Below are 267159 nucleotides of genomic sequence, written 5' to 3' on the forward strand. Positions count from 1 at the left end.
CTAACGCAACGGGCTTCCCCTCCCTGAGAGTGACGTAGAAGGAAGCGCTCTCCAAGTGGGCGTGGACAGACGGAGCTCATTAGCATTTAAAGGTGCAGGCACAGAAACAGACGGCTGTGAATAGAGCTCTGTAGAGCGACTTTTACACTGCTGAAACTCAGGACCATGGATGGGTTTGGTGCAATGCATATCGAATACAGAGCTGTTGGGCCTCTGATAGCTGTGTGAAATTGATGAAAAACAGTAAAATATGGGACCATTAAAAAGCAGCACAACAGAAAGCGGCATCATCTCACAATATATCTGTTTGCTTCTCCTTTTGTATTTTGGCTCATCTGTGACGTGGAGCAGCAGTGGGTGTAAAGGATGACGTCACAGCTGTCGTCCAAGTTATTGCAATTTTGCAAAAGTGTTGTGAAATTTAGGATTATGGATTATAGATTCCATGATAGTGGAATCAGACCCAAAGTACCGCATGCAAGAAGAACAACCACAGCAGCCTACAAGAGCAAAGAGCATGTAGGTATTTAGCATCCTGTTCTATGGATTATGACCCTCAGGCAGAAATGTTGATTTATGGATTGGGTGTGAAAGCCAGCACTTCATATTTTTTCTCTTTTTTGTAAAATTGGACATCATCAACATCTTCATGTTTCACTCTGCAGGCATCTTGTGATGTGGCTCCAATCCAGGTGGAAGCATTTCCTCTGCCGTGATTGATGGAGCAGGAAATGTCACCAACACTTGACACTCCTGTGGTTTGTTCCTGAGATCATTCACTCTGAAATTCACAGGTGAGGAAACGGAATTATTCCACTTTCTGGACACATCAGAACACAATCAGCAGCTTTGGAAGTGAGCAAGAAAAAACTAAATTACTTCATTTCAAAGGATGTATTCACTTTACTGCTACAGCACAGTGACAGGGTGGGGTTAGTGTGCAATAAAGGTTTCATACAGAGGCAAATTCAAAGACACTATGATGCTAAATTTCATAATAAGTAGCAGTCATGAGGACAGTAACTACACCTTAACCTAACATCCTGATATCTTATCACCTGATGCCTTTCTTTAGCCTCCATTTTGAGTAATAGTCCTCTGAAGAAGCTTATCCCCTGCTGCAAACTATGAAGCATTATTTGACTTGTTGCAGCAAAATTCTGTTTATTTTGCAGACATGTTCACTTTAAAGCAGTTCTGCCCAAAGAGCAGTACTTCTGACCCTCTGATACAGTGTGGCATTCAGAGACATTGCATGTAATATTACACATGGATGATCTCTGGAACGGCTTTGTTATTGGAGTGATTTGATAGATGTGCAAGAATTGAAGTGGTGCACGATCAAAGTAAGACGGCAGGCAAAGCAGGACAATGTAAAAAAACACTGCAGCTGCATTTCATTACATTCATTTAGCAAATGCTTTTGTACAAACTGACTAACCACACTCGAGCTCCACGGGTTGATCCTGGTCATTTACCGGCTCGTGTTTTCTCTTTTCCTGACCTGCATGACTCTACATCCTCATTACTTGTACTGATGCACAAATCCATATGGACTCCATGAAGCTCCCACTCCTTCATCAGCCCTCCATCGCACCAGTAGAGGTAGAAATGTGTTCGCTTCAGGATCAATGCAGCAAGAGTTTTAGTTCAGCAGCCAGTGAGAGTGAAAGACAGTGACGGCACCGACCAGGAGGAAAGTTTCATCACTAATATCAATCTAATATATGACATGCTGCTGTGTCATACAGGGCTACATGTTATGTTGTTCCCACCAGCACACAGAAAGAAATAAGCACAGGCTGCTATCAGGGGAGGCTGCTCTCCTCCGCTCTTCTGATGCACATTGTCACTTAAAGCTCAAGTAATGGCCACATAATGGCCGAGTGTCACTTTATTGATAGTGCTGGGATGAGCTCAGCCACCAAGGTCTCCCAAAAGTCTTACTCAGCATTGTGATGATGATCAACTTATTAAATTTCATTTGGTTGTTCAGCTGCTTTCCCCATGAGAGCTCTTTCTTTTTTTGTTGTGTGCTCACAGAGCGCGCCACATCGTGCGATATTGTTTAAAATGATTTAATAACCACTTTGTTTTATGACGGAGCGTTATTATTTTACGACCCTCTCGGCAGCCAATGGCTTTGCAGATCAGTCCAATTCTCTCCACACCTCATTTTATTTTACTGCACGCTGGCCGCTTTACTGCTCGGCAACGGCGGTGGGTGAACGGCGACAGGAAAAAGTTTTGCCCCTTCTTTCCCAGAGAATCATCAAACAGACCCTGGAGCAAGAAAAAGTCTATTCCCACAGTCACACTGAGCTGACATCAGTCGCAACGCGCCGGCCGTGTTTCACAGTGACGTTGAGGCTTATTTGACGTCCTCTGACATGATCAGCTCAGAGGTTTGATAGTAATTTGATGTGTGTGTGGCCCAGTGGGGATGTGGGTACACAGCCGGAGTGTGTTTACTTGTGTTTGCCTGCCTGTTGGTGTGTGTGTCTGTGATAGAGCACCTCATTGCTGCAGTGATGTATCCTCATTATGCCCCCGTCCCATGACCGTCACACCCAGCCTACTGGTCCTCTCTTGGGGGATCGGGGTGTCTGGGCTTCCCCTTCTCTCCGCTCCTCCATCTTCCAACCCCCTGTCCTTCTTTCTGCAACCCCTCCATCCCCCAACCTGCACCGAGAGTGAATCACTAAGTCGTCCTGCTGACCTCTGACTGCTGCTGACCAATTGCTGCAGTTTGGTGATGCTAACTGGACACGAAAAGCTTATTTCAAAAGTGCCGCAGGTTAAATTGAGGGTCAACAAATGTTTGCTGTAAAGTCAGACTAACAGGACAAAGGCTTGAAGTGGCTAAGCCTCTTATAAAACAAAAAACGAAAAGAATCACGCCTGCCACTGGGCAACTAAAACAGGAAGAGGCACAGTTTTCCCCCGTTGTTATCTGCTGATAGAGGAGCCAAGAAGGTGAAGAGGAAGAGTGATAGAACGGTGAAACAAGAGTGAACGGATGGACACAAGCGCTGGTGTTGTGTCAAAGTCAGGCTGCTAGCTGAAGCCATGCAGCTAACACTGTCTTTGCAACAGAAGTAACACTACAGGGAAACATCAGGAGCTGAAAGATCGTCTCTTTCCTCTTCTATGCTGTAATTGTTAGCATGTCTGGATACCAAGCTCACAAGAGGAACCAGCTTCTTCCAAGAGCAAGGAGCACATGGTTAACTACATATTTCCAGCTAGTCTAGTCTAGCTGCACACTGCAGTACAAGAAAAATGCTGTTTCCTTATTTCCACGTCTTCTGTATGGATCTGCATCTGGTTAGGATGGTACAAGGGGGGCAGCCGAAAACATTTGAAAGTGAGCCATGAAAAGCATTTTGCATTAGCTAGCAATGAGAGATCTATTTTGTTTGCAACTCTGTTTGAAATCTACGAGCCGTTGTTTCATGTGGTAAAAGAAAACTTGACGGTCGTGGCAGCAGCGGCTCGGGAGCTGCGGATTAGCCAAATGGTCAAGTCAGCTCGTACCAAAGACGCGTACCAGGCAGGAACAGCTTGGTGAGCGTGAGCATGAGTGTCCTGAGGCAGAGTGAAAAAAGTTTGGGAGGTAAGGTTACACCATGGGAAAGAGAGCAGCAGAGATAGTGGTGCCAGATAGCGAGGGCATCAGAGGAGAAGCTAAAAGCCTGTGCTTAGCGTTTTAATGGGTGATTTGAAGGAACACTCATACTGTTTGGCCAGAGGCAGACCTCCCCAAAACTATAAAACTGTTGTGATTGACAAGGTGGAGGTGGGGTCAGCACTGTGTGTCTGCATTTAAATCTACACAAATAACCTCACCTGGATTATTTCAGAGAGGATGAGGTAACAAACACAGTTATCTGTGGGATTAAAGGAAGGTTGAAGATACGATCACACGTCTGGCTGCAGGATCCAGATTCTTCCTGAGAAACATGATTATTAATCTTGATGATGAAATGAACCGTATGTTTATATTTTACTGCATTTTGTTCATGTTATAATTGTATATAAATATAATCTTACAGTTTATTTTTAAGAACAGCAGATAGAAACAATTTAGATTCAATGTATTTGACTTTTCTGGATCATTTTCAGGTATCAGTTGCTGAAGATTAAATAGTCGGACACACTTATTTCCTGTCATCAGTAATATTACATTTAATAACAGTGAATTAGTGTGATGATGATTGTTTTGTATAATATCTCTTTTGCTAAAGTAAATGTTGATCTTAATGTGTTTACTTTATGACTGCATTAGAAATGGTAGATTTATAGTTAGATAATGTTAGTTAATAGTCATTTCACTCCTAACAAACCATAAAATGCTTTATAAACCATTATGAAGCCATTGTTAAGGTTTGTAAAAATTACAGTGGCCATAATAATAATGTTTGTAGCTGAACACAGTATTTATTAAACCATTTACAAAGTAGAATAAGCATCAGTTGCAATTTGACAATAAATAATTGCTTAATACATTGTTTATAGCGTTTTTAAGCATTTCATTTTTTGTTAAAAGTGAAATAACTATTAACTAAAGTTAAAATATACTGTTCGTTATATAAAGAGTTCCCTCATGATTTAGCAATAACTGAATTTGTATCAAACAGTTGGTAGTTATTATATTTAACCATGTACTGAGTGATATTCACTTACAGCTTTGACATTTACTTTTATAAAAGGCTGTGTCCCCTTTTGCCAAACAGGAAGTGATGTGTTTTGTTTCTGGCAGGAGCCTCGGGGGTTTGTGGGAAATCAATCAAAGACGAGCTGCTCAGTTAACGCAGGGCAACAATAGAAGAGCCGGACAATAAAAAGAGATTCACAATGAGCGGTCAGACGAACCGACCGAAGATGGCAACAAAATTAAAACAACGCAATCTCAGATTTCCTCTGAAGTCCACCGAATGTCCTCCCCGTCTGCGTGTTGATGCTTAAACTTTATATTATTATTTTTTCCTCAAACAGCACACACAGTTAAATATTATCTGTACTATCTGAGGACATACGTCTGCAGACTACAATCATGTTATTCTGCAAATTTGTCTTTGAAGCAGATCAACATGAAAGCGGCTGGTGAACAGACGCGGATGAATGGCAAGCCCGGTTTAACAAGACAGACAGACTGACGCTGACAGACCTGTGGCGTCTTCAGGTTGTGACTCACAGACCAGGAACCCAGAATAAGGGGGGAGAGGGCGTAAGGAGGGAGTCCTGTTTTGGTCAGCTGAAGGGGGGGGGGGGGAGGAAGACAGAACAGAGGCTGCAGGGAGTCACTTGTTTTATAGATGTTTGTCCATTGTTTTGTGGAAGATAGAATGAGTGGAATATTAGAGAAAGAGAGAAAGAAGATGTTGAAAGAAAGGCCAAAGGAAGAAGAAGACAAAGAGACTGTGAGAGTGAGGGCTGCAGAGATCAAGAGAGAGATGGAGGTTAGGAAGGAGGATCCAGTTTATGGTGATGCTCTGTTTGTGACGGCTGTCTGCTGGATGAAAACAGGGCCTCTTTAACTCCTCGTGGGTTAATGGAACTTTTATGAGTTTGTCCTGCAATCATGTAACCCCTGGTGTCTCCTTTCCTCTGTGCTTCTCTCCGTCCTCTTCCTCTCTCTCTCTCTCGCTCGTCTTCTTCGCAGTATCGCGGGGCAGATCAGAGGTGAGCCGCTCCTGTGTTTCTGTAAACACTGCTCTCTCTCTGCGCTGGGTTTACGAGGACAGGACCAGTTAGGAGGAGGTCTAAAATGGTAGATGACTCACTGGTCGGGCTCAGTTTACATTAGGTAAAGACTTGTTTAGGCAGTGGTTAGTATAGTCAGGTGGAGAGTATAGACAGCAGCAGTATAACGTCTGCACAGATCCAGACTGTGAGAAATAATTGGTCCCAAGATCCAGAGAATGGACGATGGGTGTCTAATTAAAAATAAAAAGAAGTAGCTCGTTTTGGTTTATTACAGCAACCGCATTTGCAACCCCAGACACCAAGACTTCTATGACACCACTCGCCCAAACCCCACAACTGAAAAGTCCACACCACTTGGATGAAAGCGGTTACGTCTGACAACACTAGGTGCATTAAAGTAGAAGAGAGGTCGGGGTGTCTGTAGGTGTGGTGGATTGATGGAGATTGGCGCAGAATGGCGATGGGAACCTGACCAGGCCCCCCATCATAAAGCACGGCTGAAGGATGAGCGGCTGCGGGCCAGACGCAACTTTTAATGTCCTGCCATGACTCACGCTGACTGTCAGTAATGAGTTTTATTCATTTCCATCATTTGAGTGTCGATTGCGATCATGGGGCTATCTGAGAGGCATGATTGACGGAGTGGAGTCGGATTTGTGGGGTGGGAGAGTGAAATAAAGAGAGAGGGAGCTGGACACTGATGCTAATATGAGTACGGAGGCTTTACTGAAATGTTGTTTTTTTTTTTCTCAAAATGTTTTTGTTTTTGGACCCTCAGGGCCACCATAGCTCAGAGCAGCTTGAAAATACACAGACGTGGTGATTTGAGGCTCCTATCCCAAACGATGAAACTCATTTTCCTCTCATATCCATAACTCACATCCTCCCAAAATGGCAAACCAAAACAGAAGCCAGCCATGTGTTTCCTCAAACCTGCACAAAACCTTCAGGGTACAGCAGCTCCTGAAGCACATGGTCAAAGACAGGCAGTTTAGAGATGATAATCAATATTGATCTGTTGTAGAGTGAGTGTGGAGCGATGTAAGGGGGAGAGGGGAGGCCCTCTTACTCCGTCTGGATGTTGATGGGATCAATGAGCTTTAGAGGATCGAGAATGGATGGTTCCTCGCACTGCGGTGACAAGGCCAGAGAGATTACACAACCTGGGCTCCACATCTCTCTCATCATCTCTCTATTTTAACCCTTGTTGCTCCATTTGCCGATAATCTCCTCACATTTCAACGCTATCACGAACATGGAAACGCAGGCATTAACATTGTACATGTGTGAGTGTGTGTGCGGGGCAGATGTTGAGGTGACTTGAGATGAAACCAGCCTTATTTTTCACCCACTCCACGGTATTGATTTGGAGGCAATAAGGCGGTAATCTGCTGGACAGTTACATTAGAAGGACATGACATACACACACCTTCTCCCTTTTTTATAGACTGAGAACATTAGCAGTAAATTGCAGAGGGTGCACACAAAAAAACTGTACAACCAAACTCCAGATTTGTCCTTATTTTAAATGTAAAACAGAAAAACTACACGGCCTTGTGAGACGTTTCCTCTTGGTACAGCAGAGGTTCAACCAGGAGGCTTCTCGGAATAGCTGAGGATGACTGTTGGACTCTGGGTGTGGAGGTGAGGATCTGTCCCAATCGCTCATGCTTACCTGTGACAGTAACAGAGCTTTTTCTATTCTAATAAAGCCTGTCCTCGCTATATTTACCTGCTTAGCACAGTCCAGTGCTCTGGGGCCACTGTGACCTGCCTCCCCCCCGTCCTCCCTATGTGTGTGTTGGAGGGAGACATAATGGTGACTTAGCACCTGGACACGTCAACGATATGTAGATTCAGCGATGTTGATACAGCATCTGAATTGGCAGTGAATGCAAATGTATTTGTGGCCGCGGAGTGTGTGGGGAGGAAGTTGGCCGAGTGTGTGTGGACATGCACGGCGTGAGAGAGAGACAGAGGGAGGAAGATGAAGATTCAGCTGTGTGGCTGAGAGTGTCGGATTAGAGATGACAGCCAAGAGCGAGGAATCCCATCATTCCACGTCCAGGGAGCGCTCCATTCAGCCAGTGACACGGCCCTCTGGGGTGGGGCAGGAGGTGGTGGCGCCGGTTACGCCATGTCAGGGGTTCTTATGACCTGATGGATATGACGCTACGGGATGCAGGGAACACCCTGACTGTTGCCTCTGGCACACCCACAGTGATGGGCTCACTGACATCAGTGCCGCAGCAACAACAACTGTCTAATTTGGTCTTTTTCTTTCCCACACTTGTGTTTTTATGGTGTACGTTCCAGGACGTAGACAGAGCCGTGAACATGCACAGATGAGCACGCTACACACATTTTGCAGGATCCCACATGACCGTGCCGAGCAGCTCGCCATTGAACTGCAAAGCCCCGAAGTTGCAGCTTCTTTTAATAGAATGGCATAATAACTATCCATCAACTCAGCTAGCCAACCGTATCTCTCCCTCCTGACGCCCACAGCCAATCGGCTACCTCGATATTTGAGAGCTAATTTGTCACAGTCAGCAGCATCCCTCCCATTTCTTCCTCTCCCTGAAGTGAGTGTTATTGTCATCCCAAGTCTCTGAGGAAGGTTTTATCATTCCTGCTTAGTACAGCGCTGGGACGTGTAACACACACACACACATCCATGGACATCTTTCCACCCACACCAGCCACTCTGCAGGCTTGTGACGCCTTTTTATGAGCATTTAATTTCACTCCTCTTTTCTCTCTATATATATTTCTTGCACAGATACAGACAATGATTGCTGTTCGTGTGTGCACAAGTGCTGTTTCCCTCCACTCTGCTCTAAATGAACCAATTATGGGTGTTTATGTAGCCTTAATGCGTGTAAGCGTCAGGAGAGAAACATTGCACCGCTCACCACCTAATCAATGAGGCCTCGCATGCTACACCACCCCTCGCTTCTCTGCTCTCACTCGTCCTCCATCACTTCATCCCTTCCTCCTCAGCCCCCATCGTTTTCTCTCTCTCTCTCTCTCTCTTCCTCTTCCTTCTCTGTTCAATTAGCAAGAGACAAGAGTGAGGTATCAGGTCAATTGGCCATGAAGAGAGGTTTAAACAGAACAAGATGAGGCCGTCACAACAACTAGAGGATGAAGTTTGGTGTATCGAGTACTGAAATTTTCTAGTGTCTCAAAAAAACCTCTTGTAAATCTGAAATACGGTGCAAGGAACATGATAGTTCATGTTGGCTCTATTAGATACACAGTTTGTTGATAATCTACATACATTTACTGAGTGAAAACTCTTGCTGTTGACAATAACAGAGAAAAGAATCTTATCCTTGAAAAAATGCATTTAGACGTCAAAAAGAAGGGTCATGAGCAGAGGTATCGGTACTGGATCAGTTCATCTCTATTAGTCGAGTGTCTGTATTTTCTTGGTGTTTCTTGAGTTCACGCTCTGCAGTCTGATGAACCACATCGAGCAGACCCAGTGTGACTTCGTCCCTGTGGTCTCCCTCATGGTTGATTTAGTAAAAGTTCTTGTATTTGTTTGGTCCCCAGATCTCATTTTTCATGTGATGCCATTATTACCCCACACAGATTAATCCACAGAAGCTCACACACCTTTTCAGAGGTAGTTGTGAGACTGAATGCATTATTCCCTCAGACTACCTTAACTATGCTCTCACCCCGCAGCCTCTAGAACTGGCCCTACAACTACCTTCTCCACTGGCAGAGATGAATGTGTCTCAGTGTGAGCTGCACCCCCTGGGTATTTAGGGCCCACCCTGGTGGGTCCGACGGGAACGGCAGGGCCGGAGCCCTGCTACCGACACCGGTGATTATTTACCGGCCCGGGTCTCTGTGGGAACTGGGTGGTGATGGATTCTGACGGGGGCTGATGATCACTCTTCCAATGAGAGTAATTAATATAATGAAGAGCTACTGAGCATGTGCAGTAGCGTGTGATGAATAGAGTGTGCATATTGTCGTTATTCACAGGTGACAGAGGGTGCGTGGGGGGTAATGTGAAGAGGAAAGTGTAAAAAAACAGAAGGAAAGTAAAAAGCCAAAGCAGGAAGGGAAGTATGAATGAATCAATACAATGTTGGAGGATGGCAAAGTCTTGAAGTTCAGGGGATTGAATTGTTTGCAGGTCTTTGAACGCCACACGTCCAGCTCAGAATCACAAAAGCAGAGTGAAAGTACGAAAACTACACCGAGTCCTTTCTCCTCCAGACGTCGACTCATATTGTTGTGATGACACCTTTTAACCAGGAAGTGGCTCCATGTTTCACAACAACTCACTACACCCCCATAGATATTCTAATGAGGACCTCATGGTTATAATAAGCTGCTGTTATGACCCGCTGTCTGCAATAGAATTATCTTCACTAATGAACCTAAGCGGAGTCAATGAGTCAGGATGGGAGAATGTTGTCTACACAAAAGGAAGAAGACTTGTGTGGGTGTTGTGCTGATGTGCAGACACTGTGGGTGTGGATCTGGGCGAGGTAGAGCTGACTATTATTGGTGGGTTCATGTAAAACTTGTCAAGGCCGCATTACTACACAGTGAGACAGTGGCTCGTTACGCACCGCCGGGTTCGCTATTATACCTGCTCGATTCCAGCCGCTAATTTAGCCACATGCCACTTAGCGTGCGCTTGATATGAATCACAGGGTGCTTAGAGGAGCCTCGCCTCCCCTGCGCCACCCGTGACCCCACCGCCTCTTACTTCCTTAAAGAGCGAGTCGTTAAACAGGCTAGAGGATCCACCAGCGGTTATAATGGTGAAATAATGAACGCTGTTGCCTCAGGTATTTATCACAGCAGCAGCTCTCAGAGCCGAGGCTGTTTTATTCTCTAAATGGTGGAGAGGGGGGGTTTACCAAGTGGGCAATTAACTTCAAAGTCTGAGCAGCAGACTCCTATACCAGCAGGAGTAGGAAGGATACAACACTTGATCATCTGTGTAAAATGTACTTAAATTTAATTTCAAGACCAGTTGAGCTCAGTGTCGTGTGTGTGTGTGATACTATGACCAGAAAAAAGGGGTTGTTTAATGCCTGGAGAAGTTGAAAAGGTCATATCTCAGCTCAGACTTGTGAGACTTTTCAAATCCCACAGTACAAACACACATATTGAATCAAACAGTGAACTCCTGCTGACACATCAGACTTGGTGTCCTGGTGTGGACACAATTCAGTGCGGTGTGTCTGGTGTCCCGCCACTGGCTGCCTGGTGGAGAGGGTGAGGCCCTCCGGCTCAGACCGGCTGGCTCGAGACTCGGTCGGTCCTTCGGTCGCTTGCGTCCCCTTCAGACGTCAGCGCAGGCCGGTCTCACCAAGGCTCCTTTACAGCCTGCTTTCATGTGTCCTTTAATGAGGAAACCGCCGGCTCAGCAGCCTGCTATAAAACACAGGCAAATTAAAACACCCAAATATGAATCAGCTACGCTGCCTAATTCGGCGGGCCAGGCCAGAGGCGTAGCTCTTCTTTAGGGAGACCTCAGGAAGATGAGAGTCTATTGTCTGCAAAGGCCAAGATGGTGGTGGAGGCTAGAAAATACCAAATCCTGCCTCACATGGCTTTTCATAGGAATAGATATGTGACATCTGGTGCTACTTCACCTAAACCTAGAGGTACCTCTCTTTTTTAATCAGATGGACATAACCTTTAAAGCACACAGCCGAGGCAAGTGCATACTTCCCAAAGAACAATAACAGAGTGAGTCACAAGCCCACGACAAAACCCCTGCCACCGACGGCTCGCCGCAGTCTGCAACAACTGCGGCTGCCACTTAGACGACAGCAGCTCCATAAAATGTCGCGAAGAAACACCAGCCCTCTGAAAAAAAAGGGGGAGTAAAATAAAAACAAAACCACATTTGTTTTTTTCCTCTCATTTCATTGTAATGATGGAAATAAGGGCATCATTCTGAGATTAGTGCTGCTATTTCTCCCCGACTGACGTTTAATGTTATGTGAGCGCCTGCTGAAGAGCTTAGGAGAAACCGTGGAACAACAGCCCACTGAAGACACGGATGGCTGGATCAAACTCCAGAAGAAGACCTATGAAACATGGAACCAGAGGACTGATGTGCGTACACGTATGATGAGACAGATACAGTTGAATTACCAACAGTTTGGACCGCTAGCTGAACAGCTAACTGAGCTTACTAGCAAACAGCAGCAACAATTAGCAGCAGTTAGCAGTTACTCTGGTGAAAAGTTGCTCCCTATTTACTTGGAGTATGAATTTGACGTATTGCAACTTTAAGTAGATGCGTGAGCAAAATGGAAATAGGCTGATGATTCATGACTGAAAGAAATATCTCAGCAATTACTGTCTCCAAACGCTAGAGAGACATTCAGGGTCTCCAGAGGATGAATCCCTCTGATTTGGCCAACTTTACCTCTGGCACTACACGATACAGTTTCAATCTGGTTAAAAACTCAAGTTTCCCTGCTGCTTTAACAAACTGTGAGTTAACTGAACTTAAGGTGAATAAGTAGTTCAAAGTTTTCTTGTGTGTTGTGAAAATGTTAAACAGACCTAGACGAGTTCATTGAACTTGAAACTAAGTCAAAAAAATTGAATATTAATTTGAGTCAACTGCTCAGTCGTGCTGAGAAATGTGGACATGTTCCCAGTTGAATGATTGAACCGTAAGTGTCTGCTGCACTGGACTCAAATCTTCATTGTGGTTCAGTTTTCATTTATTATATAAACTTGTTTCACAGTTAGTTTATTCCTTGACATTTTATTTAGTGCAAAGATGTGTTTTGTCCAATATCTGAAAAAATGTATGACAGCCCATCGGCCTTAGAGGATGAACATGGTGAAAATTATATCTGCTAAGATCAACATGCTAACAGCAGCTAGCTAGATACATGATGACACTACAGTAGGCAGTGAATAAACTGAAGTAGATGCAAACACCTGTTTCTTCATGTGGCTTTGCACAAGAACACACTATAGGTTTATAGTGTTGTATATAATTTAACTGATATAACAAACCCTCAGCCCCCATGTGGGGTCATTTTTGGTGCTACTGTTTGAAAGATAACCAGATTGCTCTCAGATTTCTTCAGAGTAGTAACTACCAACAACACAGGGCAACAACAACTGAGTTATTTACTCAGTTAGTCTATAATGGAGACGTGACAGCAGATGGAAATGGTGCCAAGCTGCCAGCTTGACTTAATCACCAGTCAGCCATTTTTCCTGGGAGATTTTGCGCCCGCTGGCAGACAACATTGCATCATGAATAACAAGGTTTTAGAGGGAAGCAATCTAAACCCAGATGGTGTAATTATTCTATAGTCAACATTTACTTCATAATGGTACATTAAAGCAAAAACGCATCTATTGCCAGGATTTAAGTAGTTAAACAGACCGCTGCACCACCCTCTCAAAGCTGTGTATTAACTGAACTGATCACCAAGTGTTATTTGTGAGCTCTATTTTCGTTGTGCAGGCATGTCAATACCTTAAGCACAGAGAGATGATAATGTGCCGTAAAGAATTATAGTTTGAACGACAGGTGCTACATCATCAGCGACACACTGTACTCAATCCAACAAAACCAGACAGACGCAAAATACACAGAACATCTTTTATTTTAGGCTACAGCGTGACTGAGGATCTGCTTCACAGAGCAACGACAAACTGTAGACACTATTAATGAATTTTACTAGAAAAAAAAGTGACAGTCCATTTATATTCCTCTTCAATACTACACAACAATATGAAATATACAATATGTACATTTGCTCAGAGCAGGGAGGAACCATTCCTCACGTACACTTTACACAGATGTCTTGCAAGCTGGGAGAGAGAGAAAGAAAGAGAGAGAGAGCGAGAGAGGAGAAATATCTGTGGACATGCTGATAAAGTAAAAACGGCCAAGAGAAAGTGCTTGACAGCGAGAACAACATTCTGTAGTGAACAGTATAAACTTTAAACAGTGTTGGTCACAAAATAATACTCCAGTGGCTCGATAAGCAGATGAGGACTGTAGAGAAGAGAGGTAAGTGTAAAGATATTCTGTAACTGTATCAAAATGGCCCGGCACATCGCTCTGCGATGCACACAGTGCAAAAATAACAGGATATAGTATATCACAGTATTTAAACCGAAGCAGAACTGGTCGATTCAGTGATTCAGTGGCGACTTAAATGTACCAAAAGACTGAAACTATTGTAACTGAGGTGTATTCAAGAGGTAAACAACAAAGTGAATGACTGAAAATCAACAAATAAAAATATGTATGCTGGCAGGATGAACAGCTTCCTGCCAAATACTGACAAATGTAACAAAACAAGCAAACTTTGAGCCGACACCGCGGCCTGTTTTGGTTTCCTTGAGCTGTTTATTCGCTGCAGGCAGCGGCACGACTCGACTCATATCTCATATCTTGTATCGCCTCAGTTGTGGTTTCTAATTAGCTAACCCAATACTAAAAGGTGACATTAAACATTATCAGAGTAATGTAGGTTGTGTGTGTGTGCTGAGTGAGAGAGCGAACGGCAGAGAGTGACGGTCAGTGTCGGCAGATTAGCAGATTAACAGTGAGGTTGTTAGTTCAGCAGTAAATGTACAGTGCAGGTGAATAAAGGCTTCTCAGGACCATAGCAAAGTTCCTGTGAGCTGTTTTCTAAATGTTGGGAAAGTGAAGGGGGTCGCAACTCCGCTGTGACGATCAGGTAGGAAGGTAGTAAAAGAGCAAGACAGAAGTACCTGGTACAGGTGAGTCGGGCCGTAACCTGCAGTGGAAAAGCAGCATTTTGTGTAGTGCTGTGAATATGGGATTTTGTTCTGTTGGAGAAAGGGAAATCTAACTCTGCACTCTCTTGCACTGTCTCTTCAATGACATTTCCATCAATATGTGAGTCCTTACTGTGGCTTGTTTTTCTTTTCTTGTCCTCTTTCATTTGAAAAGGGCAGGTCTGAGCCGTTTGGGTACCAGGCAAAAGCAAAACTCTGAACAATCATGCACTTAATAGTCATCAATCATCCTTGAAAAACACCCATGTTATTTGCATCGTTACATGTGAACCTGCAGTGCCTCATCCTGCTTCTTATTTTACACTCTGGCCTCTCAGACTGCGAAGAGAGTTGCTTTGTCTCTAGATACTGATCTAAGGTCAGTTTTAGCATTTCCCCCACGCAGAGGGAGAGCTGTGAACTGAAAATATGATTCGGCTAATGCAACGAGGGGACATGCGTCGACATACAGTATGTTAATTGGATCACAGATCTGTGCCTGAGGGCAAGGCCTTAGTCTCTCCTGAGCATAGTGGGATAAGGGGCACTGGGGTGTGTGGTGGTGGTGCGTATATGTATGTATGTATGTGTGTGTGTGTGTGTGTGTGTGTGTGTGTGTGTGTGGTAACATCCCCCTCCGTTCACTGGCCTTCCTCCTCACGTAGGAATTGGAAGACAGATGAGAAGTCCTTGTTAGCGTAGCCACGGGAGCACATGACTCGAAAGATCTGGTGGGCGAGGGAGCCCAGAGGGATGGGTGTCTTAGTGTTGGTGGCAGTGTTTTGAGCCAAACCCAGATCCTAGAAACAGAGAGAAACACAGGACGGAGTGTGAGACAGGCCGGCTAACATTGTTATCTCTTTTGTGTGGCTAACAGCGGACAATTCTTTTAGATTTCCTTTGGTTTGGTTGAGTGTGATAGAACTAGCCGGGCTAAATGCAGAGCACACAATGCAGAAGTGAATTAATAGACACCCAGATGCACTAAATAATACACACAGGCGCAGGCTGACCCAGCTAATGCAGTGACAGTAAACTGAGGTGGCACACAATAAGTCACAGATGGGATGGTGAAGAGGAGAGCAGCAGCATTACACAGACAAAAGAACAGTTAAAAGAGAGACAAAGCAAATGACAGGATAAAGAGGACTAAAGGAAAAGAGAATGAGTAGAAGATGAAAAGATGGTTTAACTAGTTGATCTGCAGAAAATACAAGAAGATCTAATGTGAATAATTTAGGTGAATGATTGATGTGAATCAGCTCTCAAATGTGAGGATTTGCTGCTCTTTTTTAAATACAGACAGCTGGTTGTACCTTGGCCATTAGCGTGGTTCCAAATCCGCCCTGGTAGTTGTTGGCTGAGGGGACTCCCTCCATGACACCGGGAACCGGGTTGTACGTGTCGCTGGACCAGCAACGACCTGAGGACATGTTGAGGATCTTTGCCAATAGCTTGGGGTCTAAACCCAGTCTGGGGAGAGAAGGAGAGGATGGAGATCAGTGTTCTCCTTCAGACAAACAACAGTCAGACTGGGGACATGACTCCTGTAACAGTCTCTTGTCGAGATCAAAGTTGAGACCCGAGTCTTCGTTTCACACTAAATGTGCTGGTGTAGAGTGTGTGTCCAGTTCTGAATCAGGAGATTTACTGCTACACTTACTGCAGCAGGTAAACTTTGGTCAAAATTAGCCATTGTGTCGAGGATGAAATCATGACAGCATGAGGTGGAAAACTGCTGGTAGTGACAGAAAAAGAAAGAAGATTTCAGCTTGAAGAAGTAGGAAATAGTACAGATGAGATGGGAGGGATATCAGCGCTGATTATGGAATTAATTCTCAAAACGAGAGAGAAGAAGATGGAGAAGATGGGTGTGGGGCGGCTGGTGATTGCAGTGACCCCCATTGAACCTCATGCTGGGCTGCGACCATTCCTCAGTGTTAATGGCTGAAGGCTTTGTAATGCTGGCTAATGCAGTATTGATGTTTACCAGCACACCTATCCTTCATCATCCTTCTTTCATGAAAAACGAAAGTAGTAGAGGAGGAGGAGGAGGAGGAGGAGGAGAAGTGGTTAAGCAGCACAGGGGAGCCATAAACCTGGCTGTCAACGTATAGAAGTACGCTTCCTCCTCGCTGCCCCATTTTGCAGCAGCAACCCACTTTCATATGCAAGAGGACAAATCTCCTGGCTATGATGAGACGAAGCAAATGAGACAAAGAGAGCGCGGGCAGACAGAAGCAGGGAGTGAAACAAGCCATTACAGTAGGCAGGGTGTAACTACAGCGTCTGTGTAGTGCAGCTTTTGTATATTAACGGTTTAAGGCCAGTGTAAAGCTGACCACATCAAGCCCTGGCTGCCTCAGCTCACTGTTACTTACGGGCCTGTAACTCTATTCTGCTCTCAATATGACTATTAAACCATCATAGGTCCTTAAGGCCAGCAGCCTCCCTCCCTTCCCTCCTCTCCCTCCCTCCACCTGGCTCTCATTCTGCCATTACTACCACAGTTTTTATTAGCTGTCTACTAACTAATTAAGAATGGGAATTGCATTTACACTCTCTCCATGTCTCTCCCTCCTCCCGTACCCTTCGTCTCTTTTGTGTTCTCTCAACCCTCCCTCATGTTTTTTTTTTTTGTTTTTTGTTTTTTAAAACCGACTGTTTTGGAAATGTGGCATAAGTGACACTACGTGTGTGTGTGTGCGTGCGTAAACATGTGTTTTAGCTCACAGTCTCTCTGATGATGGCTTTTTTATTCTATGTCTGCAAGCAACCCTTCGCCATCCTGCCTCTCTCCTCCTCTCTTCCACCCCCTCGTCTTCCCCGCTGACACCTCCCTGTCTGAGGACTCTGGGGGACATATGTTTGACATCGTGCACAACCCCCCCATCTCTCTGTGCACATGCACACACACACACACACACAAGCAGGCAGCCCCTCCCTGCGTTCTGGGTCAGCAGCTGAAAAGGTTACTGGCTGAGCTACAATAAAGCGCGTCCGAGCGCGCAGATCGTTTGTTATAGCGACCAGAGACGCTGACGGGGAGCTGTTGTCCTCTGTTAACGATAAATCAATGAAGTTCCCCTCCTGCTCCCATCACGCACACACACACATAACCACTCACGCCCGCATGGTCGTGGTTATTAGCTGACACAGTGGTGTTGTTCCTCGCCTGCGGTAATTTGCGTGGAGAAGAGGACATGTCACGCTTTAACAAGATTGACATGGATAAACACACAAAGACGCGGACGGTGAGACGAACGTGTTGCTGCGCGATGCCGCTGCAGATTAAAGTAATGTGAGAGCGATGGAGATGGAAATAAGGTGGGGAGGGAGTTTATGTGTTTACGTGCAGGGGGAGCTCGAGCAGGTGGAGTTCATTTGCAGCGCTGATATTAACTGTCTGTTTCACTGCGATTAGCTCCTCGTCCTCGTCTGATGCCACAGGAGAGGAAGCCCGGCCCGCTCTCCATTTATTATTACATTAAAGAGCTAACGAGCACATATACACACACAAGCGTTTACTGTCCCATTTATAGAGGCAACAAGCGCGTTTATCACCCAACTTTAATCTTCATCGGAACATATGCTCACAATTCATTTAAGAGGGGGAGAGATGTGTGTCTGTGTTCATGTGTGTGGTTTCTGTCGCTCAGCACAAAGGGTCGTGTCTTGTTATACCCTTTGCTTCGCCCGTCGTTCTCCCAATAAAATGAATAACAGGGCAAATATGTGGCTGTCTGCAGGTGCTTCAATGACAGTGACTTCATGCCTCGTATGCCCGAACGAGTGCAGGTAGACAGGCGTGCAAGGTGAGCTGTAAAAGCCTCATATCCCTTCTTGGGGCAGTCGCCTCTCTCCTCTTCTTCCTCTCCTTTCATCTTCATGTGCATCATTAAAATCAACGCTGCCTCTCTCTCTCTCTCTCTCTCTCTCCACAGCTTCTCATCCCCCTCTTCCACTGACTGGTTGGCTGCGTGCAGAAATTACAGCGAGTGGAAGGGAGGCAGAGAGGAGAGATGAAGGGATTAAAAGAACAGGGATAAAATGAGGAGGTAAAAGCAAATAGGGATGGGAAAGAAAAGCCGAAAGAGAGGGAGCGAACGGATGACAGAGAGGCAGGGTGTGTGTGTGTGTGTGTTCATAATTGTCATGCGTGGCCATTCCTTGCACTAAGAGAACGTCATGCTCTGTTGGAGACGGCCCGAGCCTCCATCTGAGATCAACAAATTAGCTCCACGAACAGAGCCGTGTGTGTGTGTGTGTGTTCGCCTCAATATACAGGTAAGGAGAAACACTAGCACACACACATATTTGAAGAAAGGGCAGCTCTATCAGACCCAAGTCCAGCATGATAAAATGTTATTGCCGTTTTCCTGTAAATTGGCTGTGAGTGCTCAGTCTCCTTTGTGTCGGATGTGTGTGTCGCGCGCGTGTGTGCGTCCGTACACATACGCCTAAGAGAGCGTCCTCTCTGCATAAGAGACTGGGCCGCAATGCAGCATGGGAGATTTACGGGTGTGGGCTCTCTCTAAACGATGACAGTCTTTGTCAAACCCGATAATAAAGCCCCAGAGATTGGCTAGTAACATGGGGGGGGGGGGCATGGAAACACACACATTACACACACTTGCATGTACGCACACACAATCAAGACTGAATATGGGTCAGTTTTGCAAAGATATAAAAAATAATTCACATTCAAAGTGAAGGGATGCTGCAGTTTCATAGGCATACATTATAATGATGTGCACGGTGAGTAGAAGTTGTTGTAGTTTGGTAGGAAACTGCTGTCTTCAGTGACTGTGGATGTAAATCTGTGTGTCCAAGTGTGTGTGTGTGTGCACCAGAGACAGTGTGGCAATGTGTAAATCTGTGTTGCTCCCTTAATGCCTCCATATTTCAGAGGCCTAGTGGGGGGATTTATGTGCGACTGCTCATGCCAATTTTCCTCCTCTGTCTCAGTGCAGATAAATCAGCGGCACTAACACAGCTGCACTGAGAGAAGAGCAATTCGCGCACATGCTCGCACACACACATCTGGGCGCACACACCTTTTAGGCTGCAAAACCCATAAAAATACATAATAATAACAGGGAGCGCAGAGGAAACAGCATATTATTGGCAGGGGATATGTATAATTTGATTGGATAATAAGGTGAAAAACTAATTTAATGGCTCAGGTAAGGTCATTTATGTGATGGAAATCTAATTTAAGTTCCAAAAAAGGGAGAAGCTGAAGGGAAATTTGTACTATGATGAGATTCGGATGCTAAGACACTTGTTTCACAGTCTGTCGTACATCTTTGGTTGAGCCGAATATTTCAGATCATATAAAAATGCTTCAGTTTAAGTCAAAAAGACTTCACATCCCATCCGCGTCCTGGCTAAAGAGGCTCTGTGCCAGGCCGAGGCATGATGAATGATGGGACTTCTAGGCGGTGCTCAGAGACAGGGGTTGTGGCAGGATGCTGGTGAGAGCTCAATCAGCAGATGTAAATCAGAGTCTGTGGCTCCGCCCCCTCATCCATCTCTCTGACTCGGGGCTGGGCTGACCCCTTCACACTTCCATAAACTACACAACCACACACACAAACACACACACGATACACACAATGCATTTCCAAACCAGTATTGAAGCAGTAAATTATTGCCACAGTTACAGCCATATCACTGGTATAGTAATTGCTTTTATAGTGACGGCTATATCAGAGGGCGAGGTTGAAGCCAAATTCATGCGTGGCTGAAACACGGACACCTCAAGTGTGCCGCACTAAGTTCTTGTGCTTCTTATAATCAAACATCTGGAATCTTCAACATTTTCACATTCACACGTGGCTTCACCGAACAAACCTGTACATTTTGACCTTCAGTTTCTGTTTTATTTACTACTACCAGAGTAGCAGGTAAGACATAGGAATCTGTTTTGTGGCTCTGCTCTTTGTGGAATTTAATACTGCAGTGCGAGCTCAGCTGTCTCTGCTGCTAACGTAACATTAAAGCTCTGTGCTGTGTGTAAATGTATTGATAGACAAGCCCCGAGGTAGACTGTGCATATTTACATAAATATACTTTGGGTTTGTGCCCAAAAAATGTCGAGATGCAAAATCCTGCCCCTTGTCCAACTCTGTGAATTAACCTACTTTATCAGGAGGGATACCGGTCTTATATCTCAGTTTTATTCTTATTTGAAGCCAATAAACGAACAAATCTTCAATCTTTTTTAAGATACAGTGGTGGAATCATGTAACAGCGTTACATGATACTGTCATACTGAAACAAAGTTTAGGTCACATCGCCCACTCTTTGTCTTCACACTTTTAATATCCCACTCACAATGTTCCCCATGTCAGTGCTCTGCCATTAACTGTTACAACTACCTCGGCCTCGCTCATGTTAATCAGGTTTTCATCCTTGCATTTCCCCTTTAGGATAACAGGTAGGAAGCAGCTTAGCAAAGCGTTGGCTGACGGTACCTGATGCCGAGGTTCATGGTCTCTGCAGTCCCAATCATCCCAATGGCCAGGAGCATGTTGTTGCAGATCTTAGCTGCCTACAGAGGGTTTACCAGAAAGAGGAAAAGGCACTTTTACTGTGTGAGTGTGTGTGTGTGTGTGTGTGTGTACATTATGAGGAGGTTTGAAAGACAACATGAAATCCAGAATGTAAGAACATTTAAATCAGACATCAAGCTTTGGAACAGACATCTTAGAAAGATCTGGCATGATCATTCCTGGATTAGTAAAGTAAAATCTTTATTTTTCTATGATTTATTCAGTTTTTAAAACAAGTTTAACATTCAGCATTAGAAGATAACTATATTTGTGTGTGTGTGTGTGTGTGTGTGTGTGTGTGTGTGTGTGTGTGTCTTTACCTGTCCAGTGCCGACCTGTCCACAGTACACGACATTGGCTCCCATGCAGGTGAGCAGCTCCTGTGCAGCGTTGTATTCCTCCTCCACTCCACCTACCATGAACGTCAGTTTGGCCATGCTGGCAGCTCCGACACCTGAACACACACATGTTCAAACACAGTGCAGACGTTAACTGAGGAGAACACTTAACGTACCTGCTAGTACAAACATTCAATCGATAGAGCTGGTCTGTCCCAACTACACCTGTGGACAAACTGCAAACTCATTGTTGATTAGTTGTATTTTTACCAAACTCTAAATAAGCGCAAATAAGTCATTACTGAGCACAACCCCACTAAAATATATGGATTTGCCACACAAAAGATCATAATATATCAACTACTTGACTGTTTCCACACCTCCAACTGTGTCTAAAAGGTCAGCTGTGTACTTTTCTGTGTGTGTCTGTGTGTGTGTTACACTCATAGTGGGACAGGCGTGTTAAGTAGTGGTGCACCAGAGGGACAGAGGTATCTTTAAAAGCCGATTGTTGCCATCATCCACTGCACAACCCTCGTGGGAGCCCTTGCCTTTTGTCCTGTCACCCTTACTCTCTCTCTCTCACTCATTCTCTCTCTCTCTCTCTCTCTCTCTCTCTATCACAAACACACACACACACACACACACACACACACACACACACACACACACACACACACACAGACACACACACACACACACCAACAGCTGTGCCTGAGGCCAGCCCCCCTCTTGGGGGTATCAGTGACAGGCGTGAGGGGTAATTAACTTTACACTTTATCATGTTCAATTAGGCGTCCCTCCCCATGCCTGATGGCTTAAGGAGCGTGCCATGTTGTAGGAGGCAACCTCACCCCCCCTCAGCCACTCCACAGGGTCCTTAATGCAGAAATAACCCCTTTTCAGAGAGGGCTGGACCCAGCCGGCCCGAGTCTCCCCTGAAATGTCCCTGAAATGCTTCACTGAATAGCCCCAAACATTGATCTCTGGTAGACGCATACTGTATACAAAGGTTGCCAAAAGTATCAGTACATCAATACATCTTTAAATGATACTTAACCTACAATACATTGTATCAAAGTTACTAAAAGCTATATATTTAAAATTAAAAAAAAAAACAAAACAGATCTACAACCAGATTTACAAATCAACGCTGCACAGATATTAACATAATTACAAATTGAATGAACATCTTACACATATACAGTATTTAGAAAAGTACTCTATAAGTCAAAAGGCTGCATTCATGCATGCACAGGGAGAGACTTTTCCATTCTCCCTAAAGAGCAAAGAAAGACAGAGAAGGAGAGAGAGACAGAATATGTGTCTTCAGGGTGTCGTCTGGCTCTAATGAAAGGCCTCTTAATAGTGAAAGCCTAATAATGTCAGTGTTAATAATTAAAAGGGAATTGCTGGGGACAAAACAGCTGAAATCACATTATCAGGCTTTACTGCAGAGGAGAGGAGAGGAGAGGAGAGGGGAGAGGAGAGGAGAGGAGAGGAGAGGAGAGGAGAGGAGAGGAGAGGAGAGGAGAGGAGAGGAGAGGAGAGGAGAGGAGAGGAGAGGAGAGGGGAGAGGAGAGGAGAGGAGAGGAGAGGAGAGGGGAGAGGAGAGGGGAGAGGAGAGGAGGAGAGGAGAGGAGAGGAGAGGAGAGAGGAGACTTACTGTATATTTATCCCCTATAAACATAAATATACATCTCATTCCCCCTCCCCCTTCTTTAATTGGCTGTCGGTTGTCAAGTGTATGATGATACCACAACACTGTATATGTGTGTGTGTGTGTGTGTGTGTGTGTGTGTGTGTGTGTGTGTGTGTCGGCGTCGAGCTGTCAGCAGGTCATTAGGGCCACATAATGAAGCCCACGCTGCGGCAGCTGCCTATGGACACACGCTCAACATACGACCACCACACACACCCATCACACACACATATGGTCCACAGACCGCGGACATGATAGATTTACTTCCCTTCTTGTTACTTAACGTTGTCCTTTCTATCCCACTTACACGTCTGAAGTCATTTGTTGGAGTCTAATTTAGTTTGATATAATGAAGATGTTATTAAATGTCAGACCAGTTAGAAGATCGATGACACTGTATACGTCTGAAGTAGCCATCTAACTTTTCCCGACAATGCTACTATTGCAACGTTGTAGATAAAATAAATAAATACATACCTCAAAAGGGGTTTGCTTTAATTACAAAGTTGTAGAAGTTCAACTCATTGGGAGAATTTTTTTCAAAAAATGTAATACAGTAGTTTAGTTTAGTAGCAAACACACACACACAATAAAGAGCAGTGTGACAACTGCGCTGGTTCATTAGTAGAGATCACTGTTTGCGGGCGACTAAAGAGGAGATTATTGATAACACAGTCAACGTGCTGATCAATATCTCTCACTAAGAAGAGCAAGGAAAGTGAGACACAGAGAGAGACAGAGAGAGAGAGAGAGAGAGAGGGGGAGACAGAGAGAGAGAGAGAGAGGGGGAGACAGAGAGAGAGAGAGAGAGGGGGAGACAGAGAGAGAGAGAGAGGGGGAGACAGAGAGAGAGAGTGGGAGACAGAGAGAGAGAGAGAGGGGGAGACAGAGAGAGAGAGAGAGAGAGGGGGAGACAGAGAGAGAGAGAGAGAGGGGGAGACAGAGAGAGAGAGAGGGGGAGACAGAGAGAGAGAGAGGGGGAGACAGAGAGAGAGAGAGAGGGGGGGGAGACAGAGAGAGAGAGGGAGAGAGAGAGAGAGAGGGAGGGAGAGAGAGAGAGGGGGAGAGTAGACGACAGCAGAGAACGATCCTTCTCTTCCTACCTCCCAGCATCCCTCCCAACTCTCCCTCCCTCAAATTAACTAATCACCCATAATAAGCTCTTATGATCTGTAGTGGATTTCTATAGGCAGTGACACCAGGATGATGGAAGATCCTTGTTGGTGGAAGAATAACACATCATTAGCATAACAATGTGTGTGTGTGTTGGGAGTATCAGTGAGTCTGTTCATTGAGCGAAAGTACACATGTGTTTGTGCGGCGACGTCATGATTCTATGATAATGTCTATGTAGTGTGTACGCTTCTACCGTGTGTTTTTGTGTGTGTGTGTGCGCGTGCGTGCGTATGTGTGTGTGTGTGTGTGTGTGTGTGTGTGAGGGGGACATCCCATTCTCGGACTGGTCCTGTCAGAGACGGATTAAAGAGGAATCCTAATGAGGCTTCCTGAGCGCCGGGTCCGCCCGGCTCATCCATCCCAGTGGGAGTGACAGTCCTGGATCGTTAGCACTGCACAACTACACACCGCCCCCTAGGGGGGGAGACAAGGTGTGTGTGTGTGTGTGTGTGTGTGTGTGTGTGTGTGTGTGTGTGTGTGTGTGAGAGAAAGCGAGGGGTGGCGGGCACCTATGATAGAGGATACAGGGCTGAGAGATGGAGAGGAGCGAGTAAAGGAGGAATGAAAATGCTAAACCACAAGAGGAAAAGTTATGTATATAATGCCACACAAGATACTATTAATAAAATGAGCCAAATATAATTATTCCAAAGGGCCAAAACACTTCATACTGCCGCCTCTTTCAGTGACGGAGTAGATTCAGATTAAAGACAAAAGTAAAGACAGAAGACTCTAATGTCGAGCAGGCAAAGCCGGCACAGGAAATAATTCCCTTGGGAACTCTCTTCTGTCACTTTCTCTCTTCCAGCTCCAGGGTTTAGGGCCGGTTCTGATTGGCTGAGAGGTGGGTGACCACCTCCTCAACGCAAATATTCTCAGAGCATAATGAAGCTGGATGAACCATTAATGAGCTTCTCTGTGGCTTTTTGGATGTTGAATGCAAGGATTAGGGGGAGAATCAAAGTGACTCCTGCAGTAAGTTGTATGACGTAGGAGGAGGTGCCGCACAGTGTGTATATCTGTGAGTGCGAGTAGTTGTGTGTGGTCCATGTCCACATTAGCTTCCATCATATTACACACACACACACACACACACACACACACACACACACACACACACACACACACACACACACACACACACACACACACCGCCTTCATCTGATCTCCTCTATTGACAAGTTTCGAGTTAATAAGCAGGCAATCAAGCACCATTAGGACAGATGCTTAGCAGCAGGCTTCAGCAACAGGCATTAACCATGAACATGAGGGTGAAGCTGGTGGTGTGAAGGCAAAGGAAGATCAGAGAAACAACTCTGGTTTGGCCTGTTTGTAGTGAACACTAAATTCATTAGCACTTCTTTCATTACACACAAAAAGACTCAACCAAAGCAATTCATGACAGCCTTATAACCTTTTAAACTAGGGGATCTGTTTGAAGTGGTGTGTGTACGTACAGAGTGAGTGAGAATGCAGTATCTGTGTGTGTATGTGTGTGTGTGTGTGTGTGTGTGTGTGTGTGTGTGTGTGTGTGTGTGTGTGTGTGTGTGTGCCAGGGACAGGTGCAGATCCCAGAGGCGGCCGCCAATAAGACGTCAGTTAGAGCTTCTGAGGCCGTGTCTCGGAGTTACGAGCCGCATGTAAACCAGTAGGCACTTTTTATTGGCGGTGGGTTTAAATTAAACTACATTTGTGAATATGAGGCTACACAAACAACACACACACACACACACACACACACACAGTTGCAGACACACACACACAAAAAAGGGGATGTTCCCAGAGTTTGGTAATGAATGACGCATTTGACAACATGCCACCACCCTGCTTTTTTCCCCCCAGAGAGCGTTCGGAAAAACACTTGGAGCTAAAACAACACCTTCAACAACATTAGGGCTCCTCCAAACACCTAATTTCCTAAAATGATAATGTAACTACTCAGAGATTCAGGGATACGCCAGATTTCACGTCATACCTTCCACATCCAAATGCAGTTGGTGTAAACAAACTCTGGCAGTATCGCACACTGTTTGCAACTAGATTTTTAACTACATGCACATGTAAGGTTAAAGTTTTGGCTGGACTGCACTCATCTATTATTCAGGCTGAAAAGAGCCCTCACACTTCATAGTGCAACACCCTTTGAGTCAATGGGAGATGACTGCCTGCAGTGTGAGCCAGTGGGGGTAGGATGTTAACAGGCCAACAACGCAGCCTCATGTGGTCCACCATTATAATTACACCCAAGGGCAGATCTTTTTCTAAAACAAATTAAAAACCCAAACAGGCCCCGTAAAAAGCGTAACGGATACACAGTGAGAAACGGTACGAGAGCGCGCGTTAACCAAAATCGCTCACACACACATTTTTTTTTTTTCTAAAAAGCGCACTTTCAACAGTTTATCTGCCAACTTTGCTAATGCTCCGCTGTTATGTTAAAAACAGACTCTTTATCGGCTCCAGTTAACGAGCGCAGAGTCATGAGAACTGAACTCCCGCACACAAATACTCCATGAGAACCTCCAGTGAGAAGGCGACGGGAGAAAGTTTAGGTTTGGTGAAAGGCCAGTTGACGAGTAAGTTCAGTTTACAGACGGCGACACAGTTTCTTGTATATAAATGTTAAAACTGCTTTAAAAGGGACATTTCACTCCAAAAATCAGAAATACATACTATTCTTCTCTCTCAAATATAATGGAACTAAATAAATGTGGTGTTCAAAGTGCCCAAAAAAACTACAATTAGAAACTCATCTACGCTGTACAGCAGCAACAGAGACGCAGCACAGAGTTGCCAGAGTCACATTTCATTTTCTACTCTCTAGGCTGCCATTGTAAATAAGAATGTGTTCTTAATGACTTGTCTGGTTAAATAAAGGTTGGTAGGGTTCACATGCTTTCATGTAAGAACTATCTTCTCTCTACCAAATTATACCCAACACTGCATCATGTTTACATCCTGCACTGTCACAAGCATGAAGCTCTCCTCCGTCTCAACCCAAAACAGTCTAGGAGGGTAAATATCACAGCAGGTAAGATTTTATATTTTTGATTTTTGGGTGAACTGTTCCTTTAGGGGTTCAGTTTGCTATGTCTGTCCATTGACCACCAGGCCAGGACTCATCATCATCATCATCATCATCATCATCATCATCATCAGTAACTGCTCTATTCTGTAGGGGAGAGGCTGGTCAATGGTAGGTGACAGAAGCTGGAGGGCGCAGAAGAGATCCACAATCAATCCTTTCCCTGGTCCAATGAGACTCATCGAGGGTAGAGCAAGTTAATAATGATCCCCAATTAGGCTGTTAGCAGGAAGGGACACACACACACACACAGGGTTGCAGAAACTGTCCTTCATACAGACAGAGCGCTTATTCGCTTTACGTTTGAGTGACATGCAGTGTGACATTTGGTCTCTGTTTGACGGACAGAGACTTTTACATGACTCATACACCAGCTGACTATTTGTCTGCACACACACTCATACACAGCAGATGACACAGGGGCAGGCATGTGAGAGCCAGTCCCCAGCTGCTGTGGGTCTAACTCCATCTGGAGCATGAGCTAGAGCCCCCCGTCACCAGCCCTCCATCACCACCATCCCTGGTCACTTTACCGCCCTGCTCCCTCCCACTCGTTCCCCCCTCCCCCCTCTATGTCACCAGGACCCGTCAGTGAGAGGCTTGTTATGCTAATCTAGTCTTTGGACCGCTGACGCTCTGTAGTAGTGGTAAGCCATCAACATGACAGACTGCGACAGCACCATCCTCGGCCCATCCAATCTGATTCCTTAACTCAGTGTCAGAGAATCATCACCAGCCTTCACTAAACGACCTCCAGACTGTAAAGACTCATCTTCTCAATTAATCCCATTCTCAGACTGGATTAGGTTGGCCTGAGTGCTCTCCTGCTCCTTCCTACGTACCATGGCAGGGATTTTTAAAGACACTTCAGACTGGTTTTGGGGCTATTTGCGAGGGCCCACAACGAAAGTCCCAAAATCTCTGGTCACTGGTCACTATAGAGTGAAAAAATGGAATAAAGGGGCAAAGAGAGAACATTGTTCGCACTAGAGCTGCAACAACAAGTCAATTCATTGATTAGTGAACTGACAGAAAGTTAATTGGCAACTATCTGAATTATCCATTAACTGCTTTTGGTCATGTTCTGCGATATCTGTCTGAATATTTTCGATTTCTGGATATTTGGTTTGACAAAATAAAAAAATTAATGCATCACCTTGGAGTTAAGGAAATTATTATTTCACTATTTTCAGGCATTTTTAGACCAAACAAATATATAGATTGAGAAAACTAGAACTGAACCCAACAGTAAAACGTGGCATAACTAACCTTGTGAGCTGTCCTGTCAAAAGTTTTGCAGTTCTCTCTTTTATAATAGTGGTTTATTGGGACAATCCTTTTTGGGCCACAGGGGAATATTTTGCTGACGTATCAGTGGCAAAATTATAAGCAAGGCTGGGTGGTGCAGGTGTATCCAGTTCTAAATATAATATGCATTCATGATGTGCACTGGAAGCTTCAAAATGATGCTTGTGTTTGGTGGAATACTGGACATCCATTGGCTTCCAAACTATTTGTGATATCACAGAAATCTGAATAAACGTCCACACAATACATATTTGGAATGCAGCGGGGACTTTAAGCATCAGAGTTCATGATTAATCTAAGAAACAATAGTGTGAAGACTGTGTGAGATAGTTGAACTCTCCAGAAAAAGGATTGTTTTGTCAGACAATCAGTTCTAATCCAACAATTAACGTAAAGCTTCAAAGATAACGAAACAGCTTGGGGCAACAAGTGAACTAAAAACAAATAATGACTTTGTAATGTTAAGTGTAAGCTGGAATCAAAGTTGATCTTTGTCAAAGAAAGCCCCAGGTCCTGTGGGTTTGGAGGGAGATATAGAGCGCCTGCCAGTCGGCAGAGGAGTGGATTGGCAGTGTTGTCTGATAAACAAACTGGTGCCAGCCTTGGCTTGAACAAGATCCTACAGGCTGGAGGATGACGTTCAAACTGTCAGCAAATGACACACTGCAACACTCAGGCTTCACTTCATGTGGTATGGATATGATTAGAGTGGTGTTGAGACTCAGCCTAAGTAGGTAGTTAGCTGAGGATTATAAGACCTCACAAACAAGCAACATTAGCCTGAGTACCCATGGTCCCACAACAGCTAGGCTCCTTCTTGCTTTTATTTGCAGCGATAGCTGACTTTCCCAGCGCTGGGAAAAACACAATGAAAGGTTTTTTAGGGCTTTTTTAAAGCCATCGTCCGTTAGCAATGTGGCAGCCCACCATGGGCACACAGACACAAACACATGCATTCTGGGTAATTACTGCTAACGACCCCGCCGCTTGCTAGCCAGACCTCCTATTTTTGCCATCGCTGTGCCAACACCCTGGGCCCGTGACATCAGAGCTTGTTTTGTTGTGGGTCAACTTTGCATGCGGACGCTTTTAATGACACCAGACAGTGGTGGAAATGTGTGTGTGTGTGCAGGCAAATGTTAGCATGCCTGAAGAACCAATGTGCATAAAGATTACAACTCTGTGTGGATGTGTGTGAGTGTGAGTTTTATACCAGGACGCAGCTGGGTCATGCAGGGATAAAGCCAAGACACTGGTCAATGTGCAAGAACGAAAGGCAGCAGGATGCCCATGAGAAGAAAGTGAAAGTTTTTTTTGATTGCTCTTTTTAAAAAGGGTTATGACTCCGCTGTACAGATCCCAAGGTTGGCTGCCAAACCTCTGGTGACGCACACAACATACACACACACAAACACACATACAAACACACACACACCCCCTCACACACATTTCTGAGTGTAAAAACGCCACCTCACACACCACACACACACACAAAATGATTCAGTTTATATCAAAAGAAAAATCTGAATTAAAATAAGAACAAATACAGAAACCACAAAAAAAGCAGGCTGTGTCTGCAAATGTTTAAGGCAGAGCACAACAAGTCTGTGCTGAGTGTGTATTGTTATCCTCAGTGAAGAAAAAAATATTTAAATTGGATGATGCCCTTCTTAAGTCAGTTCATTAAAGATGGAACAAATAATCTCAAAAAAATTGAACAGAATTAAGATGTTAATTTTAGGGACTGGAATGAAGAGCCATAACCATTAAGAATCATCAGCTCCTTTTATCAATGCTGGCGTGTTTTACTGACACATGCACATCGCAAAACAATGACTTCAAACTTGTGTGTCGACCCTGCTGCACACTTGCAACAGTAAGAAGTCATGGCAGACACAAAAAAACGGTACAAATCGTGGATTAATTTCACAAAAATAGATGACGACAGTGACGGCTTTAATGTTTGTATAATATCATTTCACATCAGCGGCAACAAATTGAGACATCTCTCTTTTAAACTTGGGCTTAATCCCAGAAATGTTTTTTTTCAGATAAAGAAAAGGACTGATAAGCACAATTGATAAAGCCACTGGTTTCAATAAAGTCGTATCAATTCCCTGCAGCATGTTACAGCACTGTTGAGGGTAAACATCCTACATTATAATAACGTTAGTGACACACAGGCAGGCTCAGCAGATTTCTTTTTCATCCATTTCAGATAATAACAGACAGATGTTGCAGCACATAGTCCTCAGGCTACAGCCATCTGTACAAAAATTGATCAGGATTCAATCAGATTACCGATAAAGAATTGGACTGATATGCAGAACTGCATCAATAAAATCTTATCAAATGCCTTCCTTAGTTATATTACTGTGTGTCTCTGGAGTCTATCTGGGACAACGGCTACTGTTTTGAACTATTTTACTTTTATGTTATATTGTATTTCATTTGGTTAAATGAAGTATTATTATGAAAACTATTAGGTGCTGATGTGACTCATACACACACACACACACACACACACACACACACACACACACCTCATGAGTGTGTCAATGCCCTATTTGGGGAGGGTGCCATCTCCTGGTTGGAAGGGAGCATGTAACTTCATATCCCACCCAGACATGTGGAAAGAGGGGTGAGGGGGTGGAGGATCAGGTCTCTGCTATTTCCCATGAGCCTGCTGTCCTCTGTCCTGACCCGTATACTTCCACAGGTTTAGTCCAGCTTATCAAGGTCACACCATCACCACCAACTTCCACTCCTTATCTCAGAGTGGAGCTGTTATCTCGCTGTGTGCAATTTGGAGCTGCGACTAACTACTTCTTCATCTATTTATCAATCAGTTGATTCTTTATTTTTAGATTAATGGCTCCACTGTTTTGTCGATAAAATGTCAGGAAATACTGAGAAATATCTGTCTCAAGCTCCCAGAGAAATATGGTACATCTTTAAAATTCTTATTCTGTCTGTCCAAACCCATTTCTCCAGTTAAATTAACATAAACATAGAAGGGGATGTAGCAAGTCAGGGTTTGAGATTTCTGCTCCATGAATAACATACATTGATTATAACTGGTTGTTGCTTTTGAATAAGTGTTTGCAATTTTCTGCATGAAACTAGTGCACTTATGGACATGACTTATAGCTGTCTGGAGGTGACGCTGGGTGGGAGGGCACTTGCACATGAGTGTCTGCCAGAGGTAGCAGGTAAATCATTGGTCATCTCAGGCTAGTAAAAGAGGCTTAGTTAAGAGACGGGAGAGGAAGAACCTTCACAGAGGACTGCACACACTAACTGTGCACTGTCTATAGTATGTAAACAGTGTGTGTGTTAAGAGAGAGTAACAGGCTTAAGGCTCTGATCTCGCTGACTGCACTCGGCCTGTTCTCCAGACGCCAGCTGGTAAACATGCCAGTGTGGGCCAAGTCTGTGTTTGTATGGGAGTGTGCGGGAACTACAGTGTGCAATGTGCATGAATTGGGTAATAAAAAGCAAGTAAGAGTATGATCGCAGGTACTAGTCTGATGTGGAGGAGTGTCAGGATGTAGCATACCTCACCTGCATACCTGAATGAAAGGAACTGTGTGTATGAGAGAGTTAAAAAGGCAGAAAGAGAAAGACGGGGAGATGGACAGTTTTACTGCGATGTGTCTCCTTCATGTCTTATCTTCCTCCTCTCCTCTCCTGCACTCCATGTGAGGGCAGTTTCTCTCCTCTTTATGACTCTTTATCTGACATGAAAGGCACTAACATGGGATACCCGCCATTACGGCTCCATCAACATGAAAAGCTCTGACACGGGATTCTCCGCCGCGGCTCAGCCCATTAAGGACGACTGGCGATCCTGTGCTCTGTCAAGAAGCCGTCACAAGCAGACAGCGCAGACATAATGAGGACTTCAAACCTTAACCTTGCCTTTAAGACCCCTGGTCAAAAGCAGCAATAAAACCTCAAGAGGGCACCTACTGGCTGGCCCGCTCAATAATTACAACTCATGTCCTAGCACTGACCCAGAAGGTCCCATAGTTTAGATATACAAAAGAGTGTTAGTTCAAAAGTAAGGCTGAGGGGTCACAGGCCGAACACTATGATTGGTATTCTCAAATAGATAAACTACCCAGTATGATCCTGCTTCTGATACTGCCACATCACCCTTCATATAATCCTTGACCAGTGGCCGTGGTCCTCAGCAGAGAAATAAAGCCTGTTATGGAACTTGCATGCAAATTTCAAATAGTCGAGCTATAAAATCACATGCAGGCTTTCTTTCTTTAGGCGACAGGTTACCTCCTGACACTGGAGCATCCATGAACACGGCCCCCATCTTCTCCGCCGCGAGGGCCATCTCTTTTGAGACCGAAGGGTCGATGGTAGAGGAGTCAATCAACAGCGTTCCCTTCTTCACCTTCCTAAAGCAAGCAAAGTGAAAAGCATTAAAGCATTTTGTCCCGTAAGACACTTTGCTTCTTTTTAAAAAGGTATCACAGGGAGGTTTTAAATCTGCTCACTTGAGGATGCCATTAGGGCCTGTGTAGACTTCTATGACGTTGGGACTGGAGGGAAGCATTGTGATGATGCGGTCTGCCTTCTCTGCCACCTCTGCTGGAGAGTCTACTACCTGAGTGTTAAAGAAGTCACAAAATAAACACATTAATAGACAGCTGTACACACATGTTCACTTACTAACTGCTCTGAAGAAACTGCAGTGAGTTTCAATGAAATGGTCACTAAACCCTGCTAAGACTCATCAATATTTAGTGCATTTTTAGTCAACTTAGCCTGTTAAATGTACATGTGTACATGTTATATAGTGTATTCTATTAAAAGTTCATATGTCCATAGGTGTTATCTTACTGACGGAGTGTTACCTGGGCACCAACGTCCTGCAGCTCCTTGCAAGATCCAGGAAAGACGTCAGTGGCGATAACAGGATATCCGTTCTTTAACAGGTTTTTGGCCATGGGAGTGCCCATATTTCCCAGACCAACAAACCCCACAGGGGTTTTTGAAGCCATTGATCGTGACGACACTGAGGGGGGGATAGAAAGACAGCATTACAGGTGTGATGGAAAAAAAAAAAAACATGAGGCATTTTCTTCAGGTGTTCACAGTTCAGGCAAAATTTGTACAATCAATAATGTAATTTTACTCTTGACAGTGCAGCTGATTAGTTTGACTCTGGTTGCTCGATAAAGGTAAGGTAAGACTGTTTGTACAGCAGATGAAATTAACAGTAAAACCACTTTCCACCATCAGTTGTGCAGTGGAAGTCTAAACAGATGCTATCCTAATATTCTGAAGAAGGAAATGCTTTACTTAATCGATAACAACAGAGCAAATCTCACTGCTTTAACCTGCAGCCAGCTTTTGGGGAAGTCTGGCCAAGCTATTAAACACTGCTGGCTCAGCCAAGGGCCATCCAGGTGAACAGAGACTAAACAGAGCTAGAAGCTACCAGACTGAAACAACAGGATTAAGCCTGGATTGTGAAGCTTAAACACTCCGTCTTATCTTAAATTCAACCCTTCAACTTAGACGGTAGATACCGCACTGCCACTACTTATGTTTTGGAGATGATAAATTCCATTAGGAAGATACTGTAAGATTTCGTTCAGGTGTTGCTCCTTTTGGAATAAGTTATCTAGTAAGATGGCTACCTTCTATAATGCAAAGATCAATGACATTAAAATAATAATTGTCTCCTCCAGACAGACATATTATGGCCAAAGTTTGTCATCACACCTATTTTTCCCTGAACTGAGTTTATGAGTTTCACTTATCATCTTTACAAAATACACATGCTTTCCAAGAACTGCAGCATGTCTGGATCAAATGCTTCCTGTTCCCAGAGGAAAAAGGAGCTTAAACAATAACACCACTGCTAACAACATGTTTCAGAAACGCAGGAGAGAAAATAAAGCAGATCGTGTGGATAGCCTGGGGATAATGTTTACGTACCTACAACTAATCATACACTTCCATTTTCTAAAATATACTTTCCTCACCTTGTTGTCATGCCTCTTCTCTGTATCTAGTAATTATATATATATATATACACATTTATTTCAGTAACTTGCAGTCCTCTGTCACAAAATGGTGTAAAAATATGGTGCACTGTGCCAAACCGCACATGGTGGATTAAACTAGCAAACTAACTGTCTCAAATATTATGAATGTAACTGTGAGTGAAGTGTAAAACAGTATCACACATCACACTGTCACTTTAACTTGGACTGTAACTTAAGTTTATTTGCATTGCCAATTAGTTTACTGGCTTTCTCTATATTTTCTACAATGTGTCCAGGTCTGAAGTGACATCTTCAATATTTGTATTTTGTTAGAGAATGTCTTAAACTTGAAATTGAATTATTTTACATTTAGAGAAAATCCTCACTTTCAAAAACACTAAACCAGGAAGTATTTGTAGCTTTGAATTGTAAGCCAATTGGAGCAACAAGCAATCAATAACTTGATCAATTTCTGCCCTTTATTCAGTTCATTACAAAATACTTGGCTATTGGAGGTGTCTATCCACAAAATATCTATTTATTTTTCACATTACAATCACCATGTTCATTACATTTACACAAGTATGCCGACCTGTTCGAATCCGTGTTTGGCATTACCTCACAGTGGACTTTGAAACTGTCTGGATATCTGCTTTGTTAAGGTTTTACAGGGAAAAGGTGAAGCACTCAGACGGGGCCTTTAGAGAAAGGGCCCTAAAAAAATGATTTCCTCTCGCTAATCTACACAATGTAATGTTGGGCTAGGATACATTAAAGACTATAGTAACAGCTCACAGTACCACTGACTATATCAGCACCAGGGTAACATGCAGCGCATCCTGTTTATTTATCCTGATTATTCAAATCAACACCACTGCTGCTGATTCAGAGGGCACTGTTGTGTCTGGTTCTGTTCTGGGTGGGCAGGGAGGAGTGGGTTGTGTGGGTTGATGTGGTTCTGATGCAATGTGAGGCTGCCATGTGAACATGTTGTACTGAGAGTGGCACCACCTAAAGCAGACGAACCCAATCAGAACCAAACACAGATGTTACACAGTCAGACAGAGGTCTGTAAAGATGTCACTGTCGGGGTACAATTAGCTGCCACCGGCTACTGCTCCACATTTCACAATCCTCACGTCCAGTGTGTCCTAATGTGCTGCATGACTGAACCGCACACAGCAGGTGACCACCTCCGGGACATTGTGTCCGGGCTGTACCGCTTAACAAGCACGGACAGAAAGTATTCACACTTTCTTCAGAGGGCTAACAAGCTAGCTAGCAGGCTGCAAGCAGAGGCTGTCCCGCTTTTGCTTTCCCCTCCAAACACGCATTCACTGACGGACAGTCACGACACAAGGAGGCCGACAACATGAGCGAATACGTTACCGAAGGCGAGGTCGACATGCTTGTTCCACCTTAGCAAAACATTTCTCGACCCTCTAAACAACGCAGCCATGCTTCTTTCCCCTTGACCTCGGCGTACAGTGACAGCTGTCAAGTCCAGGAAAGCCAAACGGGAACTGTTATGATTGCCTGTGATTTCCAGCCAATCGCAGCGCGCCCTGAGTTCTCCCAGCCTATGGGAACGAGGCAGAGGCGGGATATCCGGTGCTTTTACTTAATGCCCTTTAGCCGCTTCTGTGAGTACCGTAGTCACTCCAAATGAACAAAACCGGGATATTTATTTGTTTGAGAAGAGTAAAAGTAGCTGCACGGCATGCATTTTGTTTAGAAGTTAATTATATGCAATGACAGCAAAAAGATCTTAACAGCAACCGTTGTTTTAAATCACCAGGGATACACATCAAGAAAGCAAAGGAAGTTATTTAATAAACTGGTTTAAGTAGCTCAAGTATTTAATAGAGTTTCCTCCTGTAATATGAAAACACCCCCTCAGCATCCTCCTCAGCATCACTGGTGCCGCTCAGCATCCCGGAAGTTCAGCATCATCTGCTCCTTCAGGAAGACGCATCATCGTCAGAGCTTTGACAACAACGGGGACAAGTGGCGAAAACATCGACCTGTCCAACAGAAACTCCCTCTTTATCGCAGGTGGAATTCACGTGAGAAGGGTACTCTTTCTGATTTCAAGCTAAACGAACACCTGTGATGTCCGCGTCTTGTCTCAGCTAGCTGACCGACTGGGATAGTGTTTAGCTAGCCAGTGACTTGACACGACATGGCCTGCTCACGAGCTAATGTTAGCTGCTAGCTAACCGTAAATAAGATTATCCCCTAGCTAACTGAGGTAGTGTTATACGGCGCGGCGGTGTGTTAGCTGCCTGGTGAGCAGCATGCTAAGTGTTGGTCGCTGTGTGTACAGACGGTGTTGTGTTAGCTGGTTAGCTGAATCGAGCATCAGCTGTGACTTGGTCAGTTTTACTTTCACTTCCCTCACTGAGGAGTCCAGTGTTGGTCTACATGGAGATGTGGGGCAGGAGGGTGTGTTGTGTTAGCTTTACCCTCAGCTAGGGTTATATGAGTACATGACAGTGATGCAGGGAGATTGAATCAGTAGCAAGAAGCTGCACACACTCACAAATGCTCTGTCTATACTCCTGTCTGTATTAAAGACTCAGTTTGTGGTGTGTAAATTCAGATGCCTTGCTCTAAGGTGTCAAGTCACAGAGGTGTGGTGGTGTCATGGTGGACTGGTTCACTGTGTCTCAGATAAATACACTGTAAAGCTTTGAGGTATAAAACCACAGCAGGCATTTAGTAGTCTGGTGATTTTAGTGGTTTATCTATTTATCATCTGTCTATAGAATATATATATTTATTATGAGTATTACAACCTGCTTATTTCTTCCATCTAAGTATGTCAACTGTGGCAGGTAATAAACATGTGAATGATAATTTTTTCATCACAGCTTTCATTTTCAGCGACGATGTGACGTTTGTTGGGGTCTGTGCCAGACATAGTCATGATGATGTGGCCAATCTCTATTGGGTGAAGAGGATCCTTTACTTAAAGGGGTACTTCAGATATTCAGTCCTGCATTTTCAAAACACTGGACGACTTGCAAGCGACAGATTCAAAGAATGGTAGTCAATGATGCTGCAGAACTGTCCAGCCTGTCACTCTCGAATGTGTCCCAGGCTCCAAACACACTGGATATTTTATGTCCTGTAAAGCAGCTCAGTGTTTTCCTTAGGTTAGTGGAAGAAACCAAGAAAATGTTACCGTGCTAAAGAAGTCTCTCTGGGACTAACTACATGCATTAGATCTGGGAGAAGAAAACATAATAATGTACGTTTGTGGTTTTGTACAGTGGAGTTGTGGTGGCTGCTGCCTGTTGTTGAATGTGACTTCTCTGCTGATTATTTGAATAAATATTTCACTCCTTGTTTTTTTAATGTAACTGTTAATAAAATAGTGTCAGTTGTGTCCTGGTGCGCACCGAAATAATGACTTAAATCTTCCACTATGATTTGCCCTGTGCTGGTCGCACCCAGAAGGAAAGCAGTGCTGTTTATGGGGTAACTTAAATTTTTAGTTTTAATGCTCCACATTGATTTTACATTAATTTTGCTTTGGTGCTGTTGCCATAAAAAGCTTAGTTGGCAGGGAAAACACTGGAATTATTCTTTGTGATCATAACTAGACTTCCACAAGTAATCGTCCCCTTTTTTGATAAAAGAACAAAACTAAAAAGGACTCATCTCTGTTGCAAAACTTCATTGAGCTCATCAATCATCTGTAACATAGTGCTTCTCCCGAGGCCTGGTGGCATATAAGGACAGTGCACCACTACCTTGGGTGAGAGCACGATATTAAGAGGTGTAGCTGTGAAACAACAGTTTTCTTTGTACGGTAACAACACAGATTACAAGATATACTGTAATACGATCGGCTTCTGGTGGATGGATACATTTTCGGTCATTTGCCTCGGAGGGTTTTACAGCACAGAGAGCTTATAAAATAAGTGTCTTTAAAATAAGAGTGACGCTGCCCAGAGGTTGAAATATGTGACATGTTTACCTGTTCCCCTTCTCTACATGGTCTTAACTTAATCCATATACATTTTCAGAGAACATGTAGAAACTGAATCTGCAGACTGCTAATTCATTTCATATGCATCTCTTTTGTCTTACAGACAAATGAAGTGACCAACAGGAAACAATGTCGTCGTTCCAGGTGGTGGACTCGTCACCGGGCAGCAGTGTCAGCATCATGGAAACGTCCAACTTTGCCCACGTCATCTTCCAGAATGTGGGGAAGAGTTTCCTGCCCCAGGCACCCCTGGAGTGTCGCTACACCCTGACCCCTTACATCTCTCCCCACCCGAAAGACTGGGTGGGCATCTTCAAGGTAGGTCAGGCACAGCACAGCGGCTTCAAAGACATCGTCCAGCACGATGAATGAAGAACCAGACTTTTATAAATCTGAATCATTTTTGTTACTAAGGGATAATTATAGATTACGTACGTGTTTGTGAGATGGATTATGTGTTAGGGTTTTATTCATTGGCCATAGGTTTGCAGTTGGCACATTAACACATACTTCCGCTTTGACACTAATGGTTCAACTCTTCCCTACATGCCTAATGCCTCACCACAAGCTTTGGTGTGGTTGCTCTGCATGCAGAAAGAGGAAGAGTGTACATGGTGGGCTGGTTGCAGTAGGTCTCGCTGGGGGGCAAACATTTGGTGCTCTTTACGAACCACTCTGATTCTTATTAGGACCTCTTTCCCCCCCACTTCACTTGTTCGTTTCTCTCTGTCTTTCCGTCAGTCTTCTCTCTGCTTCCTGCTAACCAACCTCCGCTCCACTCTTTTATCAAGGCCATCAAATCTCACACGTAATTAACAGGAAATGTGAACGAGGAAACTTAATGTCTCGTAAAGTCAAAAGACAAACATTTTATTGTTGTTTAAGGACTGACTTCAAATCCACCATCTCAATTAAAAAGGAATAAAGACGCTGGGTTTATGTGGAAAAAAGTCAATTGGAAAATTTAATTGTTGTAATCCGCGCTAATGAAACCTGTTTGATGGTTGGTGCTTAATGTCAGGGAACAAACAGACTGTGCTTCTTTTGACGTACATGTCTGTCTTTTTGGTTGTCATAGAGATCTTTATCTCTCGCAAAATCATGATAGTATGTGTATACAGGGCTGCAAATAACAATTAGTTTAACTATCTGTTAATCTGCTGATTATTTTCATGATTGATTGTCTATAAAATGGCAAAACAATGCAAAAAAAAGGGGCTTATCAGAATTTCCTAGAGCTAAAGTGAATTCGTCAAATTGTTTCTTTTTTCCAATAAACCATCCAAAACCCAAAGGCCCTTTATTTGGCAGCAAATCTTTACATTTAACAAACTCTAATGAGTGAATGTTCGACAACCCATTAATGGCGAATCCATTAATCAACTAATCTATGCAGCCTTGTATGTATATATATTATCAGAATACATCATTTAGTTGATGATGATTTCGTTCTTTTTGTCCAATGGGTGTGCATCAGGAGCTCAGTGTTCATGTTTGCTTTACAAATAATAATCATGTAATCAATCTTATGTTTTGGCTGGAAGTTTGTCAGGCTGCCTGGTGTTGCTAATGTCTAAGTCAACAGGTTGGTGTGTTATTAAAGATGATTTATTAGATTTGACTCTCCCACTGAGCAATGATGTTCAACACATTGATGAAAATGTTACTCTTCAGTCATGCAAGTCTTTTTGCCTCCCAGAGGCAAAACCTTTGTGCAGAGATGACTCAGGGACAGAGCATTTTCCCCCTCTTACCTTACCGTACATCTACAGGCGTTACCTGTCTCAGAGAAACTGAGCAACAGAGCTGACTGGCTGTGAGGATGACTCAGACTGCACAGACAGGAACTGCTCATTTGAGTTGTGCACAGACACCCCCTAGTGGCTGAAAATGTTCATAGTACATCATCAAGAATACTGATAGAACAAACGTATAGCTTGTACTATGCTTGCGTGCAGTGTATACACAGTAAACATCACACAGTATACACTAATCAAGCTAAACAGGTTTCCTTTGTTCTCCACATGTCACCAGTCAGCTGCTCTGTTGATATCCTTTGTTTGTCCACTGAAAGCTTGTTTAGATTGAGTTTGATGGTGGACGCATGCACACACGCACGCAGCTCCCGAAGAAAAGCCCTGTGGAGGTTTTTGGTTGTGGCATGTTTGTTGAGGCAGCAGGGAGAAACCCGTTGTGTGAGTGTATAATTAACGTGTCATCATGCTGTTCCCTCACACCTTGGCTGAATGATTGATAGCTGCCTTGCCTGTGATTATTTTATAACATCACTACCGTGCTGGAATGCCACACCATACCTAACCAAATGTCAGTCAACTTCACTCTGCAATTAGCAAAATAATTTATGTCTGTTCTGTCTTAAGCAAACACACGTGAGCACAAGCACGACTTGGCAGGAGGCCATCGCAGCCTTCCCTCTCACACTGAGATGCTGCTGGATGTGGAAAGAATGTTCTTGGCCTGGGTTTTCGTGCTACCATTCGTTTGGAATAGCATTATATTCAGCGTAATGGGTTGATAAGGCAAACACTACAATTATGTATCATGCAACAGCAATATCAAAACAGACACCTTGACAAATGTTTTGAGGAGCTGGTTTGATTTACTGTTGCTTCCAAATGTTTTATCAACCCATTTTTGTTCTTTCCTTCCTCAAATTCAACTACCTTTTAATTTCATCATTGTTTATTTAAATATTTAACCGCAGAAACAGTTTTATGTGAACATGGTAAAAATTTACAGGCATGTTATCATTTAATATTTGAAAGTTATGGCTCATTTAAAATTCAGCAGACGAAAGTAGCCCCTCCCAGTGTCTGGTGCATCCTATAATTTTCCGTATAGCTCAGTCAACCAACTGTCTAAACATACAATATAATATGATTACGATGTGGCGGCTGTCCAAGCGAGACACTTTCTCTTGCGCCACTTTTTCTCTATTTTTAAAAAATGTTTTAAAAAAAAAATTCCCACAGGTGTTTGAGTTCCCTGCAGCTGAAGTGCAGTTATGCAACGTCACAAACATGTATGGCACATGTGAGTTAAAATGAGGTGTGTGTGTGTGTGTGTGTGTGTGTGTGTGTGTGTGTGTGTGTGTGTGTGTGTGTGTGTGAGCGTGAATGTGCGGTTGTGTGTGACAGATTTACGACGCTGGACCTGAGTTATGATGTTCACAACACCCTTTCATCATCTGTCACCTAACAACACATGAAATCCATGGAATTACATCTCCCTTGCCATTTCGTGTAAAATTTTCACCTTTTCTTCCCTCATTTTTTCCCCCCCGTCTTCTTGTTTCCTTGCGGGTCGTTCTCGGCCGCCTCACGAGTCTGCGCATGTGCACACACACACACACACGCGTGCACAAAGACCCATACACCCATGCCCTCCCCACCCCATTCTCACACCTTCGCTGCCCCTCTTTTGTGTGAGCCTGAAAGGGGCAGGAACTGAGGGGAAGCAGAGAGGAGGAAGAGGAGGTGTGTGGAGGAATGAGGGGGCATGGTTTAAATGTTTCCATTCTTGCCTTGAACATGTATGTAATCCTCCAGCTTTTCTTCATTAAGTGTGTTTCTAAAACTCCGGGATTAAGAAAAACGATGAAATGTCATCTGGTTATAAACACGCAAAGGTATACGTGAAATTGATGATGTTTTCTTACTTTACACTGTCCGGTCGGGCACTATTTCTTGTGGTGGATCAACATTTCATTGTGGGTTATGTCTTCAGGTGGGCTGGAGCACAGCCAGAGATTACTACACCTTCCTCTGGTCTCCTATGCCGGAAAACTATGAACCAGGAAGTACTGTGCACAGGACTGTGGTGTTTCAAGGTACACACACTCACACACAACCTCACATACACTCACACATGCACACACAGGCTACGTAAACCTCTACAGGCCCAGGGTATTCCAAAGTAACTCCTCCATTTTACGGCGCGTATAAAAACCAGCACTTTTATTTAATAAGGGAACACAACCGCAAACGGCGGCCTGGGACCTGAGCACCTCTCAAACCACACACACATACACACACACACTTACAGGTTGAGGGCCTGCAAACTGGTTTTACTGGGACTGGAACGGTCAGATATTACACAGTGGAAATATGAGAGTGTGCTGTGGTGTGTCAGTAGTCAGTAAAACCGGTTGGCTGCCGGATGCTCTGCACTTACTCCTCGGCCGTCCCAGAGACCCAGGCCTAACATGTGAATGATGTGAGGTCTCACAGTTCGGCTGTGGGCTGATTGAAATATTACCACATGACAAATGATGTGACGTCTATGCAAATTTTTGAATGGTTTTTGAAAAAATGAAGCTGAGAAACTTCTTAACTCATCCTCGCTCCGCACTCAACCATCACAAGTAGTTTTTCTTGTGTAGCATTAATGGACCACCACCTACATTTCCATGTACAACACTGTGTTGTAGAATGACATATTAATACATCTTGACTCGTGCAATGGTAATTGAATAATTACACTACCTGCATTTAGATTGGTTCCTCATAAACATTGTTTTCACTATACAATTTTGTCTGCAACCAGGCACAACATTTCCTGGGAAAAGGCTGACTGTTGAACCAGTCAGGCTGGCAGCCTGGCACCATTTCTGTTGGCTTTCACATCCCTATTAACACCTAAATGAATGGATAAATCCACGTCTTGTTCTGTGTTGTTGTTATTTACAACACTGAAGAAAAATACAACTATACCGGTGTCTTTATGTTACCAGCAGCAGCAAAAATGCCCCCTTGGAAACACTAGTTTCCACTTTAAGATTGCTGCCATTTTTCTATTTTGAAGCAGAAAAACTGTCGATATATTGTAGGAATCTAGACCAGACCTACTTCAAATACTACCTGATGGTGCCTCTTGATAAAATAACACACACTCTTATCTCTTTGCAGGTTATTATGTTCCAAAATCTGATGGAGAGTTCTACCAGTTTTGTTATGTCACGCATGCTGGTGACATTCGAGGTGCCAGCACGCCGTTCCAGTTCAGGTCAGCCACGCCCACCGAAGAGCTGCTGACTGTCACCGAGGACGACAGCAACTCTGACATTCTGGTCGTCACCACCAAAACTGGCCTGCTAGAGGTACGCCAAGACAGATCAAGATATTTCTTGTTTAGCTTTCCATCTTTGTGGTTCTTGGGCCCCTGTGAAAGGTTCCTATAGCAAACCAGATCCAGAGGCTCTGTTCTGTACCCAGCTGTGACCAACACACATCATACAACTCAACATGAATTTTATCTGAGACTGGATGACTTTTAAATTGACACTTCATGGAGAGATATGAACAAAAACACGTCTACCTTTCTGTGTTTCTAACCATAACTTACCTCCGTCAGCATGTGGAGGAGGCGCATCAGGAGCGCAGGGAGCTGATGAAGGCCATGCGTCTCCTCCAGGAGGAGAAGCAGCAGCTGCAGGAGGAGCAGAAACGACTGGCGAGAGAGAGGGAGCAGGAGAGGGAGACGTGCTGCCTGCTGCGGACACACAACCAGGTCAGAGAGAGTGACAGCAGGAAGGAGAGGAAGTTCGTGAATGCGTTAATATGACTGAATTAAGGTTTAGTATTACTAATTAAAAGCAAGTGCAAAACTGAGATGTACAACTGCTGAAGCTTCGTCCCAGCCCTTTCCAATCCTCATCATCTAGTTAAACATAAAGAAAGTACACAAATAAATAGTTATTAATCCAAAAGATGGAGAAAAAAACACGTATTTATTCTTCAATAATTAGCAAATTAGGAAAAAATGTACTTTGCAGTTAACAGAAAAATAGAGTCAAAGAGTTAAGATGAGTTTATGTGTATTTGTAAGCAAGTGTGTGTGTGTGTGTGTGTGTGTGTGTGTGTGTGTGTGTGCGCGTGCGTGTGTGTGTATGTGTTTGTACATAAACAGACAGTTTCTATTTGCACATGTGTGTGTGGAGCCAGTTCCTCACCATTGATCACAGGTCTGAAAACTTCAAAGGGCCGAATTTATGAATAATCTGGGACTGTGTTTGAGAGACACACAAAGAGTCGCAGCGTGTGCGTGTGTGTGTGTGTGTGTGTGTGTGTCAGCGCATGCCAGTCTTTCTCTCCCTCTTTAACGACCTGGCTCAGTGGGCCAGAACGGAATTGGGACACAGTTTTCTCGGGCATCTGGCGTCAGGGACGATGCCATCGCGACCACAGAGTGAACAAACATGACGTCAAACACACAAACACACAAACACACACACACACACACACACGCTTGTACGCGTACACAAATCCGCCTCCCCCCCTTCGCTCTCACACTCGCATTCAGGTTCCACACCACAGGGCCCCCCTCTAATGTGCATTCACACATGCACAAGCGCGCACACAAACACACTCATTATGCCACCCGCTCGCAAACCCTTTTAGTCTGTGTGTGGAATGAGAGGAGGGTAGTCCGCAAAAACCGCCTGCCTGAAAAGAGAGCCCTGCCCAGCCTCAGGGACAAACACCACTCAGTCACGCGATTCAGTGGCCACTGCTTTCTCACTGTCTATTTTCTCCTCCGTCTGTCTGTTTGTCCCTCTCCTTTCTCTCTCTCACTTTTCAATCAGTTATTCTGCTAAAGCAAGGTAAACAAAATACATTCATTATTATTTACATGATCAGAATTCATTCTTAAGTCTTTTTGGCTCTATTTCCTGCTGATTCACTCGTTCACCAGGATGAGTCACATTTTAGATTTCATTGTTTTATGACTTGCTCATTTGATAAGAAGTAACTTGGCACACACGCCTACAAACAGTCAGCTCAATGAGAAGGAATCTCAGTGAGACCAGAGAGGGGGGAGAGGTGAAAACTTGCCAAGAGGTTGGTGGGTTTGAATCCAGTCTCTTATCGCCCCCTAGTGCAGCGCCGTGGTCTTGGCTCTGAGTAAGAGCAGGCTGCTTTGAGTTAGTCCACTGCTCTGCTTTTTTCTTTTTTTTTTTATGAAGGACAAAATCGCCATAAATTACCTGGTAATACGCACTTACACACTGTTATTACCGTGCTGCTTTTCATTCAGCAGGCATGTCCATCTGCAGATATATGACTTATGTGAGTAGGTGTGTGTCTGTCTTTGCAGAGCAGTTACAAGAGGTGCGTCAGCCCCTGCCCCGCTGATGAAAATATCTCCAGTTTAACATGAAAACATAAGTACATATTTTGTGGCTGCTAATTTTACGACTACGCTTTTTATAAGGTCTTTATGCACTGCTAAAGTGCTTCCCGAACACCAGCCGTAAAAATCATACAGTAATCTGTGCAGAGCCAAGCCCAGAGGGAGACAGGCCGGAGTACGCACTGGTGTGTGCTTGTGCACTGATTCACTCAGTCTGAGTCATTGCTGTACTCTGCTGTCTGTCTGTCTTCATATGTCCTTCAATGTGGACCTGTGGGTCCGTCTCTCTGTAGCTGTCATGTGAGTGAGTGAGTGAGTGAGTGAGTGTGTGTGTGTGTGTGTGTGTGTGTGTGTGTGTGTGTGTGTGTGTGTGTGTGTGTGTGTGTGTGTGTGTGTGTGTGTGTGTGTGTGTGTGTGTGTGTGTGTGTGTGTGTGTGCGTGCGTGCGTGCGTGCGTGCGTGCGTGCGTGCGTGTGTGTGCGTGCTCTACAGATAGAAAGAAGGGGTGTGTGTAAAGTTACGTTGTTCTGTCACAGCCAGTATTATCTATGGATGATTTAATGTCCCTCGCTGCTGATTAGCAGCAAGTTCAAACAAGGCATTTTTCTTTCTCAGGCCGACCACATGGAGAAAACAGACCTCATACGATCTGCAGGAATTTGTTAGCAGGACTTCACGTATACTAGACGGGTTCTTCCTGCATGCATTCACAACATACCGTCACTGTTCGCTCAAATATTCAAACGTTTCAGTAACTTCAGGAGCTGTTTGTGTTTTGCATCCATCCGAAGGCTCACATGTGTCACAATTTGTAACTAGTGATTTGTTGTTGGTGAGATAAGACTTAACTGACTGCCAGAGGGAAAGTTCACACGCTACAGCTGCATCAGAAACTGCAGAGGCAGGACACAGAGGAACGAGCCATTTAAAGGGAAACTAAATGAAAAACCAAGTTAAACAATCTTCAGAAGCTACACACGCGATATGAATTTACACAAATGCATAAGTTTATCTGCCTTGGCGTGCTGTTGCATAACTATAAACAGTACGAGAAAAAGGAATATGAAAAGAGAAAGTGAGATAAAGTAAAAAAAAGATAAAGTAAAAAAGTAAACTTTTAAAATCATAATTGATTTGAATTCATATCTAAAGCTTTCATCTGCATTTTTTGATGCCAATGAAAAGCCTGACATACACACAAGTAAACCCCAAAACTCTGTAGCAGGCCCAGTTTTGTAAAGGTGAGCCAGAGCTGGGAGCAATTTAGACTGAAGAGTTGACTGATAATATATTAAACATCAACAATTTAGAAGAATACAGTAAGTATTATTTCAATACCAGAAGTTTTACTTGTAATTCAGTAATAGCACAGTAATGTGACTATAATACTCGACTTGAGTGCAGATTTTCAGCACAATAAAAAATCGTCAAAACTGGACCTCAAACCTTCATTACATCTGTTGAAGAAGTAATCTGCTTTGGTTTAATAATGGTGGACATACGTGATAAATACAGTGTGGGTAAAACATGAAATACAAATGCATATGTGAACATGACACTTCCCATTAAATCTTCCCATCTGTGAAATCATGAGTATTACATAAGCTCCTGACTCTGTCCAGCACTCGTTCTCTCTTGTTTTCGGAGCTCAGCCCGCTTATTCGGCGGCTGTGATTGGCTGTAGCGCCTGTCACCGCGATCCACAGCTGCTTCTCTGTCCCACAGGAGCTGCTGCGCTCATCACAGGGCCTGTCGGAGGAGAGGGAGGAGGTGAGGAGGAGGCTGACAGAGGCCACGGATCGGGTCCGCCAGCTGGAGGAGGACCTGCTGGGAGTCACCCAGAGAGGCCTGCAGAAGGAGACGGAGCTCGATTGGTGAGTGGAGCATGTGGACACGTTAGCATCAATCATCCACAGTCATGACTGTTCAAATGACTGCTTTTGCGGTGGAGTTGTCTACCTTCTGGTTCCTCGACATCTTCATCATTCCACTCGTCTGCAATGGGTGGACAAAATAACGCAAAGTACGTACCATGGACTCAAAAATACAGAGTGAATTGAGTCTCCCTTCTCCCTGATGCTGTGCAAATTCAATAACCCTAACCCTTAACAAAGGGGATATTTATTTGGCAGATATTATCGTGCATTGCTTTATTGGCTTGTCTCTTCCCCCCCTCTTTTGTATAATTAGTTTAATTATAAAGGTCTTCTGACTTGGTTACTGAACAGAATCAGGGTAATGTGATAATGCTGATAAATATGTTTGAAGAAGGAAGCTGCATTTTCGTCACTTTATGTCACAGTCTGCGTGACCGCCTGAAGAAGCTGACAGTGGAGAGAGACAGCCTGGAGAGCCAGCTGAAGAACGAGAAGGATGAGAGAGACCTCTACAAGGTGGGGAAAAATAAAAAGGTGCATTCAGATCAACAAAGCCTGTGTGTCTTACTTCTTACCTTTGCTTTTTAAAATCTTTTTATTTGCTGTCTCATGGGTGTAGGCCCACCTTCGCAGCACCGAGCTGGAGAACACTAAGCTGAGTGCAGAGCTGCAGATGCTGAAGGCAGTGGAGCTGAACCGGGAGGTGACCATCGCCCAGTTCCAGGAGGAGCTGGACAGGCTCAGGGCCTGTGTTGCCCAGCGGGACAGCCTGGAGAAAGAGCTGCTGACACACAAGGCTGACAAGGTAGTAGTGGTTAATTGAAACAGAAATAAGAATAGGTTCCTCTATCTGTCTGTTTTTGTAATGTTCATATCATTTCCCTCTCTGTGTTCAGGCAGAGCTGGCCCGTGTGCGTGAGCTCCTCCGTCAGGCAGAGGAGCAGCTCCAGGCGTCCCGGCAGCAGGCCTCTCTGCTGGCCTCGGAGCTCCGTGACTCAGCCAGCGCCCGCGACCACACGATGACTGAGCTGTACCGCGCCCGCTTAGAAGCCGACAAGCTCCGTGCCAGTCTGGCCGATGCTCAGGCCGAGTGCCAGCGCATGGAGAGCCAGCTAGACCGGATGAGGAGCGCCGCGCAGAAGGAAGTGGTCAGAGTCTGACCTCCTTATTCTGAATCTGTCTTTAATTTTCTGTGCTGTGGGAATTCTGAAGTAAACCATGGAAATAGGCTTTTGTTGAGGGAATTTTCATATTAGTAATCAGAATTCGCTCTCCTTCTGTCTCAGGGTGTTGGGACCAGTGGGGAGGTGACACCCAGCATTTTGGTGGTGTCAGAGGCTGAGGCCGAGCTGCAGAGAGAGGTGGAGGAGCTGAAGCTGCGTCTTCACATGGCGGCGGAGCACTACAAGGAGAAGTACCGGGAGTGTCAGCGCCTCCGCAGGCAGGTGGCCAAACTAAACACAACTGAGTCACAGGGGGTGAGTACTGCGTAGTAAAACTCATAAAAAGAAATATTACCGACATGCTAATTTAATTTAATCTTTAATAGATATTAACATGCTGTTCATACATCGTTTCTTCCTGCAGGAGCCAAAGAGAAATGCATCCACCGAGACGACACAGGAGCCGCTGACCCCGAGTCCAGAGTCACCAACAGCAGGTACACACACACATGCAAGGGCAGAACGTATACCAACATAGTTAAGCTGTTACACTAGTGAGTTAACTGTCATTATGTATTTTCAAGAACAGTTGAGCTCATTCAAAACAGTTGTGTGATGATAAACATTGCATCATGCAAATGAAAAGGTAGAAATACAAGAAGTTCCACTAACAGTATCTTCAGTTGACAGTGATGCACGGCAGACGCATGACATCATTAACAGTAAACGTTGTGACTCACTTTCACTTGACTCAGAACTCTTTCTCTTTCTTTGCTGTGACTGTTGCTTATCACCCACACATGCCAACATCTTAAAACCACAAGGTGATGAATAAGCAGCGATCTGTCTTTTAAGTGTAGGAAGTAAAGCAGAAGGTGATGAGCCTTGGTGACAGATAGTGATTACGTAAATCACAACCTGTGATCTCAGTGCTGTTATTTTCTTTATTAATCAGAAATGAATTACCGATATTGTATGCTAATCACAAAGGGTGATTGCACTGAAAGATCCTGATTCCTGAATGCTCCTCATCTAATGATGTGAGTTCCAATCTCACTCTCTGTGTTTCTACAGGGAATATAGCTGCTGCAGTCCTACAAGAAGCCGCCGAGATGACAATCACTCCAGAACTTAAGGACAGGGAATCCACACATGCCGATTTATACATCAGCGCAGAGGAGGAAGAGGGGCAGAGAGAGAAGGAGAGGGCCGAGGTGGAAGCAGAGGTAGAAGCAAGCCAAGGAGAGAACGAGCAGAGAGAAGAGAAAGAGACGGAGGAGAAGAAGGACAGCCTGCCGGAGGACAGCCTGAGGATGACGAGCTGGGTCGAGGTGGAGAACGAGAGGCAGAGAGCCCAAGAGAACAGTGAGGAGGAAATGTCAGGGAAGGAGAGAGTCGAGGAGGAGAAGGACACCCTGGAGGGGAGGAGCATGGAGGAGGCCGAGAAGGAACAGACTCGCTCGGTGGAGGAGGAGCTGGCGATGATGGAGGAGAAATGGAGGGAGCAGTGTGCAATCAACGAGACGCTGAAACAGCGGCTGGCCGACGAGGAGGAGCGCTTCAGAGTAAGAGACACACAGAGACACTGCTGTCAGCTGTTGTGTATGAGCCCTAAAGCAAGGCAGTTGTTGTACCCCTAGTGCAGCACCGCATCTTCATAGTGATTACAGGTTAAATCTGCACGTATGCTACAGTGTAGCACAAATGGTTTTTCCTTATTATCTTCATTGCACACAGTAACTCATTTTTTATTGCATCACATTGTTCTGTAATCCCCATTCTTCCATTCCACAAGTCAATTTTCCACTCCATTTAATTTAGATATTTTCCATCACTGAGTTTAATTACACACACACACAAAAAATCCAGTGTTTTGAATTAAGTGGTTAGGCTGTAATCCAACCATAAGGGACTTGTTTTAAAGCTTTTTCTTACCTAACACAGGTTATTTTGTCCCTCTGACTCCATTTATAAATACATTTTGCCATGAAAGGTACACACGTTGACTTCTTATTATTTCCATTATTGATTCACTTCCATTTTTTTTATTTAGATGAAGGCCATTTAGGCCATAATATGTCACAAAACAGAAGCAAGATAATCTAATCTTGAATTCCCAAAACTCAGGGTGCCATCTTCAAAAAGGTTGTTGTGTCCAAACGACTGTGCAAAAACAAAGATATTACAGAACAGAGAAAATGCTGCAAATCCCAGTGGTGGAACATATTCAGAGTTTAGGTAGCCGTAACACTATCATACTCAGAAATATACTTACCATAGTATTACCAGTAGCAGTCCCTCCCTCCCTCTGGTCGTACAGTGGGACTACCAGTGCACCCAGTGTGGGTGTGGAGGGAGGACAGTGGGTCCCAGCGTTGCCCCAGATGAGTAAAGTTACTTGTAACTTGTCAGATAAAAGTAGTGGAGCTCAGTCAATCAGGTAAATATAAAAAAATGAATGTTAAATAAGTGTTACAACACAGTGCAAATAATCATAGTAAAGCAGAAAAACAAGATGAATCTGTTGAAATAGAGTCACTGATGCTGACTGAAGGTAGTGAGTTGATCACAGAGTGGTGAGTGTTTCCTTTAACATGCGTTTCCTGTTCCAGAGTTACCGGGTTACTCGGTGCAAACTCACATAACCAGCATGTCCGTGCCACACATGAGCCAATGTGTGTGGTATGTGTGTGGCTGCGTCTTTCTGGGTCTGTTGCATTTTGCGTGCGAAAGTCCGCCAAAGTTCCTTACCGGCTTTTAATCTCCGTGAGTGAGTGTATGTTTATCGGCGCTGTAAATAAGGCTCTCCCCTGTCTTTGATAGAGTCTCCTGTCTGAGGCGAGTGCCCCGGGCCCCGAGCCGCTCTTAATGGCCCGGGAGACTGACAAGAGAGGCAGCCGCAGAACGCCATGCTTTACGGCTGTTTACATCAGCCACCCAGAGGATGGAGCAGGGAGGGGAACAGACAGGGAGAGGGGAGCGGCGGGCACAGAAATACACTGTTGCAGAATCCTTTCACCTGAACTTAACCCTCTAATGCTGCGCCGTAAATTTATGAAAGAGGGGGGAGAGCAGGAGAGGACAAAAGGAGATGAAAGAGAGTGACGGGAGGAGGATTTATGAGGGAAGAAAGTAGAATAGACAGACAGACATGAAGCAGAAAGAAAAACCGAGAGAGGAGGGGATTTGGATCCTTTGTAATGGGATGAAATGAGAGAAGAGCAGGCAACTCGTCATGTAAACTCTCCCACAGGGTCAGTCCTGTTAGAGAGTCAGAGATTTACTACGATCCCCCGCTCCGCTCCAGACTGCAGCGCTCCTCCAGCCTGCCCCGGTTCTGTGGCTCTCGCTGTGTGTTTTACAGTAAGCGCCGCACATTTGACACGGCTCCAGCTTAAATAAAACTCAACTGACCAAATATTATGTTCACTCGCTTGCCCGTGTGTGTTTGCCGAGTGATATTCGTCTTCGTAAAAATCCAACCCAAGCAGGGAAAACAGGGCAAGAGTGAGACTAGAGTGAGTTATTTTAGTTTGTGTTATATGAGTTTATTAATTGACTAAAAAAAGATATTTGCAACATGAAAGAAAATTACATTTGTTTTTTGTTTTTTTTTATGTCGGCTGGAAAACCAGACAAGACATCAACTATTACATTAATTGCCAGATATTTTGATAAAGGAATAATCTGTCAGACCAACTCCTCTGATGCTGGCTGCTGAAATGTGACTATTAGATACTTCAGATTCACATTATTCAGGTTTTATAAACAATGAATTGTGATGTGTTACCAAGATCTGACACTGATCTGAAAATCAGTTACCGATAATGAGGACTAATGCAGAATATCAGCCCCATTAATCGTCCAGGGCTGATAATCTGTCTACTTCTACCAGAAGGACAAAATAATCTGTGTATCCAGTTTCTTCTCTGTTGTGCATCATGTAAAGTGAATATCTTTGGCTATTTTTCTCTGTTTTTATCGATTTCATAGTTTATAGACTAAACTGTACTGTTACCTTGAATAAAATTAGCAACAGTAGAATTACATAACTCGGCAAAATATTATATGTCAAGTAGCATTCAGCCATCTAAATGTGAAAATGTTACCTATGATATCTTTAATCAATAACTGGCTTGGTTTCATCCCATTACATTCCCAGGAAGGGACGTAGTTAGTGGCATGCCTCCTCTTCAGATTGTGAATTTGATTATTGATATGAATGTCATTGTTATGATTCAGCTCTGATGTCACCGTGTGTTTCTTCTCTTTTCCGTGCTCGTCTGTAGGTGCAGATGGCGGAGCGAGCCAGCGAGGTGACGGAGCTGAAACGTAACCTGGCTCAGGCCCTCAGAGACAAGGAGCAGCTACAGGAGGTAAAGCAGCAGCAGCAGCAGCAGCAGCAGCAGCAGCACCACACAGTGAACACTATTGATTTATCAGCCCGGCACGATTGAAACCGTGCAGGTTTTTACTATAAATGTGAGTTAAGGATCTAGTTTTTATTTAAGAAGAGCCATCTGGTTTTAAAGACAGAAATTTGCATCTCAACTTATAGCTTCTGATGGTAGAGATGGAGATAATGTAGGCTCTCTATTGAAGTCCATGGCAATATCTTCACATTCAATTATGAGTGCCTCAGTGCAGCGTTTGAACTCTTTCTGTAGCCAGTCCTACCCTTCTCCACACTCCCCACCACCCGCTAATTAATACATCTATACTTGCTTCTGTCGCCCATCGGTACAGTGCCATTAGACAGTGCAAATGCCAAGCGACGTGTCTGTTTCACCTTCCCAACCCTGGTTTAAATGTTAAACCTGATAGCATCGCACTAATGAAGTCATCAAAAGAGCAGGTCGGGTGGGTGGGGGTAGGTAGAGGAAGGAGGGAGGTAAAAAGAGGGAGAGGGCGAGTGCCTCCATCAGCGAAGCCAGAGCAGAGGGAGCCAGAGTCTGACACCCATTACAGTAATGAGTAGGTTACTAATGCTCTTGCTTCAGATATAATCACAAAGGGCAGGAACAATGTAGAGGGAAACTTAACTCTGAGCTGAAAATACTGGTTCCAACAGTGGAACTGTGGCATGGAAACACCAGCTGACTTTCTTTCTTTTACACAGCTGTTCTCTTCAGTCCCATTCTCTATGAAAACTTCTGAGGTTATGGAAAGTGTGTGTGCAGTATATGTACAGTATGCTGTAGTTAAAGAGGATGCCGACTCAAAACACTCGTGTCATCAGTTAAAGGCACACCTGCACTCAGGTAGCCCTGCTGTTCTGGATACATGAGGTACCATGACACTCAGGTGTGGGTCCGATCTCCCCCGTCCAGGAGCTGCAGCGCTTCGTGTCCAGGCAGAGGGAGCAGGAAGCCGGGGTTCAGTGTGCTGAGATGAGGCAGCCGATGATGCTGCGCTACCCACTGCCGTACCCCCAGGACCCCTCTCCTCCGCCGCTGGTGCCGCAGAGGCCCGCCGAGCTGCAATATGGGAATCCCTACTCCACCGACACCACGCGAGGTGGGAGGGATTAAAACTGTTGCATCTGTTTGTTCTCCTTGAAGGGGAACGTCAAGATTTTTCAACCTTTGTACTACTCTCCTGTTTTTGTGTCTAAGTGAACATGAAATAAGTTAAACTGGTCCAGTATTGAGCGAAGACGAGACAGGCAGGCAGTTGTGGACTGTCAGAGTTACAGTATGTCCACTTTGGGTTCTTGTTTTTGCCTCAACAGTCTCAGATTCTCCCTCGATATTTTCCAAATACAATGAATTAAGGTTTTATTTTGACCAACCCAGAGTTGGTGATTGTTAGAACACTGGAAAATACTAACCAAGATGGTTTTTGGTGAGTTTTAATTTTGTTTTTCTCTCAACTTTTAACAAAGTGTGTTTTTTACGATGACAGAATTACTGTTTCTGCAAATGGAGTCTGGTGGCTTTGGCGAGAGCAGCGGCAGCAGCTGTGCCTGGTTAAAAGAAAATGGATCTTATTCTTTAAGAAACAGGTCCATCTCTGCAGGAATCCTTTTTGTAATGTTCCCAGACACGCAAACAGTCCGAGACTGTCAGTGGCAGCTCGTTTGTGGTGCTTGCTGCAGAGGTCTTGCTCAGTGTGTGTCCCTATTAGTCACTTCGACACAACAACATGGGAAAAAATGTTCCAGGTTGAAAAATATGGAGGTCTGTATTAGCTGCTGTTCCATCACTTCCATGCCTTACTGTCTTTCTAGACCGGGTGGATGTTGCGCTGTCTCCTGAGCACATGTCCCGTCCTCCACCTGAGGCCCCACCCTGTGCCCCTCCCTGTGCACCCCCAATCACGCCCCCGAGTCCCGGCCCAGGGGCACCAGGCTGGGACCAAGAGGTGGTCTGCATCCAGCCCTCTCGCACCACGACACCCCCCGAGAGCGCTGAGCATCCACCGCAGGAGCCACGAAATGTGAGAGCATACAAAAGTCAAATCAAAAGTCATCACAGCATCAGTTTGATCTCAGTCCAGCAGTATGTTTGGAAACTCTTACAGAAAATCACGAGCTGTGATCCCAGCATTTTCCCCTCCCAGCCTCGCTTTGCATTTTTAGCATCCATAGAATGGCTGTCACTGTAATCCCTCTCCGTCTCTGGAGTGCTCCTCCTCGCTGCATGAAGGGAATTAGTAGCTTGCCCTTAAAAGATGAAGCTTTGAACTAATTTGCATAAAGCTCTAATTAACGTCACTCCCTCAGAGCTCAAGAGAGACGAGGATAACAAGGGCTTGGAGAGTAATTAGGGGAAATTTTGCAAAAGGGACAGACCTAAGATCAGTTTGTGTCTGTCAGATTACATCTTTGGTTGGATGGGAGTAAACTGAAGAGTGACATTGTTCTCTAAATGGAAACATAACACGTTCCCACTCACCCAGATCTTCCCACTTTCAACTGATTTTCTCCCGCTTTAGTAAAATCTTTGAGGCTTTTGTGTGTGTCTGCGTGCAGCTCTGCGAGTGAATAGATCATTTTCCAGCCCTTTATGTGTGTTTGTGGTGTGTTTGCCAGGCTGCTGACACTGCTGCTCAGCCAGCCTGTGACCATCAGTCCAGCAGACGAAGTGAATCCAGGAGCAGCTTCTGCTTCGACTCCAGGTATCTGCTGACCAACGCACAAATGACTTGAAGTATTTCACTTAAAGACGTGAAGAAGAAATAAGATTACCCCACAAGCAGTAACACTGAATATTAATGTCCTTACAAGATTTTTTTCTTTTGTGTCACCTACTTCCATCAAGCTTGTCATCATAGGTTTCTGTTTGTGTATGGAAGTGTTAATATCTTCTTTATTTCAAACACAAAACATCAAAGAAGTCCTGGACTGGCAGTAACAAAACAAGGTGAATATATTTATGTCCACCCTGTTCCACACGTCTTCATCCTCTCCGTTTCTTTCTACAGGACCGACAGCGTTCACAAGCGCTGCCCGTTGTGCGAGGTGATCTTCCCACCTCACTTCGAGCAGCGCAGCTTCGAGCAGCATGTGGAGAGCCACTGGAAGGTGTGTCCCGTCTGCTCCGAGCAGTTCCCCCTGAACTGCCAGCAGCAGCTCTTCGAGAGGCACGTCCTCACGCACTTCGACGGCAACGTGCTCAACTTCGACCAGATCGAGTGAAGCGCACAAGAGGGGCGAGCCGAGATATGCTGTATGGGTAAATGTGTGTCTTCAGCTATTAGTTCATTTTGATCGGGGTTCAGTTAAGTCGTCTTATTAATATACAATCATGAGCACTTTTTTGCAATCTTAACAAAGGTTAGAAAGAATGTAGTCCACTTTTGAAAGGCAATTCATCCTTCGGCGGTGACTCCACCGAGGTGTGTGTGAAGTAGGGTAGCTCTCACCTTAATACAGAATCTGTAGAAGGATTGTTAACACTTGGGAACAGTGCCGCGGTCCTCTACGTTTTGTATCATTTTTAAGCTCATCCTTCTGCTTCAACGGGCAAAAAGCACCATCAGTAGTGCATGCATTTAATCTCTGTTCAAAGTTGCAGGACCCTGGAAAACATTTAATGTCTCTTTTCTTTAACAACCCTGAATATTTCTTTCAAGTAGGATTTATTGTGACAAAACAGCAAACACATGTTCATCTTTCACTCGCCCCCATGATTCAAAGAGCATGGAGAGGCAGAAGAGATAAGAAAAAGATTTTTGTAAGTGTAAATGAAGAGAGTGAAATCTTAATATGCGATGTCTTAAGAAGTGTGTATATATCATCGAAGACAGGCAGCGGCGGAGATTTTTTGACTTGAATGGGAAGTGATTTCTCCCAAACTACAGTCCAACTGTACGTATGATGATGTTTTGCAAAGACGTCAGATGGTTGAAACTAAAAAAACAGCACTACGTTTTCATGTATCTGCACTAAATAAGGCTTTATTCTGAATGTACTGTACATATGAAAAATGAGAATAAGTTGTGGAGAGACCTGTGAGTTACGGTCGTGACCCCGCCTCCCCTCCTAACTGTAACCTCCCTCATGTTTAAGTGATGACAGAATGACGGTAAGACGCTGGGCTGGGCGAATAAGACTGCAGGACACTAGAGTAACACACACTTTTATTGTTATGTACTTCCATGTTTTAAAAACTAGACTTGTGAAGAAAAAAAGTCATCACTTCGTGTGCAGGTCCACATCACGAGTGAGTGTCATTTCTCTGTGTGTCCGCAGGGCTCCACACCTCTGCTTGACTATTTTCCATCATTACAAAGTGACCCCCCCCCCCCCCCCCCCGACAGTGTCGTATTCAGGCTTTAAAAATTGCACATGCCCGGTAATCACAAGGCAAATGTGTGTGTGTGTGTGTGTGTCATGTGTCCACTGTAGCCCTTTCCATGTGAGAATGTCAGGATGGTGTGTATTGCAAAAGATCTTTATGAATAAAGTAAGCTTGTCTAAATGCATTCAGCAGCTGTTCGGTCTGTGTTTGTGGTGGAAGAAAATAACACGAGCGTCAGTCAGAGCTGCAGAGAGTTTTACTTTATTTTTCTTTTTTTTTCAGTCATTTCCTGTTTACATTTAAGCAGCTTCTCTTTTATATAGAAAGACAGTTTGACATCATTTACAAGTTACTCTGCTCAGAATCTGTCGTCCCCCCATACAAAAAGGAAACGTCGGTCTCCACGTTACATACGAAAATATAATTTAAAAGCACTTGACAACAGATGCACGTTACAATACATTCACTGTACACGGTATACTGAAACCCCCGCCCTCACATATCTCCTGCTTGTGCACACAGCCTCCGCTCCTCCTCTCCCATATGTATAATACTGCAATTGGCCCCCCGTGTAAAGAAAAAAAACAAAAAATGCTGAAACTATTGCCATGGCGACGGCGGTGTCTGTGAAGCGGGGATGGTTTTTACGAGTGTTTGACAGAACTCCCCAACGACGGGAGACTCTGAGTCTCCGTCCACATCTCTGCTCTGATCACAGCCACAGAAACTCGCTGCGAGGCAGGAATGAAGCTTTCCTATCACGCACAAAGCATCACCTCTGGGTTACTTTCAGGGGAGTGCGTCCACACTTTGAAACTGATACTGGGATTTTAGAGATCTTGGTTCACTTCAGAACAAGACGTGGATGTGCTTACTTGTTACGTAGCACTGGTGTGGTTAGATAAACTGGGGCTGCAATCATCTTGTGATTAATTTACGTTAATCTGCGTGTTATTTATTTTATTTTTTATCTTTTGGTCCATAAAATGTCAAAGAACTGTGAATTATGCTGTCAACACTAGCAGCATGTCCTCACATTTAAGAAAGTGGAATCAGCAAATGTTTGACATTTTTCAAACTTCCTTTCGATCGACTGGTGGTTAACTGACTCTGGAGGTTTAAAGGTTCTATGTGTAAGAATTGGTGTCATCTCAAATTCATACAAATAGACAGCAGCATGTCACCAGAGTAACCGCTAACTGCTGCTAACTGTAGATGCTGTTAGCTAGTCAGCTCAGTTAGCCATGCAGCTAGCGGTCCAGACTGGGAGCTTGGAGTGGCATTATGAAAAAGTACAGGCCGGGGCTAGCTATTAGCTGGTTGGCATGCTAATGTCAGTAGATATCTCTGCAATGCTACATCAATGTCTTTTTTTAGTGTTATTTCTTTTTTGAATGTTTTAAACAATATTTCTTCATCCTGCACCTTTAAGATGAACAAATGCCAGAAAAGAAAATGGAATCTGTCTCGTAAAGACGTCCTGGCAGCAGCAGCTCGGAGGACAGGAGGGTGTGTGCATGTCAGAGATCACTCTACCCATCAAATGAACAAAAGAGGAAAAGCTCTCGCTTTGAGCCTTCTGCAGAATAAAAAGAAACATTGTGCACGATGATGGAAATCATGTCATGAATCAATGAGTCTTGGCACGCGGCGCTGCACTGCACCGCTTTTGTTTTTCTAGAGGCAATGAATGATGAAACCCCGTCATCGGAGCAACAAGTTGGCCAGCACTACTCTACATGATGCAACCAGCCGGCGGCCGTCCTGCTCCACAGGAGTCGAACCGGTGGCCTGGTGCTGAAAACGTAACAGATCTGAGCACTGAAACACAGAATACAGTAACACTCTATAGGCTGATGAACTGGATACTGCTGAAAACACACACACATACACAGCTCACACACACACTCACACACAATTAACTGGAATGCTCTTGTCTACAACACACACACACACACACACACACACGACAGGTTGTAGATGGTAATCTCTTTCAAATACAAATTCACCCTCTTCTCTCACACACGACACAGAAAGCATGCATGAAAACATTCCGTCGAAGTACATCCGCGCGTTTTGGACGCGCACTGAAGAAGAAAGTCATTGCCACGCGCTGGGCGTCCTCCCTCCCCTCCCCCCATCCTCCCCCCCATCAGGCACATGGTATGGTCAATGTTTGGCAGTGGAGAGCTGTTGGCAACAATCATGGAAAAACACAAACAAAGATCTTGGCAACTGGAATACAGTATGATGCTTAACCTGCTTTCACGGCTAAGTCTCACAGCTCTGGCACTCTGAACGAGGAAACACTGGAGATATGAATACATGGATGGCTTCCCGTGGGGATGAAATGTTGAAGATCTGGATTACTGGCCTGGGCCGGGTTCACATACGTTCAGCGTTGAGCGTCCCTTCCTGATCAACAGCAAAAATATCGATTCAGAGCTGGTCAAAACCAACAAGGCTCCTAATCTGTAGGAAGTGGTGACTCTCTGAACCTGAAGTCAGCCGGCTGTTTGACCTCTGAGGTGACGCCACCGGCCCTCTCAGCAAATAAAGGAAATGAAAGGAACACTTATTGATACATAGAAAAAAAACACTATCTAAAAACACTGACAAAAATATATAAAATAAAGCTTGAAAATAAAGTGTAACTATTTATGTATATGCTCATGAATACTTTTATATATTTTTATGTACACATACATATCTATTGTTTATATATCAATATATCTATTTAAAGTATAACTTAACTCTTGCGCTTCAGCCCCAGAAGTCACAGCGAAGGAACAGATCTGAGATCAGCCAACTCGGCGAGTAGAAAGAGAGCGTAGCGACCGCTGAGCTCAGATCAGCGCTGACTTCGAAAAGGGGCGGGGCTTGTTTTCGTGTCGTTTGTTTTTTTGTCTATTTTCTTTCTGTTGTTTTTTACAGTTAGCACCTTATGTAAGTCAAACAATAGAAAAAAAGGAACGTGATAGCATATACGAATGTGCAAATGTACAACATTAAAAATACTACAAAGATACATTTGTTTTTTTTTTCAAAAATACAAGTGATATAACATGGATAGAAAAAAAAATAATATAAAACAAACAGAAAAGATGAAAAAAAAAAACCTAAATGAGAACTTAAAGCATGCACTTGATCCTTTAGTGTGTGGGGAGGGTATATAAAAGGGTCGGGTAAGGAAAGTCAGGACAGGGCTCTGTTTGGGGTCGTTGACCTGTGTGATCGCGGCTTCTAGCCTTGAATCTTACGCAGGATCTCGGTGGAGACGGGCGGGTGGAAGTTGATGGTGTGGTGTCTCAGGCCCTGCGAGGTCTTGTAGCTCTTTCCGCAGCGACACTTGAAGGGTTTCCTCACACGGATCTGCGTGCGGTGGCCGTTCTTGGCGTGGTACTTGATACCGTTCACATTCTGAAGAGACGGGGATGAGGAGACAGATCATGGAGGGGGGTTGTGAGTACACTTCTTACACACAAGTCTTTGTTGTTTGACTGTTTTATACCAGACTGCAGTCACAAGATGGTCTTTTATTAACCCAGGTCTACACTGCTTAACCAGAGCGCTGAAACTAATCTTGTACATGGAGATGTCCCAATCCTCTCTCAAATAATATGGTTAGCTTAGCACGAAGACTCGAAACAACTTGATTTTCAGAGGTGCTGGTACTTTTGGACTGAACCAGGCTAGCAGTTTTTCTAATCTTCCTGCTAAGCTAAGCTAACATGCAGTAGTTGTAACACCGATCAGGATTCTGAATCTCTACCTGCCACTTAGTTTGAGAAATCTCAAATTAGCTGAATTCATTTAAAGTGCTGACACTAGGAAACATGACAGTGTGACACAGCTGCTGTCCAGAGCTTTTTAGTCAAGTTATGAAAAATAAATCATACAAGTTACATTCAAACAACATGTTTAAGAGGAGCAGAATTTATGACTTGTAAACATCAGAACAGTGTGACTGTAGCGTAACAATCATTAAACTGTTTATTCTGTCATGTTAATTTTATTAAATCTACATTCCGTTTATCTGTGGTAGCTTTTAATCATCCCTGTGTCTGTCTGCTGATCTGACTGGTAACTATCCTTCTGTTATTGAGTAAAAACTCCCACACAGAACATTTTAAAGTCCGGCTGGCTAACACATGTGGACTCAGATGAACAACAAATACGGCTTTATCCTACGTCACTGTTTCGGCCTGAAAAGGGCAGAGGAGAGTAATGTTCCCACAGTGTCCATTTGTCAAAGAGCGGGGACTTCAAGCTGAATGAGGCTTTTGTTACCAGCCGTGATATAATTCAACCAAAGCAAATATACCATGATACATTTATCACTGCTTCTAATCATGACTTTCAGGATTTATATTGCACTTTTCTGAATAACATGTGATAGTCAGACAAAAGCTCCAGTGTGGTTTTGGGCGTGCTGATCTGAAACCTCGTCTCCTGACTCCGGAGCGGCCTTACCTTGTATCTCTTCTTACAGCCGGGGACGGGGCAGGCGAACGGCTTCTCCTCTCCCCCGTTCATGCACATCGAGCTGAGGATGGACTCGGAGCTGATGGCGCTTTCTGTGGTCCACGACTCGTCACTGTCCGACTCCTCGTAGTCTACCTCCTCCTCATCATACTCACTGCCTGGAGGCACGACGGAGACACGCAGAACAAAAAAATCCACTAGTCAGCCCGGATGAAATATGCATGGGGACATACCCAGTAGCACATCATGGCTCGGGAATTTACCAAACAGAAACAATATGGGACTTTTATTAATAGTTTTCTCTATATTCTGCTCTGGCTTTGATTCATTAGCAGCAGCCCACATGTCACTGAACTGCAGTGGTGTGTGTGTGTGTGTGTGTGTGTGTGTGTGTGTGTGTGTGTGTGCGTGCCTGTGAGTCAAAACCCAGGGACTGGCACTCAGAAAGAGATCATTAAGTGGGAGTGATCCCCATTGCTCAGCCTGGAAAAAGTGCTTTGCTAAGTGCAGAACATTTTCCACTCGCATGTACACACACACACACACACACACACACACACAGGCCACACTGACCCCCCACCATCTCACAGGAAATGCTGCACCTCAGCATGAGGAAATGGATGGCACCCTGGCACATGTCAAAAGAGGGCGTGTGCGTGTGAACGTGTGCGTGTGTGTGTATGTATGTGTGTGTGTGTGTGTGTGTGTGTGTGTGTGTGTGCGTGTGTGTACCCAGACCTAACACTACGTTTGGAACCATTTGGGCTGGAATTGGACATCTGCTTCTGGGCTGTGCAACACACGGCCCCAATGAACACACCGTGTGACAGCTGCTATGTAATTAGCAGAGTGTTGACTGGTCTGCTCACTGCAGGGGCCACCAAGCCCAACACACAAACAACACACACACACAAACACACACACACACAGCAGTAGAGAGGGGCTGGGGTTTCAGTTTCTACACTCTCCTCTCCTGACGCCGATTTTCTTCACGATTCAGATATGTGACGAGTAAAGTCAAGTTGATCTGAGTGATTTCCAGCTTGTACTGCTGAATCAAAGGTTCGCTCGCTCCCTCGTGCTCTTTGTTACAGTGTGAATATTTGTGCTCAGTCACCGGCTGTGGAATAATCTGCATTCTATTCACGCAACAAATATCTTCATGTGTTGCTCATCTGCACGCCGTATGAATCTGACAGATGTGCCTCTGATGGGGCAGCCACAACTGGAAGCCCTCTTCTGTTACCGCCAGTAGGCTTAATTTGCATCAGTCAGCTCCACCGCCCCCCATTCACTCGACAGGTACACGCCATCCGTCTGTCTTCGTCTCAAGCACACATTTCAACACACACACACCTGTCGTACCTGTGGGTGTGCTGCTGCGGAAGGAGGAGGAGGGGGTGATAGGGGGCGTGACGGGAGGCGTCAGGTTACCGCTGGTGTGGCGAGGAGGCGTGGCCGTGCTGTTCCTGGACACTCCGCCAGTGATGGACAGGGAGAGCTTGGGCGTGGCCTTCTTCTTCATGGTTTCCTGCTCCCGGCGCGCCGCATCTGTCATGAACCTGATGACACGGAGAGAGCGGTCAGCCATGTTGTTGTCAGCTTGGGCGGCTCATAGTGAACCAACTGCAGCGACAAACTTCAAACTTTGCTTTTTATCATCATGTATAACATAAAGGATAATTATTGTGTCTTATTCTCATTGTCATTGTTTCTGACATGATGTCTGTTTTTACAGCTACAGCAATAAATCAATTAGCCGATCAGCTGTCAGCTATTAAATTCATCACCACATATCCTGATGATTGACTGATTGATGGGTTTGTGTCATTTATGAGGAATAATTGTAAACATTTCCTGATTCCATCTTCGGTTTCTTCGCTGCTCTGTGACAGTAAACTGAAATTCTTTGACGACGTCATCTTAGGCTTTGGTCTGATCGACCGCTTTCTATGTGCTATAGACCAAACTACTAATCGATTATTCAAGAAAATACCCAAGAGATTGGACTGACGCAACCTGGGGCCACTATAATTGTATTTTTTAATATTATAAAGTCCAAATATGCAGTCGTATATATGATGTTACTGATATTTAAACCTTAACTGTAAAGATGTGTTCTGTTTTCTTTACCCCTGAATGCTACAAAGACAGCTGGAGGCTTTTTAGAGAGTATTTTGAATTATTTTTTAATGAATTACTTGTACTTAATGAGCAGCTAAATTGCTCAAGTTTAGATATCGTAGACTCCACAGCCACCTGATAACCTGAGCTGATTTTATTTTGTCCCTGTCACTCACAGACCTGCTCTCTCACTCTCTCTGGTGTTGTCTGTTGCTCTAACGGGAGCATTTAAGGTTTTATGTCATCTGATTATGGCTGTTCTGAACACTACGAGTGGGAAGTCTGAGGTTGGACAAGACATAACTGAGCTGCAGTCATCACAACACTGTGCAGCGAATGCCTCTGACATTTACAAGCTCGCCACTCGAACAATGACCACAGAAAACAAACCTCGTCCTCTCTTGCTCTCTCTGTTTTCACCGTTATTATTCTCGACGCTGGTGTGATTTAGCAGGGGACTGAGTGGCAAGTGACACATCGGTTCACCGCACAAAAAACACACATATGCCGTAATCCTGAAAAGGCGCCTTTGGCAGTGCCATTAGCGTGGAGTCAGGAGTGATTGTCTTGTGCGGTTTGCTGTGCTGGTCTGTGGATGAGTCACAGCTGTGTCTATGGGAAGGCATCAGTCATTTGAGCTGCTCCCCGCAAGCCACATGTGCAAACTCTCTCACAGAAACACGTCTTTCAACGGTGGAGCAATGCTGCCCTCTATGGACGGAAGCCTTTGCTTTTGTGTGTGTGTGTGTGTGTGTGTGTGTGTGTGTGTGTGTGTGTGTGTGTGTGTGTGTGTACCTGTTGATGTAGCTCAGGGCCAGATAGGTGGGCTGCTGTTGCTCCTGCTTCTCCAGGACCCGCGGATCTGTGTCTGAGAGAGAAAGACAGCGAGAGACACACTCAGATTAATCACTGCTTCGTGTGGAGGGGAAATATTGTGTGAATGCTCGCAGTAAGGAGCTGACTCATAGATCTATTCTTCCTGCCAGACTGGCTGATAGATTGCTGCGTTTTTCTCACACTGCCTCCTCTGTGTTACTCCATAGTATGCGTGAGCCTGCAGATACATTTCGGATACTTTCATAAGCAGCGCATTATTACGCCAGCGCCAAGCCTCTCTGTAATTTACTACCAATGCCATTCCCAAGACTACTTAATCATTGCCGGGGTCTGAATGTGGCAAAGGAGAAACTTGTCCGAGAGTGAAAGAGCAACTCGGACGCCCATGATCAATGTGCACAGTGTGCTGCTCGAAACACACACATGCTTTTTTTCCAGTTGACTTGCTAAGTCAGTCACACTACAGTAGGCGACTTCCAGAGCCTGAGGGGAGCAGTGTTAACTTCAAAGCCCCACCTCCCACCCCCTGGAAAACAGGGGCAAGTGTGCATGAAAACACTGCGGGTGGGTGCATCTGTGAAGTACCAGTGCCATCAAGTGTTCAGCGAGGGAACATTCAGGGGGGAGACACACTCAAACACTAGCCGGCCATGGCGTGCATGGATGTGTCTGTATGTGTGTGTGTGTGTGTATAATTGCAGCTTTATATGTAATAGCTGGCAGATGTATCGCAATTCACATCCAAGAACTGGATCATCTCTGTACGATCAACAACACACTCCTGGACGCTCCCTTCCAGCTAATCCCGAGTGTGTGTGTTGGCCTTTTTAGCCCTTTGTTTTTTTTGTTTGTTTTTTTAGGTTTTCACACCTCATAATTAAAAAAGAATGCAGACTTCCCACAGTGCAGGAAAACACCGAGAAGACCAGCAAACAGGAAAACAACCTCCAGGAAAATGTGCACTGCTGCTGCTGCTGCTGCACAGTCCTCCTATACATGTGAAGATATATGAGAAAACATGGAAAAGGCAGGGAGGTGAAAAAAGATGGCAGGGGAATGCATCTATAAACACACACACACACACACACACACACACACACACACACACACACACACACACACACACACACACTGAGGTGGTCCACAGAGGAGGTCTTTGACAGTCTTTTATAGCTGAGGCTTAATAATCCTACCTGCTGCTCTGATGTAGAGACCAGAGCTCTCTGCAGATGCATTAGCTCGCGCGCGCGCACACACACACATACACACACTCGTCGACCTACATCACTGTCAGAACTTGAGACGCGACAATGAAGTCTGACCTCCCCTAAATCATTTTCTAACATGCCCAAGTCTTTATATATTCTTAAAACAAAGACAACCTTTGTTACAACGACCCAAAACCTTCAGACAACATTTTGTCAGACATTAAACTGGCTTTCAAATATCAGAAAATAGTGGAACATGTCCGTTATTATATGAAAGAGCACATGGTCATTTTGTTTCTGTTGAATACAACAAAGAGGAGCAGAACAACCTGAAAGCTGGACGCATGGAGCATGTGGTATTCCTGCTCAGGCAAACGACTGAAACGACGCGTCAGTCATCGAAACAGTTACAGATTTATGTTGTCGATTAACTGACTGACTCGTCGTTTCAGTTCTTATATAAAATTTCAGTGAACAGAGACAGAGGTGCACCAGTTTTAATCCTCTTGGCCATTTCAGATTCAGATCAAAAGAGTATAATCACAAGTGTACAAAAACATTCTGTTAATCTTCTTTAATGGAAAATACAACTGTATGTTTGTAATAAAATACTGACTATGTACTAACTAATAACAAATAACACGATGTAATTTATTTTAATGGCCTGTTACTTAGCATTTACACTTTGTATTCTGGGACTCTTATTTTGAAAGGTAAAAACAGAAGAAGACCTTCAAGCTGAGCTGACAATGAAACAGGAGCACATATTCTGGGTTAATGTAAATGTGACCGGCACAGAATCAGATACGTCTGACAGTGAACGGCAGGTTGTCGGTCATCACGGGTCCAGTTCTGGTTCCTGCTCACCTGATCAGTGCATCTCTAAACGAGCCTAACCGGCATCTTTAACTTGCTTGCTTTGTCCGAGCAGGAGTGTTTATCTCAAACATGTTTGATTCACAATCACAACGCTCAGAGGGAAACAGAACAACAACTGCAACCGGCCTTTATTTTCATTACTGATTAATCTGCTGATCGTGTTCATCGTCGACCATTTGGTCAATGAAACAAAGTTTACAAGAGCCTACAGTGACGTCATCAAATGGCTTCTTCTGTACAACAAAGAGTCCAAAACCCAAAGACTCGGGTCATTTTCTTATAAATCCTCTGACGTCACTGAGGTGAATGTCTGACGGCCAGGTATCAGCAGGAAGAAGAAGAAGAAACGAAACAAAAATGTACATGGAGCTCAGGTTGTTTTGCTTTAAGGTGAGGTAAGTGTGTGTGCGTGTGTGCGTGTGTATTGTGTGTGTGTGTGTGTGTGTGTGTGTGTGTGTGGAGAGGAGGGGAAGCGGGGTGTTGGTGGAAATGGAGTGAGCCAGGTGCAGAGAGAGAGAGAGAGAGAGCTGCAGTAAATGTTCACTGGCTTTACGACTTCCGCTCACCTAGCAGAACAGGAAGCTAACACACTGCTGATCCCTCCTACACACACACACACACACACACACACACACACACACACACACACACACACACACACACACACACACACACACACAGTTTAAGCATACATGAATACCAATTTTAACTGGTCTAATATTGGACGTTTTACATTCCACCTACAGTACACATTCAGCCCTGACAGAAGCCGACTCCGTGTGCGTTTTCCAGACGTTTCAGGGTCTCCGGGGTCTATAAATATCTCTCTAATTAGCATTCCTGTCATTAAAAGCGGGGACCAATCAACAGCCGCTCCACTCCCTTCAACACAGACATCCATCTCTGACCAGCGGTGCGCTGCTGCCCCCTGCTGAACACACGCCGTGTGCATGAGTCCACACATATGTACACATGTGTACAGGTCTGTGCGTATGTGTGGAAACCAGGCCAAGAATGCACGGCTTGTTTTGCAGCCTGCTAATTAAGCCACAGAGAGCGTTTTAACGTGTTTCTAGAGCAGCAGGCAACCGGATGGAGGGAGAGGAGCGGAGAGGAGAGGCGGAGGAGGAGCAGGGGGGGATATGGGTGGAGGAAAAGGCAAACTTCTCTGTAATTACACTTCCCAGGGCCCGGTGGGGCGCTCGGGCCCGGCGACTTCCGAAAGGCAAACTGTGTGACTGTGTGTACGTGTAGCGTGAAAAGAGAGGGTCTGCAGTTTCCAGGTCGGGATGCCAATCCACTAATTGCTCCGCTACACCCTGACAGGTCATTTGGGAAGTATGGTGAACACACTCTCGCACACACGCACGCACACACGCACACACGCACACACACACACACACACACACACACACACACACACACACACACACACACACTCCTTCCTGTGTCACACCTCTCAAAGTGGGATGGGAAACAATCTGGAGTCTTTGGCTGGACTACTTGGTTTTAGTCAGTATTAAGGAGACTTTACAGACTTAAAGAATTAAAATATAGTAGATGTATGAAACAGGAAGTTGTCCACTGACGGATCATATATACACCAGCAAATATTTTGATTATCTAAATGACTGTAAACTGAATAACTGAGATTTTAAACTGCTGGTCAGACAAAAAAGAAAACTAAAGACGTCACCTTCGACCGTCACAATGGTTTTAGTGACTTTTTATAGATTGAACAATCTATATATATATATATATATATATATATATATATATATATACACACATATATGAAGCACTCAATATGAGCCTTATATTAAAAAAAATCAAGCACATGTTCATATGACCTGCTCTTGCTCTTGTGGTATGTATTACATGATGCCAAACTCATTGTAAAAGGCAAAAAGCTTATCATACTAAACTTACATATTTAAAGCTGGTCTTGGGCTCATGAATGTGTTTGAAAACAACAAATTTAATCTGAGCTATAGATCATAAAGTCATCCACCTTTGCTCTCTGCATCTTTGCCTTTCTTACCCTCAGCAGTTCATAAACCACAGGTTAGGAACTTTAATTATCGGTTATCGTGTCGACATCGGCCATGAGAAGCAGGTAATTATCAGTAATTAGCATCGACTGAAAAAAAACCAAAACATAACATGCACCCAGAGTCAAAGGTGACAACCTCGAGCGCCTTGTTTCCTAAAGATATTAATTTTAATTTCATGTGAAACAAAGCAAGGCAACAAATCTTCACATTGGAGCCTGACTGATACTGATCCTGTCATTAAGGAGGGACAGATCTCTTCACATGAGAGGCGCAGGAGCCGGGGAAAAACTTTTTACTTGAAATATTACTTCAATGAACATTTATCAAAGATGTTGACGAGTCACATTTCGTCATCTCCTTGATTTAATGACTGAACATCTGAGCTTTGAACATCCAGTCGCCACAAAATGATTTCACCTGTCAATACAGTCAATAAAGAATAATATTCAGTAATTACTCATTCCTGCTGGCAACAACCAACAAACTGTGCTCAGACAAATTCTGGGAATTCACCCAAACCGCCTTAACTATGCAATTATATTGTGATTGACAAAAAAATCACAACAGCAGGTTCACCAGCAAGAAGCCTGTTAGTGACAGACGGGTCAAAACTGCTCCTCCAGATTGTATTCGCCTTTTTCTTTGATCCCGAGCAGATAGATCGAGGAACGCAGCCAAACGCTGCCTGTGGGCTGAATGATTACATCTCTAAAAGTTACTGTCGGTTAATTATCTGCAGGCTTCAGCGGCGCCTACATTATCACAACCTGATGATGACCTGACTCCTCGTGCCAGGTCACACCTCAGCCTCTGATTATATCTGTAAAACCAAAAACACAGAGGAAAGAAGTAAATTAACCCGTAGAAATTCAGTCCAAACAAAGCCGAGGTGTTTGGGATTTCCCTGTGCTCACACCCTGATTTTTCCTTTTGAACCTCCTCCCCATTTTTGATCTCCATCGACCTCCCCCCTCCCTCTCGGCTCCTGCTTGGTGAGGTAAGAGGCAGGTATGTGCTTGTGCAGCGCTGCCGTGCACCCGGGCAGGCCAGGCTGACATCACTACATTCCTCAGACCTTACCTAAAGCCGCCGCATAAAGCCTCCGTCAACAACCAAACATCACAGTAAACACAGTTCGCCAAACCCACTTCCTTCTGTATTTAACTGTAATCTAAACATTACACATATGTTACTGGAAGGCTGCTATCTTTCCTCGTAGGATGAGGTCATGATGAGGATTTGCATTTTATCAGATTTTCTCATGGAAGAGACAGCGATGGGTTAACTCGTCTGTTTTCTGCTTCAAATGAGATACAAGACACTAAAAGTTGGTTGTTTAGTTGATTAGTAACTTAGAACTTATTATTTGAGTCATTTCTCAAGCAAAAAAGTCAAACATTTGCTGATTCAAACTTTTTAAATGTAATAATTTGCTGCTTTTCTTTGTCATTCATGAGATTTGTGACATTGTCATGTACGTTTTTCATGATTTTTAGACATTTTGTAGACTAAACAATCAATAATCAACCAGTTACTCATCACTTGCAGCCCCACAACAACAATATACAGTCTGCCAAACCAGAGTCAGAACAACAAATCGACATTTTTTGACTGTGCAGTACAGAGCAGGTCCTGCCACAAGAGGGCAGCACAGTCTATGTAAATCTGTTTCTAGCACAGGCCCACACTGATTTCTGCACCCTGACCTGAAATCCACTGACTCACTTTTCACTGCTATTTACGTCCGAGACCAGGAGCCTGTTGTCACCTCTGGACGGGCTGATTCACTGCGAGCTGCTGCTGCTGCTTCATCGTCTGTGTGCACACGGCAGGACCGACCACAATCACGGCAATCTGTAATCTGCAAAGCCTCAAACTGCTTATATCTGACACCTCACGGGGAGCAGCTCAGAAGATCACATTCACTTATCCTTTGATTGATTGTTGATCACACACTGCAGCGCAATTTCAAAAGTAAAAGTGGGAGGGGGGGATCAAAGCTAAATGCCAATACCTCTCCTCCCCCCCGTCCTCCACCTCGATCCCCTCCATCTGTCACATTTATCCCCGTGGTAACTGATCTGTGAGCGGTATTGATTAGACTGATCTTGAAGCGAGCAGAGGGGAAACTCATTAATCCAAGTGATCCGAGCGGGAAACCGCCAGTCTGCTCAGCTGGCGGCTGGGGTCAAAGGTCAAACAGCCAGATGGGTCATATATCAGTGTCCGTAGGACGAAAAAGACTAAATCTATTCATGCCTCTCAGTCAGCGTGCATCCTCTAATCTGTTCACTGGCTGACCTGGGGAAACGTTAAGGGTCTGCACTGAAACAGGTAAGAAATAAAATGTCCATTCACAAAGATGACCTCCCCCTTCTTTTGGCTCATTAGCAAGCTATCCATGGAGCATATGGCAGGACCGCGGCACTGCCACCACCCACACCACTGCACTTTCTCCTCACCCACAGACTCGACCCCACTGTCTTCTTAAAACCTCAGCGGCACATCAGTCCTGCTCCACATGTGATGTGACATCGTCCTCATCACAGCTGCTTTGTTAGTGAGACAGCAGGTGTGCAATAACTCAGCCAAACATAACCCCCCCAAAACCCCTTTAGAGACGGCCTGTTGCCATGGAGACTGGCTCAATGAAGCATCCCATTCTACCCCCCACCTCTCCCCCGTCGCTCCAAACAGCCTCCCGAGGATGGATACACACCACAAATAATGATTAGCCCACATCAACTTTGTGAGCGATTATCGGAGTGTTCTGTTGGTTCACGGCTCCGGAGATTCTCCCGCGGTGTCGTTCACCAACAGCAGATTACAGGTCAATCTATCGGAGTGCGTCGCAGAAGTGAGCGTTTGAACTGCGCCTGACAAAGTGCTAAATATCTAACAAGCATAACAGTGCAGGATGCTAATGAGACGGCATCTGAATGATCCTTTCAGGGGCAATCAGCAGCATCCAAAACCAGGCAATACTAATTAGGCCTGCAGAGTAAAGTACACAGAATAATGACTTCTTTTTTTTTTTTTTTTTTTTTTTTTTTACAGATATTGCAATTGAGATATGATTTGCAATTAGTGGGAATCATCGTTTTGGCATTACACTTTTCATTTACACTGAAAAGTCTACGTTTGTTGGCGTCTCTGTACCAGATAAATATGCTTTCTAACATCTGGGGGATGAGATTTAAAGGCCTTTTGCCTCTGGGCTCTTGCAATTTCTATAATATTGTTGATTAAATGTGCATGCCTTAATGCAACTGGCATAACAAAATAACAATTTATTTACTGCACCTGCATCTAAAAGAGGCATACAGGTGTAAGACAATAGTTAACAGTGAGATTAAAATACATGCTGTTGTTCTTGAGGGGCCACATGTGTCATTCATTGGACAGTAAACTGATAAATATGTTTATTACCATCAATATGTCTCAATACAGCAGCACTAATGTGATTATTCGGCTGCTTTAATGGCTGATTGTGTCCAATTCCATAATAACAATGTGATAATAACAAGCTGTACTGAACCAAGTGGTGCAACAAGTTGAATCTTGTGCATGTTGGGAGGAAAAACAACCATCTGAATGAAAAACTTGAGACTGGTCAGAGATAATTAAGTGACACCTGAACGCGTCACAGGAGGTGACAAACCTGACAGACGTCCTGGCAGCTCAATACACAAACCGTGTGTGTGTGTGTGTGTGTGTGTGTGTGTGTGGTCAGGCCTGGAGACATAAACACACACACACACACACACACACACACACACACACACACACACTGTTAGCCGTGCAGCCGCTGCCTGCTCGGAATGCTAGTTACACCTATGCGACCTACGCGGCCCTCGAGTTACCGCTGCAGAAAGGTTGACTGTCGCGGCTAACGCAGCGTCCAACGAGCCGGTCACTCGTTTCCCAGCTGAAAAGAGTGTTTCTCGGGACATTTAAAGTCGTGCTGCTGGTTATAACTCGCACTCCGACGAGCCTCGACGGAGAGCGAGCGGCAGGAATAGCGGAATGCAAACCCCGAGCCTGTCGGTGCGCTCGGCTAACTAGCCTGGCAGCTAGCTAACAGCAGCTAGCTGCCAGGCTCCGTCTCCCCCCTCCGGCCCGACTCACCGATGTGATTGTCCTCGATGTGGACGATGAGCTCGGCGAGAGTCTCGAACTGGAGACCGCAGCCCCCGAACCTGCAGGAATTGGAGAAGAAAGAAGCGGCGGCGATGCCCGTCATGTTCGCGGCGCTGGTGCATTCACCGGGCGGATAGATGGGGAGGGGGGGACCGGGGCGGTGAACGAGGCGGAGGCAGAGTCTTCGGGTTCGGGGTGGGAGCGCCGCAGAGCGCGGAGCGGCGGAGCAGACACCGGGCGGCCAGACAGGACAGCGGCGGACGCAGCTGGGAGGCAGGCGGGACGGTGGGGGTGGGGATGGGGGGAGGGCTGGCGGGCTGGTGGCAGCCTACGTCACGACCTGCCTACCTGTTGGGATCTGGATCAGTGCCCCTGGAGCTGAGACATCACAGATGACATCAGACGTGCTTCAGTTCAGTCTGAGCACGTTTGCATGAATTATACAGATAAACACCGACACATATGCAAAACAGAGTAAACAAGTGTGTGCATCTGATTTACTGATGTGTTCTATTATTGTGTTCATATTAGTGTTTTGGATGAACTTCACATCTCAGTGAATGGATTTGTACAGATTATTTATTCTTATTTATCTCTATATTTATTTTTTCTTAACTATGTTGACCTACTTTATAATGAAGCATCATTTAACAGCATCAGTCACTTAGGCCATTGATCCAAATCAAATATGAGGAATATGTATCAGAAAGTTCAAAAATGTCTGCAAAATGTTATTTAAATGACTAATTTTTCATGTCACCTTACAATCTGCTCACTTTTGGCCAATTAAAAATGCGATTAATACGTATAAATTGCTGCAAATTATTACATTGGAGCCTGTTTAACTATAGATCAGCAGCAGGAGGTAAAATTCTGTCAATTCGTCTTAAAATCGATGCTTAACTTGTGCCAATTGTTCATATTCGGATGTGAGAGCTTGCTGATAAACACGTGTGAGCAGTCATCCAGATTCTGAGGATAAAGTCTCGAGGAGGCGTCAGGATCAGAGTCACAGAGAGTTCAGGAGTGGCAGCATCACGGGCCCAGAATAATGACTGGTTGTGAGCCGGACATTTGCTGACAATCTGCATTCTTCTCTTTACAGTCATGATGGTAAATAGCTGCTGGATCACAGTTTTTTTCCAAACATTCATTTTGTGCTTGGCAAAAAATACCCGCTGGTGTATTTCTTTTAAAAATATCTTTTACATAATCACTTTGAAATGTGCAATATAAATACATTCCTTGCTTTGCTTATTTATTTATGTATTTATTTTATTTTAATGGAGTAGATTCAGTTATCTGCCATGTTCTGACCCCCCCTTTTTTTTTTTTACATGTTTATAAAACATGTCAGCACTTTAGCCTGCAACGAAACGGAAACTCAATCATTATTTGTGACATTTTTAAAAATTATTGTTGCTTCTTTTCCACACAGATAGCCCTCAATAAAGTGGTGTCATTACAGCACAACTGCTCATGTAGAGCTTTCCCTGTGTGTGTGTGTGTGTGTGTGTGTGTGTGTGTGTGTGTGTGTGTGTGTGTGTGTGTGTGTGTGTGTGTGTGTGTGTGTGTGTGTGTGTGCATGTGTGTGTTTAAGTTATAGTGGTTGCATAACCCATTGACAACAGCATCTATTACATCCATAAAGTTAACAGATTAATGTTACCCTGTAATGGCTCAGTGGTGAGGAGACGACTTTGTGATGTGTGTGTGTGTGTGTGTGTGTGGCTCCCAGAGAGAGAGGAGAATGTCCTTAAATCACTGGGGTTGGCTAACCAGGGCCGGCTGGCCTGTGTTGGACCTGTTAATCGAGCGTTAAAACGGCCTGTCATAAACCACCGGCTGGTGACTTCAGCAAACAGCCTTAAGACCCTGGAACACTCTCGCTGTTTTCCCTGACTGCCCTCTTTCTACCCGACCTTATGAAACACACACGCACACACACTATTAAAAACATTAAATAAAACTCCAATCCACAGATTCAAGTAGATCCAAACACACACACACTCACTCACTCACTCACACAAACAACATGACATCACCGGCGTCTGCACATGTACAGTATAGAAACCCAGTGACTTCATCGGCCCAGACACAGATGTTCTCTCTTACACACAAACATGCAGACACACACACACACACTCAGGCAACATAAACACACTCATTACGCACACATGTTGTATCAGAGCTCTGCGACAGTGACGCAGTTCCTCGCACCGTTACGTAAATGAGAAGTGGTAGCATGTGTTGTGAAATGCAAGAAAGAGAGAGCGAGATACAGCGAGGAGTTCGTGGTGCATGACATCATCTCATCTGAGGTCTGCGGGTGGCGCACAGTGTAACAGTTTGGATTGATTTCAGACCAGCACAGATATTCTGATTATCAGCTGCTCTCAGATTTAAAAAAAAAAAAAAAAAAGATTGCAATGTGCCAGCGAACAATTTCTGTTCATGTTTTTTTTTTTTTTTTTGTCGGCTCCTGCGTGGATCTGCATGTGAGGGCATAGCTGGATGCAAATTTAACACCAGCCATCTCATTATATAATCAGATGAATATAACTCGCACACATGGACGCTGCTTAAAGTATCTGTTCTGTGATAGAAATAGTCGTAAACCGCCGTGCATCAAATGAACAGTTTGGCAGCCGAGCCAGATGTAGGTGCAGAGAGGATCGTGGGGATTCAGGTCAGCAAGTTTGTTTGACCTTTGACCTGAAACGCCATATTTTTTACAGACAAGGTGACATCATCAGGTTCTGGACGGGCGGCTCTAGAGCTCCCAGTCTGGCTGTTAAAAGCCATGCAGAGGCAAAGATGCCAGATGGTAATGGCTGGTATAACCGGTGAGTTATGGAGGCGGCTGTAATCTCAGTGGCATTGTCTGCTCCGGGGTGACGGCCGGAGACTTCCTGGCTGCCGTCATACACTCTTCGGTGCGACTCTGCACACACACGTGCTGTAAAAAACATCCCTTATCTTCACTGAAAACAAATCTCAGTGATTCACATCCACACGGGGGAAGAGCTCAAAACACAGAGTGACATCACCACAACTTCCTGTTTCTTCTGGTTGCCATGGCTGCCGGGATTTGAATACTTTAGGCGATTGGTGGACGATGAGTCAGTGGAGTTGGGTGGGTCCCACTCTGCACTTTCTACCACAACAAAACCAAATCCCTCTGTTCACCGGAAAGCCTGACCAAACATGGCAGAGATATTACTCCACGGATTAGCTCAGCGGAGATGTGAATGACCGAAGTCCCTCCTTTTAGTTTGTCGAGGCTTCATGGCATCATCTCAACAATTTGATCAAATTTCAAAACAATGGGCCATTAGCTGTTTATGTTCTGAATAAGTACGAAGAGTTCATATTTAATAACAAAATACAGCGGAAATCAACTTCTTAACTGTGAAGCTGCGCCTGTAAAACATGACACAAGCTTGTGTCAGGGAGAAGTGCGACTCCTTGCCCTGATCATGACTTATGACATCATATCAAACACACAATAGCAGCCAGTGTGTGATGACTGTGGATGCACTGATGGTAACAATAGACCCAGTCTATCACAACGTGTCACACTCTCTCACCAGCGCTCCACTGCTTTTGTGACTTTTGAAGTCGCTTCTCTCACATAAATCTTGTAACAACAGTAAGTATGATCCAATAATAAGCTGATGTTACTGTCGATACGTCACGTGGCGGCTCTGACATTAGTAAGACTACAGGCAACATCCAGGTAAATGCATCTTATATGTGTTATAATCCATATTTGTATAATAATTGTGTATGTTCATTCAGTTCAGTTGCTCGATTGATGGTTATCTAATCATAAATGTGTGTTTCTTTTGATAAAGAGGTCACAATCAGCTGTATTAGCACGCAGGTTATTTCACTGTGGTTATTAAATTACTCTCAATGTTCCTGAAAGAAAGTTATCAGACGGTCTGTAGGGAAGAAGAATACACACAGGTAACAACAAGATGCCACAAAATACAAAGTAGGCGTATATATAAATAATACAGTGTCTATAATCAGACAAAGTGTTTCTGTAAGTTGTCAATAAACAGAAATAGTACAGCAGAATTAATACTGAATGGATAAATGAGTATATTAATTCATATACATGAAGATTATATGAGTGTATCAGCCAACAGCGTGAAGGACATGTCAGTCACAGTGTTGGATGATCTGTATACGCCAATATGTATACAGGAGTACATACATAGTTATATGTAATAATTATATCATAATATATAAGAACAGTGTACATTTTAAACTGCAATTATATAATTTAGAATTTGTAGGTAACGTTTTAGTGTTACATCTTGTTCACAATGAGATAAATAAAACAATAAAAAATATCATTTATTATTATTATTATTATTGTTGTTGTTGTTGTTGTTGTTGTTGTTGTTGTTGTTCGAGTTTCTTCTGTCAGGATCAGTCTGGGTCGAACCTGCTCTCTTCACATCAGACTGCTGCTTTATGTTTCAAGGTACCACTTTTCCTCCAACAGTAACACGACTCCATCAGAACCCTGCGTAAAGTTTTGCGAAGGAGAGAATCACCTCGGGGGCTGTTGCTCATTTCTGACGCATACAGGCTCGGTTCCGACGCTGGGACGTCCCGCTTCAGTCAGACACTCAGAGGCTGGGTTTCATCCGCCCACCCGGTCTGCCCCGTGTCCCGTCACGTTGCGGTTGGTGTGTCTGACTCCGCTCGTCTGACGGTTCTGGTCCGTCCACCTCCACCATGTTGCTGTCTCGTCCGTCTCGCCCCCCTACCGGCCGGTGTCATAACCCCGCCCCCCCCTCCTCTCCCCCCCTCTCTCCGTACGGGACCGCAATGATTTAGAAGTTCAGGAATCCCACGTGACGTCACCGGGAGGGTGATGTAATGCTTCTGTAAATAGATCGTATTGTAATCCCGCTCCAGTCCAACGTGGTTCCTCTCCGGAGCGCCGCTCGTCCCTCTCGACCTGTAGGTAAGCCTCCGCAGTTTAACTTCCATTCACAAAAAAAACTTCACGCGTCCTGACTACACGCGCGCTGTCGGCTTATTTATTTCGCGCTGCTGGGAAAAAAAAAAAAAAGTTCTGGTGCTGTTGTCTGTGTGTTCTGGTGCGGGTCATCACGGCGGACGGGCTGAGCGAGAGAGAGCGTCTATTTGGGGGGTGTGACAGCACCCTCCGTACAGCTGTGCCGGGCTTGTTTATGAGCTGAACAGGTTGTTCTCCGGAGCGGTACCGGGACAGGATACGCACCGCGACACGCACAAGAGACGCTGACGGAGGAGTTTTCTGGTCGGAACCGCTGCCCCGTTTGAGCGCCCCCCACCCCCTCAACCTCAACCCCCCCGAGCCGGTGCGAGCGGTCCGGCGTTTTTGTTGACATTCATCCATCAAACATGGCAACTTAGAGGAGCAGTGAGTAGCTGGAGCCGGACTTTATGTGTTTAATCCAAACTTCTGCGTGTTTCGTGTCGTTTGGACCTCTGCGGTGATGTGAAGTGTCGAGCAGACGAGCAGACGGGGAGAGGAAGCGGGAAAAAAAAAGAAAGAAAAGAAACTCTTGTAATTCGGTCGCCTCAAAGATATTAATCCGCGTTGAACTGGCAACATGTTGTTGGATTTATGTATTAAGGGTGACGTCACTGCATTGATGTAACCGCTCTGACAGACGGGATTTTTTTTTTTTTTTTTTTTTTTTTGCTGGAAAAGTGCTGAGTCTGCTGATCTCGCGCGAGCACAATTGAGAGGTAAAAACAATCAATAATAATAATTATTATAATCTGTAGAAGATAATTAACTCGTGTATATCTGATTATAGCGCAGCTGTCACTCACACTGCAGCTGCCATTACATTAACTACACTTATATCAAAATAATATCAAACTTTTTTTTTATTCTTTATCTTTGTTCAGCTGATTTCTGTCTTTAAACACACACACACACACACACACACACACACACACACACACACACACACCTATGAAGTCACCTCTACTTGCCAGGGGTTGGAAAATGGGGGCCGAGGCAGGTTCGAACCTGTCAGGAGGAGCAGGCCTCCCTCCCTCCCTCTGCCACCTCCCACCCTCATTCCTCCTCTCTTCCATTGTGTCCTCCTCTCTCTCTCTCTCTCTCTCTCTCTCTCTCTCGCTCTCTCTCTCACTGCCACTTGTCCTTTCCATTCCCCTCTCCATCACCTTGATGTCACTCTCCACCTCCTCCTCCTCCACCCCTGCACACACTTTCCATTTCTTATGGAAGCCTGTACTCTCTCCCCTCTCTCTCCCCCCTCGCTCTCACTCTTTCCCATAACATCAGGACCCACTTTAGCGTCGTCTCAGCGCTTTTCCTCTCACGCAAGTTTTCAAAGTGTGTGTGTGTGTGTGTGTGTGTGTGTGTGTGTGTGTGTACCTGTGAATAAGCTTTCTCAGCCTCCTTTATCAATTCCTCGATCACTTCCTCCTCCGGGCAGCTGTCAGTGGATGAGCAGAGTCGCGGCAGGGTCACACTGCTGACCTCTGCGTCCTCTCTACAAGTGTGTGAGTCTTGTTTTGCTGACGCTCAGCTCGGAGGAATGCTCGAGGTCGACGAGTTGAAGTCTTCTTCCTCTTTGCTCTCACTTCAGATGAGTCTTAATTGCTCCCCATCACTGGCTTGATATCTCCAGCGAGGATCTGAGCGGGTCAAGCCTGGGTGAGAGCGCCGCTTGTGCACTCAGTTGTGTGTTTGTGTTGATATTTTTACCTCATGATGACTTTGTGTCATGCACGGAAAGCATGCATCCTCTCATAGCCCTCGTATTATCAACTGATGCCCAGATGAAAGTCTAATCGTAGCCTGAGACAATCACACCACAGACGAGCGATGATCCTGACTCTGTACGAGCTCCACAACATATGTCTCCACAATACAAACACATTGTATTATAGCACTCGTCCTAATAAAACGACTGCGGTGCTGTCAGACGCCAGGACTGCTGCACTCCTGCCGGCACCAAAGGGATCATTTTCCTGGAGATAATGTTGTGTCTCAGGGTGAAACATCCATCATCTGTGGCATCTACCTCATTACACACCGCTTCCACAATAAAGACATGATAATAGGACGATAACTGAATCTGAGGGCATTCTGTCTGTGAGGATAAAAACACAGAACAGAGAACTGAAATCATCGCACAGTAAAGACAGACTTCCCTACACGCAACGTGACGAGGCTGCAGGTTAACGTGTTGTTCTTGTCTTCTCTGTGTTGCAGGCTTGTGTATGACATGAATGACAAACAGGACAGGCCTTATGTGTGCGGCGCCCCGGGCTGCTCTCAGGTCAGTTGGATGCAATGTGTGTGTTACATCTCAGGGCTGGGTGATGAAACAACACTGCAATATTTTTAGGCTATATTGCAACACATTATATATCTTGATACCCAGAAATCTCATCACAAGCTCCTCATCATCAACAATCAACACTGTGACGATGTTATAGGTGGATTATCAGTAATTACTTCAACGATGAGATTTCTAATAGTAACTCAAGGGAAAATACAGTCCCCAGAACACAGTTTGAATCTAGAACTACATAGTGCACCTTTAAATAAACACCAGCAATGTGGATGTGATGATTAGAAGAATCAGAATAAGTAAAACAGTCTCTTAAGTACAGAAAGAAACGTTACTTTTAATGTTATTGAGCCTTTAAAACCAGGAAAAGACAAAGTTTGCATCATAAAACTGATATTTAAAATCTAAGGTGATTTATTCTCATATCACGGTAACAATATAATTTGCAGGCAGATTATTTAATCCTGACAGAATAAAACAAGTATATGATGAGTGATATAACATAATTTAACATAGCAGAAGAGTCATTATGACATGATTATTAACTGTGGGAAGTATCACTGAACAATATGTAGCCGTGGTGTTTGTATACCAGCAGAAAAGAGACTGGATGCAATATATTTCTAGGCTGATAATTATAGGATTCACACAATTTAACATTTAATTTATTAGATGAAATGCACCGGGTCATACTGTCAACATTCATGTGACAGAAAGAATTATAGTCAGAATAAAAGTAGATGAAAAATGAAAAGAAAAAGAGCTGTGTTAAATGTTAAATTTGTCTTTTCTCCTTCAAAACTTACTCAAACCGATTAATCAAACTATCAGAGCAGTTGCTGATTGAATTAATTACAAACATTCCCTTTCACTCCTTTTTCACCTGGAGCGCTACAGTGTCCAACAGAAAGGTTCTGATCAGGTAACTATTAGAGGTACCAGCTGATTAAACCGAACATCTGTGTCTTTGTGCTGCAGCGCTTCCAGTTAGAGGAGCATCTGATCATCCACAGACACAAACATGAGATGACCCTCAAGTTCTCCTCCATCAAGGTGGACACAGCTTTCACAGGTGAGGCAGCGCAAACGTGAAAAAACACAGAAAAAACAGACAAGTAACGTGATGTTTGTGTACAGTATCTGGTTTTAATGAGCAGAGTTTCCTTCTTAGCTACTTAGACATGCTATATGTTGCTGTGTGTGTGTGTGTGTGTGTGTGTGTGTGTGTGTGTGTGTGGTGACCTCTTTTCAGGATCAGCGCTTGATGAAAAAATGATGACGCTACGTTATACAGTATGAAATCAGATAAGCTCGATACAGGCTTCCTTCCCTCAGATAGTCTGTGCTGTGAAACAGAGCCGCTCATGTTGCACCGCGGACAGCGAGTGTACTCCATCAGATCAGAGCACACACGCTGATACGTGTCATCAGTGGAGGCCCACTTTGATTTAAAAACACACAACTTTAATGTCTTTATTTGGACTTTGCAGGCAGCTGTAGGAGACAATATAGCAGGAGGAGTGACGTAAGGAGGAATTTACTGCAACATTTTGTGCACCAGGATGTGAGTGTAACTATATCAGTTTGCTGGATAGTTGAACAGCATCAGAAGGACAGTCAGCGCAATTCATTACTGACACACTGGCTTATTGTATGTAAATACAGTATGTAATGTGTGTAAATATAGTACAGTAGGGAAGAGTCCCCACTACTTATTCATGTGTCCATTACTTCCTGGAATGGTTGTTTTGTCATAAAACAATAAAATAACAAAGGTTACAATCATAAAATAGAGAGAAAAGCAGCAAATCATCACATTTAACAAGCTGGAACTAGACAATCTTTTGCATTGTTGCTTGAGAAATAACTAAAACAACTGAAATTGAAAAATAATTCCACATTGATTGATCGACTCGACTTGATTCTACATACAAAACTGCACTCGGTTTTGTAAATTCCTCATCTTCTTCCGCTTCTTTCAAGTGGATGGAAAATGGGTCATCCAGCTCAAAGAGCTGCTAACCCAAAGAGAATCAAATTATCACGGGATTTAGAGGGAGACTTTGTGTCCCGTGACGGTATAAATGCTTCTTTGCATCATCTTTGCCATCGCAAAAATAAGAATAAGACAAAAAATGTCTTTAAAAAAACACCAATCTTACCCTGAAGTGCACCGCATGCAACTACAAATTATTAATGCTGTGGTTCTTAACTCCTCTGAGACTTTAAATAAAACAGATTTGCAGCTATTTGAAGGAGAAACAAGCGATCCAGCAGCTCTGAGACATGATTTCGCGTCAGCGTTCTGATCCAGTTGTACGTCACAGTCTTATTGTTAGAAATGTAAAAGCCTCTTTTGTGCCAGTGAAGGATGCTGGATAGGTGCTTGATCGTGGCTGAGGATCCGCCTTGATCCGGACTCGCCATTGGGACGGTGTCACGTGACAGTCTGTAACCATAGCAACAGCTGTGTGTCTGGATGTAAACATCAGCGTGACATCTAACCTCTGCAGACTCTCCCTCTGCGTCTCTGTCTCTGCAGCCTGTCACGCCTCCTGCAGGAAATCTCATGTCAAAACAAAGAGCCCGGCTGACCTCTGACCTCTGCATGTTTAGACGGCTCAGAGAGACGGACTGATGTTATCACAGAGAGAGACAGAGAGCGCGGCTGAGAGGAGACTCAGCATCACAACTCGTAGAGCAAATAAGCCTGTTTGTGTCTGAAACATGTCTTCCTCTTTCTCTGTGTGTGTTTTTGTACGTGATGCGTCCAGACCAGACTCCGACGCCGACACGATTTCTGCAGAACTGTGAAGAGGTCGGTCTGTTCAAAGAGATAGAGGAGGAGTTCCTTCAAGCACAAGAAGAGGAAAAGAGCAAACAGGTGAATTTTACAGACAAACGTAAACCAACAATAAGAAGAATTGCTTGATAGGTGTGTTCCTGTCAGGTGAGCGTTTTGAGTGACACTTGAATGTGATGGAGATTAAAGCAGTCAGACCCAATCAGACGGCTGCAGATATCTGACCTGCTGTGAGGAAAGACACACCGCGCGATCACGTTCTCCCTGAGAATTAAACAGCTAGACATCAAATGCACACACACACACACACACACACACACACACACACACACACACACACACACACACACACTCACTCTCACCTAAACAAATGCATGCATGCATGCACACACACACGATAATCATGAACACCAGTGATGGAGGAAGTATTCAGATCCTTTATGTTCACACTGGTTCTTTATAAACACTGATGTCACTGTACATTCATGAGTAAAAGGAAGGTTAACAGGTGATCCAGTTCTGTTACAGACTCACCTTCTGTCCTGTGTTGTTGTTTACTGTGGCAGTAATAATATCACTTATAAACATGAGGGTGGAAAAGTTGTCTGTTGCCACTTTAAGTAAAAGTTTGTGAATATAATCAGGAAATTATAAAAATAATAAAGCTGCTAATAGCATTATATCTATTTATCAAGTTGATTAATGCCATTAATCAAGTGTTTGGTATATAAAATTATTAATCCTGTCATAACCTCAAAATATGACAAAATACATTAAAATTACTTGAAATGTCTTCACATAATGTGGTTGCTAGTAGGAATGTGAATGATTAATGATTAATTGATAAATATGTGTTAACTGATTAACAACGTGTGAACCGACAGTCAGAGATCACCTGAATGTTTGTTGTTACAAATTACAAATACTTAGTTAATTATTAGTAATATTTAATTTATAAAACACGAACAATACATTTTATACAAACTGATGTTGTCACATTTTAGCCGTTTAGCGTCGTCAGTATGGAGGTTCTGTTTATTTTAACTCTTGATTGTTTCAGCTGTATTTGTATAAATTGTTGAGTAGCTCAGTTTACAACAAAACATCACATTTTTACAAACTCTTTATATGATTTGTGTTTAAAATTTTAATTTCTAATGCAACTAATAACTACAGATAAATGTAGTGGATTTAGAAAGTATAAAGCGGCATGAAAAGAAAGGACTGAAGTTAAGTACAAATATGTCAGATTTGGGATTGAAGTGCAGTACTTGAGTATCGTCTCCCCCACAGACGCTGTCTCATAATGGGCCCTCCTGTACGAACCAGCTCAAACCCCAGCTCCAGCTGCAGCACCCCCAGCCGCCGCTGCACCACCCTCAGACCCACCCGCTGCAGCACCCTCAGTCTCATGGCACCATGATGGCCTCCAGCTGCAGCCTGGCAGCCCAGCAGGTTCTGTCCTCCTCCCAGTCCGGTTCTGTCATCACACAGGCTCCCTCCATGCTCACACACTCAGGGTGAGTACGCTCATATAAACGCAGCAAACGCCATCCGACTGTACACACACTCTTCATCGCACACACACACACACACACGTGCTTTTCCTTTTAACTTTGTCTTGTCTCACTCGTTCTTCCTCTCCTCTCCTCGGTCCTCGCCCATCCGGCTTTTGGACGCAGTATAACTCATTCCGTCTCGCGCAGACTGCCGTTTCCCCCCCCTGCATAATTTATCACTGCACTAATGAACTGAGAGAAAGCAGGAGGAGAAATCTAACTTCAGTTTACTGAGAGAACAAAGTCGTCGCAAAAGAGACGCATAACACCCACTCAGACCCGCCGCCACCCACCCTGCCACCCAAACACGGCCTCTGTTATGTCTGTTCGGACTCAGAACCAGACGGGAGTCTCAGCGGCCCGTGCAGCTTCCACGGCTCCCTGGTTATCAGCCGGTTAGATTAGAGGAGTTCCTGTCTTTCATCTGACCGACGGCTGCTCTTTCTCTTCCTGACGTTTCAGAGCTGGATTTGGGTTTACGTCCTTCTATTCTAGTCATGTTGGAATTAAATATATTCAATTATTGGTATCGTATCAACATCAACAAACAACAACAAACAAAAACAGAATGAGACAGTTTTCGCTGCTTCATCTACTTTCTTCTCTCTTTTCAGCTTCTGTCGCCAACTGTAAAACTTTTTTCAGTATTTCTTTAAACGTTAGCACACTTTATTTTGTCATTAATTCATGTCATTAAAGTGTTTGTGCTATTTTATGCCTTTATTGGAGAGTAGACAGTAGAGACGGACAGGAAATAAGGTGAGGGAGGGATCGACGCCCAGCAAAGGTCTCAAACCAGCGGACAAAGTTCGTTAACACCTCAGGTTCCCGCTCATCGAAATAAAAGCCTTCGCTCCAGCCGTCATCAGACCTATAACTGACTGATGATTGCAACACATGTTGAAGACAAACAAATCTGCGATGTTGTTTAGATGACGCAAGGTACAAATAAGTTCAGTGACATAAGAGGCTCCGAACATCTGTCCAGGACCTGATCGGACATGACGGTCAGCGGAGAGAGAGCTGACAGTCCGTTATGGTACAGTAAAGCAGCGCCAGCTGAATCCAGACAGCATGTTGGTCAGTGAAACCAGCTAAGTGTTGCTACATGAACAACATGGATCGAGTGTCGGAGTGTTTCCCCCCGTGTTTATCACCGATTTCCATAGCGACCTGGTCTCTGAGTGTCTGGCCGTGGGCCCGGCAGAACTTGTTGTGGTTACGTTAGGAAATGCTGTTTTGGTTTGCCTGTACTTTGTTGTCTGTACTTTGTTGGGCCGCATACCCCAGATTCAGTGATGACATCAGTGCCGATGACCTCAGCGTGGTCACAGAGGCCCACGCTGTCCGATTGGATGAGAGCCAGAGCGGTTAGGTCAGCACATGGCACCCCGGGTCTCCACGTCCCCCGCTGTGATCCCCCAGCGTCTCTGCCGCCTCTCAATCTGTCGCTCTCTCCTACAAAATTATCTCTGTTTTTTCTATTGTCACCTCCTCATAGTTTCCACTGTCGGCGCTTCACCTCACACCTCTGTTTATGTCAAACACAGTAACATTTTTATGTATTCAGTTTTAGTTCAGCTGGTTCTTTTGCCCAGATTTGAAGTGTTTGTCGTCCCACATTATAAAACTGCATTTTTTCTCACTTACTTCTTGTGGTTTGTAGCTTTTGGTTTTATGTGCCCACATTTCACACATCCTCCACCCAGTGTTGCCAGATCTGACTGACACCAAACAGCCCAGAAAGAACCTTAAACCTTTTATTCTCCACTGGTGTGTAATGCAGTTTTTTTTTTTTAAATAACAGGCACACACACACATATACACACACGGTTTTGCGAACAAGGTGCAAAATGAACTTTTTCATCCAGTGATCTTTAAATTGTCTTTGCTGTTTGTTCGTGTGAAAATAGAAAAAAATAGGTTAAATAAACGGATCAAATACGAGCTACTTAATGAATTACCATTGTTTTTGTGGCTGGTGAGTCAGGCAGCCAGTATTTAACTGGTAGATGTCGTCATTTTTTGCTCTAGTCGCAAAAATACCTTCATCTAGACAACATTAATCACTTTAAGTCATCTTGACCTTAATTTTTGAAACGCAAATGGTAGGTAATAAGATGAATTAAGCCATTAGGACTAAAACAAGGGCTCTGATTTTTAGTTCTCATAGTTTGAATTCAGAAAAACTAAACCCACCACATGTACAACAGTTAGAGATATTCTGTCACGTTAATCAGATGGAACAGATTTATCTCAGACACATGAACAAAAAACATTTTGAATGAGAAATAAAATAAGCCAGATACAATCACATACTTCTTACTCAGCCAGTCAAGTGAAAACTAGTCTGTTTGGGAGGTAAACCACCAAACCTGGCAACGCTGCCTTCACCTCAGAGCAGCAGAGGTGAAAAGAACGTTTGGATGGAAACGACTCTTTTCCAAAAACAAAGTCCATGTTATTCTGGATTATCCGAAGAACAATAGTTTTCACAGGGAATATTTTTGTTTGCAGAACTGTTCACGTTGAGATTTGTGGATTATCGTAGGACATCGTTTCTGAAAACACACCGAGCTCACGTTGTTTTTACGTCTTAGGGTAACTCAGAAAATGCAGTGACAGATCGAGTCAGTTATCCCTCTTCTTATGTCATCTGTTTATCCTTCCCCGGTTTCCACACTGACCTTTTTTAACCACGTCCGTCTATCTCAGTCTCACCTCTGTCTGCCATGAAGACCCGGCTATAAATGTTGCAACCTGCACCTCTCTCTGAACCCGGATTAGTGAAACTGTAGCTGTGGACGGCTCTCTGGCATGACTCCCCCCCCTCTCTCTCTCTCTGTGTCTCTCTTTGTGGCTGACCACAGGCCAGTTCCCGGGCCGCTGTCCTCCCTCCTCCACATGAGGAACAGACACCGACAACCGCTGCCGGCCTCCTTACCTGGCACCCTGCCGGACCCCGCCATGCAAGGGGCATCTGCTCAGCACATGCCCGTGAGTATGGTCGACCGGCTCAGCTCACGCACATACAAACACACGTGCACTATGATTTATAGATGCAGGTATAGAGGCCGAGAGTGGTCAAGACCTGCGAGCTAGAAATATTCATGGCTGACAGGAGAATTCACTTCACTCTTGTGTGGATGAATTAATGAAAGAGTGTCAAACTCCAAATGGATGTGACCTTGTGTGGAACTCTTTACATCAGGAGGTGAAGCTTTTTCCTTGTCATGGTTGAAAAGGTTATTTTTGTGTCAATCTTCTCCCCTCCTTCAGATAGAGAAGCAGATGTCATGTGTAATGGGTATACCAGGTCCGGTACACAACCCTTCCTGTTCCTCGCCTCAGGTACGGAGCAGTCGGTTCGACCCGCTGATAGTTTCTTCCTCTGCCTTTGGATTATTCCGCTCTGCTCTGGGAATCGCAGTCTGCTTTGCCAAAGACTGTGTACACACACACTGAGTGGACACCAGCAGCTTTGTGAAAACTGATACCAACACTCCTGTTTTTAAACCAGAGCTGAGTGTTAAAGGGAAAGTTTAACAAATACAAAATCCATATTTTTCCTCTTAACCGTACTGCTGTTCACTCATCTAGACTCTACAGAGATATCAGCTGTTGAGACGTCTGTCTTCTCTCAAACGAACTAGACGGCAAAACATTACTTTTACTCAACAGCAACACTCTTTCCAGAAGTCATGACCCAGTTTCTTAATCTACAGACCATGTTGTAGATCAGTTACAGAGATTTATAGCAATATTATATTTGTACGGTAAACTTGAAGCTAGTAATCTTAGTTTAGCATAAAGACTGAAAACATGGGGGAACAGCTCGCTAAAGGTGATGAAACCAGCCTACCAGCACCTTAAACGCTCGCAGATTTACATGTTACACTTCACTTGTTAGAATAGTTTCAAAGCGGAGCGTGAAAAGAGATAATTTGCAGTTTCATTAGGGATTATGTGCCAGATTATTTCCTCCTGGTGGCAGCTGGCAGCCACTCAGATAAGCAGACTTTGTTTAACTTTCGAGCCAGGATAACTGTTTCCCACTGTCTTTAGGCTAAGCTAAGCTAAGCTAACCATCTGTTGGCTGTAGCTTCACATTTTTATACATGTAACATGCAAGCATGAGAGAGACTTCTTATCCAACTCTGCGCCAGAAAGCAGATAAGTGCATTTCCCCAAATAAGTTAACGTTTAATGGTTCCACTGTTGTTTTATCTTCTCTTAAATGAAATCCACAAACCACAAGCTTATTCCCTTCTAATCAGGATGGACAGGAAACAGAGTGTAACTTTACACTTCAGCACACACACACACACACACATGGACAGCCACAGGAAGTCACCACATTCACGCTCTCTCTGGCTTCTTCTTGGTTTGTTTTATTTTCCTCGTGTCGACATGCTCTCAATCTCTGCCCTCGTGAATTTTACATCTCCTCTTTCCAGGGCCGTGTCGTATGAATTGTTAAAGATATGTGTGCTATCAAAAGCAACTTCAGAGTGCAAACTGTGAAATCGCCCTGTGTACACACACACACACACACACACACACACACACACACACACACACACACACACACACACACACACTCGCAGGTTATGACTTCATGCGCAGAGCTTGTATATAGAGTGGCGAATGAAAAGTGGTTTCGGGTTTCAGAGCCGAGCAGGTCGCAGGTTCACATCTGAAACTCTCTCACACACACACACACACACACACACACACACACACACACACTTCTTCTTCCCTAGACCGATTTGATTCAGTTCTATTGTCATTTACTCGCTCCAGCTGTTAGTAGTTTTGCATTTCCGAGGTGTGAAAGACAACCCCGCTGTCGGTGTATTAACACCCCTCCGTCGTTCAGAGTGACTCCACGCTCGGCTCCAGTGGAAAAGTGAGCGTTTGACAGAGGCTCAGTGTTTCATGTACAGTTCCGTGTCTTCATTCACTGATCCCTCCAGACAGAAATATCAACGTGGTGTGTCATCCAGTCCGAGGCGATCCATGATGTAATCACAGGCCCCAGTGTCAGGGTGTTTCTATGTAGTAAACAGAGCTGAAATACTCGTGTCCCGTCCTGTTCAGTGTGTGTGTGTGTGTGTGTGTGTGTGTGTGTTTGACTGGCAGCCTGGCTGGCTGGTAAAGCTGGCGCAGACAGCTCGGTGACCTCATCCTTGGCACCCGCTAAATGTACTCCCTTTTTTTCGGCGCTGAATGGTTGAAGGGAGGAGAGAGAGAGAGAGAGAAAAAAAGTCTGCTTCTTCTCTTAAAGAAATATTGTGTAACAGGGAACAGATAGCAATATTGCCAGGCGGTGGAGGTGGGGGTGATGTCATGCTCTAAACATGACCTCTCCCTCTCCTCTGCTGAGCGTAGGAGAAAGGTGAGAGGAGGTTTAATTTAGCTTGTACAGTCTGTTTAGTCAGATGATACACAGGAATGATAAAGTGTGAAGGTATCAGGCTGCAGACAGCAGCATTTATTGGAACGCGTCTTATCTGCAGTTGTCTTCGCGGTTGTGGACGATTAGGAAAATGGTGATGATGGGCAGAGCGTTGGATTGTGTCTGAGAGCAGCAATCAGTTTAATTTTAACACGTTTGGTTACGTAGATGTATGAGATACTGCAGGAAGCGGCTATTTAAGTTGTCTGACCTGGAGCGGCCTGCAGGGTCCGGAGCTGATTTGCTGTTACTAATTTAGCTGGTAACGAACGCGCTCACGCTCTGTGACAGAGATGGAAGATAGTCATGTTTAATGTAGAGCTCCTTGTATAAACGGTTCAATTTTAATATATCAATATGTATATGTATTTTAAAATCTGTGTTTTAAGTCAGGACATTTCTCTTAGTTTTCTACAGTAACTTAAAATAAGTTTTATATTACGGTCCTGAATTTTACAACTGATACTTAAAACAGTGAGAAGCCATTTGGTGGAATCAGCCACGTGTTGCATTCATACTGAAAACATAAACTGCAGCTGCCGTTAGCCAGTGAACTCAGTTAGCTGTGTAGCTACAGGTCCTGTTAGCAGTGGGAGAGACATCAGCACTGGTGTTTCTTCACTTTCAGGTCATAATCTTACATTTTTAAAATGGTGTTTTCAAGTAGAAAATGTTCACATTGCTCCTCATGTTCAAACTTTAAAAAAACTCGTAAAAGGACGTGAAGTTGCTTTTTTCTCAGATTAGGCAAAAATCTTGTGAATGAAGATATAACAGCAACATTTTAGCATTTAAACATGCAAGACCTCGTTATGTTTCCTTTGTTCAGCACAAATGTTCTGTCATTTTACTCGAGGTATCAGTTTGTTTTGTTTGGTTGTTTCTGGGGAAACTGCAGATGATGCGTCAGAGATAGTGAGACGGGGAGTGAAAGTGACTAAACACAACGTGGATACGACTTTAAAATATTACCTCATCATTTCTACCTGAGTCACGTCAGATGTAGTTTTAATTTTTGTGGTTGTTTGACAATGAAGAAATGACATACTGTGTGTTTTATATGCTGAAGGAGATGTTGAAGAGTAGGTAGCAAATAATCGGAATCTACCAACAAATAACAGCAATAATAATAATATAATAATGAAAAAACATGCTTCATTTTAGTGGAACTGTGGACTTTCTTCCCTGCCTACATATCCCAGCATGCACTCAGCAGCATAACTTACTATGTATCTTTTATCTTTTCATCTCTCAGAGGTCCAAACAGACGCTGAGCCACCATCATTTCCAACAGCACCACCCGGGAATGGTCGCCATCAACAACCCCGTGACGTCGATGGGTCACATGATGGAGATGATGTCGCAGCGTCACCAGGCGCCTCCGCTGCAACACCATCCTCATCCTCCTCACCACCATCATTCGCAGCTCCCAGCTCCACCCCTCACCTACAACCAACAGCGCTGTCATGCTCCACCTGCACCTCCGCAGCATCCGGGTGGCGCCCACAGCCACCAGCTTCACCAGTCAGGGAATGTGAATGTACCGCACGCTCAGGCTCACCAATCACCGCCTCCGCACCTGCACCAGGGCTCTCCACCTGCACCGCCCCTGTCAGTGCCTCCACAGGTGCGACGCTTTATATCGACTGAACAACTCGATAATGTCAAGAGCTACAAGTGGCCTAATTATTCTTATTTTACTTTTTAAATATGTGTTTGTTGTTTGCAGTTATCCCCTGTTGCACAGCAGATGCAGCCCTCCCACTCCCAGCATGCACTTCAGGCAGGTGGTAACTGCAGCGGTCCAGGAGGAGGAGGAGGAGGAGGAGGCAACAGACGCAGGAGGACGACAGAGCACGACCCCGACGAGCGCAGGCAGAAGTTTCTGGAACGTAACCGGGCTGCAGCCACACGCTGCCGACAGAAAAGGAAACTCTGGGTGTCATCGCTGGAGAAGAAAGCCGAAGAGCTGACGCACACGAACCTGCAGCTACAGGTGAGACGCGCTCCGACAAGCACACACTCACAAACACACACTCCACACCTCTCGGGAGGATACTCAGTGTTTGTTTTTTCCAGAACGAGGTGACGTCGTTGAGGTCGGAGGTGGGTCAACTGAAGCAGATTCTGCTCACCCACAAGGACTGTCCTGTCACCGCCCGGCAGAGAGAGGCGCAGGGGTACCCCAGTGAGTAAAACCCCTCTACCCTGCACCCTCTCTCTAGAAAACTCACCAGCTTTTCCAGACGCCTGACACCAATCATCTCCATCCACCACTGAGGGTATATTCAGATACCTTGTATGTGCACATAAGGGAATAAACGCCATGGTTACATTCTGTCTCGTTACGACAAAACCACCTCTGGGCACACACAGGGACCTTAAACTGTTTCATTCTAAAGAGCACTTAAAGAGTACAAACTCCCCACCATCTCCACATGTTGGTACATGCACTTTTATTCCTACGGAGAGCCAATCAGGGGAAAGCACTGCACTCTTAACTCTCCACTTAAGAGGAATCAATTTGTCTTTGTCATCTTTCATACTCATTTAATGAACCGGACCTCGATGGTGTTTGAAATACTCGAGTGCACTTCAAATTTCTGGCACTGGCTGTCTTTTCTGCCTTGCATGAAGCTAGCTCGCAAACGAAATGCAGACCATGCCTATCTTGCACTCCGGCAGGCTAAAAGCTAACCTTCAACAATAACTGAACCTGTATGTGACTTAAAACGATTGAGGAAAAAAAAAACGCACCTTGTGGCTTAAATGGAAGCAGCCATTGTGTTTAAACTAAGTGTTGAGCTTCGGAGATCAAAGATGAATGCAATATTGGCATGTGTGCTATTTTCTATTGTTGTCTTTTTACTTGTATTTGTTAAAATAAAAGAGATATTTTCCTGTAATCAGAACTGTATTGGGCTTTTCATTCATCTGCACGCTCACAAACCGCACGGACGATCCAATCAGGGATCAGGGTCTTTGATTGACAGCTGTCTCTGTGTCCAGCTGCAGGGGTGAGCCCTGGAGGAAGTCCCTCCCCTGTAGGTCCTGGGTCTCATCTGCAGGCCATCCAACACAACAGCATCTCAACCTCCTCGACAGCCGGAGGCGACACAGGGCACGACCCCCAGCCCGGACGCTAGCCGTGTAGAGGAGGGGGAGGAATTATCTTTCTCTGCCGTCACGCCACTAAAGTCTCACTCAGCTGTGGATCTGACGCATTGTAGATGAAACACTGAACTGGATAGGTGACTTTATGAATCCATGTGAGCACTGAGGTATCTTTCAATCTTTTCTTTTTCTGGGTCGAGAGGAGACCAGAACCACATACTGATACATTTCCATAATAGGTGCAGAAAACGAGCTTCGTTAAAAAAAAACAAAAAAAAAAACTGTGATGGTTTCATGGCAACTGGATCCTGTGTTTGTTCACAAAGTGTCTAACCATTGCCTGCCACCCACTGACTATGCACATAAACAGTCATAACACATTGTTTCGGTATTCTTGCTCTTATATCTTGCACTAATTTTGACAAACGCCTATATATATATTATATCAGTTTTATATTTCTAACTGGGCGTCTGTGAGTGCACACCTTATGCCTTCTCTTCGACGCAGAAGCAGCTCGTCAGAAACTGTATTTTTCTATGAATAATTAATACTAAGAAGATAAAAAAAACTGTTGTTCAAATCAAACTCATGTCTCGTCTCTGAAAGCCATTTGAAACGTGATTGTACAGTATTTCCTTCCAGGCACTTTTTTCTAACTTGCCCTCAGACAGTATATATATATATATATATATATATATATATATATATAAAAAACTGCACCTCTTGTCTCAGTGGGTTAATAAAACAAAAGATTATTCTGGTAAGTCCTTGTGTCTCTTAATTGCTGTTTGTAAGCCTCTGGCTGTGACCAGTAAGATGATCAGTGTGTTTCTGTGCTACAGTTTGGTCTAGTCTGCCATCTAGTGACTGGTTTGATGAGTGGATGTTGGTCAGCAGAGCAGATGTTAATATTTGGCTTCTTTGAAATAAAACAGTATTTGCAGAAATCCTTAACATGATACATGAAGAAACATTTATCTGTGTGTTGTTTATTACTACATAATTTAATATAATTAAATATTTAACCATCAGTAAACGCAAGTTACCCAAATTTAAGGACTTTGACAGATTCTTCAGTGCAGAATTATTGCTTTATGTTAAAATCTCGACCGGTGACGTGAAAATAGTTCACGTGCATGAAAGTGTGTGTGTGTCAGTGTGTGTGCGTGTCTATGATTTTGGACTGCGTGTGGGCGGATCTCCACCCTGTCTGCTCAGACAAAGGAACTGCTTAACCATTGCCAGACCTCATCTTGACACGAATGCACACACACTTCTCTAACATACTGTTTTTTTTATTGTCCTCCTCACCCTCACACATTGTTTAGATCTCCCTTTAACACACGTCATACCACGAGTGCAAGAGAAATATCACGTCGACCCCTTTTTAATATGAAGTATCCTGAAACATGATAATGCTGCTGCCCATCCTGACCCGTCTCGTCTGCTCAGCTGAGGCGTGTGGGGAAATATATATATATATAAAAACCATAAAATAGATCATCCAGAAGACGAATCACTCACATTGTTGGGGATTTTACTTCTTCATGTTACACAAAATCATATATAAAAGTATAAAACTTGATAAATGTGATACAAAAACAAGTGTCTTTTTTTTCTCCTCCTGCCAGCCAGCAGCCATCATCACTACACACTGTACAAATATGAGACAATATGATGTCTGTGAACTCAATATTAGCACCATAGTTGAAATCAGTGATCAATCATTCATGCGTACGCACTTGAACAATCGCAAACAAATTGAGAAAACACGAGCGCAGGTGCAAGGAAATGAACTGAGAGAGGAAAAAGGCGCAAAGCAGGAAGAGGAAGTCAGAGGGATTGGACTTCCTCTGGTGTCTGAGAAGGCACTGATGAGCTCAGCTGTTCTTTCGTCGCAGTTAAAGGTTTTTCTTGTGGTCAAACGAAAAGAGGAAACGCAACGTGGTGGTGGGATTGTGTGCTTGGTTTGCTCACAGCCGCACACACACACACACACACGTTTTCAAAGGTAGGGAAGACGGTTCTGGAGGAAGATCGCTGATTGTCAAGTCAAATACCGACCCAAAGAGTCTGAGAATGAGACTCAACGATCAACTATCTCTCTGCACGTCTCCCCTCCTTTAAGAGAAGGGACAGCCTGTTGTACAGTTTCAAGTTTTTAAGGCTCTAGTCCGAGAATCTCTGCATGTCACTGTCTCTGCGAACACTGTTGCTGTCCAGAAAGCGCTCACAAGGGAACTCGATGAGGTCGCCCTCCTCCAGGGGCGAGAGCCGCGCCGGACGGCTGCTTTGGTAGCTGGTGAAGTCAGCAGACACCGAAGCCGTTGTCATGGTTGGACGAAACGGTCGCCTGGTGGAGTACATGTGCCTCACGTGCACCGCCGACTTCCTCCTCTGCAACCTCCTCTTCAGGCTCCGGCCCAGCCAGACGCTGCCGATGACCAGCAGCAGCACGGCGTTCCCAGCCAGCGTCGCCACCGTCACCAGCTGGAGGTTGGAGGTCAGCACACCTCCTCGGTTGAGCCCCTCAGGGAGGGTGACCAGCCCTGCGCAGTGGTCACGCGGTGCGACCTGACACACCGATCCTCCGACTACTCCCTCCACACAAACCATGTAGGTCACGTCTGAGCTGAGCTCTCTGAGGGTGACGGAGCGAGCTGTGCCACGAGTGTACACGTAGCGGGGGAAACGATCCTGGGTGCCAAACCGGTCGAACAGAATCCGGTAGTGGACTTCGTCGAGGCCTGGGCCAGGTCCTGGTGTGTGGCTGTGATGATCCCGGGTGGTCCAGTAGACGGTGACAGTGCTTGATGTCACATGATCCACTGACACATTAGTGATGAAATGGCGGTTGAACACACAAGGATCTGTGATCACAGGTAGAGCCTCCTCCTGATCTGACCTCAGCAGATCAAATCTTGCTCCGGACTGGACCGGAGAGGTGGAGCTGGTGCTGGTGGTGTAGGTGGGCCCGGTGTTTGGATCTGTGGTGTTTTTCTCCAGGATTCCAGCGCGACTTGGTGAGGAAGTGGATGGTGGATCAGCTCTGGAAGTGACATTTGACCTCTGTCTTCCTTTGGCACGTCTCCTGGTTGTGTCTGCAGCGGGTCGCGACCTCGGGCTGACAGACTCTTTCTTCGGTTTCTTTCTTTCCAGTGCTGCCACCTCTACACCTCCTCTGTCTCCCTGGATTCTCACCTCCTCCTGTCCCTCTCTTTTCATTTTCTCTCCCTCTTTCCTCATTATCACCCCATCCCCGTCTCCCTTTAACAGCTCTGTCTCCTCCACCTGGCCCTCTTCACCTCTGTGCTCACCTCCTGTCTCTCCCCCCTTTACCTTTACCAACATCCCCCCTCCGCGGCTCTCCTCAGGCCCGGCTTGGCTCCTACACAAGTGGGTCAAGTTCCCGAGGGGCTGCAGCTGGGAAGCATTCACATAGTCCAGATATTTCCCTCTCAGGGTTGCTGGGTGATGACATTGCACAAAAACAGTCAACAACTTGCCCTGAGAGTGCGCAGCAGTCATCCATCTCTTCAGCTCCTCCAGGCGACAGTCGCACGTCCAGTTGTTGCCATGGAGATCCAGGTCGTAAAGCGCGTTGTTGAGTCCAAAAATGTCTCCTGACAGGCTGGTGAGCATGTTGTTCTTCAGCTTCAGCACCTTGAGATGCTTGAGCTGCGAAAAAGCTGAAGGGTCCACTTGTGAAATCCGGTTGCGACTGAAGTCCAGCTCCTCGACGCGCTCCAGGGAGTCGAGGAGACCGGCGGGGATTTCCTCCAGCTCGTTGCCGTCAATCAGAAGCTCCCTGAGGCTCGACAGCCCCCTCAGAGCCCCGCTGTCCAGGCGAGAGATCCTGTTGTTGCTGAGGGACAGCGTGGAAAGCTTTTTCAGATTTTGGAAGACGTGGTTCCCGACGTGCTGGATCTGGTTCTCGGACAGCAGCAGGGTTGTGAGGGCTCTGAGCTGGGAGAACGTGAGGGCGCTGCGCACGGCCGCCTGCTTGTTGTGCGCCAGGTTCAGAAAGCGCAGGCTGGTGAGTTTGGAGAACGCGTTTCTGTGGATGTGCTGCAGCTGGTTGTACTCCAGGTGGAGATAATGGAGGCTGGTCAGGCTTTTAAAGACGGAGTCCTGCAGAACTTCTAGCGAGTTTCCGTCCAGACGCAGCTTCACCAGATGATCCAGATTGGCGAACAGCTCCGGGGTGATTTTCTTCATCTCATTGTTGTTCCCATAGAGGATCGTTAACTTCTTCAGGGGTTGAAGCGTCCCGGCGGGTATGTGTGATAACAGATTATGCCCCAGGTACAGCTCCTCAAGCTTGGAGAGCTTCTCGAACGCTTTAGGCTGAATGGTTTGGATTTGATTGTATTGTAGATTCAGCCTCACCAGGTTACTGTACCGCGTGAAGTCGAAGGCAGAGATGTTTCCGATGAAGTTCCCCCCGAGGCTGAAGACGAGCGCCTCCTCGGAGACGCGCGCAGCGGGTTTGGGCACAGCGCGCAGCCCGCGGTTGGTGCACAGGAGGTGCTGCGGATGCTGACAGTCACAGCCGTCAGGACAAAAGCTTGTCACTTGTGCAGAGGAAGAGGACGAGGAGGGGGAGGAGGAGGAGGTGAATCCATGGAGCGCCAGGAGGAAAAAGCAGATCCCCGCCGGGAAATTGCCGCTATCCATTCCGGCAGCGCTGGTTGGCACATTCGCTTTGCGTGGCTCAGGCGCAGTCGCCCTTCTCCTCTCTCATGCTGGAGATCGACTCGCCCAAAATCCACTTGTTGCTCTGAAAAGCGCCGCACACATCAGGCACACGCGGCTCCATCACCCCGCAGCATCATCCGCACACACGGCGACCTAATCTGCGCAGCGCGCTCTGGTGCTGTCTGAGGAAACGCTCACCTCCCCAGTAAACCCTCCATCCCCCCGAGTGGTCATCTGCTGCGAATTACAGACTGCTCACACACACACACACACACACATACACACACACACACACACACTGAAATAGTCCCTCCCACGCAACTCTGCGACCCTGCCAAAAACAGATGTGCACAAGCCCTGACGCACGAGTCCCAGAAGTTTGCGCGTGCACGCAGGTAATCAAACACACATACACACACACACACACACACTACAGTGAGAGAGAGGGGAGGGAGGGAGAGAGAGGTTGAGAAACCCTTTGACCGAGTTTTCTGCGCGCCCCCGCAGCCACCGGGGGTCTGAGATCTGGATCGGATCCCTGGTATGGACAAAGCAGACAGGAAGATCTCCTTCCCACGGAAACCCAAGAGAAGCCCGATGGTTTGGATTCCCTCGCAGCGGGGAGCACACAGAGCCGTGCAGAGCCACCCATAACACGAGCTCAGCTAAATGTCTGAATTCACGTCGTCGCTGGTGACATCAGACCTGAGATCTGCAGACACAAAGTCACTCCGACCTGCAATCAGAGCAGTCTGCACCCTCTCTGTCTGACTGTACAGTAGGATCACCATCATCACGCAGCATAAACTGCACTTCACCAGTCTCTCATTAACGCTGCTGCTGCACGGGGCCACGAGCAGCACAGATGGTTCACATTTGCAGATGAGGAATTCGGGTCGTGAAGTGTGCGCAGAGACCGACGAGGAGAGAGAGAGGTGCCAAATCTGAGTTAAAGATCTCCAACATGAAAGCGGGAGAATAAATGCAGGGCTGGATGGAGCATGTTGCACAGAGCTGTGCAGCACAGAGGGATGTTATCTGTAGTCTGGACTGAGAAGAAACACATGCCAAGACATCTGCACATGTATGGCACATGAGGCAGAGTGATTGCTGACATACATACTGTCTGATCTACAGATCAACAGATCTATAGATCTATAGATCTGTAGATCAGTAGATCAGTAGATCAGACGGGGCTGTTAGATGAGCTCCAGCAGTCACAAACTACAAACAATCTGGGCCATAACAGGACAGACATTATTTTTTATTTCTATTTCATCTTTGCCCCTTTTAACATCAGGTGCCAGTTACTCATAAGTATTGATTATTGCTGTTTATTGATGATGTTAATGCTAATTGAGAAGTTACCTGCTCTACTACACTCTGTTTCCCAGAGAACATGCAGTATTTTAGATGTTTGACCTGCACAAGCGGATTATTTTTTGCACAAACTGAGTGTAATTCTCAGCATTGAATGTGGCTTTTTGTATTATATTTTGCTATAATGTGTATCACATGCACACTGTCCACATTAGTTTGTATGAAGTAGTTTGAACTTCTTTTTCTAACCAAACCAGATTTCTCTCACGCGTCTTCCTGCTGAAGCTTCTGTGACAGTATTTTGTTTTGTTTTTTTCAAACAACAGAATTGCTGTTAAACTTTGCCTTCATAGCTACCAGGCTACTTGTAGAGGCTCAGCTAGATGTTGTATTTACATATTAATTCATCAGTCTACTTTTACAAAACTATTTAAACTGTTTATTTATTAAGCCTATGCTATGTTGAGCTAGCCTAACAGGCCATTACTTTCAGCTAGAAAATTATTTAAAATGTTTATCTGTCAGCTACTTTTAACTTAAAACTGTTTTTTTTTAGCTAGCTAGCATTAACTATTTCAGCTAGACTATTTATCCACTACATTTAGCTTTTAGCTGTTTATTTTTATTTTAGATAACTACTTCAACTAGTATATTTATCCATTAGGCCAGGACTAGCCTACTTTAGGTATAGCCCAACTATTCAGTGCTTTAAGCTAACTATTCTAACTGTGTTTGTATTCATTTTAGTGAGCTAACTATGTCAGCAGTTTTTCTGTCACTATAAGCTGACAACAGTCTTGTAACTTCTCTGCAACTTAACTTTTTCACACATGCTTAATTGTAACACATACATGATGTAAATGTCTATGAATAGAGACTCGTCAACCATGGGAAACATAAGCAGTTAACTGACTCATGCACACACACACACACACACACACACACACACACACACACACACACACACACTCATGGAGCCTATACACGACGTGCAACCTCCCCTGAGAAGCCAGTGATGCAATGGTTTCCAGAGCCGAGCTGATGGATGACTCGTACAGCTCCTTGCATTACCAGCACAGACCAAAAGCCTCACACGCGCTCCTCGATCGGCCTCGTTCTCATGCATATCTGTTGCTAGACATCACAGTCAGACATTAGAGCTGTGTGTGAGTGAGTGAGTGTCTGTGTATGAAAGACAGAGAGAAATACAACCCTTGGGGAAGCCCCCTCTCTCTGGGAGGTCATTTCCTGCCGGGCCATTGCTCCGTAGTATTCCTGCATCTCGTTCTCCCCCCTCTGTCTGTCTGTCTCTCGCAGGAACACACACATTGAGAAAACACTCTGAGATCTGGCCTCAGACGCAGAGCGACCAGTCCAGTTGTTTTATGGCAGTCGCCTGGTCTGTGTCAGAGCGGAAAGGAATACTGATTTAACACCAGAAGTAAACTGACTCTAACTTTATCGTAACGTTTGGAGGAAGATGTGGGTGAATGACTCATTTCCAAGAGTGTAAATGAGATGGACGGATGGAATGAGATGTGGAAAGATAAAACGACTGGAGAGCAGAAGGGAAGCGAGCTAGACTAATGCAGACGGAGACTGTTGTGAGGGGAAAAAAGTGTGCTGGAGTTGACCCAGATTCACAGAGAAGTTGGCACAATAGGCGGCATTGAGGACCCCGTACAGAGCTGTCCGCCACTGTGCCTGCACACAATACAGGCAGCAGAATGGTTTCACCGGTCCATCCTTTCATCACCTCTCCCTCCTTCTCAGCGGGCCTCTCGCTTTCCAATCAACCGGCCATGTGACATTTCAGCCTCTCAGCAGAGAGAAAGAGAGTGTGTGTGTGTGTGTGTGTGTGTGTGTGTGTGTGGGACAGAAACCTGATTCCACTGTTGGAGAGAGAGAGAGAGAGAGAGTGGCTTGTATATTAGTCTGCACCTGAGCACGCCTGTTTCATAAGACCGGCAAATGGTGTGTGTGTGTGTGCAGATGCACGTCTGCATGAAACAGAGAGTATCCAGGTCGGTGCAGGTACGTCTGTGTGTGCGTGTGTATGTAAACGAGCCGACGCTGCAGCGTATGTAGGTCGATGAGGAGTGTTACGTTTCTCCTGCACGAGCTCCAGAAGTTGAAGCGGCATTTTTCAGTGAATGAGAGTGAGAGACAGAGAGGGAGGGTTGGACAAGCCACTGTAAGAATCATTAATCACCATGGTTTAGATTCATCAATCATCTGTATCCTCAGCATAGTTGGAAAGCATTTAATACATTTACTCAAGAAACCACTTTATGATGATTAAGTGTCCTTTGCTTGTTTGTTATGGACCCGTAGGTGTTCAAACCTTCCGAGTAAGTGGACCTCGAGCGAAGACTGCAGTTTCCAACGTCAAGAACTGAACTGTTTAAATCAGAGAATAAGAAGTCTTAAAGTGCTCAGCATACAGTTTGTGCACCTACAATCCAATGATGACAAGTGAGAAATGATATCATGATCCAGTCAAACGCTCCAGAACAAGTCATTATATTGTAAGTTCATCCAAAAATGTAAAATTCTCATCTGGTGTGAGTCTCCAGGAGCTCCAAGATCCCATGTTGATATGAAATGATTATGTTTGAAACTTTTTGTAGCCAAAATCTTCACGTTAGTGTCAGGACGCTTTACCTTTCAAAACAAATCCACAGCTGATTAGAATAATGCTGCAACGCTGTTTTACTGTGAAGCTCCTGAAGTGAGACTTCACTCAACTTTGAGTGGAAATGGGAATTTGTATATGAACTAGCTTGTAGCAGTTCAAACACATATGAATGCTGGTTGGATTGGTGCATTAATAATTAAAATCACAGTCTGTAATTTGTGTCACCAGCAGGTCTCTCAATCGCAGCAGTGAAAATAGGGGTAGTCAGACCGAGGGAGCGTTCACTGTTACACAACCAGCTACCCACAGACACACAACAACATTCCTCTGGTGTTCTGAGTTAACAGTCCAGACCTTTAGCTGCACTGCTAACTGAGCTAACAGTTAGCAGCAGTTAGCAGTCACTCTGGTCGACAGGCTGCCTTTTCTTACAAACTGCACTTTGAAATATTCTGGGGTATTCTTCTATGAAATCCAGCTATTCTGTAGTAAGGTACTGCTTCTGAAATATATGGTGAATATAAAGTTACCATCAGCAGCTGTTGCTAGCAGCCTAGCTTAGCACAAAGACTGGGATCAGAGGAAACAGTCGCTGAGGTAATGAAACCTGCCTGCACATCTAAAATGTACAAATTAACACATCACCTCCAGGCTCAGCGCTCAAATGCTGCATCATACCATGCCGTGACAGATAGTGCACACATGTATGGATTCAGTATTAACACATCCACACACTACAACATCAAATTAAACACACCGAGTGGTTCTCTTGAAATGATACTTTATCATGAATTTCTCCCGTACAGATATACAGAAACGCTCCCAAACGCAGCAGGACTGACAGAGTGAGGGACTCACACAACGACACAAACTTACAAGAAGTTGTGCTGGTGGAAACATGTGCATCCTATTGTATGTCAGAATGCAAAAGGCTGCAGCGGCTCTCTCCCCCCGTGGGCCTAGCGTGCATCAGAGGGACAATCTGTACATCCTGGAAATGCAACCCTGCGTGGATCAGGCACATATCTGGATCTGATCATAGTAATCAGTGTGAGGGATGGGCCACAATGAAGATAACAGCAGCTTTGTCTCTCAGATTAGCCCTCCGACAGGACTCTAATCAACAGGAAATGGTTCAAACTAATAACAGATTATCCCTGTGTGTGGCAGAGATGGAAAGCTTGTGTGTGTGTGTGTGTTTGCACACTTTAGCTTGTTTATAGCATGTGAAGTCATCTATTTGAAGTGTTTTGTTGCTTTACAGAATTGAAATGAAAGGACAAAGACGGGAGAGAGCAAAGCAAAAGGGAAGGAAAAATAGGCAATGAGGAGGTGGGCTGTGTGTGTGTGTGTGTGTGTGTGCGTGTGCGTGTGTGTGTGACAGAAGAGAGTTTACATGAGCAACAGCTGCTGGGATCGTTAAGGGCTTTAGCTGGAGCTGGGAATCACAGATCTCGTCCATGCTCACATGCATTAACGGTGAGTGTGTGTGAGTGTGTGTGAGTGTGTGTGAGTGTGTGTGCCTGAATGTTTGTGAGAGGATGACTGGGTGTTTATGCACTTAGAGGGAAACAGTGGAAGAGACCTGATCCCCTTGTGAGACTGCAGCTCAACTGAAATGCTGCTTTGTGTACTGTACGTTACACAGAGGATGTGTAACATACGGCCATATTTCTGGGTGCACGGAAATGAATATAAATGGTAGACAAAGCGTGGAGGGAACACCTGGGCCCCATGCGTGTAAACGTGCACATTCCCACTGCTCGGCTGCAACAGTTGGTTCCCATCACAGGAAGCAGAAAAGGAGGGCAAGATGGAGAGAATGAGTCCGAGACACTTCTCTCTGCTAATCATTCCTCTGTTAGAGAAAACATAAGGATAATCTTGTCAGTATGAGAACATGTTGCAAACAGCCGGCACGCTGATTTTGCAGCAACGCAACAAAAGCACATCATGCAATATGGGAAATGCATTAATTCTGGCATTCCTCTCTGCTGCTGGGAGCGCTCCAACATCTCCTGCTTGACCTCCCGGGGTCATGTTTTGTCGTTGAGACCAGTATGTCGAGCGTGCCTGTGAGAGTTTAAAACAGAGGGAATAGAGCGGGGAAAAAAAAAAAGAGGAAGGGAGGTACTTGACATCTGGAAAAAATTAGAGAGCATGCTATTGCCCTGTTGAAAGGGTGGAGAGAGAGTGGAGGGGGAGATAAGTGGGAGGAATGAGGAGTGTAAAGGATAGAGTGTGTGAGTGTGTATTGGGACGGCCTTTCATCTAGGGAGTTTGATAGAAACTGTCTGCATGCACATAATCAGCCTCAATCACATAATGACACAAAGAGAACGTAATGCCTCCAGATCTTAAGATCAGCGAGCTGCACAGAAGATAACACTCGGGCCTTTCAGGGCTGCACGAGCACACGTGAAAGACATGAAAGCGAGCACAAAGACGCACGTACACGAGTGAACGCAGCGCAAAAAACAAGTCGCAAACAGAACAGAAACTGCTGGGCTCTGTGAGTCATTAAAACAAAGTCGCCACTCAGTAATTTAGAGAGCCGAGACATCTGATCTGCAGCTGTCGACTCCAGTCCCCACACTGCACTGCTTCTGTGCAACGTCGCCCTCTGCAGACACAGAACATCACAGCACGATGAGGAAACGGTAAGAAGTACAGTAACAGGAGAAGAGAGAGCTTCTGATCTCACCTGACAAACTTTTGTTTTTGCACGCCTCCTTCTTCACAGACAGGTCAACATCATCTTAAAACCTTGAAACGGCAGCTACAGGGTGACGGCATCTTGAGGCCTGAAGTTTAAAGAAAGTTTTAAAGGAACAGTTTGACATTTTGGGAAATACGTAGGTTATTTCTGGCTGAATGTCATGTTGCTGCATCTGTCAAGCAATAAAGAAGTATTTGCTGGCATACCAACAGACAAGGCTGATTGTGTTGGGGACAGAGGGGTTCAGACGACAAGACAAACAGTTTAAAACGGTCTGCAGTATATACAATTTAAGGCAATGTAATGAGGGGATTGTTTGAGGTAAGAGTAGATAGTTAAAGTGGGGGAAAAAATGTCATAATGGCCCTTCAAAATGTATTTAATCACATTTGTTGGTTGCTGCTTCTGTCCTCATTTTGTTGTACAGTCATGGTTGTATATATACATATATATATATGTCATTCATTATAAAACTGAATCTTGATTACCACCAGCACTAGGTTGGTTTAGCATATACATGTAGCTGAGATAGCTGTTTTGTTGTCTATTTAACAAGAAGGGGGTGGAAGATGTTTAAAGGAAACATATTCTACCTCCAGCACTTCTTATAGCTCACTAATGGCCACATTATATGTTTGTTTAATCCATACAAAACCTGAAGCCCTGCTAATATAAATATAATGTGCTGATTTCACACTTATTGTAGGGATTAGACAAACCAGTAATAATGTGTTTATTAGAGAGCTTTAGAGCTGCTGGTAGTTTTCATCCTGCATCAGATAATCTGGATTAAACAGCTGTTTCCTGTTTTTGTGCTCAGCTAAAACACCCCACCACTGGTTTTATCTTCATTTTTACCCCACAGAGGTGGAAGAGATATTATTATTTTGTGTTTCCATGATGCATCTCACTTAAAAAACGGTGCTTAATCAACTTAAATGAGTTAATGATCTCTCATTTATATGTAAACAGAGTGTGGGAGACACAGAGGAGCTGCTGTGGACCGACACCAGCGTGTTGCAGCCCAGCACCAGAGGTCTTGTTCAGCAGTAGAACAGGGACCTGGTTCAGTGTCGTCTTGCTTAAGGGCACTTCAGCTTCTAGAGGTTCTCTAGTTGAAGGGTCTCTCTTTAAACCCCCGACACACACGAGGTCAAATTCCACAGAGAAGCGAGAGGCAGACGTTCAGTTAAAACACCAATTCATGTCCTCTGTGCCGTCTTTCAAACAAATGTCCTCATGAGCTCGCTGTCGGTGCAGGAAGCAGCTTTTCAGTTTCAGAGCTGCTCCGTGTGCAGTTACCATATCTGACCTACAGATGACACTGTATACATTATCTGCTGGTGAGGAATGTGAAGCAGAAAGGTGATAGGGGATATTAATAGCTAGACTGGCATACACAGACTTACAAGTGTCACGTATCGTCTTCCGTCCCATTTTCTTATTCATGACTGTATCACTGTCTCCTGCCACATTTCCCCCTTTTCTAAAATAAGATTAATGGTGCTATTAGTAGAAGATGTCTGGAAGTGATCATAAATAACTGGTGTGATTTCAGGTTTGCTACCTCCCTGTATATCTGTGTGTGTGTGTGTGTGTGACGTCAGGTATTCCAGGGAGTGTCTCCTCCGGGCTGCAATTGTTCTCTGCTCAGGTACGCGTACGAGGGGAATCCACGTGAGTTTAACAATGAAACGATCTGTGTTGCAAACCCTGATTAGCAATCTCTTCTTCCTGTGTGAACCACTTCCAACATCACACCACAGCAATGTCAGCAATTAATACCTTCCCTCCCTCCAGTCGGTCCTGACGCAGGAGGCCGACATTCCTTCAAGCTCTGAACGCTGTGATTAGTTTTGCCGGTTCTGTCGCTGGACACACCCAGCTCTAACTCTCCCTTTCACAGACATTTTTTTTCCTCTATTTTATGTTTTCCCTTCTCTCTGTTGCCATAGAAATAAGCCGAGGCAGGAAGTGACAGCCTCATGCCCATGCAAAGGAGGAAATTTGCTTTGTTGGGTAAACAAATCCAAGGCATGAAGGTGGTTCGGAGAGCTACAAGGACAATGGAGGTGAACTGACTTCGCAGGGTTTTCTCCAAAGAAGACATGAGAAGCTAAACTTAATCAGAGAAAGATAGACATTAAGTAAAAAAAACAAACAAAAAAACCAAACACATAAACACATGCTTGTTGCTTCACCCACACGCTCAGTCCGTCTGGGTGCAATCGCACGACTTCTCTCACTTACTCAGCGTTTCAGCAGACAGTCAGCACTTGTGGGTAAAGCCATCTTTTGCAAGCAGAGTGTCTGAGGAAAAACACCAAACAATCTGTCACTGGATCAGACAGATTATTAACACATACTCTATCAGCACACCTACTTTTCTTTGGAACAATGTTTCCTACATTACACAACAGCTTTAAAGGAATTCAGAGGAGAGGTGAAACAAAAAATACCAAACATTCCCCAGTTCCAGCTGAAAACTGGCTGCTTTTCTGTGTTTGGTGATGATAAACTGAATATATCAGGTACAAGAGTGTTTTCTAAACAAAATGAGCAATTTAATGACAATGAACATTTGTTGGGCATCATTCATGTAAGTTTTTGATAGTTAATCTGTAAAATAGATGTTATATTGCTCAAAAAAAAAAAAATATTAAGGTACATTTCTGATCTGTTTGAGGTCTAGGTCTAGGTTGAGACTGACTTCATCTTACCTCCATCTGCTAAATTTGTTCATTCACTGTTTAGCTATGTTAGCTAATAAGCAACTACTGGTGAAGTCAGAAATTTAGCACCAAAAATTAGCCTCACATTGTGTCTGCCCTTTGAAAGTGCCCTTGCTTAAAGTTGTTTAGCCTACAATTCATTTAGAAATCAAGTAGCTTATAGCTATCAAACGATAAATGTAGGCTGATGAGTGTATTTGGTGTAAAAATCATTACTGAATCCAAATAGCTGAATCATACAGTCGTTGGCACCTTACTTGAAAAATAAAAACAATCATCATGTCTTTATGCTACCTCCATTTTGTTTACTTGGTTCTTTGACTGTTAGCTATGTTAGCTAATAAACAACTACCGGTGAAGTCCCCAAAAGTTAGCCTAGCATCGAGGCTGCCATTGTTTAAAGCTGTTCAGCCTAACGTTACATTTAATATAGAGATCAAGTAGCTTATAGCTAGCTAGCGATAAATGTAGGCTCATGAGTGTATTTGGTGTGAAAATCGTTACTGAAACCAAAGAAAGGAATCATACAATAACACATTAACACACAGCAGCACATGACATCATTCATTTACATGACTCCACGTCACGTAAACAGCTGATTCTCACCTGACTCTCCTTTTATCTGCCCTAAACTCTCACCTTGATTGTCTGCCTCTGACCTTTCTGCCTACGTCACTCTCTTAGTCTCTGTGTCCCGCCCAGTGTCGTGTCCCCGCCCCCCTTCTGCCGCTTCCTCCATCGCGATTGGCTGAGCGGCGCGTCACTCACTGCTGCTCACCGAGCGAGCCCCTCCCTCCTCCACGAAGCTCGGGCGGTGAAGCGAGGATTCACTCCAGCCAGGTACCGCGTCTGTCCGCCGGTGTAGGATGCTGTAGCTCTGACCCACGGAACCGTAAGCCTCTCTTCTCATTAATACTCAGAACTCTGGTGACATTGTGTGTGTTTTCTCCGCTGTTGTGTGAGTGTAAACGCCAGAGTTGACAGCGGCTGCTGTCGTGTGTCTGCTGCTGCTCGGCGACTCAGCGCCGAAGTGAAAATATCGCTTTCGATAGAATTATTAATGGACTTCTGTGGTGCCGAGTTTTGTACATGGGAGCCTTCAAACCAGACTGAAGCTGATGTTCGGGGGTTGTGGAGTGTGTGTGTGTGTGTGTGTGTGTGTGTGTGTGTGTGTGTGTGTGTGTGTGTGTGAGAGAGAGAGAGAGAGAGAGAAGGGTCGCGACCACATGGGGATATATGGGACATTTTGTCTGCGCTGACAAGTTTGAATTGCTGTGCTGGCAACAGGAACTGAACTGAGAGCTGTGAGCTGAGGATTCAAACGGGACACCTGTGGTCTCCTCTGATGGCTGTTTTCATTTAACCTGTTGTACTGATAAAACCCCCAACACAAGCAAACTAGTGTCCTCACAGTTAGTGCTTATAATCAGTAGTATTCCAGTGATCAGGGTGCTGCTAGTCTGGTCTGATTTCATGGCCATTCATTCAAAGTTGCTTCATACACACACACCTTTTATTACAGCTGAAATTATAAGTGGACTTAGATAAAAAAGTTATTAGTTTCAGTCATTTCTAAAGCATACATGCCACCAGTTCAGTGGCACCAGCTTCTCTAATGTGAATATAACCTTCCACTGATGGTGAATTATGTCTCTTTTGGAAACGGACTGTGACAAGCATCTCCACATAAGTTAAACTTGATTTATCTAAATGCTTGTGGTGTAAATTCTTCATTTAACTCACGTGCGTCAAGAGATCATTATGAAACAGAAACCAAATCTCAGGCGACCTCGCAGAGCGTAGAGGGATTTTTGGGTGCATGTGTGCCCTAAATACTTTCAACCTGCAGCCCTGCTGGTTGAAAGTGTGCTCACCTAGATTTGTGGAAGGTAGGTATCAAAATTCACTTATCATTTCACATTTAATACATTTATTATCACCACATCTGTTTACAGAAAGCTGGAAAGGCTAGATCAGATAATACAATAAAAGAATGATGATTGAGTGTGTAAGATAAAACCATTAGAGCTTCACTGAGCTCCTTCAGGTGGTGCCCAAACGGCTTGGGTGCGCCACCTAATCCCAATAATGGGCGAGAAAACTCTGATGTTACATCACTAATCACCTTTTAATTTGTGAAATGATCATGAGCCGTTCAGCGCTCTCCCTCCAGGCCTTTGTGGCGCTTGAGTGACTTTGTTTTTATACCTCCGTAAATCAATACTTGGCCTTAGCACCTCTTAGTCCAGACAGGATCGTTTTTCATGAGCAGCGATGGAATCACTATCACTGTGCCATTCACAGATTGCCTCCGGGCGCACGCTGCCAGTCCAGCTGGTGTAAACAACACTGTCAACATGTCTGAACCGAGGCTTTAATGATGTTATAGAAAATGTCTACATTAGAGGGTAAAAGAGGACAAAGACACAAAATGGGGTGAATTAACCAAACGTCCTGTGTACAAACTACAGACAGTTCTGTGTAATTTGACTGGCAGATTAGTTGATTAATACTTGAATCAGAATATTATTATATATTAATCGGCAGCTATAATAATAAGTTATTTGTCTAAAATCATTTGAAGATGTCTTATAGACCAAATGAGATGAACTGGTGATTCAAATAACAATGTGTGTAATTTAAATGTGTATTTTGACAAGAAATAATAAGTTTACAACATGTATTTCTGGTTGCAATGAGGTAGCAGCATTTAATCAACCAGTTGTCTTATTATCTGCCCTGTTGAAGTGCCCTTGAGCACGACTGAGGCGAACTCTCTACGGACTTTAGAGGGCGCTGTTCCAGACCAGTCCCCCTGCGCTCTTGTGATCTCGGGCCTCACACAGGATAGCGCCGCAAGGATCAATTAAGTCTATCAGTCAGCTGAGCCAAACTGTTTATTCCTGCTGCAGCGTCTCCGGGTGTAAACATCCCGGTGGCCGGCGTGACTCACTGAGTTATCTCTGTGTCACTCTCTCCTTTTACACAACACCCACTTTAAAGCTGGTAAACACACAGCGCTTCTGCCTCGACTAATATACCAAGTGGCCACTCTGAGAACAGCCCGCCTGTCATCCCTCGTGGTTTTATAAGGTTATAGGATGTTGTGCCCTACTTCCACCGAGGCTCGCGTGAAATCTTGTTTCCGCTGGTAACGGCACGGGGTCCTAAAAATAGCCCTCCCTGTTTTTTAATGCCCTCAGATTTGCTATAAAGAACAAACTAACTGATCATCTTCTCGTCTTTGCCTTGTTATTTCTGTATCCATGGCAACCCGTGATTGAGCAGCAGCGGCAGCAGCACAAAGTGGCGCTTGTCTTAGCGGGAACGGGACAGAAAGACATCTTTTGTGATGTAGCGTTTTCAAAAAAAAAAAAAAAAAATGCATCGGTCAAGAATCTGTGAGCTTTGCGTGTTTTCAAGCTCGCTCGCTGTCTTTCTGTCTGTCAGGAGAGAGCGCATGAAAACAACTTGACTGCTGAGCGACGTTTCTGGGCTGCTTTTTATCTCTTTGATCGGGAGCCGATGCCTGCTTTTAGTTTTTCCTCTGCCTGTTTACAGGAAACACAGGCACTGTATTACTTCCAGATGAAAAGTGTTGCTAGAAACACATGGTTAGACACGAGGTCAGAGGTCAGGTGAGCTTAGTCCCACTCCTGCCGGCCAGTCTAGAGCATATGCTGCAACACGTCTGATTTTATCTACGTTATTATGAAATTTGGGTGTTGATGTATGAAGCATTCAGATAATCTTGCTGGATGTGATCTCTTTAAAGCATCTTTATGCCGTCTCTCAGTTTGATAATGGGAGGATGATGCACAGATTTAGCTTGAGATAAATCTGCGAAGAAGCTTTACAGGAAGGTTCTGACGGTCGAGTGGAGGTAAAGTCACAGATGGACCATCTGTGAGGACCTCTTTGCAGTCCCAGTCAGGATGTAGCCTACAACTATGTGGACTGCCGGGTTGACGGCAGAACGCTTATAGGCAGAAAGCAGATGGACTGGCTGCTAAGTCAATGTCTGTGAGTTTTGTCATGCCAGGACTGGTAACTCCAGCCTGACAATTCCTCAGGCTTCAGCCTCGCCGTCTTTGAGATCCTGTCATGGCAACTGGTGAACAACAGATGAGGCTTTGCTCGATGAACGCCGCGGGGCTTTCTGCAAACACACAGTATGTGTCGCCTGTAGCCATGCTCAACACAAAAAGGATGTAATGGTGGATGTAACGACTTGTTGATTCATTGTTGTTTGGATTTTAGTTGAATGATGCCTTTTGAAAACAGCATTCCTACAACTGAAAGTGTTTTTCTGCCTGTGTGCAAAGTTTATTCAAAGTTTATCTCAGTTTTATCACGGCTGGGATCCAGTATGTGGAGCCAAACTATTACTCGTGCAGTAAAAATAAAAGTCTTTGTCTAAAAATATAATAATAACCAGTGATGCAATATAACTAAGTACACATTATCATCATCATCAGTGCTGTACTTAAGGGCAATTTTAAGGTACTTCTATTTTCTGCTACTTTGTATTTCCACTACATTTATAGGCAAATGTTGTGCTTGCAAATTCAATGCAAATTCAGATTATTCAATGCTGACAGGCTGTTATTCAGTCACAGTTTATTTATTTTACCTCGAAAAAAATAAACATTTTGGTTGTATCCTCATTTACATTAGTGTCAACATCCAGTACAGAACAGCTGACAACAGAAACAGAAAGGTGTGATGACGCAACAGGACAAATACAACTAAGGGAATAAAAACAATAGCGTGTAAAGTAGAATAGAATCAATAGATAAAAGAGTAATTAACATGTTATGTAACCCATGAGATGGTGTTGTGGGCAGGATATTGAGCGAGAGTGAGATTGGTGGCTGCACGCAAAGAGAGGCATCTGCATCAGAGCCAAAATAATTATTATTTCATTGATGACTGGGAGAAAAAAACAAACAAAAAAAAACAAACTTAGATGCCCATAATCATATCAGATCCTGTAATCAGCCATGAGGGGAGTGTCTGCTGTTATTGGCTGTACCCGTCAGCGACACAGTTAGCAGTTGACTGACATGTTTACAGTAATCCATTAGACCAATAACCAGGAATTGGAACTGATATACGTAACACACATATTTGCATGTTTGCAAATAGCCCACTTAAAACTTTCACCACATTTGTTTGATGGATTTGGCTTCTAGTTACTTTGCAGATTCCGATTATTCAGTGTTAATGGGCTATTACTCTCGACATCAGATAGTGTTGGAGACAGTGAGACCACAGAGTGATTCCCACTAACAGAGACGGGATAGCTGCATCAGAGCCAAAGCACTGCATTTTTAATTGGATCTATTTAATCAGCAATCAGACACAAAAATCACCAATACTATCAACTGATAATTGCCTCTAATCATGAGCTTTTTGTTGTGATCTTCATAATCTACAGCAACTGGAAAATCAGGGCTGGAATCCCCCATCTGAATTAACCAGTGGCTGATGTGGTGATTATTTTAGGAGGCTGAGGCGGATGGAGCTCTTTTTTTGTGTCCTGGCGGAAAGCGAGTCTGTGTTCGTCATAGAAACAGTCCCGTTTAAAGAAGGAAGTTTAGGGGACATACCTGTTCTCACTGTGAGGTAGCTGTAGGTGCTTTTTCCTTCAGTGAAGTGAAAGAGAAAACATGCCAGAGGGGAAAAGAGAAGAGCTAACACTATTTGACTATGCATAGGTTGGTTGTCAGACCACACAGCACTTACGTTATGCAAAGTGTTACCTATTGGTCTCCGATACAGAGCAGAAACGACTGTGTTACATGTGTCATTTGCATCTGCTTTATCTCTTCCTCACTCTCATCAGCTGACCTCCTGCATGCTGACACATGTAAAAGAAAGAAACACACACTTCCTTCACCTTTAAACCTTTAGTTCACTCGTATGGGCCTTGTGACTCTGCGACATTGGCCCTCGCTGCTAGAATGACCCCTTTCCATCTTAACAGATCGTTTACAAGGTGCTGGGCCATTAATGATTGACTCCCATTACGTAAGACTGAAGGCAAAACCCCAGCACTTCTAGTCTTACAGTACAGCGGTGTACAACACTACAGTAATCACTCAGCCGGGGTAAGTAGGGCACTCAGTGGGATGTTCGGGGACTGACATCTACCAGCTTCATTTGCAGATTTTTACAGTTCATCTGTGGCAGGTAGTTCTCTGGACTAATACGCAGCTTTCGATTCAAGCTTTTAAGCTACTAAAGTGAGAATGTGTCGTGAGGTTGGGACGCCAGAAATCGCTGTGCAGATGCGGTGGCAGTTTTTGAGGTTTTGCTCAAAGGAAGTGTTTTTTTTTTGCAAACTTTGCTGCTGAGTTGTGAGAGAGGGAAAAGTCTGAGGGATGGAAGGCAGGGCTCAGCGTGTTTTGTAAACTTGTGCTTGATGCTTGTGCCCTTACTCACCACTTACCTTGTTTGTAATCATGATTGTATTCTTCCAAGAATTCAGACAGAGTTGGAAATTTACCATTGAGGACCTGAGCTCCCACACTACAAGCCAACAATACAGGTCTCATGGTTGGACGCAGATTCTGCGGTTTAAAAGTTTACACTGATGTTCAGACGTTGTGTGAAATGAATTCCTGAACCTGAATCATAAGTAAAGCTTCAGATGCAGCTGAAAAGTGCAAACACAACAGCTTGATAAGCTAATTTCCAGCTCCCGGAGTTTATCATTTGAAGCCCACTCAAATATGTTGTCTGTGCTCCAGAGCCTGTGAAGTAAGTGGGATGGCTGTGTGTTTCAGTCTGCTTTTAGCCCAGTGTTGACTCTGTGTTATGGTGTGTCGGGGGTATCAAAGCGCTGAGCACATTCTTTCCTGCCGATGACTCATGTCCTGGGCATGGTACTGACTGTAAGCGAGGCCTTGGGGAACTACACGAACACAAACTCAAACCACCGGACCGTTTGCACAGGGTAGAGCTGGCAGCGGCGTAGTTAAAATCGGAGAGTTTTTACAAAAATTTGCATCCCCAGCTCGCACAAAGCACACAGGCTTTCCCTCATGCGCTCACATGTACAGTACACAGCGTCCACACAGACACACCTGAGTTCAGTCTGTGACGGGATCAGCGTACAAAGGGAGTGGCATTAAAACCCACAGAGGGAATAATGAAACACGCAGCCAGGTCGGGGCATGTCATTTGTGGCAAGGAGAGGAATGAATGTTCCATCACAGTGAGAATGTGGTGTTCCCTGCTCAGCCTGTACAAATATACACATGTACTGTGCATCTGGGTAATTATTTAACTAAACCATCAAATGAAAAGGCAAAAATCTTCATATGCGTACATTTAAAATGAACTCATTTTGTTTGTTTTTATTGTAGTTTGGTTCAGAAAAGAGCTGCAACTAATGACAATAACAAAGATGTCGTGAAAATACTCTTTACAGTGTCCCAGAGTCCAAAGTGACATCAAACCAACAGTCTAAAACCCAGTGACTCTTCGTTTACTATCATGGATGCCAAAGAAAAGCAGCAAATCTTTACATTCAAGAAGCTGGAACAAAAAAATGTGTTTTGCCATTTAAATTAATTTTCTTTCAATTGACTAATTCAGTCGACCTGCAGCTCCAGTTTGGAATCGCAGAATTTAAAATAATGATGCCACAATCACTGAGGGCACTCAATTAACAATTACTTGCAAAAATAACACATCATTTTAATTTAGTCTTGTATAACTCACCCAACACATACTGTCCCTGACCTCACAAGCACACTGGCTTCAGATACACAACATTTGATCATAAACACGTGAAAGAAAAGATCCAAAATTCATATTCAAATCTGAAAATGATGATAAGGGAGGAGAGGGCCAGAGGAAACAGATGATTATATTTTCTTTAAGTACAACCCAGTGATGAAGCTGCATGGAACCAGCTCTCGGTTTTGCAATATGTAGATGAAGTGAGCGCTAAATGTTTGCTAATAGGAGCTCTGAATGTGTGGGCTGAAACCTGGAATAACCCGCAAGTTGTTCATCCGAGCCTGAAGTTGATACGGGTTGATCAGAGGTTGCTAACTTTAGTATTTGTTAGAAAACTATTTACAGAACAGACTCGGATCAGAAGTTTTTTTTTTTATAATCTTGGATGAATAAACTTCAGTCAGCTGCCCAGTGAGGATCATGGGTACAGATATTTATACATTTAGTAGTAGAGTATCTGTGATGCACATTATCAGTGTTCAGTTTGACTCTGTGGTAGTTTCATGGCACAAGAAGGTAGAAAGACTGATGATTTTACCTGAGACTCAGGTGCTTGTTTACGTGAAGGCCTTTGATCATAAATCTTTTATGGTACAGTTATGATCATAAACACTGATGCTGAGACATTTATTTGAGTTTATGTGAGTGCCTCGCTCAAATTCATCACAGTCCACACAAAGCCAGGCATCAGTCACATGATGGGACTTGAACCCTGAGCCGTGACAGATCACAATAAAAGATTATTCTCCTCTCATGTGTTTATATCCAAGATATTTGTGTCTGGCTTCCTGAAAACAAAACTACTTTGGGGATTTCACATCCTCAATTATCTTGTTCCCAGTTAGTCAGACGCACACAGTGAGTAAGTGATTCCTCTCTGACTGCTCCTACGTGCAGCTACTGTCCTCTTTAAAATCGGCAACCTTTTGTGTTTGTTTCAACCTCTCTCTGCAGTGCGGACTGTTGCGGCGTGGCCTTCAAAGGTCAGAGTGATGCTCCTGGCGGCTCTGCTGTGATCTTTGTTGCTGCGGTTTCCACAGAAACGAGACGACGGTGGGGAGAAGGCAGTCAGGTCGCAGAAAGATGACATCGCCGTCGCCCACTCACAGCGACAGCAGCGGCTCCTCCAAACATGACAGCAACCAGGTGTGTGGTAATTTTAATGTACAGTCTGTGAGTTTTTGTTCGCATTTCAGCATGTTGTATTTCCTCTCAGTTAATATAAGCTGACCTCAGATTAGCTGTACTGAAATGCACCATGCAGCGTGGCAGGCCTGAGGCTATGGGTCATATCATTACTGTGTGTGTGCTTGTTGTCAAGATCAAACAGTTGAAACTGACTTAATTAGTTCAGGTTGTTCTCTGTGACCAAATATTTAAGCTTTCCTGGACCTGCACAGCGCACTCTTTAAACATGCTTTAAGCACAGTCACACTGCTTCTACATAGGTTGTCTTTATCTCCTCAGCTCCATGTCGATGGAAAGTCGGGCTGCATTTTGTAGTCTGCAAAACATTTCTGGAGCTTTAAATCAAAACAGTGTTGCAGCCTTAACACCTGAAGTTGATGGGGACTTGTTTTTAAAATATAAAGAACAACTACACGCAGTAATATAAAATGGCTTCATAGAGCTGCTCTGGCGTAATTCGGGTCCTTGGAAGCCCAGAATTCCAAAATTGATTTAGAAAGACGTTTTTTACACCCTTTTTAAAAAGTAGAAATCGTCTCTGTGGCTGCTAAGATAAAAGTGTTGGTGTGTAACATGTCTGAGGTGGGTGGGACCGCACATTAAGGAAGTAAATGCTGTGTTTTAAAATGACCTGGAATCAACTCGAGGCTTCCAGAGACTTGGGTTATGCCAGATCACTTGTATGGAGATGGAGGTGTTTTTTAAATCCCCCATCTTCACCAGTTGTTTAGGGGAACTTTACGTGTTTACATGTTTAGTTTGGGTCTTCTGTCCTCTGTTATTTTCAGTCCAACTCATACAGTATTGCTCCCTCGTCTCCCTCCAGGACAGCTGGGAGATCGTGGAGGGGCTCAGGGGGGTTCCTGCCAGCATGCAGGAGCCTGACAGACAGGAGGGCATGCTGCTCAAGAGGAGGAAGTGGCCCATGAAGGGGTGGCATAAGGTGAGCACCTCACAGTCCTTTTAAAGCCCCAGACAGAAACACTTCTTATTATAGAACAGTGCTGCTGCCCTTTATTGAACCAAAGACCTGTTTTCTCTCTGAACATGATTGCTTTTGATACAATGGCTGTCAGACGGCGAGTCACAGGGGTTTGCCTTTATTCTGAGTCTTTTGTTTTCATTCATTGTATTTATAATTGTCTATTTTATTAAAACTTATGATTATGAATGTTTTGTTCTCTCCTGATAAGAGCGTTGAACCAGCGATGCTTTAAGTCCTCCCTAAACGTTTCACTTGTGTCCTGACCTGCTGTCTTTAAATACCTCTCAGTCTATTTTCACATTTCCTCCTCTTCACCATTATAGTCCGCTGTATTTCCTTCTTTTCAGTCTTTTCGGTCCCAGCTGATTACACTGTAGCCCTGACTCATCTTCCTCCCCCTCCTGTGTGTGAGTGTGCTTATGCATACCTGGAAAGTTCAGCCTTGCAACAGGATGGGATCGCCACTTTTCATAGTCAACATTTTATGTGAATAGGAGGCCTTTAAAAGTGTTTTATCTGTGTATTCCATGTTTCTGTAAAGATAAAGTGAACAAGGTGTGCTTGAAAGCAGTTTTTATGTCTATACATGGTCATCATGAATGGCAGGGTCAAGGGAAAGTGGTGCAAATGTCTGCATACCTTTCTTTTTACTGATGTGTTTAGCTGTTGTGTAACCAAAGAGTGCAGTAAACCTGTGATTCAGGTGTGTTAAGAGGTGAAAAAAGATTAATTCTCGTGACTGAGTTTGATTTTTCTTCCCATTCAGAGATACTTTGTGCTGGAAAAAGGCATCTTGAAGTATGCAAAGCGTGGACCAGATGTGAGTATTGCATCAACAGCGCCATCTGTCTGTCACAGTCCTGCATTCACACACATGCAGACAAATGCTAAGCAAAGTGTTTCGCTCCACACAGCTGAAGAAGGGGAAGCTTCACGGCTGCATCGATGTCGGTCTCTCTGTCATGTCAATCAAGAAGAAAGCCATGTGCATCGACCTGGATACAGAGGATAACATCTATCACTTAAAGGTAACTCCATTAACAAAGTTTTGTTGAATGCATGAGTCAGCGCCATCTGTTAGAGATAAACAGCACACATAAACGACGCCTACATGGCTTCTGCTTTGTACAAAGATGCTTGCAGCAGCTCTCTTAAAGTCTCGGCTCCTAATTTGACTTTGTGCTCTCCAGGTGAAGTCTCCGGAGCTGTTTGAGGAGTGGGTGTCAAAGCTGCGTCATCACCGTGTGTTTCGGCAGAACGAGATTGCCATGTATCCCCACGAGAGGCACCTGTTCCACCCCCACGCCTCGTCCTCCCCCTCCCTCAACGACTCTCTGAGAAAAGTATGGCATTCCGGTGCTCGCGTGTTGGAAATCACTTTTTAAAAACATGATTTTTACCTTAAATTTGTTGTAGTATATGGATGTTATGTTATGTGACTCATCTTCAGCTGTCTGTCCTTTAACAACAGAGGGCAACTCTTACCAAACAGGCGTCGATCCACCAGGCAAAGGTCAGTTCTTGGCTCCACTCCTCAGAGGACATGGACAAGTGCTGCAAAGGTTGGTCGCAGTTTTGTCGATTTCTATCTGCTGATTTATTGTCTCTTGGCCTTCGTGTCACGCTGCCTTGTCAACAGTGTCTTAAATTGTGTCTCACTGATGTGAATCTTACACTTCTTCGACTAATAATGATCTTTCTTTCACTCAGACTTGGAGGAATGTGAGTCGTACCTGCTGGAGCTCAACCTGCTGCTGAAGAGCATGGAGGTCCTCCACCGCACGTACTCAGCCCCGGCCATCAGTGCACTACAGGTGAGCACAGAGGGCGCGCAGATTAAGTCAGCCATGATGCTGTGGTCAGTAAAATAATCCAAGAGGATTAAAAAGCTGAAGATTTTGATGGCCGAATAGTTTCTCTAGCTGAACATACACTGAAGTAGTAGCAGGATGATGAAATTTTAAAAATTCACCATAAGAATGAATGGGCAAAATTCTGCAGAAAAAGCTGAATTTTTCTAAAAGTTTAATACAGCATTCACACTAATTAGCTTTGATCTGTGTCTCAAACTAGTGTAGCAACACTGTGAAAGTCATTTTGTTCACCACTTCCTTAATATCTCTGTTTTGGTACCACAGGCATCAACTTACGACATCCCCAAAAAAGAGAAGAGACCAAGACGGTGGCGATCCAAAAACAATGGCAAGGAAACCAAAGCCACACTACAGGTACACGTACTGCTTTTCTTTCTACTGCTGATCTATATATATATATATATATATATATATATATATATATATATATATATATATATATATATATACATTTTTAAATGTGTTCTCAGTCAGTCAACAGTGGCAGACAGTATTTTTTTTACCTGTCTTTGTTTTTTGTCCACCAGGTCCCGAGCTGCATCTCGTCCCAGTCCCCTCGTCTCCACGCCTCAAACCCAAACCTCTCCACCACGGAGGCAAACACCCAGGAAGTCTGTCCCGAATCTCCAGACTCGCCTACAGATGTGTCCCGTCTACAGGAAGACTTCTGCAGGCTGGCCAACAACAGTGAGCCCCTCTTTTTTAAAAAAAAAAATGGAAAAAGCTCATTTAAGTGTTTGTTTTTTGTTCAGTGATAACACTGTTGTTCTCCCGTGCTTCTCGCCAGTCCACGCCACGCTGAAATCAGCTTTTAGCTCCCTGGTGGCAGAGAGAGACAGACTGAGGCACACCATCGACCTGCAGGCCCCACAACCAGGGCAGGTCATGGGCTTGAAAACCGCCTACGCCTCAGTGAGTGTCTCCATGACTCAACAATCACTGTTCCGCATGATTACACCACAGATCCCCCCCCATCACCACAGGTCTAATTCTACAAAAACGACCTCTTATGCTCATCAGGAATGTCCGGGTGTCTCTCACTCATTGGTCCACCAGGCGTCCAATGACAGCAAAGCATCTATTCCAGAGTCCATATCAGAGTTTTTCGATGCTCAGGAGTACCTCCTCTCATCGTCCTCCTCTGAGAATGAGGTGAGAGACTATAAACTACCTTCTTAATTTTCCATCACATCACAAGTCACATCTGCAGCAAGGTTTTTATAGCTCATAAAACACAACAGAAGTGTGAAAAAAGTAACTGTGTTAGTGTCTTTGTCCTCTTGATTCTACACTCTGGTCGCTCGCTGATCTTTCTTCATCGATTTTCTGTCGCCAGGTGTCTGACGATGACTCGTACATCAGTGATGTCAGTGATAGCGTCTCCATGGATACCTACAGCAACGAGGGAGGCAGTGAGAGACACAACTCTGGTACATGATACAGTAGCAAGTTGTGCGTCTGTGCATGCGTGTCTTGTCTGTTTTAATGCAGTGCAACTCACAGTTTTTGTGTCAGCACTAAATACCTAAATGTCTGGGTTCGTAGAGATTACTCACTCGCCATTTGAGAATGTGTTGAACATGACCACCGCCAACTTCCAGATGTATTTATAAGCTCAGTGTTTAATTATACAGTGCATGAGAAAGGATCTGTGTCCATGCATCATTAATTCATCGCTGCAGATGGTGTTCATTTTACGTTTTCGCTGCATAAACGTTTGCCTGCAGGTAGCACAAAACAGAAAAGTTGCAATTGAATGACAGAAGTGAGACATCTGGTTAAGATCACACATTCATGCCACCACCTCTCTCCTTTTGCAGCTCTCATTTGTAAATTTATCCCCTTGTCTCACCTCTAGTCAGCAGCGTGGTGACCCTGGCTCGTCGGCGCTCCACGCTGCCTGCCCCGAGCCCCACCAGCAGTGTGAGCCTGTGGAATATCCTGAGGAACAACATCGGCAAGGACCTGTCCAAGGTGGCCATGCCGGTGCAGTTAAATGAGCCTCTCAACACCCTGCAGAGGCTGTGTGAGGAGCTGGAGTACAGTGAGCTGCTGGACACCGCCAACCAGACCAATGACCCTTACCAGCGCATGGTGAGAGGAGCCCACACCTGCACACATGCACAAAATAGTCTCGCTCCAACATTGGTCAAAACGACACCATAAGAAAGAGACATTTGGAAGTTAGCTGGTTATGAATTTTTAATTATTTACTGATGTTTCTGATGAACACAGATAGGAACTGTGCGGCGCGGCGCTCAGGTGGCCTTTTAAATGCTACTCTGATGTTCTTCTGTTGCTCTGTGAGCCCGTCTGTTAGAGGCTTTGATAAATATTTCATATTGGCAAGAAGGAAGATTGTTGTCTATTTGTTTTCTTCCTGGGCTCGTTTGCAAGACTTATTATTCCCCCAAACACACCTATGTACTGCAGAATATACACCGCACAATACTATGTAGAAATGTTGTACACAAACACACGTTACCTGCACACGCTTACACAAAGCCACAGTCATGTTCACATGTTCCTCATGTTTACAAACATAAGCACACACGTAACATGTAACTTCCTCTCTGATTTTCCGTGCAGGTGTACGTTGCTACGTTTGCAATAACAGCGTATGCGTCCTCCTACCATCGAGCTGGGAGTAAACCCTTTAACCCTGTCCTGGGAGAGACGTACGAGTGTGACAGACCTGATAAAGGCTTCAGGTTTATAGCTGAACAGGTGAGACGTCACACGGCTGAAATCAAGAGACAGACACATTTTCATGCAAGTGAAGGGTTTTGCACGCAGCATCTCTGCGTGAGTGACTACATGTAGTATGATATATATGTAATTGTCTGTGTTCCTTCTTTCTAAACTTCAGGGACATTTTTTACTGACATGACTTGAGTTTTGTTTCCAGTGAGATGTTGTGATGTATTCTTTAGGAATGAAAGGAAGGTGTCAAAGGATTTATGAATTACTGGGCCAGTAAGGTGTATGGTTAACAAGGAGATATGATCATAACCATACAATGACTCTCTCTTTCTGATTATGAGTATTTTAGATTAAATTCTCTTTTTATTTAAGAGTACAGGCCTTCATTGCGTGGTTGCGTCTCTGCACCATGGGCTGGTTGTCTCATGTCAGAGGTGTCGGTGAAGGTCTTGTACACTGAAAGAACAGCGCCACAAAATCCATCCTGCAGTATAAAGCAGAAGTTGTGCTCTGACCTGCCGATCGTCTCTGTGCTCGTCTGTTTACAGTAATTATACTGATCCCTCGATATAAATGTAGTGATCGTTTATAGCCAGTCTCAACTTTCCCATGTTTTGTTTTTGACTGATTCGTGATGCGACTTCCTGGGAAACACTGTCAGCTGTGGTAAAGCTTCTGATGAAGTGCCTTTATCTCATCTTTTTTGTCTCTGCTCTTCATTTCCCAGGTGAGTCACCACCCACCTGTGTCGGCATGTCACTCTGATTCAAGGAACTTCAGCTTTTGGCAAGGTGAGCGTGTTTGAAACAAGAGTCTCATTTCCTTCTGCTCGTCTTGTCCTTTTTTTTTTTCTTTTTTTTGAAGATTGCATCAGAGCTGCCACACCTTTTTATTTCGGAGTGTTTGTGACTTGCTGCAGGATATATTCAAGGTGAACATTAATGTAAAGTAACCTCATGTTGCCTTGGTGATCAGTCTGCATGAAAGTTAGGTGCTTGAAATCGACGCACACTGTGACAAACTACTGTGTGGATTATAATAACATGAGCTCATTTGTAAACTCCCACACATGATAACAACTCAACAGCTATCGCTAGTCAGAGGAACCGCCTGGTTTGAGTTAAACTCACCTATTGTTTTGTGTTTCTTTTAGATGTTCGATGGAAAAACAAATTCTGGGGCAAATCCATGGAAATTGTTCCCATGGGAACCACCCATGTCACACTACCTGCGTAAGTCCTCCACTCTTTTATTAATTGTGTGTGGGTGTGTGTTTGCACTCTTTTGTGTTTTAATATGAGTGTCCATGTCATTGGTCGCAGAAAAAGGTTGTAAGTGTAAGCACTAATTATGAAACAACAACGCATCATTGACCTGTTAAAGGAGTATTTCACTTTCTCATAAAGCTGAGTTGTGAATATGCTAGATGAGCAGAGAAAATGGAGGAAGAAAGCTCAGAATGCAGTCAACCTACAGCAACCAGAATGCACTGGGTTGAACTGGACATCGTGAACTCTTGTGCTGGTGTGTGATGTTCTGCCAGCTGAGCAGTGCTTTGTGGTTTGGGCTGCTCCATTTCCAGCAGGAATAAATGGTGGTCTGGTGACAAACTTTGTCGTGTTACAGCTTAACAGTACACAAAAAAATATGTTTCTGAAACTAAAAATAACGGTAAGAGAATCTTGGTTCTTTTTGATCAGCACTGCCTGGCTGGTTTGATCTGTTGAGTTTCCAACCTTCTCTCAGTCCGACTGTCTGTGGAGGCGGGCAGACGGTACAATCTGCAGTCCAAACCACAGCCTCAAGACTAACAGGAGTCTGTATTTCTGAGTGATGGAGGAAAATTTAAACCTTGTTCATTTGCTTTTACTACCCACACTGTAGTGCGACTGAGCTTGATGATAATTGGCAAAATGTCCTTTGTGATTCCTGCAGGTTTGGGGACCACTACGAATGGAACAAAGTGACGTCCTGCATCCACAACATCCTGAGCGGCCAGCGCTGGATCGAACACTATGGAGAGATGTCCATCAAAAATATCAACAGCAATGACTGCCAGTGTAAAATCACATTTGTCAAGGTTAGGAAGAGTAAATATTTAAATCCCTGTGTGGCTTTTAAGTGTCTGCACCAGCTGTGATGACAGAAGCAGAGTTTTGTTCCACAATTTAAAATGTTTTTTCACGGTGTAACAATGCAAATAATGTTTTCCCCTGTGAGCATAAAAGGTCACATGAACTACTGTCCGCTGAAACATATGCTTACTGACAGTATCTTTACCATCAAGGTGAACCACGCCACCTTGTGGACAACGATAGGAACGGAATTTTCAAAACATGAGCATGAAAAAATTACACATCACGATCCGACACTAATCATACAGTATTTATTACACAGCTGTTAAATGTCAAACTTGTATTTTGTGTATAATGTTTCCACCATAACAAGACTTTTTTATTTTCTTCAGGCAAAATCATGGAGCTCTACGGTGAACGAGATAGAGGGTGTGGTTACAGATTCAAAAGGGAAAGTTGTACACTCCATTTTTGGAAAATGGCACGAGTCTGTGTTTCAAGGCGACCCGCCTTCTGCCACATGTATCTGGAGAGCAAGTGAGTGTTTGGGCCCTGGAGATTTCAGTGATTTAAGTTTTCAGTCTGCAGCAGTTAAACCAAACTGAGCTGGACACAACATGACAGCTGTTTCTCCCTCTCTGTCTCTGTGTATAGACCCCATGCCAGGGGACCAGGAACAGTACTATGGCTTCACCCAGTTTGCAGTGGAGTTGAATGAGCTGGACTCCACCCTGAGACCTCTGCTGCCCCCCACAGACACACGCTTCAGGCCGGACCAGAGGTGGGCACTCTATATCTGTCTGCATGGTGTATTAGTTGCTGCCATATCAGACCATTTGGCCCAAATCGTGATTTTTCTCGGCCAAGTCTGGTCGAGCAAATGTGCTGTGAAGTGGCAAATGTCTGAAGTATGAGCATAACCATGGCAACAGACTCAGATCCCAGGGGAACGAGATCACGAGAAGCTTCGTTTTCTCATGTATAGATTTTTATTTGAGCAAGATTGCGGTTTGTTAAAGAGATCATTTTCCTACATGTACTCACTTGGAAGAATAACAGTCACATAAATGCTTATTAAATGGCAACAACCCCAAAATGAGTCTTCAGTAACACTACGACATTATTACACAAGAGCAAACCAGTCTGGAAACTCATCCGTCACTTTTATCTCCACAAAATACTCTGTGAAAGTTCCCCGCCACAGTAGGTGTCACCTGGGAAATTTCCTGTCTGCATCATGCTCGCTGTGACGCTGTCGAGCTGAAAACGAATCCGTTGACAGACTGACACGGTGAAGACAAAACCAGTCGCACTAGAGTAGACAGAAGGGACTGGAACTGGGTTACAGTGTGAAGTGGGGCACCGATGGCCCCTTTTCCTGCTTTCCACCTCCCTTGTTCTGATACTCCTCAAACTTCTTCTCCACAAACGAAAACTGTTCTGTAACTGGATATTGCACAGTTGTGACATCACCATTTGGTTAAAAGAAATGTTTATAATTGTTGTTTCCCACAGAGCGTAGATCTCTTATAGCCTAGATACGTGTTTTTGGTGTTTTTAAAAAAAAAAGTAAATCCTCACCCCTCAGTTTGTCCTTTCTGTCCAGGCTGTTGGAGGAGGGGAACACAGAAGGAGCTGAGGAGCAGAAGCAGAGGATAGAGCAGCTCCAGAGGGAGAGGAGGAAAGTGCTGCAGGACAACAGCATGACACACCAGCCACGCTTCTTCAAGTACGCTGCTGTCTTACTGTCCTTGTGAGCAACCAGCCACGCGGTTTGCATGTGTTTTTTCCACGTAATTGGCCTGTTGCATATGATCCGAGATCACCTTTGCAAACCACTGAGTGTCATGTGGTGTAAATCTCCATGACTTGTCACAGTCTGCAGACTTGGGATGAACAAACTGGTTCCACTCAGTGAAGAAGTCATCTAAGATGCATCAAATTGATTATATTTGTGTTGTGTTGGCAGGAAGTCGAACAACGACACGTGGGTGAGCAACAACTCGTACTGGGAGCAGCGCAGAGACCCTGGCTTCGCTAAAATGGACTTCCCTGTGTTGTGGTGACCTCTGGGTTCAACCAAACCTCTCCACTACAACTTACCATAGAGAGGGAAGTAAAAAAAAAAAAAACTGAACTGAGACCAGCGTCCAAGTGTCTTGACCGGGTTAAACCAAGCTGCTCCATGTCATGGCAACCCAAACCTAAACGGACTTCCTGCTCCCTCTTTCAGGACCAAGCAGAGCCTGTAGAACTTGTGATGGTTTTGTTTTCTCTTGTTAATTATGTTTCTCCTTCAGGTTACATTCCCTCCTCTCGTTATCAAAACTGTCATTTCCACAGATTTGTGGCATCATTATGTCCCGTTTCATCTCAGCATTTACCAAAGTGCCTTTTCATTGCAGTGCCTCACTCAATCAACTGCTGGAGCAGTCATGCAAAAACACTTTTATTCAGAGACTTTAAAAAAAACAACCTTGTGGATGATGTCAGTATGATATGTGGAGAGAAAAAGGATCAGGGTTGGAAATGAACTTGTTCCAAAGGTCAAAAACTGCTCGAGTATTCCTCCATCCAGTCAGCATCACGACGTTTTGAATAACAAAAGAGGGACTTCAGACTTTTTGCTGCCTTGTTAGAGTCACGACTGTCAAAGACTGTGGACAGTATTTATCAGTGAGGGAAACAGCAATAATACTCTGTGTTCAAAGAAGATAATAAACTGTACAATGGATGGACAAGTTCTCATGTGTCACACTTTGGTTTGTCTTTTATTTGCGTGTCTGTTAATTCTATTGAAACCTGCCATTTCAGCACAGTCGCAGATAAAGATAACTACATTAATACAAATATTATTATTACACTTGTAGAATTAGATTCTCAGGGTGGCTGTCAAGGATGTTTTCCGACTCATTAGCGCAAAACATTTCAAAAAAACTTCAGAGCGCTGCAGTCCAAACACCCAAAAGTCAAAACTGAATGATAAAATATAGATTCACAACATGTTTTTATGTTATAAAAGGTTTGATCCATATTTGTTGCTGTTTAGCCGAATCAAAACAACATTTTCACTGCGGTCGGAAACTGTTTGCTGTCCCGCTTGTGGTGCACAAAGCAAGACGCACCTGTTTTCATGAGGCCATCCAGCATTAATTACTCAAATTTGAGAATTTTGAAAGTTGTTTGACAGAAAAAAAGAGCGAAATAACAGCTTGTGATTGCATATTTAAACACCTAAAATAGGGGTGGCTGTGGCTCGGGGTGGAGCCAGCCCCTTGTTATCAGAAGGTCACTGGTTCAGTTCCCCTGCTCTGCATGTCAAAGTGTCCTTGGGCAAGATACTGAACCCCAAACTGCTCCTGATGTGCCGGTCGGCATCTTGCATGGCAGCAACAGCCATCGGTGTATGAATGAATGTATGAATTACTGAAAGTCCCTTTGGACAAAAGAGTCTGATAAATGGCCTAAAATGTAAAATACATGATTTAATACTTATCATTTATAAAAAAGAAACATTTTAGTAGTGGAGCATTTAGCTGATTAGGTCACAAATATTTTCCTCAAGAGTTAACTATTAACAGAGGGTCCTTCAGAGAGACTTCGTCTTAAAGCACCATCATGTGAGTGTGAAACTCCCTGCAAAAAGTTACCACTTATACCCACTGGCAACAGTCACAAACCAAATTGAAATACACCCACCCACGTATTATTTCTGTGCACCAACAACACTGACCCAGAATATGTGGTCCTTTTACATAATTTTGGAAAGTCCTATTTATAATCAGGCATTTTCTGACACTGCAGTGTTAACATCTGGCAACGCTGCACTTGAATAGTGACATTTTGTACAGTCATACTGAACATTATTTCACTTTGGTTTCTGACAAATGGTTACTATAATGCACAGCGTGTCACCAGTCGGACAGATATTCTCATGAAGGGGACACAAAATACAGCAGCCATCTTGTTTCTGTCTGTTCTTCTGGCCTCTACTTAAAGGTTAGAAAAGTGTTAGCAATTCTCGCTGACGTAATAATACAAACTCTTATTAGATATTTATTTGGCAGCTACTCAGATGGGTCCTGCAAATAGAAACAAAGTAAATGAATGAAATTGTTCTTGCTTTGTTTATTCAGTCATTGAGTCGTGATTAAAATCTGATTGAAAATTCTTCCCCCAAAACTACATAGTGCCCCCTCGTGATTATCCAAAGAGATGGTGCTGACACATAATGGTTGCCATAGTAGCAACATCAATCAAAAAATGGCAAACCTGACTGTGTATAATCTGGGCTGTCATAGCAACATGTCAGTTATAATAATTCTAAACATTTGAAAAAAAAAACAAGCAACAGAACAAAGATTTAAAAGGACACATTCTGGGGCTTTGATCTCCAGACATCAAAGCAGTTCCATTCTGTACCTCGGCTGTGTGAAAGAGGGAGGTGGTACAAAGTCACTTCACCTTTCAGTTTCAACAGGTGAGCATTGCTGGTCTTGACATATTTCACGAGTGTTTAGACGGTAATTTAATCTGAGATTTGTTCAACAGGTGAACATTGTGAGACAACTTCAGACAGCTAGACAAGATGACTCTGACACTGATTAACACAGTTCAGTCAACCTACAACTGGACCAGGGATCTGATCTATAGCTTTATTGGCAGGCCAGGGAGTAAGGCTCTTATCAAAGAGGTAGAGGAGCTGAAAACTCAGCTCCAAAGAGCGATGGAGTACGGTGCCCTTCAGGAGCAGAGGATCCTCCAGCTCTCTGAAAACCTGGAATTAGAAACAAATGAAAACTGTACTCTCTGGGACCAGATTGTGGCTTTGAATTCTAACCTACATCAAGTGAAACAGCACAGGGAGATGAACAGAGGCCTTTTACTGAGAGAAGAACACAAATCTCAGGCACTTAGCCAAAAGCTGGAGGTAATGCAAAGTCAGTTGGATGAACAGACGAAGAAGATGGTGGACGCTGAGAGAATGATTAACAATCTCACTGCTTCATACAACAAATCATACAATCAGCTTGACACGGCATACAAAGAGATCTGTGAGTCACACAAGATCCAGGAACAACAGTTGGCTGCACAGAAGAAACTGGATGAGTCGTTGGTACTTAAGCTGAGGGAAACTGAGAGAGAGCTCCAGGAGCTCACTGCTTCACACAGCAATCTCCAGCAAAGGTATGACACCGACATCAAGGCAGAAAAACAGATGAATGCAACCCTTCAGAAGAAGGTCGAGATGCATCTACACTCTCATGCCAGGACGGTGTCAGAGCACAAGAAGCAGGTCAACGATATGATTCTGCAGCAGAATGCTTTCTGTCAGAAACTTGAGGACTACAAACTCATGAAACAGTCTTTTTACCTCAACCTGAGGTCTATTTATGTCGACCTGAAGTCCAGTTATATTGATCTGAAAATCCAATTTCATGATCAAACCTTAAAAAACACTGAGCTTGCTGCGAAGCTCAAGGCTGAGGAGGAGGCCAACCGGGTCCTCAGAACAAAAAATGTCCGACTCTTGCATCAGATGTGCCAGCAGGAGGAGGTGTCCTCTGCTGTTTCACTGGACCCAGAACTTGTGGAGGAGGAGTCCCTCTGTGTCTTACAGGACCAAGAACCTGAGGAACAGGAGTTTGTCAGTGTCGTACAGGACCAAGAACCTGAGGAGTCTGTAAGTGTCTTGCAGGACACAGAACCCGAGGAACAGGAGTTTGTCAGTGTCGTACAGGACCGAGAACCTGAGGAGTCTGTAAGTGTCGTACAGGACCGAGAACCTGAGGAGTCTGTAAGTGTCTTGCAGGACACAGAACCTGAGGAACAGGAGTTTGTCAGTGTCGTACAGGACCGAGAACCTGAGGAGTTTGTAAGTGTCTTACAGGACACAGAACCTGAGGAACAGGAGTCAGTCAGTGTCTTACAGGACCAAGAACCTGAGGAACAGGAGTCCCTCTGTGTCTTACAGGACACAGAACCCGAGGAAGAGGAGTGTGATGGTGTCTTGCTGGACTCAGAACCTGAGGAACAAGAGACAGTCAGTGTCTTACAGGACCAAGAACCTGAGGAAGAGGAGTCTGATGGTGTCTTACAGGACACAGAACCTGAAGAAGAGGAGTCTGATGGTGTCTTGCTGGACTCAGAACCTGAGGAAGAGGAGTCTGATGGTGTCTTACAGGACACAGAACCTGAAGAAGAGGAGTCTGATGGTGTCTTGCTGGACACAGAACCTGAAGAAGAGGAGTCTGATGGTGTCTTACAGGACACAGAACCTGAGGAAGAGGAGTCTGATGGTGTCTTGCAGGACTCAGAACCTGAGGAAGAGGAGTCTGATGGTGTCTTGCAGGACTCAGAACCTGAGGAAGAGGAGTCTGATGGTGTCCTTCAGGACCAGAACCTATGGCAGCTTTCCTCTGCATTGTCCATGATCAAGAACGCTTGGAGAGGACCGTCTGCGCTGCCCATGATCCCGAACATATGGAGGAGATCTTTAATGTTGTATGGGAGCTATAATGTGTGAAAGAGGCTGAATTCTCTGAGGAGAAGGCTGCGGAGAACAGAAAGCAGGAGTCAAAGTCCATCAGTGACACCTGGATAGATTTCATTCCTAGTGACTGTGACCCTTTTTTTCAGCGATACTCTTAGCATCCATCAACCATGACCCTTTTCAAAGATCAGGATTAGCCAGTCACAGGCAGAATAGGACAGGCCGTGACATCAGCATACCTGGGAGGAACAAGACATCTCCCAGAGGACGGCACAGCGGCTCAGTGGTTAGCACTGCAGCCTCACAGAGAGAGCTCGACCACACGGCTGAGTTCTCTCCTCCCTGTGACCGAGTGGGTTTCCCCCGAGTGCTTCGGTTTCTCCCACAATCCACTGGATAAATGAAAAAAAAAAAAAAATAGATAAAATAAAATGAAAAAAAAATATATAAATGAAATAAAAAGTAACATACAAATGTAAAATCTGTCCCTCCGTGTTAGTTTCTCATAGTAGTTAGATTAGTTGTCTATCGGCACCACAACGTGATCACTGGTCGTCATTCGTCCTGGTCACTGGCTGTCAAGACGTCTGAACATGAAAACGTGAACACATGATCACTAGAAAGTTGGCTCGCTCTGTATTACTATTCTGAATATCCACTGACTATAATACATGGTGTTGTTTTAATAATGAATAAATAACAATAATACAACACAAGATGGAACATGTAGAGGTCGATGCTGAAACAGGCAACATGTTCTCTTGGGCATTCATTAGCTTCAACAAACTAAACTGTGGTGCCGTGCCGTAACGTGACTTTTGTGCAATATGTGAGAAATGTACTCCAAACAAATAGGGGCCAGCATATCACCAGGGTAACCGCTAACTGCTGCTAACTGTGGCTGAAAGCTCAGTTAACTGTGCAGCTCGCAGTTGTATTAGCTGTGTCTGTCCACACTGCGAGCTTGGACCATCAGAGTCGTGTTGGTGTTGCTCTCCATTCGTACGACGCGGCGAGTAGCTAGCTGCTTCTTGGACTTCAGTTCGTCCACTACTGCTGCCAGTGGCCACGGGCCCTTGAGCAACCAGCGATGACTACATGTGTGCTCCTTTGTTTATTTATAGCTCAGGGGGACGGAGGAGTGTTATCTCCACATCTGAGGGACAACTCCCCGTCAGCCTCTGCAAGGTTACTACTTATCACCACTTACGAGCATGTCACAAACCATAACACACCCACTCTTTCACATAACCCCGTCCTCTGACAACAGCACTGAGGTTTTCCCCTAATGTAAAGGGGATTTCCACACATTTTAAGAAACTAAGTGAGGTTTTTGACAGAGTGGTTGACACACTTTCACCATCAGGTTCACACCTGGTACTGCTCGGTGTGCAGGCAATGCACGCAGGCTGCTGATTAATCCGCTATTTGTGTGATTTCTTCTCTCTCTATCTCTGTGACACTTACTGCCAACATTCAAGCGGTGCAGAACTGCTTTGTTGTTCTCATGGGAAAAAAAAAAAGTTTGAAATTGTGTTTACACTTCACAGCAGGTGGTCTCAATTAGAAAGGATGTGGTGAATCTGGCAGCAGAGTGTCACAACCCAGGTGAGCTAGTTTGAAAACCACTACTGTCAGGTAGGCACGCAACAGAACTGAATGGATGGACTGATAAGGCACAACTTTCATTTTGAGTTAAATGGAAAAGAAGAAATGGGCAAGTCTGCTCATGTCCTCAAATACACTATACTACACCACACACACACTCACACACACACATTCCTGAGCTCATATGCTAGAATCAACTGTGCAGTGAGGGTGGGAGTAGGCGGTCTCTCTCCTCCTCTGAGAAGAGGACAGCTACAGTCAAACCTCGTCCCACCATTCAGCCTCAGCTCTGACTGAACGCAGCTGTCATTACTTGTGTATAAACACACCGACGTGAAGACACGGGACTGTTTCTGCCCGCGTTTGGACATCTTTGGTCCACTTTTACGCATGACGGACGACGACGCAGACACCCGAACTTGACGAGTTTTTTCTAAAAGCTGTTTTAAGGTAAGTTCGTTTACATGAAGTCAGAGTCGTCTGCGTGAGATACACGTGAGATGAACGCGGTCGGGTTGTTACGATTCTTACAGGCGGGATCAGATTTTTTCCGATTTTCCATGGATAATCCGAGTCATGCGCTCCTTCCAGGCTCACGTTGAGGTCATCGAGCAGACGCACGCGCAGCTCCTGCAGCCTGCTTCTATTAGTGAAGTGGACTGCCGGGAAACACACGCGCGCTGGCACACGTGCGGCTGTGTGTAAACTGTTGACACGGGACAGGAATGTTGTGGGGGCGCAACACCATGCGCACTCATTTATCTCTGGGAAACACAGGTCCGTGATTCTCTCCTTGAAACTTTATTCTGTCATGGGCTTAAGTTCAATTTCACAAACGCGACCTCAGAGTGTTTCCTCGAGCTCACGTTATCCTCAGAGGGGATTAAAGGTGCATCATGTAGTTTTAGAAGAGAAAGAAAGAACCAAACGAAATAAAGAAACAAGACTGAACAAACAATTTCACAGTTTCATACTGTTTCACTTTGTTTACATGTGGCGGACCCTGCCATTCCTAGCTTCACCTTCTTGTCCCCTGAGAACAGCTCGTTTATTCTGTGTCTATGTTTGTCCTGTTACCTCATTAGTGGTTATATTTGTAGGAACATCTGATTTTTAAGTCTCAATCCCAACTTTACGAAAAACTGACTGAGGCTTCAGGTTGGCAGGACGGGGCGGTCCAAAATCAACTTTCCTCACAAATGACAACTTTTAATACTGTAAATAATAAGACCACACGACGCCCCTTTAAACAAGAAGCTATCCTGTCCTCCTTGTTTCCCTGGTCCACCTCACACTAAACAAAAGAAACATTAAATATTTAGAAGCAGCATACTCGAGCTTTTGGAATAGAGTTTAAGGTGAGAGAAAGGTCCCGCTGACGTTACGTCAGCTGTTGAATAATTTAGAAAAAGTGACTCAACACGCTGAGATGTCTTGTTGGTGTTCGGGGGGGAATGATCCAGAGGACGGTGCTCCAGCCAACGACACCTTCTCATGTTTATCTCTTAACATTTCTCAAACTAACAGCCCACAATTTCCTCTGTTCTTCCTCCCCTCTCGTCCCTCGCTGCACAGATCCCCATCACGCCTCATTACTTTAAATATTTAAGGTATGAAAGCCGAGCCAGCAGAATTATCAAGTCAGGGGGTTGTGTATAGGCATCTGAATGCATTACTTTGTGGTCACACTAAAATATTACCACAAGGAGGGGGACTTCCTTCAAGTCCAGTGAGTCACTGACAACTCAAAGTCGTGTGAGGTTACATCATGTCTACATGCACACACTCAAACCGGGGCAAACTTTGTGCAGAGGGGAAAACGGGGGGAGAATACGAACTGGAAATCACCAGCAGTGGTTTCAATAAAAGCATTTCTCCTCTGTGCTCTTCCAAAACGAGGTCAAATTGAGGCCTTAAGCGTCTCTCTCTCTCTGTTCCAGCTGTCTGCAGTCCTCGTCTGCTGAGGCCATGTTTTCCAAAGCCACTGCCAAATTCATCCATGAGATCGACCACGACGGAAGTCTCATCCACGTGTCTCGGATAAATGACTCGCACAAACTGGTTCTCATGGCGCTGGTCGTAAAGCGCAACTGCAACTGGTTCTGGCAGAAGCCCAAGTACCAACCAACAGATTTCACCCTCAGCCACTTGTTGCAGGGCGACGAGGTGCTCGTTCCAGGTGTGTAGGTGTGGACATGCAGACCGTTCAAACCATGCAAGGAGAAAGAATTTGCTCAAATTGTGTGAATGTGATATTTTATTTCCATGCCAGCGAGTGTTTTGTACGACAAACAGATTGCTAAAGTTGCTTGTTGGACATGTGTCTTCAGTATTTATACTGGGTAATGGATTGTCACCAACTGGTTTTGCAAACAATGTCGATCTAGCTCCCATACATATGCTTACAACACGTGTCTTTTCAGGAGTGTCTGAGAAAGATTTTGTGACCTATAAGGGCACGTACGGCGATGCGCTCTCTGGGAAGCTGGACACTGAGGCCGGCGCTGTAAACCTAACGCTGGAGGGGCAGGGCTCCACCAAGCTCCAATCATGTTTTGGCACGCTGAAGAAGGAGGAGCTTGATCTGAATAAGCTGCTGCGTGACTCCAAGGGCAGGTATGAATAGTTATTTTTGTAATATTTTGCACATAGCAGAGGGTGACAGGCTGATGAGTTCAATATTGATGACACGAACGCTATCAGTGTAATCAGACGTCAGACAAGTTGCATTACGATACTTAATCACCTCCATCAATAGTGTCATCTTACTGTGTTTCTCGATGATCTGTTCGTTATCAATCATCACTGTTACTGACTGACACGGCCAGCATCTGTTTGGATCAGGCAGGTGGACATGCAGCACAAGCTGGTGAAGCAGCTGCAGAAGCGAGCTGAGCTGCTGGCGGTGGTGAAGGAGAGGATCTTCACCACCAGCTCGTGCACCATCAGCCTGAGGAAAAAGGAGCAGTGCAGCTTTGGGGGCATGTTAGCGCTAAAGAACTTTCTGGGGAACTCTGTGAGTGTGTGTGTGATCATTTCTGGTAACATCAAAAAATAGTTAACATCATTCAACATTATTCAACAGTTGTTGTAACATCGTGTCTGTACGTGTATTCTCAGGTGTGCGTGAAGGACAGCAACAACATCGAGGTGGACAGCAATGTTTCCTTGGAGATCCCTTCTGGTACGGTCATTGCGTACAGCGTCCGGGAGCTGGAGATTAATAAGGATGGAAGCTTCGGTGAGTGTGTTTGAGGATGGGCTTCTGTCTTTGTGTGTGTCGTTGTGTGTCTCTGCTGGCAAAGAAATGTCCCAGTGTGTGAAACCCAGTGTCGCTTCTCCTTTCCTTGTTTTTCTCACTAACTAGAAACACGATCAAACGTCAGAAAGAAACGTCACGGTTCAGCTTTGAATCTCAAATATTGTGCATGAAAAATGGATGAAATTGCCGATATCTTCAACAGAGAGTAAAATAGAGAAGTAAAACGAGGCGGTTAGGCGAACATCCTCACTGGATAGTAAAAACAGTTCATTAATTTTACAACCTACAGAATGATGTTCGGTATGTTTGGTTTGAGGTTTGATTTTGTATTAACTATGAGCTTGTGCACCTCAGTTGTTTATACTGTCAGTGCCCTTCGTCCTCTGTGTGTTCATCCATGATGTTGTGTGTATTTTCAGATGTCTGCCTACAGCCTGGCACAACAGGAGGCATCGAGTCGGACTCCACTATACTACCCATGCCATCCCACGAGTCCTTGGATGTGATGGACGGCAAGTGCAATGGGAAGAAGAGTCCAGAGACAGTCTCTCACAGCGTGGCGCATAATGGTGCGTGTCCATTCAATTGTACATTTTACCAGTTACTTATTAATAACGTACAACGTATCTGACAGTATTGTCTTTGACAAGGAAGTGAAAGAAAACAGAGAAACATTCGGGCTGACAGCAGTTCCCTTTTCTTTCAGACACAAACAGAATTCATTGATTCGTCGTTTCAACACTTTCACAAGTTGTTTTTTCTGAAGTATTAGCTGACCAGCAGTGGTAGGAAGTGCCACTATTAAGTAAAACTTTTGAGGAACTTTGACCTTACATGAGTTTTCACTGACCTGCTTTATGTCTACCTCCACCAGAGGCAGAATATTGTACATTTTACATGATGATGATGATGATGTACAGTAACATAAAGCTTTATGGATCCTGGGTGGTCAAATGAAATAAAAATCTGCAATAATTCAGGAGTTGCTTCAGTTAAAAGTCTCATTTGCTGTATGTCGGTCTTGTGCAGGATCACAGAAGACAGACCTCTCTCTCCTGGCAGAGCTCTCCCAGCCAACAAGACACGCCTTATTCAAGGAGCTCCAAGAGACCCTGAAGGACAGAACTGCTCTCTCATATCTGCAGTGTGTGGTGAGCGACATGACGCAGACACCAACACACACCGACACAGTCGCCGATAAACACTGTGCATTTCTTTTAAATACTGGGGCAAAAATCTGTTGTTTTGAATGTTTCCTTCCTCCCTGTGATGTCTCTGTTAGCTGGAGGACATGTGTTTTGGTGAAACGCTGGTTTGGCAGGAGGAATTATCAGAGAGTCAGAGAAAACCAGTGTTAGCCACAGTGAACCATCTCTGCAGCGGCGGTCCTGCAGAGGACAACCCGAGTGACACTCCTGCACACATCAGTGCAGCTCACCTGTTGGTCAGTGCCATGGAAGGTGAGGTTGAAGGACAGAAACATCCTCCAGAGCTGAACAAAGAAAACCTTTTCCAAAGTTTACTCATTTTGTGTGTTTTAATGTTTTCTGTAGAGTTGCCTGATGAGACTCTAAACTTGTTGAGCGGAAGCTGTCCTGACTTTCTGGAGACCTTCGACACACTGGTTGGTTTACTCATTTTACTGCACATTCTCACACTGTTGACTGTTGCATTAGTTTAAATTATCATTATTATGACTTATTTATTTGACTCAGTCAGTGAACAAACTGTTAACTTCTAGAAAAAAATATTAATACAGTACTTCACCCAGCAGCTGATTAGCCTAGCTTAGCATAAAGGGGGGAACAGCTAGCTTTGCTTGGTCTGAAGGTAAACAAATCCACCAACCAGCATTTCTAAAGCTCACTCATTGACCAAAATATATCTAGTTTAGTTTAGTTTGTACAAAAACCCACATTTTTGGTAACTTTCTTGAAGCCACAGCGGCAGCTGAGCCAGCTATTTCCACCTGGTTCCAGTCTTTATGCTAAGCTACTGTCAGCTAGCATGCTGATGGCTCCACTGTAGTGTCATCTTCAACGCAAACACAAGCATCTCTCACTCTCTAGGGCAAAGAGAATATGCATGCAGTATTTCCCAAAACGTCAGACAATTTGTTTGAGAGAATTACAACTTAAACCTTTAAACTGAGACTTTGCAATGAGATCCTATTTGTCAATCCATCCGTCTACCTCACCAGGTGTGCAGCCTGACAGACAGCAGCGAGCCGGTCCAGTGTCCTGCGGTCCTGCTGCAGGACAGCCGAGTCCTCCAACAGGCAGAACAGGTGCTCACCTCCATCGATGTGAAGCTGACGAGAGACGGCGACAGACTGTGGATGACGACAGAATGCACCACAGGAGTTCCCTCATTGGTCCTCCGTCTCAGCGTACATGGATTGTCCTTGCTGAGCAAAGGGCTGACGAAGTAATAACGTCTGCATGTGCACTATTTCTTTTTCAGTGGATTATATTCTTTCTGTTTCTTTCTTTATTGTCAAGCTTATTTGAACTAAGCTAAGTGCTATTATCATTTATTTTTTCATATTGTTTGTTACAACATTGGATTTCTCTACATGTGTTTTCCTAAAGATATTTTATTACTTAGCAAGCACTTCATATTTTTGTAAAAAAATGTGTATATATATATATAATTATTATCTTAATATAATACAAATATATATTGTATGTTTTATTTTATATATATATATATATATATATATATATATATATATATATATATATATATATATATATAGATAAAGTTTCATCGTCCCCCAAGGTCATGAAGTTTTTAATTAACAACAAATATCAGATTTGTTTATTTCAAGTGAGCATGCATTTTATTGCTGCTACTGTTCTTAAATCAGAAACATGCTTTATTTATGAAGTAAACTAACACTTGTTATGCTATATCATGTGGAACTACAGTATTGTTGTTGTGCTATTTAGATTGTGTTTTTTTTACATTATCTATGCAGTTTTATGAAGCTGCCTTACAGAAACTTTCCGTTCACTATCTCTTAATGTCCTAATTTATTGTCCATTAGAAATGTTTTGCTTTATTTCATATTATTGCATTTTGATAAAACAATTGCTTTTATGTCTGTTTCATTTCTTCTGTCAAATTGTGTAATTTTGCAATGCAAATTAAGCGTTTTATACTGCATGCGCAAAATAAAAAAATTCCATAATTTCTTGGAGTTCTTGAAGGAAAATGTTTACTTTGTAATGTAAACCATTAAACTTCCAATGAATACCATTTTATTGAAAATCTGTGCCCATTTTTTTTAAAGATTTATATTCCCATGACTGCGATCCAACAGCATTTGTCTGATGTTGTCAAAAGACATACCAGACTCAGGTCTGTACGAAGGTGTGTGTGCGATACGCTCTTGTACAGCCACACAGGTTTGCACATGCCAGTACAGTGTGTGTGTGTGTGTGTGTGTTCAGCTGCCATGAAAGATCCACACCTCTGAAAATGTTTGCTCACTTGTTGAGAGGGTGGGACAACCTAAACCTTTGCCTATTTGCCTATTAGCCTACTGTTATCTCCTGTAGTCACATAGCATTATGTTTGGTGCACTTAGCATACCAACCTAGCAAAGAGGGCAAGTATCCCATGGCTACAAATTGTACTTCTACTTAAATGTATATTTTGTCACATGATTAACAATATGCGATAAAGATGTGTCAAATCAAATCATAACAAAGTAATGAACACAATGGAAACCTGGGGTAGTCATAACAAAGCCGCTGGGGATTATTTGCCCCAGGGTTCCCTAACAGGTTAGTCCGGCCATGCTAACAAGACGTATCTCCACAAATAAGCAGACAGATGTGGGGGAAGAGTCTGGTGAACCTCAGGAAACATCCAGCGTAGTTAAACTCAATTTAAGAAATCTGATCAAGCAGAATAATTACAAACACCAGTGTGTGTGTGTGTGTGTGTGTGTGTGTGTGTGTGTGTGTGTGTGTGTGTGTGTGTGTGTGTGTGTGTCCTTAATCTAGCTCAGAGCTGATGTTAGTAATGTCTGGTAGCTGAGCAATTTCAAAATATTTACGGGATGATCTTTTAAATCAGATTATTCTTCTTCAAGTAGTTTACATTTATCTAACAGTGTAAACATGAACCCCGTTCTGCCAGATGGGACGTTGACATGCTACAAGCTAACTCGGCCGCCACGCGAGGGCGCTGTTGCCCAGTAACTGATGACGTAGATCTCCTGCGACACGAGCTCTTCCTTCTGTTGTCGCATGAAAACACTGCCGAGCGGGAGCCACAGAGGAAGACACTGCGTAGCAACGTGTAGACATGCCGGTGTGTAACTTCTTCCTCCAGGGCCGGTGTCGTTACGGCGAAAAGTGCTGGAACGAGCACCCGAGGGGAGGAAACAGAGGAGGAGGAGGAGGAGGAGGAGGAGGTGGAGGCTACAACAACAGCTACAGCAGCAACTACAACAGCCGCTCCTCTCAGCAGCAGCAGCCCAGAGGAGGAGGAGGAGGAGGTACTGTCAATCTGAAATAAACTTCACATAGCTCCTCCTGAAAGTCCAGTCTGTCTGTAACAACAGGGAGGTCGGTCTCCTGCGCTAACTAGCTAACCTGAGCTAACCCGGGCTAACTAACAGGCAGAACTGTGGCGGTGACGTAAGCTTGTATTCGTTTGAATATAATCTCAACTGACCTGTAACAACAGACAGAACTGTAGAAACTGTGTTTTTGTGTATCTAATACTTTGTCAGGTGAATTTATTATAATCACCATCAGCCAGAAAACATTGTTGGCTGCATTAATAACCTCTAGAAACTTTGTATGAACCTGTATACTCGTTATTTAACCATCTAAGAGCCTCGTTAAGATTAAAATGTCTTTTTTTTTCGAAAGGGAACAATGAGCTCACTACAGACATACAGATGCACACTGGTGATGCATCAACAAGTACATCTCAGGGGAAATCTAAGAGCAGTCACATTGAGCAAGAGTACTTTTCGAAAAATATCTTTATTTTAAGAAGTTTAACATTACCCAAAGGTGAATTATCCCTGCAGATTTAAGAAGTTGAGGGAAGTTTTAAAAGTCCACAACGCATTTCTGGAGCATCACAGCAAAACATCATCATAGCATTCTACTAAGTTAATGGGCTAAAAGCTGTTATAGGTGTAGCAGAATGATGTAATTGTTAAGCACCGACCCTTTTTGTTGACTGATAGTTTGTGCATGTTGGATGTTTCAGGGTTTGGAAACAGAGTTTGGGTGAATCCCTCTCAGCAAAAAGGAGCCTACATCCAGCCGCCATCCTTCTCCTCGCATGGAAGTGATGACTGGGGTCGAGGTGGTGGAGGTGGAGGGAATGACTGGGGCCGAGGAGGAGGTGGAGGTGGAGGGAGAAGAGATAACGTGAAGTCCTCTGAATTCAGCTTCTCCAGTCAAAACAGATTTTCAGCGCTTAATTCTCCGAGCACCTTTGATAGAGGAGGAAGAGGAGGAGGACATCAGGGGCCAGCTGGTGATGAAGATGATGACAAAAAACTGTGAGTCTGCCATTTTTACAAACATTTTTTTATGCAGCATTAAAATGAATGTAGTCATTTGGACTTAATTGATGTGATGTATGTCTCATGGTCACCCAGGGAGATAATTCAGATGGACATGGACATTTGGGAGAGTTCGGGACAGTGGGGCTTCTCCTGTTATTCTAACTCCAAGGCGTCTTTATCTGGTCTGTATCAAATATGCATTTAGTTACATGATTTTTGTGGTTAATTGTCATCACATCCCGAGATGTACATTTTGTGTGTAATATACCAAACACAGCGACACTAGACTTGAGTATGTTTGATATTTCTTGTCTCTAGGTTTCACTGATCTCTCTCCAGAGGAGCTCAGGCTGGAGTATTACAACACTAGAGCTTCAGGAGATGTGCAGGGCTACGTAAGTGCAGTGTTGCTCATGTATGTCGTTTCTAACATTTGTCTTCTGGCCAGTCAGAAAGACTTTCTGGTTAAAGGTAAATATGTGATTATAGGACGATTTCAAGGATTACGTTAATAATAAAACTGTCTGTTTGAACAGGAACCACCAGATGTTGAATAAGTGTGTGTTGTTTGTTAAAATGTTTTAAAATGCTGGATTTTATGAATAGTAAGTAAAAACTTCTGTCTCATGTATTCAGATAAATGGCATCAATCAGTTGCTCAGCCAGTGGAGAAGCAGAATCCAGGAACTGAAAGTCATGAATCCATCCACACGCACAGCTGTGGTAAGACACACACATAACGTATAACTGTCTCCATTTATTTTTATGGAGGACTTTTTGATAAATACAGTGAAAGTGGTATGATGTGTATTTTCCTTGCAGCTTGCAGAGTTGAACAACCCGGCACCTCAGGCACCTTCAAGTGGCTTTGGTTCAACGACAGCGGCTGGATTTGGATCCTCTACATCGAGCTTTGGAAGCAAAGGTGAACATTCAGTATTACTGATTCCTCCTAGTAGTTCAGCACTTTGAGATTAAAATGAATGTACCAATTTGGACAGAGCCCGGCTAGCTGTTTATCCATTTCCAGTCAAATCATTTATCATAGTTTTTCTTTTTTGGACATGCTGATCCATTGAGCCATCTTTTTGCCTTTCATAGGCTTTGGGGCTCCAGCACCAGCCCAAGCCAGCTCTTTCAGCTTTGCTTCTGCAGGTGGTGGATTTGGTTCCTCAGCACCAGCAGCACCATCCTCAACAGGTTTCGGCAGCGCCTCAGCAGCTCCTACACAGCCTCCCTCTGGGTTCGGTTCCTCGACAGCATCTTCTTTCTCCTTCAGTGCTCCGACCTCCAGCACGCCAGCAGCCCCTTCTGGATTTGGCTCCGCCTCAGGGTTCAGTTTCACCTCAACAGCGAGCAGCACAGGAGGAGGATTCGGGAGCGGCTTCGGGTCAACAGCATCTGCTCCGGCAGGAAGCGGCAGTATTTTTGGACAGACGAGTGGTGGATTCGGGACAGCCGCTGCTCCGACTGCAGCAGGAGCCGGGTCAGCCGGCGGAGCATCAGACAGTCTGTTTTCATCTGAGGACAAACTGACTCCAGACGAACTGAATCAGTTCAAGGCTAAGAGGTTCACTCTGGGCCAGATCCCTCTGAAGCCTCCCCCCGCTGACATGCTGGTGGTTTAATGCGGTGGGAGAAGTTGCAAGATTTTTGAAATAGAGACAATTTATACGAAGTAAAGATTTTCTTCTGACTCCTCTGAGTAAACCAGAGTCATTGTACTTGTTTTTAAGGTGTGACGAGAGTTGAGATACTTCAGATTGATTTAGCACAGAGATTAGCTTTGGTTACATCACAGATTTTAGGGTACAGGCAAAGTATGTTTAATGTACAGCTACACAATACACACTACATATTGTAGATTGTGTCTTTCTCATATAAAGTGCAGTTTCTTTTTAAATTATCGAGTGTCTTGCAGGTTGGTCATTTTACCTAAATGTATTTCACTGAATGCTCAGAGGGATGGTAATTAAATTTCCTCAGATCAGCTGAGCTGCATTTGTAAAGGTTGTAATTGCACAACTCGTCCTGGAGAGGGTGTCGGAATACAAGCCAACATTTTACTGAAACATACTCAGCAAGTGTAAATGGGTGTTTATATCTTTAGACTCACTTGGAAATAAGAGGTAGTTTGTAATTCTGCTGCTCTTCTGTTTTCTCAGAATGTAACTTGACGTCATTGAAACAAATAAAGCCAGATATCTAAATCCATCCAGTAAAACCAGCTCGCAGGCACACTAAAGAGAGGAAAGTGTGGTAGTGCACAGATGACAATGAGTGAGTAAGCTATTCAATACGTATTCATTAGATGTTGAGCACCCGGTGGGACCACAAGAAGAGGAATACAGCGACAAAGAGACAGCAATAAGCTATTCTGCTGCTGTAGGGCTCACGGCTCTGCTGACTGGAGCATATTTTCAGCTGACGGGGAGTTTGTGATAAAGGCAAACGGGTGAAGCTGAGCTGGAGCTGCCTCCAGTGTGTGTCTTGGTGTGAGTTTGTGTGTGTGAAATCATCCCAAGTCAATATATCACGGCCTGGTCGAAGGCATTGTGCATATAACTAATACAGTTTAATAAGAACTGTGCCAGCCAATCATAGTCACGCTGCGATGCTGCCTGACACCACAGAGTTACAGAGCCTACTGCATCCACCAGGCCCAGAGATACGACTCCTTCCAGCCTCAACATCCCCATCAGAAGACGGGAAACAGAGGAGACCCAGCTAGAAGTGCGTCTGCAGGTGGAGCCGACACAATCCAAGGAGGAAGACTTACCTGCACAGAACAGAGCCCGAAGAGAAACCAAAGAAGAACAAGACCATCTGTCTGCTAAATCAAATGATGAGAATTACACAGTTCATCAAAATGAAACATTCCATTTCTGCAGAAAGTTTCAGGTTATTAAATTGTGTATTATTGTGAAAGAAGCATTCTACCCTTGTAGCTGATCCGGATGGAGTAAACGACGACATGAAAAGGTGTTAAGCAAAGTAAAATGATTACAAGTACCTCAAATGAGTGAATGTACTTTGTTACTTTGGTTAGGATTAGTCTAATGACTCATGTCTAATGCATTTAGTATTTTGTCTTTAAAGGAGCAGTACTACGCTTTTTTCTTTCCCTTCTCTTCAGTGCTGTTCAGGTTCTCGTGCATGTTGAAAGTTGAAAATGTCAAAGTCTGCACCAGTGGAGGCTCCTGTCTCAGATAACTCCGTGCCTGAAACGCCTCGTGAGTAGCCTCACCTTTGATTCCGTGACATCACTCTGTGTCACCATGTCACACATTTTATGGTTTTGTCGTTATCACTACGTTTACTCCCGTTAAAGCTCTGAATATATAACTGGCTGCCAGCAGCAGGATGCAACAGAGTAATCTTCGCTCTGATTTCTCAGGCTGTCAGCAGTAACCTCCCACCCACCCCCTGCTAGCAGATAATACATAAATAATTCAACAGATTAATGAGCGATTGAAAAAGAGACTCTCTCATGAAAAGGCTCTCACGCGCTCCTTTCACTGAAACTTGTCTAAATTGCCATCCTGTGACTCTTAACTACATCTAACTGAGAAAACATGAGTGTCGGCACGTCCCTGTTTCCCCAAACAGCAAATAAGCAGATTGAATGGCTCACTGCTGCCAGCCTGCCCGTGTTGATGTAATGTATGCATGAGCTGCTCAGAGTGGGATCAAGGCGATATTAAAGATGAGGGATGGGCCTGTACACATACACACACACACACACACTGCCTGATTCAGAATGTTTTTTATTGGTGGCAATTAATCACTCTGGAGTGCATTAAGACCTGTATAAGGTTATAGCACAAGATTATATTATATTATAATAAAGAAATTATTAAATTCTACACATCCGACCTGTTGTGTTCAGCAGAGAGAGATATCAGTTATGAATGCAGTCGTTTCCTCCTCCGTCCCTCGTGGGGATTGCTCAGCATTCCCAAGGGGGAGTGCACACACGCACACACACACACACACCTATCCTGTACTGTACACACACTCCCCCTCCTCCTGCTTTAATACCCAACCTGCCCCGACCTCCAGCGAAATTAAAACAAACCCATGAGCAGGATGTGTGCTGTGATTCCATTGACTGTGCCCTGACCCCAGCAGCATGGAGCAGACATACATTGTGTACAGTGCTCTATTATATCTGACACACTTTTCCATTGGGGCTCTGGAGTTATCTATCTTGCTAATTCCCCGTTAGCTGTCCACTGCAGCCATGTATGTATGTCAGAGCTCTAAACCGATCAATCCTTTGAATTATGACTTTCTAGCCTGCAGCTATTGCAGTCCCTCCTCCCTGGCTGCCTTCTCCAGACTTTAATGACACACGCTACTTAAAATGCACATGGTTTTCATTGCTGTTACACTGTGATTTTGGTCACTACAGCGCCTGATGACAGCAACAGATGCTCTTGAATCCCCTCTCACTACAGAATGCCAATGAGCTGATTCGGATTCAGCGCCGGTATTAATGTTTGATGGGGTCTGATTCCAGTCGGCCCTCCTTACTGTTGCAGCGCAGAACAAGAATTGATTGTGTTGTGCCACAGCGGTTCGCCTATGGGAAGCAGGGCATTGATCCAAGGCCGGTGATTTATGCCTATTTGAGTGGCTTGCTGCATGGCTGACTGAGTGGCACATATTTCACCTGCGAGCTTCTGGACCTGGGTTTACTGTGCTGCAGATGTTTATGGGTTCATATCAGGATACCTTCCGCACACAGACAGTAATAACACACTGTGGTGAGCAAACACTGTCAGTGCAGAGGATATATGGGCTGTGGTGGAGACCGGTGTGGGTGAGGATCATTTGAAGCAGAGTGGCTCGAAGAGGCTGAAAATTATGTTGGATTGGATTCATTAGATTGATTTCATCTGTGTGCAGACGCTGCTCCCTCAGCAGAGAGCACAACATGCACATTTTTGGTGGAAAATATTAAAAAATAACCTAAACTTGTCCTCTGAATGTGAATAAATAGTTTTGACATCATGATGTCTACTGAAGGCAACATGCTAACTAGCTAGCCCTGATCCATCCCGGTCCAAAGCACTAGCTGCTTGGCTAACTGAGCTAACTAGCATCTATCTTGAGTATGAACGTGACAGGTGGCCAGTTCTTACATATTGCACCTTTAATACAAATTATTCATTCCTTTCAGGGAACAGCACGGCTGATTTTATGTCTTGTTACCACAGTGAGGTGATACAGTGCAGATCGAACAACAATGATGTAGCTTTGAATGCAAAAAAATGTGATGAATGACGTGTTTTATAAAATACAAGAAGGAGAAACACTTTAAAACTGGCTTTTCCTGCTGATAACGCTCCTTTGTAAAGTGATCCTTGAATCATTCTTGGTCGCAAAACAAACACAAACACATTAAAGTTACACTTTAATACCTTTCAGGTCCATGGCAGCTTCATAAGATAAAGAAAGTGAACATACATCCCTGAGTGCACGATGAGTCGCCTGCAGATTTAAAGGGCCAGTGTGTCAAATTTACACACTGGAGCATTTTCAGATAAATAGGACTTGGTTTTAGACTTATTACAAGCAAAAAAACACCTTTTTATTAATTTCTTTTTTTACCACACCAACACCCCAACGTTTGTGGGAAAATCTACTCCTGTAAAGTTTCCGCTGACACTGTGACTACTGCAGAAACGTGGCGGACTCCGCCGTGACTCGCTTCGACTGCAGACGGCTCCCTCTGACATTCCGTAAAATCACTCTCAGGCAATTAAACACAAATGGAAACATAATTATGAATCAAATATTTCTGTCAGATGCTCCAAAATCCTGAACACTGGACCTTTAAAGGCAGACAGTGAACCTGATGAGGGCAGGTGCTCAGTGTCTCCTCCACACGACCACACGTGGTCGCTGTTGGCCACGCGGCTGAGAGACCTCCTCCCCTCTCCTCTCCTCTCCTCTCCTCCCTCCTCCCCTCCTCCCCTCCCCTCCTCTCCTCTCCTCCCTCCTCCTCTCCCCTCCTCCCCTCCCCTCCCCTCCCCTCCCCTCCCCTCTCCTCTCCTCCCCTCCACAGCAGCGCGCCTCTCACCGCGCCTTGGATGCCGTGTGATCAGCAGCGCAGAGCGGAGCAGAGAGCGTCCAGCACACCGCCGTCTGCAACCAGCACCGCAACAATAAAACCCAAAACGATGACATTCTTACAGATACGACACAAACAAACCATCATTTGACAACTTCCGAGCCTGCACCTTGCCTTCGCCGCTCCTTGCTGTAAGTGGTGAGTGCCTCTTGATTTTTAAATGCATTTATTTATTATTTATCTTAATTGCGGGGCTCGATTCCCGCACAGGGCAGCAGCAGCTGCGGTGCTGATGGTGATCTGACCGAATAATGCAATTAACGTGAGAGCGGATGATCCAGCCCGCACTGATTGTGATGATGGTGAGGATGATGATGATGATGATGATGATGATGTCAGCTGAGTGTGTCTATATGTGTTAATGTATGGGCCTGATGTAGAGCTGCAGGATGAGCTGAGGAGCATCAGCTGGTGAACACTTGCTTCTCTTCTTCTTCTTCTTCTTCTTCTTCTTCTCTCACCTTCGCAGCAGTAGAAGCCAAGATGTGCTCACAGCTCGCAGCTTCATGCCCTCTCCTACTTCAGCCAATCTCATTAACTGTCTGAAGGGATTAATATAATCATATGAGATGATATAGAGACGATAATGCACACCAGGGCTGCAGGGGAGTGACTGTCAGGTGACCTACATACTCTTCTTTTATTGCACCAGTAGCTCAGATGTTGGAGGTGTTTGTGTGATTGTTGCAGAATAATTGAGAAACTCACTGCGCAGAGGTCAGAGGTCAACTTTGCTTTTTCCCTGATGGGGTCTCTGTGGGGTCAAACGTGCACAGGAGCCTCAGGATAGGTCAGACGTGCACTGCCGATTGTGTGTGTGTGTATGTGTGTGTGTGTGTGTGATTGCATGCAGGTGACACAGGAAGGTGACGGGGAGAGAATAAGCATATTTTCAGATACCCGTCCTCTGCCAGCTCTCAGGTCAGGCCAAGTGCACGCTGAGGTGTGAGATTATATCAGATGGCCCCACAGATCTGAGCTCACACTGTGTTCCCCACCTGTGGATGAGGGCACAGACACGTGACGGGGCCCCAGAGGCTTTTCTTTAAATGTTTCAAAAGCTGTTTGATGGTTCTGACGTGGGTAATTGTTGGATAGATTGTCGGGGTGCGAAGTGAGTACATTAACTGAAGCAGCGGGCCCTCCTTGGCCCGTTTTAAAGGGAAAAGAATAATTATCCACCCGCTTAACTCTTGAAATCCGCGCCTGACTCACACTTGATCCTCTGAGTAATCCATTGAGACAGAATTGAGACAGTAAAAGCTGGAGAGAGATTCAGCTCGCCATGTTTCTATAGCTCCGTTTAACTCTCAACATTTTAATCCAGAAAGATTTTCCCCCACAAAGTCTGCATTCTTTATTAGTCCAAAAAACGAAGAGAAAGAAAGCTTGTTACCCAGTTTTCTGTCCTCCAACAGCTCACGTGACCGTCGGTGAAGTATTCTGTTATGTATCTGTGTCACTTGTGGACGGGTGTGGCTGTCAGGCAGATCTGAGATGTGTGGGAACAAACCCTGTCTTTGTGAAATGTTCATCAGGGTGAAATATATTCAGAGCCTGAGTGATACCTGATTTATGGTGGGAGTAAAAATTCCAATATACATTAAGTACATGTAAATGCATGTGGTGTGTAAATGTGGTTGTCAAACACGTGTGACAGAGATTTGTAAGTTGTGAACGTCACTCTGAATTTGTCATCTCACGCCGGCACACATCGGACAACATGATATACTGTATGTGTGCAGAGCTGCAACAATTAATCAATTACATGTGGACTGTTCAATTAATCACCATCCATTTCAGTAATCAGTTATTGGTTTTTGAGCAGGATCATAATTCTCTGATTACAGCTTCTTAAAGGTGCAATATGTAAAAAAAAAAACTGGCGTCCTCTCTCAAATTCATACAAATGTGGGGCAGTGAACACCAAGCAACCGCTAACTGCTGCTAACTGTAGGTGCTGTTAGCCAGTTAGCTCAGTTAGCCGTGCAGCGAGCAGTCAGGACACAGAGCTTGGAATGTTAGGATAGGCTAGCTGGTTAGCATGCTAACGTCAGTAGGTGTCGCTGTAACACAACATTGACGTCTTAGCTAAAAATAAAGCGACCAGATATTGTCACTGATCGCCATTTTTCACCATTTCTCAACATTTTATAGCCAAAACAACTGATCAATTATTGCAGAAAACAATCGGCAGATTAACTGATGATAAATGTTATCATTAGCCTGACGTGTGTGTGTGTGTGTGTGTGTGTGTGTGTGTGTGTGTGTGTGTGTGTGTGTGTGTGTGAGAGAGAGAGTAGTAAAGTGCATTGCATCAGATAGTGCAGGATAAACTGGCTTTTCTAAAGGCCAGCCTGACGGTTATATCCACTGTATCATCCTCCATCAAAGAGTCTCTGCTCACACACGCACACACGCACACACACACACGCACACACGCACACACACACACACACACACACACACACACACACACACTCCTCAACATTTACAGATAGAAAGGGCAAAGGCAAAGTATAGTGCACAGAGACACACACACACACACGCTGACACATCTGACCACTCTTCAGTTGTGTAGCTGGCAGCTGCTGGTCCTGATGCTCTTCTTTGAAATGAAAATGAAATGAAAACAACCGAGGGGCAGAGCAGACACTTATCATTTTAATGACCGGGCTTCAGCACGAGTGTGTGTGTTGTTGTTGCGTGCATCTTATGTGGCAGTGCACACACTTGTAGACGACCCGCAACAACTGTTATGTGTCATCAAAGAGGGCAGCTGTGATTGGCTGAGCGCCTCACCTCCTGCTAACGAAGCACATATGAGATTATTTTGCATTTTCACACTCGGCAGATATGGACGTGGGTCTTGAACTATATTTGTGAAGTTCATGTGTTTCATTACCAAGTCTCAGCTAATCACGCTGTCGACTATCAATGTAGTTTTTCCAATCTATACTGGGACTCCATGACAGCAGCCCTCAGAAAAAACAATCAATTCCTCTGAACACCTGATACATGTTTGAGGCTGCAGCAGGAACAGAGGTGACCTCTGCCGAGTGCACGTGAGTCACTGGGTTACTAATACAACTCCAGTCTAAGAGATAAAAGTCTTCTGTACGAGCTCCCGTGAAATAAATATACCAATATGAAAAAAGGGGCAGTGTTTTTGACTTTCCTGAAAAGGAATTATCTTGGTTTTATGCCATATTTAGACAAAATGAACAAAGAAAACAACATACCAAGACAATGAGATGGCAAAGTTCATGCACATTACTGCAAAACTAATGTATAAAATTCAACATTTAACTAGAAAGGCACTCCATAGAGCACATATTTCCACCATGGCCCAACAAGTTGGATACCAGCCACCTACATACGCAAGAATCAAGATCCATCCATTATTCAAAATTCCTGACTCCGTCATTCTATCCTGATTGGCACCAAAAGTTCACCGGGTCTGTTCTGGGCTGAGACCCGTCCTCTACCCAAATTGTGTACAAAACAACATGACACAGGCAGAAACATAAGCACCATGGTGTAGGTAATTATGTAGGTCATGATCATTCATAACTAGTGTAATAATTCTGAATTTATACAGATCATAACAATACATAGGAGACCTTTGACAGGGCTCCAGGCTTCATGGTGCACAGTAATACATTTTACTAACTTAAGAACATAATGTAAATTGCAAAAACATGGATAAAGGTGCAGATAACTGTTTGTTCTCCCTCTACATCGCAGCACATACCAGAAGAAACTGTGATGAATCAGATCTTTTCAATTTCAGGCTCGATTGAAAATGTTTAGCTGCATTTAACTGATTTTTTAGGACGTATGTGCAACCAAAACAGTCCCACCCTATGACTAGATGAGGACTCGATAATACCCTCTTGTAGCAAAAGACCACTAACACTCAAACCTGCAAGCAACCCTAAAAAACGAGGTCACATATAAAAGGAAGATGGGAGACAAATGGATTAAAAGCCTGTGATAGAAGTCTTAAAAACATCAGCGGGCAGGGAGATAAATATACAGCTCTTATCTCGTCCTCCCGCAGGATCTGACTACGATCCAGCGCACACGTCCCTTCCAGAGTTTCAGCAGTAAATAAGACAGGGAGGCACGCTTTGGTTGACCCCAAAGGCCTCGGCTCCGCACACCACCCAGGCCGTCTGAGCCGGGACTGTGTGATCCAGACTTGGTAAGTGTGCTGCTCCGCCTCGGGCTGGCTACCAGAATCCCAGGTGGGATGGAGAGATGGGAAGGAGGAGGAGGTGGGGGGAGGCGAGAGAGATGTCACTGACCACATTAGTCACCAGAGAAAGGAGGCCATGAGTCAGGAAAGCTCCGGGTCTCATCCATCACGCCCCTCTTAACCCACTTTCCTTCCAGCCCGGCCACTAAGGCTTTTTATTTTTCTATTTTCTGTTAGCTCTCCGTCCCCCTGCTGCTGACGGAGGAACTTTGCCATCCGTCTTTTGATGGTGCGTCGAGAGATGAGAGTGAGCGGAGGTTTAAGTTCAACAGAAACAGACATTTGCATTTCAAGAAACCAAACTGAACAATTAAAGGCAGTTTGTTCATTTTCACACCAGATTGTCCACAGTGATGTGTAGAGAGGAACCCTGTGAGCTGGTGTCGCTGCTGCGGGGGTTGATAAGTGATGATATGAGAGAGGTCTCACTCCTCCAAAAGGCAGCTGGCAGGAATCCTGGACGAGGTATTTGATTCACCGCTGAGATGAAAACATTGTATTGCTAACTCAGCTGTGGAGGGATTAGCGGGGGAACGTGGGGGGAAGCAGGAGATGAGTGAGTGAGCGAGCGATTGAAATGATACTCCACTGTGATTTGATGATTATCGATGGGGCTCAAAGCCAAAAGTATTTCTTATATAATTGCTATTGTTATGAGCCGGCTGAGATGCAGACTGTGTTTGTGGGTAAAGCTGCAGACGTTCAGCTCACTTGCTGTTGATTATGTGCAGCAATAAAGTAGTTTGGATAATCAGACTAAATTGTTTGCTTGTTTCTTGTCTGACCTCTTGTGTTTTTACACTGTTGGAGAATATAAAGATATGACCCAAGTTGTAAAAAAAACCCCACATTTGTCTTTTAATGTGTTGAAATTGATGTTAGCTGCAGTCAAATGTGTTTATTAGCACAATGTGAACAAATAAGCTGCTAATTTAACTTCTAAGCTACACACCATTTTATAAAAACACCTGCCAGTGATTATGAGCATTGTAAAGTATTCTGATCGAGAAGAAATGCTCTTAAAAGGTTAACAAGCTATAAAACAACAATGTTTACTGGCAAATCACCGTAAGGACATCACCAGATTGGGGTTATAGTGTCATTGTAAGAGGAAAACACTGGGTTGTCATGTGCTGAATGTGTAGAAAACATGATGGCTGATCCACCTGTGAGCGTCCTGTTATCACCCGTCACAGATGTGAGCTGTTTGCTTTGATTTAACGTTCCATATAAAATGTTAGACAGCGTCAGACAGGCTAATTTTACCCCTTAATTGTCGCTCTGATAGACAAAATGTAAACCTTTGCTCTCCTGCCACGGCTGATTCAACACGATTCAGCCAATCTGTGCGAAAACGTGGCGTGGCGGATCGAATTTATGTCCGCTGTCACAAGGTGATGCAGCGAGAGTGACTCGATGACTCACCTCATTAAAGATTTTATTGGATAAAAATTTGATTGGGCCAATGGGAGAGGCGACGCGTGAGCTCTTCATGAGCTTCTTTTTCTGCTCATTTCACGGCTGTTAGAATTCAGTTCAGATGAGTGTGTGTGTGTGTGTGTGTGTGTGTGTGTGTGTGTGTGTGTGTGTGTGTGTGTGTGTGTGTGTGTGTGTGTGTGTGTGTGTGTGTGTGTGTGCCAGGCATATTATTGATTCGCAAAGTGTGAAATGGGAAATTTGTGAATGCTTAATGGTGCTGTGACTGTATCTGGACAGTTTGTTTCTGACACACTGAAGTCTCTCGGTCAATGTGACGCCGAAGAAATCAAATCTGTGTCGGCGCCGAGTGTTTTACACGAGATCTGGATGTTACTTCAAGTCCGTGAGCCAAGAACCCATCAGTGTCAGCGCCGCTCGGCGTTCAGCGTTTGGGCTCGTTCTCCTGCCACGCTCTGGCACGCACAGTCGGTGCAGCATATGTGTGTGTGTGTGTGTGTGTGTGTGCATTACGCTGGGTTTCTCTGTGTGTGATTTTGTGTGTGATCCATTTGGCTCGCAGTCGTCCCACAGCCTGGCACTCTTACTCAGTGTGTGTGTATGTGTGTGTGTGTGTGTGTATGAATGGCTGCAAAACCGACCTCCTGTTTTCACGCCTTAAGAGACCTCCACACACACACACACACACACACACACACACACACACACACACACACACACAAACACGACACCAGGCCAAGCACAGTGGCAGCAGGCGCCGGGCCGACATGCCGCATCATCACCTGGGAAGTGTCCATGGTCGCCTCAACAGGAAGTGCATTACAGCTCCTGCCTGTCCTTCTGCACTGCCGGTGTAGAATCTCATTTTAATTCTTGCTTTGTTTCACTCACATGTACGAACACAACATGTGAAGGATATAATGTTGTAGAACTATGAAACACACATATTCTTGCATCTCTTCTTTCTTTATGAGCGTTTGAGCTTTTACTGATGATTTTGAACTTGATCCGTCTTTATACAGTAAACTGGCGATAGACAATCCTCACGTTCACTTTGCTATTTTGCCACCGGACACCAAATCTCTCAGGGTATTGTCTCTTAGACAGAAATGTCGGTGTTGTTGGTAGTCGCTTGTAGGAAAAACACAATGATCCAGTTGTATTTGCGGCCACACAAGCAACAATCCACTCTAAAGTGATAGTCTGGGGCTGTTGATGTGAGTCAGTGCATGACCTGCTGGATCCACATGTTAGCTACGTCAAATGCACGCCTAAAAATAATATACATATTTGTTTAGGTGTAATGTAAATATTGAAGGCTTTACATCATCGTCAGACAACGGAAATATATTTTTCATGTGGCTAAAACACGTCCTGCTCTCGATGCTCGGTGCTGCTGACAGTCATCTACTGCAGGTAACACACTGACGAGAGATAAGTACCTCATACAAGCTGCCTTCAAAAGAGCCCAACCGTCACTTTAATTAAAAATATTGTATTTTTTTTGTTGTTGACACGTTTTAATTAAAGCGAGGCCGAGGCTCCTTGTGGTAAACACCGGCAGCTGGCAGTCAAATAACCACACATGGCCACTTAAGAGTCAGGATAACTCTCAGTCAACAGCATAAAGATGCTGATTTTTTAAATAACGTCGCTGATATATATGTTTTGTTCCCCTGTTGTGATTCAGCTCAAAAAAACACATGAAAAGAGACTCAAAGTTACACGCAGCAGTTCAAGTAAAGACAAGTTAAAAGCTGTTTTCTAACGAGACACTTTGACCTGAAGTGTTTCTTCACCGTCGACTTTGCAGCTAGATTGTGGGTTAATTAAGTGACCGGCACCGGCAGCGAGTGTGGTCTTCATACCAGACTGTTAATGGATTACTCAGCTGTATCTAATTACAAGGTTGTGGCATTTGTGTTTATGGGAGAAACTGAAAGTGGCGATCATGTGTTAACGCAGCAGACAGTCACGCGTGGCGGCATCACGCTCACGTTCAGGTTTTACATCGTCGCTCGAGCTGTGAAATCTTGATGTCGACGTGAAGTGTTTGAGAAATCGTCTACAAGTTCAGAGCTTCACGCAGTTTTAATGGCTGCTAAACTGAACACCTGAGGCGGGTGGTCTCCGGGTGTGGGGGAGGGGCTTTTAGCCCCTGAGTTGGGTGGAGGGGGTCGGTTTGCTGACGGGAGGAGAAATAAATGAGCTCTGAGATGAGAAGTTAAGAGAGCACAGAGACAGACGGCGGGGGAGCCGTCAGGCCCCAAACATGAAGATGGATGGGCTCCGGTCGTACCTTTAGGTCCAGCAGAACATGTACATGGTGGCATCTTCAGCTGCTGATATTAGAGATTGAAAGACTCCTTTTTCTTTTGTTGAACAACATATAATATTCATGAACTGCATAAACATGACGTGCTGAAAATGTCTTTATTTCTCCTTGATATCACGAGGCCGCCTCTCGTCCCGCTTTTGATGAAATATTAATATTTCCTGTGGTTCACTTATATCCTACGGAGTCGACAAAATCAGAAACTCTGAGAAAGAAAATAAAAAAAACTGAGAAATGTTCTGCTTCGACGACAAGAGGACACAAAGTCACCACAGAACAGCTTCATGACAACGAGGCCGTCGCACCACTCAGTTGCATTTTAGATATTTTTCTCGACTACCTAAAAATAGATACCACAGAAATAAATTCACTGGAAAAGGTAAAAAAGCAGAGCTGCATTCTCATTTTTTTCAGAGCTTTCGACCCAGACTGGTCCATCTCATTGTCAGGTGAGAACCTCCAGAACCTCACCAGACCTCGAGTCATTAACATGTTCTGGAAAAAACACTTTCACACAAAGAGCCTGTCAGAAGGTTTGCCAGCAGCTTTAACGCTCGTGTTTAGAGCCCGGGTTTATTATGGGGGAATAAAAAATCTTCGATCATTTGACACTTCAAATTATAACAGTGAAATGAGTCGGTAGATGGGGAGGTTGGGACATGCAGCCACTTCTTTCACAATGTAAGATTATGGGAACACGTCTTTTGGCGCCGCTGTGCATCACGTGACGTTACGCACATAGAATTAGATCCCAAGCATGGTGCTGTGTCTTCAGGCTCGAGCTGCATCGAGGCAAAGAGAGGCAAAATACTCATGAGGAGAACGAGGAAAATGGGAAAATGGCTTCTGTCCCTGCATCTCATTAGGCTCAAAATCATGATGATAGCCAAACATATAGGAGAGCGAGCAGAGAGCTGGAGAGAACAGCGGGAATAGAAAAGGAGGAGGGGATGGAGGGAGAAAAACATGGGAGGTGGAGGAAATAAGGCTTATAGGCACACCTGCATTTTAGATTTTGAGCCACTAACCCCCCTCACTCCCCCTCTCGTTACCCTTTTCCAGTCCTAAGAAATGTCACTGCAGTAGATCTTTACAAAGCCTGCCGTCTTCCACCTCCTCCTGGTGGGCTATTATTAGGAGTTTCATTACAAAATGCCAAAATGTGCCCTTTGCTACGTCGGTTCATTGTTCCCTAATAGCACCCACTTTGGTTATTGTGGTTATACTAAATACCTAAAAGTGCCTGTCAGCAGCGTTTTTCATGCAGTAAGCATCATGACTGTGGTGGTGCGATGAAGTGGGGCACTGACGGTGATTTACTGAGACGTCTGAAGCCCGGGATGTTTACATCTGAGTCTTCAATTCCAGGACGTAATAAGGGCAAATTCACTGTACTGTGTATGTATTATTTATGATTTCCAGTCACGGGAGAGAGAGTTTAAGTTGCATAAAGCACTTGTGCATCCTTCCCTGCATGCAGCCGCATGCAGGGAAGGATGCACAAGTGCTTTATGCAACTTAAACTCTAATATGCTTTACATTTTAGGGCATTTATCAGACGCTTTTGTCCAAAGCGACTTACAGTAATTCATGCAAACAATCATACGCTGATGCTGCCATGCAAGGTGGCGACCAGCACATCAGGAGCAGTCTGGGGATCAGTATCTGGACAGCTCAACATGCAGAACAGAGGAATCAAACCACCAACTGAAGATGACACGATGCTGAGCCACAGCCGCCCCGAGTTTAATGCTCACTTTGGTAATAAGATCAAATCTCAGACTCCCATCAGCACATTACCTTGCGGGGCTCCAGCGTGTGAACCACCTGAGCTGAACCCCAGCTGAAGTTCACACGGTGAGCACTGAGTGTGTTCTGAGACAGCAGAAAGAACCGCAGTGCTGTGCTTTCTGTGCAACAAAAGCAGTAACAGCAGGGGTTGTGATGATTAAGTGAGAGAGCAGGTGGGAAAAGAGAAGTTTATACAGGAAGAAAGAGAAATATTAATAAAGGAGTGTGAAATCGAGGTGTTGGCCACGATGCATCTACATATTTCATGTGCCCATGGGCTGTCGGTTTAGCCTCGGAGCATCCGCTCTGAAGTTAGGAGGAAGGAAAGGACAGAAGGAAAGGAGAGAGGGAAAGGAGAGAAGGAACGGTGGTGAATGTTAATAGTTGCAGCACATTTCGGGTGAGCACAGGTAGAAATGATTAAACCCACTGAGACGTCACCCATCGGTTTGTGATGATGAGAGTGCACACACACACACACACACACACGCACACACGGCCGTCCTCCCAGGGTTCACCCAACCAGTGATGACTTGAGCTGCAGAGTTCATCATCTGTCACGGTTTAAGGTCAGACACGGAATGAGAATCCAAAAAAACACACGAGACAAATACCAGCTGACAGGGTCACCTCTCAGCAGCAGGCCAGCCTTGACATTTGTGTGTGTTTGTGTGTTTGTGTGTGTGTGTGTTTGTGTGTTCCTGGAGATACTTCTTAACTCACTCGAACAGTCTGCTGCCATCTGCACTGTCCTCGTCTGCTGACCTTTGTGTTATTTTGTTTTCTCGGTTTGCGGATCAGAGAGACTCTTCGGAGCTTTTCACTTTGTATTTTGTCTTCCGCGGGGCAGGAAGTCGTTTCTGCTGCCTCTGCAATAAGTCCGATAATTGAAAACCAAACTGTGGTTGAAATTTCAACTCCGTGTCCTTCAGCCTTCAGGAGCTGCTGCTGCTGTAAGACAAGCTATTACTCTGTATTTCATCGGACGCTGCTTGTTGACACGTCCTTTTACCTGAGCTGTTCCTCCACCTTCACCTCATCGTCTGTTTTTCCTCCCCCTTCTCAGCCCTGCTCCAACTCTCCGGCCCTGCAGTCCAGCGGGACCATGATGCTCAGCAGCTCCGTGGAGGTGCCCAGCCCGGGCGGGATGAGCGGCCTTAGCGGGCTTAGCGCGGCGGCCCGGAACGTGGTGCGCTCCTCCAGCATCTCGGGGGCGATGTACAGCCTGGATAAGAGTCCCGGCAGCGGGGGCCCAGACTCCGCATCACTGGCCGGCAACAAGAAGCGGCGCTCCAGTCTGGGAGCCAAGATGGTGGCCATCGTGGGGTTGTCGCAGTGGAGCAAGAGCACACAGCAGCTCAACCAGCAAGGTCAGTTTCAATTTGAAATGCTTCTGTTGGATGTAAACTTTGTGGAGTAAGCTTCACTGGCAGTGAAATTCAACTTATTCCCTCAATATTCTCCCAATTATCTGATTCACAGTTTTACTTTCACTTCTGTTTTATTTTCTCTCTATTTTGTCTTGTTTCCCTAAGTACAGGGAACTCTTTTATTAAAAAGATTTCCTGCTGTCATGGGTGAAGCAGGCTGTCCTTATCAGACAACACAACCAAACAGGTCGACTAACGTTACAATTCTCGTTGTCATAATTATTATTACGACAGCAAAGGAGGAAGTCAGGCACAGCATTTTAAGCAGAAAGGGTTGAATAGGGGGGGAGGTCGAACAAGCACAGTGAATTTCAATGGTGAGTTATTTTAACGTATAGTAGTTAAGTTATGTGATGTACAGAATGATGCATACGGAACGTTGGTACGTTCAGAACCAAGTAGTCACAACAGCAATGTCATTATTTTAAACCAAACCACGATGTTTCCCTAAAAAACTCTACTGTGCTACTGTGAGAGAAAACTAGAACGTCCACTTTAAAGTTCTTTAAAATGACTCTGGTTGTTTCGCTCTCATTTTAAAATCGTAGAATATATGAATATGCAAACATCTTTCATGTCACAAGTTTAATTGCTGGACACAAGACGTCTCCTTCCTCTCTGATTTCAGGCTGGGTGCACGTCAGGTCTGCACGTTACACAATCCTGCTCGTAGGCCCGCCTCTTAAAATCAGATTTTCAGTGAGCGCAGTGAAAACTTTGAGCAATGAATGTGAAAACCGCCTTCCAGCGTCAAACTCTGTACGTACATCATCCTACACAGTGAAGCCTGTGAATTCAACTAGAGCAAGAAGAAAAAAAAACATTCTGACTGGAGGGGGACTTTACATTTTTGGCTTCGATTTAAGGATCAAAAATTCAATCCTCACCCGGAGAGATTTGTGGTGGCACATTAAATCACCTTTACCCTCCTGGCTCGTCTTTAACATTTCCAAAACATTCCTCGTGCCTTTATAATGATTAAAAGCTTCCCTGATGCAGCTGAACAGTTCAAGGGAAGCGAACGCTGATCTAACCAGAGTGATTGTTGGAGTACGCACAATAACACTAGCATAATCCACTCCAAAGGGTATCTGCTGGTGCGCTGCCTCCGTTCTAATACCTCTAATATCTTTTTCAACAAGCTCTCACTGGCTTTACCTTTGTGTCGTATTATCATTATAATGAGCCCTTTTTAAAAAGCCTTTAATATTATTGTGAGCGTCCTTGTGTTGCTGAACGCCAGAGTGGGTCCTGACAGCTAGTATGCACGGTGGCTGTATGGTAATGAAAGCGACACTGTGTTCTTGTATGTGTCCTGTGGGGTGTAATTACAGATATTGTGAAGCAGCTACAAAAGCACTTCTCATTTTTTGCGCCTCGGCGTCACAGGAACAACATGTCCCACTCCGAGTGCTTTGTGAGGGCTGAGGGCTCGGCCGGGAGGAGCCGGGACGAGACTCCGTCGATGCACTCAAACTCCTTTTTTTTTTCATTCTTCTGTCTGTGGATAACGAATGCACCACTCGTTGTCCTGAAGTCCTCACAGAACGCTCTGTTTCTGCTTCCAGTACACTGAACTGTAACTGTGCGAGAACAGCGTCTGCAGGTTTCCGTTCGCCGGCTCGCGTTGTGGTCGTACAGTGTAATCCTGTGAGAGCGCCGAGTCTTCTTACAAGATCTGAGCGTGGCGGCTTTCTGCTCTGTTTGTCAGAGCAAGTGTCTGTACCACTGTCAAAATCACACTGTGGAGGTCTTTCTGTGGCAAAGTGAATTAAACTCATTAAACATTTTAGCTGTTCGAAGCAATAGTGTAAAAATAAACAATGGCTCCGGCTTTTCAGGTGTAAATATTTGCTGTCTTATTGTCTTCTGAGATATCAAACTGAAGATCTGTGTGTGTTCGGCTCTGAGAACTTGGAGGAGTCCAGATGACAGCATAACTCCAAGCCAAACATCGCAAAAAGAAAAAAACAGTCATACAGATCATAATCAGAAGAGAGCTGCAGTGATTAGTGGACTCAGAGTTTCGCCCATTGACAGAAAGATAATCACCAACTATTTTAGTAATCTAGTAGTTGATGCAGTTTGTAACTTTTTATGCAAAAATGGCAGAAAATTAGGTTTTTAGCATCTCAATATTCAGATTTTTGTAGCAATCCTCTCCTTCCTCTCTACGTCAGCACATGAACATGCAGCGCTACCACCAGGCGTAGCAGCAAGCAGGAGGATCCTGCTCTCTGCAGACAGGACCAGTTCTCGGTCCTGATTGGATAAAGTGAATACCAGGAAATGTATTTGCTGCAATTTGCTGTGTCTCAATTCAGGGTCAGGAGCATTTGAAGGCCAATTACGTCTCAACGCCACATAAAGGCTCCTCCAAATGCAGCCCACTAATGTGGCCTTAAATGTGGCAGAAATCGTGACGTAAGGGTAAAACATTTGGTGACACAACCAGGAAATGCTCCAAAGGCAGGACCGTCCCATTTAACAACGGCTGAGGAGGTTAACAAGGTCTCTGAAGGACTCGCCTTCAAAGACCACAAAGACCGGGTCCTTCAGAGGAGGCAGACCCTGAACTGAGACACAGCAAATAACAGTGATTACTGCTGGAATACACAGATGTTTAACAATTAACAGCTTTAATCTGAATATCTTCAGGTTTCAGACTCACTGGCCCAAATGGAATAGTCCAAAATTAGCAGAGTTATGACTGAGATCAGAAATTAATTAATAGTTAACAAGTCGGAGAATCTGATGAAGAACTCAGCACCAGCTTTGGATGCTTGAACATTTTTTCTACTTCATGGAAAAGACAGAATCGGATCAGAAGTTCAAATATTCTTCACTCTAATGACACATAGTTCCTATGGTTATGGGTAAAATGGTATCCAGCCTTTGATAACATCTCTTAAATACATATTAAAAGACCAGGCAGGTTCACACCTCTCTCTCTCACTCTCTGCTGTGAAGTGATGGGCTGACGCTGAGCGATGAGCGAGAAGACGGACAGGAAGTGCGGCGTAACGGTGGTTTACTTCATACGTGTTCTCACGCCAGCTCTGACATGGTCGCCATATGGCTAATGGGCAGTGCACGCAGGAACACACACCTAAATCCTGCATCATCGTCTTGTATCATTACCTGTTTTTTAGTACCCATCAGGATGGGATGGCGGTTGCTACACACACACACACACACACACACACACACACACACACACACACACACACACACACACAGAGCTTGGTGCACTCATGCACAGCTGACACTTGTCTGAAGCAGACAGAGCTGTCGATATTTTCACCACAGGGGCTTTCATGTCTGTGTGTTCGTGGTGAGGATGAGAGCACAATGGAGGGGAAAGTGTGGATGAGGAGGCGAGGAGGGGCTGAGGATGGAGAGAAGAGGAAGGGGAGACGTGTGTCTAAATTTAGATGTTCTCAGCTGCCAGAAGAACACATCGCGCCTGAAACAAACAAAAAAAAATCCCAGGATCCTGCACCGCTCCTTACTCCTCCATCCACACCGCAGCAGCAGCATCCTCAGCTCCTGCACGGGAGCTTTGTTGCTGTGTCGGCTACAACAGGTTTCGAGATGAATCTCCAAAACAAACCTTCTCCACTGCCTGAGCTTCAGTATGAGTTATTACTAAACAGATGGCCCCTAGTGCGTATTTGGCTGGACTGTGTATGGAGCAAATGTGAACGATACACATTAAAATACTTCAGTTATGATGCAGCACTATAGAAGAGCTTTGTAACGTTAGCTGACGGGACAATAAATACTGTGTGTCAGCAGGATTAAACAAAAACTGACAAACAGATTTCCACAACTTGTGGTACCGTTAAAGGGAGAGATTCAGATATTATATTATCTTATATATAGATACAGGCTGTTTTTGTACATTTTCAGTAATTTCTCAGGGAATGATGAATGGATCCTGATGAAACAAGCGTGGAATTGTTCATTGGCTGTTTAGGAGTCAGTGTGATTTCATGCAGATCCTAAAATAAATGTGGATCTCGCAGATTTAAAGGTGTTATTGATCAAATTCAGCTACTGAATGTGGCTTTCCACCCGCCGGACATCACGTTCATGTTATAATACAGCTGCCGTCTGAACCATCCGCCTATTCACAACTGGTCGCAAGTTCTCATGCACTAGCAAGTTGCTAACACTAGCTGGCAAACTATAGTGTTGCTAATGCTAGCTAGCTAAGGTTGCTTATACTTTCTAATGATTACACGATAGACCTCAGCTGCAACGTGGACTTTATATTTTATATATTGGATATTGAATTAAGAGAGCACTGGTTTCATCTCTACTCACAATGTTTGAAAAGCCTCAAACAGGCCCACGAAACTGATTGAGGGTGTAAACAGAATTAAAATCCAGCTGTGTGACGTAAATTCCTTCACGTAAAATCTATTCAACAAGAAGATTACATCACTCTTCTACGAGGAATCAGCTGTTTCCTCACAACAAACAAGGTTGTTAGCTCAGCGACCTGGTGAGGCTGAAATGACCTCACCCTAATCTGTTTCCCCTGCATTATAACTCATACCAGCTGGAGGCCAAAATATGTGTGCATGTTATGAGATGGGTGACCCACACAGACAGCCACACTGACCGAAGGTCACACAGGCGGATGAACGGGCAAACATCCCCCCTCGCTTGGCCAAGTTCGATTAGGGTCCTCTTTGTGTTCCTTCCTTGCGATCTTTAACGGCCCGGTCCGGTCAGCTGTCACTGCTCTGTGTTCCGAGTGACACATGCATCGACCGGCTGATGGGGCGGGTCGGCCCAGGTGCCCGGCCCCCCACTTCGTTCGGTTGGTCACCTAACAGTCGATAAGGCGCCGGTTCAACCGGTCCCTAGAGAAGAGGGAACGTATGAGGGAAGTAATTTGGACTCAGGATGCAAAATAAGAGACCCAAAGCACTCAACAAAACCCATTAGATGCCTTCATTCTCTACTCCCAGTTATCCTAAATGTATTGCAGATTGGATAATCAGATTGATGGAGGATGCTTAAATAGGAATATACAAAGTGATGAACGCTGAGGAGGCTCATGGAGACAAAAAAAAGACAAAGTGAGCCGAGACAGTGAGCGAACATGTCAGCGGCTCACCATTAAAGCGTTATTAGGTGGTAATTTGGTTATGGTGTTGTTATTGTGTCACAGTTTCTGCAGGGTATGTTCTAGCCGAGCTCCATTTTGTGAATCAGATCCAGTCAATTTACCACTGTGAGCAGAATCTGTTCTGGTAAACTCCTTACGCAAGCGAGGACAGGTGTTAAAGCAGGAATTGCATGTTATTTTCAGAACAACTTCATTTCCAGCACGGTGGAGGAGCGTCCTCCGGACAATGGAGGTGTCAGATCTATCTGAAAAGAAGAATCGCTGCTTTCAAAATGCAGCCGTCATCCTCCCTCAGGTGGTTAAACTTTCATAACTCTGGCTTGTTTACTGTTTAAAGATCAGGACTTTCACACTCGACAACACACGGTGTGACAATACATAATCAATAATTTGTTTTTGCCTCACTGCTGCACGTGTCAGTCGTTTTAACATCTTCACTTGAACTCGTTTCTGATGCCTGAAAGTAGGACAAGGACGTTTCCTTTATTATTTTTTATTTATTTTGGACGACTGCAGCCTGCTGTCATTTGCAGACAGCAGCTGAGACCTCCGACAGTTGTGAGTGTTAATGAATGACATTTAATCGTGTCCTGCGGCATGTGTAACTTTACAGAACCACAGCTTGTCAGATTTATTTAACGTCTCAGAAGTCTTAAGTCCTGATATGACGTCTTTCTGTGAATCCTATCTGTCTGGATGAAGGTGTCAAGGTAAAAGGGATTATTTAGATTATCTTTAGTTAAGTTGGATAAATTCCATCAGTTATCTCTGTATTAATGTCCACAGCGCCGTATGTATCTCAGTTTCCTTCGTGTCGCCGCCCGGCCGAGCGCCGGCTCTCACTGTGCCATTGTCTCATTATTCTGGGTTTTGTAACAGGCGAGTGTTGAGGATGGCATTTAGGTTCTGTCTGTGTTCTATGTATTGCCTGCTATTATTAGTAACAGTGAGCAGAAACACACACACACACACAGACTCACACACGCACACACACGAATGGTTTCCCAGGTTTAATGGGTGAGTCACTCCTCCGCTCAACACGGTCTCATCTCCTGAGCAGGTTTTATCCATGGCTGTGAAAACAGAGCCAGCAGAGCAGCTCCCGGTTCACTGTGAGTCGGCTCGCGGAGAAACACGCGCCTCTGATGAGATGCAGCGCGCCGGGAGAGTTAAATTAAAGGAAACCAGGCGCAGGAGTGTGTGTGTGTGTGTGTGTGTGTGTGTGTGTGTGTGTGAGTGTGTTTTTGGTGAGCGTCCCAGTGAAGGGCTTCAACCCTCACCCTCCCAATTTGTACCGAATGTTTATGTGTGTGTGGATCCAAAGCAGTCGAAGGCTTTATTGCCACATGCAGCAGATATAAACAAGTTATTAATTCTTTACCTGTTGACCTAAAATAGATGGATTAAAAAGGAATGCGCTCTCATATGAGGAGGTGTGTGTGTGTATACAGTTGTGTATCCCTGTACATTTACACTCGCCTCAACCCACTCAACACTTCTCCTCCTTTTTTCTCAACCTCGCATTTCAGATTCCTTCAGATATCCTTTATTTAAATCTCCTGCGTGTTTATTTCCGCGGCGCTGCAGATAGATATGTTGGAAGAACACCAGAGAACCACACGGGAAAAGAAACAGAGACGGAAAAGTGAAATGAAATAATAATCTGACACGGAGGGAGAATATTTGTTTGCTTATTAAATTGATTCCAGCTTTTGTTCTGAGACCAGCAGCAGCCACAGCTCTGAGCGTGCCGCTGTCACACAAATCATTTGGAGCTGACTGTAACAAGGAAGGAGACTTTCACCGTCACAACTTCTGATCAGAATCCCATTTGCCTCGTTTCTGACTCGGTATTATTTTATGTCAATAAAACAACGCTGCTGTTTCTGTTTCATTTCCTCGCCTATACAATCTGCCTGATTAAGTGTCTAATCCACAGTGCTGCTCCAAGCATTTTGTGTTGTTATTGTGTGATGCCAGTGACCCAAAATACTAGATAAAAGCCTTTATAAGCTTTGTTTGCAACTGTAGAGTGAAATTAAAGGTACAAAGCTTTCAAACCAACAGAAATTCTACCTGAAAACCTGAAAATCCCATCGGACTAAAATCCTGTTTGTTTAACGTCCCTCACACTGAAGGCCTGTTGTTCCAAAGACACACACTCTGCTATCACTGGCCTACGATAACCACAACAACCTTAACCAACACTGGCCTTCAGAGCTGTGTGTTATTTTTGTATTTGGGAGAACCGGCTGGCAGACAAATGGACTTCTGGTCTACTGGGACATTCAGGCGTCTGAATAATGGGCCGTCCTCAAAATGATATTCTTTAACGGGGCTCTGGGCAACAGTTTATCTCTGTTCTGGTGGGCTGGATCTGGCTCAGACTTGGGCCAATTCTGGTGTATTTGGTTTGCTCTTGGCTGCCATGCTACGGCCTGCTTGTGGCTCGGATCTGGCAAACAGGACCGGACCACCCGAGTGCCATCTTTCCACACGGCATGTGGGCCGGATGAACGTGTCCGGTGAGGTCCAGATCTTGGCCACAACAATTTAGCAATTTATCAGGGATTGAACCCTTTTGAACACCAATCATGAATGTGACTGGCTTTAGTTTTCAGGTTTGAAAAGACCCAAAGGAAGGACTGAAGCAAGACCAAGACTTCATGTTTACAACCGAATCTCAAAGTAAAAATCTATTTTTGTGGATTCTTTAACACGAGAACAACCAGTGAAGCTTGTGCTCAAGTTCACGGCACAATACTTTAACAACGATCTCGATCACAATGAAGGTTACCGGCATACATGTGGATAAATGTCCATCAAAGACCCGACGAGGTGGTTCTGATAGCCGTACTGTTTGCTAGCCTGCAGGCTTGGACACATGTTAGCTTGTTGGCTGTGTACAGTTCCGGTTATTACTGATAAGCTGTGTGACTCTGTTGCGGGGGAAATGCTCGGCTAAAGTTTTGCTTTAATCAGTTCGTCTGAACTCCAGCGCACATAAAAATCTTTTGATGGCTTCCTGAAGAATGCGGCGCTCCCCCACAGAGACGGCGCGGCAGGACAGGCTGATGTGATGCAGATGGGAGATAGCCGTGGATAGCTATTTTCTAGGAGTCTGTTTCTCATCCGAGCGCTGGTGTATCAGCTCTAGACACAATTCAATACCAATAACTGAAACGCTTTCATCTAAACAGAAGTATGCCCTGTGTGTGTGTGTGTGTATGTGTGTGTGCAGATATTCCCTCATTGTCGCTTATATAACGTTAGACGACAGTAGCGGAAACTCTCCTTCCCCTGATGACAGTCCAGATTCTTCTGTCCCTCTTAATGAAGATGTGTATTGTGTTTAAAATGTTCCTCCGTCTCAACAATCCTGTCGCTGTTTTTTGTGAGTGTTTGAGTGTATGAAAGTGATCGAGGATTGTTAAGGCTAGAGAGAGAAACACACAACAATAACCCACCAAAAGGTCGCAGATGACCGCGTCCACTGGTTGAAAACATTTACCAGAGAGCAGACCAGGCGTTTCTGTACTCAGGGGTGTTTTCAGGGTGACTCACTCGTGCCCTACTTCTAGCTCTGTCTCTGAGTCACAGCTAGGAAACACACTTCAGGAATTTTGGCAGACATTTTGGAAAGGGTACAGTGATCATATCCATCGAGGGAAAATTTCACAACTGCGGAGAAGAATTGTGAGCTCAAATGAGCAACAGTGGATCTGAAGCTATGAAGTGTCAGAATAGTAACACAGGAAGCTGTTGAATCTGCAGCATCTGCGCCGTGGTAACACTTGAACTGCCCTTATATAATAATAGCCTTATTCACAGGATGAATCCACATGATATCTATTCATATTCTGTATGACTAATGGAAAAGAAGTCGTCCTCTTGTGTGCTTCAGGTGCGACTGCCGCTCTGTTGTCTCCCACTCCAGCGCCGGCTCCACCGGCTCATTTCTCTTTTGAAGCGGATTGAGTCACTGGCTCTCCTGACACACACAAACTGAAACCTTACTCGTGTCTCTAAAAGCTTTCTCTTCCCCACCGGTGCTTTTAGAGGCTACAAAACACCAGCTAAGATGACCGGCAGTCACTTTCTCTCCCCTTTCTGTCTCCCGTCTCTCCACTCGCTGTACTCCCTCGTCGCCCTCTTTGTGCTCCTTCCAGCTCGCTGACATCTTAATATTCCCTCTCCTTTATCTCCCCTCCCTTCATCTCCATATTTTTTTTGTCTCTTGCTTTCACTCCGAACGTCTATCATGTTTTCTCAATCTCGCGTGCTCTATTCTTAGCCAGACAGATTGTCCAGCCACTCAGCTGTGAATCTGTCCTTCTTTGTGTCTCCATACCTGCGAATGTGTGTGTGTACAAATGTGTGTTGCCCGTCAGCCAAGTGTGAACTGATCTCAGTTGTGAAGCCTTTCACCTGCAGCTGGATACAAATATGTTTGTTTGCTTTCTTGCTGAGAGTTAAAAGAGGGTTTTAACACCAGTCTGATGTCTGTGTGTCATCCTGGTTCTGTCCAAAGGTAACAAACCGGTGGAGTCAGTGGTGTCATATGAAGATAAGGTAGCTCATCTCTATCAACAGATATCTGTGCATGAATGCAGATTCTGTAGGCAAGGGGCAAGAGTTTGGCATTGGAAGTCAACTGATCACGCTCAAAGCTTCAGTTTTATGCAGGCAAACCGTTGTCAAACATCAAACAATTTAAATGTCGTCAGCTTCTTGCATCTCGATCTACAGCGACACTAGATATTCTAGCTATTTGGGAGCACAGAAAAGTTGTCAGTTGTGCCAAACTTGCGCTGTTAATCAGTAACAAGCTGACTTTTGACGGATTGGAGGACTTCAGAGTCCAAAATGGAAAGTTATTTCAATATATGAGCGACGTGACAGCACCCGGTTCTTCTCTGACAGAGGAGGCAGTTATGAGACACGGACATGATGTGCAGGACTCAAGCTCACAGGAAGAGCGCCGGCTGCTTAACAGTGTAATTAACAATACTGCAATGCACAGTGGTTGAAAAAGAGACACCAGGTGAGGCAGCTGCTGTACAACATCACAACGTAGGGAAAATGAGCATATTGAACTTGTTTAAGCATGAACTTGAGACTGATTTCTCAATTCACAAGGAAGTTTCAGGAGGAAAACGCAATTATTATGTGATACACGTGTTGCACAAGGGTTCAGAGAGGACGGCAGGTCATACACCTCTGCTGAACACGTCGTCGTCCTTCTTGCTTGTTGGTAAACTGCAGGTTAGAAACTTCTTGTTAATGTGCAGCTAATTATTGTTGGCTAAAAACAGTATCGTGCAGGTGTATTTCCCACACGTCAAACTATTTCCTTAACAAAAATGCAGCTCCACTCAGTTCAGTTCGGTGGTTTGTTGATGGAAATCCTGGAATATTTCCTCTTACACACCACGTTGCTCACAGCAGAGGTGTTGTTCATGTATGTCGGGCGCTTTTAGCCACAACAACAGAGTACGAGCTCTCAGATTCAGCAACCGGGATCGAAAAATGAGCAAGAGCACTCAGTGGCATCCAGCAAGCTTTTACCAGGCAGTCAAGTGACACCGAGCTCAAGAGTATGTATGGTGAGTCACCATGTTGTGTGTGTGTGTGTGTGTGAGAGAGAGAGTATTAATATCTGTGTGTAAAATACCTATAATCAGGGTGTCATTACCACTCCTCTCAGCATGGAGAGCTGTAAACAGACAATTACATGGAAAATACAGCAGCCTGCTGCCGGGAAAGAATAAGGTGGACTGGAGAGCAGCTACTGGCGCAGAGGAGCTACACACACACACACACACACACACACACACACACACACACACACACACACACACACACACACACACTTATGTTTGATTTCTAAATCTGTGTCATGGCACAGGGAGGCTGCTGCGGCACTGCAGGAAACATCGACTCAGAGATTTTGTTTGGTTTTGAGACTTAATATGTTTTTTGCTTTTAAGTCAGACAGCACATTTATTCTGGTGAACAGTTTCTCTGCAGCGAACCAGACATGACTGTGTTTTCTCTCCTCGCTGGTGTGTTGTGTTGAGTGTTTAACGTGCTTTACCCGAAGGTTTCATGAAATGTTTAACGTTTCTGCTTCGTCTCATCGTCCTCCCTGTACGTTGTTCTGCATTGTTTGCCCATCAACAGTTGAGTAATCGAGAAGGAAATTACATCTGAATTAGATTACTCCTTTCCTCATAGTAATTAATTGTCATTAGACAGTAGCCCGTGTGGCGTATTAACTCACTGACAGACATCCTGCCATACATGGAGGTTTCACATTTGAGGAAATCATTTCCGATGCAACTCTCTGCTGAGAAAGGCTAATCGCCTCACAATGTCCACTCCCCGCCTGAGCTGTTGATGTGACTCGCACGCAATGACAAAACAGGAGATTAGTTTTGTTGAACGCTCGTGCGTTTTTATTAAACACTAAGTAAGCCACACTTAACTCTTCGGCACATTTATTTGCTTTTACACGCACTGCTAGAGTTAAATGACTGGCTTAGAGAAGTGGACCGGCTGGCGGTGTCTCATAAATGGTTGAATTATAAAGAACAATGTTTTAGGAAGAGCACACACACACGCACACATGCGAACTCAACCAGGGAAAGACAGCACAGACAATAAAACCAAAGAGACACACGTAGAGATACGAGGGAGATGCGTTTAATCACTTTCTTGCGGAGTTGAATGAGGAGATTGTTACCAGTTCTGTACCTGGCTAGATGTTTCCAGTCCTTATGCTAAGCTAAGCTAACCCTCTGCAGTCACCAGCACATAGACATGCAGTTAGATAGATAATTTTGAAGTTGAAATTCATTGAAAGTACAAGTTACATGAAGTTTGTATTACATATAAACTATATATAACCTGTGTCATCTTCTGGCTCACTGGCTGTGATCTTATGTAACTGTATGACACATGAACATGTCTCTGAATCACAGATTGGTAAATACAGCCTCTCTTCTTACTTTAGCTTCTTCCTCAAGTCTTCCTTTCGTCCAAATTTAGAAAGGGTCCGTCGGTATAGACACCAAAACAGATCTTTCATCTCCAGCGCTCATGCCTGGTTACTGTTGCTATGCATGAGCGTTGCCGTCACCGGTGCATCCAATAGGCATGTCGACGCGGCCGGGGAGTCTAAAAACAGCATTCTATATTACAGCATATAATGAGAGAGGCTTCATCAGTGCTCTCTCCAAATGTCAGAGCAGCTTTAATGATCTACTGAGCACACACACACACACACACACAAACACACACACACACAAGCTATATATCGAGTGTGTGTGTGTGTGTGCTCTTTTTTGCCTTGTTGGCGTTTTCAGTAATCCCACCTTTCTTTATTTCCCTCTCTGCTATTAATTCTATCCATCGAAGCTATTAGTTCAGTCCATCCCCGCCACTTCTCCCGTCCTAATCTTCTTCTCCGTGACTCGATCTTGCCTTATCATGACTTGCAAACACCACTTGCGTAAGTAGCTTCGGCCGATGCCTCGGTTCGTACGCACACAAAGAAAGTTTTGAGGGTGACTGCTCCCCCAGGCTGCGTGGTGCCTTCAGGGACGAGGTGTTGCTCATCACAGTGGAGCCAACAGGAGACACTTTTAACAGCACACACAGAACCCTCTCCTGCATGGTAAAGCACAACAGCTTATGTAATGTTGTCATCCTAGCTGCTCAAACAGTGTACATGTGCAACTACCTCTAATTGCTTCCTCCAGGATGTGTGTGCATTTGATGTTAACGCTGTGTAACAAAGTAAGTTCAGCAGAGCTCGAGGAGAAAATGCTCTAAATAATTGAGAGTGGATGGACCAGGAGCAGAGATAAGAGTTGTGTGATAGAGATGGACAGAGGCCAGAAAAAAAAAAAAGGAACTGGGGGAACTACTAGAGAAGGAGCGTGCGAGTGATTTGATGAAGCAGTGTAATGAAGGAATCAGTGCGTACGTGGGAAAAAAAAAGACAGCAGGGAAACAAAGAACTGCGATAAAAAAAAGAGAGGAAAGTGTTGGGAGATACGATTTGAAGACAGAGGAGAGAAGTGGTGGCAGATTAAGGGGTGAGACTCGTGGAGAGGACAATACGAGCGAAGAAGGACATGCAGAGAGAGAAAGAGAGAGAGAGAGAGAGAGAAAGGGGAAAGGCTTATGAGCGAACACGCCGGCCGGGGCTCTTGGTGCAATGCAGACGGCATTGCCATGGAAACGAATGGAGGGAAAGCGCAGACGAGGAGGAGGGGATTAGAAAGGAAGGAAGAGATCACTGCTTCACGCCACGGGGGGGTGGGGGGTGTTTTGATGGGAGGGGAGGGGCCGACTGTCAAATGAGTAACAAGTACACCTGTGAAGTTAAATGGATGGCTACTTGATGGTCCAAAGATGGGCTAGGGGTGGAGATGATGCACTAATGTCTTGTTGTGACAGATTCATCACCGTTACAGACACAATTCACAAACTTTGTCTCTTTAACGACCTTCATTTTTACCTTGTAAGACCATCGAGGAGACATCGTCATTTACAGATAGTCAAGATGATGAACAAGAAACATCTGGAGGACAAGATGTGTAGGACTCTACGTCTCTACAGCGCTACAGTACTTCATTATAATGCTGTTTTTACTTTTTACTTTCACTGAAAAGTTGCAGCTGCTGCAGTTTGGATGTTGCCTTTGGCCAAATTGCCTTTTTCAGTATTGTTCCACTTAGTTGTGCAGCCATGTGTGATAGCCAAAGTTAAAAACAGGATAATGTATGTTCTGTGTAGTAAATGGAAGAAATAAATGCACTGAAGTACAAATAAATAAAATGAAACAGATATTGATAGTATTGTTAAGTTTACATGATTTAATGTTTAAAGAAAAATCTTTCTTATACGGTCCATTTTTGCAGCACCTCAATTCACCCTCTGTCTGACGTGCCTGTCTCTTTAAGACGGCCCTCCTGAAAAGCCCAGTCTGCTCAGATTGGTCAACCCTCACATGCCTGAGTAAGCCCCGCCCACTGTGTTTCTGTGTCAGTAGGCATAGTGTCCACACACAGAGAAACATTTATGTCGCACCTTTTTTATGATCATGAAGACATTAAAAGCTTTCTTTCTGCATTATGGGACCTTTAAAGGTGCAATATTTAAGAATTGTACTTAAAAACATTCAAACATGAACTAAAACTATCAACTAAAATAAGTTAGCATGCTAACCAGCTAGCAACCTGACCGTATCAAACATTACTGTGCTCTTGTTGGAAACGACAATACTCCCAGTCTGGACCACTAGACGCATGGCTAATCACGCTAACGAGCTAACACTAGCCACAGTTAGCTGTCACGTTTTACACATTACACCTACAAGGCATTTTGCAGATGATTCCAAGTATAATGAGCACTGAAAGAACATTACATCTAGTTAAATTCTGATTACTGGAAGATATTCCCTGAGTTAATGCCAAGATTATGTTATGAGTTCCGAGTTAAAGGATGAAATACGGTGGCAGCATCTGTATTAAAGCTGGTTTTGCTTGACTTTTACATGCCTGCACGTATATGCTTCAATTAAGGACGAGGTGGAGTTCGGGTTACTGTTGCAGTGAAGCTGCTGGTCCTTTTGTTTCAGCCCAAAGTGCAGGAGTTTCTGTGAAATGTTACCTCGATGGATTCATTAAAAAAAAAAAAAAAAAAGTGATGGAGGATGAGCCTGTCGCAATGGCGCCAGTTGTCTCAGGTGGCATTGTCTGGGTCCAGATCCGAGGGTGGGGGTTGTCATGGCAGCAGGAGTCCATGGAGTTTGTCTGGGAGTGATGCTGCAAGCACACACACACACACACACACATGCACACACACATGCCACGCACACGCTTCCTCCCTCTGTCTGTTGGAAATATTCTTGACTGCAGGATTATAAATAGAAGGCAGCAGAAGGCAGCACCCCTCTCTTCATCTCTGACACCCGTGGGACCCCATCATTCTCATCTTCCTCCTCACCCGTTTCTCCTCGACACTCTCTCTCAACTCTTGTCCTCTCACTTCTCTCTCAGCTCTCTCTCCCCTTATTAAATCTTGTCTCCTCAGCCCCCCGAAGTCTCATCAAGTGGCTTTGTTTGCTGTCTGTTTATCTCCATAGTGATGGTGATGATGCAGGGTGTCTGCGGTTGTCATGGTGACGAGGATGGGCGCGGCAAGGACGCTTAATGAGCTCGGAGCTGCTCGGGCTAATGAAGTGGGACGGCTGTACCTTCCTGTGTGTGTGTGTGCGCTTAACTGGCAGCCATGAGTGTTAAAAGTCTCCTTTGGTGACTTCACTGCACCATTCCACTACGTATGCTCCTATAGAGCCGAGACGTACGAATTCCTACAGCAACTGCACTCATAATGAGCCACATAGACGCCGTTCTGAAACAGGAAGCTCATCAGTTTGTTTCCTTTGACCTGCTTTACAGTGATTCACCTCCAAATTCACCAGCTGAAGGGGAAAACTTAAGAGATTTCTAAGAATTTAAACCCCTGCAGCAGGATTTTGAAAAGCATATCTGCCAGCCTAGAAAGCCACCGTCTAAGGGAAGTCCTGGAAATGAGACTTTGTCGAGGTCTTTATAAAGCAAGCTTTGCCGACACAACGGCTCACAGCAGCTCTCTCATCCTCCAAACCCGACTAAACTGTCGCCCTCGCCGCTCGCGTGCAGACACAGCGCGTTAGTAAGCGTTGCAGGGAGGTGTGAATGTACAGACGGTAGTGCTGTCGAGTGTCAGCGTGGTGTTTGTCAGTGAATGTGTGCACGTGTCTCCGTGGATCATTCTGCTGAATGGCTTTGGGCTTTTTTTTTTATTGCTTTATTGTTTATAGGTGTGGAGCTCAGGGAGAATGGAGGTGTCTCTTTTTGTCTCTCTCCTTTTTACACCTCCTTCCTCTCGTCTGCCAGCCTCCAACCCTCAGTGTGTAAAGGGCCAGCATGTAGTTGTGGAGAAGTAATTCAAACTCAGACCTTAATGAGGTAATAACACAAACTCAGGAATAAACAAGGATAAACAAGCTGCTGTCAGAGGAAAATAAGGTCAACCAGCAGAAAGGTGGCGGGGTCCGCCAGATATAAACAACGTAAGACAAATATATGTAAACAAAGTGAAACAGGAACACGTCTTGTTGTTCTCTAAGGTCATTTTGTTTATTCACTTGAAATAAAATGAAAATGAAGGAGATAATTTCTTCAGTTTGTCTTCCATGTTGGCACCCTGGATAGCATCGTGGAGAGCCCGACCCCTTGGAACTCTGGGTAATGTTGCGAGAAAGATAGCGAGGACAAAGACAGGAGTGATAGAAAGGCTGAGGGAAGAGTTGTCTGCCTCACATGACTCACTCCGACTGCGCTCTGCGACTTTGAACTCAGCATGTCGAGCCACACAGAGATACAGTGTGTCATTACAGAGGATGATGCCCTGAAAGCTTCTTCTGGGGTTAGCAGCTCTCCGGCTCGCTCCCGTTCTCCCAGCGTCAGCAGAGCTGCAAAGCCTAAATACCTTACCTCCCCCCCCAGCTCAGCCTCCCTGACTTCCTCTCCAACCCGCCGCCACTCGCAACATTCCTCAAGCTGCCAATTTATGTGTGTTTCCACCTTACAAGATTCAGGAGTCGCCCCTTTAAAGCTTATTGCCCCCCTACTCACAGGAGTCATTGTGTTTATAATGGGCCGTAGTAAACTCTGCGAAGTGGAGAGATTTTCCAATAGCGCAGGGACGTCTCAGTGGAAATTAGGTGAGATTGCCTTCTCGCCTGAGTGAACTTGCTTCAAAATAAATAGTGGCGAAATGTGCCCAGCTGAATCTATCCTCATTTCTCGTGAACAGTTTTAAAAAAGCACACATTGTGGATATTTCCTGTACAGAAACATCAAAAAGCTGTAACAAAGAAAGCCTCACCTGAAGGAAAGAAACGATTCCTTTTAATTCAGTGTCTGCAGACTAAGATATGTAGGGCTTCAGATCTTTCCACGACACCGACTGTGTTTCTGCCTGAATCTCAACAAAAGGCTTATCATGCAGGTGCTGCTGCTGTGTAATACCTGACATCCTTATCAGGCAGCTCTACGAGTCCCTCTGATTATCATGCTCAGTGGATTATCCTGCTGAAATAAGGGGTGACCTTTGTGCTTCTCAGACGGCGGGACGAAGAAGCTTCGCAGCACCATCAGACGGAGCACGGAGACCGGCATCGCGGTGGAGATGAGGAACCGGGTGACACGGCAGGGCAGCAAGGACTCCACCGACGGCAGCACCAACTCCAACAGCTCCGACGGAACGTGAGTGTCCAACCCGCAGGTCATCCACCCGACTGTGCATACATGATAACCACGCATCCATCATCATTCTGCTTCCTCTCTCTCAGGTTTGTCTTCCCTACAACACGCCTGGGGCCTGAGAGCCAGTTCAGTGACTTCCTGGACGGACTAGGCCCCGCTCAGATCGTAGGCCGGCAAACACTAGCTACACCCCCCATGGGTAAGCCAAGAATGAAGACCAGCAACACCATTTTCTCCTCTTCAGTGCATCTCATTCCCACCCAGCAGTGTTTGATTCCATGAGATTCACATGAGAGAAGCAGCCAGACAATCAGAGATAATTAAAGCTGTTACACAAAACTGTATGAATTGCTGGCCTGCAGGATGACGATGATGAATCAGAAACATCACCACTGATATTAAAGCAACTTACAAACTGTTTAGTGCACAGCAGCATCTAAAAATACTTCACAATACTCGTGTAGTCACTCAGCACGGAGGAAGTTATTCTTGCATGAGGTATGAATCTTTCATGCAAAGGTCATTGCCTGTGAAAAACAACAGAGCAGAGAGCTGTGGTCCACAGCACTTGGCTGTGAAGAGCAGCAGACTCATGGCTCTGGGTCGCCCTCTGCAGGAGGATATCTGCCACTGCAGCCTCAGTGAGACGAGCTCACAGCAGATTGTTGGACTGTTAGAGACGGTGTTGTCTTTCCCTCTGCAGGGGATGTCCATGTAGGCATGGTGGACAGAGGAGGGCAGCTGGAGGTGGAGGTCAACCAGGCCAGAGGGTTGACCCCCAAACCGGGCTCCAAGAACATACCAGGTACTGTGAACGGACTTCACCTCCTGCAATGAACGCCTCTTCGCTTGTTTCTGTGTCGGAGTTTCACTGTGTTGTGTTTGCCTGCAGCGACCTACGTGAAGGTGTATGTGCTGGAGAATGGCGTGTGCTTGGCCAAGAAGAAAACCAAAGTAGTGAAGAGGAATCTGGACCCCACCTACCAGCAGGCTCTGTTGTTTGATGAGAGTCCTCAGGGCAAAGTCCTACAGGTACGGGATCCGTTTTTATTCCTGCTGACACACAATCTGAACACTGATAAATGTCCACTGTGTTTGCATTTATACCTAAATCTAAATATGCACAATGTGTCCTCCTCTTGTCTGCAGGTAATAGTGTGGGGGGATTACGGGCGTATGGACCACAAGTGCTTCATGGGAATGGCCCAGATCCTCCTGGAGGACTTGGACCTGTCTGCCACAGTCAGCGGCTGGTACAAGCTGTTCCCTACCTCCTCCCTGGCAGATCCCAGCATCGGACCCCTCACCAGACGCCTCTCCCAGTCCTCCCTGGAGAGCGCCACCAGCCCCTCGTGCACCTAGACACCCGAGTAGACACCCACATGCGCAGGCACAGGCAGAGTCATGCAGACATGGACACACGTACTGTATATACACAACGACTGTATTTGAAGTGCAGGACAGGTAGACACACACACACACACACACACACACACACACACACATATATAAACCTACATGTGCATCTGTGCAGGAAGAATCTCATCCACATGACGACACACATCCTTTTACTGGACATTATCTTACACCGTCCATATTCTCACACTCACCTGATCTGTGTTTTTAGTCGAGAGGACGTTTAGCTTGAAGTACAAACGTAATTTTACTGGAGCACGTCACATTTCTCACCCTCCCATTCCGACACGTCCCGCCGCGACACACGCCGACGACCCGCCGGGTGCCATATTCTGCATTCCAAAGTACCAGATCTCCGTGGCACGACTCATCCCAGGGTTCATCCCGATGCCAGTTTCTAAACTCTCTATGCCAAACTAAGAAAAAAAACTTTATTTTTTAAAACCAAAGCAATTGTTATTGTTGTTATTATTACTATAAGTAGTAGGTGAAGTAGTATACAATATAAAGTATGGATATGTAGCAGAGTCAATGACTTAGATGTAATGCAAAAAAAGAAGACACATTCTACACACACGGGCTGAGAACGGTAGGCCAAACACATAGACACACCTGGGCAACAGGCTTGGACATTCACATAATGGCTATTATGTGAGGTAGCAACACTGCTATTCTATAATTTTCACAGGGCAGAATTTATATATAGATATACATATATATATATAAATAGATAGTAAAAGACTTATTTGTGTTTATGTATGTATCGGCTGCATTCTGCATGTTTGCTTGCAACCCTCGTAGAGACATTTTAAAGTGCTTCGATCTTTTTCATTTAGCTTGACCGGTGTAACGGGAGTATAGTGGCGCTTTATTTTGCAATCCGAGTTAAAAACAGCACTGCACTGAGCGAGGGAGGAGAGGGACAGGGAGAGCGCCATCACCGCCATCTGCAGAAGAAGAGAGTGAATTAGTCAGCCAGCTTTACCCAGAAACACATTTCTGATCCTGCCTTCGTCTTCAGAGTCTACAGGACCGTTGTAGCACACAGGGCGCTCAGCACGAAGGTGTCGTCGGAAATGTGTCCAGCTCCTGTCTGGAGTTCTTGTGTTCCACATCCAGGGGGTGCCACAGTCTCTTCTCTGTGTACTCTATACCAGCACCTAGACTTGTTTGAACTTCCTGTTGATTTTCCCTGTCGTGATGTCATCTTTTTTCACACTTCTTCCTGAATCGATGAAGGAGGTAAGCGTGCCTCTGTCTTTTCTCGCCACAGCTGGCGCCGACTACAACGCTCAGCCCTCCACTCGTCTCCTCCGTCACACCGATTGTATCCAAACCTGTTGTAAATGTGTAAAACATGTATTTGATTTCTTTTTGATATCCGACTATTTTATGCCAGTATTTCTTTGCGAGCAGGGTGATTGCGACCCTGCCACATGTGGTGATTTTACTTGTTTCAGGTGCAATATGTCACTCCTCATATTTCCTGTCAGGCTGTTTGTAATGAAGACGGCACTTTACTGTAAAATATGTATTATGTTCGAACATGGTTGATCACCTGTTTACTTATTCTGTTTTATGTTTTCGGTCACACACACTGCAGTGTGCGCCTCTGAATCTTTTAATGGAATTCCAGCATGGAAATGTAACTCAAGTGTATTTTGAATGTCAGCGTGAGGGCTCACTAGGACAGTCCAAACAGGTCGCTTCTGCCACTGAAGTCTGAGAAAATCATTTGTTTGCAAAACAAAGTTAAATCATCTACAGCATACACGTGCACAAGTGAGTATGTTTAAATTTTGACCTTTTGTTAAAGGTGAAAAAAAGTAGTTTTTTTTGCCACCGGTTGAATTCATCCTCCAAACAAACCGGGGCAGCGTTTGACCAGAGTAAAGACTAACTGCTGCTAACTGCTGCTAACTGCAGCTGCTGTAAGCTACTTAGCTCAGTTAGCCATGCAGTTAGCACACCCCTTAGCTGCCTCTGCCTGGACAGGGAGCTTGGAGTACGGAGGGAGTTCTGGTTTTGTTTACTTCTGGAAGAAAGTGTCCAGGGGCTAACTAGTTAGCATGCAACAGACCTCTTGGACACAACTTAAAACAACTTCTTCACATTCTGTCGATAATTTGCGCTAATCACTGAATGGTTTAAACTCAAATTCTTACAAAGTGCACCTTTAAAACCAGAACAGATGCTTTTTGTGTCTATTTTTTACAGAAATGCCACTTGGCTCTCTCTATTTGAAGCGTTTTAAGTAAGACTGACCTGTCGGCTGTTAAAGGACAATGTGCAATGGTTCACTGATAGCAGAAGAGTGGCGGAGCAAACTAAGCTAATGGTGTTTACTGTTTTTCTTTAAGATAAAAATATATTTTCCCTCTGTGGAGCTTGCTTTGAATCCGTCTGTCCTGAGACCAACACCAACCTTGTGTATTGATGAAGACATTTGAAGACTGTCGTACTCATGTTACCTGATTGTCTCGAGCTATAGGCTCTTAAAAGCTTGTGTGTGTTTACGAGCTCACGTTACGTTTTTATCGCCGCCACATGGTCGATCGTCTGCTGAGGACTGTTTCGCTTGTTCCTCTCGTCATCTCTCTGCAAAAAGGGAAACTCTGAGGCGTTTCATCCTCTCAGCACCTCAGACCAACAGAATTCACATTCTCTTTTGAACTTTGGATAAAGGGATCTCTGGCATTCTTGAATTTTTTTTAAGATTAAGATGACGGTCACTTTTGACCCTCCCATCATGTACACAGCCCTTTTTAGATGAACCGTCAAGGTCCTGGTTCCAATTTCTTTGTACGTTTTGGAGCTATTCCTTGGTGGATCTGCTACAGTGATGCTCGTGTATATGAATTAATTTTATGTACCTTATTAATTTCTATCTATTTTTGTGGACAGTTGGCATGATGTAAAAATAAGGACTTATAATACTCTTGGTATTTGCACACGTTCTCTTCAGTGCGCCTTTTGTGAGGACAAAAAAAAAAAAAAAGCTTGTTTGACGAAATGGAGAGAACATAAATCAAAAAAATATAGAAATAGAAATCTAGAAGAAATAACTAGACTTATTTAACATCCCTGAATGTTTAGTCCTTGGTAAACTCTTAAAAAAATGCTGTTAATATTTTTCCATGAGCTTATATGAGACCCGTGTGTGTCCCCCTTCTCTGTATATTGAGTAGCCCTAGACATTAACAGTACTACCGACTGAAAGCAGAGGGAGAGACGAAGCAAAGAGATGTATGATTAAAGTGATTTCTATTGAGAGCGTTAGCCGAATTTTGATTCCTGCAACCAAAAGGAAAGTTGCAACATTGCCGTTCTTCTAAGTGTTGTGAGGGTCGAGTTGTCTTTATTGTGCTGTGTGATAAAACTGAGTGACAAGGTGCGAGTCAGAGGTCTAAATGTGTAGATATATTTTAAAGAAGCCACCTGTGAACTCACGTTGTTGAGCGCGGTGAGGAGAATTTAAGGATCAGGGTTTCCATAGATGAACATTAACATCTATTTCTCTCATCATAGCATTTTACGGTCCTATACATTAGAGAGAATTTACTGTAGTATCACATAAATAAGATGCATTGTCTCATCACATGGTCATTATTTATTTGGACAAAGACTCGACTGGTTTAAGTCAGTCGAGAAAGGAGGCTGAAAGGGAGGTGAAAGGCTCACGGGCAGCAGGGCAGAGTTACAGCAGGTCGTCGGAGAGTCCGAACGGTTTTGGGAAGTTAAGCGATGCTTCGATGTTTTCTGTAAATGTGATGGAAGATGCGTTCAAGAACATTGGCTAAATGTTGTATTAACCAAAGCGTCGATTAGAGACTGAGCAGTTTATGGGAAACACAAGCCTTTCGCCAGAATGAACGTTGGCAGTGTACATTTCTGCAAACCAAACGTTACATTTTAGTTGTCTTTATGTTCAAGTCTTAATTTCATGTTGTGACAGCGTGTAGCTCGTGGTCCGGTTAGGTCACCACAAACACGGCTGGAAATTCTCCTGTCAAAAATATCACGCTGACAAATGTTGAACGTTATCAAAAACACTTACAAATGCTAACATGCAGTCTTCAACGGTGATCTGGCGTAAAAAATATCCAGTGGGTTCACAGTCACAAATGTTTCGATGCCTGCTTGAATCCCATTAAAAATATCCAGTTCTTACAAATGTTAACATTCTGCCAAACGCACCTATAAATGTTAAAATGAACTCTTGTTAAAATTTTCCAGTGATGTCATGCTTTTAAATGTTAAAACACCGTCTTGAACAGTGATCTATTGTAACAATAAAAATATCCACTGGTTCCATTCTTACTGACGCGCTTACTAATGTTAAATCTATACAGTGGTTTCACGCGTGCAGATGTTTAAACACCGTCTCTCTCAGTGGCATCTCCTTAGAACATATCCAGTGGTTTCACATTTACAAATCCAAAAACACTTTCTTGAACGGTCTCTTGTTGAAAATATCCACTGGTTGCATTCTTATAAAACTGAAACAGCGATCTCTCATGAAAAACATCCAGTGGTTTCACGCTTACAAATGTCGAAACGTAACCTCAAAGTCTTGCCTGGCTGTGATGCCGCCACCATGCACGACAGTCGGCTCATATACATAACGTAATGTAGAAATGCTGTAATGAAATTTGATTGCAGAAATGTACACAGTCGACACGTCCCTCTCGTGACTGGGCTGATCAGCACGGAGCAGTTAGCGCTTGTGTTTCAGACAGGTGGAGGTGCTGTCAGCGTCTCATCGCGGCTCGGCTGAGGTTGGAATGTAAACCCATACACGCTGCTCGCTTGCTTCCCCCGTAAAGTCCACGTCGAGCATTCTCCGAATCAGTTTTTATTTTGTGCAGAACTTTTATAATGTATCCTCGATCAACCCGAGTTGTCTCTTGTTGAGCGCTATGTTGAAAATGTGTTTTATTTTTGTAAGGAGAGAGGTTTTATTCTGAGGATGAGGAGGAGGAGAGAGAGAGAGAGTCAGAGAGGAGGTGTGGGCAAAAACCTGCCTTTAGATTTATTGTGTAAAATGAGGGCTTGTTCAGTTTACAATGGCCTTATTTTTGTGTAGGAGACATTGCTTCACTATTGTAGCACACAACTGAAAGTTTTGACAAATGTATTTTGCTTGAAATATTGTACTGAAGTTATATATGTGTATATGTATAGTTTTATGAATGTATTTCTTATCCTTACACCAGAACTGAGTGTAATTCTTCTGTCATCTTGTTTGCTATACCGTCTCTTTGAAGACTTTCCAGGGACCTCGCCTGCGTTGGTTCAGGCGCCCCCCAACTACTTTTACTGTACTGTATTCTGTACGTCTTATTCTTTGTGTGTGTTCATTTGAAAGAGCAGCTCTTGTGGTTTGAAAAACGAGCATGAAACTCTGTCTGGCGAAATGCATTTTTATTTATTTGAATCGCCACGATGGGCGTTGAACAGAACGGATCGCTATTCCCCCGTCCTGCAGCGACAAACTAATCGATTTATCTACCAAGCTGATGGGATTGTTATAATTTTTTGTACTTTAAACTAGAAAATGTTTGCAGCATGGTTACTCCGATGACTTTCTTGTATTTAATCTTTATGATGGTATGATATTGATGATGATGATAATGTTATCGACAACTGACGAGTGATGAGGAAGTCAATTAGACCCAGTATGAAAATCAAAGGAAATTCATTGAAATGCAAATGAAAAAGAAAAAAAAATGCTGTAACTTAACGTAGCATGGACCTTAGCTTTCCATTTTCTGAACTTCTTCTTCTGGCAATAACCACCGGCTGTAGCCTCCACTGTTCTCTACGTCTGGCTTCGGCCTCGTTCTCACTCATTCGGTCGTAGCAAACCTCAGGCTGAATCCGGATCAGCTGATGATGACGAATAGAATCACATTGTCGAGCACTAGAAGCGACTTAGACTCAGCCGAGCATGCGATGCATTGTGAAGAACTGTTATTTTATGATCGCCCCCACGAGCAACAAATTTCTATCTTTTTAACTTCTTATCTGACTCTTTTGTTTTCTAACGGAGCATGCGCTCCACATGTCTGTTTGCCAATGTAGCAGCTGTCAACGAGAACAAAAACAGACATGATTCCTGAGCTGATGGGAGAGTTTTCCACTGCTGAATATGCCAGTACGTCTTCATCTGCGTCTGTAAACGTCTGTAATCGCAGCACAAGTTTCCTAAGTAGGCATTTTTTGTCCTTTTAGCTGTCTCTTACTATACTAAGGCCACTGTAGCTCTCCTCCCCGCTGTCAAGACAACCTTCAGTTTATCAAACCCAGCAAAGCACAAACCGCACTAAAACAACCCCAACGAACGGCCGAATGTGGGACGACTGATGACATTTAATGATGTTAGCATCTCGGAGTCAAATGCAAAGAAGGACGGGAGCATCAAAACGTTCAGCCGAGTTAAATCAGATTGCTGGTGTTGGTAAAAGAGCGGTTGTCTTTTCTACACCGGCCTTAACCTTTCCCACTGAGGAGTGTTCACAGAGTACGTTTCAAAGGGCAAAGCATAGCAGACGGTCTGAGGAAAGGATGCAGTTTATGGCAAAGAAGAGAAAAAGGGAGCTGTAATTTTATACCTGTGCTTTGTAAATGTTTTCTATGTGCAGTATTTGATAATGTAAAACTGGTATTTTTGTGGTTTGTACGCTGCAGAATTGATTACTTAAGGTGCACGTAGTTTTGTAAGAAAATAGAACCAAACTGAGGAAAAAAAAAAAGAACAATTTCGGATTCAGAAGCCTGTATTTGCATGCCCTTTGACATCTGGACGCAAAGTCAATAAAGTTTATTTGAATCACAAACAGCTGTCCTGTGTATTTTCATCTGTTGTTGCTAACTTTGTCTTTTGTTTTGTGCAGAAATAGAGCTGTGAACAACAATACAATGAGCTGAAAGTTTCTATAAAGCATTGAGAGAAACTGGATGGATGAGTGATAATTCTGTTCACCACTAAGAAAGATTACACTGAGTTCTTTCTTTGACTTTAACAGTTAATATAGCTGCTCTGAAAATGGACATTACATTGAAATGTGGATATTTTGCTGTTTTTTTTTTCTGTGAAAAGTAATTGTTGGTATGCATGGCTGTATGTAGAATCAATGTTTGCCTAAAAAAATTAAAGAAAATGAATTACTGCATATAAATGTAAAATATATCACTGATCCAATCAGTGTTTAGCATTTGAAACATATATTAAATGCAACAAAATGCTGTTTATACACTTTTACTTAAACCATGTCACTACTAAACATGTTTTCAAATCAATACGAGGTGTCAAAATTATTCAAAACATTATTTATTTTGTATGTTTTCACAGAGACAAGTATCGTATGTTACATATATATTCTCAAATTTAAGTGATCGAAAAAAGGGAAAGAACTACTATACAGTACATGTTCATCAATATTGATCCAGAAACATAATATACAGAGATAAATCTGATAAAGAATAAGATACACAACATCTCGATTGACGAGTACATAAAAAGATACATTCCTTCATTTGCTCTTATTTCACAGAAAATATACCAGACCGAAACAAAGGAACAGATCACAAGCAACCTAAAGTTTGAGATAATTACAGATGGAGAAGCTGCACGGGCGAAGCCACCTCGCCGTCAGAACACGGACTGATACCGCTTCCCAGAATCTCCTCACCGCGAGCTGAAGGATCTGCTGTTGCAGGGCAGAGGCGACTCGCTGTCTTACGGTGATATTGCTCCCAGCAGAGAAAGGGACTGCTGCTGTCACGCTGTTGCCTCAGCTGCCACGGAAAGAGCTAAGAGTGAAGGAAATACCTGGAAGGAACAGACTTCAGGTTTCTGAGTCGTGAAGGCTGCTCATTTATTATTGACGGGAATCTTATTAAGCCAGAGTGTCGTCATATAATTCTCTTTCAGCGGCTCCTCTTACATTCTTACCCCTCACATTCGTAACGGCAGAATACAACACAAAGATGATCGGTATGTAGAAACGTAAAGATTATTTACACTAATGGCTTCATGCATTTATAAGAATGGGCATATTCAGAAACACTCTGAGGGAGCTCAGCACAGAGACGGTCTGTGTAGGCGCCTGGTGGGAAGTTGTTGACTCAAAACGTTGAGAGGTGACAGATTGTGGTCGTAAAAACACCTCAGAGTGAGCTGAAAACGCGTCAGCCCGGTCACAGTTTGCTCCTAACTTTGACGGTAACATTTAAAACTTTGTTGAATTGAGCAACTTGTCAAAAAACAAAAACAAAAAAACAAAACATACAGGAAGCACACACGAGGGTACGCTGCTCGACAGAATCAGAGAATATCAAAAAGACAAACGCACCACGGCAACATTCATGTGTGGGTATACTCGCAATGAGTCCAGTACAATCGTGAAACACATTCAGCAGACAGCACATTCATTGATTTATATATATATATGTATGAATATTTTACGTTGGTCTTGGTCAGAGACTGATCGACACGTAGAGAGAAACATTCAGAGACACATTCGGATGTGGTGATAAACGTACAGCACATACAGTCGCAGCTGGACAGAACATTCTCCTCATGCAGTTCAGTGGAAGAATCTGAAACCGATCCGTAACGTAAAGCGTCCTCTCTCCCTCTGTTTCCTCCTCTCTTGTTCACGGACATTCAACGTGGTTTGAGGCCTCTATTGTACAAGGTAGATTAACTTGAGGTGCGTGAGCGTTGACTCAACATTATACATGATGACTTGGCATGCAAGTAGTGACTTTTTAAGTGTCCCACCCTCGCTGAGGAAATAGCACAGTGAACTGATACATCCCGACATTCAATGTGTTAAGAGCATGATGGTATTAGCGAACACACTGTTAGAGGACGGCTGAATCGAAGTTTCTAATAATCACTAGTTACTTGGCTATACAGATGTAACAAAGCATCGGAGTATCTTACAAAAAGCTAGCGTTGATCTTTGGTCTCCCAAAATCCCAGTTCAGGACTTTTGACACTTAAAAAGTTAAGATTAGATATTGGTTTCTAAAAGAAGCCCTCGTTGAATTGAGCAGAAGACATCATAATTAAAGGTTGCTTAGGGTTACTCTAACTTGTGAGACAACAGGAACTTATCAATAGGTAAAGGGATTTCTTAAAGTTTTGATATTCTTGGACAAGCGCTCAGGAAGGGATACATTGGTTTTTGTAAGGTTTTACAGTTTTTTCCTACTAACGCAAATTAATTTCCCGTCTACTTGCAGCTTGAAGGTGTGATGAGTTAAAAAACTCGCCTAGCTACGCTTAAATCCCCTGACAGGAAGGGTTGTTTATCCTTAAAAATATGTCACCTAAACCCTTGAAAACTAGTTGGGAAATCATTCCTCATAGTTGGTTCTTCCCAAATGTGGTTGCGGCTAAAATGAAGCTAACTGCTGCTGCCAGGAATGATTGCTAATGCTGGGTTAAGAGAATAGTCCTATGAACTTTCCTGACAAGCGTTAGATGAGTAGATCGATACCACTCTCATGTCTGCACATATGAGGCCAATGTCAGCAGCTGGTTAGCTTAGCACAGACTGAAAACAGCAGGAAACAGCCTGGCGGGGCAGAGCTGGGACTTCTGGAGGAATAAACACCTGAAGTCACACTGGATTCTGCTCTGATCTGGAACCAGCACCTGCTGTTGCTCTCTAGATAACGGCTAATGTAGTAAAATATTCTGGTTGTTTTGGTGAACAGACGCGATCGATTCCTCGGTCAGACTCGTTTGAGTAACACTGATTAACACAAATGGCCCTGTGGCCCAGTCATGCTAGGTGAAAGTCTGCTTTGCTTCCTGTCTGAACACACCATCAGATTTATAAAAGTGAAATATAATTCCTAACCTTTGCATCTCAATGACTTGATTCTAATCAAGTAAGAAAAACTGTAAAAGTCTCCAGAAACCAAAGTGTTTAAGTCAAGCAGTTAGTTGACACCTACATACAGCAGATGTGCGTGCACACACACACACACACACACACACACACACACACACACACACACACACACATACAGGCTAACTCTGAACCCTGTTGTCTTGGTTATCATACGAAAATGTTCTGAAGGCAAGCATGGAAATATGCAAAACATGGCCATGGATGAGACGAGAAGAGGAAGCATGGGCAGAGAGGAGAGAGAAAGAGAGGTAGTAGTGGTTTCCCAAACCTTAACCTTCTTCACACCTGTCTCCTCCTCCTCCTCCCTTGCATTAGTAAAGGTCTCACAGAGAGTCTAATCCAGATTCCTACAACTCAGTTCCCCTCTCTTTTTGTGGATTATTGGCATTACTTCACGTTTTGGATATTTGAAATCATTTCCAAATGTGTGCTGTCATGTGCGATGAGCTCGGAGCTGTCGCGCCTCCCATGTGTTGATTGCTGTATCCCATCACGCCGTTGGTGTTGTAGAGATTCATGCCGGCCACGTGCTGAGTCATCTGGAAGCCACAAAACAGACATTGTTAGTACTTTCAAAATTCTTACGGTTGAAAACGAATATTTACGCAACCACAAACATACCTGGGTAATGTTCCACTGCAGCTGCTGAGCATGTTGCGCCCCATATACCTGCTGATGAGGTAAACCTCCAACCTGCTGCTGTCCCATAATGCCATTCTGCTGCTGTCCCATTATCCCAGGCTGCTGCTGTCCCATCATGCCCGGCGGCTGCTGTCCCATCATCCCAGGCTGCTGCTGTCCCATGATGCCATTCTGCTGCTGTCCCATCATCCCAGTCTGCTGCTGAACCATCATCCCGCTTTGCTGCTGTCCCATCATGCCCTGGGTCATCCCTGTCAAGTAAGGCGACGCCATAGCACCACTAGGTGGAGCCATGACACCCTGTGCAGCCATTAAACCGTTCTGCTGTCCCATCATGCTGTTCTGTTGAACTCCAATCATGCTGCTTGGTTGCTGTGCCATCATGGCCATCTGTGATGTCATCATGGCGCCTCCCATTCCCCCTGCCTGGGCTAAAGAATGGTATGATCCGTATGGGTGGGTCAGGTATCCCATTTGGTTCATGTACAAGCCTGCGAAACATAATGAAGGACAGGAAGCAGCAGTCTGTAAGCAGTCACTCTTTAAAGAAACTAACTCAACAATTACATTAAGATTCAAAACAACAATATATGACTTTGTGGATTCCTCTAGATGGACGCCAACCCAATGTGTTCGTATTTGACAACCTTTTTTCACGACCGTCTCTCCCAAAACTGCTTTAAAGGTGCAGTATGTAAGAATTGGGTGTTGCAGTTATCACCTTGAGTAGCCATGCTGCTGGCGTGCACTGACGGGGTGGAGGCGTACAGGGAGAGAATCGAGTCCTTGGACAGTTTCTTGACGGTGCCCTCTTCTGCTTTGGGTGCCGGATCGAGGAACAGACTGAGGTTTTCAGGCACAGAGGCAGTCACTCTGCTCTGAGGCAGGGAGCTGGAAACAGGCTAGAGAGGAAGGGCGAAGAGGAGGTATTAAAGCTTATTACGCTAAAGAGACGATAACACAGGATCGACAAAGTGAGTAGATGTCATCCTTTGGGCACAGTTAACGTCTATATCAGCTGCTGAGATATTTCAGTCTGGATCAAAGTGGTAGATTGTCCGAAAGACCAACACCAACACAAGTGCTCTGTGGAGAGCAGACAGTGAGCAGTGTCCTACCGTGGTTTTAGTGGAGGAAGCAGAGGGGGGCGCTGGCAGTGAGCTGAAGAGATCCAGTGCAGAGTGTGCCAGAGCTGGATGAGACACCGCCGGGCTCTCATTACTGTCTGGAACACATCCTCCACCATTAGACACCGCAGGACTTGGAGCAGGGGCATCTAGAGAGGGATTGACGGAGGCATGGTTATTATGATCAACCTTAAACTTGACCTACAATTCACTGTATATTATACAGAGGTGCTGTGCTGTAAACATGTGCAAGTGGGTGTGCAATACCTAATCCAAGCAGGTCTGTAACAGACTGGGAATCTGTCTTCGGGCTGATGTCTTTTTTCTGTCACAAGAGAGAAAGTTGATATAATTAATGCAAGACATCTGCAGATCCAGAATCTTTTTTCTCCACGCGCCCTGTTAGTGAAATGACCTCCCGCTCATGTCACAACAGCAGCGATACTCATCTCGTACGTCATCATGCCTCTCTCTCATCACTGACTGACACCCTCCTCCCTCTTTCTTTAGCTCAAAAGACATCGGCTAAATGTACTAAATCTTTGAGGACAAGTATGAACATGAAAGGATGTTCTCACCAATTTCATCTTCTCAAACACAACCGGTTCCTTGGGTATATTGTCACAGCTCTTCTCTTTCTGCACAGAGAGAACAATCGTTACAGACACTTCAAGTGGACTGACCTTCCTCAAGAGAGACGAGGCCAGAAAGTGTGATTCACTGTCCTGTCAAGATTATTTTCTGTCCGCTGATCCGGTTTGAAGCACAGAGCTTTTGTTCTGTCTGTGTGGGAGGACTCACCCTGAGCATCTGTATGTCAATGACCTTATCCATGTACTTCTTCTTATCATACTTGTCCCTGATGAAGATCTCTGCAGACTGGTCCGTCTCTGGCCTCTGGAAGCACTCGGGTAAGAAAGCCTCGTACAGTCGTTTGGCTTTGGCGTTTCCCATCTCCTGAACACACTGGTGGCAGCAAAGCACAACAAATTATGTCACATTGTTCTAGTAAAGCGAAGACACAACATCCAGGGTGCTTCTCACACTGCATGTGGTGGAGTCCTCATGATAAAACAGTGTGAAATGGTGTTGTGAGGGGAAAGAGAACAAAACAAGATGCTGACAATAGGAAAACGATGACACTGGGAAGCATGATGCTGATGTTCAGACAAGCTGAACTGGATACAGATGAGAACGTGTCTTCTTCCTCTACTACATGTGATACGTCTTTCAGATACAGCTGTCATAAATGTCTAATACAAGGTTTTGTGTTTTAATACTGTTGGTTCAATACAAAGAAACACTTTAACGGTGGCATTTGTACCAATTAAACACTAACAGGCTCCTACTGGTACTTAAACGCAGTGTGAAAGAAAACAAGACCACGGGGAACAGACGAGAAACAACTGGGCATTTTAAAGGAAAGAAGAAATAAATTATACTCATTAAGACACTAAACCTGTTCAGGGCTCTCCGCTGTAACAACTATAACATCTCCTTAGCAGCTTTTCTGTTTGGGCGCCTTGGCTAATTACTGCCATTAGCAAAGGGCAAAAGTGTTTGTTTTTATTGTACTTCATCCGTTACTATTACTACTTCGCTGCAGCCCAGCAGAGTCAAACACTCAGTTTTTATTGTGATACTGAAACACGTATGTGGTGTTTGGTTCTGCGGTGTGACCTCTGACCTGGACCTGCTCCTGCGTCCACTGGTCCAGATTGACGGACTTGACCTTGGAGATGTGGACCCCCAGGTTTCGATGGATGCCGGCGCAGCGGATGCAGATGAAGATGCCCAAATTCCAGGACGCCCATCTCGGACCTGGTGGAGAGAGGAAGACAGCATTTAATATTTTTTTGAGAGCCTGGTAAAGTGAGTAAGGAGGGAGGAAGGAGAGTGAAGGTGGGAATGTAACGGAGAAGGTAGAAAAAAAACTCTGCTTCATTTTGGTCCAATTATAGAGAGACAAGCCTGAAATTCAATTATGAGTTTGAATCCAGCTGGGAACACATCTAATCCTGTGTAAGTCGTACGGTGCCCTGACACATAATGGGATCCAACAGTTAGCCTACATAGCTGAGGCTGAGCGGAGAGAGGGGGGAGTGGATACCTGCAGGGGTGATTACTCATTTGGTCATGAGCCTTCTGTGTGTGGGTTGCGTTGGTTGTCTGAGTGGGCCCATTTGGTCCATCTTTACTGCCATATGTGTCTTAATGGCTGCACTGGAGTGTTCCCCACATGTCTGACTCGTCTACGTGTCATGAACCAGACAACTCTGAGAAGGGGGGCAATAAAAACAACACTCTCAGGCTGTTTCACTGCTGAAATTATGCAACTGTCCTCTTCAGAGAATACAGTTGGCTTCAAAGAGAATACTGGCGCTCCTCTCCCCATCGCTCCCTACATCTCTCTCTCTCTCTCGTCTTGCCCCTCCTCCTCCATCTCTTCCTGCTCCCCCTCCTCCCTCCAGGCTGAAGCACTCTCTGCCTCCGCCTCCACCTCTCCCACTCGTCTCCTTTCTCACAACCCTGCTACAAGTTGGTGTACCGCGGCCTTTACGCCACTAGGTGGAAGAGCAGCTTTCGATTTGGGTTTCTCAGCGGACCCCTCCTGCCAGACAAAGTCACTGTGCTGCGTTAAAGAAAAAGGCCACTCTATGCAAATGAAAAAGGAAGCTGAGTTTCAGAGGGGAAAACATGTAAAACCTTCCTCCTAACTGCAGCAGCAGCGGAAACAGTGTCTGGCTGCTGAGTCAAACAATAGCTTTGTGTCTTGGCTGCATCCTGCTAAAAGGGATTGCAATCATAAGACTGGCTCTGTGTTTTCATGTTTTGTTTGGTTGTCTATGTTTGTGAATGAGAAAATGGAGGAACATACAGAATCACAGAGGGCAAACCAGTCAACACAAACAGAGGGTCAGCAGACACACAGAGCATGTCCATCATCCTGACCGTCTGGCTGCAGCATTAGCTGCTACGCCGGCTAATAATAGTAGAATTACTCTGCAAAGCCTGCTTAACCGCTGTAAAGACTGGCACTGACAGGGAGAAAGACGGAGATTGTCAGTTGTGTTTTGAACTCCCTGCACGCTGGAATTAGTTTGTTCTCCTCATCCTCGTTCTAATGCTCCTCTCTGTCCTGGCCGCCATTTCTTATCTCTGTCATTCACCACCGCTGCCTCCCTCCTCTTCTCCTCTGTCCGTCCATATCTCTCACTCACAGCTATAATTCTCCCTCTCTCTTGCCCTCTCCACCCTTAGTTTCTGGGGGTTTCACCCAACTGCCCAACTGTTGTGTTTGTATTTCTTTGCGTGTTGTGCCGGCTTTATATCTCTCTTTAGCAGCACTAGTGTCCCGGCTTTAGGGATGGAAGTGTTGGACTGTCCGTCCGCTGCTTTGGTCCAAACTGAAATGATGGTGTCCAGAGGGTGAATACTATTTTGATGGTCTGCTGACTTTTCCTTAAGCAACACAATGAGTTTAACATATTTGGTTCTTAGTGAAATATCTCAACAACTACTTGATGCACTGCCATCAATTCTGGTACATGCATATTCCCCCGAGGATGAATTCAAATGTTCCCTTGACTTTTCAGCACGAGTAGGTCAAACTTTTTTTGCAGTGAGATTTATAGACAGTGTATCCTGATGACTTGATCCCTTCACCTCCTCCTACAGAGGCCACAATGAGGCTGGCCTTTGTAATTTTGACTACAATGTCTTAACAACTGCTGAATGGACTGCCATGAAATCTGACACAGACACTCACATAAGTCAGAGCTAAAACTGTTTTTATGGAGTGCTGAGGATGAATTCAGGCATCTCAAAGTCTGAGGAAAGAAACAGCTCAGCAGTCTGGTGGTATGGCGGCAGATTTGCCTGATGTAAGCTGAACAATTAGTGTTTAACAGAACAATTAATGTTTGTCCTGCGACTGAGCTACATCTTGACATTACAAAGTAATGCTGATAACATAAACTTTTACAGATTCACCAAATCTGCCTGATTCGATGAGAACTTTACTAATCCCCAAGGAAATTCTTGTGCAAGAGATTACTACAAAAATGTACAGTGCAATAGAAAAAATGGTAACATGGTTCCAGGTCTAAGCAGTAACAAAGAAGTGGAGTAATATTCATCACAGTCTTCCCAACACAAGGCGGTGGTGCTCATATTTCTGTCCACAGGAGGCACCAGAACCATCAGAAAAATTAAAATTCCTTGGAGCTGCAAAAATTGAACGCTCCCTAAATTTTGGTTTATGATCAGAACTGATGAGCTGTAGATCAGTGGCATCAGGTAGAGCTCAGCTGCTCTCAGCGTTTCATGCTAATTAGCAAATGTTTGCATGCTGACAGCCTGAACTAAGACGCTGAACATGGCAAACATTATACCTGCTACACATCAGCATACAAATATTGTGATTGCGAACATGCTGATACAGCCTCACAGAGCTGCTGGCGTGACTGCAGCCTCCGAGTCTTGCCTCCATACATATTTTTAGGTGTCCATTGGTAAAAGCACAAGTGCAGGTCTCATCACGAGCTGAGGGTTCGTTACTCAAGTGAATCACACCTGCACACGGCACCACAGTTGGTTCCAATCCTGAGTAAGAGCCTGTATGGAGTGTTTCTGTCCAGCAACAATGCACACACCTCCAGGTACTTTGAACAGAGATAGTAGGTAGAGAGTAGGAGGAATAGACGTCTAAAAAAAGGAAGGAAAGACTGAACAAACAATCTGTACAAATCCGAATCCGAAATGCCGGTGTTACAGGGTTTGTATTGCAGCGTCCACTTCTCCGCTGTTGAGCAAGAGCAGCTCTCTCTTCTCCTTTTGTAATCAGAGAACAAATACCAACGCTGTCTTTGAGGTATAATTAAGTATTAACTGGATTTGACTAATAAATGTGTCCTAACTTTTTATAGGGCAAAGTACCCAAATGTAGAGGGTTTGCGTGCACGACCAGTGAATCACCCTGGCACAAGAAAACTGTTTGTGGTTGTGGTTGTCATACATGCAGCTTGAAGCACATCAGGGGAGGAGAAGGCAGAGCCGGGATCGGGCCAAACACAGAGACAAACAAGAGGCGGGTTTATAGTCATCAAATGGTGGACTTTAGCTGTTTGATGACCTGCTGGGATGTGCAGGGGGTATGACGAGCGGCGAGCGCAAACACTGATCTATAATGAACCTCCATGTCACTCACCCACATACACACTTATCGGCATTACAACGCTTGCGAGGACCTTTACAAGCTACTTTCATTTAGTAATCCCTCGCTGTGAATGTTTATCTCTCCAGCTCGCTCCAGACTCTGATACTTCCCATCAATAAAATGCTGCAATCAAAGGGCTGCGACAGTGTATGTGCAGGGTTATTCACAGAACTATTACTACATGTATAAGTTACTGAACTGAACGTCAGTACCTCATGATCACAGTGTAACTCTGTCAAATAGACTTAGAGACTTAATGTTCCCAAAGATGAATTACACCAACACATTTCAGATCAGTGGCTTGCTGGAAGGTAACCATAAACTGGGAAGAATTTCTTTAATTTATCAAACTTATGAGGATATGAATCATCTTAAATATGGAATTAAAAGAATAGAGACCACTAAATTATTTGGATGGAGGGAGAACAGCATTAAAGACACCTGGAGAAAAAGCAGAACACGACTAGGTTTTTAGCAAGAAGAGATTTAGATTTAGATTTAATTGTTAACAGAAGTCAAAGACTGCTGGCAAACTGTCGCACATCTGACAAAACAAGTGATTCAAACACGTCCAACAGCTCGACTGCTCAAACTAAACAACAGAATTACGCTTCATACTTCCACACACATAATATTAACATCGACATTTCCCAGATGTGCTTCTCAGACAAGGTAAAACACCAGTGAACATGTCACATGGGGTCGGTATAATGATTGTCGTAATTAATCCAATATAATCTACGCAAAGTAAAGATATTGATCCATATCATCAATTTTAAAATACAGCTTTTGAAATTCCCAGGAGAGGTCTGTCACCTTCATCCAAGCGCAACACCTTACGCAACATTAAAACAGTGTTAGCACCAGGCAGGTAAAAATAATGATAATAAATAAAGCATTCAAGATAATGAGCATATTGACTGCCCTCTCGGGGATAAATCAGCAGTGTGGGAATAGTTTGAAAACACCTGAAAACAGGTCAACTGCTAAGTAGCTAACTAGCTGCTCTGTTTGAACAGTGCTGGGCTGAAACTCACCCGAGGTGTTCTGCTGGGAGACGCAGTGAATAAACACTGAGTGAATAAAAGTATCAATAATACATGTAATATGTTCAGCTGTGTGTAGAGGAAATGTCTGCTGGCTGCTTGGTGAATTATGCAATGATGCCATGAGCTGAAGCTAATAACGATGACTAGCAAAAAGCAATTGATTCGTTTCTACCGAGTTTCAAGTCAAATGGGTATTTTATCGCCATTCAAAGAATAAATCTAGAAACGTTTTATGATGAAACCTCTGATTTACAGCCTTAATGGCACACACACACACACACACACACACACACACACACACACACACACTAACGCTGACACACACGTGAACGAGCAGGTGCGTATGGCTCATTAGCCTACATCCCACAAGGATAAATGCTGCTCTGCGTGCACCCAGTTAATCCCACAGAGCCTCAGTCACCAGTGGATCCTCCGACCTCCGAGCCACCACACGAACACACACTCACGTACACACACACACACACACACACACACACACACACACACACACACACACACACTTCCATCCCATCCTCCGGCCTCTCAAGAATCCAAAGCGATCCAGAACCCCTCAGGCCACCCAGTGACCCAGTCCCAGTCGGAGCTAAACAGATGGACTCCTATTGATAATTTACTAATGCACACCCACCATCTGTGTGTCAACGAGTGTGTGTCACGACTGTGCTCCTGCAGGTGAGTCACCGAGGTTGAATGAGTTAGACATCAAAAAGATGAGCGAGACACTCCATCACTGCGAGCTTTAGGCTCCTCTCAAAACACACGTTTGGCTTTTACGCGTCATTTGATCCTGATGTTACTGTTTGTACCCCTTCAAGCCAATATGAGTATTATTCCTGTCCTGCTGCAGAGAACTATGTAATCTTCTTATAGAGAATAATAAGAATGTAATTCAAGACATGGGAGATAAACTGATGCCACCTACAACACAAACACTACCCACAATTCTGCATTTAAATTCCTCCTCAAGCCCTATTTTTCACTTGAAAGCGACGGCTGCTGACACAAACGGGGGGGGGCAACATAACAGTAACAACATAATAGCCTTGAAATACCTGCCGCCTCTGTGAATGTGAATTGTTTGAACTGTGTGGTAATTTCTCAAGATGTTGTCACATTTTTGTGCAAGCTATTCTTAGTATTTTGTTGTCTTGGTGTACAGCGACAAGGCAATTTCAAGGTAAACTAGAAACAGCAGAGTGTGTTTTTTGCATCATGCACAGTTGTACAAGTTAGAGGATGGAAATATGACTCTACCAGGCACAATATCAAATGACACGACCTTAAAGCAATATGATCATAATCATTCTGATGGTGCAGTGACTTCGATGAGTCGGCAGGACCACTGTTGTACGTTACACGGCAGTACAACACACACAACACCAACTGTCAGTGATTTTGGTGAAACTGGATAAAGTTTTACGGTGAAAGTTATCTCTGCTAGCTGATGTATGCTCAACTTTGTTTCCTAAGTAAAAACGTGTGTTAAGTGTCTCTGTTCAGTGTAATTGGTATTAAATTTGAACGTGGACCATGTGAGACTATGTTGTTGTGTTTTCCCAGCTGATAGGGGCAGTTTAAGTTTATCTTCAGGCTTATTTTTGCATTAACACATTTTGGCAAGAGTACACATAAATAATTCAGTGTGTTCAAACTCCTATAGATTAATGCCAGAAGCACTTACAGAGCTCCTAACAGCTTATGAAAAGAATTCAACTTATATACCAAGAACCTGAAACCATGTCTGTGCTTCAAATGGTTCAAATAAATAAACAAACATACATTTTAATGACTAACAGCAGGTTAAAATGACTTTCTTATACGTCAGCAGAGTGATTGAATTGTGAATTTACTTCCTGAACTGCAGCTGCTGTGCGATCAATGAAGGATTATCTCTCTATAGAGGGGCTCTGGATCACCTGATGCAGCTAACAGGGACCCAGCTACTTATTATCATGAGCAGGTAAATCAGGCCATGGCCGTGTATAAACAGTCATATATTGCAGACTCTACTGCTGTGCTGCCCTCCCATTGGTACTGTGGGACTCTGAACTCTACGCCAACAGCCAATCACCCTCCTTATTTCATTGGAAATCCCTGCTGGCTTCTGATTGGATGAGATTAAGGGGTCTGGGGGGAGGGGAAGTGGGTGGTGGTGGTGGTGGAGGAGGAGGGATAAGGCATGGTATCGCCAGGTGATACAGTATCTCCACGGCAACCATGGCTTGGTGTGTGCGTAAACACAAGAACAATGGAGACAATAAAGGAAGGAGGCTTTTATGCAAACTCACACACACACACACACACACACACACACACACACACACACACACACACACACACACACACACACACACAGCCCCTTGAGACTGAGGCCAGAGGTAGAAGTGTTGACTACATTATGCACCTGCCTCGCCCCTCTCTTCCCCATCTCTTCATTATTTCCTGGCAGCAGTGAGGAGTTACAGCAGAAGTGTCACACTGTGAGGAAGTCACAAATAAACAAATAATACAGCACGTCATGTGGTACAGAGAGAAAGAGAGACAGGAAGTTGGGCAGCACAGGCAGTAAAACAAGAGCAAGAGATATGGTTTCAGTGCTGCGGTACCTGTACAGTAAGCAGAGAGAGGAAAGGCCTGATAGCACCGCTGACGTGTTTGTGTGTTTTTTAACCTCGCTGGTGTTTTTTAACGCACTTGGCTCCACACATCTCGCCACTTCCTCTGCAATCACTCAGAAGGAGGCAGGTGAGAAACGCACTGTAATCTCTGTCAAAGCAAACAAGATTAAACCAAACCTCGTCGTGCAGCCATATGGTCAAACTCCTGACTCGACAGAAGGAAGGGGGAGGGGCCAAAAGTGTTTAAGGTGTGCACGTGTGCGTTTTAGTGAGAGTGTGCGCTTGTCATGTAATACGCACAAATGTAACACTTGAGAGTTCAAAGAAAATGTGCTAATCAGGTAGGAGGTAAAACACGTAGCTCTTCCAACAGCGTTGGATGAGTTATTAGCACCGTCACAGAGAGAAAGGTGGGACTGTGATGTTACTTATATATGTTATTATCAGATTAGATTAGATTATGGTCAAAAATGTGCCTTGTGAGGTCACAGTGACCTTGACCTTTAACCTCTGAACACCAAAATCAAATTGGTGCATCCTTGAGTCCTTGAGTGGAATTTGTGCCAGATTGGAACAAATTCCCTTCAGGCGCTTCTGAGATGTCACATTCACAGGCATGGGACGGACAGACGGACAACCAGAAAACAAACTAGCCTCCGGCCGCGTCTGTCGAGGATACATGAAAATATCTTTCATAAAGATTAAACTCACAGCTTCAGCATCCCTGCTGTGTGTGTACGTGTGTGTGTACGTGTGTGTGTGGTTGCTATTTTCTCTCCTACACCTTCTGTAATCTTATCTGCCGTCTAATTAGATCAGTCGGCTGCACAGCAAAGTCACGCCAATCAAAAAAAAGAGAGCATTGCACGGGCATGTTGATGACCACGTGTTTGAGAATGTGAGAAAAATAAAAACAGATCAAAATGAACTTCTCCTCTCCACGTGTCCACCGCTTCACAAATACAAAGATGCCTTGTCATTTATTTTCTGTGCTTTCCTGTCTAAGAACAGTCACGTCGTCAGCTGCACCAAGAGTCTGATCACAGTCTGCCTTTTTAAAACTGACTTCTGAACAGTCACAAGTGTCTTTGCCTGGAGTCAGACAATATCTGTAGCTCTATTTATGTCTTATTAAAAAGAACATCCACAGGCCATAAGCAGCGAGACAAAACCTTGTATTGATAAACTCAGTGTTCATGGTGTCCCGGTGACGTCAACTGAACCTCGACCGAGTTCTCTACGAATCTGTCTGGGGAATTATAACCTGAAGCGCCACATGGTTTATTACATGGTTTGTTACATGGCACCCTCTGAGAAGTCGTCCATGGAAACTACTTTTAAAAGGTGCGAGCACTTTGGCAGGAGAAAGGATTAACCATCTGGATATCGTGGCCCATTTTAGGCTAACTTCAACCCATCACAGACACAAACCGCGTTACGCAGCCAGAAGAAGAGCGGAAACACGTCTTCCATCAAGAAAAGCTTGTGCTGTTTGCTGCTATATGTCCAATTAGGAATACACTCCAGTTCTGATATAACTGATGCTTTAGCAGCATCCATGCTAACCTGTCTGGGAGATTTCAGTGCTCTCCAGATAATGCGTAGTGGGTTTGCCTTGGCTGCTCAGGTTACTAACACGGTTTGAAATGAACTCTATGGCCCATCATATATTGTGACACATGCATTTTTTCTTCAACTAAAATTTTTTTCCATGGTCTTTAACTGAAGGTGTTGACGGTCGCTTCCTCTCTCAGCAGCTTTTTGAGCCGCTTCGTCTTTCACATGAGACATCTGTGATGTCAGCATCAGCACCGCAGATCGTTTTTACCTGATTTTGGCAGCTACCTGAAATAGATACAGAGACGCCGACTCAGTAGAGGAACGGGTAAAAGAAGCAGGCAGAGAGACTAAAAGAGAACACTTGGCTCGTGACGTCTCAAAACGAACTGGAGGTCAAAAGAACGCGTCTGTTTGCCTGCAGCAGCCCTCCGAACGTTCCCATCTGCACCAAACGCTAGAAATGTTTCCCCTCTGGTGTACAAATCCAGAGAAAAGCCACCATAACTCAATGATTTCTACGGTTTCATCCCCTCTTGTCATGAAGCAGAAAGAGTATTCACAGCCACAGATTAACGCATTCTAATGTACGGCACCACTCAGATATGTGCTGTGTACACTTCCCCATTTGTCTTCTTGTTTGTCTGTCTCTGTGTCTGACAGGGAAGCAAACACAGATCTGAACTTGAACGCAGCACCACAGTGTACATCTCACTCCCTTATGTATGGGAAGCTGCCTACTCATGCCATTCATCAAGTTTTCATAAGGAAACCCCCGGCCTGCAGTGATTTATGTCCATTCAGAGCCTTCACTTGAGGATTTATGACAGAGCTGAGAGCAGTGACACTCGGCTGCCATGTTGAGGCATTTCTCGGACAAGGTGTGGAGAGGTCGCGCTCATCCATTACGACACCAGCAGTGCTGCGAATTACATCAGAGCCAGTTTGAAGTCGTAACACAGGAAATTACACTATGTATCAGTATCAAATAAGCTCAAACTGAAGCAGGGTATCAGGGTTTCCTATAAAAGCCCACATAACTTGCAAGAAAAAATAAATCAGAAAAAAGAATGAGATGACTTTCTAATAAACATGTTGACTGTCGAGTGAGACAAAATAGCATCTTACTGACATTTTGCAGTTCTGTGTTTCCATGTGTGCAAGTGTTTTGGTAACACTTGATTTCAGAGGTTTAGACATTTCATGGCAAGTACGTGTTAATGAGCACGCAAAGAATGTGTTAATAAAGATCTGCAAGAGAATCTAGTTGGAAGTTAAGCGGCAACAAATCCCTCAAATTTAGATGCCTGCTTAAGGGAATTGGTCAGAAACTAGTTGTAAATTAAAACGGCATGATCAGCAGATCTAAAGCAAAAACTAGTCGGAAGTTTCCTGAAAATGTTTTAATGAACTTACCAGCAATTTATACCAGCTATGCATGATTGTTAAATAATGTTTGGGTGGTTTTCAATACATTTTGAGGATATTATTGATCACCGCCTGCTTAACATGACACTTGCGGACCTGTACAAAGATGTGTCTGCAGTGTTTTCCAGTGACTGATGTTATCAACTTATTTAGAGTTTAAACAGACAGAAATGCTGCAGATTGTTGATTCACTCTCCAACTCGCCGTATTTGCGACCAAAACAGCAGTGTTTACACACCAGCGTGGCAAAACGGGTTCAGTAAATAGCTGGTGGCACAGTTCAAGGCCCTCGCTGCAGCTACAAACACACAACACCGAGTCAGTGCAGCGCTGTGCAGAAGGATAACCAGGAAAATGACTAAAACATGAGGGACAGCGTGACGTCAGGAGCCATTCCTCAGCTCACTGCAACTATTACTCTCTCAGCAGCCTCTGTATGGATGGTGACAGGCTGATGACATGTGCCTGGCTATAATGACATTAAATATTGTGGTGCCCTCGTGTGAAGAGCCTCTGTGTTCCCAACAGCACCTCTCTCACAGGAACAGTCTGTTCAGGGCCACTCAAAGTCAATACATGTGTCTGTATCTCTGTCTGTGGTGTCCATGCTGGGGTTCATGCAGCCTCAGGTGTCTTTATCACATCAGCTGGAGTCAATCTCACTGATGAGCTCATCCTGCAATAAAGCTGCTCGATTCTAATTATGAACAAAAACCTTCTTGGATGGAACAATCTGTCCTGCATTGAAGCTACCTGGAGGTGATTACAGATCCTCCCCTCCTTCCTGTTAGATCCTGGCGTGATGAAGCAGCATGCCACGCTCCAGCCTCCAGAGGATGTGGCCCCCCGTGTTCTTGCACCATAGTACAACGTAATTGGTCGAGGGGGTGATGAATGCAATGCCGCATTTTCCAGCGTAGTAAATGAGGAAGGACGGGTCGATTCATACACCGACCATCACCCTCATCATCATCATCGGGATCAAGACAAACACCTACCTTTGGATTCGCAGTCCGCGCAGAATTTATTCTCCTCCAGCGCCAGCAGAGAGTTGAGGACAGTCTGGTATCTGTCAACGTCTTTCACAGATTTTCCCGTCATCATCGCACCGGTCCTCCTCCTCCACAGCCCCTGTGCGGTCCGTGCCGGCTGTAGTCTGCTCGCCTCTTATTCCACCAAACCGAAGCAGTGTGTGTGTGTGTGTGTGTGTGTGTGTGTGAGAGAGAGAGAGAGAGTGTGTGTGTGCAGCGCTCCCTCTTCCTCTTCCTCCTCCTCGGTGTTAAAGCAGCAGAGCGAGTTTTTTTTGTGTGTTTTGTTTCACAGAGATGGGATGATTGTCTCTCAGCCAACCAGCAGCGCGCGGGTTCTGTTCGAGATGAAGAGACGCACGAGCATGTGATCGCTGTGATTTCAAAATGTGATGTGATGGCGACTTTACATCTGTAACCTATCAGTGACTGGTACTGAGTGATTCCCCCCCCCCTCTCTCTCTCCCACACACACACACTCTCTCTCTCTCACACACACACACACACACACACACACACACACACACACACACACACACACACACAAAATAAACAATAACAATAAATCCACTTCTGAAAGCCAATCATAAACATTTTTAAACTGCATTCAATCTCAGGTAGTTTCTTACCTTATTATCGATATCTTAACTATCGATACTGCCATCCTGTGGTCGATCAGGAGAAGTTCTTGAGGACTGGGTCTCACTCTGGTCTTCTGTTCTCCTCCGGGACACCAGAGGGCGATAAAACAACCTGACCAATGAAAACAGACGAAGAAAGGCTGCTGGAACAGCTGACCGAGGAGCTGCGTCAAGCTACAAAAGAGTCACCGACGCACAACCGGAAATCAGACGATTTTATCTTCAAATGAAAGTGTATACGTTGTTTATCCAGCAAGAAGAAAACGTATATACAAGACGACTATAGCAACAATAGTCTTTTTTTATGTACAGGTTTGTTTGATCAAATCAACTCTTCCCTTAAATCGCTGTATTACTCAAATTATTTTCCAATTATGCTCTTACTCTAAAGTACGACCGGAAGTCAGCGCTTTGATCCGGCTAGCTTGACGTTAGTGGAAGTGTATGGCTAGACTGCTGATTACGGAAATAACTGCTTAGCCAGAATCAAATAAATAAAGGATTAATATCGACTCACCACCTGTGTAAGCCCGTAACACTGTCCACTATGTCCCGGCAATCCAACCGAACAACAGACAGCAAGAAGATGGTAGGCGACTCTCGCAGGATTAACATTAGCCAAACCTATCTAGCATAGCTAGCAGAATGCTAACCGTGGCTAGCAAAATAGCTAACCTGACAACCGTAACGCTGCGTCTGCGAACACAGCGGGCTACTCGTCAACCTTTTATATTTTGTTAGACAGGTTATAATAGATACACGAAAAGTATTGAACAGTCGAATACGCATTTTAGTAATTGTTTAATGTTACTGACTTTAACAGGAAGTGTAGCTAGTTCGTTGTAGCACGCAAGCTAAACAGTTAGCTAGCCTCTGCAGCTAACACGGCCCCCTCTGAGCCCCTTCACTATAAAGATAAACTTCTGAATGAAATTCCTAACATGCGTGACAGTCATTGCTGTAATGCATCGTCACCCGGGCAGATAAATCAAAAATAATTCAACATAGTTACTGAGCTGAACTGAGTTGCACTGTCTGCCAGTTTTCTCTAAAAATAATGTAAACATTTAAGTTAAAAAAAATCAGTCAGTGACTACAATCTGGCATGCAAAGGGTCTGTAATCATATTTAGTATTGATCAGTTTTAGTAGCTCCACTACCTGGTTAGCATTACAATTTCCAGCTGCAAGTGAAGCCCCAAACCTTCTCTGCAAATACATAAAGATTTTACACATTACATTTTTTACTATAAAGTAGTTTTTACTCAATAAAACCTTTATTCTGTGCTAGTCACTGTTTCAGCAGCGGGAGCTGTCCTGAGTGTGACCTGTAAGACTTCCTGCTGCAGGAAGTAGCCCGGTGTCTGTTTACACTCCTCTCTGAACACTGAATAATTATCTGATGGATGGCAAGCTAACGTCATATATAATTATCTGTCTATGATAAACTTAAGGGTGTTTTATAAGCTTAACAGTGGTTGTGATCATTGTCACACCAAACCACCAGGGTCTGCTGACTACTATTCACGTTATCAATATACAGTATCTTTTATTAAACATATGAAGAAATCCTAGAGATTGGTCTTAGACATTTTTCTGTCTGTCTGTGTTAAAGCTTTCTAACCTCTGAAATCTCTACAACAGATGTACATTTGTGTAATTTAAAGACTATCCTAATGAACAGTTTTCCACACTAAAGATAAAATGTGTGACAAAATGGCGGCATAGTGAAGTACTGTACTGCTGCAGAGATTCCCTGGACAGCAACTCTTGCCCTCCATGTGTGATAGCAGTGAAAACAGGAAATTGTGATGCAAAAAATCAGTTTCCCACCAATATTAAATCATATCACAGTCCCAGCATCTGTTAAGATGATCACAATATGATTGTTTTGTACCATATCATGAAGCCCATAGTTGCCACACTCTGTCATCATCATTTTCCGATTCCCATTTCTTCCTGAGCATCACAAACACAATAATACCTCTGTTATTTCTCTCTCTTGCAGAACTCTGAGCTGTTCACTCTGACTTACGGGGCGCTGGTCACCCAGCTCTGTAAAGACTACGAGAATGACGAGGAAGTGAACAAACAACTGGACAAGATGTGAGTATCTTCATGTGCTGTCATCAGGCCAGCTGTAGTTTACAGGGACTCGTCTGCTGGTGTGGAACAAACAAGAAAAATGCTGTCAGTGATTTAAGCACACAAAGCACACCATGTTTTCTTCCTGTTTCTTAATTCTAACTGTGATCATTTCATACATCATGAGTTGTAAAAATATGATGGAATTTGTTGCTGGCACAGTTTGAAAGAGCCATGTTTCAAGATCACATTATACAGCATCAGATAAAACCTAAAAATATCCAGCAAAGTACCATACAGCACTGAACATGCTCTACATAGGTGTTAAACTGTTATCACACAAAGTAACCCCACTTTTGTGCATTAGATATGCACATGTTGAGGACAGAAACTGATTTGTTTTGCTTCAACATGTTAAAGTTTATCTTTTGTTGGTTCAGCTGAGGAAAGAGAAGTGATTTCTTTCTGTCCTCTTCGATGTCTTTCTTTAACTCACACCTTCACACTGCTCTGACACATTCTGTGGCCGTCACCTGCACACCGACCAGAGCAGAGGGATGACATAACCAGGTTTTTATTTCTCTCACTTGTGTGTCAGAGGTTCCCCTCTGCTCTTGTAATTTCACAGAACCTGTCGGGCCTTTGAAGAAGAGATGTGTTTTCATGAAAGAGAGAAGAAGTCTCTGGAAGGCCACGCTGGATACCGTTCCCCCACAAAATGAGATTAAGAAAAAAAAATGGATGGGTCTCTAACTTGAAAAATTCAAAACATCCTGTCATGCTGACAGGTCTTTGGACTGGATGTACTCTGCTTTTCTGGTTGTGCAGCAACCCTAAGCTCTCTCCGAGCTAAGTCGTGACGAGGCTCGGCTTACCTGGCCTTAGAAGGCAGTGAGTCTGCGCTGCCCACTCCGTTAGTCGCCAGCCAACCGGTCAGAGGCACACCATGTTAGGATCGGGATGCACCGGTTGGCTTCAGAACAAGTTGACTTGACCTTCTAATCAGACTTACAACCACTTGCCAAGTGTATGACCCAAAAATGTTGAAACCGACTTCTATCTCTTTGCTATCATTCTCTCCTGAATGTTTTTTCCCCTCAACAGTAATCAGGAATAATGACGTTGTTTCTCTTTCTCCTCTGTCTCTGTTTTGTAGGGGTTATAACATCGGAGTGCGTCTCATCGAGGACTTCCTGGCTCGCTCCAGTATCGGCAGGTGTCAGGATTTCCGAGAAACAGCCGATGTCATTGCTAAGGTAATTGGAAGGTTCCGGGCCAATCAGAGCGTGACCGTGGACTTCTTCCAAGATGGAGGGAGGGAGAAGGAGAAGGAGGGTTGACAGAAAAAAAAGATCATAGATCAAACATCCAAACAATTGATGGGGGAAGAGGGGGATGATGTTGGGAGCGGTAGGGGAAAACTGTTGATTGTGTCTGAGTAGATTAAAATCCTTCTAGACCTCGAGGCCAAGATGACGTTCCTCTTAGCTTCGTGTGATGGAAGCCTAGATAATCAAAAAGCGAGGGCTCAGTTACATGTGGTATGTAATGTAATCGCTTTCCTCTGCAAGGTGATCATCGTATTACTGCTGTGGAGTTTCAACATATCCTTGTCTTGTTTTGCAGAACTCAGACAAGGCAAACAGTGACTGCTCCCCGCAGGCCCGACTGTGTTTAGCACTCCAGCTGTTCTCTCAAGGTGTTACCGATGCGTTGTTAGTGGAGTCGTTCCACAGATGTAACCTCACACTAGCTTAGGGAACGGGCTCTTGGTCATGAAGAGGAGGGTCATGTCTGTAAATGGAGGACCACTAAGGGACAGTGGTTTGGAAGGTGCAATGATAGCCGGGCCTGAGGATATAAGGTGTCCTACAGTGAACTCAGAAACTGAAACTCAGTCGTTCTGGAATAGTTCATTGTTGAGTTTAGGCTCCATTACGGTGTCTGATTCTAAAAGAAATAATAAAATCTGCCCAGAATCAGGGACTATTTTTATCAGTGTGACTGCAGTTTCTTTAGCGTGAATTAACTCAACAGTAGAGCGACTGGACAGAGCTTACTGCTGGTTGTCCTTCTGATGGTTTGTGCACTATGTGCCTTCAGCTGGTACATGTTTACTTCAAGATACAAGTTTTCAAGACAGCGTTGGTATGATGTGATGAGTTTGTTTGTAGTCAACACCTACAACACGTCTGAGAAATTGTTACAAACATGAGATTTGTTTTTAGAATCCTGTGGTCATAATGTTGCTTTAAGTAACGTTCCATCAACGTTGTGGTCGTTGTCAGGTTGCGTTTAAGATGTACCTGGGAGTCACTCCCAGCGTGACCAACTGGAGCCCAGCAGGAGATGAGTTCTCCCTCATCCTTGAGAACAACCCACTGGTGGACTTCGTGGAGCTGCCGGACAACCACAGCACACTCATCTACTCCAACCTGCTGTGTGGGGTCCTCAGAGGAGCCCTGGAGATGGTCAGTCAGCTGATGGAAAGAAAATGAATTGCTGTTTTGATTGATTTTGATGGACTTTTGGTTGGAGAAAAGATGCAGTTTAAAGACTCTACAGATTAATGGAACAATCTCAGTTTGAACACAGAAACATGAAGTGTTTGTTGTGTGTCTGCTTTAGGTCCAGATGGCTGTGGATGTGAGATTTGTTCAGGACACGCTGAGAGGGGACAACGTAACGGAAATCCGCATGAAGTTCATCAAGAGGATCGAGGAGAACCTCCCGGCAGGAGACGAGTGATGGAAAGACAGCTTCCCTCATCCTGTTGTCTCATTCAGGGAGGACTGAGTCACGAATGGAACAACACCGTCACACACAGACTGAAAGGACGAATGATCTCAGAACATCGAGATGAGCAGCTTATCTCGACAGTCTGAAGGACGTTACTTTGCAACCTCAGTTTCTGGTTTCTTCATCTACCGTGTTTTCCTTTTCTGTATGATTGGGGAAGAATGCTTGGAATAAGAAGTGACTGTTGAGTCTCCCAGAGGAAAGAAAGACTGTACACTATTGAAACACAACTTGATAACATGGCTCTGTTGAGAAGAAGAGGTTGCTTCTGACCATTTATCTGTTGCCATCCCTCATGAAAAGCCCCTTTTTATTATCTGTTATCTAAATAGTAGAATGATGTCTTTTCATTTTGCCATGTGTGAACTTTTTGTTTGGTCTAAGGCTGGAAAACCTTACATCATAGCGTTTGTCTTGTTTTTTTTTTTTTGTTTTTTTTTTAAAGGAAATCACACTCTATATCGCTGCCAATTATCTGGCATGTTAATTTATGTGGATGGATATGTCAAATAAACGCGGCATATTTAATATGATGCTTGTCGCATGTGTTTTGTGTGAGTGGAGACACTCTATAACAGGCCTGTTGGGCAACCTGGAACAGCTTTAACTAGTCACACACACACACACACACACACACACACACACACACACACACACACACACACACACTCTGTGTCCTCTGTCCCACCTTGTCAGTTCTGCTCCAGTGTACTGTGGGAGCGTTATTCCTTTGGAGTACCGCAGCCGCTCTACAAGGCAAACAACAACAGACCTAATGCCTCTCTTATGTTTGTTCAGGGTACATGGAAGTAATCTGTGTGCTTGTGGTTGTGTGTGTGTATGTGTGTGTGTGTGTGTGTGCGCGCGCACGCGCTCGTAGAACAGGACTCACCAGTGCTCGGTTGTGGCTGTTCACACCTGTGAATGGCTTTACATCACCCAGAGGTAACGAACAGAACTTCTCATTTAGAGCCGCTACACACCTCATCAATAACTAAAAACACAGGCGCTCATTCACAACACACACACACACACACACACACACACACACACACAAATACAAATCCTCCCTGGTCTTGCAAAAGCAAGAATCTGGTCTGGATACCATGAGAGCATTAGCCATGTTTTTCTTATTCTCGGTCTTTTTTGTTTCATTGTGTAACAGAACAATAACATTAGTACTGAACTCATGAGTCTGCTGAAAGCTCTCAGAGGATGAGATTGTAAGATAGGGATTTCCTTTTTAGAAAAATCTGTCAGCTATTAGACTCCTGGAAACCTTCAGGCTCCACACATCCTATTTTATAGCTGCTATTACACAAACCCATTTGTGCTTTTACAGTTTTTCGGGCAGTCGAGGTGAAATCCTCTGAGAGGCCACCAGAGGTTGCTGTGCACATTACCTTCCTGAGCGGTGGGCAGCTTTCAGCATGAGGCTTACGTTATGTACATTTTAGCATTTTTTGGCCAAAGATGGGTACTGTGGGAGAGATGCATTCCCTTACTTGTGGGAGTGAAGGCTAGAGCCGCCAGACGACATAAATAAAAGGTTCATTTTCAGATTATGAATATGAGAAGAGCAGTCAATATGCAGTCGCTGAGCAGAGTGGCCGATGCCAGTATGTGGACTCTAGTTTTGATTTGGCAGGAGATTAGACGAATGATGACAACATGCAGTCTTTGTACTTTGTAATCCCGAGGAAGATGTATTAGGATGGGATTTCTCAGTACTACTTGCTGTCTTAAGCCGCTGCCCACTCCTGTCTAGGGTAGTGCTCATTTAACAGGATGAAGAGTGGAAAGTGACGGCCGTCAGAATGCAATAAGCTCCGCGTGCCATTAGGCGAGCGCTCAACACATTACGTGCACACGTCTGTGCACCCTGTAGGCCCGTGATGTGGATGTTGGATGGAAAGCGGGCAGGAAATAGTTTTTGTGCAGAAGCTCAATGTAAATGACTTGGCAGAATTAGAGCCGTGTACCTGGGGGATGGATGGACAGCTGGGTTTGTGTATTTGTGAAAACCCTGTATTATTCTGCCATATGCTCGCAGGAATTTAACTTGACGAACACACGTATATATGCACACATACTGTACACGCCAGCCAATGCAAGGATTAATTTATTACAGCCACTGTACTCACAAATAGGTGTTAATACACACTAGAAGGACCTTGTCCAAACATTTTTTCTGTCTCCCGCCACTTAAAGTTCTACTAATATGTCTAGTGAGAGTTTTGTGTTGATTGTTTTCACAGTTTTACCCATTAAACCAGAAAGTATGATGACTACAAACCAACTAATGCTGCCTGATGACTTCACTCCTCGTAAGCCGCGCATCTGTGATTTCTATTAGTTTCGCAAGACAGCAGATGTTGTCACAGAGCGAAAACACAAGGAGAGAAAAAAAGAGTCGTTAAGGCACTTACGGGTCTCATGCTGCAGAAAGTGAGGTTAGCATGTCTTTTGTGATTGTAAAGCAGGTCTAGGTGCTTTATAAATACAGTGAAAGTGTCTCAATCCATGGAGAAAAGCACGAAGCTTTCAGAAACTTAGCCTTCAAGCGAGCCATCAGGACCAGCAGTCCATGCCCTCAGCATGAACAGCCTGTCCTGGTCAGAGCCTTAGCAATGATTACTGCAGCAAAGGAGGAAGTCAGGTGAAGAAATATCACAGGTGACAGAGTCTGCATGAGGAGGAGGTCGGGGTGGACGGCTGGGATAAACAGCAGGAAGTCATCCAGGAGACTGTTTTTAACTAACACAGTTAAGTTACGTACACATCTAACATCAGTACGTTTGGAACAGAATTTAAATAACTGAGCATTTAGGCGGCGTCTGAATTATTGGAAACCATTTTTATTTTCTGACTGTGAAAATTCATGTGAATGCCCTCTGAATCGGAACAACAACTGAGGAAGTCGGAGGAAATGTTGATGCTGGAGTTGCAGAGCTGGAACACAAGGGACGAAAGTAAACATGGCTGATGGTAAGAAACTGTTACCATGGTCGAGTGGTGTATAGTCACTGTATCATTTCCTTATGCCCTTCCTCGCTTCCTTACTTGAACAACAGCTGTCAGCGTCTTGTTTAAATGCTCTGATTGATCAAAAGGAGCTTATAATCAACGAAGCAACTTCTTCTTGGCGTCCATGTTGCTTCCACATTCTCACATGATGCGCATGAACACACCGAAGATGGAAAACCATCTGAGGAGCAGATAGTAGTTTTGTCGCCTAAACTCTCAACATTAAAGCATCTGGACATTTTCATCTAGACTCAAAGAGTATGAGCCTGAAAATAAACATAATATAGTACATATAGTTCCTTCACTGGCCACGGAGAGCTGCTTCAAAGATCCTATTTTTATCTCTTGTTTTTCTAATTCTCCTCCTCCTCTAACAGTTGAGTGAACTCTCGGAGACGGACATTTCCCATCTCTCATATCTCAGTTTGTTTGATGTCTCCCATCGACGCACGCGCCGCATCTATTATGTATTTCATCTTGTTATTGTTGTTTACGTTATTTATGGAGGCCGACTGTACTTTTCAGAAAACTTTATTAGGACAGACCTGGAAAACAAGTAGCAAATGTTACGGGCCCGAGACAACGTGCGCCGATGTGCTTTAAGCCAGCTAACCGTTTCCATGTGGCCTTTATGGGAAACAAATGGTGAAAGGCACGCTGTGACAGTAAAGCCCAGCGCACAGCCTGGTGTTGACCGGCGCTTATTGAATACCGCATCCCTTTCTTCTATCTCCACTCCATTTTCATCCACCTCTTCTCTCAGTTGTCCCACTTTGTTTTCTCAGTCCTTTCTCATTGTTTCGCTTTTCCTTTTCCTTGTTAATGTTTTGCTGATGTGCTCAGGCAGTTTCTAAATCAAAGAAAGGATGTGTGGTAGTCATGGGAAACATGCCGTCTCTCAGGTGAGGTAAGGGCTGACGGAGGACACGGAGTCACCCAGGATTTTCAGGGGTTTCCGGAGTGTGTGTTTTGTGTCTGGTCAGTGGAAAGCGAGCGGCGTGACAGCGGGATGGACGGCGCTCTTTGAGGAGAGAATGCAGTGAGTCAGCAAACAAGTGTGTTCGAGGCAGCCAAAGTTCTCAGACAGACTGAATAATGTTCTGAAGCAGTGGGTGGTTGATTTAATGAGCCTGTCTCTGCTGCGCACCTGAAAAGATGCTCACAGGAACACGGGAGCCGTTACATCACCGCTAAGCTCGACGCATCACGTCGTTCTGGGTGAAAGTGTGATTTTGGCGGTTTGCGTGGATGTTTCGAGGGGATTTATGGGCATAAACACCTCAGCGAATAAACATGGATGTGGTTTTGGGAGGTAATTATGAGATGATTTGTTATTTAGTCACAGTGTGTACCCACTAAGATCTGCTGCAGCATCTGCAAGCCATTTGGAATATGAATCATCACCCGCTTCCAGACAAACTGTTGAGCACTTCCTATAAATCTAATAACTCATGCTTTGCTCAGCCATTTAGCATGTGGCCCTACATTTAATAGAAAGTGAGAAAACTTTTAGGCCTCCTGAAGTTATGTTCGGGTCGTCAGGAGTGTTGGCAGGAAGGGCGAAACGAGAAACAAAACTAGTAAAGCACGCCTCCCCGAGCTCCAAAATAAAAGCATGGATCGGGTCCACCTAACCCGTTCAATGAAATCCTGGATCGCCAGTGTCGTGAGGGATTCGTGTTAATAAAGAAAACATCTTCTCAGCAGGAAGACATGTCAGCTTGATGTTGGTCCAAAGCTGGGTCTCTTTTCTGTATCAGCAGTGACCTGGCTGGTTCCACGAGGGTTTCAGCCGCAGCCCTGGACGCCTCCGAGCCATTTAATGCCTTGTTTTTAGTTTTTCCTCCTTCCCTTTCTTCCAGGCTTTTTGGATGGGCGCTGCTAAGCTGCCTTCACTCTGCTTCCAATTTCCTCCTGCTCTTTTGTTCTTCCTCTTTTCCCTGGGATCTGATGAAGAGGAGTTTCTCAGCGCTCCTGATGATACAGGTTTTACCTGTTCCAGATCCTCTTTATCTTTGTGCCTCATTTTCTCACAGCGCGTTCGACTTTCTGTCTTGTTTTTTCTCCCCTTCTTTCTTCCCTTTTTCCTGACCCCGCAGCCGTTTCGAGCTGGAGTTTATGTAACAGCGGCAGAACTTTCCAGCTTGGAACGGCCTCACTTGAAGATGGAGTGAGGAGAACGAGTGGGAGAAAGAGAAAAAAAAAGTGTCATGTAATATTACACTGCTAGCCCTGAGGGCAAACGGCACCTCACCTCAGCCTTCATTATTCCAGGGCCTTCTCCTCCAACTGCACATATGTAAGAATATATTTATATCAGTCTCCCAGGCAGTAACAAATACGTTAATTCCAATTGAAAAGCAGGAATGTGAAAGTCCTGGTTTGCCCTGGACTAAAATCAAACCAGGCTTCCCTCCCAGAGCACAGGGCTGCCTGGAGGCTGCACACCAGCTGCACTGGACGGGATATCGCCGCTCAGCGCTGCCAAGCATGAACCGACCGCGTGTGTGTCGCATCAAAATCATGGAGTGACAAAACACACACCATACACTGATTAGACCGAAGTACTTCTGATGACGCATGTCTCCTGGGCAGGCCGTCTATCTAACTTTAAGAGCATGATATCCGAGCTGATGTCACGGCATAAATCTAGACACCAGCTCAAAGGGTTTCTGTCTCCAGCAAGTCATTTATTATCCGCCCACTGCGAGCACCTCTCACAACAGTCAATGTGATTGGAAGGGGTCTGGATGTCCTATTATGCAGGCTAGACATTTCAGGTCTGCGAGTATGACTTTCCATATAAAACACCTCAAGCTGTCACGCTGGAAAATGAGACTGACTGGAGTCTGACAGGTGGACCGAGGCTTATGAAAAATTCCCAGTGTGGGAGACGCGTGATGGGGCATTATTAGCTGTATTTCCATTCAACTGTTGTGTAAATTGGTACGCAGCATTTGAAATGGCTCCAAAATGAAATGCTAATTATGTGTGTTTCCATTAAAGCCAGTGCCCAAACCGATCAGTGTCAGTCCAACACGTTCAGTAAAAAGACGTGGACGAATCGGTGCCGAGCGAGTTGTTATTTTTTCATTACCGATGGCAAATGGTTGTGACATGTCATGCTTCACTTGGGAGTATTTCAATGCATCACAGAAATAGAACAGCACTCAGTACTACTTTTTAATTTCTGCCCAACATTATAACAGTTGTGGAACTTTCAAATTAAAAGCAGTTCCTGGAATGACTGATTTAGCTACAGAAACATGGCTGTCGTAACTGAAAAATGCTAACAGCAGGATGCTAACATGCTCACAGTGAATGTTAACATGAAAGTGATGACAACTGCCAATCACTTAACACGAAGAACGGCTGAGGAATAATGGTAATATAAGAAAAGTTACATTTTCTCTGCGTCAACGTTAGGGGATCAGCAAAGATACTTTAATCTATTTAATTGTTGTTTAATCAAATCCAAATGTCAGCTTCATGATTTCTTGACCTAATTTTTGCTTGTCAGGCATGAATTGGATTCATCCTCTGGGGAGCATTTAAGTCAAAACCTCATGGTGAACCATCCAGTAGCCAAGCTGTTGAGAAGGCTTATTCTGAACCAGTATGAGATCTTTGGGTTACAATAATCATCTCCAAAAATATCACAATTTCACAACATCACGGTATTAAACAGTTCACAGTATGATTTTCATACCGCAGGATACTTGGAGGGAAGTGGTGGATCGACTGACTTTGCCATTCTAGAACTCAGCCTGTAGTGCGGTTGATAGAAATGATAAATTTGTTTTTGTAACTCCTCTCTTTTGTCTTTATTACAAGGCCAGGCAGTTGTTCACATTGACATGTGTAGTGTTTCTCGACACATCCAATATATTGGCTTCTGTGGTGGCGTGTCTGCCCGACTGTATGGCCTTCAAAGTCTTTCTATCGCTGCCAAGTTTGAGACCTCTTCTTCACCTGCTGGGCAGAGACACAAAGGCCTCCAGGTGATGAGAGGTTTATGTAATGAGCTGTGAGATTCATCTGACACACCAAGATGCACAGATGTGTGCGTCTTCCCTGATCTGTTATGGAGATAAAAGGGTAAAATGAGATTAGAGACATTAGATCTAAAATTCCAGGAGAAGGTGACACATCTGATACAGCGGGGGAGATTTCCTCGGACATTTTATTGCCTGTCATGAAAGTCCCAAATGTACAACAACAGAGTTTTACTTCACTTTGTGTGAGAGAATGCAAGAGTACATGTATACACTCAGTACATTAGGGATGTATAATGGGAGTCTATTCTCAAACAGCGACGTTTGTGCCAAACATGTGTAGCTGAAGGTTCAACTTTTACCTTTCCCATTTCCTCGCTCATGTCACTCAGTAACGTCGTCCCCGAGCCAAAAAGTTCCCCTTAATCTTACGGCCTTGAAAACGTGCTGTTGGCGTCTGCGTGCGTACATACATGTGGAGGGTTTCATCCCCCTCTACGCGCCTACATGTGTGCATCTGCTTCACCTGCGAGCCTCCCTCTGTGATTGTGTTACCCGTTCAACACTGAGGTGCTGAAAGCGCTCTCCGCGGGCCTCATAACGCGCAAACCTTTTTCCAGTTAGCCGGCCAGGTTGGGCTCAGTGGTGCTTGGATCTACAGTAAATCCGACACAGACAAAACACCCACTGGGTCCTGCTCCAAGGGGACAGATAGAGCGGGAGAGGAAAGGGGAAGGAAGTTGTCAAAAGCCGTGTAGCATTTTGTCGGATGGTTTCCGGGCCTCTCATGCTGCAGGTCAGCGTCTGGACCTCTGACTGTCAGCATCCACATCAGTTAGCCAGTTAAAGAACAGTCATATGGTTTCATGCAGGGAAAGATTAAAAAGCCAGACGGACTCTGATCTCTGTGGCCGTGTTACAACCACACACATGTATACAGACAATCACAAACAGCCGCACGCAAACATTTAGTCTTTTTCTCTCCGGACCAGAAGCATGCCTCGCGACAGTGGACGGGCTTCAGAACGCAGCGGGATTGTCACCAAGTGAGATTGCCTTTGTGTTTGTGAGTCTTTCCAGCCTCTGTCCTCTGAACACACTGCGGTTTATGTTTCACAGTCACTACAAATCGACTTTGTTGTTAACATGTTGTGAAACCATGTAATTATTTCCTATTTCTCCTTCTTTATTTCTATGAAAGCGTTTCTTTGATTCAGACTTTCAGCCGTGATCAGTCCGACCAAAATTGTATATGTAAGAAACAAAGGAGAGTGAAACTTAATCACTGAAAACAATGTCTTTTTTTTCAGAATACCACATTTGGTTTCTATTGCACACAACATGGAGACATTTTCAAGCGGACATAAAACCGAGTGCAGCTGAGCGAGCGGGACCTGGACGTCCTCGGAGACGTGCTCTGGAAGACAAAAGCATGAGTCAGTCAGCACGGGAGCATCCAACGATCACATGTTTCCTCCTCACTTTTATCTCCCCCTTTTGTCCCCTTTCTGTTTTATCTGCTTCTTGGCAGGTGTGAATGAGCACAAATAGATGATGCTGTGAGAAAAAAATGAGGACGTGCCTCGGCCAAGCAGAAAAAGTGATGACACTTTCTTTTGAGCGGTACGTTCATCTGGCACCAGTAACAACTCTGTGTCTCCAGACGGCAGTGAATCATCGCATGGTGTTCTTATCACAGCTTTAAACATGATTACTGTGCTGAAAACACAAAAGGATGAAAAATTACCAACGCAGATAATTGCAATTGCACCACTGGGAAAATAAATATGCTCTCCGAGTACCACTGCAATGACCGACATTAAAATACAGAGGCCGATTGGTCCAGCTAAGTGTTTTGCTGCTCGGTTCATCTTGCCCATCACAGTTTGTGTTCAACTTGTTACTTATGCATGTGCAACATGCATGAACGTGACAATGCTACAGCAAAGGTGTTACTTATTTCTCACATTTCAATCTGCAGTGTTTTGATGATATTATGTGTTTTTGTTTATTAACTTAATTCATCACCCAAAAACATTTCTACCCTATGCTAAATTTTCACAACATTTCATGAGATTTTGTACGGATCCTCTCGTCCCCTCTGGATGAAGCGCTCACTTTTGGAGCATTCTAACTCTCAGATAGAGAACATAGTGAACATAACAGCTGCTTAACCACCAAATCTTAGTGCTGTCATTGTAAGCATGTTAACATGATGACATTAGCTACGCAGGCATCTCTATAATGTAAAAATCAACAATCATCCACAAGCTCTTCACTGACTCAAATGGAGCTACAACTATATCGATTATGTCTGTTGTTGATTTTTTGTTTTCATGATCGATGACGTCTTCAAATGTCTTATTTTGTCCACAACCCAAAGATATGATGGATATCCATGAGAAACCAGAAAATATTCACATTTAAGATGCTGGAATCTGAGAATTCTGACTTTCTTTGCCATGAAAAAATACTCAAACTGACTCAGCTGTTATCAAAATAGTTGGTGATCAGTTTAATTGACCAACGGTAAATAGACTTAAATTTCTATGGCACTTTTCCAGGTTACTGACCGCTCACAGCACTTTACAGGACTTGTCACATTCACCCATTCATTCATAAAGAAGGTGTCAACTGCTGGTTCAGTGTCTTGCTCAAATTTGACATGCAGCTCCGGGAGCCGGGGATTCAAACCAGCGAGCTGCCGATTACTGGACGATCTGCTCTCCCCTCTGGGCAACAGCCAGGTGGCATCATAAGTGATCTCGCTGGTGTTGATATATTCTGTTGTAACGGGATGTGACGTGACCACAGCTTGGTCGAAACACTACATCCACTCTAACGCCTGAGGCCAGAGGCACCGACCATCCTGACGGCGACACCTCTGCCATGAATGCTCGATCCGCTGGGGTGGTTCTGGTCGCGGTGGCTCAAAGAGTGGACTGTTCAGGGGCACAACCCCCCCATTCACACCCAGCTCCGGTGCTGCATGGTCTGGTTCAACTTTACAATATGGAGTGGGGGTCTTAAAAACATGCCCTGTCACTACTCAACCTACAAAAAATGTCACTGATTTGCACAAACACACACACACACACACACACACACACACACACACACACACACACACACACCTGCCCATGGCCCACCAACCGTTGACACGTGTGGGGAGGAAGGTGCGGCTGCAGCTCTAGCAGGGTATTTATGACATCATGACATCATCAGGCCAGGTGATGGAGTGCTGTGTCATGTTCTGTTTGGTTTTCCAGCTCTAACCGTATTAGCAATAACACCAGCTCTGGCAAAACATGTCAGTGGAGGATTGAGCTGAGACTGGCGCACAGCGGTGAGGAGAGGAAAGGAACACAGAATAATGAGTGTGTTCAGGAGAAATCCAGGTTTGTACATCGGTGTGTAATTATAACAGGGTGCCGTCAATCACAGTTTCAGCTCCGTCGACCGGTGCCCCTTTTCTCCCTTCACACCTCAGTGACCCCTGACCCCCCCGACACACAACACAACACTAACACTGGGCTCCTTGTGACACATGACGTACCTCTCAACACCTTCATACACGACATCCTGTATGATGGGTCACATACACGTGGTGCTAAATACACTCGTGTGCAACTGAAGGTTGATTTGCCTTAAAGCACTATATCCAAGAATGAACACCCATCGCACCATTTTGTAAAGTATTGCTTTTGTTTTTAATTTTTTTTCTACCATTGAGGATTTGCGTATGCTACAAAAATACCTGAAAGGCGAGGTCATTTTTTAAAAATCATCTTTGGAGTGATCACTTTGGAGATCCTTTCACCTCGTACCATCATCACGACATCAAATACTTTTGTGTCCAATACTTGTCCAATACTTTTGTACTTTGCTAAAGATTAGGACCATATTAAACATAAGACCTGCTCAACATCAACATGTTATCTTGTTCAACTTTAAGGAGATCCATTAATCTTTCACCCAGCACCATTGGTTGATGTTAATATGGCAAGCTAGCAAACGCCAACTAACCACCTTCACAGTAAAAAAACAAAACAAAAACGCCAAATAAAGCTTATGAAAGACTTTGTGTTTAGTTTTTGAGTTTGGCCTACAGTTTAAACTGAACAGTGTTTCCAGGAAACACACAGCAGTGGTAAACGACAGGCTGCCTGATGGGATTTGTAGCTAATTGGCTAAAACAGCCTGTGGTCCTTTAAGTCTGTGAACAGGAAAACATAGAAAGTGTGGAAGTGCACAGAGAGGAAGGCTGTTGGATAGACTTATAAATGAATAGATGGATGAATGGATTGTCAAAGAATGACCCAGTGATCCTCTTTCACCAATATATGATCACTTGCATGCAATAAAACAAGTTGACAACTGAGAGTAATCATCGACATTCATGGCTACCGTGAAAGTAACAGCATGACTGCGGTCAGTGATGCAAGGTGTGGACGCTTGAATCAGCAAGGAAAGAATGACAGGCGCAGTGGAGGCTTCCACGAAAAGTGAGTCATTCATTAGCACCTCTTTACAGAGTTGTGTACTCCATTTTAAAAAAGGTGCTCTGTGCTTAAAAATAGATGTACGCGTAAGCAAGACGTTTGGAAAACTGGATCTAACATTTCCATTTTCACTTTTTGGGCACTCACGTCGAGTGTGTGTGACCGAGTAAGAACCAGAATGATGGTGGTGTGATGTGTGGCACGTCGCAACACCTGCAGACCCGCCCTCGCTGCTGGTGTTCAGGGGGCCAAACGGGCCTTTAACACCAACGCCAGGAAACGTATAATTATTTCCATTTACTGAATGCGTCCTCTTCTTGTATGTATGAGTACAGTGTGTGTAACACTGTGTTCGAATCTTCCAGTTGTATGGAATCATTCAAAATCAAATACCTCACATCTGCATCTTTTCATGTACACTGAAGTGAAAACATCAGAGAACTTTCTTTAATTCAGCAGAAACATGTTGGTGTTGAAAGGACTGTAGGATGGTAGCACTGTTTCCTGTCTAATGTTTCATGGCACCCGAAGACTGACGCGAGAGGAGCGTTGATGCTCGCCACAGCCGACGGATGAAGTCACTGCAGGAAAAGGAAGTGGAATGCACTTGTTTGACCTCTCAGATGGGCGTAGGAAACGATGTGTCATGTCGGGCCAAGCCAGGCCAGGTCAGTCCGTCTGTCTGAGGCACGGGACGGTAGCCACCGATCGCTGATGCGTGGTGATTTTCTTTTTATTCCACTGTCAACTCAGATGATGCAACAAGCCAGAGGTTTGTATTAAAGTTAAATTAAGCAGCCGTTGTTTTTGCAAATGAACAGTTGCTCCACTCGCTGGTCTTTACACCTAAACCATGATGCCTGACAAGATGGATTCTCACGATCCGGCTGCCTCGTAGCGTACAGATAATGTGTGACGCTATAAACGCCTACAAAGTCACAGATTTGGTTGAGGCATGCAGACTCAGGCTTTCTCAGGCGGCGTTTCAAACCTCATTCAGCGATCTGCCGAGGTGAAAAGGTGACGGTCTGTTGCCAGGTTTATCATGCTATCTATCAGCCTAAGTGAAGGAACTGATTGGTTCCTCTTGACAAGCTTCGGTGGGAACAGATCTGTCACACAGACCCTCCAAAGTAATTATGAAGCCAGTGGCGCAAGATAATTGGCCGCTATTATCCGTGTCTGGATGAGCGAGGGCAAACAAAGCTGTCCTGCAGCGGAGGGGGAACAACGGTCATCGCGCTGCCCATAATACCTAAACCACTTTGAGGTGAAACTGGAGAGGATGTCCCATGCTGTGGGAGATTGTTGGCTGGCTGAGGGGATGAGATATGGGAGAAGAAATTAGAAGAGAAATAATTGTTTAATAGAGATGTTACAGATGCCAGATAGAGGGGTGGATTAAGGGGTTAGATTGGACGAGGCCTGGCGTCTGTACATGTAGAGAAACCACAGCAAACCATATATTCATTAAGTCATTCCTGGGCAGTTTTTTGGCACAAACCACTGATTCATTTTCCTCCTCTCAGCGTCCTGCTCCATCCTCATCTCTTACTCACTCAGCCTCTCCTCTGCGTCATTTTCTCTTCGTGGTATTATGGTTTCAAATTGATAATTCCAGTTTACCTTCATGCTTTTGACACACAGCATAAATCTCTCTCTCGCTGGTCTTCAGCATGGACTTGACACCACATAGCAGGCCCAGCCCAAACACACTTTCCTTCCTAAATCTCTCGATCCTATTTCCCAGACTATTATGCTTGCATATTTCAATCGGCATGGAGCGCAACTGAGGGGTGGAGGAGAAACGGGCGAGGGTGAGGGGAGGAATGAAAAACACAAGGAGGTCAGCGAGAGAGACATTTCTTTCTTTCACACCATGTGTTACTGTAAGATATTCATTTCCTCTGCGATTCCTCTCCCCCTCCCTCCAGCCTTTTTGTTTTTCTTCTCCATCACTGTCAGTGTGCACTGGCTGAGGTAGTCCAGGTCGCATCAAGTCCACTGGATCCCGTCTCGATCTTGGATCCATCCTTCCAAATCGGTTTCCCAAATTGTGAACCGTGCAGAGTGCAGCTGTGGAAACCCGATAGCCTTCTGTTGTAGTTCGGAGCCGCCAAAGCCCATTAAAAGTGAGCATGTTTGACATCTGAGCCTGCTTTTGTGATTGAACTGAAGGGACAATCTTATTTATCAAACCGAATCTAGATAAAGATCTTTGACTTCATGTGAGATTTCTCGTCAGGCTGGGATTGACTGTGAGGTAACATGGCAGCAATGCGACCTGCTAACAGGACTTTCGTCTGCAAACCAGTGAAATGTTATTAATTCATGTCATAGAGTAATTAATAGAGTCTTAAACATCGAAGGCAAATGTGGGGAAAAAAATGATCTGTTTCTTGTTCTCTTTGTCCATTTCTAAACCCCTGGCCTGGACTGCCTCTCCAGCACGCCTGGAGTTATTATTTAACAGTGCAGCACGGCTCTGGGTTAAGACATTCTCATCATAAAATCATAAAAAAAAAACATGACTGTGGTTGTTCTTTAAAATGCAAAGCATTCTGGCAGTCAGAAACAGAACATAAGTCATTCCATGTGGAGGAGAAGGGCTGCCGAGGCTGAAAGTGTCACATGCTTCCACGGTTCCCATGCACAGTAGCCAAGGATCCTCATAAAATGGTGTGTTTTCATTTAAGTCTTAATGTGCTGATGCTAAATTGTTACATCATTGAAGCCCATCATAACAGGATGTTTCTGACATCCAGCCGGATCCAAATCAGATCTCCTTCTTATACCAGACAACCTGATCAGACCCAGGTGTTCACAGACACCCTCACAATGGTGTTGGTACGCTAACAGGAAGTTCGGCTGATACACAGCCGCAAGATACCACACGCTCCTGTCCCGCTTCTGAACTTTCTCTGGCGTCGTTTGTGGAGGCAGTCTTTTCGTGCGGTTGGTGAGATTCGTGTCAGTGTCGTGTTCCTAAGCCACCAGAGCCCCGGGGTTGCCCGAGTCACATCCATTGTTCAAACTTAATCAGATAAAGTGTATTGTCCTTTCAGAAACTGTCAAAAAATGTACAGTTGTCAGCCCATGATGAGAGGTTTTATGTACTGTCTCTCCAAAAAAAGAGACCTACATTGAAAAACCCACAATTGACCACTTGCTTAAACCCCTCCCCCAAAAGCAACTGTCCAATCATAGCTCAGAAACCTAGCAGCCAGCTTACTTTGCAGTGTTGCAAGTTACATCAGAATAAACCCTATTCACAGACCAACTCACGGTCCCCACTGGGTAAAACTGGTCCTGGCTGCTATCACAGTTTAGGCTAACGTTAGCTTCTCTGTCCCGCGCTCTACTGAAGTGAATTGAAGTCATAATCTTTTGGATATATGAAGTATTTAGAAGGATCCATTGGCAGGATATATTGAGCTTCAGGTGAGTCGTTTTATATCTACAGAGGGAGGGACATCCTCTTCAACAGAGTCTGCCTCATTGCAACTCTATTTTTCTACGGTACCCCAGAACAGATAAACCACTGAAAAGGGAGGGAGAGTCGAGGTGTGTTCAGTTGGTTGCAATAAGCAACCTCACCCCTAGACGCCACTAAAACTTACACACACAAGTTAAACATAAAAAACATGCTATGTGGAAATAAGAGGCATGTGAGTTAGCAAAGAAACATTTACTTCCAATTCTTTAGAAATGCTTTACATTTTAAAGTTGTTCAGCTAAAAAGTCAGCTGTAAAACGACCACGTACTGCCTCATGGAGCTCACGTTAGCTCGATTAGCTAGCTCGCCAAAGCTGAGCTTTTGCCTACCTCTGTGTGAAATGAAAGACCCATTGTTTCAAAAAATGACAAAGAATTTCAAGTAGTAAATCTGTCAGCGTTATCATCGTAAACAGCAGATGTGCTGTTTGAAGAAGCACGTCGTTAATCACAACAGAGTATTTGTCATCGGACGATACAGTCGTGTTTTCTGAGGACGTCACCAAAGGCCTGCTGGGATAATATTTAGCCAGGTGCTGAATGTGGATCGGGAGACGTTTATAGAGCTGAGTGCTTTATGGAATCCATATCCCTCCTCAGCGGGGCCCTCTTTGGGATCAGAGCAGCAGCGTGGAGGCCTGCCTGCACAATGTCCCCCAGAGAGACACAGAAAGAGAGAAAGGAGAAGATGAAGTGAAGAGGAAAGCGCAGAACACAATGATGGAGAGAGCGGAAAGAAAGTGTATACCAGATATAGACAAAGACAAATATCCCCTGTGTCCGACAGTGACAGTTGAATGTTGTATCCTGCATCGCTGCAAATCAGGACCTGTACTCTCGCTGTTTTCAGACAATTTGTAAAGGAGATAATCACATTTTGGAGCGAGAGAGCTCCACGCCACAGTGAAGTCGAACTAAAGAGCTCTGCTAAATTCCTGCCTTTGGAATTTGGATTCCTGTGTTTGGAGACATATGCTTCATACACGATCCTGGACTGGGCCCACGCACGGCTTTATTTTCTTAACCAGACACCCACCGGCATGTAACGTTACTGTGGTCAGAAACAGGGAGAGGCTTCAGCAGTGTTCAGACCCCACCCTGACTGTCAACGTCCACGCACAGCGCCTCGCCCCACGCGCTCAGCTCGCTCGCATGTATACGTGAAAGTGAGAGAGACCGAGACACTCAGGAAGGAGAATAGTAGGATTTGGGCCCTACCAGAGGGCCACCTCGGTGGCTAGGGTTACCTCCGCTCATTCTCCCCTCCCCTCTTCCATCCTTTTTTCCACATGAACAGGAAAACCCTGGCTCTCCCTCCCTCTGAGCGGTGGTGTGTCTATGAGTGAGAGGTGGGTCGAGCTGGATCTGCTTGGCCTTGGGAAAACCACATACTGGAGTGTACCCAGCCTCCGACATGCTTCCCACAGAGAAATGCACATCAGGGACGTTCACGGCCGCCCTCATAAAATCTGCACCTCGCTTTCATCTCCACTGTGTCTTCTTTGTTTCTCTGTGTCCTTTTCTCTCTCTTGTTTTTCTTAGGTTTCACCCAGTTAAGCATTCCTTCTTTCTCCTTCAAACGTGCAAACATGTCAGTGGTAATTCATGTTGATAGCGGCCTTTTGTCCAAATATTTCCACTGTAACTTTAACCGAGAAATCATTGGTAAATCCTTTTAATCGAGCTGTTTGCTGAGGTAGCCACAAAGTCCTGCTTTCCTTGGCTAGTTGTCCACGACCTGTTTAAACACACGCCCGTTCTCTCTGTTTAGAGTGGAGTTTTGGATTTAACCCCTCAGTCCGCCGGTCATCTCACCTGATGGGAACAGATGAATCTGCTTAAGCTGTCAGTCAGAGTTGGTGTTGGCTGCAAGTGTGGCATGTGTGTGGGATCGAGTGTGCGTCTGTGTTGTGCTTATGGTGTTTGGGGGTACAGAATGCATGAAGGGATTGTGTGGGTCATCATTTGTTGTGCCTCCTTCTTCTGCAATTGTCTAACGGTTTACTGTGATTTCCTTTGCCTAGAACAGGGACTAGTTGCTGTAGCTTAAACCTTCAAAATTGCAAAAAAATACAGTACACTTCAGTAGTGGGGGGGTTGTGGGCTTGTAGCCTCCATATTTAAAATGACTTCCTATTGTAGCAGATGATTGCGCGATGAAGAGCCAAGTGCCAAAACATGGCAACTAAATATATTTTTGCAATGTGTGGGAGTTTGCCACCTGCTGCTTATCTCATCAAACCAACTTCTAATCATCACATTAAGGTCGTGGATGGAAACAAGCAATCAGTCGCATTTTCTTTTGAAAATATTCTCCAAATACAGCTCATCATTGCAATAAATTTGCACACCAGCTTCTGCGTTTCATCCTGTTGCTATAACTTCCAGAAGAGAGTTTGAGGAAGGGGGCTGTCTTGTCGCACAGCTGTTATGTAGGTGTAGTACAAAGTGAGTCTGAAGTGAAGTCTTCATACCTAACTGAGAGAACTGGTTGTCATGGTGGTCTGAAACAACCTGTATGACCGCCACAGAAAAGCTCATGCTGATGTTTTCCCCTCCGCTACCACTATGGTTAGAGTCTGGTTTGTAGGCAATTAAAAGTGTTTTGTTAAGGTTTTGAAAAGAAATGGTCATAGTGGTAAACCTTTGAGAGAGACTTCCTCCATGGTTAACATGAAACCAGCACTGACTGCTGGTATGAGACGGGACACTAACCGCAGTCAAGGAAGGTCGGAGTAAGAAGCTTTGTTCGCCAAACCGTCCAACCCGACCTCCCTCCCGAGAGGCTGTGCTTCATGCTGCCTCGACGTTTGCTTATTAGATTGGGAAGTAGATAGAAGAGGTATCTGTGTATCTGTGTGTAGTGTGTGCTGCTGCATGATACCGGTCTAATATGAAATAATTTGATTCCCCATACTCAAAACTAATAGGAGGGCAGCATCATCAGCGCAGTCACTGTAGCTACCCTTGTTAGTTAGCTCAGTTAGCTGTGCAGCTAGCAGTCCAGACAGGGAGCTCGGAGCAATACATAGATAAAACTGGTATTTCTTGGCAATTTGTTATTAATATTTGTTGATTTTTGAATCTACTTTTAACTAAATTTCTTACATATTGCACCTTTAAGTACCGTGCCATGTTTAAGTACAGTTGCATGACCGTGGAAATCTGGGATTAATGGTGAAAGAAAACATTAAATAACTTATATTTCAAACAATCTCATGAAGAGACAATACAAAAAAAAAATCATACTCCCAGAACAAAAAAAAGTTAGAAATTCAAGCTCAGATATATTTATTTCTTCCATAACTAAACAAACAAGCTGTTCTCCGGAGGAAATAAGGTCCCCAGAACTCTGTTAGCTATAAAGGTGGCAGGGTCTGCCACATATAAACAAAATAAAACATGTTGAGATCGTGTTGTCGTTTAAGGTTCAGTTTGTTTATTCAGTCATGAAAACAAAAAGAGTTTGTGTATCTAACTTGGTTTGACAAACACTTTCTCTTCTGACTGAAAAAATATCTTCCCTCTAAAACTACGTAGTGCACCTTTAATGTGCTGCTGCGTCAGTCTTACTTTGTTCACTTCTTTTTAAATCCAATTCTTCGTTTTGCTTCTTTTACATCTTTTTTCAATTCCTCTTTTATCCCTTTTTTTTTATTTAAAGCTACGTGAATCACCTTGTGTTTGATAATTAAGCAGCTGGGGTGGACACACACACACACACACACACACACACACACACACACACACACACACACACACAAATACATAGTAACTACGTTTCCACAGAAGGACTTAATCCTGTCACACAAACAAGAACGTAGACACTGTTTGACATAAATCATAACTTACCCACCTATTCATTCAACACACACACACACACACACACACACACACACACACACACACACACACACACACACAAACATGCACACACACAGACACAGACACACACACACACAGCTGCAGGCCGTCCCAGCCCACAGATGTTCCCTCTCAGGGTGATCTCCAGGATTTGTGGAGTGTTTTGAAGCGTCGGGCCAATGACGCGCTCCAAAGCCCCGGAGATTTCGGTGGCGGGTCCTGAAAGAGAATTCGCTCTACCTGCTGAACTCCACAGAGATGCCAGGCTGCTGCCGAGCATGGTATCTAAAAGGACGGAAAAATGAGCGTGTGTGTGTGTGTTTGTGCGTAGACGGACGCACAAGTTTGTAAATGCGTGTAGCACAGCAGTCCTGTGAGCTTTCGATCTTGAAGACCTTTATTATGTACAGATTAGATTTTGGCAACGTGCCTCTGATACACATGTTTTTTGTTCTGTAATTGGAGAGCCTCCACACTGACCCCATTTATGTCTTTTTTCCCCCCCTAATAGCTGATATGTTTTGTAGATTCGGCCTCTCAAATGTGAGAGCCAATGAGGAATGTTCCCAATAAAAACCTGAAAAACATTTGTATACAAATCTGTGCCTCAAATGTTCCTTTCACTCTGCTCCACACTTTGAACTGTTTCTCATATTCAAATGTTTTTAGGATAGTTTCCTGACCAGTGAGCACGGCATACCGCGGCATGTCCTTTATTATAACCGGGGAATAGTAACAGGCACTGTCAGTGATATTTGTCATGCTCGCCCTGAGGGTGGTGGATGAAATCATGTAACCAGGAAAAATTGGCACCACATTACCATTGTGTTTCTCCTGACATCATGTCTACACATCCAAATGGCTTTGCTTTGATAGATACCACACATAAGAGGAATAAAATGATAAGTAAAACCATAAAGCGAGCCCAGACTCAACACGCTGTCATAAATATTTCACATAATTAGATTCTGAAGGAAAATCTGTGAATGCTTTTACGATTTACAGCAAACCATTCTCCGTCTTATTCACATGAATGTGCGGTCACTGTAAAGTAACTCACAGTCTTTGCACCCTCAGAGGTCTGTGGAGCTGTATTGAGACACAATGGCACGTTTAACTGTTAAAGGATCAGTTCACCCAAAACTGAAAAGCCAGTCATTATCTTCTCGCCCCCATGAAGATGGAAAGTGAGGTGAAATTTGTAGCCAGTGGTAAGACTGATAAACATTATGCCTGCCAGACATCCAGTGTTGCATGAGGTAGATGAGGACTTTTTAGACACAAAAAAGAACAAACTAAATATAAACTCATGATCTGGCTCGTAACAAAAGTCTGTGGAAGCCCCCAGATCTAAGATTGGTATAAAAGATGTTATTTACAACCTTATAAAGCTGAATGCATCAGTTTAGCGCACACATTTTTTGGTTGAACTTATCCTTTAATGGCTGCGTACTGACATACTCACAATAACAGCTCTAACACGCTGATGTCTGGCAGGCATGATGTTCATCACGCTGACCGTTGTGTCTTTAGTAGTTACACGAACTTGGTCATAGACCAAAGTATTGGACGGATTAAACTTTTGACCCGGTGATGACAGAGGGAGGGTTCAGGATCCATAAAATTTACAGGCATTGATCCCGAGTGAAGTGTGAATGTCTGTATGACATTTCATGGCGAACCAAATGTTGCAATATTCCACCACAAATGTCGACCTCCTGATGGGAGGAGAGAGAATCAAAGGACTTCAACGGCGTCATCTTCTGGGAACAATGGATGTCTGGACCAAATTGTACCAATCAGTTTGAGATATTTCACTTGATTACTGCTGGATCTGACCTTCTGGTGGCGTTACATGACATGTCAAGGGAGCACCAAAGTCAGTGGGCTTAATTCTCCTAGGACTATAGATGTCTGTACAAAATTTCAGACAATCCATCTACTAGCTGTTGAGATATTTAATATTTGGTGGGCCAACCAACAGACCACCACCGCCATCTTTGAAGCCACGTCAATGGCTGAAAACGAAAAAAAACCAATGAGGACAACAGTTGTAATAAGAATGACTCTGGCCCTCCGTCAAATACCATCAAGTGTGTTTCAGTTATCCTATCCCCTGATTTTCCGTTGATACCCTGCTGAATGCAATATGGACTCCCGTGATGGATGATGGTATAAAACTGAGACATGTTTAGTGTCATTGTGATCCCGCTGTATGGTAAAATCATTCCTGCTCCGACTCTATGGTTTGACTTTAACCAGAGACTTTAACAGAATCTGCTTGTCTGCAGTCCTGTTTTGGTGGCTGTACAGCCTGCGGTCAATTTGGCTTCCTTCCCTTTTGAACTGAATTGTGAATACAGAGGACATTAATGATTTGATCATTCCCACCATTACCATGGGAAGAGAATAAGGGGTGGTCGTGGTCCAACTGTGGCTGTGGCTCCACAGAGCCATACTGGCGGTGCAGGGCCTTTTCCAGACCTTGATTATACACTTCAGGCTCCCTAAAAGGAGCAAAATATTGAGGCGCATAATGGAACGTCAAGCTTTCTGAAATGGAGAGCTACAGAAATATGCACAAGCTGAAAGGAGTAGAAAATGTGCGTTTTCATGTGAGGCCGTCACACGATGGAGACGACCGGCGGCATTTTGTTGCCTCGAGCCTCTCGGTTTCGCAACGTTTGTTATGTAACTCGTTCTGATTCAGCAGTGCTCGGTGCCTATGAAGAATGTACACAAGTAGAAGAGAGCTGGATCTGTACCATGGTTTCAATATGTTTCCATTTTGATCCTCAGAACCCACACTGGAAACACGAGTCTCTGGCCAAGACCATTTCTGAAACAAGCGCATATGAGTGAATGTTACAACTTACAAACACGTTTTCCTTTTTCTATCATACAGAATGGAAAAGGAAAGAGCGGAGCACTTTAGGACTTACTAATAATGACTGTCTTTAAATAGATCAACTCGAAGGAGGGTCAGGCTCTGCTGTCATGAAAACAACACTGCTGGCCGCCAGGCTACTGCAGCACTTCCTCCATTATTTGTTGCTTTCTGTCCATGATGAGCGCAAAAATACCTTCTGGTGTTCGTCACTGAGATTTGCATTTGAGAGACCAGTGGACTGACCTGACGATTCAAACTCCAACACAGTTTCACCTTTAATCATTTTATATGAGATTATCAGTCCAAGAGATGTCAGGTTTTTACTTAGAGGGGCAATATTTAAGAATCGACCACCTGTCGAAGTCATTCTTAAAGCAAATAAGGAGCAGTGTAACCGCTAACTGCTTCAAACGGTAGCTTACATAAGCTAGTTTGCTCAATTAGCCATGCTGCTAGCGGTCGGCACTGGGAGCTCAGGGACCAGATGTGTGTGTAAGCACAAGAGCTAGATGGTTAGCATGCTAACGTCACTGCAACACAATACATACATACGTGCCATAAACAAAATTCTTACATACTGCCCCTTGTGGCTGTCTGAGCACATTACACTCATTGACACGATGGAGGAAGACACGTCGGGCTGTGATTATGTGATCAAAATGATTAATTATCATCCTAAAATGAGCTTCCTGCTGGTATTAGTTGGAGTTTATAAAACCTCAACATCGAAAATGATTGTTCAAACACCAATCACTCCATTTATATTTGAGTTCTATTCCCCGATTCTACCGAATGCCTTTGTTTCTGTGGTTCTGAAATTTTCCACTGAGTCGACACAGAGTGTAACCATCTCTCCAGGCCATGGTGTGTGTGTGCCTGTGCACTTTTAAAAGGATGAGGATGGGATTCATTGAGGTTTGAAATGGGAAACAGACTAGCAGAGACTCTTCCAGGGGTGATTATATCTGTGGGATAACGGGGTCCATCCAAATGTGTGTGGCGTCTTTGTCTGCGCCTGGCCCTCTAATGCCCCTCGGGAGAGGAGAGCAGCTCCAGGCTGAAGGGTCCAGCTTCCTACCTGTGTCTCTTGATATCCAATCATTACCGTCCTGGCTCATTTCTCAGTATGGAAGGATTTAGTTTTCTGGTAGGTCTATGATCAGACCTAATATTTACAAGAACGGATTATTTGTGTTTTACTGTGCCAAGGAAAACGGTAAAAATACCAAGAGACACTCCAGCAGATGTCATGAAATCGTGACTTTGGGTTATCTCAGTAGAATATGTTGACCTGTTGTCACAGTCGACTCAAGGTGTGGGCTGACACACTAATACTGACGTCCTGTCTGTCGGTGTCTCCTTCTTGCTCGGAGTTCTGAGGATTTGTTGTTTTGTTTTGTTTTGTGTCTCAGATCAGAAACAGGCCCGGCAGTGATCTGCACACACTCTGGCGCCCATTAGGAACAAATTCAGAGACTACTTTGCTTTGATTGCTTCAAGATGAGGATCTGCGACTAATTTCTGTTACCTGTTTATCGCGGGGCATTAAGACCACAGAAACAAAAACACGGAGGGTTAGCTCAGGAAGAGGTGCGTCTGAGCCGTTAGTCTTTTTTCAAGTTACAAAAGCCATGAAAGCAAGCTTTCCGCTGCCTAATTGACATAACTTGATTACACATGATTAGACTGAAGCGATGGATAATTTCATGTTGTTGTTGTGTGCGCTGTTTGCAGATGACAGCTGGCTTTTTCTAAACAGTTTATTCAAAAGTCAGATGCGCGCCGACGTTGTGCAACACAGACGGGGGTGTGGGCTCGGGGGTGGAGGGCTGGGCGGAGGAACGGCTGACCGCAGGGGAGTAAACAGGTTGTGTTTGAGCGTGTAAATGTTGTTTGTGTGATGTGCTTCCCCACAGGAAGCAAACGCCCCCTCGTGATTGGCCGCTGGATCGAGGCAGCGTGATGACATGCCTAATAAGTGAACCTGTTTGCTCGTGCCCCCCGACAGAATACCTCCAGCCACACTGCCAGATCTCTTGGCTGGACGCGCGGCTTCTCCCATCGGGATGTTCATGGCATCGAGTCGTAATCTGAACCTCATGTCTCGGTTCCATTCGCTACCATCCTCATTTCTTTTTCTCTTTCATTCCGGCTTCCTCCTACTCTCTCTTCCTGACCCTGCAGCTGTTTCAGGGGGGGAATATTTCCATTGTTCCTTTCATTCTCTATTTCATTGGAGCATCTTAATGTTTCACCTTGTCTGAGGGGGCGTGTGGCGCTTACCTCCCACCCTCTGAACATTTACCTTGGCTTAAATCTTCCTCACACTCGCAAGCAAAGGTGAATGTTGTGTACTAGATCCATCCACTGTTCGGCACATCTGCGCCGCAGCTGAACGCTCCTTCGGGCAACGTCTGCACTGTTTGGTTTTCAACATCTTGTATGTGTGTGTGTGTATGTGTGTGTGTGTGTGCGCGCGTGTGAAGGGATGTGTGTGTTTTGGTGCGCACCATAAGATAAGAAGACCTCGGACAGGATAAGCGATTTTGAAAAAAGGACGGATGGATGTCTTTTATGTCTCGGCATGTACGCTTGTGCTTTGTTCACAATCATAATTGCAGTGTGTGTGTGTGTGTGTGCATGCGTGCATGTACATCTTGCATACATATAACACAGGTGGATGTGTCGCTCCTTTATGAACCCAGTCACCCCCTGCTTCTATACGGCTTCCATACTGCACACACAGCCAGTATGGGGGGAACTTTGCATCGCAGTCTCTTTTATTTTTAGCTCCAGGATCAGGCCGAGTCCACAGACGGCCGCGATGGCTTTTAGAGACCGGCTCATACACACCGCAGCCTCCAGACTCTCATGCAAGCTCCGAGTCTTTGGCAGGCTTCGAGGGCCGTGTGAGCCGAGCCAGGTGATTGTCTTTTTGCATGTGTATTTTCTCTGCGCTCAGGTATAAATATTTATTACACGGAGAAGCAGAACAGAAGAGGGCTGTTTGTGTTCACTACCTCCGCTCCCAGATGATTTGCTTTATGCATGTGTTATGGATTTCGCTCCATAATTTGGATTTGTTAACATAACTTCATAAAATTACAGTAACAGTTCAGAGCACGGTGGCTTTGCTTTGTGTTTTTGCCGTATGAAAATCTTGACATACATAGTGAGTCTCACAAGCGGCACAAGCAACTTGGAACACTGGGCTTGTGAAATGTTTTGCACATCAGCCGCCGATGCGTTATTTTCTGTGATTTTCTGTCTCGATCTTCACACGTTTCTGCAGCCTTTGTTAACAAACGTCTCTTGGTCCTGGCTCCGTCTCTGCTTACAGAGCGAGTGGACAAACAAAACAAAGCTGCAGCGAGTTCACACTGCTCTGTGTGCCGATGTTTTCAGCTGTGGGCACTGTGGGCGAGTTTGTCTTCATCCCAAAGTATATCAACAATTTCTCTGGTTAATCCCATGTGGTTCGCTCGCCCGGTTGTTTTCGAGTTGAGCTTTAATCACTCAGTGTCAATCATAACAAAATTACAATTCATTTTTCTGCTCCTATTTTGCCAAAATATAATTGAAGACATTGATTTTTCTGCAGTGATTACGCCTCCAACCCAATGTAGGAAATTGTCCAGAGGTCTCCTGAAAAATATCAAGTGGTGTTTACAAATGTTGAAATGCAGATTTGCCTTCTCGCCAGTAACTCCACTACTACTTTATCTTCATCTTGTATGATTTATTTTGTCTTTTTGCTGAGGACCCTTTTGTGAAGTTTGATTCTGAGTTAGTTGCAGTTCATGCAAACACAATTCATGAACATACACTCAATCGCTGACCGCCGAGAGGCCAAATACAATCTGTCCTTCATGTTGTTCTTGTACAGTATACACACATTAGCTGCAGTGTCATTATACTTCATATGTTCTTGCAAAGAAAGAGGGGAGACTTCAAAGTTCACTTTAAATAAACTTTAACAGTTTAGTTTTAGGTGCTAATGACCATTAACAACTGCAGAACAAAGACGCCAAACTGAGTTAGGGTGAAGTTAAAAACTCGGGCAGATAGTCACGCAGACTGTTATTCCACAATCTAGCATGTTTTGCTCCCGTGACAAAACAAACCGTGAGTGAAACGCAGATAGAGGAACAGAAGACAGAAGCAAAAGGGGGGGTGAAAAAAACGCAGAGAATTTCCTGAAATGATCCCTGACGCTTTCTGCACATGATTCCAGTGATTAATGGGCAGGGAGCGCGGGTGATTTGGCGTAATCGAGGTGGCAGAGACCAGCGCTATATACATCCAAATTGAGATTAATGGAGGGGACTTTATGTACATTGCTGAAAAGGTGCCCTGCACTACCTCATAGGGTGGGTGAGCGGCTCGCCAAGACTTCTTTATGAAGTCAAGTCATGTGTAAATGGGTAAATGTTGTGTTTGCAGACATATTGTGGGCTCCACCTCAGAACCCATCAGTGCCTGCCTCTTATGAGTGTTTGAATTCTACTTAATATATTGTGTTTTAACTGTGGCTGCTTTTCACATTAACTTGAGTAAGTTGAGCTCCGTCGACTCCCCGTTTGCTCTCAGCTCTGATGTAAACATATACGTTATTTCCAAATGGTCCGCTTCACAGGGAGATGTTTGCACAGTTTGCTGTTATCAACCATGTGTTTGTTTAATCCCTTTTTCAAACTCTGAGAAGCTGAAGATGAAAATATTGACCTCTGACACACACACACACACACACACACTGATAGTCTTCCTTATCGCTGTCTGCGTTTGTGTCAATAGCGTGCTGTCGAGGTCAAGAAATGCATCTCTACACCTCAAAATAAATCAGACCGGGATTTACGACACGGTGGCTTTGCTCTCGTCCCAACAGTCACTCCCAGGTGTCGAGCATTCATCATGACGAGTGTCAGGACATGCACACACACACACACACACACACACACACAGAGCAGCGAGTGGTCATAGCACGGGAATGCAAAACCAAAACGAAAAAGAGGAATTCTGGGAACAAAAGTGAAAACAAGCCAACAAAGCAGTAAACTGTAAATCAAGAGTGCGCGCTGACCGCTGGATGATGGATGCTGGCTGCACTGTTTGTGTTTACTGGGGTATCGAATGTTGTTTATGAGCGAGATGAGATCAGCGCATGGGGGTTACCATGGGAGCAGACAGACCATCCGGGGGTCGTGTGACGGAGGCCCAGGGCACTCTGTCATCACCGAGTGCAGCTCCCTGCTTTGATTCCCTTTATTAGCTCCCTCATGTTTGCCTGTGTGTCTGCGTGCATGTGTCGGTCGGGGGCCGATTCACTTCACGGGTGCTTGCGTCCTCGATGATTAATCTAACGGTGGAATGTAATCCATAAAAGTTGACTGACGTGTTGCGGTGCTGTTCGGTTCTTAAGACGCGGCCCTCTGGTTCCTTTAATCACGCGTTTAGTGCGTGACAGCATATGGAAGTGGCCACTGCAGACACACACTGCAGACACACACTTTACAGTGTGCTGCGGTCGATACAATCCACGGGCCAAAGTCTTTAACGAGCTCAGTGTTGATGTTCTGGAGGTGGTGCCGCTGTGCCGAATTTGATAGGAATTGCTGATATTCATTCGTTTCAGTGGAATCCCTGCAAAAAATTGCACGTTCAAAGTTGATCCACGCAAATGTGCAGCGCTGAATTGTTGATTGAAAATCCTCTTGGAAATTTTGACCCAGTCTTGGAAAACAGCTACTGCCTGATGATGGCCGAGCCTTCGGGTGCAGCGGGTGAGAAGATGTCAGGATGAAGGATATCTTCCTCCTCTGTTCTGTAAGACGGTCAGTGTTTCCCACAGACTGACCTCTGTACCTGTGGCAGCCTCAGAGTTCATTAGTCCCACATAATGTTGCTTTAACTGTCCATCTGAATGCACTCTGACTGGCCTCTAATTCTGATTTTCTCTCTTACCAGCAATGTCATCATCAAGTCACCCTAAAAACACACCTCCTGTTCAGGATTTTCAGTAGATGAGAGTGCAGACTGTCACCTAGTTATTCCATTACGGATGGCGTCATTCTGGCAGATGGTTTCAAGAAATGAAAGTAGCCTATAAAATGCTTAAATGGTTTTCCCAATTGAGTGGGAAACGCTGGTTTACAGCCCAGTTTGCAACCTGAAACAGCCTCTTTATCCCTGCCAGCATGTAAAGGTGCAATATTAGTTCAAAACATTTATAAATGAAACAACAGCATGAGAAGAAATAACAGATCTGACATTAAATCAAATCAATGACAATTAAATCAAAGATCTGTTGTGTTGTGTTGTTGTCAATTGTGCTGCATCGTCATATTAAACTAACAGTTTGGTCCCAAAGGTACATCAGTGAGGGAGTTTGCTGGGATGCCAATGTTGCTTTTTTCCCCACAATTTAATGAAACATTGTTTAATACAGAAGCTCTCAGAATCATTAATAAGAGCACAAAAATCAAATATGACCCAAATGACCTTTTATGAAGGAGCTAAGCTGTTTAAACCTTCACTGAAACATTTTAACAACGATGGCAACAACAGCTTCAGTTTCCAACATACTTTCACAGTCAACATTCACATATTTCAAGGTCTCCACCGTGAAATATGTCAATTACATCATTCAAAGATGCACATTCTTCCATCTTTGGCTGTGGCCTCGGCTCGCTGCCGACTGGGAGGACGACAAAAATGTGATTTCTCATCAGATTAACAGACGGACGGCGTCCAGGCCACAGAGCGATTTTAATTCAGACGTTCAACTCAATGTAAGTATCCGCTGTATCTGTCAATCACTGGGCGGGGAAACATGAGACTGAGCTCACTGAACATGAGAGCTGGCAAATGTTTATGAATTACTTCACTTCTTTCTTCTATTTTCTTCCATACATCAATATTTTCCGCTTTTCCTTAAACATTTTCCACTTCGCGAACCTGCATTATAAAGTTATGACACTTTGACTCCACCTGTTGAGCAGCATCTGAACCAGTGAGATCACTTCTGCCTCCGGAGCGCCGACATGTTTGTTTAACTAAGCGTCCAATCTGCTGTTTGCGCCCGAGCGCAGACAGGATATTATGATAGGCCCACTTTCACAAACAGGAAGCATTTTAACCCGAGCGACAGTGCAGTTTATTTTGATTATGATTTGTTTAGACCTGCGTAACATTTCCCCCATCAGTATTGTATGCAAATGTGGATTTATTTTGATACACTCGCTCGCTCGACCAAGTGATGAAACGTGGAGGCTGGATATATTTAATGTGGTGAAAGCTCTTCTTTCACAGTTTCTTTATCAGACCATGTTTGGGTTTCCACAGTTGGTACTGAATGCTAAAAGTCTATTGTTTAGCCGTGTCAATCAAGTCAAGCAAAAGTGAAAGACGCCGTTGGCTGCGTGCAATAAATGTGACATTAAAATGAGCTGAAACATAAAACATAGAAAGTGTTTGTGTCAGTAAAATCCTTCAAAAATAACTTCATGTCATGCCGTTTTGTGAATATGTACATTTGTGCTTTTCCACTGCTTTGCACCACTGCAGCGAAATTGATTTCCTCAGATTGTCTCGTCACGCAGCGAGCACAGGAAAAGCAGGAAGTGCTTGTTGCCATGGCGCAGCGTGAATGTTTTGTCCCGACAAACACTGCCCAGTGACACTTGGCAGCAGCGTTGTTGCTGTCTGGGCCGCACTGCGAATATGCAGACGCGCGTGCGTTCGTCCACGTCCGTGTGAGTTTTCCTGCCCCCTTAATGCGTTGCTTCCTCCGTCTATTTGTCTTCTCGCAGACGGGCGGCTGACTTTGCACAGGGGGCTCATGGGAGATAAGCTTCAGAGGCCTCATAAAGCACTCCCCACGCTGACCAGGTCATCGAGCTCAGATGTTTTCGAAGCCTCGCTGGACCTATGCATCACCAAATATCATTCCAGCGAGAGACAAGACTTTGATAAATGTGGGACAAATTACAGGAATAAATAAAAAGAAACACATTTCTGGCTCGGAGAAGCATCTTAATTGATGCCAAATCAGTAGTACGGCCTCAACTTGAAGACTGTCAAGAGAAATCTGTCATCTACAACATTACCGCAATTGCCAAGACCGCTTATTGTAAGCATCGTTGAACTTGTTTTTCTTTCAAACTCTCGTACAAATATTAGTAGTCTGGGGTTTTTTGGGCTTGTTTCCGAATGTTTTTGGCTTATTTGGGCTTCCTCCCTCTCTCCTCTCTCTCTACCTGTTATATAAAGGAGACATATTCTGCTCATTTTCAGGTTCATAACTTTATTTTGGGTTAATACTGGAAGAGGGTTTAATACTTTAATGCTAAAAAAAACATGTCAGTTTTCTCACATTCCCTGAAACACTTTGAGCTCCTGTCTCTTTAAGAGCCTACCTGAACACCCAGTCTGCTGTGATTGGTCAGCTCACACACGCCTGAGCCAGCAATACTCAGTGTGTCTCAGATGGACTCTGTCGCACCCTCAGCTTCCAGTTAGCTTCACACCTGCTGTGAATATTGGCATAAATTGTGCAAATGTGCGACACGGTGTGACGTCAAGAAGTCAGAATTAAAGGCAGGAGGACTGATGAGGCGTTTCAAACACAGGAGCTCCTGACTTTGGGAATTTAAACTTTCAAGACCTTTCACATGCACATAAACAAACACTGAAGGAGAAGAGAAAAAACTGAAAAGCATCATAGTCTCCTTTAAGTTATCTACATACATGATTGTTTGTCCTGCTGCAGCAACCCAGTCACCTCCAGCCCTCCCATTCACCTGGACACACAGATGACAGTCAATGAGTGAGACATTTTAAATCAAACTGGCGTGATTGATGCCGTTTCATTATCTGTTTCCTTAACATTGTCTCTCTGACCTTAAATAGGTGGAGTTGGTGAAAGGCAGCAGTTGCCCCTCCCTCATTTGCACCACCAAGGTGCCCCTTTAGGCAAAGCCCATGACTCCAACCGTTCCAGATGTGAATGTGTAACAGTGTGACTGCCATCAGGTCGTTTCTGAATAAGACCTTTGGGGGAGTTACTTGCGGACTAAGATGAAGGAAGATGGATGAAGTGGGGCTCAACCTCCGCCTCTTTCATTCCAAAGGAACGCTCTCCTCTTTATCCCTGGAAGTCACCCCTGACAGAGGCCCTATTTGTCCAATTCATATTTGCTGTTTGTCATAAAAGGAATGACGGGCTGAAGGACGGGACAGAGTCTGAGTGTGTGAGAGGGACATCATTACGTAACGCCAGCACTTTGATATCTGCACCCGTGAGCCTGACACAAAGTGGTAGGCATGCTCAAGAACACATGCGGCCGACTGTCAAAAAGTGCCTTTGATTGCAGCGAGGCTGGCTAGTGTCACGTAGCCCAGCGTGGGTATACGTGAGGTCGACAGTCTAACTACCCACTGGGGAACAGAGACTTTGTAACCGACCTGTAATCACCTGTCACCCCACAATCCCCCTAACTACCACTGAGGTCACGCAAGCATGTGTGTGGTTTCCAGTCGGAGGTAAGAGGCAGACAGACACATGGGAAAAAAGAAATACTGAAACTCATTCATCATCCGAGCTGCAAGACAAATGCGCGGAGAGAATTAGTATTAACTTGTAATTTCTTGCAGGACAGCCGAGTGCAAAGTAAATGAGAGTCTCTAAGAGCACTTGGAATGTATAACAAATGTTTTGGGCGCCGTTTTTCAGTGTTTTTACATTCCAGACGTACAGTGATGAGGGTCATTTGTCTTATGTGGTCATTTGAGTGAGTGTGTGTGCAAACGAGTGTGGGCGGAGCGCACAGGATGGGAAACAAAACGATTTCGACCAAGGGATTAGGTATAAATGGGTGCACTGCGAAAAGACAGGAAAAACAACGTGAAGATAGATAAAGTGAGAGGGTGGAGTGAGGCGGAAAAAATTAAAGGAAAATAAATGGGAGAGTAGAGAGAGAGGCAAGTAGAAGTAGAGGAGCGGAATAGGGTGGAAAATAGTGGAAAAAAAAATCAGAGGAGGGCAGGAGGGAGGGCTGAGGGCCCGAGGGAGTGGCAGTGAGGGTCGTTTGAGTTGGAGCGAGAGGAGAAGGGGCTTTGGGAGGGGAGAGTGAGAGAGGGACACTGTGAAATGTTGAAAAACCTCACAATTGATGGTGTTTGATTTCCACAGTAATTACCATTCCTCTGGCTCCGTGAATTCCCAATCTGGGCCTATCTTATGTCCACGCCACATTCCGCAAATGATTAGCTGGCCCACTGCTTCTCCCTGCTGCCCACGGACCGAGTCTGCGAGAGACAGACAGTGAGAGTTTGAGTTTAGATGTTCCTCCTAGAAACAAAAACAGAGAAGGAGGTGCAAAAATACCTTTGAAACAGTGAAATCTGGAATACACACAGAAACCGCTTGAAGCTAGGGTTGGGAAGTTATTCTAGAAGCATTTGTTGAAAATCTGAAAACAAAACATCCTGACAGCAATCAATAAATCAAATGCTCCCACTAATTAAAGTAGGCTGTCGTAGGCCTCTAACTTGGATGGAAAGATTGGACAGGCTTCCTGGCTGTATACCTGTGTGGAGTCTTCCAAAAGGCTAAGGGGATATGTTGTGAAAGCTATCAGCGAGCTCGCTGCACACAAGTGGAAGAGAGAATTTCCAAAATTTCCCAATGCTAACATGCCAGCTTGACAGCGATGTTCCTTTTTTTTACGTTCCAAATGGTGATGTTGGGTGTTTTGTTACATTTGAATGAGATATTAGGTAGTTCAGCAGCTAGCTAACACACTAACACAAAGCACACTGTCACTAAGCCAAAGCACACACTCACTGCTGCAGCAAAATACTCATTCAGCTGCTATTGTTAGCACAAAGGACACAGCCTCCTGAAGAACAGACCCACTCTAGCATCAACAGACTCTACCTTGTGCTAACCTTAGCACAAAACACACAGCAACAAGTATGCTTCAGCTGCAGTGACAAAGTCTTGTAGAGCTGGTAAATGAGTAGAACAAAACACACATCCCCTGAGCCGGAGTGAGCTGCAGCAGCAGTGACAAAGTATTGTTCAGTCGCTAATGCTAGCACAAAGCACACAACCCCTCAGCCAAGCTAATCCATTTAGCACAAAGCACACACTCAACAGCAGTAAGGAGGAACGGCTGGGTAGGCTTTTCAGACAAAGGTATGTTTGTGGGTATCGATTTTCTTTGGTTTATAATAGAATTTGAAAGATTAATCTATCTCTGTATGAATTAGGCTAAAAACAAAAGCTGAGAGAGCTTGTGGTATGTAGAGAACTTACAGCTAAAACAACTCAGTGGCTATACTCAATGCATATGGTGCCAAGACTTTCCCTAACAGTGTTGTCGCAGGGTAGTTAATATTCTTAGCCTCCTTATGTTTATAAAATGATATAATGAAGGACGGGGGAAAAGAAAGAAAGAAAGAAAGACAGACAGAGTACACGAGATCTGCTGTGCCAAGCGTGTCCGCTCACAGCTCCAACAGCAGCCATGCTCAGGTGTGTGAGAAGAACTGGCTGCAGTCGTTCAGGAAACGTCTGCTTCTCTTTTCTCTGCTGATAATTCTTCATCGAAGGAGGGTTTGTGTGTGAGGCCAAAAATACATGAAGCCCATCACGGTGAACTGGATTACTGACTTAATGACTGCTGCAGTCCGGTGTCTGTGGGATTAAGTTGTTCTCATATCTGTGGATGTGTTTGTGTGATGTAAAGGTAGTGCGTAAGAGATTTAACGCCGCCACATGCAGAGGAGCAGACTCTAGATCAGCTGGCCCTCAGACTCCAGAGCACCTGGAGGTCTCGGTGGTCCAGTCGCTATCCCATCAGCCCCGCCATCAATCACTGTCCCGTTACACAGCAGGAGGCTTCGCCGTATGTCCCCAAAGCCTGCAGAGCAATAAAAGTTGTGCTCATATTTTCCAATCTTGTGCAGAGCAGCATGTGAACAACCAGATACTGTAAGTGCACTGAGCAGAGCGAGGCCATTAAAGAGACATATAGACGTACCTTCACACTGTGTATGCAGATACTCACATCTCACATGGATATATCAACCAGCTGCTAACAGGATGACCTTCTCAGATAGCAATGTTGCTCACCCAGGGGTGATCCTGAACCACTGCAGCGCTGAAAGCTGTTTATTTATTTATTTATTGCCTATTCCAGAGAGTCCTAAGACGTGGTCATTGGACTGTGGGTGGTGAGCATGTGGGTCAAAATTTATGGAATAAGTCTTTGACTCCAGAGGTCCTTTAAGACTCTCCACTGACAGAGAATACATAAGCTGAGTGCACAACGTGAGACAGGAAGTAGAATACTGGTTTGTGCATCTTACAACACTTTTAGAATAACCCGAATTATTTAGTTGGTATCCCTAAAAAGTTATTGCAATGCTTTTAATGTTTTGAAGCCCAAAGTCATGCATTGTTTGACTTTCTCGGAGGTTTAGCGCAGTAGTTAGCACTGTCTGCTCACAGCAGGAGGGCCTCGAGTTTGAATCCAATCCCAGGCTGAAGTTTGGATGAAAATAAAACTATGCAGGCGTCTTGTCAGCTCGTGCTGCGGAGCGAGTGGGTCCTCATTTTGTTTGTAATGCGAACATGCACAAGGACGTGTTTTACATCCTGCTGCTGGTCCACATCATTCCCCCGACCGACAAAAAAAAGACTGCCAGCAAGCAAACGTTTGGGTTTTAAAATACTGCAAGTTTAAAAAAAAAAAAAAAAACTGGCTTTGCAAGAATGAGGAGAACATTTATTAAATTTAAGACATTTAGTTGAGCAGCACAGAATGTGAACATAACGTTTGTTTGTTTTCAAGAAAGGTGTGTTTAATTTAGCGTGCAGGGTCACACCAGTCTACTCATTTCATCATTGAAAAGTACTTTCAACAAGTTTGATGAGAATATTTATTTATATTTCCTCGTTTCCTCAGAAATTGGGCATTTCTCAGAGTGGTTTTGTACTCACACCATGCAAGGACTCTGACAGAAGTTTCTAACCTCTCCATAATATGTGTTATTCAGTAAGTTCCTTTGCCAAAACTAAAGAAATCATTGTGGTAGGAAAATATTGTGCTTTGTTTGTCCTTGAAAGACAAGCCATGTGAATTTCTGCATTAAATAACAATGGAAACACATTTCATGAATAAGTAATGACACACCATTTATAGCAAAGTGTTTCCTGATGCTGTTCAGTTCTTTTTATTGTTTCTATTTTCTTTGCCAGTCAAAGCACATGTAACTCACATTACACTGTTTGGTTACATGTTCATGTAAGATTGCCTGCACAGCTGGATGGAAACATGATTGCAGATTACTTCTATCCAGCAGTTTCAAACATGTCCGTGTTGGTGTTGCTGTTGTTGATAATTTCGGACTGAAAAAATGACCCAATATGTTTATTTTACGTGAAGGAATTGCACAATAGAACTTTCTCAAATGTGTTTAAACAGGCCCGGTTAAATGCGGAGCCGTGGAGTCCTGCATGAATGGGAAAAGACGGATGAAAGCGATGGAGTTGCTGCTGCTGCTGCTGCTCGAGGACTCTCGGGCAGATTATCAACATTTCTTCCCCCTTAGACGTTGAATATTTAGAGAAGTGACAGTTGTGTATTTAAGTAAGGATGAGAAAATTCGTTTAAGCCAAAATAGAGGAGGGAAAATGAAAGTGAGAAAACAAACAGTGAATTCAGTTGCACACTTCAGTTGTGCAACGATAGCAAATATGAAATACATTTTCCCTCTCGCAGCCGCTCAAGGACGAGATCGCGTTCCCTCCTACCTCGTTTCTTAATTCCTCTTCTAGAATCTCTTCTCGACCCTACGAAGCACGTTTTTTTCCACCTCCTCTCTGGAGAGCCAGGATCAACATTTAGTATTTCCCTGTTCCACGCTGGTGTCCCGCTGTATCACATTCTTTTCCTGCAAGTGGTCACAGGTGTGTAGCCATGCTTTGGACACATTCTCCCTCTACAAGGTTTGATCAATATATCCGGTGGAAGCTCGGAGCGATGCCACGGACTGGGATTTCACAGGATTTTGGAATTATCTGCTGATGGGATGCAAAGGGTCTGCTGAAACGCTCCTCAGCACCAGGCTTTGATCAGGCGTGCTTGGAGAGGACAGGAGCAGCGCTGACTGTATATGTTTTGACTGGCCTAAGTGAAAAAAGGCAGGCATGGAGTGTTCAAACTGGCACGGCAAAGGAGAAAGTGTAAAACTGAATTTGTCTGAAAGAGGCGTGACAGCCTTAGAGGAACATTTCAGATTCATTCATATGGGTTTTATTTTCATTCTGTCCATATAAATAACATTTGCCTTTAGTTGCCTTTTAGTAAATCTCTAGCTATCGATTACTGTGCTAGATTTTGGTATTGGAAGCATTCTAGTTTCTGGTGTAGTATTATTGAGGAATGACAATAGAAAGGACAGTGTGCAGGTGAACTGCAAATAAGAGCAAATAAAGAAGAAATGCATTAGTCTAATTTACATGTTTTAGCTTTCTGTTAGCGTTTGTATGGTGTACACATTAAGAGGGATTAACTATCGAGTTATAATTCAACTCAGGACTAACGTCACTTCTCCAGTTGATAATCTGACTGTAAAGAATTACTGGTGGTCATCAGATGATAAGTGATGGGTTCAAGTTCTTTAGGTTAAGTTTAAGTTAAAGTTGTTAAATTCTTGTCCATTCCAAACATCCATTACAGCTGACAGACCTCGCTTCAAATTTGACTTGCAGCCAAAGTTATCCTGTAAAATGATGACTTATCAGCAACATACCAGGTGTATTTGATGGCTTGAGTCTGGAAACAACGGGAGACACTGCTGCATGGATGAAAGTGCAGCAACGCCTGCTTGTTTCATCTCACTGGTTACTTTATAATGATATCAGAACAGATGGAAACAATGACCCAAAACACGGAATTGAAAGTTGATATTTGAGTCCCATTTCCAACTTTTGGGGAGGCAGGTCGGGTCGACCGCCAACTGAAAGCGCCAGTATTTGATGACCTTTAAGACTAACAAATACATCAAACCACACAAATTATACATAACATACTTTATCTCTTACCCGTAGTAGCATCCAGCCAGTGGGACAGTTCTGGTTTTATTTGCAGAGGATATTGTTACTTGAGAGAAAAGTTGTTGCATATTTCTTCAAAGTTTAATAAGCATCACGATCAACGCTTCATTCGCCTCTCTCCCACTGAGTCAGGTGTCAAAACCTGGGCACACGACACTGAAACTATCTGCACAGCTCGACACCAACAGAGGTGAACACAGATTTGTATCACAGCAGTTCATCAAATTGCAATGAAATATAATCTACAGGTTTTGGTACATAAATTGTTTTCGTGACTCTCAGCAAGACTACTGAATCTCTCGTGCCTTCACCATGTTCAGGACGGCCACATCAGAAGCCTGTGCTGCAGTGTTTAAACTGCAAAAGCACATTGGTAAAGATTGTAACTTCCACTCTCTGTAAGTCAAAAACTTCATTATGGATCATGTTGAAGCAAAAAGCAGCCAAATCAAGGCTGATGAATATATTTACTCTGTGAGACAAACGCTGCATTTTTCTGTCTCTCTTTACGCTCATCTGTTCATATCTTTTACAGAGACCATCCATCAAAGTCCGTCAGGTTTCTTTCCTCCATTCTGAACTATGGCAAAAATGTGCCTGTGAGTTCCCTTTTTAGGAATTGGAAGGAATGCTTCCATCACTCTCAGAGTCTACTCCTTTTTTTCCCACCTCTTTTCATTTACAAAAGAATCAGCAGTGATGAGGTGCGTGTCTAGACTCCGCTGCAGAGATAGTAGTCAAAATAAATTCGGGGGAGATGCAAAGACAAAGTGGAAAGGTTTCAGCGCTGATTGGCCATGAATCGCTCTGTTGTGAGAGGAGCGGGCAGCGAGGCGGTTGGAATTGTTGGCATTGTTGAGAGCATGACGAGACCTCGGGGCGCGCTGGGATGATAAAATGATTCCCGCAGTCACCGTTCATCTGTTTGCTTTTTTTCTCTGGCAAATGATGTCGTCATCCAAACTGTACCTGCCATCCTCCCATGACTGGATTGGTTAAGCGACGGCGTGCATGGATCTCTGTGTTTATTTCCTCCTCCTCGTCGGGCCAGGAAAACTAAAAATGCACTGCTGAAAAGATTAGATGACATTTTCAAAATGCGCCGCTGAAAAGATGAGATGAATTCAAAAAATTTAAGGAACAAAAGAGTCATGGAGAGGACATGAAGATGAAAAGGATCCTCATGTGTGCTATCTGTTCATTTATTTAACAAGGAGACGGAGGGAGAGAGGGAGAGCCGTCCAGGGACCAGTGAGTGTATTTGTTTTAACTACCAGGTCAAATACAGGGCAAGGGTCAGATGTGTTTTAGCCTCCAGCTGCTCTCACTGAAGTGGAAGAGGGGGAGAGGGATTTGAACAGCACCTCCAGTGATCTTTTATCGCTGGATCCTCCGCCAAAATGTTTGACCTGCAGCCATCAATCAGGGACTCTTATAGGTAGTCCAAAGGACACGGAGACGGGGGGAGGAGGGGGAGAGGAGTCAGTCAGAGTGTGTGACTGCATAAATGCATCTTCTTCTGCGATTGTGTGCATGTAAAGATGCGATGTTTGACCTCGTGTGTACATACTCTACATGCTGTAGCTGTCCGTCCCCCTTTCAATCCGAGCAAGATGCTGTGACGGCAACAGATTCCACCCTCACCCCCTGCGCCCCGCGAGCCGATCTTAGCAATTCCTGCACATTTTCGGCATTCTTCGCCCACACTGGCATACCTCGTGAAAATTGTCCCTTTGACACAGATGGTGAGGGGAGAAGCCAAAGAGCGGTCATCCAAAGTTGGGAATATTGAACAGAAGCAGGCCGCCTGAGCGTAACAACATAATGGCGTGTTAAAATGCAGGTTATACGAGGCCCCTGATGTTCAGGCTCAGACGTATAAGCCACAGACCTCAAATAAAACATATAAAAACATGGACATTGTTTCAAAATGATCTAATGCCTACGATGTAATTTTCTGCCTCTGAGCAGACAGGTATTTGCCATAGAAAGGTTCACAGCTTTTATACGCTATAAGGGCCTGTAAAATGTGGCCTGAGGTGTATTATACCTCCTGAGTGGATACACCTGGCGAGACATTTCGCATGTGTGCATGCCAGCGTGTGAGCGTGCACAGAACCGTGTATGTGCTGTTTTGAATTTCTTCATTCTGGTTGTGTGCACGCTGCTGGTTGCATGGCCCAAGTCATGAGGCTGTGTCAGTTTAGTCTCAGTTTTTGACATTTTGACATTTAAACTAATCACCTCTTACTGAGACCAGGCTCCTGGCCACACTTCATTAAAAGAGCATTAAACCAACAGCTAGTCAAAACTCCACTGAAGTTCACAGGATGCTGTAGTTTCAACTCAACCTTTTCCACGGAGCAATGTTACAAGCTCCAAAGGGATAAAATGTCAGATCTTTTCCAAAAATCTCACTTAATGCCAGACAATTGCAGGTCACAAATGCAGGTCGTGTGACACGCCGAGGGACAGGTATGTGTTACTTGGCCGTCTACCTCTGCCGTCTCCCAGTCCTCTGTCCCATCAACAACGATGTTTGGCTGAATATTAGCTAAAGCACCGATCTTCCACTCTACATGCATCCCAGTCCATCTGCACGGGAAAACCTGGACGAACACGGCAAATTGATGTTTGTATGGGAAGTCTCTGAACATCACAAGCACACTGTCAGAGACAGGAGGAGTAGGCTAGTCTAACATTTCACAACATGGAGTAAATAACTGAAGAAAAGGCACCATACTGCAGTGACGTCAGGAGTATTTATGTGGGCGACCTGGAATTCCTACTTGAAAGGCTGCTCCGCTGCAGTGGATTGCAGCATGAGGCACGTGCACAGATGTTCCTGTTGGGCAGCTTTCCTTAGAATAAATGGGGCATCATCCAGACATGGTATCCAGTTCTCTTAATACAACTACGAGTCCAGCCTTCAAACAAACACTTCACAATTTGTGCTATAAATTAGGAAAACTTTGACTTCATCATATCTGATTGTGTGAATAAATCACTTACTAGTGCAGCTAAATCAATTGTTAGTCTGCGCCTTAAAGAGAAACTGTTTTTCTACTTCTAGGAAGTTGATAAAACATATAATTACGTTTAAACGGTTGCCAGAAGTCTCCTTCAACTCAAGCAAACAGCCCTCTACATGACCTTCCAACTTCTGACTCCCAGGTCCATCGAAACTCTTTCCTATCTCTGACAGAGATTACCTGTTTCTGAGGAAGAGGTGGTGATATGTGTTTGAGTAAAATCTGACATGCTTGGAAATGCTTTCTCTGGCTTTCCCAAGAGCTGCAGTTTGAAGAGCTTCCAGGCCCTTCTCAAGTTCTGAGGCAATGATACACTGCAATGGAGGATGTTTTCATTCAGAATTGGCCTTTTGCTATGACCTGACAAGCATGAAAATGAGGATGGGATTGGGAGTTTTACTTTGGACTCTGACTTTTAAATGTAATTTGAAGATATATTGTTGTTCCACTTTTGTATTGAAACACATGTAGGGAAAGAGTCAAGAGGATGCATGATGGGAATCCCATTTTCCTTTATTTGGACTTGGCTTCCGAAGGATCAATAAAGCTGCTCTGAGGGACTTTCGCAGTAAATCGGGTTCAAGACGGTTGCTGGCTGATCAGGACAAGCTCGGCCTTGAAAGTAACACATATGACTTCTATTTTCTTCTGAGAAAAGGAACTGAACTATTAGCAGAATAACACCTAAACCAATGCGTCTTTGGCTCTCGGACTGTTTCCTGTTACATTTGAAATCATTGACGAGGCTTTTTCTCACCTCGCAGAGCCTGGCAGCGGGAAGTGCTTTGCAGTTTGTCATGTGTAAATACTGTTTTTTTTTGTCCCTGAAAAGACTTGAATAGATGGAAGCGGAGGGCCCACACCACAACAAAGGACTGAACCCCAAACTGTGGGCTTCTTACTTGAATTATGTTGTCAGACGTCCTCTTTATGGCTTTTGATCAGGCGCATTAGTTTATTCTTTCAGCTCCTCTTTTTCCAAATTCCAGTTGTGTGACACTGGGCCTCGGTGTCTCCTTTAATATTTCCACACTTACATTCACGCACACACACTCTCTCAAACACACTTATCCAATTAAATAAACATCAGAATATCCTCGCACACATTTGGATTTGAATTTTCACCAGTTTGGTCTTTCTTTTATCGTTTTTCAGCTAATCAGAGCTGATGCGTAGATTACACGAAGAGGAAAATCCTGCCACTTAGGTGTCAAGCGGTGACACCTAAGTGGACACCTCCTGCAGCCTCGATGGCCATGTCCAAATAATATCAAAGCAACAAGCCACGTTTTCGGCACGTCTTCGCTGTGAACACTTGATGTCTTCTTCGTGATTTCACCTCACGGGAACCCATGAAACACCTGGAACATTCCTCTGAAACTATGCATGCACAGAAAAGGGTAAGAAGGTACAGTAACTGTTGAGGCTGCAGCTGCAGGCTGTTTCTCCTGCTGAAATACTGCACAGATCCTCATGTTCCACCCACCTTGTCTCTCCTCATGTAACCATACACCAGTCCTGCTAATGAGCTGGCTGAAGACAGGATGATGGGATAGAAGCTGCTGGAGAACAATCAGTTCTGAAGCTGTGGGGCATTCCTATTTTGATTAGCGTGATACATAGTGGATGTTTTTGTGGGATTCATTCATCGTTTTATTCGCTCTGTTATGCACTTGATGTGTTCTTTTGCATGTGGCTTAGCACTACTTTATGCATGTCTGAGCGCTCGTGTGTGGTCCACCCGAAGCACAACATGTGGCCGTGGTTAAAAGTGGATTATTTCAATTGTTCAAAAATCAGAAAATGTCTTCATCTCCCTACCCTCCCTCTCCTTGTCACCTCAGCAGAAAACAAATGGAGTCTAATGGCATTCTTTGAATTCTTGGTGCGCGGAGCCGCTGTTTCCGTATTTCACGGATCTGAATGGTGTGGCCCAGGCAGTCTGGAATTCTTGGCTGGGAGATCAGAGGCCTTGATTTATCAGGATGTACTCGCTGTAAGGTGTGTGCATGGTAAGGGAAACTCAGATAACAGTGCACGCACACCTGCACACACAACATTAAGTGAAAGTCTTTTACGCCGGGACAAAGAGTCTGTCACTGAGTCAGGAAGTGAAACAGGGTTTCAGGCACTGCGAACAGAAGGTCCACAGAGATAAAGACATATACATGGGATGGAGAACTGTGCTGTAAACAGGAAGGCGATAGACTCCGCCAAGGACAAGGGCCCTCACACACTGGCTGATGGTCAGCTGTCAACCAATGTTGGGTCGAGTGAGCTTGTTAAATTAGGTGAGAGAAATCACTCTCACTGATTGGCTGTCGGCAAATCAGTGCACGACAAGAGCCAGTACCATTCAAATTTCTGTAGGACAACTTTTTCGATCAGAAGTGGTTATATCAAGCAAGAAGGAAGTGACAGTAGTTGACAAATGCAAACTCTTCCAGTTTCCCTTCTTTGAATGACTGAAACAGGCCACCTCCACCTGGTGGTATGGTCCAGCTTTTTGTCTGAGCCTCAAGTCAACAAGTTGGTTCAGATGCCACCTTTGAACCAAAGTTCCTGGTTTGAGTTCGACCTTCCTTGCATCTCTCTTACCCTTCGGCTGCCATCATGTGAGAAGTCTGCACCAATCACAACAGGCCTTTTCACATTGACCCAGGCCTGTCTCTATATTACCTTGAAATCATAGCACAGTATGCTGCTCTCTGTCCTGTTAAAAGTCGGTCTAGCTCATCCAGTTTTCAATGCCTCTCTCCCTTATCTGCAATCAACTTAAACAACTAATAATCCATTCAGATCATTCAAACAAGACGGTATTTTCTAAATGATTGGCTGTGTTGGTCTTCACAGCACAAGGGATACGATTTTTCATTTGAGCACATAAAGTATAAGTCAGTAAATAAGTGTCACAATAAACCAGATGTTCTATTCACCTTCCACAGCATAATATCCTTCATACTTTCAGTGAGGGGCCACCATGAAAACTGTCAGGGGAAGGCAAACAGTATTAACTTCTATAATTAAAAGGCCCGGCCCAAATGACTTTGGCTCGGTGCCGTGCCTGGTGCCTCCACTCCTGAAGTGAAGCAACTAGCTATGCAAAGTTCTCCTGCCTCGTTTCCTGACAATCTTACAGTGTTTTTCTACATGTGAAACTGTGACCGTTATGGTTTTACAGTAGAATTTTCAGGCCCAAGCATCAGTCCACCCAAAACACACAGCGTGAGCCAATCAGTGTTGTTATCGTACATGATCTGAATAAGGGTGAATTACCAGGTATGTTATGAAATACGGATATAAATAGTCCTGACTTGAAGCCTTTGACTGGCCATATTACTCTCCACTATAGATCGATTCATTAACATGCTGTATATGCCCGGTAATGATATGTGATTTTAGCTGATTATTCCTTTAGATTAGTTCTGCCAGATGCAGTTAATTTGAGTTAAGTGCTTCCAGAGCCATGCTCCTTTTGACATGTACAGCATGTTCAGATGCTTGATCCAGAATGAGGGAATAGAGCCACATTTTGTTCTGAGATTGCCCAACTAATGATGTCATTCACATTTATGTTCAAACGTATGGTTTCAAACCGACAGACTGACCATGTGGAGATTCGTTCACACGCACCTGATTTCGTTTGATATCGAAGTATGTATCTATTATTTGCTGAAGTTTAGACAGAAAGAGATGTCATGGATAGAATAAGGTGATTGTGACGGGTTCAAGGTTTAAAGGTGCAATTTGTAAAATGTGGTTAGAAAGGACAGTATTAAAGGTGTGTGATAAGTGACTACCTGTGAAATTCTTAATTCAAACAAATGGGGGCGAGCATTTCACCAGCGTCACCACTAACCACTGCATGCTGTGTCTTCTCGTTTCCCGGGTCCTGGTGAGAGCCACTGTAAATCGCCTCTGTATTAGCTGTCTTCAAGCTTGTGTTTGTTGGTCTCATCCGATTTTGCAGTGTAGGCAGACTTCAGTAGGATAATAGTCCCATGTAGCTCCACCACTACCTGAGCTTCTCGCTAACAGCAACAAATAGCTACAGCAACGAGATTACTGAGCAACAGTTAGCAGTTATGCTGCCCCTTATAGTTTTGACGCTAAATTCAAGTTTTGGCTATTCCCTATGATTAACACCCTTAAGAAAAGAAAACAAAACCACACAGAACAATGTTAGAGAAGTACCGGTGCAACCCCAATCTAGCATATGGCCTGAATACAGCCTTTCTCATGTATAAAACTATTTAACTGAGGACATGCTTTCAGTATTGTCTTGGCATTTTGCTGAGGGGGGCATGTCAGTTCCAGAAAGCTCTCGCTGCAGTGTGAAAGTCAACCCATTCACTGAGGGCAGGCCAACTTGGACAAACGTCTCGGCAGGGCAAATACAATCAACACAGTTATGATGCTGGGGGCTGAATTAATCACTGAGTTTTCCATACAGGAAGCCTTTTCATTCAAGTCATGAGGTAAATGTTGAAAAGGTTAAGGCTGGATATTTTGGGAATGAACAAGCTCTTGACCTTTGACGATTGACGTAGAAGAAAATGATGAGGGTAGCAACTGTGCGCTTTGCCGAGCTGTTATTTAGAAAAACAGTAACATTATGGAGAAGTGGCTTGAACAGAGAGACCGGAGGTGGTGCCTAAAATCTGCTTGTGTTTGCTCTTAATGTCGGTAACGGTTTGGACTGTAACACATGCCCCGTTCGACGGTTTCATCACAGTAAGTGTTGTTTTTCTGCCTCCTGAGTTATAGCCATGTAGGAGTAGGAGTGCTGAGTCATGGCTTCAAGGTGGCTGAAAATCACTAGCTCACCTGTGGTACCCGGGTCCCAAGCCCCAGCACTTTCACTCAATCACAACCAGCTGTCCACATGTCTGAAAGCACATGGTAAGCCACAGAAAGTTTGTTAAAATAAAGAGTGAACCTGCTTTAAAAGCCCCAGATGTATAGCTGCCTGCTGTTTTTGCTGAGGACTGGAGCCGCTCCTGAAACACCTGCGGCTTTCAGGATCGAGTGCTCCTCCGAGGCCTTTTAATGAGCACTTAGATGGTGCAGTTTGGCACATTTTAGTGGCTGTGAATAAAAATATTAAGAATCGCTTCTAATCTTAATACTTGCGTGTTAAATGTATAGAAATATATAAAAACAGCAAGGTCTTGTGTTGAGTTGTATCCGTCCTTTTAAATGACGAGAACATCGTTTTTGAGAACAGCATCATAAAAATGATCATTTCATTCTTTCATAATTATCTTCAAAGACAGCAGTTTTGGTACATTTCAGCCTGAACCCAAACCTGGGAGACACACTGACCTCTTACTTAATTTCTGTTCGTAGAATTTAACATCAGCATCATTGGCAAATCATTTACTGAAAAGCAAATTCCATGTAATTCCGCGAGCCATGTTTGTAATTCACATGTGGAAAAGTAACTATGGAAATGTTACATCTCAACACCACATGGTAATAATGTAATATATAATATAATAATAAAAGAGGCTCCAGTTTCTTTATCAAAGTTTAAATTGTCAAGCTAACAGGATGTATCCTGTTAGCAGTAACATGTAGGTTATTGACAAAGAGTTGTCTGAATTCAGGCAAAAAACAATCAGAGCCTATGTTCACCTTGGTTACTGTACATATCTTCATTAGTCTGAATTCTGTCTGTTTGGGAATTTAATGGGAATGTCTTGACCATGTTCCAGGTTTGTGTCCACTCCATTTGAGGACTCGTAACGGCCACATGTGCAACATGTTTGTACAGTGAACTGTCTCTTTGGTTGAGATCACAGTCGTACACTCGTCATATAAATGGATCCAGAACAGATTTTTGAATATAGCCTCTCAGAAGCCACATACATGCTTAAGTACAAGAGAAAACCAGACAGAGGGTCTCCCAGAAATCAAGCTGTCAGGCAGTCCGTCATTCTGGCGTACTCACGCGCATTATGTAGTTAAAATAACTAGCTAACTCAATAATGGCCTTTAAAAAGTCCTTTCATTATCCTGAAAGCAATCGTGTCTCCCTGCAGAAAAGCCTCAGTGAGATTCTGTAAAGTCAAATATACATGTATTTTACAGCCTGCTATTGGATCCACATGCCAGGGGTAATTTAGGAGAGAGCACACTTTTACATGTGTATCCGTATGACTTTTTGATTGTTTTAATTACATGTGCATGGCTCTTGTTAAGGCTCCTGACCGTTTATGGTTTCCGGCTGAGTACACAGGCTCAAATATTTTTTTTCATCACATATAAAGGGGAACATTAAAGGCCGCCTCTGAGGCTTTTGCCGCACATGGTCTGATGATTTGTACGCCGCTGACCCCACACTGGAATATTTGTACCCTTTGCCCCCCCCCACCCCTTGTTCCTTCTCTGTATTTTGTCATTTCTCCTGCCAACCAGCAAAGCTTCGCTCCCTGAAAGCCATAAAACGAGTGTTTCAACAAAAAAGCACTGGCACGCTGTTGCGCTTCTTCAAAGGGGAGTTTTCTGGCGTTGGAGGCAGCATAAAGACTCCGCTCATGTCTCATTGGATATTATCCGACACATTCTCAAACGACAAACACGGAGGGGTGGTATGTTCGCATGGCAAGTCCAAACATCACCGCAAACTTAAGACACATGGTGCGGAGAGACAAAAGACAGGAGTGACAAGTCATTACAGGAAAGAACAAAACACTCAAACCTGTGATCTCCATGGCTGTTATACCTGAGATGGCGATGAGAGAGAGCGTTCCCAGGACTCCGATGAGTGCTGTGCTCTGGTGCTGCGGTTCCCAGGAGGTTGCGCGCTCCAATCTCTCTAATGAGAGAACCTTCCAGGCTAGACATTGTGGGCTCTGGCTTCAGCCTCCAGCCCATGCTGTTCTCACCACAAAGAAACAAGCCAAGTTATTCACTGATTCCTCTCTGACATCCCTGGCCAAAAAGTCTCCAATCCCATCCTCCTACTGCCACCACTCTTGACTTTCTCTCTCCCACTCACTCTCATCTTTCTCTCTCTGCTCTTTTTCTTTATTTTTCTCTTCTTAACTGTGCTTGAAGTTGTGTTTAAGACTCAGGAAACGCATACTCTTCTGTTAAAAAGGGTACAAGACACACAAATAGAAAATCTAAAGGCCCAAAATCCTACATGGGCAACACTTTGGCCAACTGACTCACACATTCAGACTCATACAGGAGCGCTGCTGTGCTTGGCATGTTCAGCGAGCGTCAGTGTTTACACAGCATGTGATAGCTCAGGCTAACGGGCGGGAGGAAATAGCATCGACCAAAAGGGTGGCCAGTTCTGAAGGAGGAGGTCCATCTGTGCAAACAGTACCTAGTTAGAAGAGTTATTAATTACCCCAGGTCGCCGGCCAAACTTTTAGGCCGGCACAGGAGTGAGAGAGCAGAGAGGGGAGTGAGGTGATGTTAAATAACAAAGAGATAGAAGACAGAAGCAGGAACGCAGCGGTGAAGGTAGGAAGGTAGTCCATGATGTTAGGAACCATACTGTCCGTAACAGCTGCAGAGATTGAATAAATGTTGGCAATGTACATTTCTGCAAACCACAGATATGCTGAGACTTTTAATTTCCTAAGATCTACTTTTCATTTTCATGTTGTGACAACGCTGCACTCATGGCCTGGTTAGGTTTAGGGACAAAATCCACATGGTAAGGGTCAGGCCAACATCATGTTTTGGCTTTCATGGGTTGGTCACACCAAAAGTATCTTGAGGTCTCATTAAACTATCCAGTGGTTTCATGCTTACAGTTATACAATACTGTCTTGAGCAATGGTCTCTGGCTTAGCAGCTATAACAGACATTGTCTGGATGTCTTGTCAAAACTATAAGCTATTTTGCAGCTACCACAACTGGAAAATGTCCTGGTATCTTGTTAATACTATCCGGTGGTTTCCTGCTTATAATCATTGAAATGCTGTCTCGAGCAGTGGTCTCTGGCTTGGCAAATGCCTAAGCAGATGTCCCAATGTCAGAAATATCCACTTATACTGCCACTAACACATCTGAGAATGCCCCAGAATGTTGTTAAAACTAGCCGGTGGTTTCACGCTTAAGATTTTTGAAATTCTCTCTCAAGCAGTGGTCTCTGGCTTTGGCAGCTGTAACAAAAATTGTCCAGACTTCTTGTAAAAAAATATCCAGTTTTGTTGCCACTAACATGCCTGAAATGTTCCCAGCATAACCTTAAAACTATCCAGTGGTTTCATCCTCATTAATGATGAAGTGCTGTCTCAAGCAGTGGTCTCTGGCTTTGGCAACTGTCTCTGAAATTGTCCAGATGTCTCGTCAAAAATATTAAATTCTGTTGCCGCTAACATGACTGGAAAATGTCCTGGCATCTTGATAAAACTATTGGGTGGTTTCATGCTTACAAATGTTGAAATGCTGTCTTGAGCAGTGGTCTCTGGCTTGGCAAATATCTCAGCAGATATTCTGATATTCAGATATATCAAGTTATATTGGCACTAACACAACTGAGAATGTCGCAAAACCTTGTTAAAACCAACCAGTGGTTTCACACTTGAGATAATAACTAATAAATGATGTAAAAAGAAACTGATATGACGAGTACTGTGAACATGTCAATATGATACATACGCATGACACACGTATCAGTGGTAAACAGAAACATTTAAACGGCAGCATTTCATACTTGTGAGCTGGCTGTGGAGCACCCAGGCATGTTTGTTCACATGCCCTCCTTTCTCCTTAACTTTCTTCTCTTCTTAAATTTTGGAGCGAGGGGTCAATGGCTGTTTTTTTTACCCTTCTTTTCTGCTTTCAAGAATGTCTGCAATGCTTCCCAGGAATCCTGCCTTGTTGACTTTGGTTTGGGATAAAAGGTACTGCCTCCTCTGTTCTCCAAGCTGATCCGAAAGGTGATTAGGCTGGCCTCAACGTGAGCCCATGCATAGCCCGGCACATTGGCCCAGACAGATTACCCTACGTTCCTGTGCGCTCCTGTTTTCATGGGGACCCAGGTGAAGAGATAGATGTGAGGGGAGAAATTAAGGGAAGAATGCTCGGTGGTGGTAGAGAGGACATATTTGTTATAAAGCAGAGTCAAAGTTCAGATGCTCGATTGAAATTGTTTGGAGATGCTGCTGCTGTCTTGTGTGGCTCTTGCAGCTGATTCTGCTGGATTTAGAAATACCTGTTGTGCGAGATGACTCCTGATCTGACCACATCTCAACTAAAACAAGGATGCAGATTACAATTTCTGACTCCAGGAGCTTTAATACAGGGACATCTGCACAATTCTGCATGGCTGCACCTCTAAACCTCACTAATTGAACAAACAGAAATGTGTTTTTTAGAAGGAGCTGAACTTTCTGTTTCTTCACCCGACAACAGTTCAGTGTCTCAACTGATTAGGTCCAAGTTCAACTTCATTTATTCCCCAAAGGGCGACTGGGTTTTTGTCAGCATAAAGTGCAACATAAAAACAAACATGAAATCACATTAGGAAGATTAACACGGACTTGGCTGCGCTCAATAAGCACATCGATTGAGAGGCATAATCACCAGAACAGCAGTGACACTAACACATGGATGAGTACCCTGTGATCACCCCACGTGAAGTACGACCAGCAAAGCATTACCCTCAAATCGCCTCGCGGCTCTATCGCAACACTAAACCAAACTAAACAATGTCTGAAAGTCCTGAGCTAATCATTTTACCACAAACTGTGCCCATGACATCAGAGTCTCTGTTGACGCTGACCCGTGAGATGCAGACGTTGCTGTCAGGGTGAAACAACACAAACTCTGCAGTGCAACAGCTGATTCTAGATACATCTTTTCTCGCAGCTCACACACTCCTCCCCTCCCTCCCTCCACAAACACGACCATCAGGAAGCCGTAAGTAAAACTGGTGTTTTGAAATATGGACTATTTCCACATGCACTCTGATGCATGGGTAAGAGAAAATCGTGATTGGCTTGCAACGGGCCAACAATAATATTGTGTTTAATCTAGATATCATTACATGCAAAATGAGCAGGAGAAATTCAAGGGCACCATTGTTTCCCTCGGACGGTTATTCGGGGGTCCAATGATGGAGTGTTTCCTTTAGAAACCCAAACCAGGAGAGATGTGGTGCTGCCACTTACAGCGTTTCAGCAAAATTAAGATGGAATCAGAGAGACAGGAGGGAGAGGGTGAGACAGAATAGGGGGACACTTTGGAATTAAAACAATTATCATCTGCCTTCGACGCAGCTCTTTTATAAGTGGTGACAGCATGTGTGCGCTCCGTGCCACAGCATGCATACAGCTAGTCGACATGACAAGTTAATCATTGTTATTCTTAACCCCCCGAGTGAGCCTGGATTACTGCCTGGCTTAAAGACAACAGTCCAGCCTTTTGGGAAATCATCTTGCTGGGAATCGGATAAAAAGGTCAATTGGCTATTTAAGCAGTGGAGAGTAATGGCATCTTGAATGTGTTTGTGCTCCCGCCCAAAGAAAAAATCCCATGTCAAGATCACATTATTGATGTTAACTAGAGTTAACTATGAGGAACATTAATTGCCAACAATTTTGCTGATTGATGATTTGTTTAAGTCATTTTTCTTTCGAGGAGAGATGTCAAACAAGATTTTCATCTCTTTGATTACAAGCAGGATCAGATGAAAAGATTATTGTGAAAGAATTGAAACGATTGATGGAGAGATGCACTCAGCCCATATTCAGGAACTGTGCCTTTAAGGACGTCTGTCAGGTTGTGATGTCACACCTGTGCAGTCACACCTCCATGACTGTGGCTGCAAACACAGACAGAGCCGGAGTGGAAGTACAGCCTGTGATGTCTGCTCAGGCTTCTGAGAGCTGACCAATCAGAGCAGACTGGGCTTTTAGGAAGGGGGGGCCTTAAAGAGACAGGCACTGAAACAGTGCTTTCAGACAGAGGGTGAATAGAGGTGCTGCAGGAAACGACACTATGAGTAAACACTTCCTAATAAACAGCCACAATAAGAGTATGAATCTGAGAATGAGCATATTATGGGTCCTTTAAATGTAAAGAGATGCTGCTTTTCTGTATCCTGATGGTGAATGAAGAGTCTTTAGGTTTTGGATGGTCACTTTGAGTTTTCTGGACATGACTGTTTTATAAATGGAACCATTGATTGTTTAAATTATGAGATGATAATTGAAGAAAACACAAGTTAGTTTATTACCTACTGGTACTAAAATCGTTCAAACCATTCACGGTCGTCACTTTCAGCCAGCGAATTCAAATTCTGTTGGCTAAATAAACGAGCCCAGGGCCTGATTTTTCTCTATAATGGGATTTCAGCTTCCAAAGGTCAGGAGAGGGAACGTGAAGTGGAAAACCCACTGCTTCTACTTGGAACTAGTTCGTCCTCACGGATGAGGCAGTGGGACAGAGGCAATCCTCTGCCGCCCCGTTTCTCATCGCCTCGATCCAAGAGGACGAATCAGGGCCAAGTGCAGCAGTGGAGAAACAGGAGGAGGAAACAGAGGCAGGGACATCTGTCGGTTCTGCAGATGGAGCCAGAAAGACTGACGGAGACGTGTTGGAGTGTATTGGGGAGGACACATAGCTCCAGAGTAAGACAGTGGAAAAAGCATATAGAGGTGAGCAGGACAACGGACCAACCGCTCATTCACACGTTTGGAAAGAAAAACTGAAAAATGATCTAGCGGTTCTAAATGTTCAAAACGTTAACATATATGAGGTTATATAGCTGAAACTGTCAATTTTCACTAAAACTGCAATGCACAATGCTAACAGGAAAGCTCCGGTCAGCTAATAGGGCCACTAGCTCTGTGGCTTAGTGAGCTAATAAGCTAACACTAGCTAGCTAGCTACAGCCAAAGATAGCTAGCAAGTCATTATGTCGAAAAAGTTGGCTAACAATGAATTATGGTTTTAGCTCTGTTTTGGTCTCTACCAACTCCACCAAGCAAGAATCGGACTCTGCCAGCTCAAGAGATACATGGTTAGCTAGCTGCTAATGAGTGCAGTCTGTGTGCAGTGTGGTGCTGGACAGGTTACGTAGACTGGATGGATCATGGACTCAAGCTGCCTGCTGTTGATCAGAGCTGTGAGACTCAAACAGACAAATAAACTTGCAGCCCAACCAAAATGAAAAGCTGAAAGAAGCTAAAACACTCTGTTAGGCTGAGGGGAACTGTAGTCAGGTGACATCCTCCGGGTTCATCAGTACAAGCAACTTAATGTGAAGTTATTGACTGAGTGCGGCTCTGAAGCAGACTTCCCTTTCTGCAGTCTGACTGTGAGCTGAGTGCAGGAACACAATTCTCTCCCACGCGTAATGCAATGCAGAAAAACCTTGATTAATCAAACTTTGACCACAGTCTGTTGAAGATGGCATTACATCCCCATTGTTGAGAGAAATCTGGGGTTTCTGTTATAGCAACTGCAAAACAACACAGCACAACACAACAGCCTCACTGTGCTCCCGACCCATAACATGTATCTATTTATTTATGGAAATATAAAACACTTCTTCTCAGGGATTGGAGGCATAAATCAGATAAGCATGAATATTTGCCAACCACCAAAATCTGATCCGTTCTATTTTCACAAGTGATTTACACCCATATATAACACAGGAAAGGGAAAGATAGGATCAGCTTATGCTCTCAGTCTTCCCGTCCCCTTCTTAATAACTCCTCAGAGGGGACGAGAGGAAGAGGAAGGAGGAAGAGGGAGCTCAGAGAGGGTGAGAGTGCCACGGGATGTGATTAGGCCGGACCTCCCGTTTATGATTTCTGTATTACAGGCCCTCGGTGCCAGACATTCCCTCCATGGAAGGAATGTCTTCCTAACCAGTTCCATGTGAATGGTTTAGGAGGGAACCACAGCCCACTGGTTGGTTTGAGGGCTCAGGCTTTAAAACACACACCGAGAGAGAAATATGTCGAGGATGGAGGGCAAACAAAGATGATGACGATGAACAAAAGGTCGGACAACGTGTGGAGGGATCCAACCGACTGAATGCACGCACATAAACAGGATTCACTCCACTTTGTCTCCACCTTTCTTCCAAAACACAATCCACTCCAGCTGCCACAGACATAAATTAAAGTGGCATGCAGAGTTACACGATATTAAGTGGTAGTGGGGATACGAATAAAGTTAGTGATGTGGTTTTAGGTTTCATGCAAAACGCAGGCTAATATCTTTTCCAGGATAGCAGAGGGGAAAAGACAGATTAGCCCCAAGCAAAGAAAAGAAAATGTATTAATATAGAATGTGTTGGCTTTTTCTTTACAGATGAAATCATCGGATATTCATGACGATGGCCTTGGTCAGCGACATCTAGACAGTAAAACAGACTCAGACATTAAATGACATCATAAAAAGTCCGGCACGCCGTCTATTTTTAGAAGTGAGACTTAATAAAATTCCAGCGACTGCATTTGTGACAAATTTAACCCAATTTAACAGTAACTGCAACACTAACAAATCACTCATATGTTTTTCGAAGCGCTCTGCAGTTCACATTCTGGACTCTCTTCCCACGAGAAATTGGCCCGGAGAGAACTCCAGCCCGGCTCCGTCGCCTCTGCAAGCTATCTGCATTTTACAGCCCTAGTTGCACGATGTTGAGTGCAAAGTGTGAACGTTTGTTTGTCCTGGAATTTTTACTGTGCTGGAGCACTCTCCTGGTGATTTTGGCCACGTGTAACACAATGATAACAGCGCGTTTGTTGCTGTTCAGGAGAAGGCAGCAGGAAAAAGCCACGCTGAGTAAAACTGTTGTAAAGAACATTTATTTGGCAACTTAAATGGACAATTATGTGCTATAAAAAACATCTGATAGACTGGTAATAATTTATGTAATGTCTGTTTTTCTGACTAATTATCCGTCTCTCGCTTATTTTCTCTTTTCGCTTATTCCATGCATTTATAGAGCCCACTCTCCATGTGTCTCTTCCTGAACACACACTCACACACACATGCACAACAGACAGAAGTCACGACCTTGTCCTATACAAGCTGCTGGCCTAAGCTCCAACAATAATGTTTATTCGTCTGTCTCAGGAAAGAAAAGACACGCCTTCCGCTAGCAGCTAGTCAAAGCAGGAAATCTAGGAGAGAAAATGTAAATGCCCTGCTGCACATGTCCGAGCATACAACACTCACACACAAACACACAACAGTGTGCAAACAAAAAGACACAAACGTGCGAGGAGACGCCTGCAGCAGCCTGCAGCTGTAATTGAGGAAGGTGCTAATTGGTTAAGTGTTGTTGAGTCGCTGGGCGCTGTGCAGGATTTGGAGGCATGGCACCGACAAACACAGCTGAGGATAAAGATCTTTTCCAGGTCTCAGCTTCAACATGTGGCCCTGTCAACAAATTCAAATTGGAGGTTCGACTGTTAGTACCAGTGTTTAAGTAAGTCCGTCTTTCTGTATATCCAAAGCGACTTTCAGTAATTCATACATACATTCATACAGGGATGGCGATGGCTGCCCTGCAAGGTGCCGACCAGCACATCAGCAGCAGTTGGGGGTTTAGTATCTTGCCGAAGGACACTTCGACATGCAGACCAGGGTAGTCGAACCAGCAACCCTGAGATAACAAGACGCTGGGTCTCCCCCTGAGGGATCACCCCAAACCATTAGGGGGCAGGATTTCACCAGGAAAACCGCTACCTGCTGCTCTCTCCTCTCAGTCTCTCAGTTAGCCATGTAGCTAGTGGTTCTTTGGATGGAGTCTGGCCAGGCGAAGCGTTCAGAGCACCAGGGGAGTGTTGGTGTTACAACCTGGACAACAGATCTGGGCTCAGTAGCCTCCGAGGGAACATGGGAAGATATGACCGAACACATCAAGAGGCCCAGTGAAAAGTTGCTATAAAGACAAATGAAGACAGAGTTGGTTGGGTGAGTGATGAGTTAACGAGGCAATAAAGCTAATGTCTTAGTTTGGTAAAAGAGAAAAACTTGGATTCAGAGGTTTTACGGTTGTGTTTTATGTTTGAGAGGAAAACAGTTGTAAGAATATTTCCTCTCTTGACATATTGTGTTGTTTGACTTTGTCATATGTTCATACATTAGAATTTTAGTTTAAAAAAAATCAAAAGTGAACTGAAATCATGAGAAGAGTGCTAGCCTCACAGCTGACTGAGCTAACTAGCTAACAGCGGCTGTTGAAAGTCTTAAACTAAAGTTCTTATATCGTCCATATCGCAGCTTAAAGTAACTGAATCAGGTCGGACAAAGATCGTGTCTGCAGGTCTCTGACAGGACCACACACCCATCGAACACCTCAGCCTTCCTTCATGCCTTAAATAAAGGGCACACTTCTTCCTCCATGGCACTGAACATTGGTATTAATGTTAATAACAACGTACAGAATCACATAAAGTGAACGTCATTTTTAAAGACACTGTGCTGCATTAAGACGTGGCCACATCTCCATTTACTCCCTCATCATATCTTCATATAACACTGTTTATGGCACATCTGTCTCTGACTCTTTATTAATCCATGCATGTCGTGCTCTTTATCTAGTAGCACCCTGATCCAAGAAGCTGGTTTTTTGGTCCTGGTTGCTCACTTGCCACCTCCATGGGTGGTCCACGCTGCAGTTTTTCTGCTGTGGTGTTTGTGCAAGTTCAGAGGTCTTTGTTTTTCTGGCATGTCTCTCCATGCTAACCAAAGCTGGAGGCCTGCTGCCTGTTTTCTTTCGCAAAGCTACACATCTGCAGGCTTTCGAGGAGAAACTGGGCAAAAAGCAGAAAAACAGAAGGAGGGTGGAGAAGCAGGAAGACAGAGAGACACGGAACGCCGAGCCTTCAAAAATGCGAGTTGCCACTCTCTCCCTGTAGGTGCATGTGAGAGTCAGTGTTCGACCCGCTCCCCGACAGAAACTGTGGTCTGTTGGCAAATGCCTGGCACACATGTTGACAGCCCCATTATTTATACTCCATTCTGACAGCTTGTTTTGTGTAATATACGCACATGTATTTCCATCCTCGCGCCGCCCTGTCTTCTGAGTTTCACAGGAATAAGTCAACTTAATGAATTTTGCATGAAAAAACAGTCTTCCCCCAACGGGTGTGTTACGGATCAAACAGTCACTCAGTCACCAGAGCTTTATGGCTAATTCCCCCCACTCTGAACAAGGTCATATTGTTCCCCATATTTATATTCCCAGAATGATCAAAGGCGAAAAATGATCCCTTCCGACAGTTAATATTTCTAAGTGCCTCGCTGAGAGCCAATTTTGCGTTATTCAAACTATTTTCCCAGATGCATTTATTACCTATTCTGAAATCTGAAATTCATGATGTGATATCCACAGATTGTGTGTGAGCTGAGCTCTGAGGCTGCGGCGCAATCTCTCCGTTTCCTGGTGTTTGGGTGGTGGGACACGTGGAAACAGCTGTTTAGGGAGGAGGTTCCTGTGAGCATCAAGGTCAGGACACATTCACGCAGCTAGACGTGAAGCCAGGTGGGACAGGCCGCCGATATACTGTGTGAGTGTGTGCTGCTGACAGCTTCACAGTGGGGATATTTGGCTGAAACACAAAACAAACACTCCTAGAAGGTTCTCCAGGGTCAGCATGTGGTCCAGTGAGTAAATGAGTTGGTCATAATGGGACTAAACCTACAGCGGCAGGTCTGCGGGGACCTCCATGACCTCTCCAGGCATTTGCAGCGAGAAGCTTCTCAGTGTGAGGGGAGAGGTCAGTGAGAGGATTGCTGCCACTCAAGAGGTCACAACCCAGGTTGTTGTAGAACAAGACCTACAAACCTGGTACCGCCGGGAGGCTTGTTGTCTCAGTGGGGCGCAACCTGGAAGTTCACAGCGGGGTTGAGATCCGTCAAGAGTGTTGCGTTAACATGGAAGCATGGAAATATGAAATGTTGGATAAATACGTAATGAAGACACTGAGATAACAAGTGCTGTGTGAATGAAATTCAGATTAAATATATGATATACATAAATCGAGCAGATCAGGATAGCTGTAGTCCAAAGCACACCTGCGTGTTAATCAGCTGTTTCATTAGCACCTGGAGATGCTACACCTGCGCGAGCGCAAGCTAACCCAAAATCTGAAAGAAACAATATTTGTTTTGTGTGCTTAAAGATTAGTTTGGATTTCGGTTTTGCATCGCTGGATTTAGAAAAGTAAAAATTTTTGAAGACTTTGTAGTTTGAAGAGTTTGTAGTTTTGAGTAAGAAGTTTTGTCTTATAAGAAGATAAGAAGATCTTCATTGACTGATCTGTCAATGCTAAACAAACTCTTTGTTGTCATGACGGACCCTGCCACCTTTACCCTACAGAGTTTGTCTTATTACCTCGTTAATATCTTCTCTAAAACTGCACACAGCCCTTTTTTTAAAACAGGCCTCACCACTGTAGCCGATGAGAGAAGCATCCTGGAGCAGCTGATGGAGCGGCCGACGACATAAACATTCTAGCTAATGTTAGCTAGCATGCTACTGTTGATCGATATTAAAACTGACAGCTCAGCTGATGTTGATCGTGTCTTCTCCAACATTTTCTCATCCAGACTTTTTTTTTCCTCACTGCAGAGGAATAATTGTTGCAACACAATCTCTATTTTGTTTACATCTGCTTCTCCAGGAGATCACGCGAGGTGGTCCGTGTGCGATGCATCATTATTTTCAGATCTCGCAGTGTGTTCACGTTTGAGATTAGAGAGAACATCTGTAAGGATTTTCTTTATGTGTGTGATGCAACCCGACTTCAACACTGGTAGCGAGAGCCTGGTCGTAATTATATCATCACATGAAAGTCAGCGCTAGTTATCTGAAGACAACACGAGTGTGATTTGTGCTGTCAGTTATTCTGAGTAAACTGGTTATATTGTTAGATATTAATATTGTTTCTTCTAAATATCAAAGGAATCCTTATATTTGACGTTTTTATTCATCACCGGTTTGTTTCCACCGTTAAAGTCGATTGATCGGACTGACAGAACTGACTGACGGTCCCACAGGGGAACCAGACTGATTAACAGATTCTTATTTAAAATCTTAACTGATATCTCACATCAGTAGAAAGTCGCCAAATGCAGTTAATACCATTTTGTCATGATGAGAAAATATTGAAGTCCTCATGAATTATGCAAGTCATTGTAAGAAAACATCTCTCTCCTCCCTGAGGTAGAACAGCTGGCACCACAGCGCTGATGTCTCTTCTGTCAAGATAACGAGATAATTAAGTCACGATCATGAGAAAACTGTTTGCTGCGTCACGAACGAATGAGCTCATTAAGATGTGATCTTGAGATAAACCTTTCTCACCACATTGTGATCCAAACTGATGTTGAGGTTTGAGACTCCCGTGAATGAACTCGACTCATCCCTGGACCGCGGTGTCAGCCCCTCACGTCTCACCGGGGTGCGGTTTTTGGATGTGCTGCTGAGATCTCTAAACTCCGGCAGTTGACTTTATTTATTCTAACTTTGATTGTTTGGGTTTGGGGATTCTGTTGCTCCAGCCATGAAGGAAATTGCTCTCTTGCCTGCTGGTTCTGAAACGGAAAATGGTTTTAAAAAACTATAACAAAACAAACCCAAACGGTTCTCTGTCAGTCTCTTTGTGTTTTTGCGAAGGATCCTCACTCTGAGGGCCCGGCGAGGCGAGACCGGTCTGTCAAAGAGAAGGAGAAGAAAAATAGAAATGGAGGTCATCAAATAGCTGGTAGAGTGATGAGCTTATCAGTTGAGTACAGATCTGTGGACGTGTTGCTTTTCACTGTTTGCGTGCAAGCGTGGAGAAGATTGGCAGGATATCGGTCGAAGTTGTGGCAAAGGAAATTATAGTTGCAACGCATGTTTATCTTTGTGTGCAGACACACGTTCGTAAATTCTGGTACTCACATGAGGCTCAATCCCATTTGCAATTTTTACCCCTAGCTCTAATCATTGAGCCCTCCCTTTGCTCTCAGAACAGGGTTAGTGGTTGAAATTATCATCCAATGAAACTGGACAACTCTTTAAGAGCCTCATACGTCATCAGTTATTGTCGATGGAGTTTCTGTGAACAGATGCTACCGGGCATCGCGGGTATGCCGTCTTTGGCCAATCCTGGTGGCCATTTGCCACCAACACATGGATTCATTCACAACTTCTCTATCAATAAAGTCAGCAAATAAAGAAGAACGCCTCCTCATCACCTAGTGACCAGCGGTGCTATATAGGCTGACATTAGCAAACCTGTGCTCCTGCCATTGCAAGTGTAATTCTTGTGCGTCAGAAGGAGGAAATGCATCAAAATGAGCGATTGTCATGCACAAATCAGCAATAACAATATAACACAAGCTAGCTGGCTAGTTAGCAAAAGAGACTTTCAAACAATAGAGTTTGAAGTGTGCCTCTTATCAACTTTAGGAGGCTCTTGTAGCCCCGATCGTTCATCCTACCCTTCTATCCCAACGAGAAGTGATACACCTTACCCCCGAGGTGTGAATGTGCAAAATGGAGGGCTAAATTTTAGAGGAAAGGGGCGCTCTGGTCTGTTAGCTTGACACTCCTCTTGGATTCCCATCGCTGGGTGTTCTGCTCCTGCACGTAACATATAGCCTCAACCTTTGGGACACTGCATAGGTGCACAC

General features: G+C 44.3%; 12 protein-coding genes and 1 long non-coding RNA gene across 30 annotated transcripts; 9 read left to right on the forward strand and 4 right to left on the reverse strand.

Annotated features, from left to right (window-relative positions):
• Positions 1–315: 315 nt before the first annotated feature.
• On the forward strand, positions 316–1719 carry LOC119016433. The gene is made up of 3 exons (XR_005074154.1): positions 316–519; positions 666–794; positions 1567–1719. It is a non-coding gene; the product is annotated as an uncharacterized LOC119016433 (long non-coding RNA).
• An 11597-nt stretch (positions 1720–13316) lies between these two features.
• Positions 13317–36209, reverse strand: hibadha (3-hydroxyisobutyrate dehydrogenase a). The gene is made up of 8 exons (XM_037092035.1): positions 36051–36209; positions 33522–33682; positions 33162–33271; positions 32941–33062; positions 21359–21492; positions 20961–21037; positions 15798–15954; positions 13317–15281 (listed from the first exon to the last, which is right to left on the reverse strand). Exons 1-8 carry the CDS (start codon positions 36118–36120, stop codon positions 15123–15125), a joined length of 990 nt encoding a protein of 329 aa, XP_036947930.1. The 5' UTR covers positions 36121–36209; the 3' UTR covers positions 13317–15122.
• A 121-nt stretch (positions 36210–36330) lies between these two features.
• tax1bp1a (Tax1 (human T-cell leukemia virus type I) binding protein 1a) lies at positions 36331–57777 on the forward strand. Of its 4 annotated transcripts, XM_037091417.1 has the most exons (18): positions 36331–36736; positions 37548–37640; positions 38762–38976; positions 42406–42508; positions 43587–43777; positions 44032–44187; positions 47535–47683; positions 48112–48202; positions 48306–48491; positions 48583–48834; positions 48973–49164; positions 49274–49346; positions 49924–50414; positions 53139–53225; positions 54180–54366; positions 55079–55287; positions 55883–55968; positions 56275–57777. In XM_037091417.1, the coding sequence occupies exons 3-18, from the start codon at positions 38788–38790 to the stop codon at positions 56486–56488; spliced, it is 2856 nt and encodes a 951-aa protein (XP_036947312.1). In that variant the 5' UTR covers positions 36331–36736; positions 37548–37640; positions 38762–38787; the 3' UTR covers positions 56489–57777. The 4 variants fall into 4 exon arrangements, with proteins under 4 accessions (XP_036947312.1, XP_036947304.1, XP_036947321.1 ...); XM_037091409.1 differs by lacking the exon at positions 37548–37640; XM_037091426.1 differs by lacking the exon at positions 37548–37640 and having other exon boundaries at positions 36331–36727.
• A 54-nt stretch (positions 57778–57831) lies between these two features.
• jazf1a (JAZF zinc finger 1a) lies at positions 57832–73616 on the reverse strand. 2 transcript variants are annotated; one of them, XM_037092095.1, is made up of 6 exons: positions 73309–73616; positions 64998–65070; positions 63444–63640; positions 62067–62236; positions 60854–61013; positions 57832–60008 (listed from the first exon to the last, which is right to left on the reverse strand). In XM_037092095.1, exons 1-6 carry the CDS (start codon positions 73421–73423, stop codon positions 59989–59991), a joined length of 735 nt encoding a protein of 244 aa, XP_036947990.1. In that variant the 5' UTR covers positions 73424–73616; the 3' UTR covers positions 57832–59988. The 2 variants fall into 2 exon arrangements, with proteins under 2 accessions (XP_036947990.1, XP_036947991.1); XM_037092096.1 differs by having other exon boundaries at positions 57832–61013.
• A 3319-nt stretch (positions 73617–76935) lies between these two features.
• On the forward strand, positions 76936–94290 carry LOC119015778 (cyclic AMP-responsive element-binding protein 5-like). Of its 7 annotated transcripts, none has more exons than XM_037091909.1 (11): positions 76937–77059; positions 80585–80651; positions 81645–81738; positions 83441–83550; positions 84763–84989; positions 87899–88025; positions 88308–88379; positions 91742–92113; positions 92216–92482; positions 92566–92674; positions 93496–94290. In XM_037091909.1, exons 1-11 carry the CDS (start codon positions 76998–77000, stop codon positions 93630–93632), a joined length of 1644 nt encoding a protein of 547 aa, XP_036947804.1. In that variant the 5' UTR covers positions 76937–76997; the 3' UTR covers positions 93633–94290. The 7 variants fall into 7 exon arrangements, with proteins under 7 accessions (XP_036947805.1, XP_036947804.1, XP_036947806.1 ...); XM_037091911.1 differs by lacking the exon at positions 76937–77059 and adding an exon at positions 78219–78307; XM_037091913.1 differs by lacking the exon at positions 76937–77059 and adding an exon at positions 78225–78303.
• A 587-nt stretch (positions 94291–94877) lies between these two features.
• On the reverse strand, positions 94878–108382 carry tril (TLR4 interactor with leucine-rich repeats). 2 transcript variants are annotated; one of them, XM_037091549.1, is made up of 4 exons: positions 108315–108364; positions 107227–107286; positions 104962–105061; positions 94878–99136 (listed from the first exon to the last, which is right to left on the reverse strand). In XM_037091549.1, exon 4 carries the CDS (start codon positions 98276–98278, stop codon positions 95771–95773), a length of 2508 nt encoding a protein of 835 aa, XP_036947444.1. In that variant the 5' UTR covers positions 98279–99136; positions 104962–105061; positions 107227–107286; positions 108315–108364; the 3' UTR covers positions 94878–95770. The 2 variants fall into 2 exon arrangements, 1 of the variants encoding a protein (XP_036947444.1); XR_005073371.1 differs by lacking the exon at positions 94878–99136 and adding an exon at positions 103022–104880 and having other exon boundaries at positions 108315–108382.
• An 83-nt stretch (positions 108383–108465) lies between these two features.
• Positions 108466–127029, forward strand: LOC119015490 (oxysterol-binding protein-related protein 3-like). Of its 2 annotated transcripts, XM_037091538.1 has the most exons (22): positions 108467–108600; positions 116415–116606; positions 117475–117591; positions 118400–118453; positions 118548–118661; positions 118824–118976; positions 119105–119195; positions 119344–119447; positions 119772–119861; positions 120035–120194; positions 120295–120419; positions 120528–120659; positions 120844–120937; positions 121366–121601; positions 122097–122234; positions 122938–123001; positions 123364–123442; positions 124146–124290; positions 124678–124822; positions 124940–125066; positions 125892–126014; positions 126255–127029. In XM_037091538.1, the coding sequence occupies exons 2-22, from the start codon at positions 116544–116546 to the stop codon at positions 126349–126351; spliced, it is 2451 nt and encodes an 816-aa protein (XP_036947433.1). In that variant the 5' UTR covers positions 108467–108600; positions 116415–116543; the 3' UTR covers positions 126352–127029. The 2 variants fall into 2 exon arrangements, with proteins under 2 accessions (XP_036947426.1, XP_036947433.1); XM_037091531.1 differs by having other exon boundaries at positions 108466–108600; positions 120295–120659.
• A 1626-nt stretch (positions 127030–128655) lies between these two features.
• LOC119015648 (putative mediator of RNA polymerase II transcription subunit 26) lies at positions 128656–131259 on the forward strand. Of its 3 annotated transcripts, none has more exons than XM_037091867.1 (2): positions 128656–128765; positions 128837–131259. In XM_037091867.1, exon 2 carries the CDS (start codon positions 128874–128876, stop codon positions 130809–130811), a length of 1938 nt encoding a protein of 645 aa, XP_036947762.1. In that variant the 5' UTR covers positions 128656–128765; positions 128837–128873; the 3' UTR covers positions 130812–131259. The 3 variants fall into 3 exon arrangements, with proteins under 3 accessions (XP_036947762.1, XP_036947765.1, XP_036947770.1); XM_037091870.1 differs by lacking the exon at positions 128656–128765 and having other exon boundaries at positions 128772–130160; positions 130260–131259; XM_037091875.1 differs by lacking the exon at positions 128656–128765 and having other exon boundaries at positions 128772–129968; positions 130260–131259.
• Positions 131260–131391: 132 nt separating this feature from the next.
• On the forward strand, positions 131392–138317 carry LOC119015947 (gasdermin-E-like). 2 transcript variants are annotated; one of them, XM_037091975.1, is made up of 10 exons: positions 131392–132836; positions 134327–134565; positions 134810–135002; positions 135231–135402; positions 135507–135627; positions 136068–136217; positions 136678–136799; positions 136931–137108; positions 137202–137272; positions 137849–138314. In XM_037091975.1, the coding sequence occupies exons 2-10, from the start codon at positions 134355–134357 to the stop codon at positions 138077–138079; spliced, it is 1449 nt and encodes a 482-aa protein (XP_036947870.1). In that variant the 5' UTR covers positions 131392–132836; positions 134327–134354; the 3' UTR covers positions 138080–138314. The 2 variants fall into 2 exon arrangements, with proteins under 2 accessions (XP_036947870.1, XP_036947871.1); XM_037091976.1 differs by lacking the exon at positions 131392–132836 and adding an exon at positions 132850–133163 and having other exon boundaries at positions 137849–138317.
• Positions 138318–139885: 1568 nt separating this feature from the next.
• nup42 (nucleoporin 42) lies at positions 139886–142905 on the forward strand. 2 transcript variants are annotated; one of them, XM_037091984.1, is made up of 7 exons: positions 139886–140158; positions 140887–141184; positions 141284–141372; positions 141509–141585; positions 141827–141913; positions 142013–142115; positions 142292–142905. In XM_037091984.1, the coding sequence occupies exons 1-7, from the start codon at positions 139966–139968 to the stop codon at positions 142816–142818; spliced, it is 1374 nt and encodes a 457-aa protein (XP_036947879.1). In that variant the 5' UTR covers positions 139886–139965; the 3' UTR covers positions 142819–142905. The 2 variants fall into 2 exon arrangements, with proteins under 2 accessions (XP_036947879.1, XP_036947880.1); XM_037091985.1 differs by having other exon boundaries at positions 139887–140074.
• Positions 142906–143544: 639 nt separating this feature from the next.
• rims3 (regulating synaptic membrane exocytosis 3) lies at positions 143545–184307 on the forward strand. 2 transcript variants are annotated; one of them, XM_037092045.1, is made up of 8 exons: positions 143545–144423; positions 147264–147467; positions 158220–158523; positions 175911–176052; positions 176139–176251; positions 176756–176857; positions 176945–177084; positions 177202–184307. In XM_037092045.1, exons 3-8 carry the CDS (start codon positions 158259–158261, stop codon positions 177412–177414), a joined length of 975 nt encoding a protein of 324 aa, XP_036947940.1. In that variant the 5' UTR covers positions 143545–144423; positions 147264–147467; positions 158220–158258; the 3' UTR covers positions 177415–184307. The 2 variants fall into 2 exon arrangements, with proteins under 2 accessions (XP_036947940.1, XP_036947943.1); XM_037092048.1 differs by having other exon boundaries at positions 147264–147460.
• Positions 184308–184779: 472 nt separating this feature from the next.
• On the reverse strand, positions 184780–203006 carry smap2 (small ArfGAP2). The gene is made up of 10 exons (XM_037091966.1): positions 202718–203006; positions 202059–202426; positions 190857–190990; positions 189971–190135; positions 189748–189807; positions 189437–189494; positions 189161–189318; positions 188764–188944; positions 188022–188533; positions 184780–187939 (listed from the first exon to the last, which is right to left on the reverse strand). The coding sequence occupies exons 2-10, from the start codon at positions 202162–202164 to the stop codon at positions 187814–187816; spliced, it is 1500 nt and encodes a 499-aa protein (XP_036947861.1). The 5' UTR covers positions 202165–202426; positions 202718–203006; the 3' UTR covers positions 184780–187813.
• Positions 203007–203136: 130 nt separating this feature from the next.
• On the forward strand, positions 203137–208145 carry trappc3 (trafficking protein particle complex 3). The gene is made up of 5 exons (XM_037092162.1): positions 203137–203318; positions 204737–204834; positions 205970–206069; positions 207102–207284; positions 207442–208145. Exons 1-5 carry the CDS (start codon positions 203277–203279, stop codon positions 207559–207561), a joined length of 543 nt encoding a protein of 180 aa, XP_036948057.1. The 5' UTR covers positions 203137–203276; the 3' UTR covers positions 207562–208145.
• The last annotated feature ends 59014 nt before the right edge of the window (positions 208146–267159 follow it).

Source organism: Acanthopagrus latus, chromosome 3 (assembly GCF_904848185.1).
Source record: "Acanthopagrus latus isolate v.2019 chromosome 3, fAcaLat1.1, whole genome shotgun sequence".
Lineage (NCBI taxonomy): Eukaryota > Metazoa > Chordata > Actinopteri > Spariformes > Sparidae > Acanthopagrus > Acanthopagrus latus.

Bases quoted from the DNA above. Each gene is read 5' to 3' on its own strand.
- jazf1a (XM_037092095.1), bottom strand. From the start codon at position 73,423: ATGACGGGCATCGCCGCCGCTTCTTTCTTCTCCAATTCCTGCAGGTTC. The intron at 62,237-63,443 runs GTACGACAGGTG...TCGTGCCTCCAG, and splicing joins CCGCAGCAGCACACCCACAG to GCAGTGAGTATGATGAGGAG. The intron at 60,009-60,853 runs GTAAGATTCAAG...GCTGTTGATCAG, and splicing joins CGTCTCCACCGAGATCCTGC to GAAGGGACGCTCAACGCTGA.
- LOC119015648 (XM_037091867.1), top strand. From the start codon at position 128,874: ATGACTCTGACACTGATTAACACAGTTCAGTCAACCTACAACTGGACC.
- tril (XM_037091549.1), bottom strand. From the start codon at position 98,278: ATGGATAGCGGCAATTTCCCGGCGGGGATCTGCTTTTTCCTCCTGGCG.
- smap2 (XM_037091966.1), bottom strand. From the start codon at position 202,164: ATGATGACGGGAAAATCTGTGAAAGACGTTGACAGATACCAGACTGTC. The intron at 189,808-189,970 runs GTGAGTCCTCCC...CTCTCTGTGCAG, and splicing joins TTGACATACAGATGCTCAGG to AAAGAGAAGAGCTGTGACAA. The intron at 189,495-189,747 runs GTGAGAACATCC...CTCTTGTGACAG, and splicing joins TGTTTGAGAAGATGAAATTG to AAAAAAGACATCAGCCCGAA.
- LOC119015778 (XM_037091909.1), top strand. From the start codon at position 76,998: ATGTTACTGTCGATACGTCACGTGGCGGCTCTGACATTAGTAAGACTA. The intron at 77,060-80,584 runs GTAAATGCATCT...TCTGTGTTGCAG, and splicing joins AGACTACAGGCAACATCCAG to GCTTGTGTATGACATGAATG. The intron at 83,551-84,762 runs GTGAATTTTACA...TCTCCCCCACAG, and splicing joins AAGAGGAAAAGAGCAAACAG to ACGCTGTCTCATAATGGGCC.
- tax1bp1a (XM_037091417.1), top strand. From the start codon at position 38,788: ATGTCGTCGTTCCAGGTGGTGGACTCGTCACCGGGCAGCAGTGTCAGC. The intron at 38,977-42,405 runs GTAGGTCAGGCA...TTATGTCTTCAG, and splicing joins ACTGGGTGGGCATCTTCAAG to GTGGGCTGGAGCACAGCCAG. The intron at 53,226-54,179 runs GTAAAGCAGCAG...TCCCCCGTCCAG, and splicing joins ACAAGGAGCAGCTACAGGAG to GAGCTGCAGCGCTTCGTGTC.
- trappc3 (XM_037092162.1), top strand. From the start codon at position 203,277: ATGTCCCGGCAATCCAACCGAACAACAGACAGCAAGAAGATG. The intron at 206,070-207,101 runs GTAATTGGAAGG...GGTCGTTGTCAG, and splicing joins CAGCCGATGTCATTGCTAAG to GTTGCGTTTAAGATGTACCT. The intron at 207,285-207,441 runs GTCAGTCAGCTG...TGTCTGCTTTAG, and splicing joins TCAGAGGAGCCCTGGAGATG to GTCCAGATGGCTGTGGATGT.
- LOC119015947 (XM_037091975.1), top strand. From the start codon at position 134,355: ATGTTTTCCAAAGCCACTGCCAAATTCATCCATGAGATCGACCACGAC. The intron at 135,003-135,230 runs GTATGAATAGTT...TGTTTGGATCAG, and splicing joins CTGCGTGACTCCAAGGGCAG to GCAGGTGGACATGCAGCACA. The intron at 137,273-137,848 runs GTTGGTTTACTC...CTACCTCACCAG, and splicing joins TGGAGACCTTCGACACACTG to GTGTGCAGCCTGACAGACAG.
- hibadha (XM_037092035.1), bottom strand. From the start codon at position 36,120: ATGGCTGCGTTGTTTAGAGGGTCGAGAAATGTTTTGCTAAGGTGGAAC. The intron at 33,272-33,521 runs GTAACACTCCGT...TTTAACACTCAG, and splicing joins TGCAGGACGTTGGTGCCCAG to GTAGTAGACTCTCCAGCAGA. The intron at 21,493-32,940 runs GTAACCTGTCGC...GTGTGTGTTCAG, and splicing joins GGATGCTCCAGTGTCAGGAG to GTGTCGGAGCTGCCAGCATG.
- rims3 (XM_037092045.1), top strand. From the start codon at position 158,259: ATGATGCTCAGCAGCTCCGTGGAGGTGCCCAGCCCGGGCGGGATGAGC. The intron at 176,252-176,755 runs GTAAGCCAAGAA...TTCCCTCTGCAG, and splicing joins ACTAGCTACACCCCCCATGG to GGGATGTCCATGTAGGCATG. The intron at 177,085-177,201 runs GTACGGGATCCG...TCTTGTCTGCAG, and splicing joins CTCAGGGCAAAGTCCTACAG to GTAATAGTGTGGGGGGATTA.
- LOC119015490 (XM_037091531.1), top strand. From the start codon at position 116,544: ATGACATCGCCGTCGCCCACTCACAGCGACAGCAGCGGCTCCTCCAAA. The intron at 116,607-117,474 runs GTGTGTGGTAAT...GTCTCCCTCCAG, and splicing joins CCAAACATGACAGCAACCAG to GACAGCTGGGAGATCGTGGA. The intron at 118,662-118,823 runs GTAACTCCATTA...TGTGCTCTCCAG, and splicing joins ATAACATCTATCACTTAAAG to GTGAAGTCTCCGGAGCTGTT.
- nup42 (XM_037091984.1), top strand. From the start codon at position 139,966: ATGCCGGTGTGTAACTTCTTCCTCCAGGGCCGGTGTCGTTACGGCGAA. The intron at 141,185-141,283 runs GTGAGTCTGCCA...ATGGTCACCCAG, and splicing joins GAAGATGATGACAAAAAACT to GGAGATAATTCAGATGGACA. The intron at 142,116-142,291 runs GTGAACATTCAG...TGCCTTTCATAG, and splicing joins ATCGAGCTTTGGAAGCAAAG to GCTTTGGGGCTCCAGCACCA.